Source organism: Gadus morhua, chromosome 14 (genome assembly GCF_902167405.1).
Source record: "Gadus morhua chromosome 14, gadMor3.0, whole genome shotgun sequence".
Taxonomy (NCBI): Eukaryota; Metazoa; Chordata; class Actinopteri; order Gadiformes; family Gadidae; genus Gadus; species Gadus morhua.
Genome location: NC_044061.1, coordinates 12,506,606 through 12,794,963, shown reverse-complemented (window position 1 = coordinate 12,794,963; position 288,358 = coordinate 12,506,606). Strand labels below are relative to the sequence as shown.

The window sequence follows — 288,358 nt, the reverse complement described above, 5'->3', positions numbered from 1 at the left end:
ACACACACACACATCAGACCCCATACAGACCCTCAAGTCTGAAGTAGTGCACCATAAATTGTTATTCATGATTAAAATCTCCCGGTGCTTCCTTCCATTCACTATAAGCTGTGTTCCAATATTATCCATAATCTCCTCCAGTTCTTTGATTCGTCAGTCAATTGATGCATTGATTACAGTTAACAATAATATAACTTTCTCAGATGGGCTGCTACCTATTTCTCCATGGTAATTGAGAACTTTTAGTCGTACGTAACAACAACCTATAATCATTGATGTGGCACTCCTGAGCGCAATACAAGCTATACACTTGAAAAAATATGCATACACCTAGCCGTCTCGACCCGATTGCAGACTTGTTCGTCCAAAACCACCCAAGAGGTTGGTGGTGTCCAGCAGACTATTCATTTATTACCTAATTTGGACTAGACAACACTTGAAATGAGCCACGGTTTTGTACTTGGGCCTACCTGTCAAGCAGGGTGGACAGGACCATACAGTCATTGCCTCTATGATGATATTTAGACTCAAAAGCAGCACAGACGCTGTCGTATGACTGTGGACAACGTTGGTTGGAAACAGCAGAACTGCTGCTGCGAAAAGCCGGCCGCCTTGGTTACAGCAAGTCGTTTGTTTTGTGTAATCTCTGTGAAACCGCCACATTTTCATGGATCAGTACTGCAGGCCTGGCAGGTGGTCCACGTGACCAGAGATCCTAATGAGACTCACAAATGTGGCTTTAAAGGAGTGGTTATTCTATCAGCATTTTTTAGAAATACATTCCCTTCTTAGCCGGGCTGCAATCTGCTCTTGGGAAAGCTGGATGCGTAAAGATAGATTACCTGCTCAGAATGAATGAATCCTTCTGAACCAGTTTGGGAAAACAGTCCAACATTAGATCCACAAGACTTCTGTCAAGGAATGTGCAATTGGTATGTATGTGCATCCCGACATTTCCTGAAAACAGTACTCACTCTAAAAATGGGATTGATGAAGGGGAGTACCGTTGAAGAACCAACTTTTCTCCTTTGAAACCCCACGGCTAGGAGATTTTCAATAAATTGGTAAGAGGAAAGAGGCATAATGCATGCAGAAAGGCGTCACACTACCATTCTCTGACAGGGATTATGGTGTTAAGGTGGATAGGTTCATTTGGTCCAGACTCCAAAAAACTGCTGGTGGTCCCAGTACAAGCTACCCGTTAAAAAACGGACAGGGCGACCTCCAGTGGAGGATGGTTCACGGGTTAATGGCGACAAACAAGCCACCTGGATCCATCCATTGGGGAGGGATGTTTTATTTGTATGCAGCATGAATCTGCGGCACATATATTTGGTGAGTGCCCTCGATAGTGGGCTTATACAGGGTGTTAGGGTCATGGTTCCTGGGACTTATTGTCCACACAATAAAGAATTACATTTCAGTAACACTTTAGTTATCGTTTTCGCCAATTAGCTAAATTGGTGGCCAATTTGGCTAACGGGTCTGTAGATTGATTTGAGGTTCAAGGTATTTAGTTCATTTTTAAACATTTTAAACCAATAATCTGCATGGTGCACCTTTAAAGTTTACAACAATAGAACATTCTCAGATTAACCGCCACCTGTGTTTCCATGGTAATTGAAAACTTGTAGTCATAGGTAACAGTGATTGATTTATAATAATTGATCTGGCTCTCTTGAGCTCAATAAAATATATACGCTTCGAGTATTTATCACAAGGAAAAGATTATTATTATTATTATATTATTATATTAAGATTTCAATCTGCTAAAGAATTTCAGGATCAAGTCCAGGGTCAAAAGATCTGATCTATTTTTTTTAATAAGTCATTACATGAAAACCAATAGCAATAAGCCAAAGCCTTTATCGATTATATGATAATAGGTGAATATTTAAATGAAATCTATATAATTGTCATTTTTAGCTAAAGTAATTGCAACCAAAATAATAGCACAGTTTAGTTCCGATGGCTATGTATCAACCATTGTGACAATGTCTAGAAGGACAATATTAAGCACAAGCATTTGACATTGATTGTCGTAAAACACTGCACTTTTAGATGCAGTTAAATGTTACTCAGTCGTTTAGTTTCCAAGGTAACAAGTAGGGTATATTTATAGTGTCATGAAGGAGGCAGGGAAAGAGAGAAAAAAAAGTGTTGATCGTCTTAATGGAGCAATAACAATTAGTCAAAGTAAAATAGTAAAGTTCATCACGTCGTCTGCTTTAAGTTAAAGTGAGAAGATGTTTCATAACAGTCACCCTTCTCATTCATCACCAATTCTGACACTTGCGTCACTTGGTATTTTGTGGCATTACTGATTCATGCAATACAGTAGAAGTTGGACTCTATTGCTCATCGGGAGGAATACGAAGAACACACAGAACCTGGGTAGAACAGTTATCTCTATTGAAAATAATAAAGTCAGTACGTAAAAAACAGTCCTTTAAAGTCTCTTTTTTTTTTGCAATATATTCACTTGTGAGAGTCAAGGAAGATATGTAAATGAATCCATATAAAGCAGTCTGTGTAGGTGTGAGGTGGTCACTCGAGAAATCCCAAAGCACAATTTTGAATCATATTGAGTAAGCATGTAAATAGAATAATATAGGAAGCGATTGCAGGCTTTACAAATCGGATTCCATCCATCCGGTATAATAAGTAAATAATTGAAATCTTCATATTTGATTGAATTGTCTTTAATATTATAATAATTTATAATAATCTAAGTATGGCCACATGAGGTTAGCGGTACAAAACTATGACTACGACCAGAGAAATGTTTGAAAACACCTATCGACAAAACCGTCCCAATGTCCTAGCATCTCAGCGCGGCTCGGAGCTTAGCGGAGCGACCCCGAGGGTTCTCCGCCAGCTCCTTCTTCCCGGGCGTTGTGACCCCTCTCTGTAGAGGCGACCAGTGCGACGTCGTCTTCGTCCGGTTCCCCCCCATCACCTCCTCCCCCTCCTCCTCCTCCCCCTCCCCCTCCCTCTCCCCTGCCCCTCTCCGGAGCCTCTGGCCCGGGTGCCTCTGGTCAAGCGTGGCCATGTCCCCCCCGCTGAGGAAGCGCTTCACCAGGCGGTCCTCCAGGGAGTGGAAGGTGAGCACGCACAGGCGACCGCCGGGCCTCAGCAGCGTCTGGGCGGCGCGCAGCCCCGCGTGCAGCTCGTTCATCTCGTCGTTGACAAAGATGCGCAGAGCCTGGAAGGTCTTGGTGGCCACGTGGGACGGGCGCTCCAGCTTGTCCTTGCGCGCGTAGAGAGCGGCGCTAGGGAACGATCCTTCAGGGAGAGGAGACAGAGGAACAGGGAGCACCCCTGAGAATACTGAAGCTATTTATTGCGCCCTGATTAAAATTGTGATCGGATCATGACGCCGAGTCCGTGGTAATCAGGATATTAGAACATTCTCCGAAAGGGGGTTGTCTTCCTTTTACCGCTCTGTATGAACTAAAAATGAACTTCAAACCATGGGAAATACATCTACACTTGTGGAATCATGTTAAACTTGTTATCATGTATAACTAGTGAATAGTACTGTATACTACTAGGGAATAGTAGTTGTGACTCCATTAATTACCAACTATGGCCATAGCTATGGCTACAGTGCAAAAATACAAGCACGTGTTTTTTTTATGCAGACTCAAGCTCCACCAAGCATGTAGTTACAAAGTCTGATTGGCATACATATTTTATACTTATTAATTCTGCTGGCTGATAGAAAGACTAGCATACTACATAAATCATTCTCCAGCCTGCTGACAAATTACCCCATTGCTTTGTGTGGGAAGTTTTTAAATCCAATGTCAATTACTATGCAACTACGTTTTATATTTATATAAACTGTTGCATGGTTCAATATTCCTGGCACTTACTTAGGCAGGGGTGTAAACAATCAATGATTGCTGCTGTTTAAGCAAGACTAGCCATGAAGGAAACCTCCCATAATTAGACTATATATATATTATGGGTCTCCTGTGGTTCTACTACATAAAAAACGCCCTCCTTTAATTCATCATTGAATACAGAAACTATTCCCGGAAACTCTTTTCAACCACTTTTCAAACAACATTTCACTGACTAGAATAGTGTGTGACCTGTTGCTGACATTACTCAAGACAACTGAACACACGTATCCATCACAAGCTCACTGTATAAAGCCAAAATCGAAAAGTGTTGGCCCGACTGACTCGGACAGGAGCAGGGTGTTCTCCCCAGTTGGCTCTTCCTATCTAGATTGAGGGAAATAAAAACTCAGGGATGGTTGTTTTAAATAAATATCCAGAGATGGATACAAACTGAAAGCACAACAACAAACAACCACAAAAAGAAACTAAGTAGTGTGGCATTTTTCTCCTCCTGCGCTCAACAGCGCTCCGTGTGACTCACCCTGCAATCAATACCAGGCTTGGCCGGCAAGGACAAGCTCTGGTCTGGTGTAGCGTAACTCTGTGTGCTCGCTCTAATTCATCCCTCACAGCTCCCACAGTAAGAGCCTGGGACCGGGGGAGAGAGGTTAAGCCTGAAAAGACTCTCAGACATTTACCTCCTTCTGGTCCCATGTGATTCATTCTTGACTGTGATGCAACGCCCTATGCAGCAATGACCGGCTGAATGCATGGCAATGGCATGAATGCCTCATCGATCCAAAAAACCTATTCATCAATCGAGACTGCTGTTTATTCCCTTGGGCAAACCTTGATGTGCATCGTATGTTTGGTTGAGCATGTTATTTGTGTAATTTACCAGAGGGAAATGTAAATAGTCGAGCAAGAGACAGAGACAGAGCTGTAGGGACTGTAAGCAGGTGAGTCCAGACTTTGCGTGTTACAAAGCTCTCGACGGGCATGAGCATGATGTCCACACTATGTGCAACCATAACACGTTCAATTCTTTAGCGATCGTCGGTCTTATCTTTTAGACGAAGGGAAGGTGAACCTTGAAAGAGTGAAACAATCTTTTGAATTGAATTGTGAATTTGTCTCTCGAATGTTGTTTGCAAGTGACCTCAACTCATGGTCGTGTAGGCAGGCTCGTTTGCTGTTATGGCGTTGATGTGACGTCTTTAGGTTGCCCATGGACAATGCCTGCAAGCACCCATCGTCATGACAACCCCTCATACGTAATCCCATCTCATCCCTCTCCAAGAATTATTGTCTAGGTACTAGTTTACTACTGACCTGTAGAACAACAGTGGGTGTATACATCTGAAGAAGTTAAAACATTTAACAAAAAGGGTTTGCATCTTCCTAAATTCCCCCACAGGATGTATGCAGAAAAAAAAGAAAAAGACTATAGAATAAATCCTGTTGGTGTTTCTCACTGTCACGCTTTCTTTCGCTAGGCAACAGTGTCACAATAGCAGCCAGGCGCAGACCCCCAGGGACCTGCAGAGACCCCAGGTACGCATATAGGCCCCAGGGACCTACACCAGTCAGGACCTCTCCATTTGATTGGAATAAACATTTGTGGTGAAGCACTTTGCTCTTCAAAAGAGATCAAACAACTGCCCTTAGTCACACCTGTTCTCCCCGTGTGACGCACGAACCGCGATGTGCAACAACTACTGAGAGGACATCTCACTCTCACTGCTGCTCGCAGACCAAGACACGTCTCTTGAAAAATAATGCAATCCCTCGGAGATGCGAACATAAATACTGCCCTTTTTTTCCGTCTGTTTGTGTGTGTGTGTCTGTGTGTGTCCGCGGGTGCGCGTGCGTGTGTGTGTGTGTGTGTGTGTGTGTGTGCGTGTGTTTGTACTTGTTATTTTTTTGCAAATACGTGGGTAGCGAGTGACGACGAGATGAAATAGTTGGGAGAGAACAGTTTCAAATGATGCAATCCATCAAGAGAAACTATGGATGGGGAAGGAATGCAAACGTAGCATGAAAGTGCCATTGCGTCTATAGATACTCCGTTTACAAGGGGCCACGCCTTTAAGCTCTCTCGAGAAAACACATCTTAAAAGGAACAGTGTATATGTGTTTGGTTTCATTTTAGGGGAGGGGGGGGGGTGGGTGCGTCAAAAGGAGCATGAATGTGGACATGAAGGGTCGTTGCAGACAAATGGCTTTCCCCCCCGACCCTTCTTAGTGTGGATTTCCTGGGAACCGTGATTAAGCTGTTGGGATGAATGTGATGGTGATGGCAGAGGATGTGATGCTGGTGAGCAATGTGTGTCTTGATGGTGGTGGTGCCGAGGAGTCTGTGGTGATGTCTGTAGTTGAGTGGTGGTGGTGGTGGTGGGGATGGAGGGGGAGGTGGGTAAGCTGTGATAATGGTGGTGTTGATGGTGGAGGTGATAGGGACGAGAGTGCTGTGGGGATGAATGAAAGTGGGGACGGTGGTGAGGAGGCTGTGGGGATGAATAAATGTGGTGACGGTGGAGGGGGAGGTGTGGACGCCGTGTGGATCGGGGCTGTGAGAATAGTGTGGGGATGAATGAGCGAAACAATGTGGTGACGGTAGTGGGGGAGAGGGAGGATTGGGTGTTGGTGGCCTACCTGCCACCACGCTGGCCAGCTGCTGAGTGCGTGTGATGGGGCAGATGCTGCGCGCCTCAACGACGGCTGAGGAGATCTTCCTGGCATGTCTCTCCTCCCCGTACGCAAGGAGGATGGACGCAAGGGACTTCTGATCCAGCGCGTTCACAACGTCAGCAGCGCGCGGTGTGTCGGGATACCTACGCACACACAGGAGCCCAATTAGGTTGCTCTGACGTCACGGCCTCGCTGACAAAGATCAATCCTGAGCGAGCACCGCCGCGCTGGAGTCGATGCCCCGGAACATAAAGCAACGCTGTCGCTTTAACGGGGAGGTTGGTATTGCACACTGTTCTGAAGATGTCGATTTTCATTTGACATCAAAAGGTCTATCCAACGCTACATCCTTACATTTGCATTGGTTGGCTGTGACAAATTGACAAAGAAGGCACAACGTCAGCATGCTAATGTGTTACATTGCATGGGTCATTCATATTTGAACTACTAACAGGTGCCCGTTAGTCATGCCGTCATGCCATTTGTCCCATTAAATAGCATCATGTGGCTGAGTCTCCGCTTGTCCGTCCAAGAGAGATGTCAGTTAATACAAAACAAATACATTTTCTTTATTTTGCATTAGCAATAACCTTGTAAGAGTAACATTTAGAAAGAGCACACTATGCAGGTGTGATAACGATTTTAGATAAGTGGGTTTAATCTAAGCCTCCTTTGGGTCTACATGAGGGAACTTTACAGAGCAAACCAAGGTTGTCTTTCTTACAGTAATTATAGCACTATCTCATTTACGAAATTGAAATTGGCATGTTCCGATGGGGGATATTGTTTTAGCACGGCGAGTACAATATAACCACTGCAATGTGTGAATTTCCTGTTCAACGCTGTGAGTCACGGGTGAGACAAAACAAAGGCATTGAATGGACTGCCTTTATACAGCGTTTTTCTAACCTGCGCAATTCAAAGCACTCAGTACCTCACGTTTTCCCATTCATACACACATTCATACACCTACTGCACGCGTCAACCATTCAAACCATTCGTCTGGAGCAGTTAGAGCGAGGCGTCTCGCTCAGGGACCCCTCGACACTAAACCAGGAGGAGCTGGAGATCAAACCAGCAATCTTCTGGCTGTCGAACAACCTGCTTCGCCTCTTGAGCCACTGCTACACGTGGTCTTGTTGACCGATTGCATGCAGCAGACTATTGGCGGGGCCGGTGAGAAAATTTGAATTGTTCAGGCGTGCTGAGTACCTGCAGCAATAGGGCGCTTTGATTTGGTTTTGGCAATTTTGATTATGTCCCAAGTATATTGGGGTCTTTAGTGCTGGTGCTGAACTGCAAGGAGAATCAGCCTGAGTGGAACTTGATGGGTAACTTCAAAGATAAAGACAGTATTTGTTAGTTCAATGTTGCACAGAACTGGCTAAGTTCAGTCGATGGCCTCATTCTATATACATTAATACAACCGGGAACACCCCTTATTTCACTTACCCTTGCCTCTTATTGAAATGTTCCTCTGCGCTCGAAATTCATAATTATTACACTGCCTAAAACGCAGCCACCTTCTTCGCTCAGAACTCTAACTGCGTGCCTTAGTCTCTGAGTCCGTGAGCAAGTCAATGCAGAATTTAAAATGGGAATTAGTTTGTTTGAGGGCACTAATGGAGAGGCCAGGGCTGTTCAAATGTGCTTCTGTTTGTTGAACAAACCAAAGCACAGCTATGGGAGCTGCCCAAACACTTGTTTGGAATATAATGGAAGGTGGGAAAGTAGCTTTCTGTTTTGTCCTCTTTGGCAACATCTTTGACGCTAAGCTGTAATCATTTGCAGAGTTTCAAACAGTGTCGCCACCGACAACCAGGTCGTAACAATTGTAATTGGCCTTCATGAGCATGCCAAAATTCTTTGAGATTACCACTTTCAATTAAAAAACAATTTTTCATTTGATTGGCCTCCGTTGGTAGAACTTGCCTGTCTCCATCCATCCTCATGTCCAGGGGGCCGTCCCTGCTGAGAGAGAATCCTCTCTGGGCCTGGTCCATCTGCATGGAGGAGCAACCGGCATCAAGGAGCACCACATCTACACTACCTGGCTTCACCTCCTGCTGAAGGATCAGCTCGCTGAACCGGCCCAGCAAGGGTTGGAGACGACCACTAGGAAAATACACAGTGGAAACACAGACACACGGAAATGGATGTCATTTCAAAGCAATTCACCAGGATTATCATAACAATTTTGAAAACAACGTTTAAAATTGGGAAATGTTTTGCAAATTGCAAATAAAAAGATTTGTAGTCCATGGGTTGCTTAAGGAAAAAAGGGAGGCCAACAAAAACTACAATATGAACCCCTTTCAAAACAGCAATGTTATTTTACCAGGTGCTTTATTTATATTTATTTACAAACTATATTTCGAACATATGCCTCACTGAATATAGAAAAAATGAAATTATTATTTAGCCTTAAGCACAAAAATGGTAAGCATGACTCATCATTCACATTAATTTCACATAAATACTGAGGGACTGTAACATTAATAGAACACAACATGCTGATCATAGCGTTATTTTTTTGAATAAAATGCACTTGCTGCTCATTTAACAGGCATATTTTAATATCTCAGGGACTTCCTTGTTGAGCTAGTTCCTGTCTTAGAGTGACCCCGTACTGGCTCAGTGCACAGGTGCTGAGATCCTCAAATCACATTCATGCATTTTTCATGTGACCTTTAAAGACATCCTGAACAAAGATGATGGTGGCAGTGAGACACGCATATATCCACCACAGAGAACCAGATCTCTGCAACACGCTTTTTCTAACCTTTAGGTCAGGACCCCATGTGTGACCCTGCCTCCACCCTTACGAAATCCAACACACACAAGACTGCTGCCTTCCGATACATATAAAGTGGCAGTGTTGCCAATAATGTGCTTAGGTTGTTTACTGTGTGTTTCCTATAGGAATGTAAGCGGCCGTATGTGGTGCACTGGGTATTAGGCTGAGGCATGGCTGTTCAGCAGTTCTATGTGTGGCAGCGATCATGAGGATAAATCATCCTCCAGATATAACACCATTCTGATGCTGATGAAGAGCTTCCATTCGCCTCCATTTTTCCTGGGTTATTTTACCGGCCGAAAAAGTGAAGTGTCCCCCCCCCCCCCCCCCCCCAAAACATTTTGGTTTGAACTGCCTTCCTAGTGCATCGCATCTTTCAGGAAAGCCTTACCCATCGGAGAATAAGCCAGCGTTCTACACAAGGCCAGGCTCTGGCATGTCCTCTATTTCTACACCCACGGGTGATAGAGAGAGGGGCAAGCGAGCATCTCACCCACGCTGCAAGGGCTTTCCTATTCCCTCGCTTTTTCTTATTCATCGTCTTGCATAGTCATTATTTGTTGAAAAATCTATAGCAGAGGATTTCTCTTACTCCCCCATAACATGCGCAATCCCTCTCTACCTCCTCCTTCCTCTCAAACGCTGCATAACAGAGGCACCACCTCCTCCCCGGAACTCTTATGTCCCTTTGGTTCACAGAGGCAGTTTATAAACAGAGCTCTTAATGTCAAAGTTTTGGAGCGTTTTGTCTTCTGGGATTCTGGTTTAAAACTGTGTTTATTTGTTTTGATTCCCTTATCCATGTCTTGAGAGTTATTAAAGGAAGGAACATTTTATTTTGCTACAGTCAGTAAAGACAAATACATTGGGTTGGCTGTATGACAATAAGACAATCAGATTGATCAAACTTCAATGGCATGATGTGACCTGCAAAAACAGTACACACCTGTTTTGGCAGATGTCTACCGCAAAACAGTCTGACCATATTAGCAGTTGCATAAATAAGTTGTGTAGGTTTCAAACATCTCAGAACCTTTTGTTATTGCCTTGGCACATTCAAAATGGGTTTTGAGAATTAAATGGAGCAGGTGTAGCCTACAACCACAACATTTGCTTCAAAGAGCTACAGTTCTATTGTGGCAACTTTGTCAGGCATTGAGTTGTATCAAGTCCAAAGTAAATCAAGTAATTTTTGTATGGCCCTTAATCACAGTTACAGCCTCAAAGGACTTCAAAGGACAATTTTATGACACCCCCTTACCCCATCTTCCTAAAGGGCAAGAAAAAAACTCCCTTCATTATCAAAGAAGTATCCTTCGAAATTAAAGAGGGATTCCCCGTTCAAGGGATGTTTAGGAGTGCAATGGGTGCCAACTTGGACAGACACCATAATGGAGAGGGAGTGTCATTCATTTAATTTTCTTCCTGATATTAGAAATTCAAATGCTGATGTCCTTCTGTTTTTCTTACCAGCTTTGTGTGTACAGGAACCTTTGGTAACAGACAGTGAGGCAGAGGATGTAAAACAGTGAGGATCGCAATCACAGTTCTGTTGATCAAAACAGCTGGAAAAGGGCTTGATATGTTGTTTATCATAAAGTGTACATGGACAGCATTGACTTGTGCAGTTTACCATACAAACGACACTCACAGTATGGTTCTCTCTTGAAAACACAGCAGAAAATAATGTGCACTTTAGGTCCTTTCATCTGGGAAGTCAGCAATAACAGAAACATTTTCAAACGCCACCAGCTTTAAATTCAATTATGACACTTGTGACTTGAGTGCAAATAATTTCCACAAGATGTATTATTGCTACGTGGACCTTGCGATACATCTAGAAAGAATGTGAATTTATAGCATTGGATAATTTACAACTGAAATATGAACAAACTAGCATTCCCTGTGAGACCATACATTTCAATTCGCCATTCAAAATGTGAAGAATTGGAATTCAACTGAGCTCCCATTGAATGAGGTTGTTTGAAATAAAAAATGCAGCTGTATCCATTATTTCATTATGTAACTATTTAACACCTTAAATACACTATTAATTTGTTGAATTAACTGAAGAAACTTGACATTCCCTTTCCATGTCCAGTGGTGAGGAGAATCGAGATTATACTTAACTAAATACAACACAAATCGTTTAAATCAAATTATATGCATGTTTACAAATGTATACAAATCTGCAATAGAAACATAGAATATTTGCTTCAGCTGGAAGAGTAAAAATGTTATTCTGGATTAGATTAAATTAGATACGATTTTAAATTGGTCTGTCAGCACAATATACAGGGCATTCATAAAATCTACATTTCAAAATAAAAATGTAAGTGCTGTTAATACATAGGATTTTATTTTGATGCAAAAGAGGTTTCTCCATTGGCTTTTCCCATTAAATGTGTCATTAGTGTGGCTGTTTGCCGACGTACGACATTAGTGCCTACATACCAGAAACAAGCTACGCACAGCAGCCTCCTCTAAATCATGTTTTTTCCAAGCCACGGAAGGATTCAAAAATATGCAAAACAGTTACATAATTTTTTTGAATTATTAACTTCTTTATGTGGCTTATACACAGGGTTGGAGATATAAATGTCTTATGTAAGGTCTTATATTATTAAATAGGACAAGTTTCAGTAGTGTATGTGCTGAGGTCCAAGAGTGGGCTCAAAATTGCTAGGAAGATCTTGCTTGGATCTATTTATAGGTGACGCAACCCACAACATTGACATCATCAGAAAAACTAAAAGGAGAATCATAATGCAAAGTCTGGCCTTTGGCCCCAAGAGGTTGGATTTGGTCATTCAAAAACATAAAATGACCAAATGTTGAAATCACCTGCTGTATGGAGCCAAACTTTTTGACCCTGAGCACCACAACCTATCATTTGTTCCAGTAAAAGTAGGTTTTGACTGGAGTAACAATCTCATGAACTCCCTTTTCTCTTGACATAAATGGCTAGCAAGCAATTGGCTTAAATTACTATAGGAAGTATATTCTTCTGCCAGAGTAATGCTTTGTGAAGAACCCTGTCAATATCCATATGGTCGCCGGTGACTGAGTTGGCATGACATTGAGGTTATGTGAAACTTTTTTGTAATTGTTATTCACAATGTTCAAGGCCAAAAGTGTTACAAGAACGGTGGTACAGTTGAAACATGCCATTTATACTAAGGTAACTAGTGCAAGAAAATGTTTGAAAAACATCGGGTCACACAATGTTGTTGTGTGACCCGATGTATAATTACGACCAACTGGAGAAACGTATTGTGGTTTCACCACAAAACAAGTCTTAATCCACCAATTCTAGTATTGGCAGGCCTCACAACAGACTGTGTGAGTGCATGCTCATTCAACAAGACGCGTTGCCTCTTCACAAATCAAGCCTGAAATATTCCCTGTGTTGACCCGCTCACTTCCTTTACCTGCGTCACTGAACCATAAGACAAGATACTGATTGATTGTTTTCTACAGGGGGGCCAGTAATGAAAATATCTACAGAAAAAGGTGAAGAACATCTAATAATTATATTTTGGTTAGGAATTAGTCAACCTGAATCAACCTTCCGGTGAAGCTTCTTGTGATTTTCTTTTTAAACAAAAACACCTTCAGCTAACCAAAGGTTAGTGCTTAGGTGTTGACATTCATGTCTGTCCCAGACACAATGCAAAAATAAAGTGCTTAAATGGATCCTTATGGACCAAATATGTTGTGGTTTAACTCAAGTGTTAGCCTGCGCTTAGAGGTTTCAGACATAGGAAAATGTACACACGACATTGTGGAGATAGCTGGGGTGCTGTGGTAACTACAATGGAGTGTGTCAAACATGTTGGAACCTCGGACGCAACATGGGCTATTAACATGTCATCAGGCATTTCATCATCCAATGAAATCCCTCCCAAGGCAGCATCCGTCAGTGTGAGATCATTCAAAGCGTTTCTTTGGGCCTTTTGTTGGCGTTTAAATTACTTTAAGATGTTACTGAATAAACTCAAAAGGTTTGGTGGTTGCTAGGTTGGCGCCACTGTTGCTACCCATCTTCCTGTAGCAGGGTAAGCTGGCCTCAAACATAAAATATTTATATATTTAAGTAATGTACGTATGAGTGATTTTGTTTGTTTGCTGCTTATTGATAATACGCAAAGACAATGTTGCAGTGGGGCTTCACCTTGTTAAAATCTCGAGGATGCACATTGTCATCCTGAGCTATGTGCATCATTGCAACTAAATTCTTCTTCACTACCAGATGACAATGAATCCAAACAGGAGCCCACATGGGAGCAGAGGAATAATGGGAGGTTTGTTTCCTGATGTGTGAGGTCTCCATTGATACATAAGGTAGTATCAAGGCAGGGATCAGGATGATGTTCTAAAATGATTCACACAGTGGAAATAAAAATCAATACATACAAAACACTTACCTACTTCAAGACAGACATTCACGAACTGAAGCGCCGGATTCTCCCAGAAAGACGTCTCGTTCTTTGCAACCTATTTAACTACAAGTGACTAAGGACACGCTCCTACACAGTATGCATTACCAATGTGTTCTGTAGAACATGGAAGGAGGAAGGGAAGCAGACAACTCTCCAACCTTGATGTGTGGGTGCAGCGTGTGGGTTGCCAAGGTCTTTTACTCAGGCTTCCAATAATATTGGCTAATTGCTAGATTTCTCCAGCAACTCTTAACTTACATCACGAGTGGGTGTGCAAAAGGCTTTAGGACGGGGGTATAGTGCGGCTAACAGAATGCCATGCTTGTTCTCCCCCCATCTCTCTCTCTGCTTTTGCTCCTTCCCTCTTGCAGCTCCAGTAGATTCCCCTGAGAGAGGTTTCCCCAAGATCTACGTACAAGGATTCCTTCCCACGCCATCATCTCATTTTCATCCTCCCTCCCTTGCCCACGCACGCACAGGCACGCACCAACACACACACGGTTCTCTCTCCCTTATTAGACATTGTGTCCTGGTGTTTCCCTGTTTCTTTTTTTTAGCTCATGCTCCATTCTCTCTCCTTCTTCTTTTCTTCCTTGCTCTACCCTAATTTCTTTGGGTTTGTCCTTCCTACCTCACTCCTGCCCACTCCTATCTGATGGATTCTCAGTGGGAGGCAGCATCTCCCTCACGCTGCAGTCGTGGGCCGTTGCTTCTGACAAATGACACGCCGGGCCCACCAGCGTGCGTGGGGGTATGATAATCTTTAAGACGGAGGAGCGGCTGAGAATGGATTGTGCGACTAACGGGTGTTTGGATTCATATTGAGTTCGAGAAAAGTGAGGGAGATGTGTTTCACTGCAACACAGTTGGCAGCTAAACGGATGTTTACCAGAGGCCAGAAATAACGTGTGCGTGACTATGATGGGTGGATGCTTCCACAGGCTGTGTGCAGAGTTTGCACTATCATATTATTAGGGATGCATTAAATGACGTATCTTTGATGGATCGTATAAATAAGGGAACTTACTTGTACTGCTTTGCTAGCTGCTGGGCCAAACCGAATGCCACAGGGTCTCGATCTAGGGCCAGGACCGTTACATCAGAATACGTATTCAGTATTTCTTTGGTGTGACCCCCGCCTCCAAACGTCATGTCCAGGACCACCTGTGTAGACGATGTGAATGAAATGCTCAATGTTAACTGTGTGATCCGATATTAGGTGAATCCATGAGCAAGCAGTTTGGCTCCGACAACCACCTTTGTTGCCATGTTCTGAATGTTATTTATGGGAGGAAGGCATTTATAGCCTAATGGTGGAGACTGGATTACACCCATCCATCCCAAAAGTCACGTTAAACTAAAATGACCCAGTCTGGGAAAGTACCAGTAAAGTCTATATGTTTAAGAAACAGGCCATGAAACTATGAATCTATGATAAGTTTATAATCTGTGTCTTTGAATGAATGGCAGTTCTTTTTTTGCAGGCGTTGGTGTGTTAAATGTTGTATGTTTATTATCTGGAAGTAACTCAATAAAAATGTTAAAACTTAAATATTTTCTATGAATATTTAGAGAGCAAGGATTTATGGAGTCTCACAACCTAGGTGTTTAGTTCTAGTTGGTTAGCTGGCTGTGCTATGCATTATATCCACTGTGAGCTATTAGTGTCCCAATCACCATACTCCAATAAGGGTTTCTGCTGCACACCAATAGGCCAGTGATGGGAATCCTATTGAGGTAGACGAGGTAGATGCAAGTAAAATTTAAGCAGCTACTTTAAAAGAGGAAAAAAAGGGGGGAAGGCATCCCTGCAATGTTTAAAAGTTGTACATTGTTGAACATCATCCATGTCATGGAGTATTTTGGTAAGTCAGACACTACCGTGACACAGGCCCAGTCTGACTATCCACAGTACAGACCAAGTAGGACCCCTCATATGCATGCATTCAGTAAATAAAAATAACACAGGGAACAAATTAACAGAAAAATGTCGTTAAATAAATTATAGCCAGTTCCAGCCACCGTACCACCCATGTCTCTACCGAAGGCTACACAGACATCCAGAGAAACAGATGCCCCACAAAGCACCAAAGAAGGATCCCAACTGGAGCGCATCGCTTGTGTTTTGGGAGCTTTTTGTTCGTGTTTGAGAGTTGTACTTGAATAGCTTTAGCTGACAGTCCTCACAGGAACAAAGTACTCATAGTGTGACCCGCTTCTCACCGTCACCATTAAATGTGGTCGCGGCAACGCTCGTCTGACTAAAGAGGGGAATATTGAGAGCAACACCCTGAAGCAACATGGTTGATGTGAAAGTCGGTATTCTAAGCAGGAGCGGCGTAAAAATAACAACACGACAGAATGCCAAACATTCATAGTACCACTAGTCGTTTCCAGTTCCCTCCAAAGATAACTTCCCTCATCACGTACACTGGAGAAAAAAGAGTGATATGTTGTTCAGCATCGGCACGGCTTAAACACCTGCGGTGGTCAGCGCATTTGACCCCAACTGAGGAAAAACTAACTAGCTAACCATGACCATAGAAAGTGTGGTGGATAGAGAAGAACTTGCTCAGGCGATTAACTTCCTTCCATTTAATTAATCTATTCCTCTTTTGATTCATATAGCATTTTCAGGTTCGACACAACAGGGTTAGATTGTGACACTTTACTGTGTATTCAGAAAATCCCTGTTCGAATCTAAATGTGAACAACTCAAGGATATACCAAACCAGTGAACTGCAGCTCTTTAAGATTTACCAACAATTTTCCTTGGAATTAAATTGCAGGTATAATCGTCTACAGGCATCAAAAAAAGGTGGAATAACTGCTTCTAATCGTTTGAACTTATGCAAGGCTATTTTGACAGCAATTTGAACTCTCTGGCAGCCAACAGATGGGAATTGCACAATAGGAAATGCCTGCTATTTCCCCACAAAAACATTAAGCATGTCAATCGATAGTGACGTGGAAGGTGGGGTGTGTGCGTGCATGTGTGAGGGAAGGAGTGATCAATGGCGTTTCCCTCTGCCTGCTAGCGCACAGCACAGCAGCAGATGGGAGGGGGTGTGGGCTAGTGTGATGACTCACACGCATAATGAACTTGCCTGTTGTGCTGTTCAATACAAAACAGGAAAAAGAAAATACAACAGCAACACAAACAGTAAAGTAAGAAAGCCTTTACCTTCAATGTGGACATAAGCCACCTGAAGAGAGAAAATTGCAATTTACTTGTTTGCAGTATTCTTCAAAGAAAACAGTGTTCACAGTCCCATATGTGAACGCTGTTCTGCCCAGATTAAAAAAATCGAAATTCTGAAATTGTTTCATAACTATTTAATATAGCTAACAATATCCCAACCATGATGTAGTGCGGCTCTCTATTTTTAGAAATTATTCCGGAAATAATCCATTAACTGAGGACTAACTGATCAAAGAGCTTATCTTTCACGTTGCATCACAGAGACCTCAAATCCAAATGGACGATATGAAAAAACTTAAGATTAAGGGAAAAGACTTGCAGCATTCACATTAATATTAATTTAGAGATACCAAGAGTACCGGCGGCATCGAATGTTTATAGTACTCATAATGCAAACATTAAATGTTATCCCGAGAAAACCCTCACTCAACACAAGACTAGATCCTTTACACAAAAAGACAAGATAAAGGGCATTATATGTCTGTGTTCCTGACAGAGTGGTGGGTGTGAGAAATGCCATATCCATGACCAGAGAGAAAACAAACTCTAAAGGGTTTTGGCTACATTTGGTCTGGCATTTACAAAGTTGATTGGCATTAGGAGTGAGTCATTCACATTGATATTTCATACCAAAGGGTGTCAGCAAAGTTCTAACTACTAGCTGAATCGTGACCAGGAAATCCTAAGAAACAAACAAATAGTCAAATAATCTATAAATTATCAAATGTATAGCTCCTCCATTATGCATACATGAAAAGAAAACAGCTGTTTATAAGGTCTTCTGGATGGGACGTGTAATATCTGCCTTTCCCAGCAGAGGGAACAGAAGAGTTAGGAGTGGTCAGAGTGGTGCAGTACAACATAAAGGGAAAATGCAAAGCACCAAACTCAACCAAAGTAAACCAAAGTAAACCAAACAACCCCAAGGCATTCTTAGATATTCCCATTTAAACAACGGTCATAGTTCTCATGCCTCCACTAGGTTAACTGATAGCAGATGATATATATAGCGAATCATTTTCCTTTGTGACTAGTGGATTTATACATTTATGCATATGGATGAGGTGGTTCAGTCTGCTCATGTGGGAACAGAAAAAGAGACAGATCGGGGCCATAATACCCCGGGCTTACATCTTCGATGCGTTATTATGGCTAAATTCATTAGGAAAAGGGGGACAGGAACCTGAGAGAGGGCCGAGTACTCATCTAAATCCTACTAGTGTCTCCCCAGCCTAGGTCAGTTACAGTGAGGGATCTAAAATGTCACTGAGGGGAGTTTTTACAGATCTTGTTACACTAACAGACAGACCATTAGGGAGACAGATACACGGGTACCGGATCGCTTTTCCTTGTCGCGTCCGTTGCCATGGAAAGGGTGTAGGTGCTGGGTTTACATTTCCCTCCATCACACAAAGTTCATTGCAAAATGCAAGGACACAGAGGAAAAATATATACTATTTTGACGCGTGAGCGAATGTTTTAGATAGCTGAATTTAAAGGTGATGACGATGGCATAGTTCTTGCGTGCCGAGTATTTACCTTCAAAACTTTCAGAAAACTTTGGGCTCACTGCTCAAACTAGAATTCCCTATGTGAATGTTTGGTGAAAATGCATATCTTTGCATTGGCTACAATAACATTTTATTTTTGCCATCAACAAGATTTCATGTTTATTATCTACTTTTGAAAATTTTAAATAAAAATACTCATAATTAATATAATATCTAATAAACACATCTCATTCCAACAGTCGACACAATGAGAAAACCATGCTTAACAAATAGCATTCACCAAAAAAAAGTGTCATTATTTAAAAAGTCATATGTGTAAGGCCAAACCTCACTCAGTTTTCCTACATGACATATGATTTGTGAAGTGGGGAAACTCAACAAAAGACAAAAGGTTATGTGATTTTGTCATCATTGACGATGACTGTAGCCTTTTCTCCACCCTTAAGCATTGGACAATTATCAGACAATTTTGTCTGGGTGTAATATGCATGCTAAAAGTACACATGAAATAGAATGGTTTTAAACTGGGCCAGAGGGCTGTTTCAAGCGGCCTGTCTGTATGTCGAAGTAATCTCTCTTTTGTCCACGGAATGCTACATAGTTAGGACAAATACTAACATTCCTTTTCTATTCAACACTGGGTTAAATCTTTTTGCAAGAGTTTAAATAAAGGCATCTCACAAGGCATCGGTACTAGTTTAGACATGCTTTGGTCTCTGAAGCTTTTGCATTACCTTTTAGATTTTAGGTTGGAACACATTTTTGAGTATGGTTTGCTCATTCCTCATTATTTAAATGATGAGCTTTTGTTTGAGGCATATTGCATTCAAAACATCTGCGCCATAAAAAATAAAATCTAAATATGGTATAAATATATGCTGCTATACTGGCATATAGTATATGATATACATGACCTTTATTTGATCTAAATATGCAATGCACAGACACCTTAATAGAGGTCATTAAGTCTAAGCTTCTCCTATCCATGCAATCAAAAATAATATCATAGCAGAAAAGGTTGGTGAGAATATCGCAATGAGTGACAGCTGGTCAAAGAAGTGATTGGATCCTGAAAAAAGATGAAGGAGGCTCCTCTGTGCACTCATGAGTCATCACTCTCCACTCCCACCCCCAGTCAAACTGTCTGTTTCTGCTTGTAGCTTCAATGAGCTCTGGTTTATTTTTATGTTTTTCTAAAGGAGAAACGTAACCAGTATCGCCGAATTTAGCCTTGAACAGGCAGATATGTATCATCAACACAACAGGATCAAAGTGTGTGTGAATCAACACGCGCGTAGGCCTAATGCATTTCTCTTACATCAAACCCTGTTATTATTAAATGCAATCAAGAGCGTCAGCACTCTGCTGACGATCGCCAATTACAAGTTCTGGCCCGAGCATCTTGAAGCAGCATCTCTCCTACTACGTGAGAGGTGGGCAGTCAATCTATTTATCAGACCTTGTCTAACGGACTGGAGGGGGTGGAGCTGTTAAAAATATAGTTGTCAAAACAGTATGCCTTAAAACTGCACAGCACACATACTTTTTTAACTATTTCATAATGCGTAAGCATTTCAATTTTGCTTGATTTCCCACATAACTATTATCAATAAAGTAAGTGCCCTACATGGCAAAGATTCATTTTGACATATTTAGCTGTTCAGGAACCAGCATCGTTTAGATCTAAAAACCATTGTGAAAAAGCCAAGTAAATTTTGTATTCATAGTCATTTCATTCCATGCAATTCTGCTTCACCATCAATATACACCAGTTTTCTCAGGAAAGAATGACTTGATCAGCCTTTGACTCCCTGAATCATTATTGGCCAAAGAACATTTTCCATTTTTTTTTGCTGAAATGTTCAAGACGGTGTCTTGAGCTTGGTTAGGATATAAGTAGAAAGAATGTCTCTTATGGAGAGGATCCTCAAATATAACAGCCATTATAATATAAAAAATATTATAATGTGAACAACTCAATGACTCATCTGTCTCACATCACAAAACACAACCAGTTCTGGTCCATATTGTTTGATAACCTTTAAAACTGTCAGGGTGAAAGGTGAAATCTAATGGCCTTACGGGAGACTTTTTCAAGACCATCTCACTCGTTCAGCAATGTAGCATATAGTCTGCTAATTTACAACAAATGTTGCCTAAGCAAGAATATTTTCATTTGGTTTAGGTTGTATGTGGGCCCTAATGGGAAAAATAAAATAAAACACACACAAACAGAAGGAAAATGCAATGGACATTTAAAAAAAAAAAAATACAATCAGGCTTTTTTTTGCCAATACTATGATGTTGAAACCGTCACCTGTAAAGGACCATAAAAGGCTGATATAAGTATCCCTAGAGTAATTGTGGAAGACAATGCAAGTGTCAAATGGTAAATACCTATCTTTGCTTGACATACAATTCTTGTGAGGAGGAGAAAAACCCAAAGTTGCTTATAGTTGTTCCTTTTGGGATGTGGGTAATGAGAAAATAATGGAATAACACTAATTCTGTCCTGTTGGTCCTTTTTTAAGGACTCCCTCCCACTTCAGACTCCCTTATTCTAATGGGACTACATGGTTGCCAACTTGGGTAGCCACAGTTAAAAAATGGTTTAACATGGCCAAATGTGGTCGCCGGTGGCATCTGTGCAACAGTCATTGTCTAGCCTGTTGAAGAAAACTTAACCTGGGTGTTCGGTCTTCACTGTGGTTCACAGCAATACTATACAGAATAAGTCATATCAATGGAAGACTGATGACATAATTATTTACATATATCTGTCTAGGGTGGGAGAGCTTGAGGGGCATCGAATTGTTGTTAGTCAAACCTACCTTTATGCACTGTTCACATTAGATACATATCTAGATCTGCATTGTTTATAAATCTAGATTGTATTGCTATGTATAGATTTTTGCCATTTTACACAAATGGCCCAACTGTCTCAGCCTGTTCAGACCTGGGGCAGTAAACAAAAAAATCCCTGCTTGATATGCGCACCCACATACAGGTTTCAGGTTTGCACCACATCCATGGTTGGCAGAATCTCTTAGCTGAGCATGTGACTTAACTCTTCAGTGAGAAGTTCTTCATTGGGAATCTATCGCTAGTCAAATTTGATTGAATGTAGCGAACACAGCCTGTGGTTTTAATAGTGTACATATCTTGTACTACCATGCATTTCTTTAGATGGATAAAACAAGTTTTCGTATTGCAATCTCACAACCCCAAAATTTGGGATTAGATGAGTTTGGAAAGGCTTGTATAAACAGGGCCTTAAAGATTCCTTTAAGGATACGTCTGTCCACATTTTGGCATCAAAAGTCCCTAGTTGCGTCCAGGACAAATTATCCATCGAGAAACAGATGTTTTTCAGCGGTGTTGGAAAATGACTTGAAAATGTTTTGAACATAAACAATCTGATAAAATAAAACAAAAACATATTAAACATGAAAAAAACATGTACGGGTTGCCGTACGGCTTATTTGAGTATTGGTCTCATTGAGTCCCTTTGCCCTACATGCCAAGCCACTCACCTTGCTCTACCAGGAAATTACTCTTTGACGAGTTTCATTTCAGATGGCGAGCAGCGAACAGCTAAAAAACAATGTCTGATATTGTAATACAGGTTATCATAGTATACCTGCCATGCTGTTTTAGTGGTAATTGCTTGGAAGGTGCATATCGGTATTGCTAGAACTACATGAGTAAACGCTGAACACATTGGTTAAGTAACACTAATAAGACATAAATAAAAAACGCTGTTAAACTATTTATCAAATGTTCGTGCTGCATATATATGAGCAGCAATAATGTATTCCTTGAATGAGATGCTAACTTAGCTTAGTAAGCAGTACTCTGAGCAGTACATAAAATGGAACTATTCTTGTATCGCGGCGCCTTTGCTGTGGCGAAGTAATGTCAGCCTGTCAATGGTTAGTTTAATACGTCCATGGTTAGCGCGCCAAATTTTCTGTACTGCCGCTAATTGGTGACTCAAGCTTTTCTTTTTTAATGGGACACTTTTTTGCACCATTACTTAATGTGTAATTAGTCTAATACAATTCGGGCAATATTATAAATAGTATGCAAGTTTATGGCAAACTTACATACTGTACCTTTAAATTATTAAGTGGCCATAACTAATATATAAATGTGGATATAAATGTGTAAAATGCATTATTTACAGGACAGCAGAATAGTGAGAGGGAAAGTGAAAGACCCCTACAGTTTATTTAAACAAGAACAAAAGTAAAATTAGGTCAAACGTTATGTAGCATCTCCATTTAAAATGACTATTCGCTTCGTTGCTGCTGCTTTGAACGATTTCTCTTAAGCATTGCACTCTTGTCAATATGGTGTACAAACAATGGAAACTATATATAGCCCAAATGAAGAAAATGGATTTGAAAGAAGGGGGTTAAATCATCAACTATATTTACAACATGTAAAGAAGCTTGAGAAATGATGGCTTCCTTTCCCCGAAGGTGAATTTCACGGTACTAAAGCAAGACAAAAGCAGAACAGGGCCAAGTCCATTAGGGAGTGTAAAGAGGAACCAAGCTAAATGAAACTTCACAGTGGAAGACATGCTAATAGGGAGTGGGAGATATCTAGAGGCATTTGAAAGGGATGTTTCCGGTCGTTTGAACGCTGGTTTGACCATACAGGGTGAAATAAAAACGAACTGGAGAAATAGGAGGGAGGATGTTTGGGACAGAGATGGAGCAAACATACTGATAAAGTTGTTATCTGCCCTCCAGATAACACCAACTGTACATGTTCCTTCTGTTAAAATGGGTTGTCTTATTAGTGTGCTACTTCAGCCATAATGACTGAACTCGTTTTAACATTTATATATGACTCAACAATGATACACCACATTTTGTACATCAAATTGAACATTGAAGATTTGAGGCATGCGCAACTTGAAGCAGTGGGTCAATCTTTGTATTTGTATTACATAATGTATCAGATAAACAAATATAATAACAAATAACATATATAATGCACACTTAATTTAAATGCATTCAAGTCAGATAGTATCTTGTAGAAACATGAAATTAAAAACATGTTGACAAAGGTGTGTTAAATGGTATGCTGCACCTGCCTTTCGTAGCATGAATCTCTTTACAATAGGAACACTAACCTCAGGATTAAAGAGCCTACTCAACCCCACCTACAAGCCAAATATGCGCTGTTGCTTTAAATCAGTGTTTATTCTAGATGTGTTTGAGTGGTACACATCATGTAGCAGGCCATGACATAGATCCAATGCAAACATATGGTCCCGTGCTAAAAACCAACAGCAATAACTGGAGTGTACACCTTTTCCTGTGGTCATTTATTTGAATATAGTGAGTAACGATAAGGTTTTGCCTTGTGCCAGCCTAAATAACTTTAAATTACTTTGAATGTGATGCAGAATTGACTGAGAAATAAAAATAAGAAATAAAAATCAAGTAAAAAAAATAAAAGTCTGATTTGTGAGATGGTGTCTGTAAAATCGGGCTCCACAAAGTTCATTTTGTAAATGGCTAAGTGCAATGCACTATGAATGATAATGCAGTCTAAAATTATTAAAACCCTCTCCATGCTAATGTTTAGATGTACATAAAAACTGCCCCAAACCACTCTGGAGCAGCATACTACCTGCCTTCCTTAGTAAGATAAAGACAGCTGGACAGTGGACAAATAGAAGCTCTCTTTGTTGGCGTTAATCATCACTTGTGTCCTCCATCCCATTGAGAGGGCAGGACATAGCCTGAGCAACATTAGTCATTAATTTGGGATTAGCATCAACCAGAACATAACATTTGAAAACCATAAATGTAACTTTCCCATGACCTATAGTCAAGGATGCATAGCTGTTCTCCATTGCTTAATGTCTGCAAGGCTGATTGACTGAAGTGCACTATTGAAATGGATATTATATTTTTAAGGACTGAATACACTCCCAATGCTGCACATCAGTGAAAATGGTAAAAATAATTTCTCGAGTTTCCTAGTCAGAAGGGGAGCATGCATACTCCCATGGCAGGAGCACCATGGTGTTGTAGCTAGTGGGCATGCTCAGGCTGGTGACCAGGAAGTCGATACCACTAGACAGTGTGGCCGTAGCCAGGAGGAGCCTGTGCAGGGGCCATAGGGACTGGCTCCCCAGCAGGAGCATCCAACACCACACAACATTTCTGTCAGGATCCAGGTAAAAGTGTAATCAATCCTTTCCAACTGCTAATTTTTACTTTCATGAATCACTCCAAAGTTCTTCTGCTGAGACACTCATCTCCATCTTGAGTAACTAATCATTCAACAAACATTATTGCCCAACCTCCTTTCAAACAAAAGCCTGCTCCGGCAGACCCCAGCCACTAATATCATCTCCTGCACGATTGGTCATTTAGGTCCAAAATAGTTTTAAGGCCTGAAACATTTCACGTTGTTCGTTAAATGAATGAGTGTGCTATGTACTTTATCTTTGTGTTGTTACTATTCTCAGTCTGCTAGTAGCCGTTTTACAGAGAAGGAAAAATAAAGTGATTATTATGCATTAAGTTATATTTTATTTAAATCCCACTTTAAGTTAAATTTACTTGCACATACACTAGACAAGCTCAGTTGTTGCTGAGAACATGCAATGCCGTGAAAAGGCAAAAAGTGGACACTAAAGAATGATTATAGAATATCTATTCCGCTTTACATACAATTTCATTTGAATATATATATATGTCTTGATATATATATATATATATATATATATATATATATATAATTAAACTTTTTCATGAGTCAAACCCACATGATTAAATTTGCTTCATATTGAAAATGTGCTATTATTTAAAATAATGTAAAAGACTATCCAAATAAAGCAAGGCAGTTTCTAAGCCTCACCGAGAACTCTAATCAGAGACGTGTTGCAAGAATGAGTCATCTCCATCTAGTTCCACAGGGCATACATCCGATTAGCATAGCCACGCTCACACACCAGAAGCAAATGTAAATATTTTAATACAACCCCTATAACAGCATCAATTCTGCATTTGGGTGGGCTTCCCACTGTTTGTTTTTCCCACATCCAACGATATTGCATGCAAGCCAATAAACTAATAATAATACCATTTAAGACTGCATTCAGAATTGATTCCCAGGGGTCCACCTTGCAGAGGCTTCAGCTCTTTCATTTTTAATGGATCCATATTTATTTTGCCTATCATTAACAGGCTTATCAATAGCATGGCAATCCAATGCCTTAAAAAACACAACAATACATATGAGCATTTTTTTTACTCAGCCCAAAGATGACCCAAAGACTTTCTTTCAACAGCTTTAAAATCGATTTGTAAGGTGCCCACAAACAAAGGTAGCATTAAGCCTTGGAAATCACTACATAAGTTGTGTGCGCGCCTAGAACAACATGGCATGTAGTTTTGTAGTATCAGAAAATTATGTTTGAGCGTGACCATTTATGTAATAAAGATGTCTGAGGCTGAATTTCAACAGGACAGTGTGGTGAAGCACCCACAAGGGGGTTGTCTGTTCAACAGGGCCAAACAATTTGGTGCTTCATAGACTGAGGCAGCCCATTTGGCTAATGAAGTCCCAGACTGTCTTTCACACCACGCCCCCATCACTCCACTATGAAATGCTCTACTCGTGAAAGTAATGAAGCAGGGAGGGAGAAAGACTCTTCTGGCCACTGATAACCTCAGACTAAACTTGCAACCTTACGACACAAGGGCCTAATATCTGGCCGTCAATCAGCCCTAGCGTCCCTAGCTGGAGTGTTTAATTACAAGGATTAATTATTCACCAACCTCCTCTTTCACAACTTGGTGTGGCCAAAAACAGAGGAGGAGTTAAACAAAAAGTTTAGAAACAAAAACAAAACAGACAAAATGTAAATGGCCCTGAAAACTAAATGACATACATATCCACACATTTGAGAAAAGAGTAATTACTATAGACTCATTTTATCAGTTTTATAATTACTATATACACTAACAACAGCGCTTTTCATCTGAACTTTGTTTGGCAAAGACATCGCATGAAAAGATTCTGCAGATCTTTTTGACCAGACATATTACAGTGACAAAAGTACTGAACAATAGTGCAAGTTAAGAATCAACGGATCTGACGTAAGACAAAAATTTACGGAAATTGACTTTCTAAAATACACGTGCACTTTCGCTTAAACAATTTGAGAGGTCAGAGTAAAAAACAAAAAATGAAATTATACAAATGGTAGAATGAATGAAGGATGTTGTTTGATCCAGCTTTTGTAGACAAAATAAGGTAGATGGCCTTATTATGCGAGTAGCAGAATGCAGTAAAGTCAGATAAAGACTAAACTGCAAGATAATGTAAATCAACTTCTGCTCTTACTTCCACAGAAAATGTATGAAAGGGGGATTATTTTTCTTTGAAACTTTAGAAGCTGGAATCAAATAACAATGAATGACACAGATACACCACAGCATGTTCCAGAATCCAGTGTGCAGGAGAACCCAGACCCATAAATTATGTGAACCTAGTATTGGGAGCAAAAAATGGCAGGTAATTTTTTTACTGAAATGTCTGAAAACTATAGGTTTCTGAATGATGCTCAATGCCCAAATTAAAATAGATTGAGATGTCAACACATTAAATACGTCTGGCCGTTTCTTTCTCAATGTTTTAACCTATTGCAACAGCCCCGATTAAAAGCAACAATGTTTCTCCTGCTGATAAGTTTTTAGTGTTGTCATTAGTGACTGGTAGGTAGGTAGGTAGACCTACCCATGTACAGGTGTACTTTCCATGTACTGAGGTGTCTACAACCATTGTTCAACCTCCCTCATATTTGTTTACTGGGGTATGTTGAGTTCCTCTGCCCAACCATATCTTAAAGTGCCATTCAGAGGAGTAGGGCTTTGCATTATAAAATATGCTCTACATACAATATTGTAAACCTTCTATGAGCGCAAAGTCAATCGTAGCTTAAGTTGAACTGCTCAATTGTAGGAACAAGGACTATTGTGTCATCTTAAGAAACAGTAACTTTATAGTTAACAATTTACATGAGGGCTATTCTCTACTAGACTATTAAGATCACATGGTGATTTGAAGAGTGCTACCTATGAAGGGAAGATTTGGGAGTTGTAAAGAGAAAAAAAAAGAAAACCAAAAAGGTACTTTCAAACTAAACAACCAAAAGAACCCTCCCTCTCTGCTCCCTCCTTCCACCAATGAGAAGTGTTGCATTTCACGCACCTGTGATTGACAGGATGAATTCCTCTAAACCAATCCGGTAAGGTATGCCCTGATTTGTCAGAAACGACCTAGAAGCAGTCTACAATCTAATAAGGCTCATACAGAGACAGGTTCAGCCATTTCCAAATGGATATTCTCACAGCGCATTTCACTCACCGATGGGTGAATGATGGCTATGCCCTTTCTACCAAATTACACTCAAATAATAGCTGTTAAATCTTACCTACAGCATCTTTAAAGCAATATTCCACCCATTTTGTAGCCTTTTGATACCATCCTGATATTCATGTTTGCGTTTTGCTGTCTAGCAATGGCTAGACAGCAATTTACTTCCAAATACATTTCTCAAAAGACTCCATCCGATCTTGTTAGTTAGTTTATTAGTTGTCCCCTTAGGGAAATTCTTTTTCAGTTTCCATCCGTCATTTCTCATCTTAATTTCTCGTCATAGGCACATAAAGAACATACATAAAAGAAATGTATACATTTGACATTGATGACAACAGACATACATTAGGGTTGGGATACAAGGGAGATTCTCATGCTCTCTCTGCTCTTGCCGAGTCCGCTTGGAACTAGGGGAAAACTATATTCTAGTTTTCAATGGAGATTTCGGTTAATTTTCCGTATAAAGTAATTTAGATTGCTCCAGAAATTGCTACACATTCCTTTGGCACCACCATCTTTTTTTATTTATTGCCTCCTATTTGGCAAATACTCATGTGCTAATTGGTCCAGACAAGTCAATATCTTTGGAAAAACTCTTAACAGGATCCAGTCCAAACTGTTCTGTGCAGAGAGAAATAATGTGAACACTGTAATAGTCAGACTCTTTTATCCAAAGCGACTAACAATAAGTACATTTGTCAGAATAAAGAGAAAAAAAACGATATATAGCTGTCGGTACAGTAAGGATGTGCTAAGCACTAACACTTGATAGGTTAACCGATTACCCATACACAACAAAGATAGCTAGGATGAGAAGCTACACATATGTGTAGCTATATGTGCCAGGTGTGCCAGGACGTAGAACATACTATACATATATACTATACATATATACTATATAAATTTCATTTATTATTATTATTATTATTATACATACAATAAGTGCTGTTATTGGGGTGTACGGGTATGGGAGGACAAGGGGCGGTGGGGGCTAAGGGGGTAGGCTTAGAAGAGTCCAGGTAAACTTTGAACAAGTGAGCCTTGAGTCTCTTGTGGAAGCTGTTGAGCAACTCTGCAATCCTGACATCAGCAGGGAGCTTGTTTTACCATTGCGGTGCCAAAACAGAGATGAGTTGTGACTTTGTTGTGCGACCTTTGCTTGCTCTTAGCGATGGCGGTACCAGGCGTACAGCTGAGGCAGTTGAGCGGAGCACTCCAGCTGGGGTGTGTGGCCTGACTATTTCTTGGAGGTCGTAAAAGGAGGAATTCAAAGAGTGGCTGGAAAGTTTCATTCATATCAACCATGTCAAAAATGTTCTGTCAAACGTTGAGATTCAGGTAAATGCTGAGCTCAAAGTTCATACATCAGTGGCAGCAGCATTGAGGCAAATAAAAATCCTTCTAGGAGATGACCGAACCAGAACGACCTCCTCATTCTTCAGGAATACCTCTATCTACAAGAGTGCAGTACTTTATGTCCCAGCCAAAGCAGTCTTCTTCATCAAGTTGCACGTTTTTGAACATTAGGCATGCAAGAGTTGTGTTCAATGAGGATGTAAGCAACATTTCTTTTTCGAGTGTTTGGAGTTGGGATGGGATATCTTTTGGTCTGGTTGGTATGAGAAAGCGAATCATAAGTACAACAGTATCAGTATCAAAAATAATCTGCTACCAAGGATTTAATGGCTGCAGCAGGGGAAAGGCCAAGTATATAAATCTGCAAAGTTGAAGAAAAAAGGATTCTCTCAATCATCAGGCTATAAAGATTCTATGGTAAGGTGACTGACTGCTAAAGGGCTATCCACCCTCGAACTGGCCACCAATATCTTCGTCTGCCATGTTTCACAGATTCAGAGTGTAAAATCTGTTTCAGGAATGGATTGAAAATATGCAACTACAGGAGAAATGGGGCTGGAGGATCCAAGACTCATGCCTTAATCCTTGCATTCCAACCAGGACCCTGCTCCTCAGTCCTTGCCGGAGCACTAAGTGCTGCAAATGCCATTGTCAAGGACTCAATTGCTCATTATAATGTCCATAGTGCACAGGTTTGGTTGCATGTAGCACTACAGACAAGGCATGTTTTAAGGTTGGTCATATTTAAGGACTCAAGCTGTGTGCTGATGTGCATCTTGGATTTATGGAAGAAATATCACTAATGCAAATTTATAACCACACTTGTATGATGTTGATTGGATCGGAAAAAAAATGTAATTTTGGGTTAAGGGACACCCCAAAGTGCACATGTCAATTCAAAACAGGTTGTATCTGATGGTTGTGTGTGAAATAAATTCCTAGAAACCCAATACAACCGAAGCAAAGACAAGCACAAAGCGTCAGTCACTTGTGTGATGTGGTGACACGAAGGTCCGGAAAATCCACCCCTGATCCACTCCAAGTGAAATTTTTGATACTTTTTTATTATTTGGATGTCCCCAGGGATCACATAAAACCTTTAATGATAATTATAGCAATTTTGCAATTAGTTTGACTGGACTACAGTTTACCAGCAAGCTTGCTCACGTTTCATAAGCCTCCGCACGACGTTGTTGGGTGTTGTCAAGCTCCTTTTTCTGTTAAGAGTATGGCTGCCACATGACAATTTACAAGTCTGGAAGGTTATATTCACGTAAAGTTAATGAGCAACTTTTGTTTTCAGCCAATTACTGTAGTCTATAAATTTGCTTGTGGGCGTTGTCTACAATTCAAGTCACTAGACGTTGCTGATGGAATAACTTACATAGTGCATGTTTAAGCCAAACATTCAAAATTGGTGAAATTGATTCAATTAAAAAGTCCAACTTTTATTGGTCGCTTGGCCTGGTATGCAGACTCAAGATTCAGATGCAAGTCTTACCTATGTGTATAGCTGTTATATAGAAACAAAAGCAGCACAAGTAAAAATGTGGAAAGAGTCCTGATATAATACTGAAATCGGTTCCACAAAAAAACTGTCTTAAAGAAATGCACAGTGCATGAGAAGCAAGGATATTAATGATTTATAGTTTACACTACACTACCTTGACTACTAAACAGATGGGTAAGAACATCTTTAAGCTATTTGCCTACATTCCATTAGCTGTTTGAACAGATAACAAGATGTAGGGCAGCAACATTTAGGCCCTGTTCACACGGCTGCAAATTTTTGTCTAAAAACGCAGAGGTCTTGCATGTTTGGTCCGACCGCCCAGGAGGAGTTTTCGGTGCCTGCAAACACACTCTTTTAAAACCATGTTCCAGGGTGAAAAGAAGAAAAACGACCCCCTGCCTTTTCGTTTTAGGATTCATGAGAACCCAAGATACGTAAACGATGACGTCATCGCTCCACCCACCAGGTTGGCAACGTTAGATATATGATTTGATTTGTATTATTTTTGCAGCATCCCCCGAGGTGAAAACTGTCTTGGTAAATATAATTAGTAACTGTAGAGTGAAAAGTATTTTATGCTCAATCTACAAGGTTTAACAACCGCTGTTTTTGTTCATCGTTTTCGGTTCCTGTTTTTTTCTTCTTTGACAGTAAGTTTGTAAGATTTGTAATACAGCATCATAGTATGATGAGAACGTTGTACTGTTTGATAATTATATGTCATTGTGAAATCGGTTTTAAACTATTTTTTAAAACAGGGAGCTGTGTGAAAGTTGTTTAACTACCAATCACAAATAAATCTCCAAAAACAGAGTGTTTGGAGGGTTTGGGGATAGGAGCCATTGGATACTCTGATTGGTTTTGTGCTAGCGAATTGGCGCGTTGTTTGGGAAGGGCGGAAGTGACGATGTAAAACAAACAACTTAAACAGAGATGGCGCAGTTACAAACTACACTTCGTCGTTGCATCGCATTTTTGGGATATTTCTGCATATTTCTGAAAGCCATGGCTGCGTGGACCAAAGAAATTAGTTTAAATGTATGGTCTGCACTCCGTTCCGTCATTTCCTGTTTTCATGTTTTGGATTACTGGCCCAAGACTAGCGCCACCCGATGTTAAGGAGACTTATTGCATCTCGCGCAAGCGCAGAACGTACACGCTACTGTGTAGTTGGCAGTAGTTTCTGCCAAATGGGTCAGACAAGAGGCAACGGAGTGGTCGGATAAAGGCAGATGGCCGTTGATTTGAGTCTGGGCTGGGTGTGGGCACATTTATGAAAATGTCTGACGAGATGAATATCATTTTTCGTGTAACCTTATGTCTCTGGTGCATAACCCTTGTAATTACCGGCGTGTGAATACACACACATACGTTGGATTTCATACAATTTTCCAAAAACATTTTCATTATAGCTCCTTTCCTAAACTAGTCCAAACTAAACTCTGTAATGCTCTGTCCATCCATTCTTATCTTTCTTTAAAAGGCATACAACTAATTTCCTTTAGCTCAATAAAAAAAGAAAAGAAAAAAATGACTCGGTATCAGATACGTACTTGGTATCAACCTATTCAAAGATGTGTTGCTCGGTACGAGTTACAAAAAAGGGGGATAGTTGCAACTTGACTGGAGACTTGACCTTGAACATTGATAGTGTTAATAACAGGTTGTGGTGATTACGGAGTGCAAATGTTTTGTGTTGACATTAACTCTTGAAAACAACTCAATTTCTAGTAATTGACTATAATCAGCATCACAAGTCCAAAATGATCGAATGCCATTAAGGTCAATATTAAATAAATAAAAGCATGATCCATAAATATTGCTACAAAATAACTAAATATGGCTACGAAATAAATACTGAAAAATGAGGCAATACATATATAGATGAATGTCAATATAAATGATAAAAATTATTCAATATAGTGGAATAAAGTAATATGTTTATATTTTTTAAGCAAGGGCCAAGGTCGACACTGATTGTCATGTATTGTGGGGGTCTCGAGATACGCGATTTTGCCCCCTTAGTGATTCAAGGGCAAAGATCTTTAACAGTGGTTCGATATTATCAAGCCCAAACAAAACATTTGTTTCGGTAGAAATTACTGTGCCACTCATTAGAAAGGTGCTGATAAATCATGCAGCTATTATTCCAATTTACCTCTTGGAGCTCATTTACATCTACTTGAGTGACCGTGCTCCGAAGACACTTTGTCAGTTTTCAAAGAAGGCGGAGATAATTGGTGTCAAATCTGCTTAGGATCGCATCCACCATTATCCATAAAAAAGAAGAGTCCATAATTATAGTCTGCTGACTTCTAGGTTTCCCGAAGCTGGAATTTGTGTTTCAAGTTCCAACCTACTGCCGCGCTAGTTGTTCCATAGACAGGACAGGACAACAGGGTCTCAACCATAAACAGCCAAGCATAAAAAAAGAATAACATTTTTTGTTTATTTTGTCATCAGTACCCCAGCCTTGGTGAGTTTTGACAGGGGTCAAGTTTGCGATGTAAGGTAATGTTGTGGCATGTTGGACAATAGAGGGGCCCCATACAATGATTTTGCCTTGGGCACCAAAAAGGCTTGGGCCGGCCCTGCATGTGGATGTATTATAATGTCTTCCGAACACCCATGAGTAGAACGCACCATGTAGCCTACAGTGCGTCTGTCCCCCAGAATGTTTCCAGCCTCTCGTATATTCAGTGCTGCTGTATATTCAATAATTTGATGCTGTTCTGGTGCTGTTGCTTCGGTCTGAATCGATGAAATAACCATGCCCCCTCACTCATTTGAAAATAACAGATGACCCCTAAAATAAATACAGTTGGCATTGTTAGATTTATTATATGAGATTATTTCCCTTAAAGGGTGCATATCATACCACCAGGTGTGAGTGTGATTAGCCATTACAAGCAGGTTGGAAAATGTGCAGCATTGTGACATCACAGGTGGGCGTGTCCACCTAGATGTGTGCTGGATAGATCAGTCTACCAGCCTACCCAGTGGACTGAAGTAAACGTTGCTCATCTATCCGTCACACATCTAGGTGGACACACCCACCTGTGATGTCACAATGCTGCACATTTTGAAAGAGGCTTGTAATGGCTAATCACACTCACACCTGGTGGTATGATAGGTCCCCTTTAATAAAAAAATAATCACTCTCAGACATAAAATATTTAATAAAAAACTATTTATTTATTGATCTCTTTACTCGTTTATATTTTTTTATATGTATTGCCTATATATAATCATATTTATTTCATGAGCATATTCTCTTATGAATGTATTTATTTTTATATTTACTTGAAGGACATTCCAAACCAAATAGCCTATTCATTGTTTAAAAAACTATAATACTTAAGTTAAAACTGGGGGTTATTACTGATGGCCCCTATGCGTACAACACAACATATAGATTATATACAGAAATATAACATTAAAACATTGAAAATGTGACAAAAATGGACTGATAAAAACCATCCATAAGAGTCTCAAAAAGACAAACAAAATGAGACTAGGTTTCTACCTGCAAATATATCAATGGAAAGGTTTAATCATGCAAGTTAGGCAGCAGAGCGTTGAAAGGCCCCACTTAGCCACTGAGGTGCAATTGCAGTATTTGCTCTCAGATACCCGTCATTATTTAAGCACTCCATTAGGCACTCTGGCTAGACCAACTAGAGAAACACAAAATAATAATCGTATTATTTCTCTGATTTAAGTGGTTAATGAATGACCTGACAGAGGGTACATTTTTTTCCCATTTGGCCATAATTTATGAATTGCCTACTACTGACCCATGATTGGCTGAAAATTGCATAAAGTGGGGTGCAGGATGTTAATTAACTACCGGTTCAGTCCAAATATTATGTATGAAAAGCTTAATTTCCATTTCACGGTATACCACTATATATATATATCACGCATTATAGCAAGGGGCAGTCTTGTATGTGCTGCAAGAATGGTAAGCCGGCTTCGGACAGTTGGCAAATGGGCGGCTTGCAGAGGAGTTCTGAGGTGTTAAAGTTCAAACAGGAGCGATGCAGCACCCTATGTCCTGCCAACTACGGTGCCACAATTTCCTGACTAACTTGTTGACCCAGGGCCCCCACTTGCCTGGGCCGTGTAATAAGAAGGGAAGGCTTCAATTCTCGAGTTGTCCACAGTACCAGAAGGCTTTTGACTCATGCCCATCTGTCCTGAGAGTACATACATTGAGTGAAAGCCAGGCAACTAACACCCCAGCCACCTAAAGTGTCTAAACAGAATGTTGCACCTGCGTAAAGAAAAAACAACAAAATATGAATTTGTTCTATAATCTTGTGAAATATTCTTTGATTCCTTCAAACAAGGGTTGGTACATTGAAGGTTAACCAAATTATTCTACCTAAAAATAGGAGAAGATCTTGCTTTCTTACCCTCTATTGGTTTTCTTTTCTGTTGAAATTTACCTACAGCAGCTTGAGCTGCTTTTCTCTTTGATTAAGAGAATTACAAATGGATATTTTATGGTTTATAGGCAAAACAGTTATTATGAGCATAGCACCCATCATATTGGAATGTGCCAAAAAGCAGATTGTGGGTAAAATCTCCAATTTCTCATCAATTTATATCAATAGCTGGATCATCAATATCATCCGACACCTAGGATGCCGGTCAAAGCCCTACTGCACTTACGGACAAAATATATGCAAGTAAATGAGGTGAGTAACTTTTAACACAACCACAAATTTGAAATTGACCATCACCATCATGTGGGATAATCATGGTAAACAATTGCTCGATATACCACTGTTACCGCGACAATAATGTGACAGCCATAGCAAGTGTGTACATATTTTTTGTATATTTTTTATGTATATCTTTTTTCCGAAACTATTTTTGTGATCCGTGAGCAGTGGTGGAAGATAGAGATGAAACAGAGCATGTGTACTTATAGTAATAAGCAGGAAAACCATTCCAAAAATAAATAGACTAATTATTCAGAAAGCAAAGGCTGAATCTCAATGAAATATTTAGAAATACAATCTACCAAATAGTAACAAGGGAATAATTTTTTTCCCCCTGGAGAAATACCAATATCCGAGAGAGAACATATTTGTTAAGTGTGAGCAGGAGTAACCTTTTCTATCAAAATGAACTCTGTATATACCGGTAGTTGTGAATCTGTCATACTGAAATCATCCACATGCCAGGGATGACTAAGCCTATTTTGTCGAGTCATCTTTGGGTGAAAAAGTGAGTGATGCACAATACAGAGACTGCACTCCTCAAGAATATGGCTACGGTGACATTTTTGGGTCACTATAATGAAGGTTAGCATATGGTGTACCTCATGGCTCTTATTTAGGTTGTAATTTATTTGCCATCAAACTGCTGTATTGCAGATGTGAGGTGACTGACCAGCTTCCATAATGATCAGCGCACATCTGTATAAGCCTACACTTTAAATCACTCTGTAGTGTCCTGCTGTCTATAACAAAACCACCCTAACTAAAAGGACATAATCTGAGACAATAAAACACATGCAATACGTTTTTGAAAAAAAAAAACTAAGATAAGGCTATTGAATGTGGTTTTACTTATGTTAGCGGATAACACTCAAAAGGCCAAATTTTGAAGCCACATTGAAATATTAAGATAAATGGACTTTACCTGTCCTGGTTGGATGTCTAAGCAATGAAGCACCTCGTTTAACATCACAGGCTTGTGAAGTGGCTGTTCAGCGATCAGAGGAGGAAGTTGTGATGTACTCTGGTGGCAATGTCTGTAGGACAAACCAGATGCCCAAACGTGCAGATAGAATCTCCCATGGTGGCTCGTCCTACATGCTGTAGAAATGTCACTCCTTGAACTCAAGCTCACGAGCCTGAATATGAGGTTCTTCATGGTCCTGTCAAAAGCATTTTACGAAAAAGAAGAGGAAATATATTAGGTAAATACATTTCTTTGAATAGGGAAGAAGAAAATACTATTTTTATGTTATGGAAAAAGAATGACATAAGAAATAGTAAACAAACACAGTGTACAGTACAGAGTCTGTGTATACCAAAGACCTAAACATTTCTGAAACAAGTAGAGCCATTGGCAAAAAAAATAATTATGTGAACACTAAACCTGAAATACTGAAGCTATTCTGCTAAAAAGTCAATCAATGAAAACCTTGAAAAACAATTTCAACATATTTGCATATTGATTAATGTCACCGTCAGCTTAAGAGATCACCATGAAGAGGAAATATACACTAAAAACCCTTTAGTGTAGACGTCTTAAATTGGTTAAAGTTATACAATTATAATTATATTGTGAAATAGTCTAGCCAGTGAAGTGCTCAGCAAAAAGGTGGATTTCACTCAACTCCTTTAAATGTTCATATCCACTGGTCCAAAACGTTTTGTCTGATTGGATATAACACAATAATCACAAAGTGAACTGCTAAGTTTCTTGATTTTCTGTCAAAGACAAATAAGGAGAAGGTGGCTGGAAATTCCACTTTTGCCCATCAAATCCATTGTGCATATTGTCGCCACTTGTGCCCAGTTAGAATATGACCTAACGGTCGCCAAACTTGCTCTGAATGACCCTTTATTTTACTTTTAAAATACAATACAATCCCAAACAGTAGAAATGAGTCAAATTAACACAAGTAGGCCTATGACCCTTAACGTTTACCTGTAGACACTTGAACCTTTATCCTATTAAGATAGTGAGATTCAATTGTGCTTTATAGGTGTAAGCAAAGGCTTTCACTTGCAGAGACACCAGCATCCCATTTTCCCACCACAGCTGATTGGCGATGGACTCATTGCCTTTCGCATCCGCTGGATCCATGCTGACACTAAATCCGGACCTTAACTTCTATCTTCATACATATCGCTTACTTAGTACATCAAATTGACAATTTCAAGTGGTGTGTTTAGCCAACTTGAACATGCGTAATTATTTTGAATAGAAACGACAATTTTACCCAGTGTTGATACATGTGTGAAAAATCTGTAACCTTGCAAATAGTCTGGGGGTTAGCTGCCCTCGAGTTTAACAATGCTCTTACATCATTAACGATTAGGAGTTCTGCGCAGATGTCTGGTTATTGTCGATAATGTAACAAGTAAAGTCAGGTGTTCTTTTTTAAAAACGTGTGTAGTGCACTCACTGAGTGGCGGGGAGATGTTTGGGCTTTAGCTGTCACAACCTTGGCTGTTTAATCACACCACGAACGCAACAAATAGAGACATTGGCATAGGTGCGTAACTGTAGTGATGTATTACACAGTCAGCAACAACAAGCTGTTGTGTAGCTAAATAGCTCATTGGTATTGCTGGGGGAAATATTGACCAAAAGTGGTATTCAAGATTGGAACTTGATTTGGTTAGCTTACCTTGGTTGGCGAGTTTAACTCCTCCTACCCTAGCAGCATGTTACTGACGTCACATCTATCTATCCAATCAGACGCGGTTTACGGATATCTTTACGCTTCCGGTGGAAGAGGCTTTTCAAATTCTTGGCGCTTGTCTGTTGGTTCATCTGGTATATTGTAATCTAGATTTACTTTATCATTACTGTATCTGATGCAAATATGAAAAACGCCTTCTATTGATTCAAGGTAAGATCCAATACGTACTACTTTGAAAATAAAGTACTCAAAATTGGTTGAGCTGTTTAAGCTAACGCACTGATGCTAACGGTTATGGCGATAGCATTTTAAATTAGCCTATCTATTTGGCTTTGGTAGTTGCTGACGGGTTAACAACAGCAAATGTCAAAAGGAAATAAAGTCGTTGTAAAAGTATCATCTGGTTTGAATTGCAATTTTGGAAAAGGTTGATTCCTACTGTTGTGGTGTTATGGTCTGTCGGGTGGGTCTTGGATAAGATGGTTTCGTGTACAATATTCGCTTTCTATAATCAAATTGCAATTTATCCTCAACGACAACGAATGATAAGGGAGAGGACAACAACTGATTAACAATACCTGTATGTGATTATCTATGAATCTCTCAGGACATTGTATTTTCTGTTCTATAGTCCATGTGAGACTAAACAAAATTACATAGAGCCCCCAGACCAGGATATCTGATGGACTCAAAATAATCGTTAGAAACATCCGATTTGTGAGGCCTCTTGTCTATTTGTGAAAACTAAGATACATTGTCTTTATCTTGTCTACCTTTTCTAGCCCACATAAGAGCAGGTCTACATTGAAAACGACAATATCTAGACCCACCAAACCTGGACTGGATTATCATGTAAAAGACCCTATAGACTCTTGATAACCATGTTTCCGATTTGTGAGACCTATTTTCTAAAGATGAAAACAAGGTTAAATTGGTATTTACTCTTTTCTTCGTGTCTAATCCACATGAGACCAGGTCTACTATGAGAACCACAATGCTCTGACCCAGCAAAATCGATATAGCTTTCATTTGTGAGAAAAGTGCTGCCGTCTCACTGATTCTTTATCTACGATTGTCGCCCAATCATAGATTATGTCAACTGTCAGACCAATATTTTATTAAGAAAAATAGGTTGATACATATTTAGTATAGACTCTCAGGGCTCAACGCTAAGGTTTTTTTCCACTTGCCCGGTCGGTCCAGTGGGTCTGAATTCTACTTGCCCGAAGTCAAATTTCAATGGCCCCAAATATATATATATTTTTTTGTTAGTGGTTATCAAATAACTCCTCCGCGTTCTGTTTAGCAAAAAGAACCGGCAAGGCACCGGAGGACGGATTATCAGCAGCCCGCTTAGCTGCCATGCAAGCAAGATGCTGCTTGCTCTTATCGTGACACTCAAGCTTCTGCTTTCTGAAAAATGACGTTCCTTTAAAAAAACGAACCGCTTTTATCCGCCGTTGACGGGAACTTAAGGCAAACCTCGCAGAACATGGTTAGTGATTCCTCCACATCCTTGAGTATAACCCATGGGGAACTCCTTCTTCCAGGATGCTTGAAAAGTTCGCTTACGCTTGAGCTCGTACGCAGCCATCTCCTAGTTCTCGCGATCTCGATTTTGATTGGCCGAAGCCACATTCAAATACAATCAAATAGTACACCAAGCATTACAAGCATTATCCGACTAGGGCAAGGAGAGGGGGCAACATAATAACTTTATCGATGATCGTAAAAAAAATAAAGTTCCAATTTCTTTAATTTTTTTTCCTCCACTTGCCCGAACGCGCAAGCGGGTTGTCATAGTTACTTGCCCGACGTGGCGTTTTACTTGCACCGGGACGTCGGTCAATCCTTATTGTTGAGCCCTACATGCAGATGCTTTCAGAAACCAAAACTGTAATGCCTGTGTCCTCATACACTGTGTATCACTTATGGCTGTATAACATGTATACAACAATGTCTTGCTCTTTTAACAAGTACAGTTAACTTATAATTGGGTTTAATGCTTATCTAAACATACTCATTCCAAAAAAGTGTCCTCACTATTGTTTCCATCGGTTTTTTTTTCTAGAGTTTCTGAAGAAGATTCATTATGGCGACTGATGTCTGCAACCATGTCAAGGTGGTTGTACGAGTCAGGCCAATCAACAGCAAAGAAAAGGGTGACGATTTGAGGAAGGTTGTCCATGTTGTGGATGGCCGCATGTTGATATTTGACCCCAAGGAAAACCATATATCATCTTTTGGAATACCCAAAGTACAAAAGAGGAAAGTCAGGGTGGTTAACAAAGACCTCAAATTTGTGTTTGACAACGTTTTTGGAGAAGACTCTACGCAAGAAGAAATATTTGAGAACACAACGAAAGGTGTGCTGGATGGCTTCATGATTGGTTTCAACTGCACAGGTAAATTCCCATGATAAGTCGTTGTTTTTGTTTAATGTTTTTCTTGTGTTTAAGTTTATCTTATTTCTGTAGTTATTATTTACTTGGTATCTTTTTGGAAGTGCAATATATTACTATGATATAGTCTTAATACTCTCAATCACACACTCTTTTGACACTAGCAAGTGTTTGTATAACCACTCAAGAGACATAATCTCAGTTAAGAAAAAAGCCAAAGCTGCACATAATAACAGAACCCCTTAAGAGTATGTCATCACGACAACCTTCCAGATTAAAGGACACGGCAAAGTAACGTGAACAAATACTTCTGACGGTGTACTAAACTAGACAGGTGGAGGATGATTGTCCAACCGCTATGACGTGCACATTTCATGATTCCATCCTATCCGTGGTTCAAGTCACAAAAAGGCTATTAGCATCATTTGAATATGACTGCATACCAGCACCGCACTGCTTACCACATGTGCCTACTTGGTCTCCAGTGGCTAAGGCTACCAAGAGGTTCCATGGCTCATATTCACTGAAGCAGGTTCCACCAACATTATTTACTTCAGGCAGTGTATGACTACTGCACAGTCCCTAGATCCAAATCCAGTTGCACTTTTTGAGATGAAGGGAACTCAACGTTCAGTACAAAAAGTAGATTTTTGATTGATAAAAGTATTGATAATTTGGTTTTAACATGTTTTATTTTTATTTTCTTACAGTGTTTGCCTATGGAGCAACAGGGGCAGGAAAAACACATACAATGCTAGGGTCCCCCGATGAGCCAGGAGTCATGTATCGCACTATGAAGGAGCTTTATAAACGCATGGAGGATGATAAAGAGGAGAAAGTTTTTGAAGTTGCCTGCTCATACCTTGAGGTAAAAAAAAATCATTCAATGTGTTTTTGAGTCGTTACATACTGCAGCCTAGTCTGATTATTGGGTTTGCAGCTAAAGCGGTAAACTCCTATTATCTATCATACTTATTATTAAGTGAAGCTTTGGCTGCACAACTCCTATTATCTATCATACTTATTAGTGTGGTTGCAAAGTAAATTATCTCCTACAGTGTTGCAGGTTTAAGAAACCAAGCCCATTGCAAAGAATTACCGTAGACATATATCAGTGAACTCCGCCTTTCATACAATTTAAAAGTACTTTTTTAAATATGGATGATATTATGTTATATCGGATGAGAATGAGATAAAAATGCTAAAATCCCCATTCCAAACCTGAAAACCTTGGGGTGGTCAAATTAAATAAGCATATGTGGACCGGAAGTAAGGAGGTCTCCAAAAAGTTTTGAACCGCTGCAACCCCAAGGGGATGGTATAACTTGTGGTCAAACCTTAACTGCCAAGCCCAACACCCCGTTTTATGAAAATATCTGAAACTTAGTATCTGGGCCTTATTTGACCTGCTGAATCTTTTTGCCTCAAGGACCCAAATGGTCCATCGAGTTGATTTAGCTGTACCTTGAAACTTCCAGAAAACCTTTAAAAACTGACCTGTAAACCCAAATGACCCACATACTCCTTTACACTCCTTTGTCCGACCTTTTGGTGGAATTTCTATTTTGATTGTTTCAGGGATGCGGGGACGCACTCACACTAGGCAAGTTTGCCTGTTCCGTGCTGCAGGAAGTTTCAGCACGATTCCCCCCCTCCCCGCTGGCCCGTGGTCACACTAGGGCCGCGGCCCTAGTGTGAGTGGCCCCTTACACTACTACCCTAACAGACATGTTTAACACCAACATGCTTAATGTAAAAGCAGCATAATAGCCTACCAGATTCAGCTATGGACAGATCACACACGGAATGAAGGTTTATTTCCAATCAGAAGAAGATTTATTATTGACAGTCACAGCTCGTTATACGGGTAGCAACAGAACAAGGCACTTGAACTTAACTATAACACACACGCACACAAACTACTAGGTGAGGGTTTAATCCAAAATTGGATCGACCGGAAGGGGAGTTAGCATTGCTGCAGTCTTTTTCTCCGCTACATAGCTGCTCTGAACTCCCCCCCCTCAGGGGTGGTGGAGGGACAGGGGGCTGCTGGCAGGGAGTCAGCTGTCTGGCTGCTGTTTTTGAAGTTTGGCTTTTTTGGGGCCAGTATTTAAAAAAATCTGAAATTCACTTCTCATGTTGCAAATTAGCTCTATCGATCTTTCGCGCATTACGTGTGCTGCGTCATACGTCAGCCTACACAGACAATGTTCTAAAATGAAATAATATGATAAGTATAAAAAGGGTGGATGTCATTAAATTAATGATAACCATGATGTATGATAAAGTTTTACTCCAAAAAAGTGTGTGTGGGGGGGGGGGGTGCTGCAGCACCCTCAGCACCCCCCCTTCCCGCGTCCGTGGATTGTTTTTAAAATGGCAGATTTGTGAGATATCCCAAGGGACCTATTCGTTTTTCAAGTCAACCTGGAGAAAAACCCTGACTTCAACCATTTCCAAAGGCTAACAATCCAGGGTTCTCAAAGTTGGTACTCGTATAGAAACTGCATGTGAGCATGCCTCCGAAAAGTAAAGTACCTCTTCGGTGACGGGAGGGCACATGTTTATATTTGTGTTTTATATTTGTATTTATATTTGTATTTTGTATGGTATAAACGGTATAGAAAGTACACCGGAGTGAATTTGCGCTACGGTATGGGTTTTGCTGAGACCGGTGTGTCTGGTAGACAGTGTTGTATGTGACGCGTTACAAAATGAGTAACAAGTATATACAGTGAGTTACGTAACTACTTTTTCATAAAGAAAGTAAAGATACATGTAACAACTGAATATATGGTAACGAAACGTAGTTCCTTTTTCAAGTCGGCGCTACGTTACTTTTCCCAGGGACAGATTTGACAGCGATACTGCCTTCTCATGCAGTATGCTATTGCGCATAGGGCTGGGCGATATGACCAAAATATCATATCCCGATATAGGTCATTCATATCCCGTTAACGATGTTATCACGATATAGCACATTTTCTGTAAATTCAATGAATAAATAGTTTATATAAAATGCTGAATAAATGCATCATGTTTTCAAACTCAAAAATAAATTGTTGAAAAATCTTTATTTCAATGTTGACAAATAATTGTGATTATGAGTTTTTCCATAATCGAGCAGCCCTAAAACATTGTTTGCTTTGACAGGTGTATAATGAGCAAATCAGGGACCTGATGACTAATGTTGGTCCATTGGCAGTGTGGGAAGATGATTCGAGGAAAGTTGTGGTTCGAGGTCTATCCCTCCATCAGGTAAGTGGAGAATTGTGTATCTGACCCCCTCCCCTCATGCACACAACCATTGTCATAGTGTATTTCAATGTAATCCCCAAGATTTATTTCCCCAAGTGTCGGATAATTTGATAATTTGAATATTCAAAATGATATATACATTTTTTTATGATCATTTTAATTAACTTCATATGTTCAAACTCGTGTTTATAATCTAAACCTGAGGGCACCTACACTAGCACCACTGAACAGCCAAGCATACAGCATGGTCAAACGTGGTCGTTTTTTACCTGGCTGTGATTATTTGTTCACACTGGCTCGCCCCGGTGCAAACCGCGGAGAGTAATATGAATTGTTGTCGCCGATCATCGCCGCAGATATATCGTCCCCCTATTTGTTACGATTTCATTTCTTATGGGGGTTTTTTCTTGCATTTTATGTATTTTTGTTTTCATCATTCATCATATATATGTAAGCAATAGATCACGCCAGGCTTTGGTATGTGCTCATTATACCACTGTTAAGGGGAGTTGTCCGGCCCCGACGCGCAGCGGAGGGCCGGCGACTCCCTTCACAGTGGTATAATGAGCACATGCCACTGACTGAAGTGATCTATTGCTTTTATACAATGGTTACTGTTATGGCGAAACGAAAGTCATAGACACACTACATTTAAAAAGAAACCAAGAAAGTCAAAATAGCCGTTTTTATTAAAGAATACAAAAAAGTAGTCCCTCCTGGCTGCCGCTGTGCATCGACGGTCGCTATGCAACACACTTTAGCGTCCCTCCGAGAGAAGGCTCCGATAGAGCGGTTCGCCGGCAATTTATTTATTTACGCCGATTACGCCTTCCCGGAGGTCGAAGGATATATTTCCCCGCTGGTGAATCCCCTCCTCCATGGTCAAGTTAAATCTCCGTGTGATAGTTTCTTACGATACTTTGTAACGGTTTCCTCTTCAAGGCGCGGAGTGATACTTTCACAAAATGATCGGGCGTCATAGCAGTTGTGTATACGCTAATTATACAACAGTTGGGAACCAATCAGATCGCTGGATTTAGGTCCCCCATTGTATAAATATATATATATAGTGATGTATCGTTATGTGATTGACAAACAATATATTCATTATCGCAGAATCGCTGTATCGCGATATTATCGATACCGTGGGCAATGAATCGCATCGTATCCTGTGATTCCCACATCTATATTGATCTGCAATTAGAAAATACTTGGGAACTTCCAAGATGGTCTCACAAGGCTAGTGTTGCCTGGACATTGTTTTAAAACCCCCACCAGGTCCGTCTATTGATGTATGCATACTGCATCACCACAATGCAAAATTAAAACAAACATAAAACAGATGTGTAAGCCTCAATGTTAGCTTGAGACGCATTTGTTTTGAGGCATTTTGGCATGTAGTATTTTGTTCCAATCTCCTGCTATGAAGAAGGGCGTGACCTAGTGTATGAATAATTGTATAATTTAAAAAGGTGACACATTGAACTTCATGCAGGGCTCCAGATGGGGAGTAAAATGCAAAAATGTGGTGTTGGGATAGCCATTTTTAAGTCACCCAAAGCAAATGTTTTAAAACTGGAAAAGCATTTGGGATAGGGTAGGCGATCTGGAGATAACTAGCCAGAGTGAGCTAGGTTTTGTAAAGTAGCCAATTGAAAAGTTCCCATCCCTCCCTTCAGGCCTCCTGCCGAAGCCACTCCCCCCTAAGCACATGACTAGCCCGCTAGCTTTAGCAAATGGTTCTGCTTAGCCTTGTGGAAGGTTCTGGTCATACTCTATGAGAACACAGGCAAAGTAAGTGCAGGTAACCGGGCAGGTAGGGAGACAGCCACAGATACTGCAGTTTTTCTACAACCAAATACAACCCAATTGCTTCTCATATCAATCGTGTATACGACAGTGACATGACAGTATAAATGGCGGCAGCTCTAAGAAGATCCATGTCGTATCTTTTTGCATAAGTTGCAAGCTAACTGCTTGCATGTCAAGCTTATTAGTACCTGAGTTGGGCTGTCCCATTTTCTTGATCAAAGCAGTGCATTGAAGTCATAGTGTGATTCTCAATTGATGTTGATTTTATTTATTTTGATGGAACTTCTGTAGATATGTTTCTGCAATTGGGAAAACTCTTTTTAATGGCTCTTAAGTAAGGCAACCTTGTTATTTTTCCTCTCCGATATACCTGAGTAGTCTGGCTTCCATTGCTGTGAGCCTTTGTTTAACAGTCTCCAGGGCCTTAGCTATGGACATGCTATCGTATTAGCAATGCTTAATCATTACATAATCTAGTTGAGCCCAATAGCTAGAATTTCTGTGTGTTGGTATGTAGTCTAGTTTCCAAGGAGAGCAGTGTCTCATGTCTTAGCTTTCCTGTATCTATGCATCGCTTATATCTGTACGTCAATGCCCTGACGTCAATGGGATACGGAGGGAACACAGCGAGATGTGTTATGGTAAATAGGAAAAGCTGTATTTGATCAGTCGAGATGCCTCTGCTTTAGCCAAAAACCGAATTGTCAATGGTAATATTTCAGTTTGTGTTGGATATATATAGCCTAGTTTAGCTAACGACGTGCCACACCTTAAACATCAGAAAGAAAATTGATATGCAATCTCTGAAACATGAAATGTCCCTTTTTTTTTTTTTTTTTTGTAAGCAGTGCTGCATTATCTACTGCTGTTATACTCTCAAATGACGGCTTCTTAGTAAGAATCTAGTTTGTACTTGGATCATTCATGTTAATTAGCATCACTCTGATGTCACTATTGGTATGCACTGTGAGTACAGCATAGGTGTCCTGTGTCACACCATTATTCTATAGAAGCAGGTTGTACTTCCATTATGACTTTAATTGCATCAACATGTTCTTTGTCATATTCCATCAACCCTCAATCTGCACACGTACGCCATTCCATTCTGTCTGCAAATTCATTCTGCAAACATTAATTATCAATGAAGCCTTTTGGATTGCAGCAATTGCATGTACTAGATTGCTTGGATGCCTTGCAGTAATTTATTTTTATTGTCCCAATAATATTGATTTTATTGCAACAATCAAACTAACAACAAATATATATGTTTAGGGTTGACGAGGGAATAAATGGTAACTTGCCCACCCTTTTCTAAAGCCCAAATCTGCAGATGACATTCTTAAGGCTTTGGATCATGGCAACCGAAACAGGTCACAGCATCCTACTGAGATGAATGCCACTTCATCGCGCTCCCATGCGGTTTTCCAGGTATTTAAACTTTATGAATAGATGGAATATAATGCAATTCCCATCGCTAAACTACCTGCAAATTATTCAATTATAACTATACCAATTTATAAACAGGGGATTTGTGGCCATTAACCGTTTCGTCTGCATCTCCAGATATACTTAAAGCAGCAGGACAAGAATGCTGGCCTCAATCCTAACGTGTGTGTTGCCAAAATGAGCCTGATTGACCTGGCAGGATCAGAGAGAGCGAGTGCATCCAATGCCCGGGGGGCACGTCTATGGGAGGGTTCAAACATCAACCGCTCCCTGCTCGCCCTGGGGAATGTTATTAATGTTCTTGCTGACCCAAAGGTAAGTGCACATTGAAATCACAACTACCAATTTGTTTAAATATAATTTTTAAATGTTATCCCTGCAGCAGGTGATGAAGCTGTCCATTTTTGTTTGTTTATTTTTTGTCTAATCTTTTCTTTTGTTATATTCAGATTATTCGCTTTTATTTTTCAATGTCTGTGAACGTCTATGCAAAACCACATGCCTTTGCTAGAGAGGCTCGAAGGCATGTGTACATTTTACACTTTTTTTTTTTTTTTTTTACAAGGGATTCTATATAATTTATGCTTTCACCCCATGGTCTGTTGTTAGGGCTTGAGTCTATTCCAGCAAACATTTTGTCTGCCGCATGCATGCCTTTGTTTGCGCGTGTATCATTTCCTTAAGAAACAAAAAATGTATCACCATGGGGACATTGTTGATTGATTATTAATGATTATTAACAAAATCCTTAAACACCTACATTATTTCCTTCCTAAAGTTGAAATGAAGGTCATCCCAGTAGAATATTTGTATTTAATGAATTTCATACATTTTATTCTACTGTATCAAGAAATCTTCAAGTTCAGTTAGATAGCAAAAATAAATCTAGAAGTTGTTTCAGTTAACCATAGTCGGTGTTTATTTATTCGTGTGAATTTCGACGAGCCACTAGCCTTCTGATGATTCAATGGGGGGAAGTTGAGAGTCAGAGTTTTGGGTATTGTTACATTCCAGTTGCATACATTAACCTGTCAACCAGTCTTCTCGGTTTACGTGCCGGTCCCAAGGGGACCAGGTACAAGCAGGCCACATGCATTCAGGAAATGCTGCACACATGTGCCACAGCCATTTGGAAACTCGATCTGTCCTGGCCAGGTTGCTTCCTTCTTGGGCAATGATATCTCTGTGTCCTTGCCTGGGCCGTGTGCTCGAGTCTGTTTTAGTCACCGCTCTGGAGTGTTACTCCTGCCACATTATATGCGTTACTTGGGGCTTATGATCTTCATATAGAGCCATGGGTCCCCTCACATCCCCATTCATTAAGCTTGGGAACAGGACATATTATCAATATTATATTGATTGACTTTTACCCGACATTCTTTTATTTTACATTTTTAGAGGCTAATATCTGCTCTAAATGCATGTCTGAAATGCGTAACAGGAAAAGCCCAAAATGATGCCTAAATGGTACTAGTTTCAATCCCCAAAGTCTAACTATAGGAATCCTTGAGCGTGATGCCAAAGATTGCGTATTTTTTCTTTTGATTTATTTTTGCATTTTTATGCTTTATTATATATAGAGATAGAGAGGAAGGTATGGGAGTCAGAGGGGAGGACATGCAGCCAATGGCCGAGGGCAGGATTTCAACCCGGGTCGATGCGTTCAGGACTGTGCCTATGTGGTACGCGCTTTAACCCGGTGCGCCAGTGGGGCGCCCCAAGAATCAGCCTTTTAAAATTTGGATTTTACTTAAAGTTGCTTGTTTGATGTATTATTTTCTTTTTCTTTCAGAGTAAAAAAGGTCACATCCCATACAGGGCCAGCAAGCTCACGCGATTACTGAAAGACTCCTTGGGTGGAAACTGCAGGACGGTCATGATTGCAAACATAAGCCCTTCGTCCAAGATGTACGACGACACCCACAACACGCTAAAGTACGCAGACCGAGCCAAGCAGATCAAGTCTTCGGTAAGTCCTCTTTCTCTTTTCGTTTAGGGGTCCCTGTCATCTAAAGTGTAACATCGCTTGGCCTAAACCAATGGGGTTTGACGCTTGACTGTCCTTGTGTCCCATGCAGCTGAATAGCAACGTTGTCAGTCTGAACAGCCACGTCGGCCAGTATGCGGTGATCTGTGAGAAACAACGGGAAGAGGTATGGCGTGAAGCCCACAATCATGAAAGTCTTGAGTAAAACATTGATATGTGTGTTGAACTCCTCACTTCCATCTTAAATTCCGTTTGTTGTTTTGTTCATTCCAAGATCCTGAAGCTGAAGGAGAAGTTAAAGGAATATGAGGGGAGTAAGATCCATAACATGGCGCCTGGAGGTTCAGAATTGACCTGGTCTCGGAAAAAAGCAGAGTTTAAGCAGTAAGTCTTGAAAGGACGGGGAGAGGCAAGCCAGAGCACTCTAGTTAGAATAAAATGTAGAAGTGCTAGTTTATTCTTCTATTAATAAGTTAGAGTTTTAGTGTAAGTACTGGCAGACATTATTAACATCCAGCTATGGAGTGGTGATGGAGTAAGCATGCGTCTCTGGAAGGTCCATTAATTGTGATGCCACATCAGGCTGTCCAAGTAAATTTCCAGGTTTGTATATAGTCCATTTGGAAGCATCTACCTTTTTCTGGGTTGGTAAGTCTATTCCCTTCAAGGGCCAAAGAGAAAACAAACATTGGGAATCGGGAGACAAACTGCTGAACCCTCTTAATTCAGTTCTCTTGAACGGATGCAGTGGCATCTGCTGGAGTGGGTAGGGTGGGGGTATTGGAGGGTGGGGGATGGAAAAACTGAATGAGTCTCACTCCCACACATTTTCATTCACTGGCATCAGGATTCACAACTCGCACAATGGGAGCCTCTGAAGAGCTCCTCTTTTAATGGCGCTTCTCGAGCCATAAAAAATGCAGCCGTCTAGCGAGGCCACGACAGCCCCCTACGTCACCAGGGTTACAGTGGAGAGCACCGTCACATTTCAGCTGCATGGCTCCGGTCTCGGGTGTTGATCCGCATGCGCCCCACCGCTCCTGTCTCCCCGTCGCTGTAGCTTCGGAGAGAGCCTGTGAAAACATCTTCATTTCCATGAAAAGCCCCTCTGTCGCTCGTATTCCCAAAGAAAGTGCAGAGGATCGGGCATGGCTCCGTTTTCAAATAGGATTCACGTTGTGCATGGACTTCAATGTGTGATGGTCTATAATGCCATTATTATTATTGTGAATTCTATAACGCTACACTGCTCATGTTAAAGCATGTCGCACAATGCTAGAGGTTAAGCACTGACCTTGCGATGCTTGAGCTGTTGGATTATTTTTTCTGTAATAAGTTCCGTTCAACTAAACCGCTACATTTTTGGCTCGTACTACAATGTTCTCATGCAACTCAAGCCGTTCAAGTAGGAGAGTTTATCTGTGAAAGCTTTACATCAGCTTTACAGCTTTACATCAATCATACATGCGGCTATACATTTACCAAATAGTGCCACACAAGCAATATGAAATTGGATGTGATCTCTCTCTCTCCCAGGTTGTCGGACTCTTTGCAGGCGATCTTCTCGGGCCGTGCCCAGATCAGAAGGGAGCAGCTGGATCTGGAGCGGCAGCTGAAGGAGAACGCGCTGCGCCAGCGGCACAGCGAGGAGGCCAACCAGCAGGTCCACTCGTTCTGTGCCAAGGAGAAGACCGAGAAGGTAGTCGTTTGTGCTGCCGTACACACATTCCTTGATCCCCGCCGCAAAATGCCGGGGTGCAATCGCTGAGTCATCAACGCACTTTTATTGAGTTCATCGTTGTCCACACTCTGGGGTTTTCCGCCCTACAGCGAAGCTCCTTCTGCTTTTAGATGGCTGCCTGATCTCGGCCTTACGGGCCCACCTCCCGCACTTATGGAGATTGTAGCATGCTCGATTTTTGTGCTGCTCCTCAAATGTCACATTCCTGTGTACTCCCCCTTAGAAACCTCTGGTTATCAAATGGCTGTTGATCCATGGGTTCTGTTATGTTAAGTTCTGGTTCGCAATAGGATGTGTGGGCTCACCATGACACTCCCATCAGGCCACCTGCAAGCACGAGCGCAGGATCGCTTCCCTGAGAACCACGCAGCAGCACATCCACGATAAGCTGATCGAGGCCAAGAAACGGTTCCAAAACAACGATGACTGGCTCCACCGCGTCGAGAACGAGATGAAGCTGCTGGGCCAGAATGCCAATCCTCCAGAGGTACGGACCCTCCCCCCACAAACACACGCACACGGCCATAAGCTGCCGTTCAGTTTCCTATGAAAAAGTAAAGAAAGGAGTTGGGTAGTTTATTGAGGTACTTGTACCACTCTCTGACTCACCAAGTTCTGAGGTTCTTTCTGCTTACTTTGCAGCGTATCTTGTTGTTTGTCAGGTTACAGGGTCTGGAACAATGAAATGCCACAATCACTGAAACGGGGGTGGGGGGGGTGCTAATCTGTTTACCGATGAAAATTGTACGTCTGCTCAGCACAACTCAACCGCCCACAATCCCCTTCATTTAAAATGAGCTGAATCATCACAGTAGAGCACCACACCTTCCTGCGTTTCTCGCTGCACTTTAGACGTAGAGTCATGTGCACACGAATACCATTGCCAAGTTGATTTCCACATTTATTTTATTCTGCCCAATGGAAACATATTTTGTGTCCGATTTTGATGAAGTTGCACTCTGAACTAAATGTTGAAGTGGGTTAGGTTCAGGGTTGAGCGTGCCTTTTTCTTTGTATCCACCTTTGCTCAGCCATTGTGTAAACTCAACTAGTGGCAATCCCATGTTGTCGGAGCTCATGGCAAGCTTATGATGAATCTGCCTTCCATCGTTAGCACCTCTTTACATATTTTACCTGTTGAATTGCAGTTTTACATTTGTTCATAGTGTTCTAAAAGGGTTATTTTAAAGCCAACAGCAACATAAAGCGATTAAATATTCAGGAAACCTCTTCTGTTTACGATATTTAAAACGGATGGGGTAATGCATTTGTTTTGGCTTTTGGCTTTTTCCCCTCCTGCCACTAAAGCTCAGTTGTTGGTGTTCTTGTATATTTATTTTGGAAGGTGGGCTGTGCCTCCCCTGGTGTCGTGACTGTCTTTGTTTTCTTCCCATCTGTTCTGTCAGTAATTAGAACCGTGCTCATTTTATTTCTTCAGCTCCCTCGTAGTTCACTGAAGAGAATAAATCAATACCCTTTACCCATCCTTCCATGTTATGTTTTTTTTTTTTCTTCCTCGTCCTTTCCAGGAACCGGTCCAAAACCATGACGCATTTGCTGGTCAAATGTTCCCGATGTTGTTGTTTCGTAGTTCTTACACGTCACCTGTTGTTTTTTTATGCATTTCTTTTATTTTTTGGTTATTATTCCTTGGCGAGAAGCCTACAGGGAAACATTGCCCAAATCAAACCTCTGATCCTGCTCAATGTTTTTGCTGGCCTGAGGCTTACCTGATGTCTCATCTTAACTCTGCCTCCACCAAGAGGGGATAGCTCAACAACTGCTCGTCTCACTATGTGTACCCCCATTAATTTGCAGGTCTTGGAAAAGGACCTGTATTGCCACAGACTCGAGTTGCAGGTGAACGACCTGAAGCAACACCTCAAGCAGATGATTCAGCTTACCACACTGCAGGATCAGGAGAACAAGCGCACGCAGAAGTAGGTTGACCGCACGCAGCGCAATGCGCATTTTAACCTGAACACTGCACGCCAAGCCTGCTCATATGTTTGCCTTATGCACCGCATACAATATGCTCCATGCACACGTTTGATTGCATGTATCGCTGCTGATGAACACTTGTGTCTTTGGTTGTTTTGTTACAGAATGGTGAACATCTTGCTACCCGCTCACAGTCGTCACAGAGTCGTGTTGACTGCGGCCGGACTGGCCGGCGAAATCGACTCCCTGGAGAACCAGGAGCTCGAACAACTGGTGCTGCGCGAGAGGGGTGTGGTCTGGGCTGACCAGGACACCGGGGAGCAATGCACGACGGATGACGGGACGTCGACGACCGGCGGTGACCTGGTGCCCATCCTCTCGTTTTCCCATCTCGCGTACCACCAGGACAGCCCCTGCAGTGAGTCGTCGCTTTCTCCAATATAGGTTGATTTGCTCAAGCATTTACATAACCGGGGTCTTACAGTTCCCGTGGAAAAAAAACAAAAACGGATTATACGGGATGGAAACCACGGTTCGGTGCACAAACTGAAATGGTACGGCTGTGCCACATTTCAATGTGCAAAAATATGGTGTATTTTTCAGCCGCAGAGGGGAAAAAATAAGCCTGATTTCAGCATATTCAACAGAGAAAATAAGACTGAATTAAGAGTCAGAGCAATTCAATCATTAAAAAACCTGATGCTTTCTATTTGCAGGATTGTATAATACTTAAGCATATACAGCGTATCATCTGTAACTTTAGGGTTGATTGATGGCTTATTTGTAGAGAACGTATGAGAACATAATGTTTTTGACCACAGTAAGGTTGGTACATTTCTAATATGAAACCAGCTTTATTGCGGCATGGGAGAGAATGGTGAGTACAAAGATTCACCAGTCGTAAGACCCCAGTGTCATTTAAAGTTTTGGAACATGTGGACCCTGCATGGACAAATGCGCTGGCAAAAAAAAGTGATTGATTTTAATCAGTGAGCATCCATGACGCGCCTCACCTGTACTAGCGAGAGCACGTCCAACATGTTGACCCGGTGGGGTAAATCTATCTTAATGCATGGTTTTGATTGTTGCCCTTTATTGAGCAATAATCTAAATCTCTATAAAGATAGATAGATTGATAGATAGGACCAACCCGAACACCATGAATGAAAACCGTGAAACGCGCAGTGACGGACTTTCTCATTTGAAAATATGCCGATGTCCAGGATTTATATTATGTACACACATCGTTGTAATAATATGGGTATTACAGGTGTATTATATATTAGTTCTGGGCCATGGTATGCCTACAGATCCATATTCAAAGGTGCAGGGTTTGGAAATGTAGTGGCATCCAGCGGAAGGGACCTACTGGATAGAATTTAATATTCATAACTATGTTTTCAATCAGTGTATTATGCCATTCAGATAAGAATCATTGTGTTTCCGTTACCTTTTTGGATGAGCCCGTTCTATCTTCATATAGTCAGTCCTGGAGCCCTCCATGTTTCTGCAGTAGCCCAAAACATATGTTAATTAAAAAAGAAAATCATATATTATATATATATTGTATACTATAAATGTAAAGTTAAAGACTAAATGTCTCAATACAATTCATGCATCTATTTGGGAACCTCATCACTTCAATGTTGTCTACTCTAAGCTGTAGCGAGGATGATATCATTTAGGAATACCTACTGTCACCTTACATAATATATGCCTCTAGGTCAACTTAGTCGTTGGAAAGGGAGCGTTGTGCGTATTCAGTTGGTTGCAATCTGCTACCTCACTGCGAGACGCTACTAGATTCTCCACAGACCTCCAGACCTTTAAACTTGATGAGCAACACATGGGTTTTCCCCGACAAGAACACATCTGTGATAAAGGCATGTTACTACTAAACGTATATGAGACTTCATTCTAGCGATGTCCTCCATCAAGGGTGAAAACGTGTCACCTTTCAATGAAACTCGCCATTTTTATTTCCACGTTGGCCATATGCTGCTCTGTTTCAGCCGTTTGATTCACAAACTATTGACCCGATCCGATTAGCGCGGCAAATTGATCTCATTCCACAAATCTATCCAGCCGTATTTCTAGAGCTCATCTCTGAATCCCATTCCACCTCGCTTTTTCTCAAGTAACAAATGTTACGTCTCAAAATCCGCTCCCATGTTTCCCCTCAATTGGTTCTAAATGCACCAGCAATGGAGAGTTCCCAAAGATTTATCCGATAGTGAATATCTAAAGGTTTGCGTTTCCTGGTTTAAGATTATATATTTTATTGCATTGGAATAATTTGTAAACCTTGTTCTACAAACCTCGCAAGAATGAATGGCCTGCACATAAAGGATAGTTCCTAAATTAACAGGCAAGGTATGTGGCATCATATTGCTCTAGTTTGGATGCCATAATACATATTCTCCCCAATATTATTAGAATTAGTCTTACTTTCTGTCATATGTGAGGGAACTGGGACACAGAGTTATGAGAAGGACAAATTGTATAACATGTAATTCATTACTAAAATGATTACAGTTTTATGAAACGGATGGAAGACCCCCCTCCCAACCAATGTTGGATATACCAGTGTTTCCTGAACCACCAAGCACTACAGTTGGCCTACTACCACAGTTAATGTAGGCTATACAAGACTGTAAATAGTGCCTTTGAAAATAATTATAGTAGTTGATATGGACCTCTAAACTACACATGTAACCTGTGACTTGGTGATTAAGTTAGTTGGTGTAGTTGTTTTCCAAGTGAGGGGTTTTGAGTTGGAGGAGGCTCAATGGTGCTCTAATTGGAGACGGGAGTCACTGAAGCAAATCTGATACAAAACAAACAAACACTCATTGAGATCCTAATATTAACTGTTAACTATAATTGGCTCTGAATATCACTAACAGGCGTTTGTGTGGCCCTTTGACAGAGCACAACAAACCTGCACAGGATTTTCTTTGTTTTTAATGTTTCTTTTGGTCCTCACCAGTTGGCACTGCTGCCCATGGATATGAGCTGCAGTCAGACATGAGATGTTAATTCACAGATGAATCAGCCAAGCAACTTAAAAACCAAAGGTCTTCTTAGAACTGTGACTCACTTTGGGTTTACACATCCTTAACACTGACTTAATCTTGACCATCGCCGCCAAACAAGAAGTTAACACGTTTTATGTCCTATCACATTTAGTCTGGGTCAGCATGCTGTTGTTCCACCTAGCAACACCCAGGATATTCTGCTGAGCACTCTTTTATGACACACTAGCCGCGGCAGACAATGGCGCGTGAACCAAAGCCGGCCAACGAATCCTCCTTTAACTTTGATGCTGTCCATCACCCATGGGCTGGTACACTCAGCACCTGTCCCTCTGCGCCAGCTCCCGCTCCAGCCCATTGTTTCATATTTTGTCCCTTTTCTGCCCGGTGTCTTCACCTATTCTCACTCATACGGTGTCATTTGACACTTTAATCTTTTACCTCCTTTGAACATGCAGGTAATGAGGGCTCTTTGTAGCCACCATTGTTTAGGCATAGAATTATTTCTAATGCTTTTGAATCATTTGATTGCATTTATAATTATGAAGATGGTGGATGGTCATGTTATGTTGTCTTTGTTGCAAAAATCAACAGATAACGCAGTAAACTAAAAGGTTAACATCTGAATTGTGGGTTTTTTTAAGACCTTAAGTCTTGCTAGATACCACCTTGAGCACCGCCAGACCAGCCTTGTGTTCACATTTGCATTTCACAATGAACAACGGCCTTGCATTGGTTGGGAAGCAACCGTGATTTCCAAATATGGCCTTGTGTTTTTCAAAAAACACTTCCGCTACCTTCGCTGTTGTTGAAAACTTGAAATTCAAAAACAAATTTTAATCTGAAAAAACCTTCCAAACAGGCTTATGTTTATCTTCCAACTTTGTCACTCTTTATCGGTTTCAAACAGTTGAATTGCCTCTAAATTGGTTCTCTTTTGGCAGATATTCTTGTCCTTCATGGTCTAAAACTCTTTCCCCGAGCACTGATTGTTCCTCGCATTAAATTTTATTGGAAAAGTCTTTCAATATTTTATCAGTTTTTTATTTATTGTATGTTACAATGATTATTCAATGTTGTCCTTTTGGACGTACTTGTTAAAATACGATGTGTGAAAAAAGCGGCTACATGCTTAAATCGTATAGCTCAGACGCTATCCACTAGCTTACCCTCTAACCTCTTTAAGTTAATCATAACGTTATCTAGATGGAATTTGAAATAAGGCTAACGATTGTTTTTTCAGGTTGGGTTTTATAACGCAAATATAGACGATATTATAATGCATGTGAGGCAAGGTTGTTGACATGTTGGATGAGGAAACATTCAGGGTTGATAATCAGAGCAGCAACTAATGAAATAAGGGTGCATGCCCCCAAATTTTCCTCCCCAAACCCCAACATCATCGCCCCTTCTCATGCCATCAAACCTACCCTTGCATGCCTTCTGCACATGTCCAAGTGTCTGGACATCAGCCAACAAGGACTAATGCATAGAGATGACTACTTCATAGACGAGCAAGCACAATTTAAGATTGTGTTATTTGTTATAATGCTATAATTGCTGCAAAAGACAGTCTTCCCTGTTTTGAAACGAGGAGAATTGTTTAATGACCTTTCTGAAGGGAGTATATTGTTATTGTGAATGTTTATTTCCCGAACTATTCCTTTAGAAAAAGAAAAAACTAACGAGTATTCAGCATGCGTCTGTATGGTACTCATTAATATTGTCCAAGGTTGGCAGGTATGTTTTGGGTTTATTATTATCTCTGATCAGTGTGATGAGTCATTAATTACATTAATGTTTTGTATTCAGGTGCAGAATTGCCCAAGATAATATCAAGAAGACTAGCACACAGCTCTCCATCAACTAAAGGTAATTGCCTCCACTCTGACGTAAAAGATCCTGCATAGATATTCCATTGCTTTCTCGTCATCATCATTCTCCCCCAAAAAAGATTTGCCCACAGAATAAACTTTACATTTTATGAAATGAAATGGAACACGAAATATAATTTACAGTATGGCAGCTGCACCTCCATCCTGTACTTGCTGAAAGTTAAGTAATGAAATCTAGGGAACTCTCCAAGCCACTTCTAAGAAAGTAAACCACACATGAGGAACCATTTGGGGAAGGGATCAAGGGAGCTCTTGAAATATAGCCCTCCGAATTGACTGTAAGGACATTTTCTGCAGACCAGCTGGAATATATGTTCTATGGATGCACATTGTGGGAAATGTAGCTTTTTATGAAGAGAACAATTAATTTAAAAGAAACATTGGTTCTAATTGTGGTGTTATTTTGGCAAGTCAGGGATTTAGCTAGCAAGCCAACTACAAAGGGTATTTCATGTAACTTTTTTGACTAAACAAATGATACTGTGCATAGCTGGGAGGTCTTTATATTTGTCATTTGTCAAAGGGTCAGTGACTACGTTTCTTGTTGATTATGGCACCAACATTTTAATGTGACTCTCTTCCTCATTTGCCAAAGTCCTCCCACATACCATATACCAAAACTGAGAAGTTGTTTTTAGTCAAGATGACGTTTACGTGTGTATCAACTTCTTGATAGATCACAGAGTAGAGGTGTTGCAAAACCTTAAAAGTGCAGAACATTACCTGCAATGAAAGTGAAAGGAAAAGCCCTTCATAGTGCGGGGAATCCCTGTGTCCTCATGTTCAGATACTAGTATAGAGTACAGGCCCAGCATATCTGTTCATTATCAAACACCCTCAGCAGAGTATAGTCATTATATTTAATGTCTGTAGTCTAGCTCTACACACATGTTTACCCTTGGGATTGTCCCTTGTTGCAACACTCTTAATTGTCTTGCTTTTGCGCATAACTTTCTCATATCGGCTGTATTTTAAGTAGTGTGTGTGTGTGTGTGTGTGTGTGTGTGTGTGTGTGTGTGTGTGTGTGTGTGTGTGTGTGTGTGTGTGTGTGTGTGTGTGTGTGTGTGTGTGTGTGTGTGTGTGTGTGTGTGTGTGTGTGTGTGTGTGTGTGGCCATCTTATGTAGCACCTCATGTTGCTTTTTGCATTTCATGATTCCCACTTGTACCTCTAATTAAACCAATTTCGGCCATGAAGATGATGATTTTGCATAATTAGGTGAGGCATACTCTATGTAACATCGTCAACAATAATGAAAGCTAAGAATGTTCCATTTATAATCTTCTCCCAGGACCGACCATAGTCCAATCACAGTGTATTCCCCGTGTTGCTAGGGAGTTTATTCATGATGTCACCCGTGATTCCCTTCATGGTCAAAGGCACATCCCTAATTTGCTGTAAATGTCCCAAAATGATATAATACAAATGTAGAAAATTCCCCAAACCATCAAAAAAGGCGTACTAAAAAGGAGACTGGTGCATTCTTAGAGCAGTCCTCACAAATCTCTCGCAGAAGTTAGTCTCCCAATGGGACCCGCAAATGCGATACTCTAATACCATCCGAGAAATTGGATGATGTATATTGTATTGCACTCAATTTGGCATGGGTTTTTTACCTTTCTCTCTGGGGTTCATCAAGACCAGTGTCCATAAACCTGTTTCCATTTTAGAAAAGATGTGAAGGCATGTACTTCAACATGAGGTGTGAGCTGATGGAACGTCTTTCAGAGAATGCAGTTGGAACGCATGGGGTTCATGAGTCAGAGCCACACATGTTAACGCTCACAGGCAAAGAAAATGAAGTAAATAATAGGCAATAATGTCACTCCAACAAGGATATCGACTATATTCGAATATATTGAACAATAAGCCCAGCAATGCATGTTGCTTCCATGTCATGATACCCAGGAGATGTTCTAACCGCTCATATCAAGTGGGGAAACCACTGGGGCCACGTCTGGCCTCTCTGCTCTTGAGTTTGCACAGCAAAGACAGACGGGCGACTGGTTGACGCGGCGGCGTGAGAACGAAGTGCATCGTGCTCCAGGTGGGGGTGTTCTGGTTTGACCGTAGCACCGGACTAATGCGAGAGCGCATCCAACACGCATGTCCGTTAGCGTACTGGGCTGCGGTTATGAATGCTAATGTGCTCCCGCCGCAGACTGCTCAGTCTCTGTCGGTGCTTATATTTGCAAAAAAAAAAAAAAAAAAAACCTTTTTTAAAGCGTTTTGTTTTTCAAAGAGTCCCATCGAGGGAACTGATCGGCTGATACGGCCGGGTTGCATCGCTGTGTAACGGGCCAATGGTGCTCTCGTAGCCGGCGAACGGGGCGCATGGCGAAAGACAAAGATGAATTGTCACATCGGTTTGTTTTTATTTCTCGTTTCCCCCCCCGCCCCCCCACCCAGAGTTATTTATAGGGATCTAAACCTGACTCGTGTTTGTCATTCAGCCGGGCTCCCTCAGCTGTTACCCGTAGCCAATGAGAAGAGAGGGCTCCACCCTGCAGTGCGAGGAGCCAATCGGACGGCGACTCTTTTATATTTATTTTTGAGTGAAATGCTTTTTGTGAACGAACGAGACTTAACCCTTTGTGGGCTGGATGCTACCGGCTGTATTTATAGGAATGTTTCAGCGTCTCGTTGATTTTGAGCACAACGCGTACGCACGCACACGAGTCCCCACCCATACACAAAGCTGTTCTGTTTTCCCCCCTGGCTGCTTCCTCCGCCTCCTCCTCTCCGTGCCCTGTATCCTCCCCTCCCGCCCTGTTTATTGCAGCAGCACTATCTTATCCTCGCCCCAGCTACTGACGGATTGTCTGGCTTTTTGTTTCGATTCAAGCTCTCCTTCCTGCTGTGTACATACCTCCACCCCCCCATCCCCTCCCCCTCTCTCATCCCCTCCCCTCTCCTCTCCTCTCTCCTCTGTCTATCCGGCACCTAACCCTCCCCATCCCCTCTTGAGCTTCATTCATGAAAATGCCGATCCGCAGCAGGGCAGGGGAAACGTCAACAGACGTAAACCCCTCGTCCCCACCAACCAGAACCGTGCAGCAGCCGCAGCCACGCGACCCTAATACAGCTGAGCTTCTACCAGAAATAGCAACTCATGCATGTATTAATCCCCTACAAGCCAAAAATATGGGATTGAAGGATCGTTGCTGCCATTTATTGTGAGGAACCACTAGTCCGCATTTATCACCGACTGCCCGTCCTGCTGTACTATATCCACTATGACTCAAATGGCTTCAATATTGCATTCAGCTGTCCAGGTTATATATATCGTTGAATACATTAGGTGTCCGTTTTGTCGACGTTCATTTCATCCTTTTGCCGGGCCATATTACATTTTGATTTGGTTAAAAACAATCCAATTGAATCGGTTCATGTATTTTTTTTACATGTCCATTGTGGTAGAATGTTCATAATAACACTGTAAAAAGGCAATAGAGTCTGTTTGTAAATATATCAGTAATATTTTACATGATGCACTGTAACTCCTATAGAGCCGAGCTCCACAGCATACCATCAAATGCACTCCGTGTCCCTGGCTCTATTAGCATTACACGACCACAGTGCGTGTCCGTGTTGACTGCATGTAGCCGTGTGGGGCTGTGTTCAGACTCCCAAAGCGGCAGAGCGGGCGATGCTCGCGTTCAACTCCGAAAGAAATGCAACCCTATAGTGTTCCACCGGAACGCACCGGGTGGACGAGCCTGGTCCAAGCCCAGTCGTCGCGCGCTTCACGGTCTCTTTTATCTTCACCGCTGCAGGGGACCAGGGAGTCCCTGACAAGCGGCCCGTCAGGAGGAACCTCTCGGCGTCGCTGCCGCCGTACGGCCCCGTGGCGACGACGTCGGCGCATCAACACAGCCTCCAGGTCACGGAGGAGGGCATGTTCCCGCTGCAGAGCACCCCCCTGCCGCAGTGGGCTCGGGGCGCCGCCGCCCCGCCGGCAGCCTATGATCCCAACATGACATTTGAAGTGGCCGACGGCGAGGATCAAACGGCGGACGACTCCAGGTCGGCGGCTCCCGCTGGCGTCTCCACGTGGCAGGGCTCGGACCCCGCTGAACCACATCTGTCCACGGCCGTAGGGTCCGTCGCGAGCACTAGCAGAGGGTGCGAAACGCTGGCCTTTTGTCTACGCTGTATTTTTCTTTTTGCATTGGTTAACTTGCTGAATGTTTTTTGCAAATTTGCTGCAAATTGAAATGCACTTTTTAAGTACTCTCACCCACTGCTTACCACAGTATCGCATGGACATATTATGTGTATTTTATTTTACTAATTCTTTTCCACTCCTGTGTTTATTTACTCCCATCCACTCTATAGTTTAAAGGTCCCATCTTTGCTGGACAGAAAGTGTGCCAAACCGCCCTACATGGCATTGACTTCAGCGGCGATAGGAAAGCGTAAACTAAACAGGTGAAGTTAATAGTGGGACCCTACCTGCCTCAGAACGACCCACGTATACAGTACATTGTATCCTCTTGGTTTACTACGGCAATCTCCACCCTGGGATCCGGCCAAACGGGAGAGAGAGAAAGAGCAGCGAAACATGTTGCGTCTTAACGTGGCTGTTGTTTAACATAATGTGTACGTCTCCGCAGTGGCATCAAGGAGGAAGACGCGACCGCTGTTGTGGCCTTCAAGCGTGTGAAACTAGAACCGGCGGTCACCAGGAGACCTCTGAGGGTTCAGCGTGCGGCCGGTGAGTTGAAATACATCTGCTGCAAGTCCAGCCTTAAAGACGGCCTGGAAGCATGTTCTGCAGAGGGGCTGACCAGTCTGATCTCTGAACACCCCCCCCCCCCCCCCCCCTCTCTGTCCAGGGTCGGACGAGAACAAGCCCAGGAGGGTGGTGAGGACCAATTCGGAAGGGATGCTCAACGAGCGGGGGGCTTTTAAGTCCAGGTCCACCTTCTATAAGACCGCCCAGCCGTTTGAGCGAGTCGTAAAGAAGATGTGAAGCTGATCCCTGATCCATTCTCTCCCTCTCTCTGTCTTTGTACATATCTTTCACTTTTCACACTGCTTTTGTTAAATTGAAATGAAAAAGTCTTACAATAGTTGTTTTTAATGTATATAGTCATGTTGCCTGAAGATTTCTTTCAATAAAGCAGTCGAATTCAATTTTTTGCTGTGTTGAGTCTAATTAGTAAGATAACATATCTGCTAGCTGGTATATCACCAGGTCCACAGTTGTTTCTGTTCCATGTATGCATTGCAGTTTATGTAGATGTCCTCCATGAATGGTTTCTCCTTCCACTGACCCGTGGTTTTGTGTTGGGCCATCGAGGGGTTTGCCCTTCAGTGGTGAGAAACTGCTTGTACAACCATTCTAATTAGCATTAAGCACATAATTACCAAAAGGTAACAACCACGAAAACATTAAAGCTGTATTTATATACGTGTTTTTGATGTCAGTCAAAACATTGCAGGTTCAGATTTGTAGGTATTCAGTTAGATCAAATCATTAGAAATGAGAGGGGGGGGGAAATAGACTATCCAAAGCTAAAGACGGACCTCCGCTGTCTGAGAGGACTAGACGTGTCACTTTGAATCCAGTCTTGCAACTTTCATTGGTACAGCATTCAGTGTGATCTTTATTTTTAGCTCAGGAGCTCAATGCATATATCAGCACTGTACTGCGCAAGCACTGACACCCTCGGCTGCTCTCATTCACAAGAATCTCGTGTGTGTGAGTGTGTGTATGTGCGCGAGCACACGTAAGGAGGCAGGTCTTAGCTAAAGTTTATTAACTTTCTCTTAGCCAATAGGATGCGTTGTGCGTTTTTCCTGCTGACCAATGGGACTGATTGAGAGGTTAGAGGTGGATGTTGCTTAGCAACTGCAGGTAGAATCTAGGATCATGTCGGACCTATTGTTTTATCTTGCCTCCCTTAGAGACATTACATATTATGTGTTGTGATTTGTTCAGAGAAAAAATACCTTGGTGCAAATGCGTCACATTGTTGGGAACTCTATTTTTGTATAATTTATTTTTGTATTGTTTGAAAAGATCAGAGTTGACGATCTTCTTTACTTTAAAAGACTGCTTGAACTCAAGTTACTAAGGCAAAGATCACTTGAAGATGTACTGGAATCCTGTGTTTATTCTTCCACTGATTAAAGATCATTAAGGATTAGTATTTCAATTTCTAATCAAACCAATAAGGCAAATTTAATTTTCATTCGTTTTTTTTCCACTGCACACTTTATGTTTACATCTAACGTTAGAGAAAGCCTATTCTCGAATGCCCATTCTCATTTTGTAATGATAACAACTTTCTGCCACCCAATCAACACACCTTGACAACATAAATCACAACATGTTCTGTGGGGTTGTTGCTCCACTGTGTGTGTGCGGGTGTGTCTGTCTGTCTAGGAGAAGGATGCACATGCTCCCACACATCCACGTGCACGGAGCCCCTCCCACTCTGCTGACGACCGACTAGCACGTCACACCCGTCACCCTCAGTCACCTGAAATCATTAGAGCCGCTCATGTCTTAATATTTCCCCTCACAGCGTACACCCCTGTTGGCTCTCACACAGTACATAGTCAGCCATGGTGTGTTGTGTACCCCTGGGGTTAACGTCAAACAATCATGTGTTTCACTGGTGCCCATTTATGCTATTTGTGATCTAAAATTACATTTATTTTCATGTGTTTCGCCTGTAAAAGCAGAGTATTATTCATGTGCTAAGTTTATGTTCCAATACTAACAAACACAACTTTCCTCATCTCCTATTATGGACTATTTTAAGAACTAGAAGTCCAGATTTTATTTGATTCTCTTTCCTTATTAAAAAATGTAAAAGGTCAGAGTTTCAATCTTTTTCTCCAAACTTTAGGTGAAGCCAAATGGGTTGGTTGCAGCTCACTGTCCCGTGATGCCTAATGCAAATATTGAAATTGGGTTTATGGAAATTACTGGAATGCACCCAGGATTTGAAATGTAAATCAGCACCATGGAGACTGTTTACACCAACTCCCTTGACCAACGCATGCAATATTCGAAAGTAGAGCTAGAGCTTTTATACTTTTAATAAGAATAAATGCAATTGGATTTGAACCTATTAGTGGCCATAGGACTACCACTGAGCACAGATCGGGGATCAGTCATTTCCATTGGCGAATAAGGTAAGCCCTGGGAACAGTCATAGTGCATGTATCATCTTTCTTCCCGGATCTCAAAAGATGTTGAGCAGATGAACGTATTTTCTTTGTTTCTCGAGCGCTGCTAGAGGCAATTTATTTTTTGTCTGTTGGATAAATGTGAAGGGAACTATCCCCCTGCATTGCTCAAGCTGTCTTCTGCAGTAACCAGCCACATTCATCCATCAACCATAATGTATGCTCAGGTAAAGGTATGGCAATGCCAACACAGCAACGTAATGAGACCAGCGCCTTATTAACCTTTTTCATTAATTGGAACTGCGACACCTAATTACATTGTCATTGTTATTCTGATTGTTTGTCTGGTCATCTACCTCCTCATTTGCATTATATGGAAATTAATTGAAATTATCGTGTGACTCACATTTTTAGAGATCATAAGCGAATGTATAAAATGATGTAATCTGGCAGCAAGAAAAAGGGAGGGAAAACAACGAGACACATTGTTTGTAGATCATTGGAAGGTAAGGATTCAGTATCAATAGCAAGGGAATAGGTAAGACCTACAAAGTGTCTCCTTTACCAGGTTATGTTTCCTGCTATAAAAAAAACGTGACAGAAAATCAGTACAGCTGTGATGGCTCAGCAATGTGCGATGCCCCTCTCCACGTTCCCCACTCAGGAACACAGCCAAGCCCACCTCAAATGTATGGCGGCTGCGGATGACTCATCCTCCAGGGCAGGGGCTGTATGATGCAGGTGCCTTTGCAGATAAACACTTCACCATTAGCGGAGGCTAATGTCAGAAAGACAATGTTGCATTCTTCACGCAACATTCTTCAGCATAGAGACTTAACCATGGGGGCAGTATAATATATAATATATACCTGTGCTGCAAGTGATTCTATGTGTATGTATATATATATATATATATATATATATATATATATATATATATACATAATATATTTATTTAGATGTATATCTTATATATACCTTATATTACATAAACTATGTTATATTATATGGATATATATCCCTTATTTAACATTATCCTAATTGCTATCTTTTATATATATACACTTTGTTTTTGTTATAGTTGACCAAAATAATGAAAAAAAAAATCCGCTCTCTTTTGTAAGCACAGCTTTGAATTTAAAGTTGTAGTCACGTACGTGACTGCCAGAGCACCGATATCACCTCCCAATGCCCATATTTATGCATGAACATATAGGTATTTGTACACTATATTATAACACGATCAGACATGGGTATGTACTAGTAAACTATATTTTAACATGATCAAATATTTTTATCTACTAGTACACCATATTATAACATGATCAAACATGTGCATCTACTAGTACACCATTTTATAACATGATCAACATGTTATACATGTCGAACATGGGAAGGTATTCCAAAAGCACAATGTAACAGAAACAGCAATGATTTGATATTTAATGTTTTTAACGTTGTGTTTATGTGCTTGATTACTAAGGGTTGACCACGTGCTTGTGTAGGCGTGTTCTCAATTTGCATATTCATACATATAATGGCTCTTTTCTTTTTCCTCTTCTGCTATTGTTGAAGTATAGTACCACCTGATTAACTATTTTCTTTAAACATTTACTTTTAACTGCTATGAACTTCCGCATAGGGTATGCTTTACATATGGCAAATATCATCTTCTGCAAAGCATCTGGTTGAAAGAGAAAAGTTGTTGTGATGTGAAGAGAGGGGATGAGTGAGGATTGTCACAGACAACTTGCTTGGTAATTGTGGCCGTCGCTTTTCAATAAACAGTTGAGCCACCTAGGGGGATGCTCCACATGCCAACTTAACCCCGTTCAGACACTACTCCTGTATTTGCAATTACAATTCAATATAATGTACATTCTAATGTATAAAAAGAAATAGACTGACATTTATCTTTATCTACCAGATTTCTCTCCCCAGGGTGTGGGAGATGGTGAAAACATTCTTGTATATTGAAAAAAAAATTCCCCAGATTTAGCTCTCATCGATGACATGAAACAATATCTAGTTTGTATCTGCAAGTTAGTGAGACACCCACACTCATTTGCAGTGAAAGGCAAATCACCCTGATGCTGACTCATTGCAATCACTCACACTCGCATCTTTATTCCCCAGCATGCTAAAAAATGTAAGAGAGAGCAATGGTGCTGGCCCCTCTGCCATTGAACAGGTGAGCTCAGGTGTGCCTCGAGATTTCATTCAAATTGGAAAGAAACGGGGCAAAGAAGGAGATTTATTTTATTACATCCAGTGAAAAGACTCAATTCCACTCACTTTCCATGCTGCACCAATTTGCAGTAGACAAAGTAGTGATTAGGAGTTATTTGAATGTATTCGACCCAGTCTTTGCCCTCTTCTAATCACTTGGTCAGAGGTTATGTAAGCACATTTTGTGCTGCAATGATTCTCATTGGTCGAAAGACTTGTGTTAGCAATTCAAGATCATGAGAATTACATTTCTAAATGATGCTATACTATAGTATATACTACGACTATACTTGAGGGAGCTATATAAGACGAGGGCTAATATTAAGCTTAACTTAAATGAAGTAAGCAGACAACGAGTCACGTGTTATCCAGTCCAGCCATACGCTGCCTCATATGTGCTTACATGTCGGTGGATGCGTGTGTGTGTGTGTGTGTCTGTGTGTGGATGTGTATTCTATTGAGATCTATTGTATTCGGCTGAGATCTTCCGGCTGGTAGATTTATATCACAGGTGGAGATGCAGATGACAAATTTTTCAACAGCTGCAACACCGAAAAGGGGGAGGAATAAAGGAAACCTTCCCTGAGGCAAAACAGGAACATGTCCAGTGTGTCTGACCAGTCTGAACACGGGGCGCTGGCCGCAGGAACCTCAAAGAACTTGAGACTCATTTTTGGGCATTAGGCTGGAGGGCTTCAAGTGTTATCTGGCTGCATCAAGTTGACTTTGTTTAAGAAAAGAAAGAATAGTGGAGTGCATGGGGGAAGGGTGAAACAGGAGTCTTTAACAGGGGGTAAAAGGGACTGAAAGGATTTTGATCCAGTGATATTATATACCTGTCCTGGTCGGGACAGACAAAGGCACACAGCAAACCACCAGAGAGCTAAGCATGTCATCTGAATAGTATGTCTTTGCAGTGTAGTACATCCAGTGTCTTTGTGTGCCTGAGTTTGGCTGGTAGAATGCACAAAGGAGGCAGTTTGTTCGCCCCTGACAAGTGTGCTTTTATTTGCAGAGGCCCTTTGATGTATAGAGAAACTTTGGCTGGGATCTCCCCCACAGACAAATGCATGCGAAATCCCACTCCTTCATATTATCCTTAACAATTCCCACTCCCCACACTGCCCAGCCTTTATTCCCTTTAAGACCATGGAGTTTAACTTTGTGCCCGCTGCTCGTCTCCCAACTGTGATAAGGAAGCTTGTTGGTCTTTATTCTTAGCAAGTGGATTTTGGACCGGGACCAATGGCAATACAATCAAGGACAAATATAAATACAAAACCAGAGATTATGTATGTTACTGCTAATCATCTGTTGCATTGTGACCAAAATACAGTTCAACTATGTACACACGTTTTTTGACATTGTTAACATGAAAGCTTCTGAAAATTGAAATATTTAATGCTTTGTCTTCATACTTTGAACTCATACATGAGTAAAGCTTATGGTGAGACAACATGGTAACAGTTTACAATAAGACTTCGTCAATCAAATATGAATTTACTTTAGTAAATGCAGTCATGAGAATTAACTAACAGTTAGGTGACTGTTAACTAATGAGTAATAATATACTCATTGTGTTCATGTTTACTTATGTTAACTTAAGTTAGCTAAGGTAATGATGTTCATGGGTATTCATGAATGCTTTATTTAATTGTGTTTGGGTTAACTCTAACCAAGTAACCCTAACCACCAAGCATATTCTACATAATATTGCTTATTGCTGCATTAACTAATGTCAATTAATGATTCATTAATGTACCCTTATTGTAAAGATTTACAGACAATTTAAATGTAGGACATTTTCAAATGTCTAGGCATCATGATTCCACATTTAACCACTTCTCATCATATTACACGGCTGGGAACAAAAACAATACTTTTAAAACCGACAAAATACATTTTCTCCCATAAAATGACTTCAATTTTTATGCTTTGATTTATAGAAAAATAACAAAGAATGATCCAAAACTGAATTGTTGATTTCTGGTTTCAATCACATGTTTATTCTTAATGCGATCTGAAGGTTTTTGACAGGTAGTGTTGGGTTCTTGGCGATCCTGTACCTTACATAATGGTCACTTCCATCAGCTTTTTATGGAAATAGGCCGGGTGTGGCTGCAGGTGGGTGTGGCACTGGATGGTTCTTCTCCCTATCCGAACTGTCCCATATCCAGGAAGCGATGCTGTGCAACACCATCAGATGCAGGAAACCCACGGGCCGCCATTTTATGTTTCTAACATCGTTCCGGCCTTTATGGATTTGCTTGTGAATTACTATCAGTATAGAGCAGTGGCCGATTAAAGATTTCTTATAAATGTTCCTTCCATTTTGTAACCAGAGTTAGTTGGACTCTAAAACTCTTTTAAAGTTGAACACCTTTATTCTCATTGGAAAATCATTTAAGGTTACAAACCTGAGTTTACGCCGCCATGCAAAATTTCAGGTCGCCCCTTCTCGGAACCAATAATCTCTTTGGCCTGGTAACAAGATGCAAATCCATCTATTCAAATTGGTGGCCCTCCACACACAATCACGTTCTCACAGAGACACAACACGCATACAATGATTACACCCCGTAGCCCTGTAGCCTCTTTAAAGCCAAATCGAGGGACACATCTATTTTGAAACTCATCTACCATGAAACCAGCGGCCTATGTGCATTGCATTGCTTACTCTTAGAGTTCTTTGGACCATAATGTGGCTGTTCAGAAGGCCTTGTATATGATCTCAAAGCAAGGCTTAAATTACCTGCCACTTTGACTAAGGTGATGGGACTCAGAGGGCAGCAGGCTTCACACTCTCTCTGAGTGGACCGGTGTCTAGCCACCCTCTACACCCGCTATATAGTGAGTCATTATGAGCACATTACTGTGCACGTCCCACCACCAGTTGGATGGAGTGGTGACAACGTAGAGGAAAACTTCACTTCTATAGTCAGTAACATGCTGTTTTTCTTCCTCCAGGGCCTGAAAACGAATGCAAGGGAACACAGCATATATCATGTAAATGTTTTGGGGATACTTTGGTCTTTTCTTTAGCTCTGTATTGATCTTATAAAGGACAATGATGACCACAAAATTGACATAAAAAGAAGACATCAAAAGTATCTCTGTTCAGATTACTTTTTTTTAACTTGGGACTTTCTACTTGTTCCAACAAGTAGTAAACAATGGTGTTTTGCTACTTTGAAGTACTTTGAGGTACTTTGATTTCGGGGCTGTGTAGTCAGAACGGTGGCGGGTGTAGTCTGACTGCGTCGGATCGTCGCAGAGCCAGACATCCTGTGGCAACGGGCTCATACTGTGAGGCAGGGGAAGATAAAAAGTGATCTGGCAACAAGAGAGATAACCTGCCAACAGCGGCGGTTCTATTTATACACAACAGACACTAGTTACGCATGACGTAGGGCACCGCTATCAATAGTCATTGAACAAAGATTAAAACCCTAATTACGCCCGAGCTCCCGAATGAATCCCTTGTCCGTTAATAGTTGTCATTACAAGAGAGTGAAGAGGAAAAAAGTGCTGATTGCCTCATTTTTTTAGGCTTGCTCTCTACATTTAAGTAATGATTCTGGAGACCACACAGTGCCCAAATGTAATTAGTGAATGCAAACAAGAAAGCTAACATGTTACAGATGCTACAGAAACAATCCCATAATAATTACAATGTTCAAGTGACTTAATAAGCCTGATGTGTGATCTCGGCACAGGCTTTATTTTCCAACAGTTTTTCTGATTGAAGTTAAATGAGTTGTTCCTGTTTGGATTGTCAAGTGAAAGTTGTGAGTATTTTTTTAATGATATCACGACCTGTGTGCAACTTCCGCAGGAATGAAATGAGAAAACTTAAATATCCCATCATAAAGACTACTTTCTGCTTCATAAATTCCACACATTTATTTAAAATAATTGATCATAATTTTCGACGTCCTTGTATGTTTTCACTCGGTAATCATTGAGTGGTCTTCCCTCCTTTAGCATCAAAGCTCTGTGAGGGCTTTCAACACCCTTGGGGCAGGGCCTCTTGACCATTGATACCAAATCCACATTCTGCTCAAACACTTAAACGTTCCAAGACCCCGCTCAAAATCAGGCGAAGTGCCTGGCAGAGCGGAGAGCCAAATGCCATGCAGTCATATCCAGGGCGGGGATGGAGGGATCGATCTGCCAACTCAGGCTGGGCCTAAAGATATGCTGGTGGTCTTGGGCGCAACGCTGGGGAGGGCAGAGAAAGCTAAACAGGGAAGAGTGTGAGTCGGTGACAGAGGGAAAGGGGTGGTGGTGATGTTGGTGGAGGTAGTGGTCGTGCTGACGGTGGAGGTAGTGAATATGGTGGTGGGGGTCGTGGTGTTGATGGAGGTGGATGGGATGGTGGTAGTGAGATACTTAAGCATGAAGGAAAAGCAATGTTCCATCGCTGTAACAAGTGAGAGAGTACCTGACACAAAAAGTTCTTAAGTAAAGAGAACTGACATGGGTTGGCAGGGATGCGGTGCATTTTTATTTCCATTGATGCCATTGTACAATGATGAAAGTTTTAAGATTTTCTGTTTAAGTTTCACAAGTGTATTTGAAGTACAATATCTAACATTGGAAGACCTTATTGGCGTCTAGTTACCTTAAACTCGTTAGACACGTTTTGTTAGTGAATCAGGCTAAAGGATGTGTATGATTCTATACTGACAGACTGAACACGTGTACGTTGAATAACGCACCGTTGCACGAATTCCCGTATTGGCTACCACGATCCTTTATCACGTTTCAATGATCGCATCGTTTAAGTCCTTAGATAGTCCGTGTTCCAGGTAAGATTCTGGCCAAATATCCCTTAGGACTATTACTCATAACGTCCGTATATTGCAGGCACACGTGCAAGCATAGCGATTCGTTACTGCATAGCAATCAGGCCTAGATGTCCTATTGTAGGTCTACGCTGTTCAACCGATGGAATTCGACCGAAAACACATTTCGCATTTTCAACTTGAGATATTGGGAGTTGGAAAGTAGGCTATAGGCCTAATCACCGATGCTACAAGTGTACCGTTAAAGGTTACCAGCAGCTCAGTCTTCGGTCAGTTCTGACACCGGAAGATGTGGATTAAACTTTTGATTTCTTAGATCAATTATTGAAGACCGAAGCGGTGGACTTGATTATTTACTTTTTTACAATGTGAGTATGAAACATTGTTTCGACAACAAAGCGTATGCGTTTAAAAAGCTGCAACAAGTTTCTCCAGAACTTGATCGCAGTTACTCAGGGACCTCAGTGTGATATTCGTTACCTTATCCTACCTGGCTCTGCCCCATCTTGGGTGGGAATAAACAAGTTGTGCGTATCATGCGTTATAGGCCTATATCCTTTTGTCGAGGTGGGAGTGAGTGGTCACACATGATTCAAATATGAGTGTTCCTTAGAAGTTGTAGGTGCCAGTTATTAAAAAAAAAAGGTGATTTCGATTTAATCATTGCATTGGCGATTTGCCCAACAAACACTGGGGAAAAACTTCGATTGCCTTCGCTCATTTCAATCACGACCACTAATGGCGTTGTCCGGGCTGAGGTATTGCGTATATCTATACAAGCTTTTCTGAAACACGGCTCTTGTTGATAGTTGTCCGTACTGTAGAGCCACCCAAGCTTGAAGAAGAAGGATATTGCAAAGGGGTTATTAGAATCATAAGTCACCGAAGTGGTGGGCGATCTACTAGCACTGCTGAAGTTCTCCTAGGATGACTTCAAACTAGACTATCTACCAGCAGCTGTTGGGAGTGAGTGGATATTAACACACTTCTATCTCCGGGACAGCGTATTGGGGGAAAATGGTAAGTAACATGGAAACATCATCATTAGAAGGGATCAGTACCAATAAATACAGTCGTGCTTGCTGTTTTGGTCTCACAACGCATAGCTGGATGCGGTGGACTCGTTTGGATACTTGTGAGAAAGTGGGAACAAGAGACTCTATGTCTGATGAGGCTGATGTTGACAAAGCTTTGTGTAGAAAAGATTGTGTGGCGTTTCTCGGCGCAGGATATGCCGGTACAGTGAAAAGAGGTAAGGCAATGAGGGGGAAAATCTTCCATTGTCTCTCTGTCGCGCAAAGTGTGGATCTGGTGTAATGCCATGCAGGCTTGTGCAATTGGCAACCAGGGATCTGTTTTATGCATGTATGTTTTTCTGAATGTTTTGTACAGGGAAAAAAGCAACATGTGCGTGTCTGTAAGTGAGCTCTTAACATGGTATTAAGAGCATGGCAGTATTGCATCGGTTGTCTGCTTTGATCTGTGTCATTTTGGCATGCCATTGGAGCCTTCGAGGCGAGATTTTTATTTTATTTTGTGTGTGTTTGCCGGCTCTTGGTTAAAAGATGTGTAGGGCTATTCTAAAGGAAATTATGTCCGACCAACATGTAATCAAATATTAGCAGGACAGGCACGACAAGGTGGGAAATTCACGTGACAAGGCGCGGGGAAGAAGGATAGTAAAGCACTTTCAAGTGGCACTCAATCCCAAACTATAGATCTGTGCCCCTATAGTTACCCTGGCTGTGTTATGCTTTCAGCACGTTGGACAGAGGCACCGGATTCTTGCATGGACTAAAACACCGAGTGGACGCCAACTCTCTCTCTCTCTTTGCCAACCCCTTGCCAAACCCGGGATTCTTTTTTCAACTTTTGGTAAGCCAATAAGCCCACTAAGGGGGGCCTGTGTTCTGAAAACGGATAACGAAAAAAAAGCGCTTGCCAGTAAAAAAAAAAAAGCCAAACAAAAAAAAAGCTTGTGCTTTAAAGATGTGTTGCGCCCGGTGATAGAGCATGTGAAAGTTGAAATGTTGGAGCCACTGTAAGGCGTCCGTTCTCTTACCCCCCCGCTCCGTTCTCGCTAGTCTACCGCGTTAACTTTGGGACATGCAAGTCTTGGTCGTGGAGATCTAACCACGTAGTGGTTATCTGCCCTTATAAAAGGTAAGAGTCCAATCTATTGTTTCCATGTCACTCTTGCTTCTTTCGTATTTTTACGGTTTGGGTTTGGAAGATGAAGTTGTATTCAGCACATAGGGGATGTGCGCCTATGCGCTTGGAGTGATCTTATTGCCAGAATAGAGGACGCAATGCAAATTGCTATCTCAGTGTTATTTAATGGATTCGAGTGTGGTTGGTCAAGGAGACCATATTAGCATCACATTATTTAAAATTTTGATGGTGTTTAAATGCAGTGTATAGCTCGGACTAGGGCAAAAACATCCAAACAAATAGAACGGTGGTGTTGAGAAAAGGCTTTTCGAGCGCTTTCCGGACTTTGGGAACACCTAACCTGCTGCAACACCATTTGCGTAATCGTTGCGTTGTGCCTAATCATGCTCCCGATGTGGAACTTACTCTGCAGTCCTCCTTCTGCTCTGCACGAAGAATAATACGAATACTGCTGCATTTACCAAATATATATATATCTATATATATATAGGCCTACATATCTATATATTTATATGCCTTTCCATCCATTAATCTATCTATCTCAATCTATCTATGTATTTGTCTATCTTTCTATCTTTCATCCTTCTATCCATCTACCAAGCTATCTTTCTATCCATCTATTTATCAATCAATTCATCTATCTATGTATCTATCTCTATATATATGTCTATCCTCTTTCATTTGAACTGTTTAGCCATTTGTATAGACTATCAGATATAACTCGGCTTTGATTTCCCCGACAAAATCGCAATATAGCGTCGTTATCTCCGTCATCGCGATCAAATCACTTATGGTTTTACTACGACCGCTCCTTGGTTTCATTCATAAGGTGCTCCTACTCCCGCTCCTACTCCCGCTCCGGCTTCACCTGCTCCACCACCCCCTTTGTCCGCAGCTCCACACTTCACATTCCGCTCGGCCCAGGCAACGACCAAATAATTCAACACATATTAATTCGTAATCATCTTGACAAATACTAATTGTCGGGATATCCCGTGGGACTCCAAACAGTAACCTATGCAAATTATTATATAATTTGGTATGGAATTACAATACAACAAAAATAGGCGTGGTCTAACAGCTTCTATTGACAGATGTGAAGGCTAGAGATGGAGAGAGAGATAAGATGGCTTGATTTGCGCTTGTTTAAAGAAGTAGCCTGGATTTCTCTGGACAGAAAAATCATGTAGAGGATCCACATTGGGTTGTGTAGATAGCCTACCGGGGGATTCTGCTAGTTTTTATATTCCTGCTGCCCCACGACCGCTTCTTGCGCAAATAATAGGAGCCTATCTGTTTTTCCCTTTCCTGGTCAGACCATCCTGATCGGCTTATAATAGCGTGTACACACACTGCTGTTTTCATCCACACGCTTCTAGGGATATCCTACATTTCAAAAGCATTCCGCTGCTATTTCTGGATAAAAAAAATCATCTTCTGTATCCGAATAGAATCACTCGATCATTTCAATCAATGTCCAATATGGATCAGATAGACCCACAGTGGAGAGAGTGTTGTTCTTACTGATTACGATGTATGATTTATTTGTTGCCATGCATCAAACAACTCCTATTGCTTATTAGGCGACGTTGGGTGTTATAGTGCGCTTCTTTGGGCTAGAATCTACGTCACGCCATAATTAAGCCTGTCAGAATTGAAAAATGCCCATCGGCTGATAAAATATAAAAATATTACATCTCCCATAAATAGCCTTGAATGAACAGTCATCCTACAAAATAAAATATTTTAACGAACGAGCCATGATTTGGTTTGAATTTTGATTATAACCCATTTGTTTGGCCCTTATAAATAAAGTAGCGCGCGGGTAGATGGGATGTTACTCAAGCTGATTTGCAAATAATCGTCTAGTTTTTGTGTATCAGCTTCTCTTTTCGCCGTTTCTAAGGCGGCAGCGGTATAGTTTAGTATGAACACGGCGGAGAGCCGTGGGATGATGGTGTGGGTGTGGGCGTGTGGGGGGAGGGGAGCGCGGAGGCGGGGTAGGAGGGGGGTCTGTGGGGTGGCACGACACACTTTGTATGTATGAAGGTTTTTTTATAGAACTTTCTGCAATGTACGTCATCGGATGGGTCCATAAATGGGGCTGTGTTATCTTACCGAGAGTCTCCCATGCAGCCGGCCCCGCTCTCTCTCTCCCCCCCCTCTCTCTCTCTCTCTCTCTCGCTGCAGAGTTAGGGTGGGCGGCAATACCACATCTGATGGTAAGGTTTCATTCCGAACAAGATGAAATGCTTGGCATCACTTGACGAAATATCGGTGCTGCATTCTTTACAGATGATTCATAGACCAGGGGCGATCATATTCAAATGTAGGCCTTTTGTGTGTGTGTGTGTGTGTGTGTGTCATGAAAATATTATAGCCCTATGTCTCGTTCTTTCTGTTCGACCAATGGTTGGGATTTTGGACTAGACATCTGGCGAAATCTATTTTAATGCAGGGTTATATATGAAGGGATTTTAACTCGGTGTGGATTTGTGAGTGTTGGTTCACAGGCCTGTTAATTTATCTCTGTATGTAATAGAAAGACGTTGCGCTATTTAAGCTATTATTTTTTTTACTGTAGATTATATTTGCTAAAGGTGAGTCTGCTGTAGTGGATGTACATCGCACAAAGTAAGAAGCGATTTATCATCGACTGTCCCAATAACCCGACAATAAATTATTTTGTCAAAAAGATGGTGGAAAATAGCCTCTGTAATTGATATGCCTATATAGGCTCATTATCATCAGCTATTGCTCTTGTCTGATGACGGTTCGTCAGAGATTATTTTTGCCGTTTTGAAAATAAGTGATGGGTATTTTTGTTTCTTTAAAGACGTCAGAAAACAATAGGCTGTTCTATTGTTAGATCATCCTCCATGTATGGATCGCAGAGGAACGCGTGTCCAGGTGTTGGCGTGACGCCACTGCGGGACATGGGTTCAAAGTGTTATGTGTTAAACATTTAAATAGAGTTCCTCACATCTTCTGACAATTAACCCAATTAAAAATATCAGGACGATTTGTGTTTCAAAACATCACATATCCTAAATAAATCAAATTTACGCCATGCGTTTGTTGTTGTTGAAGGGTGCCAACATATTTTATTATTATTATATTCATTTAAGTATATGTTTAAACTGCAGGCCTATAGGTGGGCGTGTTTATCTTTTTTCACAAGCCTGAATGTATAGCCACTGTTTCATGGAATGCCTTGCAGAACGATATTCGAGAGGTCTATTCAAATAATAAAAAATTTGCGGGGTTTATTTTGCATTCTCCCGAGAATAGTTCACATGCACTTTTTACCTCAATACTTTTTACTTATCATATAGAAAAAAAATGCTCATGTCTATTTTAGCCCGCATGCAACGTGTGGGGATGTTCAACAAAAGTAATTAGGAAGAGAGAAGGATAGGAAAAAATCCCGGTGGATGCAAGAAAGAGGGGGGCAGTGTTTCACGATTTAAGATGATGACTAAAATCCATGGATCCATTTGAGTTTGTGGCAGTATTAACATAACCATTTCAGGAAATATAATTAATAACAACGGAAATGATGCAGATTGTGTTTGCCTTACCACCCTACACCAATTATTTCACAAGCAACAATTAGCTTTGAGGCTGAAGATTAGTCACGTGTTCTTATGTGCTTTCCCAGAAACCCTGTTAAGCGTCACCCATTCTCAGAAATGGTTTTGTATTGTAATCAGGTTTTCCAAAAGTAGCCTAATGTGTTTCAAACCTCCTTCTGGATGCCCGTCCACGGTCAGCATTGGGCCGTGTGGACTTGTCATTAGAGAGCGATTGGTAATTAAAGTAGGCTACTAAATTGGGATATAAGTCCTCGATTCTGCACCAATTTATTATTATTTGGCGTGGGTGTGACCCGATATGTGTTCCTAATTGAGGCAACTTGCACCAGTTTTCCACAGATATATTTGATGTTCAAACATCCAGAATCTTTAACAAAGTTCAAATGTGTCTGTTCATAAGCTCTACATATCCGTGTATCAAATACATCCGTCTACAGATTCTGATGCGTGAAACCTATGTCTTCCTCAACGCTCCGTGTTGAGCCACCTTCAGTTATGCGCTGCCTTTGCAGAAAAATGAGAGAGAAGCAGTGTTGTTGTTTTTTGCTCTTCTAATGGGATGCCAGGTGATTTATTTATGAATGACTTTGTTGGAACAACCCCCTTGTGCAGTGTGCGATCCCCCCCTCCTTCTTTTGGAGTCATGTCGCCGAGTGATTGCTGATGCAATACTTTGTCATCCAGAGTTTGCCCTCGCCTCCTGCGAGCCTTGGGGGAGGCTATATTCATCTTGGCATGATCCCCGGGTGTGTTGGAGGTGGGAGTGACTCATGGAGCAGGTGTGAGCTGCAGCATCCACTCCCGTACTGCCGCTACATGCCAAACGAGAGCCCTCCGACTCATCCGCTCGTGCAGAGAGGAGCCCCATCATAATACATCTCTTTACATTGGAGTACCTCCAAGCCACGGGGCCAATAAGCTGCTTGGCCCCTGATTGAGGACTTGTGCGGTCAGTAGGGGACTTTTTCAAAATGGCTAGTGCACACTGTGACTCACCAAATGGCAACTGTGACAGAAATATATATATATATATATATATATATGTGTGTGTGTGTGTGTATATATATATATATATAAACATGATGGTTTGACGAAGGAACATATAGGCCTATATTATGCACCAAGACCAAAAATAATCCTAATCTGTATGCATATGTAAGAGTTTGGTAGGGGAATGTTACATGCTACACGTCAATATTCTGGTATAAGTGGTAATAACAGTGTTGTAACTCTGTTGAGGACAATTTAAGACAACAATAACAAATGGTAGTGCATTCTTATTTTATCATTGTATTGCAATGCTTCATTAGATGGCTACAGTGTTTCACGATAAAACTTTGTTTAACTTTATTCGTTTATATATAGGGCTTGGTCTATCGCTTCTAGAAATATCGTCGTAGGTGAATGAACATATAGCCTAGTCAACAATATGTGGGAATATAGACCTATCATTTGAGCTTATGCGCTCAATTTAATAATAGAAAAGGAAATGAGATACCATTGTATAGTTTGGTCTCCATTGATAGCCTATAATAGTACATCCAGCAGTGAACTTCGCAATTGCGCCAAAGTCTAAAACATGACCCAATGCGGAAGGCGGGGGGAGGGGGGGGGGGGTATTGTCTGGGGGGGGGGTTATTCGACTTAAGTCCATGCCGTTAATGGTCGTAGCTTAGAGATGAAAAGGACAAAAATAAATGCAAATGAACGACCCATGAATGTTTTCTACCTCGGGGGGGCTCTTGTATCTTGAGCTCGGTGGCAACCAGTCAGCCGGCGGCTGGAGTCACATGTTGCGACGTCACCGTGTAGTAACTTACTGTAGTTGTAAAGGATCGTCATTCGCAGCGCGCTCCCGGTCCATAGTGCGGCTGCAGCTCCACAGCATGCAACAACTGCTGCTCCCCGCACCGTCTGCAGAGAAGCCGCGCAGCCATGGGACTCCATTTCCTCATCCATGCAATTTCCACCATCAATAATTTAATCTATTTGCTCCAAAGCTGAAGAAGACACATCACCCAAAGATATATCTCGGAGGTGACTGTGGGGGAAAATATTGCTTTTAAGTTATAACTCAGGGGAGTAGTCTTGACACATCCCAGATGACTCTGTCTCGTTGAGTGAGTCTCTTTACGACTGGGCAGTACAAAAAGGTACGTGTTCGCTTATGGGCTTGTTTTCATCACTTTCGCTTGCTTTCAAATTGTTGGGACGGATGTAAAGTCCGATCCTGATGGGGATTATCCCTCTAACGCACGACCCGGTGGTGCAGCTCGACAAGGGATACGTGTAACCGAATCCTCTCGCTCATTAATAAAGAAGGGGTTATTATGTTGATTGGATTTCTAATAGAGTCCGGGAAAGGGAGCTCAAGTAGTCCAGCGTATATACAGCAGAATGCTGTCGTGTGCTGAACTTAGTGATCTACTCGATCTGCCGTCAGAAAAAAGGTAAACTATTTGAACTATCCAACGTGTTTTTTAAAAGCAACCGAGTCAGCCGCTGGGCCTTAACATCATGCATTCTGTAGTCCCATCTTAGCAATGTTTTGCTCATGACCAGACGAGGAAGCTTGGAACAATCCTCAGAATGTAGTCTAGCCTTTGCTCATCTATCCTCGCGCACCAAAACCTAAACAAAGTAGGTTTTGTGCAGAATAAACAAGAAGAAGGAAAAACTAAGTGATTAACTCATTAAGAGTTTATAAGAAACTTGAGACCCACGCGACAGTTTTTTTGCCGACCCATAGTTAGGTTAGAGTTCAGTATAGGAGATGACCCTAAAAGAAACCTTTGTAGATTCCGAAAACATTTTGCTTTTCTTACTTTAAGAGCATGTGCCTTCATCACGAATATCTTCCTGAGCGACTTGTTATTGCTGTACTGCTATGGGGCTATTGTGGAGTGATGTGTTCAAATGTAGGCTAGAAAATATCTATCTATCCATCTATCCATCTATTTATCTATCTATCTTATTTCACTGCTCTATAGGTGTGTGTGTGTGTGTGTGTGTGTGTGTGTGTGTGTGTGTGTGTGTGTGTGTGTGTGTGTGTGTGTGTGTGTGTGTGTGTGTGTGTGTGTGTGTTTGTGTGTGTGAGAGTGTGTGCGTGCGCGGGCGTTTGTGTGTGCGCGTGTTTGTGTAAAGGGAGTGTGCTGATATTCTAGTCCCTAACATTTCACGGTCTCAGGCGCCACCTAGCGTCAATGTTTGGGAACTGAACAACTGTTCTTTCACACATGCGTGGTACTTGTAATGAATTTCTTGCGTGCCTGTGTCAAATCTAAGTGTTTATGGTAATCTAACCATTAAACTGCCTCAAGTGCCCGACGGCCTTTGCTGACGATGGAGAAAGGTATCTCTGTGTATCCAGTAGCATTACTTATTCAGGAAACAGTTTCTAAACAGACATTAAGCCTATAAAAGTTATACATCAATAATCAACTAATAATAACGTTAGGTAAAACAGCTAGCCATTACCCCTGATGAGCGGGGAAGTTTGATGTGTCGAGAAGCTATCAAAGATGAGTCATCCTTGGTTATGGGAAGAAGATTAAGTATTATTTCGATCCCTCCTGTCAAACGTTTTATGTGGTAACAGTGGACCATGCCTTGAGGCTAAGTATAATTGAAATGCTTTGAAATGCTCATCTTCTAACTCATGTGCGTTGTGTGTCGAATTGGAAACAGCGCTCTCAGAGAAAACAAGCATCCACATGTGTCATCCATTACATATAAAGCCTAATTGCCTTTGCCTTGAATAGAGGAACAAATATGTGGTGTGCTACAAAACAGTATGTTTTTAGGCTTTTTACCTAAGCGCTTTGAAATAACAAGCAATAATCTTAGATTCTCATTTAATAGTGTTACTATTTTATTTTATTCAAGAAGGGGTTGAAACTAATATCAAGTAGTCTGGACTGAAACACCAAAATGTGTCAACACTTGTAAAGAAGTGAAAGACAATGGCATGTATCCAATAATAATACCAGTCCTTTGATGCTTTAAAGGAAAAATAAAGACTTTCCAGCATCTTTCAATGGGGGGATTTAACACAATAACCTCCACATGACAAAAAGAACATGGGAAACAAAGCCTTTGTATAACAATCTAACAGGTGTTCATCTTGAGGTGTGAACAGCAATTCTTTCTTTTAGCCTCACCTGCCTCAATACTTTTGTCCCTGAATCAAGGTGTGTTTGCATTTCACATGCAAATATCAGTGCTGCTCTTCACCAGCAGAATGCGCTCAAAACATGATTCGGTAACAAGAAAAACCATGATAAATCAATTTTTTTAACAGCATTTTGTTGTTATATTTTATCTGTATTTATTCAGTTGGATTTAGTTTTTCGTCTATCCTTGTTAATCATATACATTAATAGCCTTAAAAATACATTTGTTTAATTAACTGTGAATCTGACTTGGCCAGACTTTTCTTAAAGACATGTCAAATATGAAGAAAACAATGGTTTCTATTACCGAACTATAAGACATTATGAGCAAGTCCCGCAGCAGTTAAATGATTCACCGGCTATATTGCATAGTACCAGGATGTTGATCGAGAGCATCAGCCATATTGATTCTCCTGATGGAAACAGGAAATCACAGAAATAGAAATGAAATGGTTTGTTATTCCCGGTGTGAGGATACCCAGAGGAATGGCGAGCAATTGCACACTGATTAGTGGCATTACCCCCAACAACCTCCCCCCCCCCCTCCATTCCCTCCCCTGTGGAGACCTGGGAGAGACGTCATCACTGGTTGTTATGCTGCGAAATGACGCGGGTCGCTCTCTCCCCTTCCTCCGCCTCCTCCACCTCCGCCCCCCGCCCGGCTACTGCAATATTACCCGTGTGGTCTGTCAGGGAAGGTGCAGCACTCTGGCTGCTGCAGCTTCACCGTTAGGTGTGACACCTAACAATGATCAGACCTCGCCCTTCACCACGATAAGCGCTTAACGGTGCCCTCTGCTTCTAGCGGCGCCCTGTGCTTCTAACGGCGGGTAATGGGACCATAGATTGAATGAGAAGCGGGTCAACGCAAACAACAGATTTTCTGGAATTCAATGTCTTATCTTTTGTGTCGAAGCAGCCTTTCGCAGGTCCGCTCAAAAACAGACCTGAACATGGTTCCTGTGTTTTGACCTTTGTAACCCGTCGTCAACCAGGCGCCCCGCATCCAAAACCTTGAACGTCTCAAACGTCTTAGTGGCTCCGTTCTCATTTTCATAATGATTCGAAAATAGGCTTTCATGAATAAAAAGCCTAGTAAAAAGGGAAAAAGAGAAAGGTGTTGGGTTGGTGTGTTAATCCTAGTTATTTTAAGGGGCTGGTGTTGTTTTCGTCAGTGAGGGAAAACGCTCCCATCCCCCCCCTGCACACCCAGCCCTCCCCATGTCCTCTCGCCGTACGCTCTCACACTCCGGAGAAGCGCGTCACATAGCTCAGGGGCTGTGAGGCTCATTAAGAAGAAGGATGTGATATTCTGAATAGAGACTGAGACTCCCAGCACGTCTATTTATAGACCAGATATCTCTATGCCGGTCGCCGTGGTGTTGGTTAATTGCAGCAGCGGCCCAGGCAATTAAGAATGAAACAAATGCTTTTGAGGTGGGGTTTGCTCCTCCCTTCTGTTCAAGTCTTTCTCTCCATCCCTTTCGGAAGGAGAGGGGAAGTGTTCCATGTTTATTCCCGTAGTCGGTTGGGACACAGGAAGGACAGCATGCCCAGTGCAGTCCAAGCCTCTCTCGGGCTATTTTTAAATGCCCCTCTCAGGCAGCAGAGAACTAGGTTTCTTTTCATCATAATTGCTGTCTCTTGTTCGTGTTCTGCTGGGATGCTTACCAATACAGTGATAAACAGGGAATCTCAGTGTGGCTTCAGGTAAGGGATGTATATCCATCCAACTGGCTTTAAAGTGTTAAGGACGTCTATGTCCGGCTAAGTCTGGTCTTGTGTCATGTGACTTTTGTTCCCCCTGCAGTGCCTGCTAATAGTGTGAGCGATGCTTTGGAGCCTTGAGGTACTTAAGAGTGTGAGGCGCATGACGCATCTCTCAGACTTCCCGTATCCCGTCCTATTAGTTGCTTCCCCTCCACTCTCATCACTCCCATGCCAGAGCAGGCGCGCCTCCTCTATAAATGCAGTTTCCCATTCATGAATATCCAGACCACTACAGGATCCTAACTGTGTGTCACACCGATGGAAAGGCAAATGTGGTGAAACAACCTGCTATTGCTGGACTTTGTTGGTCTCATCAACAACTGCCCACTGTTATTATTGCAATTATTTGTGAAATGTCCTATGTCCACTCCACAATTGGTCCCTTGGCAACAATTGGGGGTTAACTGACCGAAATGGAATATATTTATGTGAAAAAAAACAAAAGTCTCATATGTCTGCCATAAAACGATGACGACCTTGCCACCGACGGCACCTTTGCTTGATGACTTTCGTCCATTGAAATAACGCGATCCCGGCAGACATGCTTCTGGACTAACCTGACTGTCCTTCTGTTTTTCTCCCCTCCTATTGTTTCTGCAGTTCCACCAGGTTAGAAGAGTGATGACCATCCTGTTCCTTACTATGGTTATTTCATACTTCAGTTGCTTAAGAGCTGCGCCCCTGAGAGATGCCCCAGGCATGCGGGCCCACCGGACAGAAGGCTTCTTGGGCACTGCGGCGACCGAGGCCCGGGGCCACGGGACTCCGCAGAGCGGGGCCGGGCCGGGCCAGCGCGGGGCCCTCCACTCGCTCACAGACACGTTCGAGCAGGTGCTAGAGGAGCTTCTGGAGGTGGAAGAGGAGGCGGCCCAGTTGGGACAGGGGACCGAGAAGGGCCCGGCGGGAGGGGGCGTCCTGGAATCCCTGGTCGCCACGGAGACAAAGGATGTCGATCTGTACGAGTCACGGGTCATGATCAGCAACCAAGTGCCTTTGGAGCCGCCTTTGCTCTTTCTTCTGGAGGAATACAAAAATTACCTGGACGCGGCAAACATGTCCATGAGGGTGCGGCGACACTCGGATCCCTCAAGACGCGGCGAGCTCAGCGTGTGTGACAGTATTAGCCAATGGGTGACAGCTGTGGATAAAAAGACGGCAATAGACATGTCTGGGCAGACAGTTACCGTCATGGAAAAGGTCCCTGTCCCCAACGGCCAGCTGAAGCAATACTTTTACGAGACCAAATGCAACCCCATGGGTTACACAAAGGACGGCTGCAGAGGAATAGACAAGCGGCACTATAACTCCCAGTGCAGGACAACCCAGTCCTACGTGCGAGCGCTTACCATGGATAGCAAAAAGAAGATTGGCTGGCGGTTTATAAGGATAGACACTTCATGTGTATGTACATTGACCATTAAAAGAGGGAGATAGTGTATAACATGTATAGATTTTATTGAAGAGTTTGAAAAATGAAAGAGAAAAAATATCTATTTGTATATATACATAACAGGGTAAATTATTCCGTCAAATGAAAATTTTATGGACTGCATGTAAAAAAAGATGACGTTTATACAGTAAAAGTGATACTACAGTCTATTTATTGAACATATTCATGACCTTGTAAACAATTAAAAAAAAATCTGATCAGTCATTTGCGCCCAGTTCAAATTACTATATCACATTCCTCAAGACATTGTGACTTGTTTACGTTGCCAAGAATTAGAAAATGAAGGAAGAATCAGGCAAGGAAGGAGGGACAATTCCATCTTCAAAAGCTTGCATGCTGCTTCAATTGTGAATTGAGAAATCCTCCTCTAAAAAAATTAAGATGATGCCGACCAAAACATTTGGTTGACATACTCAGCAGAAAAACGTTTTTCCTCTCCAGTAATTGATCTGTTTACCGTCCTAAACCTCACGAGGTGATGTTACATACTATGTCAAGGTGCTGTTGTCAAAGCTTTGCTGTCTATTTTTTTATCCCCACCAGAGTACTATATATAAGATTATATAAGAATATAAAAGAGACTATATATATATATATATATATATATATATATATATATATATATATATATATATATATATATATATATATATATATATAATTTATTCATTGACATGTTTCTGGGATAACAATACTCATTTTGTATGTTGTGAAGTTGTTTGCAATATTAAACTGAAATATCTGAAGAAATAAAAATGAATATAGGCAAATGAAAAGAAAAGCAATGTTGATAAAGTTTGAAAAAATGCTTTTTCATATAGATTAACACAGACAGGCCAACAGACAGACAGACTTCCAGGCAGACTGACGGATAAACAAACAGCAGATGGGCAGGTGGGCAGGAAAGCCAACAGGCAGACAGAAAGACAGAACAGCAGACAGCCAGACAGACAGATAGATAGACAGACAAAGTAATATTAAATAGGCGTGTTATGGGCAGCGGCACCATCAAGTAATTAAGATGTGCTGGAACATCATTGTCTTAAATGTCATGTGAAAAAGAGGAGGCATAATGTTGTGATTAACTTAGTCGAATACAACAATTTTATAAATCCAAATTTTAATATAATGAGATGAACAAAGCCACTTATAAAACAAAAACAAAAACAGTTGTTTGATAGATCAGGTATGGTTATTTCACTATGGATGCAGCAGTATTAGCAGAACATTAACTTATTTGAAATTCTGGGCATTGATACAGACCATATACGTAGAGGTAATGGTATCCAATCCAACTCATGAAGTTTTTATTGGAAATGAACTGACACGGAGCCTATCTTAGCCATAATTAGACCTCTGCCTGATTCAGGTTTTTGCAAACGCCCTGATTAAAGTTGGTTGCACACTTACTAACAAATAATGATGAATCAAATAATCTTAACAAACACCAATTTAAGGAGATTTTAGCTATGTAAAATCTATTGATATATATTTATCATTTGTTTGGCGGTTTTGTTTCCAGACACTTTAAGGTAAGTGCATTGGTAGAAATAATTGGAAGAAAACATATTTCTTCATAAACAGAGAAGATGTTTAACTCTTTTGTTTCTGAGAACCTCCAGGGGAGGGGCTTCATAGAGCAGTTTGTGGTTGCGTTCATTATCTAAGCTGACAGTGTTGAGTTTCCATGCCAACAGTAAGAAACATGATAAGCCTGTTGTATATCAAATGGCCGATCCCATTACTTCAGGAAAAGAGCTAAGGTTGGCTCACATTTACGTACAACTGGATCAAGTTAAGAAGCTTTATTCCTTCAGCAACCAAAGTATGGAATGCATTAGTAGTCACAAGGATGAATGTTTTTAAGCAAAAATCCACCCTATAAAGTATGGTAGGCTAGTGCTTCTGAATATAAACATAAACATTTACATTTCATTACTATATCATGAGTCAAATGTAAATGTTTATGTAATTGTAGTGTGACATTGTCAGAGCATTTACATAAAAAAATTACATTTGACATATGTAACACTACAATTATTTTAAATGAGAAATAAATGTATTGCAATATTGTATTAACTATAGGAAGTACATTTTTCCTTTGTTTAGGATGTGCTTATGGAGCGAAAGCAAGTTATTTTAACTCTTGCTCCAGTATCACTCATTTACAAGGACTTGAAAGGAGAACCCAAATAAAGATATATAATGTATATCAAATCGAGGTAAGTTGACAAGTTCACAGCCCCTGAAGTCTGACAACAGCCCCCTTCCCCCCCATTATTATTCTCCCATAGCACACATATTACACAGGCAATACACATTTATTCACAGCCAACTGCATGTTTATTCAAAATCTTTGCCCATAAAATACAATCGTTACTTTACCGTGTCTAGAATGAACATTGCATTTAAGAAAAATATTAAAAGGAAATACAAACAATTAGTAAGTAAGGTTGTGGTTCTCTCTCCTGAACCCAGTCCCCCCATATCCACCATCTGTAGTGTTCAACCAGTGTTATCTATTTTGAAGATTACTTGACATTAAGTTCTTTGTATCGCTTCTGATCTATACATATTTTCTCATTGGTAACACACAGTTATATATATTCAAATTTGTTCAAGAAAATTCCTACCAATGCCCCTTGCTTGGCTGTATTACTTAACAATAACCACTAGATGTAGCTATTGTTCATTTGAGAGAAATCCGTTTGCCGACAAAACTATTATAGTCTAATATTACGTGTAACACTAATGTAGATACCAAATCAAAAATGTCCCTTCTAAAAGTGTGTGTGTGTGTGTGTGTGTGTGTGTGTGTTTGTGTGTTTGTGAGAGAGTGTGTGTGTGTGTGTGTGTGCGTGTGCGTGTGCGTGTGTGTGTGTTTGTGTGTGTGTGTGTGTGTGTGTGTGTGTGTGTGTGTGTGTGTGTGTGTGTGTGTGTGTGTGTGTGTGTGTGTGTGTGTGTGTGTGTGTGTGTGTGTGTTTGTGTGTGTGCGTGTGTGTGCGTGCTAAATGTTGGTTCATTCAAAATGAGCCAACATTTACCAATCACTCTGCAATGTTTACTGGGCTCGGGCTCGTCGCGAAGAAGTACTGGCAACGTGCAACGAGAGAGATGCATGAGCCATGTTCCTTTCAAAATAAAAGCATGTTTTCAGATTATAAATATAATGGGGACGAACAGCCGGTTTATAATCTTGAATAAATACTGAGGTGATGCGATTAAATATGTGCATTATATTATATGGTCATCAATGCAAACATGCACTTATATTTTGCTATTTTGCAAACATGCACTTAACATTTCTATATTGCATTTCAAGACTAGTGTTTGAATACATATAATATTAAATCAAAGAAAATATATTCACTTGTCTTTTGGTGTAAGTGTAATATAACAATGCATTTGAGATACATTCAAAACCCCATCTTCCACAATATTCAAAAAAGTATTGTTATACTTTGAAGGTCGACATCGGAAGTCAAACATTTTCGGCTAGCTTGACCCAGACCTGCCTTGACCCTAAACAAGCTAACTGCTAACCAGATTTAGAGTCTCGGTTTTGCAAACATATCCCGACTTTCACACATTATTATTTAAAAATCATCTACCTGGAGCCTGATATTTCATCATTCTAAATATGGCATCACTTGGGGAACCTGTACGACTGGAGAGAGGTAACTTAGCGGGGAAGCTAACATTAGCTTACAATTGTCTGTTTATTTTTGTTGTTGTCTATGTCTCTGATGATGTATCATCTAGCGAATGCAGAATATTCACGTTGGTTTTTGTCCTAAAGTCATGCCAATTATGTCAATTGTGCACGTAACAAGGACGCTAAGAAGTAGCATTAGTTTGGAGAATTTGAGAAAGGAGGCGTTTTATTATTGTGGCTTTTCTAATCATTAGTTCCGGTGACGACTCCGCTAAACCCTAAATAGTAGGTCATAATAAAAATATATGGTATTTTCTTTGAAATACCGACGTTGTATCGAGCTAGCTGCATTTCTGAGTCATTCACGATCACGAATCACCAGTTCAACCAACTTCAAACCAAAACAGAAAGGTTCTCTGCTTATTTAAGCTATTCAATGTAATGTATCTTATGTATTGCCATGTAGAGCTTATTTCTACTTGGCCAGTCCACACTTTTCTTATAATGTTCGTGTTGCTTACGATATTGAAACATAGTTTTTGTATGTTTTCTTGTAAGACATTTCAAGAGCTATCGAACTTCTGGATAAGCTCCAAAGGACCGGCGAAGTGCCGCCTCAGAAGCTTCAGGCACTGCAAAGGGTTTTACAGAGCGAGTTCTGTAATGCTGTTAGAGAGGTAAGGTGACCTTACTTAAATAGCACGGTTTACCACCTCATAACTCTGTGAATTACATATATAGAAATAATGCTTCGTCAATTAACAGCCGTCTTGATTTTACATTTTACAGGTGTATGAGCATGTGTATGAAACGGTGGACATCAACAGCAGTCCCGAAGTCAGGGCCAATGCTACAGCCAAGGTAAGGAGGATAAACTATGAGGAAAGTTTAGCAAGAACGGGGTGATTGATTTCCAAGTAACCCTTCTAACCCTCTCTGTAGGCTACTGTTGCAGCTTTTGCCGCAAGTGAAGGCCACTCCCATCCCCGCGTGGTGGAGTTGCCAAAGACAGAGGAAGGCCTGGGGTTCAATATAATGGGAGGGAAGGAGCAGAACTCTCCCATTTACATCTCCCGCATCATCCCAGGTGGTATCGCTGACCGCCACGGTGGTCTGAAGAGGGGCGATCAACTCCTGTCTGTGAATGGCGTGGTACGTTCATGCATCTGAGTTCAGACGAAACTAGGGCTAAATGTATGTTATTGTAAGAGTAACCTTTTACTGGCTCTTTGGGGTTAGGTTACCAGGTTACGTCAGTCCAACATTATGGCTATAAGCCTTTAGATCTGATGGGCGAGAGGGATTGCCTCGTGTCAGAGATAGCGGATGCCTGGGCCGTGGTTGGATAATAAATAAATAAGGATTCATTAATTTTCTATAGCGCTTACAGTGACGAAGACATAAACACGAAGAGGGTGATGACAGCATAACAGAGAAGAGAAGCAGGGTGGAGTGTGATTATAGATAGGGATAAGGGTGGTCATGCGTAGGGGAGGTCATAGGCTTGGGAAAAGAGGTAGTTTTTTAAACGGGATTTGAATATGGGAAGCGAGGGAGAGTCGCGGACAGGTTGGGGGAGAGAGTTCCAGAGTCGGGTTTTAAGTTTGGATGGTCGGACGGTCAGAGTGAGAGTGGAGGAGGTTCGGCAGGGGCAATGGGGGATGAGGTCAGCCAGGTAGGGCGGGGCCAGGTGGTGAAGGGCTTTGGAAGTCAGGAGGAGGAGGATTTTGAAATTGATACATTGTTTGATGGGGAGCCAGAGGAGAGTGAAGAGAACAGGAGTGATGTGTTCACGAGACCGGGCCTGAGTGAGAAGGCGCGCAGCAGCAGTTTTGGACCATTTGGAGTCTATGGAGGGACTGAGAGGTGATGCCGGTGAGGAGGGAGTTGGAATGGTCTAGATGGGACGAGATGAAGGCGTGGATAAGGGATTCAGCAGCAGGGGGGGACAGGCAGTGTCTGATTTGGCGATGCGGCGAAGGTGGAAGTAGGAGGTATTTACAATGGAGCTGACATGGGGACCAAAGGAGAGGGTTGGTTCCAGGATAACTCCAAGATTGAGGACCAGGGGGGAGGGAGTGATGGTCGAGGTGTCGATGGTGAGTGAGATAGGGCCTAAAAAAAAAAAAAATGTTTGGTTCCTGTTGGTCAGTTGAGGTCATGGGTGGGTAGGGAATTTATTTAATTTTTTTATTTTATTTATTCCAGCGGCAGCGAATGATAGGTAGGTTGTTTTCATTTAAAAACGAGGAAATTTGCTCATCCTTGTACAGAATGAAGAGGTGCAAAATTATAGTTTGCATCAAAAAAAAAAATCTTTTTATTTTTTTATTTTTTTTATAAAGCTCATAAAATAATTTGGGTCGCACATAAATTGACAGGGTCGGTCGGAAACCGGAACCAAACAAAAAAATTTTTTAGGCCTAGGTCCAGTTTTTTTGAAGGGATTTGGTGCCTATGAGGAGGAGCTCTGTTATGTCACTATTGAGTTTGGGGGAGTTGTGGGTCAGCCGTGTTTTTATTGTAGAAATGCAGGTTTCGAGTTCGTTTAGGCGAGAATTTTGGGTGGGTTTGGTTGTGATGTAGATCTGAGTGTCGTCAGCGCAGCAGTGTAAGTCGAGGGTATAGTCCCAAAAAACATCTGCCCATGTCTTTTCCTAGGCCTTGATGGAAAAAAAAAAGTCGAGGTCAAGGTAAGTTTGGGAAAAGACAACCAAGGGGCTAAGAGAATCTACTTCACTTGCACTAAGCTACGTAATTATGCAACATCCGATGTTATTGGTCTGGGTCCGTCTACTAGATGTACTACTAAAAGCGCATCAGAGATATTTTGCCCTGTGCCTTATTACTGGGCTGTATCATGCAGGCCAAATAAATGCGGACAACCCGGTATAAAATATGACTTTATTCTAGCGATGCACAGACGACTGCTCATTTATTGGAGTTTGTACCATCGAATCCCGTCAAATCTGTTTAATAATTGATTTGATGCCCACACAATGCAATAATAACCATGGATTTGTTAAAGGTCCCATGACATGAAAATCTCACTTTGTGAGGTTTTCTAACATAAATATGAGTTCCCCTAGCCTGCCTATGGTCCCCCAGTGGCTAAAACTTGCGTTTGGTGTAAAACGAGCACTAGCTGTTCTGCTCGCCTTTGAAAAAACGGAGGCTCAAGCGCGCTGATTTGGAATGTCTGTGCTCATGACGTCATGAGGAATCTCGGCTCCTCCCCTTACTCTGCCTGGCCCGCCCAGAGACGTTGGCCCGCCAATGAGACTCGACCGTGCGAGCGCCACATGTGTGTGTGTGAATACACACACTGTAACGCAAGTGTTTCTTGTCGGTTCTTTGACGTGTCTTGTATTTCCACAACGAGACTGTCGTGGGGGTTATCTGAGCCATGTTTGAGAAGGAATTGGGGGAAAGGAACTTTGGTTTGACTCGCTGAAGTACATGAACTGCGACATGCCGCCGGTTGCCGCGAGGCACCATCGCCCGGCAGCGGGCAGCTGGCAGCAGGCAGCGCGCGGTTCAGTCGACTTCAGGTTGATGTGAAAGTGGAAGAACCAGAGACGTCGCAGAACCCGACAAAGTCGTTTGTGATTCATAATATCGTCTGGAGGCGCACACAATATATTATATGATATAGATATCTATGTATTATATGATATTATTTAGATATAGAGCTCCAGGACTGTAACGCAAGTGTTGTACACTTCCTTGTTATTTGGATAACCGTTCTGCTGTTGGTGTGATGGCGCATAACACGTCGGACTCTCGTCTCTGGTATTTCTACAACGAGACTCGTATTGGGGGTTATCTCAGCCAAGGTTGAGAATGAATTGGGGGGAAAGAACTTTGGCTTCGACTCCCTCAAGTCAAGAACATGAACCACGACAAGGAGGAGAAAGGGATCTTTGCCGGGCAGCGCTTAGGCACCTCCGCCTCCGGCGGTGGTCCCTCAGCGGGGCTCAAGCGGGAGACATTCGCCGCCAACAATCCCTTTCTCCTCCATGTCGTGGTTCATGTTCTTGAGGGAGTCAAAGCCAAAGTTCCTTCCCCCCAATTCATTCTCAACCTTGGCTGAGATAACCCCCAATACGAGTCTCGTTGTAGAAATACCAGAGATGAGAGTCCGACGCGTTATGCGCCATCACACCAACAGCAGAACGGTTATCCAAATAACAAGGAAGTGTACAACACTTGCGTTACAGTCCTGGAGCTCTATATCTAAATAATATCATATAATACATAGATATCTATATCATATAACATATTGTGTGCGCCTCCAGACGATATTATGAATCACAAACGACTTTGACGGGTTCTGCGACGTCTCTGGTTCTTCCACTTTCACATCAACCTGAAGTCGACTGAACTGCGCGCTGCCTGCTGCCGGCTGCCCGCTGCCGGGCGATGGTGCCTCGCGGCATGTCGCAGTTCATGTACTTCAGCGAGTCAAACCAAAGTTCCTTTCCCCCCAATTCCTTCTCAACCATGGCTCAGATAACCCCCACGACAGTCTCGTTGTGGAAATACAAGACACGTCAAAGAACCGACAAGAAACACTTGCGTTACAGTGTGTGTATTCACATTGATGTGGACGTTGAAGAACCAGGAACGTCGGAGAACCCAACGCGGTCGTTTGAGATTCATAATATCGGCTCACACAGCTTTTGGCCGTGATAATATGTATTATATGATATAGATATCTGTGTAAGCTATATGATAATATTTAGATATAGAGCTCCAGGACTCCCGTGTGTTCTAGAATATTTACAGAACACGGCTAAAGGCTGTGTGCGCCTCGCCATTGCGATACATCCACTGTAAACAGAGCGCATGGTACCATCCCTGGCTGCAAGCTGCTCAGGGCCACACTCCCACCCTCCTCCTTGACACGCCCACCGAAACAGCGCATTTGGGGGAAGCTCAATGTGCGACTGGCTCGGAGTGGCTGTAACTCTGCACCACGGCTGAATTTCAGGAACGTCTTTGAATACTGTGTTAGTTGCCCACTAATACCTATATTAAAGAATACATAAAATAGCATGTCATGGGACCTTTAACCATTATTTGCTACCAGTCACAAAATGTGAGCTATTCGAAAACGTTAACCAAAATTGTTGTCATTATCGATACTAATTATCGTACTCAAGCACCTTCCTTTCCATGCATGACCCGGTACTTCCGGGTCATTTCCCTCAGAATTCCTATCCTTCCTGGCAAAAACCACAATTAAACCGTAGCCCTATAAAATAACATAAACCAACCAATAAATGAAAAATGCCCATTAGAAGTGGCCGAGGCTGGCTCAAACAGGGTGTTTTGGTTTTAGGGTTATGCTAACCCTAAAAAATAACTGTGTGTGATAAACTAAATAAAGGTGTATTATAAAGTTACTGCCTGAAGCTCATTATAATACATTAACATGCACTTCCTCTGTTTCTCCAGAGTGTGGAGGGGGAGCACCACGAGAAGGCAGTTGAACTACTCAAGGCAGCGCAGGGAACGGTGAAGCTGGTGGTGAGGTACACCCCCAAGGTCCTAGAGGAAATGGAGTCCCGCTTCGAGAAAATGAGGTCGGCAAAGCGCCGGCAACAGAACAGCTATGCCCAGTAGTGGTCCCCCCTATGGTTCCATGCCCAGACCCTCACGCGTATTCTCTCTTCGGGCCATCCCTAACCACACCCTGTCCTTGTCCCTTACCAGCAAAACAACACTGAACCCCATGTCTAGTTTGTCATCACAAAGTGTGCTACTACGCCTTTTCTGTAGCTTTTTATGAAAATATATATTATTCTACTATTGTAATCTTGCTGGACAATGCAACTCAAGAACACTAGGCTGATCAAGCATTATTTTTGTAATTATGTAATTTGGATCCACTACAAAATCCCAATAATGTTTTTTAAGCTTTTTTTTTTTAGCATAGCCAAATTGTCTCAGGGCAACTGATATCTCCTATTTACTGTGATCAGTCTCAATTTTACTTTTCCTAATTGTTCAGTGTAAGCAATATCATGACTTTATTTAGACAATGATGATGGTAAGATCAAGTCACTTAAAAATGTTAATTAGTAGTTGTTAACGTGGAGATGCACCTCCAATTTTCCATCCTCTTTGTGTTATGCAATTCTTAACAGTCCTTCAAAGACTTGTGAAGCTTAGCTTTTATGTAATTTGTTTAGTTGCTATGTCGGTATGGTTGAAATTGGGACCAGAGCATGGATGCAATAGCTTTTTGTCACCACACCAATAGACATAATATATGTGGCATGTTTCCTCACTATTTATTTTGGCCTGAATTTACTTACTGAGATTAACTTGGTACCATGTCTCTTTTCTTTGGCTTGGGAAATAGAATGTGTAGTGATTTACTTGTCAAGCACTTGTTGCATTTTGTCACGACAGTTAGTATTGTTGTTTTTTAACCCTGCTAATTACTGCTTGTTCATACCGCTTGCATCATTTAAAAGTGCAACGTTAAGAAGGATATTTGCACACGGTTTCACAATTGTTCTTTTGCCACCTCTTAAATTGGGCATTCCTTCGTGGTGTAATTGGCCCTGAAAAGGCATGGCACATCTAAATAATTATTTGCGGTGTTGAGCTAGTTCTACATCTTTTTATTATGGAATAATGAACATTATTATTCATAATATCACCATCGATAAAGTTTTTTATACATTACTATCTATATATGTACTGCATTTGTAAAGGGACACTTATATAGACCTATGGATCTGAGACCATCAGTGGAAACCTTGACGTCTATCAAGGATTCTACTATTACAGATATTGGATTTACTCAGAATCTGATGCAATAATTTCCAATAATTTGACATTACTCATCTTTAACAAGATTGCATAATAACGGTACTTCCCAGCTCACTGTCATGGCTATTCTCCTCAAAGCGAAAACCTGCACCATCAGTCAACGTAGCTCTTCATAACAATCAGAGCTTCTGAAAATCCAGTCTTAATTTGTGTTACCACATGGTTTTATTTTGTTTATCATGTTGTTAAGGTGTCGAGTTAAACAAAATGTCCCTTTACTACTCAGTCTCAGGGTCAATTATTGACGGAGGGATGAACAGGATTTGCTGAATTTTTACATGTGAATGTTTGACACCAAATCCAAGAAGCTATCAACTCCCTTGTTATAATGTCATCAGTGTTAGTTATTTGCCCCCTTGCTTTTCTTAATTTATCAGGCATGTGTTGCAGGTTATGCCAGAATGGTTTCCGGCCCATCATGACTAAGGAATTACTTATACAGATAAACGTTTTCTTTTTTAAGAAATTATCGTTTTTAATTTGCTAGTCATTATATGTAAATCTGTTGTCATTCAAAAAACAATGACCAAGATTTGGTCTGCATGAATTTTTGACTCCACTTTTTTGATTAATACTTCAGATATCTTAACTAATTGGCTGCAACATGTGTTTGTTTGAGAATTGAATTTCATATAATGTCATAGTACTATAGGTAATTGGGCATTTAAGTAGAATTGGTTATAGCTTTAATGGCACAAGTTGTGTAGCTAGTTTTATTATATACCTGTTACTTTAAAAATGTTAAAACTTGTAATTATTTGTGAAATATGGTCATAACGCCCCATGTTACGGATCAGGCTTAACTTTTGCTAAAAATGTCTTATTTTCTTTTAGTATTTTCTATAACCATTTTCTTTAGTAGCTGTTGATTTACAGGTTTGCATATCAGAAGCCTCAATGTTCAGATTTTATTGCTTCATGAACTCTGACAAGGTTAACTGCCCTAAATCAGCCATTAACGTAAAATATCATTATAATTGAACTTTTCCCCCCTTTCGAGTATTAAGACCAAACATTGGAATTTACCAGTTTTGATAATATGTGGAATGTAAAACTCATTTCTCACTCATCTTGGCTGTATTGGGTGCTTAATTGAAGTTGTCCGATATGCTGTTACATTAAACTGGAATGTACTGTATAATAATTTTGAGATTGTAACTTGGAGAAGAATTAGGTTGGAAAATTCACAAAATAAAAGACAAAAATTACTATGAATGTTTTGTTTATATTATAAATATCAAGTCATTGTCAGTTGGGATGCACAGATGAAAAAGTAAATTAAGACGTGAAGCTTATTGGAACGGAAAATTATCTACAAAAGTAAATAAAATATAAAATCCTTAGAAAGAAGTTGACATTCCTCAGCTCTATAGAAAGGAAGACACTTCCATGTCACATTAAAACAGTACAGTGCAGACTTTTATTGTACACAGAAAAGTACATATAAAAGATTTAGTTATTTGTGAGACTAGTTTAAGAATAGTACTGAATACATTTGAATGGGAGTTTTAGGATTCTTTCTTATGATCACAGTTTCAGGATATTTAAGTTGCATTACTTATAACATCTGTAATGGTACAATAAATTGTCTATAGTTTTAATCTGTATGAAGTGTTAAATAGCTGTTATCTTGGTTAAAGTGTTCAGATCTCATGGCTACAACCCTAAAACATGTATTAGGCTGGGCAAAGATTTAAAGTTTTAATCGCATAGTATTGGTGAGTAAACTCGCGATCAATCAGACTTTTAAAATTATGTTTTAAATCCACTCCATTTGAAGTTAAATGAGATTATCAAATGGAATTACACATTATCATTCATACCAAATGTAATTAATAAGCAAAAACTAGACCAAGTGATCTTGAGGGAGTTTTAGTGACTCACTCAGTGTGGGTTGAATATGAAATTTATGGAACACCACAGGGGAATTGTAAACAGGCTGTCACTAACTGCAATTGTAATCAGGCAGTCACTTACTGCAAGTGCAATTTAATGTTAAGTAAGTGGAACTAAAAACTAAAATGATTTCTTATATGAATGTTGACATTCTGTGGGCAAAACCTTTCAATATCAAAGAAGAAAAAATAATAATGTGCGTTTATGTGTCAATTTGTATTAATCGCGTTAAAATAAGATTGCGTTAAGACGTAATTAATGCTTTAACTTGCCCAGCCTATATATATATATATATATATATATACAAATATATATATACAAATATATAAAATAAATATATAGTGTGTATATGCTGCTCTTGAATACTTAATAATTATTGATATAATAGAAGCACAAAATGTCCTTGATATAGATCAAGATATAAGAAGATCAACATTAAAAACAACAACAAGTTGTTTCATGCTGTATGCAGCATTGTAATGGCTGGCAGCATAAAGACCTGGCCGAGGCACTCCGGTGTGTCCAGTGGAGGGATTAAGGGCTCCTCATCAGCCCTAACTCATTAAGAAGGGCTCTCGGAACACATTGATCCTTCCCTGCGTCCTCACGTCCAATAACAGACTTGTTTATGCACATCAGATTTATGTTCCAAGCCTCTGAGGCTGTCCTCAGTGTCTCATGGTTACATTCCCACCAAATCTAGGACAGTCCCCCTCCTTGGCATCCGTCATGATCTTGTGGACACCAGATGAGTCATGAACTCATTTCTTTAAGTGACGCCATCAGGGGTTAAAGAGGAAGTCTTGGGCATTGAGGGTGGAGGGGAATAGGGAAATGGTTCCTAGGAGTAAGAAAGTGTTGCCCAAAAACATATCTTCGGTAGGGGCCATTTGGCCATAGCATAGGGCAATGGAATAATTAAAGCATGTGATCCTCATACAGCTGCATTGTGGAGCATGAGGTGATGGACCAGTGTCTCCATTCCTCATTCCCAAAGCAAATGATCAAATTAAATGAATCACTAGGTCAAGTAATGTGTGGTTTTGTATTCTCAAGATCAGATCTTTGTTGTACTTGAAAATGTTGTTTTTCTAATATTGGTTATGAACAATTGTAAACTATTGCCACCATGATACAATATACATACAATGTTGGTAAATATGTATATGTTTTCGCACCACCCATTGATGATTATAATAACATAATAATAACATATAATAAAAGTAACATAATAGAGTAGGCCTACCATGGGATTACTGATCAGAATACGATCAATCAATCACTTGATTTGATATCCTCAATCAATCAATTTACCTGCTCTTTGGGCCTTGTGTGTTGAGTCATTCGAGTCAATACTGTATATATTCGTCTGATGTATTTATTTTAACTCTCTAATGTTTATCTTTCCATCTATTTTTACTTTTATTATTAAGTTATTTTATTTATTTGTTAGTTCTTCTCTAGTATTAATTTAACTTTGAAATGATGGCTATTTAGTGCTAAACTATCGTCGTAATTGGCAACTATGTAATTCTGTTTTGTGTTTTGATAGCGGCGATATTTCATTTCCAATCCAAAAAATAAAATCTCATAATTTCTAAAAGGTGAAGCACTTCGTTGGCTGGTTTTGAGTGTGCCTCTTTTGTCATTTTGTCCAAATCGGTATATATTTTTCCCGCGAGATTTGGTCTATGGCGTCATCAGTGAACGCTTCTTCAGTTTTCTTTCTACCACGTAACTTCCTTTCCGCTTTTACGAATCTCACCGAGAACACGCGTTTACCTCTTCTGCAAGTGAGTGAACGGTTAAACAATGTATGAATAAATATATAGATCTCAGAACAGTTTGTCCATCCACGAAAACTCCTCAATATTTGTTTATTTAGCGATATCTCTATAGAAACTATGTATTTGTAGTTGTTTAAACCAGAGCAGAATTAGCTTGAACATGCTAAAGTAAGCTAGTGCACAGGGGCACATAATTTAGCACAAAGCAAATAGTTATGGGATTAACCCAAAGCGTTCACTATAAACAGTTGGTTTGAACAACTGTAGTTCATTTCGACATCACATTCCAACATCCAAGCAGCATCATCTTTGTAGTCCGATTCAGTTTAATGTAAATTGCCATCATCCGCCTGTCAGCATCAGGCTGACGGCTACATGCCGTGAGTAACATGTTTATAAAAGTTATATATTTAAACCTTCTGAGGCCGTTTTCTCCACTCATAATAATGGTCTTGTTGCTCTTCTTTGCCTATTTCTACAGAATGCGTTACGTTGCCGCTTACCTGCTCGCAGCCCTAGCTGGCAATGAGGCTCCTCAGGCAAAGGACATCCAGAAAATCCTAGAAAGCGTTGGCATTGAAGCTGATGACACCCGAATGCAGAAGGTCTGACCATATCCAATTGTCTTGCAACCAAATATATTGTCCATAATGGGCATTGCATATGTGTGTCGACTCATCACTATGGTACTATGTCCCATAGTTCACCCTTTTTTTTAAATAAATTAACTCAAATTGTAAGGGGGCCACCATATGGCTATAATACACCCAACCATTGAAGTTGACAGTGCAGTCTGTTGTAATGCTTACATTATATGCATATCAATACATTGTATATTCAGTTAAAGAATGAAGTAGGGTTGTAAATGCAGGGGGTATTTCAGACCATCAAACACACATTCTGTCTGTTTCACTCATTATGGGCTGACATATGCTGACATATTGTCAATAAATCTGATTATCAAACGTGTCCAAGTTGTTGAGTCTGTCATATTGAAACATTTTATTCAACATGGCTTTGTTAATTGTTAAATTATGTATATATGAACCATTCTAGCATGCCGTTATCAAGCTGTTAATTGCCCATTCACCAGGAAGACATTGTAACTAGGATTCCTACGATTTTATCGGAGCCTCAGACTGCACCGCCCAAAGTAATCTCAAAGCAAATCGGTTCTGTGTTCTGGGGATTAATTCAATTTTCTTCCTAATAGGTAATCTCTGAGCTTGATGGTAAAAGCATCGACGAGGTCATTGCTCAAGGTGAGAATGTTTTTGTCTGTCTATACATTGTGCTTACATGGCTAGCTAATTTCAATGCTTTCGTTGTTATTCTAACATTATGACTTCTTGGCTAAACGTTTTGTTACTTTATTTGACCTGACATCACTTGTCTCTTGGTAGGTAATGGCAAGTTGGCCAGCATGCCAGCAGCTGGTGCAGTAGCAGCGGTAGCCACCTCTGCTGCGGTTGTCGCTGGAGGAGCAGCAGCCCCGGCTGCAGGTGAGCCAGGGCACATTGGACATGATCCAAAAACAACATGCACATAATTCTATCACACATGGTTCTTTACTTACACTATTCTATCTGCTTATGTACATACACTATTCAGGACACGCACTATTGTATGTATGTATGTAATGGCAACCAAAACCTTGTGGGTTGTAATTAGATGCATGAAATGCATGTAAACTGCTTGCTGGAAGAAATTATCACCGACATGTGATTGCTGTAAAATAATGATTGTGTCAAAATAGGACTATAAGCTCGTAAATAAATTATGCTGTCGAACCCCTGCTAAATGAAATGCAAGCCTGATAATAGTTTCCTGCACATTGGTTTGTTTTGTGCTTGACTGTCCGGTCTAGAGTTATCTACTTCAGTATTTGCATGTATTGACTGTCACTTACTGTATTACAGCTGAAGAGAAGAAGGAAGAGCAGAAAGACTCTGATGAGGGGTCTGATGATGACATGGGATTCGGCTTGTTTGACTAAACTTGTTAACCTCAGAAATAAAATTTGTATAAAATACCGTGCTTGAACCTTTGTCAATTGAAATGCATTGCTACTTTTTAACAGCAGTTGTGGTGTAGAAGGGCTTGGGCCCAAATTCGGAATGGTCTAAAACACTTACTTAACCCAAATCCTCCTACCTAGATTGGAATGCCTACTGACCAGGAGTAAAATGGACATTGGGTGAACTATTTGCATAAATATGTAGCATGACCTAATGCTGCTAGGACTGCAGCAATAAGTTGATTAATTTTTTGATAAATTAATACAATGTATAGATTGATTTAGAAGGTACAAATACCAAAATATAAGGCTGTTTTTTTTAAATATAATTTTAAAGTAAATGTGGGGTTTTTTTTGGGCTGATAATCAGATTAGAAAAGTGCAGTTTGTACTGAGTATGTAGGCCTATATTGTTGAATTTCATTATTTTTGTGAAGTAGACCAGAAATATGCCCAGGTGCGCCAGATGGTCACCAGGTCACAAAGTGTATATAAATGTATAATTTTTTTTTTCTCTGGTTATTGGATGGCTCAAAATATAGGACACTGGCTGCTGGTAAATGAGAGGTTGGCATTACAGCTATGGACCCTTTAACAGAGTGTCAATAGTAGGATAATCATTACATTAAGGATGTAATGATTATTATGCCATAAAAAGAGGGTCTTATTCACCCTCGGAAAAATGACCATTATGGAACAATCAATGATTAAATCGTCTAAAGTGGATTTTATGGTAATTCATTATCCGACTCATTCAAATCTACATTGACAACGCTCGATCTTTTTCCTTAAATAATTATTGATTAAACATGACACGGACTGAACACTGAAATGTAGAAATTTAACAATCAAACAATGTTGTTGAAAGGATGATGTTAGTTTGAAATTACTGTAAGCCACGCCCTCTGAATGAGTAATGACGTAGATTCCCGGCTATACACCCGTCGAGCCTCGTCTTTTCATAATCATTACGTCGACGGACAGTGAAGGTTACCTGCTTCAACAGTGCTTGAACGGCAACCTTTCAGCTGTCTTTCACCTACTTGGATCAATTTCTAAAATCCGATTTATTTTAACTAAATATCCACTACACAGTCGCCATTTTCGTTTAGATTTCGTGTTATTCGAGTATCATTAGCCTACATCGCTAGCTGTTTAGCTAACAACGCTAACAGAATATCTGTCGACAAGACGATCCAACATCCAACTGAGTACTTACCTTCCACATCCCGACACAAGAAACGATAACGGTAAGATTGACTATGTTATGGTGTTCATCTAAACAACAATACGTCGATTTCTGTCATGTCAGTGGTCAGCTAGCTGAACAGAATGAACTGTAGTTACCTGCGCAATTATATTACCAGGCTATCGGTATGACGAATGTGTCGCAGAAACCTGATACATTTCCCCAATTTAACGTTGAACACTGATACGTTTAATACACAAACGTTATTTATAGTTGGCCCTGGCCTATGTGACTAATGTTTGTTAATCGAAATCACGCAATGTTTGTCTTCCAGAAAATGACTTCTGGAGTGAGACAGAATTTCCATCAGGACTGTGAGGCAGCCATCAACAGGCAGATCAACCTGGAGCTGTATGCCTCCTACGTCTACCTGTCTATGGTAAGACCCAAGGCCTGTTCATTACAATGACATTGTCATGCTCATTTCCACTCAACGACCCGATTCCGGTTTTCTTTGCAAAGTCATGCCTCGTTGTTTAAAGTCTACACTATTGTTTTTTTTTTTTTGCAGTCATACTACTTTGACCGTGATGACATCGCACTCAACAACTTTGCCAAGTTCTTCCGCCATCAGTCCCATGAGGAGCGTGAGCATGCCGAGAAACTGATGAAATTACAGAACGAGCGCGGAGGACGGATCTTCCTACAAGACGTCAGGGTACGTCCATGGGGCAATTCCAACTTCCCTTTTTGAAGTCTGAGATTTTTATAAATGTGATCTAATTCATCTCAGAAACTAGATCCTCATTAGTTTTCCACGTAATAAACGACCACCACTGGCTAGCAGGGAATTGTGAAACAAGTAGTGAGGGAGGGAAATGAGGTGAAAGAGATAAAGAGGGCGTTTATAGTTGAACTCTAATCTTTAGCACTCAGTACAATCTTTACGAGACACGAGTTAAACGTTAAACTGACGTTAAACTGACGACTCAAAAACAGCAGTTACGTGGGTGATTCATGCGCGACTGTTTTTCTTTTCTCTAGAAGCCAGAAAAGGATGAGTGGGCGAGTGGTGTGGAGGCTCTTGAGTCTGCTTTGAAGCTGGAGAAAAGTGTGAACCAGTCACTGCTGGACTTGCACAAGGTGGCCGCTGATCACACTGACCCGCATGTGAGTATTTCTCAGTCCTGTTACATTTTATTTTACATAATAAGGATGGCAAATTACCCTCCCAGTCTTGAAAAATTCATATAATTTAGTGTTTGGTCTCTTTACCGGTTGCCGTGCAACGGTTAAAGTCCAATGTGTGTTGACTTTTTTGCATCCTCGGAATTTATAACCTGTTGCCAATGAATTGGACTGAATCCAGTCTATTTTGGTATTTCAGAGTTCTTCTGTAGTACTACAAAACTTGAATACTTAATTCTTGAATGCAGATAATTTTTATGAACAGATCTTTGTTTTATCTTTTTCACAGTTGTGTGACTTCATCGAGACCCACTTTCTCGATGAGCAGGTGAAGTCCATCAAGGAGCTTTCAGACTGGGTGACCAACCTGCGCCGCATGGGGGCTCCCCAGAACGGCATGGCAGAGTATCTGTTCGACAAACACACCCTGGGCAAGGAGAGCGCTTAGACATCTCCTGATGTATTCCATACATTTATAAACAGTGTGTGGGAGGTACTGGCCCACCAGTCCAAGCTTTGATATTTTAGCTGTTGTGCTTCGTCGTAAGCCATCAATATTGACTACAGATCACTTAGTGGCCCTTCATTGAATAATGTAGTTGGTCCAGGAACTGTGTCCTTATGCTTGTCACCCTGATCAGTCAACTGCCCCAATCACCACCGTGTGTCTGCAAAGTTTTATTCCAGCAGTTGAAATGTACTCAAGCTTAATAAAACGAACCCTCTGGATTCTGAACGTTTTGTCATATTTCAGGCGGGAGGGAAGGGGAGAGAGGGAGGGGGAATCTACTATCAATGCCAAATTAATTATATTAAGGTTTAGATGGATGCATATGAAAAAATATAAATTTGGCTTTCAACGTCTAACGTGTAAAATACAAGAATAAATCAAAGGAGCACTACTTTAATCTTGGTGCATAACAATAGGTACCATACCAGTCTGGATGGTTAAACCATCAAATGGGACTCTCCGGGCTGTATTTGTCTGAATTATTTTGTTTAAATTCTGTCAATTTTTTATCTGTGTTAATTTGTCAACAAAAATTAGTAAAGTAGATTGGTTTTAAATTATATTTGGATTAAATGTCGCGGTACGCTGGTGAAGTTGTATTAAACAGATATTCTAAGGTCATTCACTCCAGATCCAGTGGCTTCTAACGGGACTGCCAATGAACTTTACATTACCTTTGTGCTGACTTGCCCGTATGCGAGAGAATTCATACCCCGCATGTAGCACACCTTAATTAATTGCTAATGTCTACATCTATTTGACGCAAAATAAATGCCTTAACATTACACTGAATAATAAAAAACACCCCTTTTTATAATATTGAAGTCCTTTGCAATTTTATGTTAATATTTTGCATGTATTTTTTTAAATAGTTTTAAATGTCATTTGACTGAATCAATAACATATTACCACACTGGACAATAAGTCATACCTCTTTAAATTGGACATTAGTACTTCTCTGATACGAGAATCTCACTGTAATATGAATATTCTAACTGTACATTTTAATTTTTTAGCAGTTCCCTTGTCATGACTCATTTAATCATATTACACATGTACAACATATTATCCCTACACTGGGCGATAAGACAATCTATTGTATTGGATATTAGTTCTTCTCCTTAATATCAAATTAAAAGGTTACTGTCAAGTGTAGGGATATTACCTGTGGTCGATTAGAAGTCATTGTATCACGTGAAAAAAAATCCTTACAAATATTAGCAGCTCCTATAGCTTTACCTTTTCTTCGGCCTAGGTTTGTTTTTTCCAAGAATGCGCGCTAACGAACAAATCGAATCTGTTGACAAGCCACTGCGCATGCTCACAGACGTGGAGCCTGAGAAGGTCAGTGAGTGCAGAGCAACATTTCAACAGGTATCCCTGGTTAATTTAAGCAGGGGTGTTTCTATTGAACAAAGTCTAATTATTCACTTCAGAAAAGTGTTAAGTTCCCGGTTGTTAGAATGTACACACAACAAATTTCAACTGAACACAAATTACATTTTTCCGAGCCAGTCCATTAAAACTGGTCAAAGCAATACCAAATCCACAGTTTAAACCACCTTGTAACTTTGTTTTACCTGTTTATTTCCATAACATTAATTTATTTGTGTTGACTAAATCACAAAATATTTATTATAAACTTTATGTGTGTGTGTGTTTTGTTAAACAATTAACAATGTGTTAAATATGAAAATAAATATTAAACAGATTCCACAATCTTTGTGAGACAGCGGCCAAACTCTTGGAGTATCATCCTCTGGGCCAGGACATAGCAACAGCCCTCCCTCTCTGCCTGTGCGGCCTGGGCTAGCAGGCAGTCACGGGTGTCCGCCACCACAGCCAAAGTTATCAGCGACGGAAGGCACCTAAACAAAAGATATTGAAGAAAATTGTTTTTTTTCCGCATCTATAAGACTAAACCCAAGCCAATCTAATGTCTTGTATTACTGTCGGCTTCTGTTTCATAGAAGAGATTAGAAACACAAACTCTGTTTCAGTTGCCCATTGTGAGTTTATTGTGTTGTCAAGTCCTTGCTGGTTGTGCAGCCACAAATTGATTTCCCTACAGGGATAATGAAATTTCGTGTCTATCTATTTATCTATTATGTAGACAATGCTGCCAAAACAATCTCAGCCCCTGCCCAAGTTTGGCCCTTTTCCATTGGCACTTCCGGCGGAGCCGAGTCTGACAATCCTGTGTTGATTTGACTTCTCCATCACCAGTTTAAACGTGCCGAGTTGTACCGAGCCGCACCCGAGATGGATCATCTGTGAGGTGTTGCCAAAACGCACCAGACCCACCACAAAGCCGGTTGCAGTGATGTCATCCCTGCTTGCTATTTTGAGTGTGAACAGTCTCTCAAATAGTAGGACTATAGGCTCACACAAAATATGTTGTAAGGAGATGCAAATCCAAGACGCTCTGGGAATTTCAGCCCAGCGTGTCAGGAATTAGCAAAAGTTAATCCAATTTAGCACATGGGTATGGAAAAAGGCCACAGGAGTGCCCTGCCCCGTCTAGAGGATATAAGTGTTTTGCCCTGCCAATTACGATGTATACAAAATTGAAAATGTTTCAATTTGGGCGGTGGAGTAAAAGTAGGATTTGTTCAACAGCCCTGTTCACGAATGGACATATCGTTTAGCCGGGTTAAGTCTGAGACCCTATATTGTATGAGTTAAGCAATCTCCCTGAACATGCATCTGTTAAAAAATTATCAAAATCCTGTCAAACTATGCTCTACTCCTTTTAACAAACAATGCTGTGCGAAAGACGACCACAACTTACGTTTCCTTTTGCATCCTGTTATTGGAGCTGATTTCTGTTCTGCCACGAACCCGGGTCTTCACCTCAGAGTCATCCCCAGAGTTCAGACAGCCCACACACTTACAGGTAGATGAGCACATCATCTTGGCCTACACAGAAACACAATGGGAGATTGTGTTTCTTATCACCATATATATCATAAAAAATGGTGATAAGCAACCTGGTGTTGAAAAACGTTATAGATATATATATATCTATAACGTTTTTCAACATCAGTTTGCTGTAATAGTATGACACTATAGTCAAACCATCAATATGCACAAAGCAGTGTTCAATACAAGTAAAAAAATATTTCAAATCAAAACAGAAAAACAGTACAAAAAATAAATACAAAACAATATTTCTTTATTACATAAAAATAAAATAAAATGGGGTACCAAATATTTTAACTCAAGATCACTGAAGGAAGGGTCAGCGATATTATTTTAAACCCAATGGAATTTAAATTGCATATTTCTTATATATATATATATATAAGAAATAAAGTTAATTGAATTAGTGTTGTGTTTCTTTGGTTAATGTTTTAGTATCCTAAAAGTGTGTCTTGACTGAGCAATCCATTGGGCAATATAAAAAAAGTAAAATTGGAGTGCTGTAATAGTCTTCTTTTCATTATCAATTTGATCGCATTAGAGAATCTTGAATTCACCACTTTCAGCAATAGAGAGCTATTCGAAAACAGCGAGACCTAAGCCTGGTTTTATTTATTGTGAATGTGTCTGTGTGGGTGTTTGTGTCTTTACCTTATAGCACTCGCAGTAGTTCTTTAGGCAACTGGACTGTTTGCAGTTGCAGTCCTTATTCTGGTTACCTTTGACCTCCCCTGATTGCCTACTGACAATATTGAACTTGAAAGCCTCTGGGTTACGATCAAGGCAGTTCTATAGTAGAATAAACAATAAATTAATCTCACAAAGTGGGGCAATGAATCATGATGCCAAACAAACAACAATATTGTGCCAGAGTCAATTGCAGCTAGCAGTATCATTGGAGTTGGAAAGAGTAGACCCTATGGAAACTCCAACAGATGTGCGAGACTACAGTACCAACATTTTGAATACTAAATCACACATTTAACATTTCCGTCGCAATAATCACTGATTGTAATAGCCACAACTCTTGTCAGATAAACTGTCAGTTGTCAACTTTCAATTTTATTTGTTTTTAGGTTGACATATATCGTTGCTGGTAATTATGATAATTGTTTGAAAAGAGAATAGAGGGAAGGGATGTTTTCTCAGTTGTATAGTTTCACGATCCATTGGACTTTCAGAAGCGCTTTTCTGCTCTCTTATTATCCTCTCTCCAATCTTACCTACAGCACCTTTAATTACTTATTGATTATGTCTCATGCAGCTGTAGGTATTGCTCGGTTATAACATAAATTGGCCATAAATATATGTCAGCTCTTGTGTCAGTTCTGGACTCTGGACTTGGTTTTATGCTAAAATAATTGTCTTAGGATTCAAGTGTTTACAAACCAAGATTGCAGTATGCCGCTCTATGTAATGCTCAGCATTATTGCAGCAGTTGACACAATTGCAGTTGCTGCAAACCTCTCCGTTGGCAAAGCAGTCACAGTAGCTGGTAAAGATAGAAATACACAAACTTAGATGGTTAACCCACAACACAAAACCTGTATGTGTTTCTGTGTGTGTGTGTGTGTGTGTGTGTGTGTGTGTGTGTGTGTGTGTGTGTGTGTGTGTGTGTGTGTGTGTGTGTGTGTGTGTGTGTAGTCTTCCTGCATTATGCACACCTAATTGAGCTATGGGTGTTTGGAAAGAAAATTAGCATAATCGGTTTAAGCTCTTGCTATTCTGTATTAATTATTATAAAATGATATAATGCACCCACCGTTTCAGGCATTGTGACTTGGTACAGTTGCAGGGCTTCTTGGACTTTGAGTCCCGCATGGTCGCATTCATCCTATGGGGCACAATTATATGGATTAGATTGACAAATTGACAGGCTCCGAAATAAAATCGTACAAAACTTAAGCTGTATGGTCAACCTGCAACTGTGCATTCACATGTTGTTCACCATAAAGTTGATTACTACATAACTCTGTTGGCCATTTAAGATGCCGAAAGGGTTGCATTTCATATATTATCCATAGGCATTACATTTATTATATTTGCACAATAGTCAAAATCTAATAATTGTATGGTTGTTGCATGTCTTTTTATGCAAAACTAGATACAAAACGTTATGGCATCTCAACGTGTTAGGAGGGTCAGAGGTATTTATTGTCTTTTTATAAGTCCCTTTGTTGCTTTTGATTCTACAGCCTTACCGGGCACCTGTGGCTTCCGACTTCCGTTCCCCTTGGTTGATACTGGTCTCAGAATACAGAGGACAAACCGCCTGCTGCATCTATAGAAAGTGGACATGTTAACCTATATGCAGTTAAATAGGTAAGTCATGATGTGACAAGATGATCGGATTCATTGATATATATTTATGTATTGGTATATTGGGTGAAGTGGTTGACAGCTGGGTCTGTTGGCAATAGAGGGCTAGGCAAAACATTGTCCTCTTAAGTAAGAAGTAAGGGTACACTCACCTCTGGCGAATACACAAAAAGCAATGATTACTCTAGAGACTATTTACATATATAACATAACATATATAACTATATAAGTGCCACTTATATTTTAATGTTTATGGTAAGGATTTATTACTATAACGTCTTTAACCATGAGCCTGATCATGGAGTTTTTGTATAGTGACAGGTGCCACATAGTGTGCTAGGGTTACAATGTCTGGTGGGTCCATTGTACACAGGTTGGGGGATTGAAGTTGGAAGCCATAGAGGGTTTGAAAACTGTGCTGAAATGGCTTGAGACCCTGGACGTTGATCCAGTTCAAGCTTTTCATCTCTGCAATTTAGTTGACTTTGCCAGGAGTCAACTGGCATAATGCTGCTGTCTCATAATGCAGCAGCATTATGAAACAGCGGAGGATATAGTTTTTCTATTGTTAGGTTTACGATTTGAGGCTCCTCAAATATTTATTTGAGGAGACATATTATTTTTCCGTCCACACTTTTTTCACTTTTTATTGTCGTACTACCTAACCGAACATTGCTCTGCATGAATGTGGTTGGTTGAAACCAATAAAAGATGCACATTGGTTTTTTGAGGAAAAACAATGTGAAATAATACGATTCTCGCTAAAACGCGATGTCGGGAATAACAAGGTCAGTCATTTAGGGACCCCACTACACATCCTCTTTGTTGAGATTTATATTGGCATGTTTCAGCTACACATATTATGGAGGAATATTTCATTGAAGTTGCTCCATTTTCAGATCTTCTAGAATAATAAGTACATGACCAACAACTTTCGAAATTAAACCATGGATCAATGCAATATATCCTGCAAACCGGAATTATTAGATTTATACTATATATATATATATATATATATATATATATATATATATATATGAATATAGATTATTTAGATATATAAATATATATATCAATAGTGAGCAAAAAACAACTGTACTCACTATTGTGACACACAATATGGAAATGACCAACCTTTGTCAAATTATTTGGTGAGTTTGTATGTTCTGTCTGACATTGCTGAGCATCCTGAGAATCGGAGGGTCCAATTTCGGCTATAGCATTATGTAATTCACCCTGAGAAATATGCAGAGACACAGGTGTTATACTCAGTTGGCAACCACAAACATTTATGAAAAACACACAAGTTTTGGTGCTCATTCCTTCCTAAATTCTTTAATGTACAACTAAACCGATGGTGTAAACTTACAGGCATCATGCCACGGTGCATGTCTCCCACTGCAACCCATGGGAGCGAGATTGAGCTGTGGGAATTATTTTCTAGAAGACCTGCAACTGGGCTAGATTGAGTTGAATAAACAGTCATCCTTTCAAGGAACTCTACCCTACGTCTGGATAGTGATCATAATGGCAATAAACAAGCATTTGCTTGTTGAAATGATTGCCCTCATACGCATTTTGGTTTGGATTTTCTCTCTATGTGGTCCAGATGGACAGCGGACAATGCAAGAATTGCTCCATCAACTGCTCTGTTAGCTTTTTGTGTCATCGTGTCCAGTATCATCAGATGGCACTACACCATTGTGAAAGCAATTATTGCAAGTGGGACTAACTTAAATATAATCGATCACCTGAATCCTAAATGGAGTGCAAAAGAAGGAATGATGTATTACCTGAAGCCCAGACAGTGGGAAGGCACTATTTCGCAGGGTTCATGTTGCTGAGGAGGGTGAGGAAGATTCCCAGGCAGAATAGCATCAGGCTGTTGCATAGTCCACACACAGCCCATTATTAATGGTTGACCATCACTGAAGCAAATTCCCTCTGCATCCTGGTAATGCCCTTGCTCCATGGTTGTGAAGGTCCTTATATGAGCCTCAAGGGAGGTGGCACAGGAAGCAGCAAGACTATATTAACATTGAAGAAAAAAGATTGAATCAATACATTCATCCAAGGGTAACCTAATAATAACACCTATTCTTAGCCCTACAAGAGTGAAGCAATATTCAATGCAGAATCTGTTTCTGGTTAGGTTAATCCCAGGCCATTTTGCAAATGTATTAGTCTGGGACATATCAGTTCATTTTCAATTTCCAAGGAGGTGTTGTCAACGTCCGTTGACTGAAAATGCCTCTGGCTTATTGAATATACCTACAACCAATAAGAGCAACGAAACGTGTGTTACACTCTAGCAGAAACCATCTTCCTCGCCTTCCTAAATGGCGCTCCTCTGTGCAGTTATCGTAACAAGCCTACCCCATACAAGATAAACGGTTGCGATTGGCCCGACCCTGGACAGGTCTGCTGGAAATCTATCTTAACGGCAGGGGGGCCGGACGCATATGACAAAACAATAAAAATATGAGCTTGCAGAGCTAGTGGAATATCCCTCTCACAAGACAACCTTTCATGAAACTATATGAACTAAAATAGCTATTGGTTTAGATTAAGGAACCACGTAGTGAGTTTAAAACAAGTGCACAATTGTATTATACTTAAACTTTGATTAACGAATAACCTAGTTGATTATCTTACAGAGCATTGTGAATCATACATAGAATAGATTAAACATTATAATGAAAGAGCAAAAGGTGAAGAATTTCAGTTATCTTGGTATAGTTAGGTACATTCCACTTGGTAGACCCATTTAAAAAAGACCGACATCAGGTCGACTTTTCTAGCTAACAGGTTAGCTCTTGCCAACTCAAGAGTCTAGTAGTCTAGTCTAGTATGTAATATAATATATTTGCTTTAGTATTGTCCGTTATACCTAGAACAGTATTGGTGTTGGATAATGTAATGCTATCATCACATTGGCTAAAGTGGTAAATTACCTAGCGTATCGGGCGCCGTTGGTAAATTACCTAGCGTATCGGGCGCCGTTGGTAATTCACCTAGCGTATCTGGCGCCTTTAGGATACTGTATCTGGGCGAGGGAGGGCCATCACACCTGCCACTCCAACCTCGCGCCAGTTGTAAGGATATTTGAGTCATGATGTACAAGTCGAGCTGGCGTTGACTGTACATACTACATAGTTATCCGGTTGATGTTCTGTTCTTGTACGATTATTTCAAGTTGAAGTTCTACATAAATGTAAGATCATTTTATGCGTGACTTTGTTGAGGTTTGTTTTATTTTAGCTCATGTACTAAACATTCATTTTCTGTGGCTGTGTCCATGTGTGTGTGTGTGTGTGTGTGTGTGTGTGTGTGTGTGTGTGTGTGTGTGTGTGTGTGTGTGTGTGTGTGTGTGTGTGCATGTGTGTGTGCGTGCGTGTGTGTGTGTTTGTGAAGGAAGGTAAGGAAATACCCGTAGTAATGATCATTCATGTTATAGATTTTATATTCTGAGCTTATTTTATTAACAGTTATTACTTGGACTTTTACTTTTAATATTTAGGCACAATTCATAACAGAAAATTAAGTAGACTTTTACTCAAGTAGTATTCTTTTGAGTGACTTTCACTTTTACCAGGGTCATTTTCTTGGAAGATATCTGTACTTTTACTCAAGTATGGCTTTCGGGTACATATTCAACCACATGCTGTTTGTGCATGCGTGCGCACGGTCGCACATGTGTGTGTCAAAGAGTGTGTGTCTTCCATTAAGTATAAGATATATGTATACATCTATAAACAAACACAAGATGATCAAGAACTCGGCAAACATAAATATTTTTTATTTTATTGCCATTAATAGGGAGTTGGGCCAAGGTGAATTGAAACAACGTGTGTGCATCACGCTGGAGTGAAACCAAATCTTGTTCCCAGCGCAGGTGAATTTAAACAAAGTATTACACACCTCAGTGTGATATCACATTGATGAGGACTTGGTTGGGTCCCATCAGATGTTTGAATACTTTGTTCAATTCACCTGCGCTCGGACAAAGCTGAAGTTTCACTCCAGTGTGATTTCAAATAGATGTGGACTTGTTCGGCTTCCATCAGATGTTTCACGTACATACTTTGTCTGTACATGGGTGCCGTATACATTTATTCTGCTTTTATTTGTTTGTGTGTTTTTTGTATCCTTATTATTATTTTGGTTATTTTTACGGTGAGGATCTCCGACAGGAGGGAGCGGCCTCCCCCTATAAAGTCTCTTCCTCCACCTGGACTCCCCCTTGCCGCCAGGGGAAGAACATCTGGGACAGGTGAGGAAGGGGAGGACACGAACATGGACCGACTGAGACATCTTTTGGTTTCCTCTCGTTGGTCTTCAGTGTCGGTTCAGGTTTAACCCGATGAGTAACCCATAATCACAAAACATTTACTGACCGACTCTCACATTAACAGTCACTGAAATGTAACACATAACAGCAACAAACACACAACAGCGCCGTTCAGCCACTTGGCGAACCTTTGCCTGGGGGCCTTTCCATCGGCCTCCTGTGCGGATTGGTCCCCTCTTTGTTCGGTCATCTTATGTCCTTCTTCGTCAGCCTCCATGATAAGCTCTTGTTTTAGCATTATGTTCAGGGGGGCGTCGGTCACGATAACAGCCTTGGGTTCTGCCCAGGCCATAATGCCCTTCAAAGAAGTTGCGTCTTAAAGGGATAACCAAAGGTTTCTCTTTCTCTTCATCCAGCCGGGCAGTGGCTGCAGGTTGAACCTTCTGCTTGAGATTCCCTTCAACCAGACCCTCTTGGTCACCTTGACGGGTGCCAGGTCCTTTCTGGGTGGGCTGTCTGTTCTCGGAGGCAGGCAGGCCTACAAAAGGCCTGAGCCTTCTCCCAAGAGTTGGTGTGGGTGTCCTGTCAGAAATGAACGACAAAACTTTATCTCATGATGACCGTTGTGGCTGTTGTGTGTTTGTTGCTGTTATGTGTTACATTTCAGTGACTGTTAATGTGAGAGTCGGTCAGTAAATGTTTTGCGATTATGGGTTACTCATCGGGTAAATTATGGGTTACCCCATTGTTCTCTGGCCTGCACTCACACTAGGCCATCTGGCCGTGGCCGTCGCAACTGTGGCCTGGCCACGGTAGGCTCTTGTACATACGTCATCCCGTCGTAAGTAACACGTCATCACCAAGCGTCCGCTGCATGGACTTCTTTCCATGGACATAATAAAGGATGGACCACGGACTGGAAAATGGCCGCCCATTCATTCCTATACAAACTGCTCAGTGGCGCAGGGTAACATCAGAGCCCGTCTACGAAGAGCCTGGGCACTCCCTATACGCCCCATTGTACCGATTTTGGTTGTAGTTCCATGAGACATCCACTGGGGGTGATCGCGGGCGAGTCCAGATTGAATGGGAGTCTATGGGGCTAAACGGCTAATTATGCCTCTTTCACCTGCTTGTCGTTGAAATATCGCAAATTTTATTGCAGATTCCGCAAGTTCAATATAGATTATGGTTCAAAAGTCAAATGAGTGAGTACTTATGTCCTTTCGATTTCTTACAGTTTGGGCCGTTGTTGGCCATACACGCTAGCATTCTGCTAATGATCGCTGATTGGTCAGGGACGGACTTGCGACTGATTACGACCAGAGACCCCTCTTGACGGCATCTGAAGTTGAAGAGCATTCAGAAACGTGTTAACTCAATTTTTGCGTAGGCCTACTGTATTTATATTTTCCTGCAGGCCCTTTTATTTTTTAGATAACCTCGTACCTCTAATAAGAACCTCATTGTGGAAAAGGATTGTTTTTTGTATTTTGCGTTGGACAAGTAAACCCTTTAAAAACATCACGTCGTGGTCCGGTGGATTATTATCGTGGATAGTGGATGAGGTATGCGACGAAGGGAAAACGGAGCGTCAAGCTGAAGCTTCACATTAGAAACATTGTTGGCCGTACATTAGTCAAAAAAGTAATGGTGAAAGTACATGGGCATAAATGGAATTTCTTAAATTTCTTGTGTTCAATGTATTATATACATGGTATGTACGGTATGACCACCTTAAATAATAGTCAATATCATTTAATCTGTCTATTTTTCGAAAATAAAGATAGTTTAAAAAAGAAATGCCTCGTAAATGTGCAATGATAAACACTTACAGTGGAAACGGATTGTCCGTCTTTTCGTTTCCCAAGGACAGAAACAGGTAACGTTCTTGCTTGCTCCTGTATGAATGGTCCTAGGCTACCTGAGGCTTCACCTGGTAAGGAAAGTGGCGCTGGAGCCCGGGTAATATCGCACATGGCTTATTCAAGTTGCGCGCTAGACATTCTCTAAAGTGTCGAGACTCAAGCACTTAACTTACCTTAACCGATTGTTCCATACAAATGGTTAGTTAACGATTTAACAACTTCAACATCTGCTATTACAGTCGTTACTTTTTTGTAGGACTTGGGAATTGCTCTGCCATGCAACACATTATAAGCTACACATGTTTGTTAAATGAGAAATATGGTCTGGGTCACATTGAAACAGTAACAGTTGTATAACAGTAATTATGCAAACATTGTACCAACATTGCAACAGGCAAGTTTATTCAAACATCACACTAACAAGAACACAATAAGAACAGTAACTAATAAAAAAAAAAGAGAAATGATTTAACAACACTGAACATACTGAACAGAGGCAGGAGAAAAGGACAGAGGAAGAAGACTGTCCGTTGTCACAGCATCAAGGTCCGACTGTAGAGATCAAGAAAGGAAGATGCATGAGGAGAACAACAGAACACTGCTCTCTAGCAGATTGTTTACTGATGTAAACTAAATTGATGCAGTCTTAAAATTATGATTCTAATCCAGGTTTCTATTTTAGGAGAAAGAAATGGCTCATAATCGTTGTGGGAAAAGGGAAGTGCTTTAGAAACTGCCGTAAAGCAGTACCTCTGACAGTATTACAGTGTGTGACGTCATCGCATGTTTTTAACGCCTTTTTAGAACAGATACGTGACCTTAAAAAATGCAATATTCAGCTGAGTTTATTATCTTAGCCCCACCCTTTGATAGAAACTTTCAAATTACTTGACAAAAAATTACATCGTGAGAAAAGTGGATTCTGAGGATAAAACCCCGTTGGCTCCCATTCATTCTGGACTCGCCTACGAGCGCCCCGCGTGGTCAAAGATTATTACTGCAACCAGTCCAGAAAACCGGAACTAACCCGCGAGTTCCAGTTCTCCTCATATTAGACATTCTCTGGTAACATCAGAGAATGAAAATTTGCGATATTTCAACGACAAGCAGGTGAAAGAGGCATAATTAGCCGTTTAGCCCCATAGACTCCCATTCAATCTGGACTCGCCCGCGATCACCCCCAGTGGATGTCTCATGGAACTACAACCAAAATCGGTACAATGGGGCGTATAGGGAGTGCCCAGGCTCTTCGTAGACGGGCTCTGGTAACATACAGGAGCGACTTGCTTCCGCGTTATGGGGCCAAGACACGTGGCCTAGTCCGTGACGTACCGGATGCAGAAATATAGAACTGATACCGTAATGCACGCTTCTTTGTCTTTGGATCTTTTTAATAAATTGATCAATACATGATGAATCACAATGATCGCAAGCAGAGGACCGTGAGAGTTATTGAGCAGCAGATGAACCAGTCCAAAAATCGGACACGTTGACGGAGCACTGAACTAGGCCCTCTCGGATGCTATTTGTTTCACTACGACTCCTTTCAGCTGCACACCCCTCTTCCCCAGCGAGATAAGGGCTAATAAAACGCTTGAGGTGGCGTTTTTGAAAGAAAAAACTTACATTTTTTTAGGACATGGCATGAAGGTAATTATGAGCCTTTGATTGATATCCAGACATTTTTTACGGAGACACAATCCTGTTCCCCACTTTTTATTGGAGTGGACGGCGATATCTACTTCTGGGACCCCCGACCACAGCCAGCTTAAACAGCTGCAATACCAGGCTTGGCCTCTGAGCACTGGTGGATTGCGGAAGTATGCGCCTATCCTGGGGGCCTGCTTCTTTCTGACTTCTTTTCGCCGGATCTGAATTGGAACGTACTACGTACTCAAAATTTGGCTAGTAAGTACGGATAGTACGGGTATTGGAACACGGCACATAATAACGTCTGCCGCCAGTCAGAGTTTTAACCACAATGGACAACAACACAGAGAACACAGTTCGCACTTTGCTGAGTCTGTTGCTTATTTGGATACATGTTTACCGTTTAATGGGAAAGAAGGCTCGTCGCCTTTATTATGTCCGTGGTCGTCGCATGGACTATACGTCATCCAGCTCAGGTTGCGTTGCCGTGCGTGTGCGCGTGTCGGCTCATTAGCATCTGTACCGTAGCGGCCCGTACCGTAGCAGCACACCTCTCCCGAGTCCCAAGTGGCCAAATTGGCCTGGCCTGGCCAGGCCAGACTGGTCACACTCACACTGGCAGATTTGAGCACGGTTAGGTGTGAAAACGGCCACGGCCAGATGGCCTAGTGTGAGTGCACCATATAGAGGAGCAAGGCCCCGTGATGTCAGAGGCACGCCGGGTTCCGCTGGCTGGAGGGGCGTCACGCGATGTGGATTTATTGTTGCAGGCAACAGGATTCTTTGATTGCACTCTTTAGAATATGCCTAGAAGAAGCTGAAATGGAAACCACTGAAATAAAAATATTACATCAATACAAAAAGTTGACAAAAACACACTTAATTTACAAAGTCACCATTTGAAATTGGTTCTCCCTAATTGGTCTTTCTATGTTTTACCTCCAAACATTTGCATAAACACACTGTGGGACCAAGAAAGACTAGTCACTCAGTTTGTATTTGATCAACTCTATTGATAATCAAACACAAGTTTGAGAGTGTCATTCTTGTAAATCAACAGGAGCGCGCACACACACACACACACACACACACACACACACACACACACACACACACACACACACACACGCAAACACCCTGTGTGGAACACAACCCATATCATGCGTGTTTATTATAAGGTTGTGTAAAGGTGTGAAGAGCCTAGTAAACTATAAGCAGGTGCCCATGGTGCAGCACATAGGTGTCCGTCATTGGTTCGCAGTGAGGAACCTGCCCTTTGTTGCCCCCTAGTGGTCAGTATTTTAAGGGCATAATGGATCCCTCGACTGCTCCCTCTTCTTGCTACTTTGCCACCTGGTAAAATTGTGCGTTTGTGTCTGTCAAAATTTGGATCTACCGAAATTGAAAATGGCTAGCAATTGTATTGCTGACCATTCCTTTTTTGTTTTACCATGTAGCTATTTAAAATGGTTGTTATATATTAACAATATTATACAAACTATTCCTTTGATTGGAACTTGATGGGACACCCTGTGCCCTTGCCACGGGACATTTGGACCCCTTGGCCAAATCACCACCAAGCCTATTCAATGAGAACAGCATCTTCTCCAGAGGGTTAGCTTGGGAGAGAGGGTAAAATATATAGAGAGGGAGACGGCAAGCTACCAAGAGAGAAAGGGAGAAGGGAAGGGAGAGGGCAAGCCGGATAGATAGAGTGAGCGAGCGAGATAGATAGATAAACAGAGAGTGAGATTGAGTGAGAGAGTGAGTGAGCGAACAAGAGAGAGATAGAGAAAGCGAGATAGCCAAAGAAAAAAAAATATTGGAGAGAGAGAGAGTGAGAGAGAGAGAGAGAGAGAGAGAGAGAGAGAGAGAGAGAGAGAGAGAGAGAGAGAGAGAGAGAGAGAGAGAGAGAGAGAGAGAGAGAGAGAGAGAGAGAGAGAGAGAGAGAGAGAGAGAGGAGGGGTGGTGGGGGTTATTTGATAGGAAAGGTGAGTTTAAAGCCCTCATCTAAACCGAAACAAGTGGATAAACTCATTGATTAAGGCAAGAAAAGGGATTTTTCCTGGAGTATTATCATGAGATAGCTCCATTTACCATGCAAAGCACAGAGGTTTGGTGCGCTCAACTGCCATTATGCTTCTCCATTTGGAACAGGGACGAACAAGAGCAAATAACAGCTGAATACACAAACAGCTGCACACATAGTCAAACTCAATGTTTGACTATGCAAATGATAGTTTTTTTTATACATCTGAAACTGCAACCTTTCTTCTTGGAGAATACTAATAACAACATAATGGAGGAATAACCTACACAGCTAAGACCCTCCACAAGAGGAGGGGGAATTCAGCACCACGGAGAGCGACCATTGAAATGATAGGTCAAGACATTGACCTCCAACATGATGTAATGCAGCTTCTCTTTGATTGGCAATTGGGACACCTGCCAACATGAGCCAACAAACAGTGTGGCCGCTACAAAGCCAGGACTCTCCCGCTGCTCTTGAGAGGAGAGGGCCAGCGACCTCAAGAGCACGGTTTAGGCGGCCCTGAAACTTTGAAAAAGATTGAGGGATTCAAGTGAACTGCTGTGTGTCGTCCCTGGTGTGTCTCACACATGTGTTACTATTGCATATATATTTTTCCATCAGGCTTTAATTTACCTGAATAATCACATATAGGCCGATTTTCAGGATAAACAAGGAACGCATTGTATTGTTTTTGATAAAATCGATACAACCTTTTAATGTAGGGATAAATGCTGTAGATTTATTTGATAACATCTCAAATTATTCAAACTGCTTGTGTTTACACTTATACTCTGTATACTTTTTTTAATTTGTGAGCACATGTAGTTAAAAGTATTGATTTTCTTGACATCAGTCTTTAAAGAAGAACCGAACCCCCTCAGCCGGCCTTCAAAAAATGTCGAGTTTTGCTCATTCTAGGAAAGGGCTTCTGGCTCCCCTGTAACCCCCCCTTCAACTCACTCTCAACAAGTGGAGGACAGTGTCAACACTTGGCCATATCAGCCAAAACAAGACTTTGCATGCAATCTGTTGACCAATGTAAAAGGGGTGTTAAGTTTGGTTCTCCATTAAGGCCTAGGAATCAGAAACGATTAAATATATCTGTACTTATACACGTACTCCCATCTTACTCCACAGGAGTGTAACTTAAAAAAACAAACATTACTCCTTCCTTCTTCGTTATTTTCCATCTCCTTCCTTCTCCTAACATTCATTTGAGTACCTAGTGCAGTAAAAGTATTGTCTATCCTTAGGTAAGCATCTCAATGTTTATAGTATGCCTACCAGATGGGGCTAGGCCTACGTTATCCCTACATTGATGTGATTCAGACTATATTGAGTATTATATTATATATGTATATATTTTTTAACCGTTATTAAAGCAGGCAATCCATTAACAACTCTTATTTACAGTGGCGCCCTGGTAAGAAGACATATTTAGTCGATAAAAAACAAACAGTATCGTCCTGATGGGTCACCATCGTACAAGACAATGGTATTTCTAGACACGGAACACTAGAGGCCGCCATAGAGCTGTGTAGTAGTATCAGTTTTTGGCTGAACGCATAGGTCGAACGTGAGCAGTAAGTAAATCAGGCCGAATGGAAGAATATTGGCATTGCTGTAATAATAGGACCACATCCCGATTGAAAAGATAGGCTACTGATTTAAATAGGCCTACGTTTTACGTTATTCAGCTGGGATGCCAAACATGTTCGTCTTACTATCATTATATTCATATTAATTTGAAATCGTCTGGTCGATAAGTAGCCTATAATTTCATATGTCTACAGGATGACTACTGTAGAAACATTAATCTGATACTGCCCTGAACTGTCGCACTTGATCGCAAATTGTCTTTGGTTGGGAAACACCACGCGACTCCAACCTGTCGCATGATGTGTGTATTGTTTGGATATCCATATATTGTCGTCGAATATTGCAGGCTTTTTGTATTGTCGTCAGCCACACACGTCCACATGTTTCAGACAGTTCACCGGTGGGACCATAGAATACCTCCCATTTATTTCCACCAAGATGTGGTTGATAGTAATAAGCCTGTACGCGCCCCCCTACCGACCACAAGAGACAGCGTGGGTCTGGGATTTCTCAAGAAAATGACTTCAGTGAAATGTTGTTTATTCAGTAGAATAGCTAAACGAGCCTACTCTTTCCAAAACAATACCAGAAATGCCCCAAATCAACAGAGACGTAGGGAAATTAAACCTTTTGGGGATTGGCGGGCAACAGTGGCACATATACATGACTACAGCTGTTAAGGCTTGAGTAGAGTAGGCTATACTGTGAGTAGGTTTCTTTACCTCCTACTGACTTACTTCACGTAGTCACCCCGCCCGTCTGCCGTCTCCTGCTTCCAATCTTTATTGCATCCACCCCTTTGAGTGATTCTAACGTACGAGAGAGGAGCAGAGAGAGCGGGAAACAGGCTGAATGCACGCGACACCACCACCACCACCAGGGCTACCTGCTCCTGCAACACACGAGGAGGACGCAAGAGTGCACGCGCGTCCATGCGCGCCAGTTTAACAAGGCAATTAACGTCAAAAACTGCGAGTCAAAAGTGGATTAGGGTTTGACCAAGTGAAGTCGGAAAGAACACAGCTTTTTTGCGAAAGACAATACAGGTGAAAGCGTCATGCATCTTAACAGAGCAGAAGATAACAAAGGTGAGCATAAAATATGAGATGCCATCAGTGACATCTTATCCATGCAGTCTCATTTTAGTTCAAAGCTCTCGCGTTGGTTCCAAAACGCCCTTGAGTGTGACATGTCTCAAGTAATGATGCTGGGGGTCATTGCAACAAGCTGTTGTAAATTGCCTTTTTTAAATACGATGGCCTCTAAAATAGAACTCGCTACATGTTTATGTAATTGAGTGAAATGAAAATAACAAACAAAAATTGTCAGTTTATTGTATAGCTCAAGGATTATTGGAGGCACCTTTCGTCTTGGTTCTGAGACGGGCACTTTAACACTTGTTGTGTCCGTTCTGCATCGACTGTGGTTTTCATTTTCACAGTCTCGTGACTCGAGTAACCTGAGTGGAAAACGCACAAGGTCATCCATTGACTATTATATCATGCGAGGCATATTCCGCATGTCTTTGTGTACGCATCGCATGCATTAGTTTGTTGGTGCGTGCGTTTGTGTTGTCACTGCTCCTAATAGATTTGGCTCGATCGGTGTCCTCCTCCGTCGTGGTTGAGGATGAATTCAGGATCAGAAACAATTCAGCGAGTGGGTAGACTGCAACCCACTTATGAAACATGCAGGATTTACAAATCAGTTGTATAGTATAGGTAAAAACGATTGCTGCATGATTCATATTTTTTTAAATATAGAATTTGGTGATGTTGGTAAGGTCACAGACCAACACCTGATGCTCAAAAATATTATGTTCAGACAATGCACTCAGGAATAGCTGGTAGCCTGAGTATATTTCTACGCAACGCATTATTAACCTTTTAGACAGCACGGTTAAAGCTAATCTAACTGAAGAACATCCCCCTGATCGTATCCTTCCATGTTCTCACGTTTTGTCCGCTGCATAATGGTCCATTCTACTATTTGAATGTGTCAGGACAGGAGAGAATACTAATGTGATAAGTTAAAAAGGTAATGGACTTATCGCAATCTATTAAGTTAGGCTGTTATCTAATGATTTTAACATTGGTCTAACCAATAAAACCTATGAAATGAAAATTAACCAAACAAACCTTTTAGCATCACGTGTTTGCTTGCAACCGTTCTGCACTTCTATCTAGGCTAGTTGAACCTTAGATTGGTTTTAGTGTGCTTCCCTCAGGAAGTCGACCACTCTTCCTGGCAACCCGTCTAAGTGTTCAGGAATAACATGTTTATAAGCAGATGGTGTAATGTATTCTCCCAGTGCCTCTACTTCACTGGCTCTTTGTTTCCCTTTCAAATATGGTATGGCTCAAATGATCAATGTGTGTGTTTGGACAGGACAGTGAATTTTAAAATGTGCTTCAAAAGATCATAGATCAACCACAATACTTTTTGTTGATGATTCAGATGTAGAGGACTGTTAAGCTCATTTTTTGGTTAAAGCAAGCCAACATTTCTTACTGTTTAATTTACCTGCTCAAGTGCAAATGTAGTCTTGGGATTGCTTTCTGTGGGGACTTTACACCTTGTATTTGCATGTGTAAACTTGCAATTTCTTACTTACTGCTCGTTTGTTTAGGGATGATGGGTGGAAATTGCAAAAAAACATTCAAAACAATAGTTAGAAATATGCTTTCTCACTAAGATATGCCTATTTATATTTTCATATATATTTTTCTCTTGTGGACCCTTGGCAATAGTAATTTAATTTTGCGTTGTTGCATGCATACTTTGTATGCATTTTAGTCCAGGTGTCCGAATGCAAAGAAAAGGACAGGTTTGCAAATTTCTTGTAGTATAAGGCTTTTCAAGATAAAGGCGTTTTATTACTGCACACAAATCCACTGTGAAATTGATGAGAGAGAAAGAGAGAGAGAGAATTGATCAGTAATAACAGCTGAAACAAATGTATTATTTTAACTCTGTGTCACAATGTGCCAAAGCAAGTCAATGTGATATTACAGACTCCAGGAACTCGGCTAAGACCGTGAAATAGCAGACGTTGTTCTGCTTTAATTTACCTGCACCCATATTTAAAATTAATAACCAAAGTAATGGAAAACAAGCCAGTGCATCTGGATGTGAACTCTGTGAGAGAGGGAGTTAAACAAGATGTCCATGTCAGGACAGGGTGTGAGTTTCCCTGGAGCCCCCTCCCAGAGAGGTGGTCGCTGGAGTCCCCCATCACTTGGGTTAGCTGTCACATTAATTTAGCCCCACGCAGGCCCATCTGACATGAGGGCATCAACAGAAGAGGGGTGGCCGTGATGCAAGGGTGTATGCTTGAGAGTTTGTGTGTGTGTGTGTGTGTGTGTGTGTGTGTGTGTGTGTGTGTGTGTGTGTGTGTGTGTGTGTGTGTGTGTGTGTGTGTGTGTGTGTTGGAGTTCCTTGTACGTTTTTATACTCATCAACATAATTCAACCTTGTTTGCGGTGTCTTAGGCGGGCCAGAGTCCCTGACCATCGGCCCTCGATTCTCCCTCTGTTGCCTGCTTTCCTCATATATATATAATAATTGATATACTGTATACTTTAACTGTCCCCTATGCCTTCTTCTACTATTCAGTCCGTGACACATTAAGAACCCCCCCCCCCCCCCCATTTGGGATGCCTCTGTGCCCTCTTTGACACTAGAGAGAAAGATCTAGATTCTACAACTTTTTGAATTTCCGATTGTTTCTACATTACAAATCTAGATTGTGTTCACACAAGGTGATCAAAACCATCTCAGCCCGTCAGCCCTCAGAAATAGGGAGTTTACAAGAGTTATTGTGCTCGAAAACATACAGGTTTCAGATTCGTACTACATCCATGGTTTTCACCTCCGAGAGTGAGTGGAGACCTATTGACCATGGTGCAGGGATGCCAGTTTACTTTGCTTTGGAAAATGCAGCAAATCATGTTTAAAAATAGAATTCAACGGTCTAGGGAAAAGGATGTACAGCATGGTGATGTCTCAGAAGAATATGCATATGACGCTCTATCGCTTTATTTTTGTTGACAAACGGTGACGTCTGAGCTAGGCAAATTACCTGACAATGCAACGCAAGAGATTTGGTCTAGACGACAACCTCCAGAGGTGGTTCTGAAATGGTTGTCTTCATCTTTCATGCAACCGTTCCCCCACGTTGAGAAATATAAAACATCTGCCTTTGTATCACCATCTGAAAACCTTATCATTTCATGATTTAAAGAGAGATAAAAATGGAAAACAGTTATTAATAGGTGAATGATTGCATCAATTTTGGTTTTTGAAATTGAAATGGGAATTGTTAATAATAGCTGATTGCCATCAGTGTCATTCCTGTCTGCTTTTGGATTAAGTTTTGCTTGGCCATTTTTATATGGAGCTTCAAGCAAACAAACAAAAGCCCTGAGATTTTGTTTGTACAATTCCACACCCACCTACCATATTCATTACGATTTATTTATATCAACTGTGATTCTACAGATAGATAAATTGGGCTTGGGAGGGAGGTGGTCCTCAGGGTTTCAACGCTCTAATGCGCACAGAGATAAATGAGTGACATTGACGACGGATGGATGAATGGATGGAACGGGTGGGTGGTTGAATAGAGCGATATGGACGGCTAATGGACTAAATGTGTAGAGAATTAAAAGGTACATAATCCCACTTGACAACATGTGTAACCCCACCTTTGAAGAGCAGAGGAAATGGGATATTAGAAGCAGTGATATAAGCTGGCAGTCTAGCCGTGAACAGATGGTGAGACAGATCAACCCACAGACAGGCACTTCCTGCCAAAGACGAGACTGACAGAGGGGAAACATGATTGTGCCCCACAAACACACGCACGCGCACACACACACTCACACCATTGCGTGAACACATACACACCAACACAAACACTAATTCGCACATATATTCACACCAATGAGTGCACACACCAACACACACGCACGCATACACACATTCACACACGCACACAAACAAGTATCTAACCCTTCTGAAAGTGCTATAGCCAGCAACACTTGTAGATGAAAAAGAGCTGATGGCTGTCATCTTTGAAGCCAGTGAGCTTCTTTTTTTCCCCGGCTATATCCTTCTTTCCTTCTTTCCCTGCATTCTAGTGCTCTTCTTTTCATCTTTCAAGAACTAACATCGTCAAAGCTTATCGAATCTTACACAAAATAAAACACTTGACATTGCAAACATTTGCCCAAAGAGTCTACTGGTTGATCCACATTAGAATCCCAGACAACTCCATCTCGTTTATATTACCTCATAATCTGGGATCCGGCATTCCTAAATTATAGCAGAACTTTCAGTGGGAGACGGTACAGAGCGTGGGCCTGAAAACCGAAACTGAAAATGGCGAAGTTACACCTTCTTTCCTGAATTCTACAGCGACCAGTGCACACATGTTGCTTTGAATCCTTTACAGAGCCTTTCTCTAAGAACGCCGATGTCCGGACAGTATGCTTGCCTTCCCAGCGGGAAAGCAAACAATTGCTGGACGAGTTTGTCTGTTGGCTGGTAGCCACACAGTCACACATTTAAAAATCCCCATCTCCAGCAACATGATCGTCCAAGGTCTAGTTCATAGCTAATTGCCCGTTCTTTGACGCAACACTGCTACGCAGAAAGGGGGCTTGAACCACTAACCCCGGGATTGTATTTGAACGCTCTGACTGCTTAGCCGCACATATGGTTCTCCACCCCTCACCATTATGAAAATCATTCTCAAGCCATATCGCAGCAGGTGACAACACGTTGGTTTGATAAGTCAATCATGATATCCATGGCCTTAGGTTCAGGGTGGGGTGAGATTGACCTAATAAGTCTGGGTCAGTGCGGATAAGCTGGAGTGTATTTATAATGGTCACATAAATCCTAATGGCACAGTGAAGGGTGGCTAAAGAAGACAAGAGCTAGTAAATTACCGTGCAATGTAGATTTTATGGACCCAGGCTGTACATTGTTCTGGTACAGACTCTGTAGGTACCCCCGGGTCAGCCATGCTGGTCAGTGTTGACATGTCCTCAGGCCCTAGTGACTATACTCTAACTTCTCAGTGTTCTTCATTAAAGCCATAGTGTGTCTCACAGGGACATATTTGGCCCATGATGGAGCTCTGCACTACCAAGGCATCAGCATCACCTGGTTGGTGAAACAACAGAGCTCTCCCCCAGGGCTAGTGTTGAGGATGTGGTCTAGTGTTGGACTCCTAGGGACAATGGTGTTGACTCATCCCCATCAGTATACACTGGATGGGCTGTTTGAGTGGCAATAGTGTTTTGGGAGAAGTATGTTAAATGCAGGTTACTTTTCATCATCCTAAACTGTCCCTTTTGCCTGCCTCTGTTTTCCTTTTTGTAAATGGTAAAGGGGCGGCATTTCTAAAAGGCTTTTCATTCATCTGCTATTGTTCCCCTTCCTATTGCATGTCACTCAATACCTCTTGCCCATGTTGTGTGTGTGTGTGTGTGTGTGTGTGTGTGTGTGTGTGTGTGTGTGTGTGTGTGTGTGTGTGTGTGTGTGTGTGTGTGTGTGTGTGTGTGTGTGTGTGTGTGTGTGTGTGTGTGTGTGTGTGTGTTTGTGTGACTGAGTTTGTTTATATCACATGCTTCCCTCGTCAGTGTTTGTGGGCAGCTCTGTATTGTTTGCTGTTTGTTTTCCTTTGCTGGGATTAGTCTTGTCTAGAGAGCAGGGACTCGGAGTGTGTGGTTTTCCGTTGCATAATGCCAAATAGAAGAAGCTCAGAGAAAAGGGAAGCAAAGGGCTCTGAAGCAAAGGGTTAAAGTAGTGATAGTTATATTATTCTTGTGGAGGCATAAATTGAATTGGGAAATGGTCATATTACAGCTAGGGTATGCAAATGGAGAAACCAGCCAGAGTAATCTAGATTTTTACTTTGACGTTTTTGCACTAAATCAAATGTTTTTGTTTGTTGTTTGTGTGTTTATGGTTTTATCATTAGATTAATTGTTATATATGTTATGTTCACTATGGTCCTTAGGATGGTAGAACAAGCATATATCCACTCCTACCAAGGACTTATATTATGATATTGCTCATTGTTAGTCTGACTCTTATCCATTTTTCAAGTGGGTAGGGCTTTTAGGATGCCTCCATTCATCATTATGGATCCTTCATCTTTCATCTTTCGTCATTTTGCTAATGCATGTGTGCATGCCTTGCAACAATGTGTGGAACTGTAATATTTTGTCTTTGTCACCAAACAAATGTGAATCACCACTTGCTAGGAACACTCTATATTTTTAACCATTGTTTGAAGTGTAAATCTCAGAGACCTCCAAAGATTTTACTTTATATGAATGTCGGTGAAGTCACTATCTATCACCGAATGAGGAAACACAATGGTGATTTAGCCTATGGCCCTCTGACGAAAGCCCATGCATATGCAATATTTGGATTACTATGAACTGGGTGTTGTTGGCAATGTTCCCGGCATGTATTCAATCACAAGAACACAGTTAGTGATGTGTTTTCCACGCCTGGGCCCCGGCAATGGTTGTTCCACCAGATACCATATGGCGGAGCTACCACGACTTCAACTCACTTGTGTGTGTGTAGCGGCTTAGTGTTTCATTTTCCGCCATAGGTGCCTTCTTCTTCAAGATTGCCACTCGCAACATAACGTCCATTTCCCAAGTACAGGTCATGCCTACAACATTACGCAGTTTAGTTTTAGTTTATTGATAAGGTACATCTCGCCATCTGCGCTAGATGTATGGATCCCCCTTCTGTACCTGGAGAATTAGAGACCAGAGATAGGGAGGTATTGGTTGTGTGGGAAGACTGCTAGGAGAGACAGGTAGACAAGAGGAGTTTGTTCATGTTATTGTTTTTGTGGTTATTGGTAGGTAGGTGGAGCACCAGTTGTGTTCTTTCTCCCGAACTTACGCCTCAAGTACTCCATTTTGCAGCCGTAAGACTGCAGACCCCACGCACTTACCTTGCACCCTCCTAGCAGGCTGTGGTGAAGGATGTTGCTCAAGGATATCTTCAAAGCTATGACACCCGATGGGAATCCAACCCAGAGCGTTTCATTTGGATGGATGATATCACTTGAGGTTGTGCCTAATCTATTAGAAATGTGAATGCTAAATGTATAGAATACATTGAACAAGAATAAGAGAGGGGAATAGTGTGTGTGTGTGTGTGTGTGTGTGTGTGTGTGTGTGTGTGTGTGTGTGTGTGTGTGTGTGTGTGTGTGTGTGTGTGTGTGTGTGTGTGTGTGTGTGTGTGTGTGTGTGTGTGTGTGTGTGTGTGAACCACTCTCTATGAAGCAAAGTTGGGTCAGCCTGGCTGTAGAGTACAGAGAGGAGGGTTGCAGTGTATAAAAGTTCACAGCATAAAATTGGATACGATAGGTTATGATTTAGATATGAGGAGGTAGGTTTGGTGGTCGTCATTGTTACTGGTATCAATGTATGGATGGTAGCATGTAGTTACGGAGAACACAGAAGAAGACAGCTGGGCTCAGGAGCCGCCAGTATTTATTTATACGTTTTTGCTCTGAATAATTTAGTTGAACCATTGAGTGCCCATGTGGTATATTCCCTAGTACCATTGGCGGGGGATACAAACCTAAATCTGAAATGTTCTGTAAACAGTCAGACAGATCAAGCTGAAAGCGCATCATCATGCAGTGACCTCTGCTTGCAGAGGTCACTTGGTCCTCAGTAGAATATGCACTTAGTACAGGATGTGTCTCTCCATCTAACCCGTACCACATTAATGTCAGTGAAAATATAAGATTATAAATATATCATCTACAATCCAGTACCTTTATCTCACACTTATGTCTTGCCGTCTGCATATAACGTTCCAAGGGGCATCTCATTAGAGACTTTGTCCCAGACTGTTGTGGCTCTGGGCTCCAGATTTGACTGTGATACTGCATGGTCGTCAGAGAAGCACACAAGTGTGGTCGTGGCCGCGGTATGACCCAAGAATTTCGTTATTTGGATAAAGAGGCCGAATTCCTTGCCTCATGGTTCCTTTCTGAATGTGGTTCCCTATGTCTAGAAAAGGTCATAGGGTTCCGCTCAATAAGTCAGCAGCTGGAGGATTAGGGCCAGGCACACCTTTAGCACTCTGAAATGAACTACGTATGGGATTTTGGCAAGACTCTAGCATGTCACGTGAGTGGTCAGATAGGGTGAATGCAATGGAAGAGCTGGTCGCAGTGGACACGGGCTGATAGCGAGAGAAGCGTAACATGGGACGGACATGCATGAAAGTCGGCCGAAACGGATATTAAAATAAATGGACCATCATGACACCTATGTGACTCTCTGCCGGGGGAGTTAGGTCCCCTGCCAAGATTTACACATTGACCCTGACAGGAAGGCCTTCCACTTGTACACAGCAGGTCTTCTCTGGCTCGACTCCATGTCCAGGCTCATGATCTGACCCCTAGCACTGCTGGTTCAACTTCACGGCTTGCCTCTGTTGTCCCATATTATACTTGGAAGACATTCTGCTGGACCAAGAACACTAGTATCTATGAAGTTGTAGTATTAGTAGTGGACTTTTTAACCTTGTGCACTGCATTCGTCTGTGTTCATGTTGGACCGGCTAACTGATGTGTGGCTGGTCAATTCCACTCTGAAAGGAAGCCTGTAAGGCACGTCTTTAACTGAACAGCACCATGAGCAAGGGACCATTTGCCAATGGGCAGTGACCAATTCAATGTGTATACAGGGGTGATAAAACAGGGTAGGGGGAAATGATCAGGGCAGACTATAAATAAATGGCTGGCCATGGATGCTTATCTAGCTGTAATGAACCGTACCAGGAACCACAGCAATTTTCCCAATCTCTATTCTTTGTTTTGTTACGTACCACACTCCTTATACGACTGCTCATCATTGTTTCACTACTGTTCTATCTGCACCGTCAACGTCAGAAGAATAACATCATACTATTGTGCACCTTGCACTTTGAGTCTTTGAGCTCTTACATCCCTTACTGTGAAAATAGTATGTCCATAATAATGGCGCTTTCATGACAGTCTGTTACATAACCAGCTTAATTAATATTATTATCAGGGTTTGTCTTCTAAAAACAAAGGGATCGGATGTGACATCATTGCAGCATGCGTCTCCAAAGGGACCACTGGGGATGATGGTGATGTTCTCCTCTAGTGGTTTCAACAAGGGCTGTACCCGATTCAGAAGGTTCATGTCGACTCCAATTTGCCAATTCAATCGATAATACAGGGCAACAAAAGGCAAACTACAAGCCACCTTGGGTCTAGCGGTGCAAACTGATCCCCTGACCTCCTTTTTCCCCCTGCATTAACACAATTTTTCGGCTTTTCAGTTAAAACCGCTAACCCACTGTGTATTGTTCCATTCGTTCCCTGCTTAAGCCTTAATATCACTTTATTATGGAGCTTGAATTTCCAATATCTTTCCAACTTGAAATCCTGTATATTAAAGGTTGGGTATTGAATTCTCTTTTTTGGCCATTTTTGCAAAATTACTTGAAATCCTTATCATAACCCACTTAAAGCCACTGAGTTAGAAGTAGTGACATGAAAATTAAACAAGTCAATCATCTGTGGAACGGGAAGGGCTCGAAACCTCCAGCCAATGATTTCCAGACCCACGAGTGGCATTGGACAGTAAGTACGTCAATCAAACGGTCGCACTGCACTCCCCCTCCCCCGCTCCCCGCGCGACCCCTTCGTGCACGTACTCAAAGCTCGTGACCCAGAGCAAGCTCCTGTTTGTTGTTATCCTGCGGTAGCTACTGGAGCTAGCTAACTAGCTAATGGCTCGCTCTCGCGCATCTGTGTTCGCTCGTGCATGATTGCGCGTCCATGTACTTGGAATGGGTAGAGTCAGAGTCAGCGTTGAAGGAGAGGGGGTAGGACCTTTTGAGTTGTGTATTTTCAAAATCTGCTGGCGTTTCGCAAATCCCATACCCAACCTTTAAGTCACTATATCCTGTAAAATTAGGTTATTATAATGCAGATTAACCATTTTACAGCTATTGTGCGAATGACAGATCAACTTAGTAAACTTTTAGGGTACAGCCCCAGTTTCAACTGTGAGTCACTCCGCTACTGAAGGATCCAAAATGTATCGTCTGCTTGCTCCGTTGATGTGGTGAGGGCTTGAGTACAGATCAAATCTCTCTCTGAAAGTTTAAAACATTACAAATCTATCCATGAATTGGTTGGGACAATAACCGAACCATGTTGCCATCAATGGTTGACGCGGGTGAGTTCAAAGTCCAGCAGTGCAGCACTTTTGCCAAGAATAAGACAGAGAGGAAGTTGGCTAAACAAACATACACATTAGGCATCATCAGGATACTAAGGTCACATGAATCTGTATGTGTGAATGTGACTGTGGGATATGTGTGTGTCAACAGAGAAATGGATGTGTTTGTGTGGGTGTAAGGGGTCGTTGTTGTATGGGAGAAAGAGGCCGCTGTGAAGAAGAGGATGGAATCAGAGTACAGAAGAGAGCTATATAGACAGAGTAGAGTGAGTCAGTGGCTGTTGCAGACTCTTTGCTTTCAACCACCCCTCACGACCAGGATATGTAGGGCTTCAGTTCCTGGCTTCACTTCGTAGGCTTCAAAATTGTCTGTATTGTATCTTAAATCCCTGTTTGTCTAATTCTTTAGTATAACTCAATATTTGTGTTTTGCTGTGTTTGACATCATAGCCAGGACATTTTTGGAGATAAGAATCTGTTCCACAGTATCTTATTAAAAGATTGGTGAAATGAGGAAATATTAAAAATAATTAGAAGAAATCTGCATGAAACTAAGCATACATTTCTACATGAAAACTTTGATTTAAGGTCTGTTTCAATGTCAATGTGGTCGTCTTAATCACGGCAAGCGTATCTTATGTACACACGGTATATCAATAGAACAAACACTGAGCACTGCATCTGCACTCCATCTCACTTGGGTTGGATATTTCTGCAGTGGTGTGCTACAAAGCCTTCACACCAACATGCATTGCAACCGCTTGCATCATCCATCCACACTTAGTTCTCAGGATTTAGGAGTTATCTTCATGTGGGTCATCTGTTTTTTTGGAAGCCTAGTATTGTAGAAACAACACATCAGGAGTGCTGGTGATGGGTTCATTATAACTTTGGCGATGCATTAATATAGAAACATTTCATGATGAGAAAGTGCCTTGGGAAGAGTTGTTTTGATTACTGTCTAGGAAACAGGGTTACTATGGTAATGCAGAAAACATGTCTCCATGACACCTTCATTATTATTATACTTTTTAGATTGTCTCTATTTTCTTTTATTTCTGACCTCATGTTTCTCCCATTTTGTAATTATACACAAAGACAAATTCATCTTGACATAGGCCAAATGGCTTTTGGTCATCCTGCCAGAAATATGAAAATAAAATACATTTTCACACACGGCAACATGATACAAACGCCAACTCAAATGCATGTATATATAAAAAAATTATATATATATATATATATATATAATAATAATAATAATAATAATAATAATAATAATAATAATAATAATAATAAATGAAATATATATGTATATATATATATATAGTTTCATGGATTTCAAATATATATGGATTTCAAATATCAATCTAACTATTATTAATTTATTATATTATACATAATTGACATCTGGGCTTTTTAACATACAAAGTTTTGAAGGACTGCAGAAGTATTTTGCAAACTCATACCCTTCTACCTCAACTTTTGTATTTCTTGACCCCAATGGGTTCTGTTTGTTGTGTTGTATCTGTCCCCATCTCTCTCTGCCCTCTGGCCCATGTTAAAATCTCCCCGGACAGTTGTGATGAGTCACCTTGCATGTCTGAGTAATTATATAGACCCCGCGGGGCATGCAGATGCATAGAGATGAAGACATTTCCTCATGCACAAGATATGTCAACCTAATCCAATACTATCCTCTAATTCTAAATGTTTTAAACATCAAGGGAGGTAGGTTGAGCATACAGCATGACCACATTGATGTTCATCTTTAATGACTTGCCCTAGAAAGATAACTCTCTAAAGGGTGTATATTAGGGCTGCTCGATTATGGAAAAAATCATAATCACGATTATTTTGGTCAATATTGAAATCACGATTATTCAAACGATTATTTTTGAGTTTGAAAACAGGATGTATTTATCCAGCATGTCTCTCCCAAAAACACTTTGCAACTGAGAACTTTGAAATTGTGTCTTTAAAAAAATACACAAAATGGTCAAAAAGAAAATGTTCAAACCCATTATAATGAACCGATATGTATCCAGCTGTTCTGACGCTAAAATCAAAATCGTGATCGAAATTCGATTAATCGCCCAGCCCTAGTGTCGAACAAAACAACCCTGGTCCACGTTTGTTTATGTACAAATATTCAGTACATTACTGCCTGCAAACCAGTCACGATCTATCATCATATGTATTGTTTTATAACCCAGTAAGAAGCTAGTTATTTCCTTTGAACCAATAAAAGTAATATACATGGCATGAATAAATAATCTTGCTCTTTGCAGAAGATTAAAGTGCATATTTTACGATTTAACAGTTGTGTGAGGCATGGCGTTCAGCGGCAGTGCAATCAGTTCCGAGAATGCTAGTTCTCCTCTACACTTTACACTTTGTTGAACCATTATGAGGGTCTAAACTGTGTGTGAGTGTATGTGTGTGTGTATTTGTGTGTGAGTGGAATCATTAGTACATATTGGATGTTAGGATTGACAACAATAATATACATTACACTATACATTGTTGATGAACTTCAATTGCAACCAATGCAGGGGTGCATTGCAATGCCAGGTATTAAGCATCATTTGCCGATAACAACACTGGAAAGGATCAAAAGGATGAATCATGATTGCATTACATTTCAAAGCTGAGAACACCAGTGTGCAGAGACCACTCATTTGTGTCGGGTCGACCCATGTCTTGCCGGATCTGGAGGGCAGGAAGGCAGGTATTCATATTCAACCAATGCATGGCTGTCTCAGAACAGATAATAGTTTATTTGGCTGTTTGATAGTAGACATTAGCCACATTAGGCTCGAGCAGAACGTCTTATGTTAAAAATGTTCTGCAATTGTGGCATTTACAACAAAGAATTTCAATATTGTCTAACTATACTTACATTACACTACATCTATCCAAAGCGAATCAAGGGAAATAAGGAACATTTTTGGATTCAACTTGCGTGCTATTTTCACTCCAAATAGGAGGTTTCCTCTGTCATCCAAGCATCAGCTCAAAGAAAATCCAAATAAAAAAAGTACTTCAACAAAAAAATGTAAAGTGACCTGCCGAACACATCCTCCTCCTTCTGATAATACATAGTGTAGTTAGTAATGCTGCGAGTTCAAACCTTTCAACGGTTCAAACCTTTCACGTTCATCTTTATTTATTGGCACATCCTTCACCGGTACACACCTCTTGTCAGAACCACCCGGTGGTCTGAAATAGCACAGACGCCCACCACCTGGGCTCCCTTCATCCCTGTTACTTCAACATGGATCCAACTTGTCAAATTATGTTGTCCAAGTAACTCACTGCTTTTGTTCAAGTGACAAACCAGCGACTGGTATGTCATTAAAAAATTACAACTGTATGCAATTATCTAAATGACATGTATAAAGATAAATATGGAAATCATTGCATCATCTATTCCAAAATTCTCTAATATATATATATTGTAGGAGCCATTTATAGCCACAATTTAGTATATATATGAATATATGTATGTATGAATGTATGTGTAGATATATTATTATATATTTCCCCATAGGTATATGTATGTATGTATTTATGTATGTATATTGTATGTATGTATGTATGTATGTATGTATGTATGTATGTATGTATGTGTGTATGTATGTATGTATATGTATATATATATATATATATATATATATATATATATATATATATATATATATATATATATCCCTTAAATTTAACATCTGACTCCCCTGACAGAGACAAATAAACCAGACAACCAGACGTCCATCGATGGATTCATAATGACAACGGCATACACATGCACACACACACACACACACACACACACACACACACACACACACACACACACACACACACACACACACACACACACACACACACACACACACACACACACACACACGTGTATGTGTGTGTGTGTGTTTATGGTTGTACGTGTGCGTTGTCATTATGAAACCATTGATGGCTCATTTCTATATGTCAGAGCTGCTTTCACCTTTTAGAATAGAGATGTGCTTCTTAACTAGGCAGCTCCTCTAATCATTTTGTTAAAAGGTATATTTTCTGCTTGATCTTTTATGGATCATTAACTGGTACCCAGACAAATAGGGGATGGCAGTACTTCCCTTCATTTAACCTAGGAACAAGACGAGCCACCTCATGAGCCTCAGGCCCCTTCGCCCACACACGGCTCCGCGTAACATGCATGCAAACAGAGGCAACCACACACATGAAGACCCACGCTCACACACATACGTACATGAAGAAACACACACTCACACAAACATGCATGCACACACATACACAGACACAGACCTGTGCACATTACACATTCACTTGCCCCTGATGCACACATATGTTTGCACTCACAGATAGACACTGCCCTGTCAATGCAAACGCACACTCAAAGCTATTTTCTTCAGTCTTTATATATTTTCATTGCCTTCGATAACTTTTTGCTCTCCTGGGACAGAAGCACCAGCCAATTTAGCCTTTTGTAAATGTCAAGGGATTTGTCTGTTCATAGATCAACAGATAAATCCCAAACAAACAAAATACTTGTTGACTGAGACGAATAACCAAACAACCAGACGTCCAAATGAACACACATTTAGGAAGTGTGTGTGTGTGTGTGTGTGTGTGTGTGTGTGTGTGTGTGTGTGTGTGTGTGTGTGTGTGTGTGTGTGTGTGTGTGTGTGTGTGTGTGTGTGTGTGTGTGTGTGTGTGTGTGAGCACTTTTCAGACATCATAGTCAACACAACAAATGAAGCCATGCATGATGCTGGGGGAGTGTGGGGCGGGGGGGGCAACAGGACCACAGGGGCCCAAACCCCCCTCCTCCCAACAGAGACGGTTTGTGTGAGTGTGTGTGTGTGTGTTTGTGTTTGTGTGTCTGGTCAAACGGGCTGAAGGAGGTGTGCCTGACGGGGGGGTCAGATGTTAGATTTAATGGACTCTAGTGTCACAGTCAGTCAGCCTAGCAGTCCATCACTATGCAGCGAAGTAACGCTGTTCTCAGTTCTAACTGCCGTAATGACATCATAAAAGACACTCTAATGCGATGACATCATCAAGCACTATACACAACCCACCTCTGATTTTTGTTCACTTTTGGCGAGTTAACCAAACCTTTTCCTACACTGAATGGTGTTGACAACATGGACCACTAGGTTTCTAAGCCTTTGCTGAAACTGGGGGGAAATATTAAAAGAAGTAAAAAATAAGACCTGATATGCCGAACCAATCAAAAGTCTTTATGGGGGCCCTTCATATTCGGGTGGTGACATGCAGAAGATGTGTGTTGTAAACACTGTCGTACCAACATGTCTTTCTTGTCGTGGGATACAAATATTTTAACAATGTCGCTGGTAATCCTTAATTAGCCAATGCGGATTTAGCACGCGCTCAATGTTTTTTTTTTTTAATTTAACGCTTCTTGTGAATCTATAGTTTAAATCTCTCAGTGTGACAAAGTGATTGTCGATATCTTCAGGTTGTCTCACTACGGAGGACAACGGAGAGAGAGAGCATAATTTCCGGCAAGGCGTCATTTCCTGTCAAATGTAAGGGGTTTAGGTCTGTTAGCGGTCGTTCCCCCCACCGTTCAAACAACTAACTTGCATTTAGCAATACCCAGAAATTCAGTAGGAACTCAGATCATCTAGTACTTGCAACGCAACCCTTTGTGTAACCTATCATCAGGCCCTAGTTTGCTTTTCTGTGCACAAAGACATTTTTATTCGACACCTTCCCGAAATGTTCAGTTTGGGAAAACAGCTGTGTCTATTGACTCATTCACAACGTGATGTAGCAAATAGAATGTGTACCTCATCAATTCATACATACCATATGTGCCCACAGGTTTGCCACCGAGGTGGGTCTATGACGCAGTGCATGTTTGCACACCATTGAGCTCACTTCTGTTTGAGAGTCTCTGACTGGTTGACACAACGTGATTATTTTCCTGCTGTTGTGTTGTGTTTGTATAACCAGAACAACAAACAAACGGGATTGAAGAGGACTTGTCAGTCACATTGCTCCGGGGCACGAGCAAGGATGTGTGCTTTTGAAACGATACTTATGCATGCTTAAAAAAACACACAAATAAGGAAACACATTACGTATTGGGGTCAGGAAAATCAGCAATGGTGAGAGTTTACTGCCGAAAGAAAAATAAAGGATATTGAGATCCACACAGAGCACAGAGTTTTATTCTGCATCGATCTGTATAGATTATTATTGTCCATAAAGTGGAAACTTGACCTCGGCTTCACGGAATACATGCAACACATCAACATGCTCTAAAAAGCGGACTATTTTCAGACACACTTTGGTTAGACATCTACAACCATCTATCCAAGGTTAAGTGGGTAAGTGGGTTTTATCCTTGCTATGTTGATATTTTTAAATACAACAGCTTGGTTTATGCTGTTTTAGAAGAGCAATTATGCACACATCCTTAAACACATGCATTTGTTTTTCCTATTTGTTGTGGCATATTTAAAGAAAGTCTTAACAATTATTTAAAGATTTTCTTGTCAGTTAGATCACTATATATTGGCTATTCAGGTAACATAATGGTGATGGAGCCTATGGCCAGCTCATGCCCTTGCATGTGCAGTATTATGAATGTTTCGAACATGGCGCTATTCTCACCATGCATTCAAATCACAAGCGCCGCACAGTTAGTGAAGCGACAGACTCTTCAACTCACTTGTGTGGCAGACATTTTCTCTATAGGTGCCGTCAAATGGAATATGGAAGAGCTTAGAGTTTACTACTCTAAGGTCTTGCCCAGTTCTCACAATGTATTACTAACCAAACATTTTCTTTGTGCGTTATCCCATGAGTCTAACATATTTGCTAGCTTTTCATTAAGCTGGGAAACAACAAATAAACTAAAGATGAAAAAACAAATAGCAAGACTAAGATAAATAACATGATCCATCTCAATATTGCTTTTCTTTCTTACATTGAATGAATGAGAGTATGAATTGGGAGCATGGTAAGATTGGGCTCACGTAGGCAGAAGCATCTTCTGGAGGCCCATCTGCTTGCTGAATAGTCCTGCATGTGTTCGACCACGCGATGGTCTCTGTAACGGCCAGAGACGGCCTCTGACTGCTACAGAAAGCCTTCCACGCTGCTTCAGACATCGCACTGCTTGTGTTCCTGACGATGGGGAAGTGGCCCTGCGCATCGAGTGCATGCTTTCTGAAGAGAGAAACTGATGTGGAAGTGACCGCTGATGAATCACGCATGACAACTGTGTGCCTACAGGCCCCAGCCGCCATGCACTCAGCAAACGTGAATGTATGTTTTTGTGTGTTCAAAAGTGCACTGCAGCTCTTCGGGTGTACTACACCTGCATTGGAGAGCAGAGGTATCAAAACCATATGCGTGTGGGAGTGTGTGTGTGGGGGATTTGCAACAAAAAAAAAACGTATCAAGTATGTTTATGTTATGTTAATGAAAATTTGCTATATGGATAAATAGGCGTACTTGAATTCTTTTTTTGAATTTAGTGTCTAACTATCGTACAAAACTTGACTGAGAGAGCACAGTTTATACCTTTTTAAATACTTCATTATTGTAGTATTGTGCAGAATACACTTAAAAAGCCACTTGCAGGTTGGCATCCCCGGTTAATAAATGTGTGGTAGGCTGTGTAGCAACTCATTAAAACAATAATTTTTTATACTTAGACAGCTTGTTTCGTTTTTGTAATGAAACATGCTGTTGCTCGTGTTAAGACAAAGGGTAGAGTGGGTGGCTAGTAGAACTGCGATGGCGAGTGCGTCACTCCTTTGACAGCCATAGCATTTTGTTATAATAAATACAATTTTAAATCCGAGGGATTGCAGCTATAGGAACCAGTTGGGGTTCTACTATCCTTCCACTCTAGCTCTGGCGCCTGTCTTACCTCAAGTTCATAGTAAAAAAATAAGAAAATAAAAATATATTTGTTACAATCCATTTTCTATATACAATTGATGAGCAGGTGATGCCAACCTGCAAGGGGCTCTGTAAAGGGTAATTTCTTAACTTCAAGGCTCAGTTTCTTTGGTTGTTGCAATAGAAAAATGCAAAAAAATGATACAGAAGGTTACCTTAAGTTAAATTAAATCATGGGCAGCGAGACAGATTTTTTATATTTATTTTATGAGCAATTATATTGCTCATCTCTTACAGGTATGAGGAATCACTTTTTTCTCTCTCCATACCCAGCCAGCAACTGCTCTACTAATAGAGAACAAACCCAGAAATTGAATTGTCCAATAAGTTACAATTTTAGGTGTACCCCATCATATAGTCAGGTGATGTACAGCCTTGCTTTACAAGCCTGGCCTATCGGCATTTAGTCAAGGTCAAGAATAACTCTTGGCCATTTGTTCTGGGCCAATATAACTAATGTTGCCTGCCACCAGGGCTAAATATGTTACATAAGTGGTTGTGTGGGCCATGCACTTAAGCAATGATGACTGAAGTCAAATCATTTGTTGGCAGTGTCTCCCTAGTTCCGTTTTTATTGGCCCTTCAAGGGGATGTTTTTTTGTTTTTTTTTCGTTGCCCCATATATCGATCACATTGTAGATAGTTTTTCAGTACATACTTTGAGAAGCACTTAGTTTATATTTAAGTTAAAAAATGTAATGGTCTTTCAAAGAATACCAATTCAGTAATTGTTTGGTAGAGCAGAGGGCAATACTGAACATGCCTTGCCTCCTATATGTAAAGAACCTCAATGAGATCGCCGTGCATTCTTCTTCCACACCCATCTCTGGCTTGTACCCACAAACACTGTTTCGAATGCCCGACTAAGAATATTGCAGCTCAAAAAAGGAAAATACTTTTGTTTCACTAAGAAGTCTAATTAGCCAAAAACAGTCACAAGAAAGTACAACAGAAACCGTTCACCTCTCCAAAGCTTGGCTTACCTTTCTTACTAACAAAGAAAACTGGCCAATAAAGGTGCTTGACAATTTAAGAGCTATTATTTGAGTGTAGCTGGTAAGAAATGACACAACCATCCGTCAGCTATTAGTGAGTGAAATGAGTTGTGAGATTCTCTGTTTCGACATGACTGTGCCTGCATCTGTAAAAGCCAATTTAGATTTGAAACCCCTTACGGCTCATCTCTGACCTAAACTCATTCCCAGGGGTTCTCATCTCCTGACGGAATGCCTGGAACAGGGTGCTTCAAGTTGCGTTATTGGTGAGAGAGATGGCTTTGGAGTGATATTCGTTTCAGTTCCATCATTTGAGAGGCAAGAGAGAGCCTCCCTCACTCTTGCATAGAGGGATATCTGTATCTGTCATATGTTTTGGATATTGCTTAGTCTAATTATTAGTCTAGTTAATATGCTTACACAGCTCAACAGAAATTACCTTGCGGTGGAACGTGATAACACTTAAGGTCAGGACCCTCTTTCAGCCTGACCAGTAAGGGCATTTCTTCCCTGATTGGTTCGAGGAATCCATCTTGCCTGTGAATACCAGTTGTGTGAATTGCAACATGTGTTTTTGGAAGTTTCGGTCCAATATCTTGCTCTCTTATGCCCGTTGTGCTTTTTTTTCACATCTCCAAAGCCTAATCTACACCAAAAAAATAAATAAAATAAGAGGTAACCCAAGTCTACGATTAAATTATGGAAAATTTGCCAGATAACCAATCACAAAACACCACCTGTAACTCCACCAAGGTTTTTGCCCATCTCTAAGAAGGCCCTGGGATTGTTTAATGTAATGTAGTTGTGATTGTAGATCGACTGCACTGCACATGTTTCAGACCAAGGTCAGGAGGCTGCAAATATTGTGGATGGAGAAGTTACAATGAATTAACATTGCCAATATCACTACAGCCAGTATTTTGTGTGCCTCTTTTGATGGAGGTTACACGCATGAAGCTTTAAGGTATATGTAATTCCTGCCGCTAGCGGTCTCAAAGCCATAACAAGATACAGTTTGATGATGTTGTGAAGTAGAGTGCAAATTCATGGGAGTTGTTCAGGCAGCTACTCAGGCAGAAATCATGTTCAATAACGTATATTATTTTATACATTTTATTGACGTTTAATCACGTTTATTCACATTATGTCTTTTCATTCTAATGATATAGCTGCCAGTAACATGACGTTAAATTGCTAACTTAGATGAGTCGACTACCCATACAGCTGTAGTTAATGTTATGTTTACTTATGTTAAGGTGAAAAACTGTGTAGCCAGTAGAGCCCCAGTGTAACACACATGGACCATACATAATAACACAAAACACAAAAGAGTAGCCGCCAGAAGAGCTACACGGGTCATTGTCGAGATTTGAACGTGGGTGCGATTACAGTTGGACAGAGTGCATAAATGCACTGCGCTCAGCTTTACAATGAAATACAATTGTACCCACTTTAAGTTGTGCAAAAAGGGTCCCTCACCCCAACATGTCATGAACATTGAGGACATAGTATAAAAAGGATAGATTTCTCTGGCTTCGAACATTGCTGAAAACAATTGGGATACATATAACACACATACCTTTAACATTACTTGTTCCATCACTGGTCGTATTTGAGACAAATTTTAAGCTTGTGTCCTCTGAGTTCTCTCTCTCTCTCTCTCTCTCTCTCTCTCTCTCTCTCTCTCTCTCTCTCTCTCTCTCTCTCTCTCTCTCTCTCTCGTGGGTAACCTGTGGATTCTCCTCATTACAGACAACCGATCACAGTTCCTGCAGCAACACACTGTAATGGCCTTGACTGCCTCTGCAGCGTTGAGATGTCGCGCCTGAATAAACACACCTGCCAGTCAAATAACTGATAGCAGGAGCCCCGCGCTGGCGTCTGTGGCCGCCGATGTGGGACGTCATGGTCCCCCCAGAATGAACAAGATCATCTTCAGACCACTAACAGTGTTGTGAGATGAAATGTCAGTTCTGCTGTGCATGGTGAATTTAGGACGTGACCACCCAACTTCTGGTCCTTTTTTATGTCAAGCTTGTGCCCTGGATTCCGGACTCAGAATACTGTCATCACAAAATGTATTTTTGGACATTTTGGCCAACCTGCAGAAACCCTGATAAAGCCAGGCTGTTTCATAGTGGAATGCATGTTTCTGTATTGCTGAAAGTGCAAATGTAATGCATCTATGTATATGATATCATAATTTTCATCATCGTCGTCATCATCTGTGCATCATATACATACTATAATGATAATGATGATAATAATGCATGATGATAATAACTGTGGTGGTAACACAGTGATTTCCCTGTGATACAGCAGCACTAGACAGAAGCAACAAGTACAACACACACACACCCCAGTGATGTGACACAGCCAGGAACAGGGAGCAATGTCAGAAGACAATGAGGTATCAGAAGGCACTGCATTCGCTGTAGAATTAATTATCTAGTTTAAATAAAAAGTGAGTGTGAGAATATTGTGAGATTGCAGTAATCACACTTAAACTGCCTTAAATAGCATCAGTGTGACAGCCAGGGAGCTCAACGCATCGGGGCATGTAATCTACTGAATCACCCATTTGCTCGGTTTTCTTTGGCCCATGTGTCTTTCCAGCTTTCCAATTGATATAAAAGGGCCTTGATAATTAAAGAGGGATTGTCTGTTCTCTTTCTACCTTTGAGCTTCAACAGTCCCAGGATAATAGTCCTCCACATAGTTGACAGACTACAGGTACCAACTTTGTAGGTGCAGATTGAAGTGATTTAGATGTTCTCGTATCACGACGGAACAAACAAGAAACCCTAGTGGTTTGGTAGCGGACCTTTTAGAAAGGTCCGCTAAAAAAAAGCCTGGGATAGAGGTAAGGCTGACCGCATGCTACTGCATGCTTAGCCTCTTATTGGCTGATACGGTTAGCCGGTGCCTTCTGATGAGGCGTTGATGCACCATGCCTCTCCTCCTGGATTGAAGGGACATTTCCATGGGAGTCGGCAGCCCTGCCCCAGAATGAAGCAAACCTGAAAGCATTTTGTAAAGACGGGGTCAGAGGGTTTGGTTCTCTCAAAGCCCATTGCTTCAAAATGTTTGGGTGTCATGGACATGAGCGATTGGTCCTTTAAGGATTTGTCATTACCAATTCATTGCTAACTCGTACAAAAGGGTGATACTGACCTAAATTCCCAACTTACATAATATAGGTGTTACATAACAATCTTGTTGAATATTACAGTAAGAGTTGGAGCTGCAGTCCTCTTGCCGGTTCTACAAAATATTTCTTCCTGTGGCTTCATATTATGTAAAATGAGTTCTTGTCATTGTTATACAATCATGTGCATTATGACCCCAATATGCTACAATATTCCAACCTGCCATACAGTGTAGCCACAGCATATGCCAATCCTTCAGCTTGTGCTAACCTCCCTTTTTCATCATATAATTAACGTCTACCTCCTAACAATAGATTTTGGACACTTTAGTATTCAATTCATGCAGTAAATATCTCACATATGTACATTGGCTGGGCAGTGGAGCAGCAGAATGAATCGTGTTGGGTGACTGAAGGGCTGGACCTGGGGACTCTGAGGAGATAGATAGACAGAGCCAGTATGAGGCAGCATGAGGCAGCTTCTCAATTGAATAGTTTCGATCATTTTGGTAATAAATTATGCAATTAGCTCATGAGTGAACATTACGGTGCATCAATCAAAAAAACTGCAAGCGATAAGATATAAGACAAGAATAGTAATTGAGCACAGTCCATTGGTTGCTCTACTATGGTGTGTGTGTATACTGATGCGTAGCTTCAGACATTTATTTTTACAAAGGAATAGCATCCATCCTGTTACCAGCAATTATATATGAAACCAACGCTCCAATATTGCCAGCGTCTAAACACCTGATAAATAGGCCATGTGTTGCAGAGAGGGAGGGTTTGAGCGATGGCCTCAAGCTGTGAGACTCTCTTGTTTATGGTTGAAGCCACGGGAGTCGCCCAGTAGGACTCCCAGCGCTGCACAGTGGGACCACATCTCTGGAAAGTAGCCAATGTGGTTCCCATTCATCAGGCCCTTCATAACCTAAGGGAATCATCCCAGTACTGCATAAGTAATGGGAGACTGTGGGGTTGCCACTATTCTTAATGTGTTAAATAAACTCAGAAGGCCACACGATTAAGGGTTATCACTTTCTAAATTAGAGTTACAGCTTTTTTTGTTGTATATCCAAAATAATAATTTTGTTGTGTGTCCAAAATAAAATAGTCATCTTTGCCCAAGGTGGAAAGGCATCTTATGTGGCGAAATGATGAAAGATATTGTAAACATACAATTCAAATGAACTGTTCTGTTTTTAGGCAACTGGACAATTTCTACCCAACAGATGCCAAATGCATCTAATTGCAAAAAGGAACACAGCTGGGACGGGTTTGTGAATTTGTTCTGGCTTTTATCGATTTTCTCAATAAATATTGGAATTTTCATGCCACTTTTTGGCATGCATATTTTGTTGAAATATGGCATAAAGAAGTTTTACCTTCAGAGATCCTAAATTAATTGAATTAGTTAACATATTAGAAAATCCATAGTGTCAATGTAAGTCTAGATGAGTATTATCCTGAGGAAAGCTATAAGGCCCCACGTATAGCCTTTGTGCCTGCGTTTCCTCTTAAGTCCTGAAGTCAATCAGTCATTCATCCATCGTTCACTCTCTGTAACTTTGGCCGATCTCAGTTATTTAGCTCGTTAATTGCAGCCCAGCCTGATGCCTTTTGTGTTAAATTGCCCTGATGGCATTGGTTAAGACGGAAACCAATTATCCCTTAACTCAAATGTTTTCTAAAGCAATGTCAATGTTATGACAACTCATTCACCGCTCACTAGCGGTGCCCTGAAGGGCTTTGCATCCTGATTGTTTTAACGGGTGTGTGTTTGATGAGGCTCCGGGACACAAGCTGATTCATTAATAATTAGAAGTATTCACAATACTAATTGGATAGGATCTATTGGAACAATAGTCCAATGGACGTGCTTGCGGGAGGCTCATGGAAACGGGCTTCAATATTGAGCCGGGCAATCTGCTCTCCTCTGTTCGCCAACAGTACTGATTGTTGTATTGTATTGGTTCGTAACTCTAAATTAACCTCGGAGGGAAATTGAGCGGCGGCTATCTAGGTTATTGAATTTCGCTTGACCACAATTGGATATTTTATCTGTCATTCCTATACTTAAATTACAGATCCACTTTTTTTTTTATCAACTCACATGGCTTATCCCTAATTAACAGGTACAGCAGTATGCACATTATTGCCTACGTTGCATTTTCTTAAACCCTGAGAAACAGTGCATTGATAAGAGAGAGAGTATTAAAATATAGCTTACATGGTGTGAAGATAGTGTGTAGAGGGGAGCTAAAGCAGTGGCTGTGTAGGGAGGATTATAATGGCTTCACTAATCCACTCTCTCTGTTTGGTGGCCCCTCAGTGAATGTAGAAGTCTGGTGTAAGACAGGTGTGGGGGGGCAGGTGAACTCATTAAGGAAAACATCTGAAATGTATAATTTGCAAGAGATGCGGGGGCCAAAAATATATCATGTACTGGAGAAATGAGGGAGGACAGTTTTAAGCTTCAAGTATACTTCTGATGTCGAAAAGGAACTGTGTGGGTCTACTCCGGAACGGGGCTTGCATTCATGGTTCTGCGTGCTATTTGACCCGATGTATATAAATACATCATGAATTTATCTTATTTTTAATTAAGCTGTAGCTTAGTCTCATTCATTCTCTTATCAAATACCAAAACATCCAATTAAATCCCAATTTACGTAACACCTAACACCTTGTCCTGCCATACTATCCATAAATATAATGTGAATGCTCTTCATAGACTGTCAATGCTCACTCTGAATGCTCTTTCAGAGATGGACTCTTTCTAAATGCTCATTCGGAGATGGACTCTGAATGCTCTTTCAGAGATGGACTCTGAATGATCTTCCAGATAGACTTTGAATGCTCTTCCATAGATAGACTCTGAATGCTCTTTCAGATAGACTCTGAATGCTCTTTCAGATAGACTCTGAATGCTCTGTCATATATACACTCTAAATGCTCTTCCATAGATCGTTTCTGAGGCTCTTACAGAATTGATTCTGGATGCGGCTTCCCTTCATAGACTTTGAATGCATGTAGACTCTGAATGCTCTTCCATTGATAGACTCTGAATGCAATTCTATATAGATACTGAATTTGGATGCTCTTTCAGAGATAGACTGAATGCTCTGTCAGAGATATACTCTGTCTTCATGATTTGACACATCCGTCTCAATGGATGAATCTAATGTTACAGCTGACTTATTTGCCAACATGCACTCTAAATACTCGTACTTGGCTGGTTATGAAGCACACCGTGAATATCCTGATGTTCTGTTTCGCTAAACAACAAAAATAAACTTGTATTTTGTATGTGTGTATTTTAACAGCCCTTTGCTATTTTTTACAGTAATCACACCCTGTGCATGTATCTCTCTCTCTCTCCCTCTCCTCCCTCTCCCTCTCCCTCTCCCTCTCTCTCAATCTCTCTCTCTTTCTTCCAGGCTCAGTGTCTCTCAGTGTATTACTGGTATCCATTGCGCTGACAGTCTGTGCCGTTTGGCTCATAGCTCTATGTGGTGTCTGCAACTGGTGTCAACGTAAATTGGTGAGTAACAATGTGCATTGACTTGTATATGCAGTTTATGTGTTTGTGTGTGTGTATATACATTATATTTTGCAATATGTGATTACCCTTAATCCAATGCAGCAACAGCAAAATATGGATAATATTAACACTCATAAAGGTCATACTTGAGAAACTAATTAGAGGACGTTTCCTTAATATACAGTTGTCGGCCATGTCAGAGGCTAATGGTTGAGTGTGTGTATGTGTGCTGGCAACATTAATTTAAATTCAAATTATAGCTCTAGCGCATTATGAAAAATGCTATGCCATGATATTGAGGCTGAAAGAGATTTCCTCTCCACTAATGCGTTATTTTACCAGTGTCAGGTGGCTCGAGGATTGGATGCCCTTGGATGTGTGCCTTAGTGATGGCTTGTGTGCTAGCGGTGATGGTGTGTGCATAAATATAGGGTGAATGATAAACATGTGAAGATAGTGTACATGGAGGGCCTTGGTGGGCGAACAGGAGCAGAATCAACTAGCAGGTTATGTAAACATGGCGCCACGCACGCACGTCAGGCGGCGTGCGTGGCATGCTGCTCCTAGCCAGCCCCCAGGCCCCCAGCCCCCCAGCCCACAGTGCCCAACCCCCAGCCCCCCACCCCCCACCCCCCGACCCCATCAACCGATCATCATAATGCTAATGAGAATCCACCTCCCGGCTGTGCAACTGTAATTATTCCCATACGTTCCGATGGGCTTGCTTTCTCCTCAAGTACTGTGGAGTAGTGTAATGTTTATTTTTTTTCTCTCTCTCTCTTTTCTATCATCTCAATCTCTCCCTTTTTATCCTAGGGCTGGCTCACGGTCCCCTTCACTCTGTCCCACACCCAGTGCTTGTGCTAGCGGTTGCAGTCTGTCTTGAGCGAGTCGAGTTGGGGGAACATTTCGGAACAGCCTTGCGTTTTGATCTTCCCTAGAGAAGCATAGCACGGCGCAGCATCAGCCCACGCGGTCTTAATACGTCCAGGAAATGAAATATGCTCTCTTATCATCGTGTCTGTGAAGTGACAGAGGAGCGCAGTTCGCGGTGTACTCATTGGACGGATCAATTAGCCTATCAGCCGTGGCTTATCGATGTTTGCCCCGCCGTTATCTTACGTCTGCGTCCTACCCCGTGTTGATGATGTCATTCTGGGGCTGGCGCACGCTCATTATACGCCACAGTCTGGTCTGCATTTGTCCTCTGCCCACTTTATCTCCTCGTCCTTGTCACAATGCCACTGATGTATTCCCGCCACCGCCACCACCACCGCCCTCTCGCAGGTGTTTCTCTTGATCTCTCTCTACCTAACAGTCTCTCCTTCCCCTACTTCAACCCTACATCACGAAAATTGTGCTTGAATACGTGGTTGTAAGTTGTTGTCTATCCTTAACACATAATTATCCATCTTCCATATATGGAATAAGAATCTTTAAGAATACATCATACACCATATGCCATATGTAGAATAAGAATACATAAGAATACATCTTCCATTTGGGGAATAAGGATCTCAGCAGAATCGATTCAAGTTGATCCGGAGGGGGGTTTGGAGAAGAATACGATAATGTCGCTGCCTTCAAAGTAACCCCAATGTTCTGAGATGCCAGATGACCGTACCGAGAGAGCTGTGTGAAGAAGATGAAGATGTCAGGTTTTGGAGGCTGGCTAGCTCCCACACTATGGGGCAGCTTTGTTGGGAGCAGAAGTGGGTGGACAGTAGGGGGGAGAGAGAGAGAGAGAGAGAGAGAGAGAGAGAGAGAGAGAGAGAGAGAGAGAGAGAGAGAGAGAGAGAGAGAGAGAGAGAGAGAGAGAGAGAGAGAGAGAGAGAGAGAGAGAGAGAGAGAGAGAGAGAGAGAGAGAGAGAGAGAGAGAGAGAGAGAGAGAGAGCGCGCGCGCAGATGGTGGAGGGGCATGGCTGGTAGAGGAGTGGATCTAGACAGGGAGAGCGGAGAGTGTGGAGGGGAGCTGGTGTTGAGCATCTCATTTGTGAGTACTGATGACAATGGGAGCTAGAAGTGCCCACTGGAGGATACAGCAGGGGAGAGGAGAGGGGGAGAGGAGAGGGGGAGAGGAGGGGGTAGATTTCATGGTTCGCTTACTCCATCCCGCACCCTCCCATTTCTCTTCAACAACAACAACCTCCGCCGCCCATCCCGTGTCACACGACCCCCCCACTCCAATCTCTCTCACCCACCCTCTCTCCCCCTCCCTCTCTCTCACTCTCCCTCTCCCTCTCTTGGCTTCTTTCGCCATCTAATGCATATACACAACACCCCCCCCCCCAGCACCCACCACCTCTGCTACCAGCTTAACTAACCCCATCCGGATGATTCCGTGTCAAACGCTCTTCTTTTCTGCCGCTTGTGCTTTTTTATCCATCCTTCTCCTCCTCTCCTCCTCCTCCTCCTCCTCCTCCTCCTCCTCCTCCACCACCATAATTGCAGTTTCTTTTTAGCTCACTGTCTTTCTTGCCTTCCTTGCGTTTCTGTAGCTTTGACCCCTTTTTCTCTCTCTCTCTTTCTCCATCTCCCTCTATCTCCCTCTCTAGCTCTCTCTCTGGTTCTCGCTGTCTCTCATTCTCTCTGTCTCGCCCTATGTCTCTGTCTCTCTGTCTCTGTCACTGTATGTGTGTGTGTGTGTGTGTGTGTTTGTGTGTGTGGGTTAGTCCCACTCCCATCCTACCGATGTTGTGTGTTCTCTTCTCTCTCTCTTCCGCTCCCCATTCTCTTGAAGATTTTATGATACTCTTAAATAATACATGAGCTGCACTTGATAGCAATTTTTTGTATGTGTGCATGTGTGTGAGTCTTAGTTTAATTGAGCTTGTAACCTCGCTCAGATTTGAAAATCTGTTTTTATTATTTATGATGTGGTGATCAATATGCGCTATTATAAAAGCCTTCAAGCTAATAAATTGTGCACCTGTAAGGCATCACGAGTACTACATCCTCCTGTCATTCCTAGCCAGAGGATCCACACAGGAACAACAGAAGACCTGAATTATCTATGCATTATCTAATGCTTCTCAATCTCAAACTTTTCTAAATGTTTTATATTCCAATGTGCACACCTCATTGTCCCCTTGAAGAACATGCCTTTCCTTACCTGTTTTACTTGCCAAAGCCAAAGCTTCTGCAGGCTATAAAACGCAAAGCGCCCGTTTTCAAATATAGAAACTCTACATTTCACTGATAATGATGCTCGGAAATGCAAAAGAAGCGGGCAAAGCGCTGTTTACAACTAAAAAAAAAGACAGCCCCAGCTGCGATAAAATTGTTAGGTGTGATCGGGACCTTGCCCGGAATAAGAGCATCTGCGTGATGAATAAATAAATAAATACATAAAACAGGAGTTGCCAGACTTCAAACCTTAGTCATAAACTAAAGCTTACCAGCCTGATTGTCTGTTCTAGTAGCGGACAGTGATGAAGGCTATCCACTGTGTGTGTCAAGTATTAATATCCATTATTTCCACCAGCCTTAGCCTTTGCAGGAGTGTGAAGGACTGCGGGACCGTGTTGCTGGGTTTCTAGTGTGCTGAGAGCCCTTTTATAAGGCTGAGCTCCTTCGTCGAACCGGCCAAACTCTCCCGGCCAAACTCCATAACTCTTTTCTATCTCTTTCTCTTTCTTTCCCTTTCTCTCAATTTGTTTTTCTCTTCCTCTGTTTCTTTCTTTTTCTCTGTTTCTCTCTCTTTCTTTCTCTTTCTGTTTCTTTTTGTTTTCCGTCTCTTTTGCTCTCTTTCTCAATCTTTCTTTCTCTTTCTTTCTTTCTTTCTTTCTTTCTGATTCTCTCTCTTTCTTTCTCTTTCTCTGTTTCTTTCTCTTTCTCTTTCTCTTTTTCTTTCTTACTCTTTTTCTCTCCTTCTCCTTCTCTTCATAGGGGAAGAGGAATAAGCCTAGCATGGAGGCGGCCAGCTCCCCAGAGTCTGTGAGGGGTCGAGGGGAGAATAAAGCCATCAAGTAGGTATGAGGTACCAGGTGCAGGGTACAGTATTAGTAATGACAATACTGTAATGTCAATGTCAGACAGATCAGCCCCCGAATGTTAAATTAAATAATAGTATGAAGTATCAATACATATATAAATAGTAGTACTTTCCCCTTTACTAGCACAGTACTTGTACTACTGTACACCTTCTATTTTAAACAAAGAATATGTGACCAAAGAACATGTAATAGAGCCTATTCACCGAGGTGTCATCATAGGACAAAGACAGCTGTAGCTCATACCACTAATTATTGGTCTGCTCGTATGTATGAGAGCACATGGTCCATGTCAATGTAAAGTGTAGTCTACAGCCCGGTACGTTAAGCAGCAGACCCATGAGGTGTGTTATGAGAGACAGCTATGTTTTCCTACGATGACATCTCTGTGAAAGGGAATGTTTTAATTATGTTTGTCCAGGTTTTTTTCGTTTCTGCTTGTGTTCTAAGTGTGCTTTACTTCATTGTTTACTATATGGCCTTTTCTCTTTTTATAGCCCATGCCCGTCTTGTTTTCATTGATTAAATATTACTTTTTAGCCACCGCTAAGCTGCGTGGGTACCTTCTTCTATGGCTAAGTCATTCCTTGTTTTGCTGGTTCTTTTCTTCATACCTATTTTCCTTCCTTCCGTACACAGTTTATCCTAGGTTTTACGCTCTTCTTACTGTTATGATTTATGCATCTTCTCGGGACTGAAAGCAAGTAAAGTGTAAGAATATGTTTGTTGTTAATACCATAATAATATTAACACCACTTTCTGTTGTTGTTGTTGTTATTGCCCTTAATCTGGTTCATTGTTGTTCGGACATAATATCCAGAAATATCTCCCTCCCTAAATCTGTATACAGTGTGAGCGGGACTCTTATTGTGTTCGGATCAGTGAGTATTACACCAGGTCTCTTCACAGGCAGGATTTTTTTTCCCCTCTCACAGTCCTGTCACAGGCATGAACACTGTGTGCGTGTTCTGTTTTTTTTTTTGTTGCAGTGCTTACTGTTTGTGCCCCTCTCTTTGGCCACAGCGATTTAGACCGAGACTTCTGGAATAACAACGACAGCAGCAATGTACAGCAGAGGTGGAGCTCCTACCCGCCGAAGGAGTTCCTCTTAAACATGTCTCCGTACGCCCCCTATGGAGATCCTCGCCTCACGCCCAAGTGAGTCTCAGTCACGGCTGGTAAGGGATCCCTCTACCTGGGCAGGGCGGTAACGAATGGTGGCCTACATGATCAGGCTGAGGAAATACTCGGATTTGCTGCCGTGTTCAAATGCATTATTTTGCATTTAATCCAACATTACCAAAACAAAAATACACACACACACTGGAAAAGAGCAAGATATCATTGGTATAGGATGTATGGGTTACTCAACAAACACCCACATTAACTTTGCTCTGCAGCCTTGTAGAAAAGGTTAAAGGACAACGGTTGTAAGAGGTCCCATTAAGTAGCGTGAGGTAATACAAATGCATGTTTTGTAACTTTATCCTATCTCTTTTTTGGAAGCCTTTGGCTCTAATTGGCAGGGATCTTAATGTTTTCTTGGCCCGGCCACGTCTAGATAGTGTTTAATATGCGTTAGGGATAGGCAAGGTTTTATAGAGATGTGTATTGCAATTGGGAATTCTGCCACGATTTTAAAGAATTCAGGCCTCTCTTTGGATGATATAATTGTTAAGCTTCGCCAAGCAATCCATCTTAGTATTACACTTTGTTTTGCATTCCCAATCTAGGGAAAATTATGTTTTCAAATATAAAATCATGGTACAACGATAATGCCAAAAATCGATAATTCGATTTTTTATGAGCATCTTTATCAGGTATATGACTGGTAGATGCCTACAAGACAGCCATTTCTGGAACATTTACAGAATTCATAACAGTGACCATCACAACACTTGTTGACTCCCCCCAGGGAGTCAAAGGTCAGATTGCCCCATTCTCTACAGCCCTGCCAGCCTTATCAAGCCCCTAACTTTTAACCTGCACCTGCAGCCCATGGCGCGTTGCCATGGAGACGGGCAACCCTCTCTGAAAGCAAGCCTGTGAAGTGTATACCACCCTTGTAGCTCTTCTCTCCCCTCCCAGGCAGACAACCAGCTGCTAAGGGCTGCTTACTGGCCATCAATCACTTAGGACTGCTAACTGGTCACCAACCAGGCCTGCTAACTGATTACAAGCTACTAAGTTATATAGCCGCTCAGGCATGTTAACTGGCCACTAGGCGCCTAAGGCCTACTAAATGCTTGTGAGCAGCTAAGGCCTGCTAACTGGTCACCAGCTGCTAAGGCCTGCTAACTGGTCACCAGCTGCTAATGCTTGCTGACTGGTCACCAGCTGCTAAGGCCTGCTAACTGGCTACTACCATGGCTTGCAAACAGAGGGTTGGCCATTGGTTTCTCTTTGTCTTGTCTTTTTGTGCTCCATGGTTGCTAGCGTGGCGGGGTTCTGAGATCCTACTGTGTCTTTGTGTGTGTGTGTGTGTGTGTGTGTGTGTGTGTGTGTGTGTGTGTGTGTGTGTGTGTGTGCATGTGTGTGCATGTGTGTCTGAGTGTGTGTCTGTTCTGGTTGTAAACGCATTACATTGCGATGTTGTGTGTCATTGTCTGGTTTCCACCCCTTGCTCATCGGAATCTCATCATTTACATTTTTTTTGCTGTTTAAGTTCCATGCCTCCCGCCCGCCGCAGTAATGCTTCCGCTAGGAGACCTAGCCTCACAATGCATTGTAGGTCTAAGTCCTCAGAATCATCCTACATCTTCAGCCATCGCCCATAGAACAAGACATAGCAGTCTGTATCTCTGTGGTAAAGGTGCTATTATCCTTCCCTGTAGTGCTTTAAGTGATATGGATTAGGGTTGCCTGATTTTATTAAGCTGTACAATTGAGATTTTGTTTTTTTCTTATCGTGAAATGAGAACATCAATATCATATTCGATTCTACCTTTATCTCTTATTGAAAGAAAAAATTGTTGGTGGAGAAGAAAGACAAAAAAGATACAGGTTTTATACCGGTTGACACCAAAGATAGAAATTATTGTATTATTCTTCCTAGAGAAATAAAGATACAGCCCTCAATGTATAACCAGATTCTGTCTCTGTCTACTAAACAGAATCACTCAAAGCAAAACTTGCCATTTCACTCTTCTTGCACCTTACAAATGTGTTAAATTGCCCTAAGCCTTGAGACCTATCCCATAAAACCTGATTAGTCCAGTCGCCCAGGTAACCTCCAGTCATGTTCAATGTTCATCACCCTACAACTGAATGTCCCCACCCACGCGCTACGCATCCAGCGGTCACTGTATGACTATTTGTGAAGAATGTCCTGGTCTGCTGCCCTTGTCTCGTCACTTGGCCCACTGGGGATGTCTGTCGCTGTGACGTCTAGGTGTTGCCTTACACAGGGGTGTGTGTAGGCCACATGATGGGGGAATATGTGCTGACGAAATTGAAAGTTAAAGTTAATTCATCGTGGGGGAAAGTGTGTCAAGGTTCTGCATACGTTTTCTACCGTATAGCTTTTGCCTTTTCACTGCTAAGCTTAACCCGTCCGGTGGGAGCTGCTCCGTGTATTTCCACTCTGATCTCTTTGCAAGCAGTGATTTAAGAGCTCTCCTGTTGTCTCTATAAAACATCCACCGAGTGCTCCACTTTGTGTCTTGCTAACCTCTCGCATAAGTTTTTATCTCTCTAACTATTTCTCTCTACCTCTTCCTCTCTGTCACTGTACCTCGCCCTGTCTGTCGCTGTACCACTTCTTGTCTGTCTCTTTACCACTTCCTGTCTGTCTCTGTACGACTTTCTGCCTGTCTCTGTGCCACTTCCTGTCTGTCTCTGTACTACTTTCTTCCTGTCTCTTTGCCAATTCCTTTTGGCTCTGAACTACTTCCTGTCTGGTTCTGAACTTCTCCCTGTCTGTCTCTGTACCACTTCATGTTTGTCTCTGTACTACTTTCTGCCTGTCTCTGTACTACTTCCTGTCTGGTTCTGAACCGATCCCTGTCCGTCTCTGTACCACTTCGGGTTCATCTCTGTTCACCTTCCCCTCTGTCTCTGGACCTCTTCCTGTCGGTCTCCGTGCCCCTTTCTGTCTGTCTCTGTACCGCTTCCTGTTTATCTCTGTACGTATCTGTCCCTCTCAATGTCCTCTACCTATCTCCTCCTTGTTTTGTTGGATTCCCCACTGTTTTTGTTCCCGCCTGTTGTTGTTGTTGTCGTTCTGTATTGTCCTGACCCCGCATGCTCTCTTAGCGGGGCAGTGGATAAGGGGGGACAGGGAGGTGCTGGGCCCTCACCTGGGACCAGTGACAGCGGGGGCATTGTTGGCTCAGGGGCCGGGGCTGGGCCCAGTCGCAGCGACAGCCTGCGCAGCATGGTGATGGGGGCTGGCAAAGCGGGGCGCTGGCAAGCTCTCCAGAGCCACATGCACGCCGGAGGCCTGCGGTCTAGCAAGTGAGTTGCATGGTGAAGGATGATCTATGGGGGGGAATGCATGAAAATAAGGAGGGAGGACAATGTGGGCATGCCCAGTCATGGTGCCCATATCTGAAGTACAGCCTTCCAACGGCAGGATGTTACACATGCAAGGAACGAGAGCAAATTGAGGGACAAAGGTTTGTTGATCATATGCAAGCACTGAACAAAGCTGATATACATATTGATCTTTTGGCCGTTTCAAGTACTTAGTTGTTGTTTTTTGCCAAACAGAACCGCTAGGTTGTTTCGTATTAAAGGCATGTCCACGGCTTTAAATGATCTTGGAATTTAATTATATCCACATTCTAAATCCATCAAGGAATCGGCAATGCTCTTCTATGTGGACTTCTAAAACCCATGTGAGTGGCTCCTAATAGCGAACAAATTTTCACATAAATTATTCAAAACAATTCTATCAATAGAAAATCATCCATCAAAAAATAAAATAGCATGAAAGCCCACATTGATCAGAAACTTTGGCTGATGCCCTTCTATTTTTTTTTTTTTAAGATTAACATTTGTAGCGATGAATTGGTTCACAGTTTGTGTGTGCAGTGATATATAACTTATGACTCAAATTATACATGTTTTCAGCAGCAAAGAATCAATTTCTCTGAAATAATCAGACTATTAAATCGTTGTTTATTTGTATCTCTGCGAAAGAATAATCTGCAAATGAAAAAATTAGGGTGATATTTTTTTTTCTTGCCTGGTACACATTCCTAAAATAACAAAACAGCAAATCCTAAAAAAAATCAGGGATGTGTTTGTGTGAAGAAATATGTTTAGCGATCAGGAGCTTTAGTCTTAATTTAATTTCAGCTGTTGGCACGCAGCTGAGATTCATTCCTCTGTTACCATCTCTTCTCTGCCCCTTTCAGATCCACATCTATTTCCATTTCTCTAGCTGGTATTGGTTTCTATTTTTGGTTATGCATCACTCTCTCAGTGCTCATCTCTCACTGCAAGTGTTTGGTGTTTTCTTTTTTCATTCTTCTGTTCTCTCTCTCTCCCTCCCTCAATATATTTGGAAGGCCCCTTAATTACAATTTAGGCCAGTTTTTTTTCTTTATTGACTGCAAGGGAAGTAGTTAAAATAATTCCTCAACACGATGGAAAATGTTGAAGCAGGGGGAAAAATGGATTTCGCTTTGAACATTTATATTTATCCACATATCCTATCCATTAGATATTACTGCTATATATGTACATTCATTGACAATTCTCTGAATTTGTGTGGTGCCTTTGCATTCAACCTCCACAGGATAAAGTACTGAAAGGTTACAGGGCACACTGGTTAGGAAGGTGGTTTTATATGGCCCTGCAACTTTTGAAAATAGTCAGTAAAGAAGATTCGCTGTGAGCCAAATTTATGACACGGTGCACTCCGCTAAAATGCATAAGCACACAGACTGGCTCCTAGTTGTCTGGAATAATGCCATAGAGAATTCATCCAGATTTATTGATTTATTATGTTGCTTGATGCTGGACTAAGAAAGAACACTCAGTGTATTGCGTTCGGTAGTTTTCTCCTGGGTGTAGCCTTGGACAAACTCGTTTGCTTTATTTTTACCTGCTCTCCCTTGTCAATTGTTGTCTCTTTGTTTGATTATTTATTATTATATTTTTCTAATTTTCCCTTTTTTCTCAAGCCTGCATCGTTTCACACATTGCCATTTATACTTGGTAATGACACACATTATTTACTTTTTACTTTTGAATTCAAGTCAACTGCATTTTCAAAAATATTGGACTCTGGAATGTATTTGAGATGCTTCTATGTCTGGTCCGTGTTTGTGTGAATTTGGATGCTGTGTGTTGTGTGTGTGCGTGTGCGTTGGTTGGTGTCTATGTATGTGCGTGTGTCTTTGTGCAGTCCAATGTAAGCGTATGCATACACATGGGTGAGTATGTTTGACTTCTGCCTTCTGCTAGTGTTTTCTCCCTCCAGCAGCCAGACTCTTAGCTGTCTGGGGACCCGTACTGTACTCACCTCAGAGTCTGAGTTCTTAGTGACGAGGCCAGGCGTGCCTGGGGCCATATATACCCACCGCCACCACGGTTACACGAGCAGGCTGTCAATCCCTCCCCGGACGGAGCTGTTTAGCACAATCTTCCAGTAATCAGGCAGACCAGAGATAAAGGGTAGAGGATAAGGAGCACTTTTAAATGATTGTAAGAGCAGTAGGTGATTAGGGAGGCCTGAGACCTGGTGTGGAGATAGATTGGAGGCAGGACCCGGTCGGAAAGATGAAGCCAAAATAAAAAAATAAATAAAAAAAAATGGGTGAGATGGATTGAATTTTGCAATGAAAAGCGTGGGAAGTGTACCTTAGGGGCGCAGGTGAAGGGTGTTGGGGAACATTGATGGAAGTCCTGAAAAATAAGTAGAATAAAATAGTGATGCTAGCAGTTGCTGCAGTAGAGGCAATTCATTCACTTTTAGTTTGACCAAACTAATACTCATTATTACAATCTATTAATCCTGCATTTGATTCTGGTTCAAGAGGATGATTGTTTTGTAACGCACAATCTCAGTTTGATTGCGATCATTGTGAAGCCAGCTTGCCATGACTCATAAACTAACGCTAAATATTCTATACATTACTCAATCACTAATACTAAGTATTCTAATTACAAGTCATACAATAAAGCTACGTGTGCTGTAAACCTCTCATGCACTAACACTGAAGTGGTCAGCATACTTCAAAAGAAGTGGCATTATTCTCGGCTGTCCAAGACCAAAGAGGTCCTTGGCAGAAAAACTTGTTTTATACTCCATGCGGTTTCGGTTCGGTCACTGAATGTTCCATTAGTCAAGACCAGTGGGGTCTCCATGGCGACGGGGAAATCAGGTCAAAATAAATCACGCCAGCCCTGCGTTTCTAGCTAATCACACACAATGTTCCCATTGCCATCATCTGCAGAGATTTTGGCAAGTTTCAAAATCTTGGAGATGCTGGAAGTGCAGAAAGAAGGTCAGAGAGTCATGCATCGTGCTTTTATTTTCTCTGCAATCATTTTGTTGGCACGACCTCGCCAAAGTTATTTTGCCCGTGAAGTATACTGACCGCTTAAAACATCTATACACAACCCATCCACTAATACTGGGTGCTGGAGGCGGGGATCAGTACACACATAATTGGCAAACATATCCTCTGCCAGCAGTAGCGAAAAAGTTTGTGTAAAGGTTTGAAATCAAAACCTTCTGAAAGCTTCATCTTCTCAAACGAGTACATTTTCTTCAGTAGAATATCTCAGCCCCTTGCAGACTGCTGGATCCAAAATTACTCACAAATACTAAGTATTCTACACACCACTCATAATACTAAGTACTCCTATACTCCTATACTTATACTTGTACAATAAGTTTTCTGTACAGCTGCTTTTGCCTTCACTGTTTCTTCTTCTCTCTACCATTAGAACCTTTTTCTGTCTGCTCTGTTTTCATCTTTCTCTGTGACCTCAGTTTTTACCTTCCTCTGTCTACTTTGTTTTTATCTTTCTATGTCTACTCAGGTTTTATCTTTCCGTCCACACTGTTTTCATCTTTCTCTGTGCACTCTTCATTCGATCCGACCCCTTTTTTACATTTTAAGGCTTTCTCCGCCATCTGCATTCAGATCTCCGATAAACCAAACAAAATAAATCCCATCCTGCATCAACACAGCCATACACTATGTTACCGTACCTCCTGTTCCTCCTCTGCTTTACAACCCTCCTACTGCCACCACTGCATACTCCTTCCATCGCCCTGGCGCCTAAACCATGGGTTCCCCCCTCCTGTCTGTGACCGCCTCCCTGTCCCGGTGCTACTGCTACTGTGTGTTCTGCCGCTCAGTTTCGGGGACGCCTCCCTGTCCTCTGCCTCCACGCTGGAGCACATCCCCTCCTCGGCTGTGGGCCGTCCCCGGCCCCTGGTGCGCCAGCAGAGCCTCCAGCAGCCCCTCACCCACCAGCCCCCGCCGGGCCCCAACGACCCCCCTGCCACCTCCCAGAGCCTGGGCCAGCTCCACACGGGGCCCGGCGGCGGGGGACACCGCGGGGGGCCGCGGGGGGTCCGGGGGAGCCCGGCCGGAGCTTCCCGGTACAGAGGGGCCGGGGCGGGCCGATCCAGGTCCAACCCAGGCAGCTGGGACCATGTGATGGGGCAGATCCGCAACAGAGGTCTGGATGTCAAGTCCTTCCTGTGAGTCCGCCGTTGCCTTCTGTTCCACAGTTAGAATGACTAACATCTATCATTGACGTGCACGTGTTCGCAGACGTTATTAATGATTACATATCTTGTTAGTCTATGACTGCTACATTGTTTGCATGGTCTGCTTTTTGAGAGGGAGCCCTGGGTCGTTTCATATGCTGCACAATGAATTGAAAGCCTGCCTGCGTGCTCTTTGAACTGACTGTCTGCCCGTACGTTTGCGAACACAATCCCAACACATTGGTTTTATATTCTGTGTGTTATTAGTGTCGTATCAGCCTTTTAACCTTTATTTTGCAACCTCCAGTGGAATTCAGATATATCTAATTTAAGAGCAAGTCGGGGTTGGGCATCTTGCGCAAGGTATGGTGTGGATATTCGGGATCGAGACGAACCTTTTGCGTGAAGTCAAACAACCAAACCATATTAGTTTCCTGTACCTCATTTAAATGTAGATGTAATAATAAAGGCAAGTGAACAACAAATCGCGTTTTTGCACCCTATTAAATTGCACAACTGTTGCATTGAGTCGGATTCTCCACTAGAGGGATGATGCAGCTGCTTCCCAGTGACTAGAATTATGATGGGCAGAGTGAGCTATCACAAGCTTGCTGGAACTTATGTAACAGAAGACACAAGACGGAAAGAAATCCAGCGATTCTCAAATATGGTGCAAATATGCCCATGTGTTATGCAACAGACTGTCCTTGCACACGAGGGATGGCGTGCGTGGCATATAACACACACATATACACAACAGATTCTTCCATCCCACATGAAATAAAATAAGGTGAACGTGCCAAGGCGAAATCCGAATTTATAATTAATTTGATGCAAATGCGTTTGACAAATGCACCGAAGCTGCTGTTTGGCTGCGGAGATCCACGGCCCTCACAGACGGTTCACACCATGCACTCTCGCCAAGCACCTCACCATTTAAGGTCCTCTGTTGCCTTCTGCCCGACCATACACAGACATAACACCCCTTCCCCCTATACACTACGGCAACACCTTCCATCACCCCCCCCCCCCCCCCCCCCCTATCCAACGCCACCATCTCCTCCCCATTAATTGTATCCCCCAGCCAGTGACCTCCATCCCAGATGAATCATCAGTCAATAGAGGCTGGGTGGACAAGTAGGGCACGGAGAGGTGGCCGTGTGTGATGTCCCTGTCCCTGTGTATCTCCACACAGCTAAACTTCCCCGCCCATCAACCCGCCAGTATACATTTAAGTTTGTGTAGGGGGAGGGTGGCAGTGCAGTCGTAGTAATTAAGCGTTGAGGCGTTTAAACCAACACTAACTATTACCTGATGGATGCAGCTATCGCTCGTTTCCGTACACCGCCACCAAGGTGCTGTCCAATGACAGGCGGAGGCGTGCGTCCCGGGGGATGATCGATAGAGCTAGTGTAGGTGGTAATGATCATGCCACCCTTGGGTTGGAGTGCGCCCTGCGTTCCCGCCATCCATACTAATCTAGTCAGCCCTGATCAATGAGCACCAGAGTGGCACCTTCACCGGCTGTTGTCTACCTTTTCCACCTAATTGTACCAAAATAGTTATTCGAGTCTCACACACACACACAAAAAACCACACACACGAAGAAGTCAGCGTTTAGTTTTAAGCGTCAATAAACTGTTGCAGATCCAGACTGGAATTATCATGGAATCGAATGAAGGACACAGATGATTCAGGGACATTGCCAGCCTGAATACACTGTGTTGATATGAGTGTATTAATATGCAGATGTTTATTGGTTAAGGGTTTGCACTTCACAATTATTATTGTTATCATTGTCCCTTGTTTTGCCTTTATGGATAGGACGGTTGGTTGAACTAGAGAGGAGATGACATATTGCTTTGGACCACGGGTGGGAATCGAACCTAGGTCTCTATAAGCATATTGCATACATCTTAGCGGACTAGCAGGGAGGCTCCCCTGCTGCCCAGGCCTTTATAATTCATGGTGCAGCATACCTACCTACATTGAAATTATAATAAGACCAAAACCTTGCTTTAATCATAATTTATTTACTGGGAGCATTCCTTTCAAATTCCTATTTACATGGATTCTAATTACCCTTCACAGATATTTTGTCAGAAATAGAAAATTATCTATCATGTACTTTATTTTTCTCGCTGGCACAAACCCCAACTGAGAAACAGTGAACAGAGAAGATTGTGCATTACACACTATTTGTCTTCTGAATTTGATCCCGCCTAATCAATAAGGCCCCCACAGGGCGCTGGATTACAGAAACCTTAAGGGTCTAATAATAGTCATGAGAACTGACGCTTTACCGCATTGCTGTACACTGAGCCAATAGATTGTCATAGAAGTAAAAAATGTTGATGGAGTCTACAACCACAGTACTCCTCACAAGAACCTTTCATCCAGAAAACAGAAAACATGCTTTCATATATTACGCCTTTTTTAATTAAATTGACGGAATGAAATTAAATAACTTTATATGCCCTTACTACCTCTTCCCACTCTCTTTGTCTGTGCAACGCGTCTGTGTGTGTTTGTATGTATGTATGTTTGTGTGTTTGTTTGTGGGGATGGGTGTTTACGTCGTGCCCTCTGTACATGTGTCTGTCTACCATATGTTTATCTGGCGTACGTCTATGGACTGTGTTTCCCATGTATCTGTTTGTGTTGTGGGACCGCGTGCCCAGGGAGGGGAAGATGGTTGTTTTGTCTCTAGCGATTGGACTGGCTGAACAAGATGACTTTGCCAACCTCCCAGATCTACAGGAAGCACCGGCATGTCAAGAAAACCAAACCACACCAGAAAAGAGGTACTGGCCTGAGAGAGTACACGTAGGACCAGAGTCAATTATACCTAAAGAGAGAGATTAAGGAAAAGGGGAGACTTTAGATAGCAAAACATTTGGAGATTTCAGGGGTATACTTTTTCAACAGGGTTGCCAAAAAACAGACTGAAATACAATATACTTAAGCAACTGTGCCCATCAAATATTCAGCAAAGAGTTTGATTTTGGAATTGAGAGCCTCAAACTGGCTGTGTGCACGAGCACAACCCATCTGATCATTTGAACGAGGATAGCATTGTTTAGAAGCTATTAAACAAACTCCATACAAACTTGATTCTCATTGCATCCTAGAAAGTATAGCGTGTACTTTTTAGGAACCTTTTGTATTCAATCTGCGCCTTGGCTGAGACTACCAAAAACAAACGTATTTGACTGATGTTTGAGTTACCCTAATGTGTTGTGCTACAGTCTGTTTGTTCAAAGGGAACCTGCTTGATAATGCAACTTTTCACCTTTGATCTCCTTAACAAAAAGTCCATACATTTCTAAAGCATTAATCAAAATAAGATATCGTTGCAAAAGCTAAATAAAGTGGTTGTTTTGAGACCAGGCTGTAACCAAGTAGGGGTTTGTTCTTTACAAATCGACACTTTAATTTGTGATGCCACTGCAGTAGTCTACAACCGAGACCAAGTGTCAGTGCTAGAAGTGAAATGAAAAGGCAGTTGTTAAACTGCATTTTTGTGCTAAACTATCCTCCATCTTTCTTTGTGGTTCCAGTTTTTTGCAGCATTTTTTCATTTGCTTTCCATCGGCACATGGTCTACCAGCCGACTGCGAGGTGCTGTTATGTGCTCTCTCTTCATTTCTACGGAGCCATCTATAAATATAAACGGTTGCTTTTTATACTCTCTAAGTCATCAAGTCTCTACCCTCTTCATTAGTGGGCCTGGTGCCTGCTCCCCGCGGCTGGCGGGCCCATGGTTTCATCTGCCAGTCGTAGGCGGCGGAGCCGGGATGCTCACTCATTATTCGGGGAGGAGTAGTATGTGGCTTCCACACGTGGAACACTTTGTCTAAAAATATGCCCACCCTCTCATCAGCGGGAGTCAGTGCACCCACAACAACTGAGGCGAGCAAGCGCTCTCTCTGTCTGTATCTCTGTCTCTCACTCTCTCTCCCATCCCCTTCTCTCTCTCTCACTCTCTCTCTCTCACTCTCTCGCTGTCTCTCTCTGTCTCTCTTTCTCTCCCTCCCTCCCTCCCTTCCTCACTCTCTCGCTCGCTCTCGCTCTCTCTCTCTCTCTCTCTCTCTCTCTCTCTCTCTCTCTCTCTCTCTCTCTCTCTCTCTCTCTCTCTCTCTCTCCCTCTCATTCTTTCCCTCCCTTCCTCACTCTAGCTCTCTTTCACACTCTCTCTCGCTCTCTCTCACCCTCTCCTCTCTATCCCACCTCGCTCTCTCTGCTATGCCCTCTCATTGGTCAAAACGAAGTGGGGAAACACATCACTGAACTGACGAAGGCTGTCCTCTTATCATATGATGCCATTCTGGTCTTTGAATACTGGACATCCGGAAAATTGCATTGCGTTGATTGATGTCAGCCCCAACAACCAACAGTTTGGGTTTGCAAGAGAGGGGGTGGACAAAAGGGATGTCATGTCTGTACAAGGTCGTGGCTGGAGGTAGAAGTGTAAACTTGCGCGGTCCGGTGAACCAGAATTGTTTGGCTCTAAAGGCTGAGATTAAAGGGTGACACATTTCCCAGAGCAAACAACTTATTCTGTGAATCCCTTCCAGATTTAGGGATGCTACTTTAACTAGGTCAAATGTGAACTTAAAGCATGTGTAGAAAAAAAGAACTCGGTGCTCAGCGTGTGTGTGTGTGTGTGTGTGTGTGTGTGTGTGTGTGCGCACGACGTGTGTGCATGCAGGGTATGTAGGCAGACACCATTCTGAACCTGTTTATTTGTTTGCGCAGTGGTGATGATCGGTGCACAGCCTTGAGATCTCCGACGGTGCAGTTCGCCGGTCTTTGACTCTATCCCCGTGTCCCCCTCGTCTGCTCTCTCCTGAACCGTCTGGCAGTGCGGGCGCCTGTCAGAAATGACTCCCTTTAATCACAGCCAGCTGGTCACAAGCTGCTGGCCCCCGGGGTCGCGTCACACCCAAGGAGCCGTCCACTGTCCTTCCACAACTAATGGCAGCCCTCCATCATCATCATCATCATCTCTGTCCCTCTGTATTCTTCCCGGTCGCCCCCCCGGCCACTGTCACCATCGCTTGCCCCCCTGTGCCCGATCATGGCCGTCGGAGCCCAGTCGAGTGGGAAATATGGATCGGCAGCGTCTTCCGCCCACCCCATCTGAAAGATGGGGAGTGGTGGCACCTTCAAGGGAGAGTGGTTGGGAATGAGTGGGAGAGGTAAGACTCAGAGAGAGGTTTAGATTGACGGAGTTCAATCTAAGGTTTGGACAGACCGAGAGAGGTCAGACTGACCCAGAGAGATTCAGACTGGCCGAGAGATGTTCAGACTGACCAAGAGAGGTTTAGACTGACCAAGAGAGGTTTGACTAACCGAGAGAGGTTTGACTGATGGAAAGAGGTTTAGACAGACCGAGTTAGGGACCCTAACTCGGTCTGTCTAAACCTCTCCCCATCCGTCAAACCTCTCTCGGTTAGTCTACCCTAACTTAGGGTAGACCGACTAGAGAGGTTTGTACTGAACCAGAGAGGTTTAGATTGGCCGAGAGAGGTTTGGACAGACAGAGAGGTTTGGACTGATGAGAAAGGTTTAGACTGACGGTGAGAGGTTTAGACTGATGAGAGAGGTTTGGACAGACAGAGAGGTTAAGACTGGCCGAGAGGGGTTTGGACAGACGGAGAGAGGTTTAGACTGATGAGAGGTTTGAACTGAGACAGAGAGGTTTAGACTGGTTGAGAGAGAGTTTTTGACTGAACCAGCAAGAGGATAACATTGACTGAGAGAGAGAATAGACTGTCTGAGTGAAGTTTAGGCTGACGAGAAAGGTTAAGACTGACGGAGAGAGGTCAAGACTGACGGAGAGAGGTCAAGACTGACGGAGAGAGGTCTAGATTGATCCAGAGAGGTCTAGACTGACGGAGAGAGGTCTAGACTGACATGCTCTTGAGGCTAACCTGGCATTCTCTTACTTTTAATTTTATGCCGTTCTTTGCCCTCATCTTTTTTTAGTTACTGAAGTTCCTTTGTCTAATACCTATGTTTATTACAACCCTAGCCTGTAAATCAAAAAGCATTAAGAATGTAATTTAAGACAATGTTCTTTCAACATAGGAAAAGTTAAGATATCTTTTAAACACAATTTTAACCGTGAAACAGCTGTTCCTCTTATTTGGAGTGAAGGCCTTTCTCATTGGAGTTAAACACGCACTGTGTGCACTGTGAGTGCGTGAGAATGTCTGTGGCAGGCTTTCAAAAAGAGGACAGTGATGTGCACTGGGTTTTTAAGAGCTACTCATCAATACTTTATGAGTAGCACAAACTTGAGCAATAGTTTCTCTTTTTGAACCTCTTGTTCAGTCAGAAAATAATGAATAGAGTTTCATAACAATCCTTTAAGCCAGTTGTCTATGAGGTACGTGTATAAGGACAAGAAACAGAGCAGTACGCAAGCTGGTAATGGGGACCAACCATGAATAAATTGCAACAACCTTGGATCTGCAGTGTACTGGACATTTTATGAATATTATTCACACTCGTCAGTTATGGTCCGAACAAACCTGCATCTTTCTGTTTCATCTGCACTTCTCAGAGGAATCCATACCAATTAGAATATATCTTTCATGGAACTTTATATAAAAATCATGAGACGTTAAGGATATTGTCAAAATCCAGATTACCTGCGTTGCTTTCTGACGTTGTGCTATTCTGGTACAAGCACTCATGGATAAGTGTAATGGCTGAAGAGGTATCATCACTGTCTGGGGTTGCTGGGGGGAGAACTCTACAGAGCCTTCCCTTACTCTTCACACGTTACACATAATAACCTCGGTTCACATGGGGCTTCCCCATTGTCAATGGTTGGCTTTGCGAGATGAAGAAGTAATATATATATATATCCGTGGAGAACATCAGGGACACCATGCACACACACACACACACACACACACACACACACACACACACACACACACACACACACACACACACACACACACACACACACACACACACACACACACACACACACACGTTTTCTTGGCCTGGAGACTGTCTTTGTGACCACTCGGATGCATTCAGTCATCTTGAACTAGTGTCTACTTCACCAGGGATCAGGGGGGAGGTGGGGTCAAGGTTGATCCACTCATGGATCGCCGTAGAAGTTAGCCAGGCAATGCAGGAGCGGTTCAAAGGAACATGCTAGACTTTAAGTTGGACTGCCGTGGGAGTGCCGCTGGACGACACATCCCAAGCTTTGGACCATGTGGTCGTTTTCGCCGAATGCCCTCGTCGCTCAAAGATTGTGTGTGACTGCAAAACGAGCTGAAATCGTGTGGTCTGAGCCTGGCTTCATCCTCTGGGGTTGCTATGTGATTTGACTGATTACATTGTAGAAATTACATGTTGTTCGCCTGTACACATTCCGGATGTACTCCACGTCTTTGCGTCACGCCAAACGATTAAAAAAAAACCCACTAAAACCAAAACAAAGCCAGTCACTGTACCGTTCTAAATTCAGCCTCCATCTTCCAGCTGACAGGGGCCACCTCAACGCCGTGTGGCAATCACAGCGAGCCGGGGCTCCTAATGACGGCCCTGCTGCTCCCAGGGTGCGGCCAATAGCACAGGGGCAAAGATGATTGTAAGGAAACAGGGATGTAGGTCACCACAAACGAGCCATCTTTCCTATTTTTTTTTCCGAAACCGTCAGACCTCTTCCGACTGGAACTCATTCACCACCCTACCCCCCACGCCCCAGCTATACGGCTCTACGGCTGGGGCTGGGGACCTGGGAGCTGATTACCGGAAAAGCAGTCGATGAAAAGCAAAAAGGGACGTTGACCACTTGGCAGTGGGGGAAGGAGGAACGAAATAAATGTCCGCTGACGGATGATTTTGACACCTTGTTTTTGAAAAATACTTCATTTTGTATTGACCGGTTTTATCGATCTATGAAACAGGACATGCCGTGGCTTTGGCCCTCGCTCTCTGGCACTAAGTTGAGTGAGGCCATGAGTTAATGCAGAGAACTGGTGGAGTTTTGGTTTTCCAGTGAAAGGCGTCATATACGCGACGGGTCCATTTGCTGTATTAAGTTTCTGCGTCATGGGGTTGCGGGGGGACGAGGTACGGTTGAGTGTTTTGTCTCAGCGTTCGCCGAGTGCGGAGCGTGGTGACACAGAGACCCCGGTCTCGTCCATCAAACCGTGCGACTGGAGCGCATTGCCCCCCTTTCCTGGGGGCTGTGCATGGCCGTCAGGAGCCCTCATATGTTTATAGATGTACGCTTTCTTCCTCATCCCTTATGATCTCTGTACCCCTCCCTATGCCTTTTATCTCAACCCCATAATGGCATGCCATTCCCAAAGAAGCAACCCTCATATTCCCACCCTCACTCTCGTCTCTCGGCGTTTCCTCTTTCTTCTCCATTTCCATCTTGTCTCTGCTGCACCTGTGCTGAATTTCTACCGACTCGAAAAAAAAATGTCTCCATTGCAAATCGAAAAATGTTAAGATCTTTAATCCTACTTCCCCCCCCGCTGTATGAATGCAGGATATAACATACGACAACAACAACAGTGCCATTCTGATACGGCAATGACAGAGTATCAGAACGAAGAATTCACATGCAAGCGATCCAAACGCATCCATCATTGTTTGGCTGGTTGTCATGACACTGCATGGCATTCAATCAACCAAAACTGCATTTGGAGGAAAATGGAAGCCAAAATGAGGGAAGTAGTTTACTTGCTGGAGGGCAGGGGTGTGTGTGTGTGTGTGTGTGTGTGTGTGTGTGTGTGAGTGTGTGTGTGGGGGCTGGTAACCGACCCCCCTTTCCTTACGTTCCCCAGCCGTTGTGTCAGCCCCCTTCCTCTCCTCTATTACTCTATCTGTGGACTCATCTAATCTGGCCTCCCTTGGGGGGTGGGGGGGATGCTGACTGACGTGGTGATGGGATGATGTCAGAGCAGATGACTGTCAGCCGACCGTCAGGCTGAGATACATCTGCATCAGGAATATCTGGACCAGGAAATGAAATCCACACTGGTCGCTGAACAAACACGTGCAGAGACTGAATGTGGCACACACACCACATGAAACATTATCATATTAGACATGCACACTCCTCCCGCACACACACACACACAAAAACACACACATGCTCACTCACTCACTCACTCACTCACTCATTCAGTTGTATTCATGCATGCATGCATATGCATAAACACACTCACGCAGACAAACATTTGCCTTTTGCGTTTTTCTTTCACATAAACACCAAACAGATGGCTGTCCTTTGTGTCCAGGAAGGTCGTTCACCAACTGATCATGATCTAGCCTAGCCTAGCGTAGCATGTCACAGTGTCCTTCAGCTCCGCTGGCATGCTACAGCCTTGTCGCGTCGCCCACTGGCTACAAAAGGTGCCTCGTTTGGTGAGAAAAATAGGAATCTGTTCAACAATGAAATAGTCTCGAACATTTGTTAAAATGTTCACTCGATGCCTCTCAAATAGAGGCAGTGTTTGCCGATGGTTTTAGTTTGCAAGCTAGTGGACAGAGACAACTATCCTCTTATAAGTACTATACTAAAGAATGTTGTTTGTTGCTTTTCAAGTCATTGTTCAATTGTCTGTGTCATTTTAAGGTGCACAGGCAATTTTTAACCGCAAAAGCTCAACGGAAAAGTGGAGGGAGAGAATGCACAATTGTGTAATGGAGGGATTGCAGTGAGAGCATTGAGCGGCACCTGCCCTAGTCTGTTAGCTGCCGGTCATGTTCCGCCGTCTCTGATCCAGATAATAAATGTGACACTTTATTAGAAAAGGATCTGCCTCAAGCATTGTAAATTTGGACGGCGAAAGGACTGACTTAACATGCCTTAAATCTGTGAATTAAAAGAAAACCTAATAGCATTGTGAAAGCGTGTCTAGACTACAGCTGTGTGTGCTTGAGAGTAACACAGCATGGGAGTCGCCTTCTTTAACTGGCCTTTCATATGGAACCATTATGAAAGGGAGAATCTGGAAGCATTAATATCAGCATCACAAGATGACAAAATCTGTTTAGTGGGACAAACAGCAGTAGGCAGGATTGGTTTCTAAAGTTAGGCTGTATATGTTGTTGTTCCAAGCTCTGCAACCCCCTCCCCCCCTCATATTGCCTGTTTCCTGTTTGAGTCTTCATTTTGCTAATCCTGCTGCCTCTCTAGAAGTTACTCACATGATAAACACAGTACACCAGTGGCTAAATGATGTCACTTCCTCCCCTTTTCACATTTCCTAATCAATGCTGAGCCCAAGGACAAGGCAATCCCCCCCCCTCTCTCTCTCTCTCTCTCTCTCTCTCTCTCTCTCTCTCTCTCTCTCTCTCTCTCTCTCTCTCTCTCTCTCTCTCTCTCTCTCTCTCTCTCTCTCTCTCTCTCTCTCATACACTCTGTGACATAAAGAAGGGGAGGACAGGTTTGGGATGCCTCCTTGAGGATGTAACCAGCTCTCCTTTGTTCAATCAGTAAAACCCTGGTCAACATCTCTGCCCAGCATCCAGAGCACAGAGGTCATATGCACCGTCAAAGTGTGTGTGTGTGTGTGTGTGTGTGTGTGTGTCTGTGTCTGTGTCTGTGTGTGTATGTATTTCTGTGTGTGTTTATGCATTTACACATTATAACATAGCTCCATAGCCGATCCCCTCTGTTCCTCCTTGACCACTAAAGAAGATAACAATGAAAAAAATTAAATCATATCAAGTGTGGGTCTCCGTCGAGAGGCGGGAAAAAGTTTCCTCAGCAGCACTGCCTCGGGGGCATGGCCAGCTCATCACAAGTTGGCTTCTGTCTAAAGTTTGAGATGCCTTCCTTTCCTTCGAGGTGCCCCGGCTGGAGACCAGAGGGCTGTTGACTTTCAACAGCCCCACAGAGCTCGCTGCAGCGGCTCCTCACTCGCTCCTGGAGGAGAGGTTCCCCGGTGGCGTTCAGAAGCTAGTGTGGATCGTTTCAAAGCCTCCTCTCCCCACAACCCACACCCCCTTGAAAGTACCTTGATTCTTATCCCACCCCGGTTCTGCTGAATATTCCAGTTACCATGGTAACTCTAGCCCCCCTGTTAATAGATCATGATCATGGTAGCAGGCGTAACAAGTACAACCCTAAGCAGAACTGCTAATTTCTTCAGAGTAGTCATGGTTACGACAACCCCTGAGGACTAAGTGATGTAACCGTAAGAGTTGTGATTTAAAGAAGGGAGTCAGAAGTACAAAGGACAATAAGTCAGCTTTGCTTCTTTTTGCAGAAGAGCTCCCACCTCTATTACAGGGAAAACGGATGTGAGACATCTCTCATTTCATTTTTAATTGGGGATTGTCATTGTTATTTTGATATAGTGGTTGGCTTTTAGTGATGATTAGGGGTGTACGTGCAACCATTGGAGAATGTGATGGCCTTGTGTTTGTTGGCGCTGCACTGTTTTCTTCTTCTGTAGTACACCAGTGTGTGTGGGTTCCCAATCGACACCCCCTGATGGTGTTCATTGGGAGGGCAGCAGTTCTTCCTGTGTTGTCTCCAGCCTTGCAGAAGACTTTGTCAGCACACTGTCTTGCAAACATTTCCCTTCAGTGACTGGACTGGAATCAGGTAACTTGAGGACATTATCATAGCCCTCGGCAGGAAACCAGACTTTTTAACCCCCCCCCCCCCCCCCCCCCCCCCCCTCCCATCCTCCCCCCAACCCCTTCCCCAAGGAGCTACACCATATCAATGCATGTGTGCGGTGGTGAATGCAGATGTGCATGGTTTATGTTCAGAAATTGCATGGAGGGATGGTCTGAGGGATGTCCCCAGAGATGTCCTCATCGATACGTCTGTATGTTTATGTCTTGCTGCTCACGGCCACTTCTCTGCAACCTGACCCTCAACACGTCTGCATCACACACACTAGGTCTCTGTCTGAGCGGATCTCCATCACTAGAGCGAGGGGCGCAGCAACAGAACACACTCTATAACGTTCTGTGAAGCCGCTCCATGACAGCTTTGTGACACCCAAAGACAGACCATGACGGGACCATGCTCACTCTTGGATGGCTGGTGAAAGCTGTAATCTGTGTTTTGCATTTAAATGACTGTATTTCCTAACATCTGTCTTAGCCTGACAAGTCATACACATATTCATTATTTGATTACATATGGTAAAATGTGAGTTTCCATTGCCACTATTTGACTGTTAAGCGAATAATATTGCACTAGATTGCCTAACCTATATAGAGGGAATTGACAGATGGCACCGTGGGTCCAAAGAAAGATAAAGATGCGTTGTGGAGCAGCCAAGCAGTAAGTTGCTTATTTAAACATCCAGTGTGTGTGTCGGTCTATCTTTCTCTGCTGACGTGTACTTTATTCATCATTTATTTCCCTCCCTGCCTCTGTCTCTGCTGCCACTTCTCACAGCCGGCCACTGTCTGTCCATTTGATCTGGATGCGATAGGAGAGACAAAGGGGGTTACTTGCCCGTTTCTCATCTCTTTCCCATTCATTTATGTTTGAACATTTCTGCATGAAATTACAATGTGTTGTACTTTGTAATGTGTCGTAACATCAATTTAGCCGATGCCTTCCGACAAGATTGCAGGCGGAAATGTTTATGGCATAAGAAAATTAATGGCAGCCTAATTAGTGGTATTTATTCATATGTCGTTAATTTTTCATGGTGGCATAGTGCGATGCACTGCAGTTGTCAAACATAAATAATGGAGACAATCCGAGGCTTTGTTCATATATTGTTGAGGATTGCTCTAGATTTAGGGACTTTCTCACTTGTCTCTCGAGTTGATACAGTGAAGCAACATAAAGAAAACCAAACGATAACAGATTGTGGAGGCCATCTCTTTTTGTGTCCTTTGAAACATGCAGGCTCTCTGGTGCTCATTTTTTCCTTCTCCTCTGTCCATCGTTCTCCTTCTGCCTGCCCCTCTTCTGCCTGCCCATGTAATCCAATTGTGTGTCGCTCTGCCGAGCATGCCTCTTTAATACAAACCAGGGTCTGTCGTGTTTTTGTGTACAAGCTTTTATATCCTTTACTCTCTCTCTCTCTTTACTCTCTCCTTCTCTCTTTCCCCTTCTCTCTCCTCTTCCTCTTACAGACCTAAGACTTAAAGAGGGATATGGAGTCTCAATCTCACGTTAACTTCGGTCATTCAGCTCACTCAGATTATTGTTCTTGTTCCTCGGGAGTACGGACACAAGACAAGGCAGCCTCTGCTTCGCCCTCACCCTGTACCTCTGCATAGAGAGCCCCTCAAGAGTATCGCTCCCTTTCGGCTCATCTTTCGGCTCATCTTTCCACCTCCATTGTGTTTTTACAGCCCACCATAGTCAACTGTCCCCAGTTGACTATGACTGAGTCCACTATTCACTACATTCCAAATGTTTACCTCAACAATATGGACTTCAACCTCTTCAGGAGTCTTTGTTTTTTCTTGTTTCTTTAAATTTCCATTTCTTATGGTCACTTAATGGAGATTTGAGAATTGAGAATTTCACATGTAGATAACAGTACTTATCTTGTTACAGCTACTTACTGCTGTATATTTTGCATTTATATCAATGGTGCTAACCTTTTGTACTTTTGAATATGGAGAGAGAATGCTTGAGAGGTCGGTTTTTATAACATTATATTTTACTATAACGTGTGTGTGTGTGTGTGTGTGTGTGTGTGTGTGTGTGTGTGTGTGTGTGTGTGTGTGTGTGTGTGTGTGTGTGTGTGTGTGTGTGTGTGTGTGTGTGTGATCAGGATGGGGAGGGTTGGAACCCCCCCCATCCTTTTAGAACCCTTTCTTACACCACTGAATATATTGACAGAGGTATGTTGCTGATCCAGCACACCGATTGCAGTACACTAAATGTATTGTATCATAACTAATTAAGTGTTGATGATCTACTTATTGTGGCCTTTATATTGGGCTATTTTGAGTTGGGGGGGGGGGTAATTTGTATTTTGCTTTGCGGCTGTGTTTCTTATCAGAACTCCGGGTAACAAGTCCGGCGTAAGCCCAAAGGGTCAGACCCCCGAAGACGCCGGACGGCGGCATGGGCCCAGCCGCGACGCCAACTCCTCCGTCTCAGACCTCGCCAACTCTGTCACCAGCGACATGCTCATGGTAACCTCTTTATTTCACTTAAATTATTTAGAAGCAACGCCGGTGACCCACTATATATATCACTGGGGGAAGGGGAGCACGAAGAGAAAGTCAAAGTGTATGTATGCTGTGCTCAGGAGGCTCAATTAAAAGCAAAGACACACGCAATATCTTTAAACAAAGGTACAAAACCATGGTGGCAGGATTTGACAATGAGCGTTTAACTCAAGCAGGCCCTGAGAAAAGGCAGTCCAAAACTAATTGAAACTGTCTGGCACATGAACATTTCTTGTCATCATATTAAGCTGATCATGAAGGGGGGCTGTGCTGTAACACCATCATTTCGGGACCCCACAATGCATATCCCTATTCTGAATCCAACTAATCACAATCTCTGGAGCCTATTACCTAAGTGGTGCCTCACAATAGCACCACAGTCGTTCATCTGTTGATTGGACATTCAAATATGGGAACCAATAAAAAAACGGGTCTCTGTTGGCCTGGTGATTATCAAACACTCCAACAGACACTTTCCAGTCCCGCTGGATACCGCTGAGCGCTCTCTGTACCTCGGGCTCGGCGTCAGGCGGAACAGATGCTCTAAGGGGTAGATAGATAGACATACAGTACTTGGATAGAGCTAGTGATTGCATTCCAGCATGGTATTTTGAGAACGCCCTACTCCCACTTGGTTCCTCGTCACCCACGTGACTTTGGGCGTCCGTGGCATCGACTGATGAATGCCTAGAGTTCTGTGGGCCCATATCGTAGCTAATTGGAACATAATTTCCGTGGAATAGCACAGAAGTGTGTGTGTGTGTGTGTGTGTGTGTGTGTGTGTGTGTGTGTGTGTGTGTGTGTGTGTGTGTGTGTGTGTGTGTGTGTGTGTGTGTGTGTGTGTGTGTGTGTGTGTGTGTGTGTGTGTGTGTCTGTGTGTGGTGGGGAGTATCTGGATGCTGAAGTATTCCTTATTCAGCAGAGTTGGATAATGATCAGTGATGGAACATTCAGTGGTGTGTGTTGGTTGTTACGGGGCAAGGCTGGGGCGGGGACTGTCTCAGTGTAATTACGTGGCTCTCTCTGAAATGTCGGTGGTCTTCAGATGCTTAATGACGATATTCACTCCTGGAGGCTCTGCCAAAGTGGCCCATGGTTGTTTCAACCCTCTTATTAAAATGCCCATCCTACACTGGCTTTGGAGCCACACGCGTTGGTCTATGGAAAGGCAATTGGCTGGCAAGAGGCAACCTGTTTGAACTTTGCATTGGATCGGTTTGAAGAAGTGATCCTGGGGATAAGTCATTGAGCAAATAAAAAAAAAGATATTGGGCTTGCGACCTCTTTGATTAGGTCCTGCATAATGTAGTTTGGGATAGGTCCGTTTCCACTGTGATCAGGAGTGACAGCCCTTCATGCACGGACGCCCCGTCTTCAAGTATTGTGTTAGAATAAGATATTTCTGACTCTTTGTCTTCGAGCATAGTGGCATGTCAAAGTGATTGTGGAAGTTGTGATACTGCCTGTGGCTGCATAGGGCTTGAATGGGACAGACCAATGTCTAAAATTGTTAAAGAGTCATTGGAGCCATCTTTTTTCCGAGAAGAGAGGCATCCCATTGTGACTACACGAAGAGAGACCAGCAGCACCAGGGCGTTGGGAGTAAAACACATAATGGGAGATTACATTTCAGGCACCGCACAGCTGTTTTGGTTTGCAGTAAAACACTGTTATTTTGGCAGCTATTCCTCACGCTTTTTTCTGTTAAGCCACTGGAAGGTGGCCTGGGGGTCTCTTCACCAGACCAGAATCTAGCTCTCATCTCCCCACATCTCTGCACACCTTCCTCTCTTATCTCTCGGCAAGCCCCAGCTATGTGTCATAACATTTTGCTCTGTGCCCGTCAAACACAGTTTGGGTGTTTGAAGTGCAGAGGAGGTCACTAAATCGGTCCTCAAACCCTAAAAAGCTTGTTTTCACAGTTCTCCACCCCGTGCCCTGTGTCTAGTCCCCCGGAGGTTATTCATCTGTGCAGGAACACGCCGTTACCAGGGATGTCTTCGACCTGGCGATGATACGCTGTTACCGCCAATTCAAAATCTGCTCTGAAATAATATTTCTACCAGAAACAATGGGAGAAAACACCGGCAAAATTGTTCGGGTGATTCGGTTAAATGTCAGGAAAATAAATGATTAACAATGTGTCCTTTCAATCATTTAAATGAAAGCAAAAACGAAACCGTTTGGCAAACCAGTGCAATTTAAAATAAATCCAATAAGGCTCTCTATTTTCGGCCTGGTGTGGCTAAAAATAACCCACTGCATTGACCTTGTGCATCCCTGCATTCTGTTTCCTATTGCAGCTGTCCCCCGGTTCCGAAGAGGACGACCACGAGGGTCCAGTCTGCGAGAAGCTGGGTCGGGTCCAGTTCAGCGTAGGCTACAGCTTCACGGACTCCACCCTCACCGTGAAGATCCTCAAAGGCCAGGACCTTCCCGCCAAGGACTTCTCCGGCACGTCCGACCCCTTCGTCAAGCTCTACCTTCTGCCGGACAAGAAGCACAAGCTGGAGACCAAGGTCAAGAGGAAGAACCTCAACCCCCACTGGAACGAGACCTTCCTGTTTGAAGGTCTGGCTGGGCTGCACCATGAGCCCCCTTCTTGTTGGGAATGCAAAGGGACACATGGGGAAAACGCTTGAACGCGTTCTCATGCACACGTACCACACGTGGGTCTTGGTGGATTGGATTCGTTTGACCTTTGTTTCTCCATTGGCTTCTGTTTTCAGGGTTCCCCTATGATAAGGTGATCCAGAGGACGCTATATCTCCAGGTGCTGGACTATGACCGCTTCAGCAGGAATGATCCCATCGGAGAGGTGTCCGTTCCCCTGAACAAGCTGGACCTGGCCAACATGCAGACCTTCTGGAAGGAGCTGAACCCATGCAGCGATGGCAGTGTGAGTATATAAGCAGAGGGGGCTAGAGTAGTGTGTGTGTGTGTGTGTGCGGTGTTTGTCTGGAAGTGGAGAACAGTGGGTGAGGAGGGGGCGGGGAGGGGTAGAAGAACAGGAGAAAGAGGCAGAGAAAGGGAGAATAGATGTGGGACAGAGTGTGACTGCTGACGTCACTCCTGGGTGCCGTGGCTTTGCCCCAGGGTGATGCGAAGACTTGCTGGAGGGGGCAGATGAGGAAGCAAAGGGAAGTGTGGGCTGGATGACAGGTAGACTGTGAGAACACAGCCAGGTGGAGATCCAGCAGATGCTTTTGGTTATTGGTGGGAAACAAAATGTTGCAGATGACGGTTGTTTGACTGTGGGGTGTGCCCTGTGTTATAATGTAGGGGAGCAGAGGAGATCTACTGGTGTCTCTATGCTACAACCCCACCGCCAACATCATCACTGTGAGCATCATCAAAGCCCGTAACCTGAAAGCTATGGACATTGGAGGCACATCTGGTAAAATGACACTCCTTTTTGATGCTCCCTTATTCTTGTCCATCCACATAACCGGTCCTGCTTCATTGTCTTGAACTCCATCAGTAGCAGAGAACACAACTCCATTTATTCAATCGTGTAATTCTGGGCATTTCACTGCACAATGATTTTGAAAGATATGTCCCTCGGAAGTGGAGGGGACAATGATAAAACCGGAAACGGGCGGAAACACTGCCGTCTTCTCGTTGTCAGACCCGTACGTGAAGCTGTGGTTGATGCACAAGGACAAGCGCGTGGAGAAGAAGAAGACAGTGGTGATGAAGCGTTGCCTGAACCCTGTCTTCAACGAGTCCTTCCCCTTCGACGTCCCCGCCCACGTGCTGAGGGAGACCACCATCATCATCACCGTCATGGACAAGGACAAGCTGAGTCGCAATGATGTCATTGGCAAGGTACTGCCTTCTCCTTCCTTTCCTCCCTACCTCATTTTTTTCTTCTTCTTTTCCCTTCTGATCTCTTGACTCCTGAGCCACTGTGCTGACGCCGGTCTATACTGCCCCCTGCTGGAGCAATGTCAAACTCAGCAAGACGTGCACTGGAAATTGAGGCAAATTCCCGCTGCCTCAAATTCATTTTTTTTATAAATTATATTGCAGAGCGCCCCTTGTAATAAATATAGCTCATCCCATGGGATTATACTTATGGATAGGTATAAAGTATATTTTATTCAGGATGTATTTTATTACATCCTGAATCAAATACACATTTCCCCCTCATATAAATTTGAATGCGCCCAGTCCCTGCTACTTTTGCAGTAACACAACTACACTATCAGTGTACATTATACTATAAAATAGGTTTTGTACTAGTTCAAATTATATTTGGGGTCCTGTGTTGGACTAATAGACTTATAGGATATTGCAAGTCAAAACATTTATTTCTCCATGAATCGTTCTTTAGTTTATAAATGCTCATTAGCATTTCAGGCTCAGATAGATTTGGCTCATATTACTCCTCTCCAATTGAGCTACACCCATCTGCTCTGGACAAGTCCACACCAAGTTGAGTTCAAATACAAAATCAAGATAAAAAAATGAATATTCAGTGTTGTTAAGCTAGAAGCAACGATATATTGCACAATGTGGTAATTCTATGAGAAAAGCTTAACCCTCTTTCAGACGCGACCATCAATATCACCACTGCCCAGACAGAGCTCCACACATCCACACCTTGGCGTAGGCGTACCATCTCGTCATCGATGTCCATCCATCGTGCTTGAAATAGCATCGGAAAGGCACTTTGACGTCACAAAAGGGGCTGGGGTTCGGAGCAGAGTGGAACGTTCATAAACTGGTTGACAGAAAATCGCAAAAACCTAAGATTTTACACCTGTTTCCCTAAATTACGGCTTTATTTAAGTCACAGTATCAAACGGAATAGACGGCTATGTTGAAGGTCATATATGAAATTGTACAAAGTACGTTTCAAACAAAAGAAAACAGACTTTGAGAACCCGTTAACGGTTTTGACCTTCTTCCTCCTGTCAGATTTATCTGTCGTGGAAGAGCGGCCCAGCGGAGGTGAAACACTGGAAGGACATGATGGGTCGTCCTCGCGCTGCCGTGGCCCAGTGGCATGCTCTCAAGGCCTGAGAGGAGGCCGCACCTGCCAAGCCCCCGGCCCCCTCCCCCCTCCACACCTCCACACTTCTCCACACCCGCCACAACCCCCCCCCCTGCTCAGAACCTAATCCTCTGCACATATCTCCCCCCCTCCAACCCGCTGTCCTGCTGTGAGGGCCATCTGTGTCCCGCTCTACCTGTCCTCAGTCATCGCAGCCACTTATCGCTCCAGCTCCTCTTTGTTCTGGTCCTAGTCCCAAACTAGTCCCCCGGCCTAACCCCTAAGCTTCTGGGAGCTTGTCTTTGATTCCCCCCCTCTTGTCTTTATATCCTTATGGTTCCCCCCCCCCCCCCCCCCCCCCCCCCGGTAGCCCCGGGGGTATGTTCGCTCTCTCTGAGCTCCGCCAGGGACTCTTTGATCTCTCAACACCGCCGAGATCCAGCTGATGTTCCCGCCGTCAGCAGGGAGGTAGCGGGCTCATGTTACAAACATCACGATGTGTGGGGACCGATATTGACCCCTCGCCGCCTGCCCGCGGAACACGTTTTAACCCCCTCCTCGAGCTCTACCGTGTGCATTCCTGAAGTCCATGACTTACTTTTCTCCGGCAATCAAACTGCCCTGATCTGTATCTGATCAACCCCCCACCCCCCCACCCCCCGTCTCTGAAATGTAACCTGCTTTATCGAGAAAGGCTGAACGCGTGCTGAAGAGGCCCTCTTCCATCGGCAGTGCAGACATGTTGGGGACACTGCCATGACACCCACATGAGTTGTTGAGTTTCCTTTATGTGTGACTCTCTTTTCCTTGACCCACTGTAATTATTCTCCCTTGGCTGGAACCTCCCGATGTCTGTGCGTGCTGTGGGTGATGTGTTGTAACCTATTTTCCTATTTTCTGGAACGAATAACCCCAAATGAGCGGGAAAAAAGATAGTGATAAATGTCGTCTTATATTTTCCTTTTGAAAAGAATAAAAAAAATCAACATGTTCTTCCAGAGACAGAAAATAAGCAAAAAGCCAGCTTCCAAAGTGTGTGTGTGTGTGTGTGTGTGTGTGTGTGTGTGTGTGTGTGTGTGTGTGTGTGTGTGTGTGTGTGTGTGTGTGTGTGTGTGTGTGTGTGTGTGTGTGTGTGTGTGTGTGTGTGTCAGTAGGAAGAACATGCATGCAAGTATTATATGTATGTAGGATTATTGGTACATGTTGTGTGTACGTGTATGTCTGTGTGTGTGTGTCTGTGTGAGAGAGTTCATAGTCTACATACTCATGTATTTCTTGCCAACAGCTTTGGAGGGTATGCACAATATGTGTGTGTGTGTGTGTGTGTGTCTGTGTGCGTATGCAAGTGTGTGTGTGTGCGTATTCAAGTGTGTGCGTGTGTGTGTGTGCGTATGCAAGTGTGTGTGTGTGTGTGTGTGTGTGTGTCTGTGTAAAAGTTTTGGGAGCTAACATTGCTAAAGCACTTCTGTTACACCTCATAATACAGGTAATGGGAATACATTTATCGTATACATCTTGAAACTCGAGAGAAGAATGAACTTGAACAGGGTTATTCATGTTGAAGTGATTCACTTTGTTGTCCGTGCTGTGCTCAATAAGGCATACATGAGGTTAGGGTAAGGGTAGGATTAGTGTTGTATGGAAAATACGTTACGGGATCTGCTTGCATTGTACGAAGTGTCTACTATCAGATCCATGCACTGATATTTTTATTATTATAACTAACTAGTATGTGAATGACTGGGTGGTAATTGGTCAATAACAATACCTGACATGGCTATGTTGGGTCTGATTTGCATTTCAATCTCAACAAAACCTGTTTGAGACCTCTATCAAGTCACAAACATTATTGCTGATTGGCTCTTGGTCAACGTACATTACAAGAGTAATACGCTCCAAAAAACTGAAATGTATGCCATTCCACTATTTGTATAGTTGTGTGTGTGTGTGTGTGTGTGTGTGTGTGTGTGTGTGTGTGTGTGTGTGTGTGTGTGTGTGTGGGGGGGGGGGGGGGGATGTGTCTGCGAGTATGTGTATGTGTGAGTAAATAGTTGTGAATGTCCGTTTGTGTGCCTGTCTGTAATAAGTGTTAAGTCTTTGTGTAAATCTGCACTGATATCAGTTTTTGCCAGTTTTATACAGAACAATATTGTTTTGATTCTGTATGAAATGATACAGGTGTACAAATAGATATGTTGATAATGTTCTTCTGCTTTCTTTTTCCTTTGTCACTGAATCAATGTTGACCGCAGTTGAGCGGGAACACACCTGTCTAAATAGCAGTGTTGACTTCCTGTTTCCTGGCTTCAGAGAGATGTTTTCTTTTCGGGAGAGGGATAAAATGAAGTGTAAAGCTGTAAAGACAGAGTGCCACAAGGAGCTTTACAAACAAACTCATGAATCGTAATTCTATTCTATATTTCATGTTCTTTTGACCTTCAGCATGGCCGGAACTTGTATGCTAATTTGTTTGTTTTTGTGTTCGTTTTGCTCTCAAGTTCCCTGACACCATGATAGTGAAAGTAGACTTGGCTTAGCATCTTAGCTGATGCAAGCTTCTCAACCCCCCCCCCCCCCCCCCCCCCCCCCATACTTTTTGGCACAAAGTGTTCTGAGTGCCTTATGACCTGTTGGCAGCCATATGCTCCCTCTCCCTGACTCTGTCACGAGGACGAGGTGAGACAGAAGGTGATCATTACCTACTTTTGCAGCATTGTTATCATGAGCTGTGACTCAGGTCCCGACCCAAGCACCAGAGTATCCCATAATAACCACGGGCACAGCGTCAAGTCTTCTCTGCCCTGCTGGTCCCGTGCTCAAACGTGTGGCTTCCCTCTGTGTGCCCAGCAGATATTGTTACATTCCAAACCTGCCATGTAAGATTCTGGTAGTATATGCCAATTTAACAAAGTCAAAACAACAGGGTTTATTGCTTTACCTGCCTTTGAAAAACCTGAAGATCGTCATACATATATCGTCACACAGGCATTCAAATTCAGACATGGCATCTAGGGCATTCTCTGTATAGGGAGCTGCTTAAAACACAGGAAGGTTAACCAGAGAGTGATGCATCCTAATTCCAATAGTTAAAAAATGGGGAAGTGTACTGTATGTAAAGTATTAACTGGGGGAGTGTATCTGTGTGTCCTTGGTATCTCTCCGTCCCCTCCCTCTCTTTTCTTTTTGTAGTCACATCAGTGGGGTGCACAATGTTATATATCAACCATTTATTTTTGGAAACATGTACAGTGTATATAGATATATAAATGTGTATATAAAAACGAAGACACTCCTGTGACCGTTCTTTTTTCCACAAGTATTCATCGTACTTTCTTCTTACTTTTTTTCAAACTCAACTCAAAAAGTGTGACACAAAAGCAGCCTCACAGTGCTGGTAAAATGTTTTTGGAGGATGTTTTGTTCATGTTGTCTTCGAGAATCTTTTGAGCCTCAGCTCAAAATTGCACTTTGCACAGTTGGGTGGCTGCTGGCTTCTTGTCAGTCTGCATCTGAACATTGAATAGTAATAATAAGGACTAACTGCATTTGCAAATGAACACATCATTAACCCATCATTATTGGAGATACTGCCGGTGATTCCCGTATTGGCCCTCCTTCCTCTTGGGAATCTGGTCTCTGAGGCTCTAATGAGAGCCAAGATGTCTGAAGTTAATTCATCTTTAGTTGATGCTGTTTTCCAGCAGTATGGAAATTGCTCACATACATGGCCCTCCCACACTTTCCTGCTACCACACACACACACACACACACACACACACACACACACACACACACACACACACACACACACACACACACACACACACACACACACACACACACACAAAGGATAAAAATATGTCTGTGTGTGTATGTGCCGTTGGGATTGCTTTATGTGACACATCCAACGGAATGCAACCCAATCACCCTTGGCGTCAGAAGTCTCTTTAACTCTGCGTCTAACTTCCATGGGCCTCTGATCTCCACTGCACCAGGGATACACGAGAGGCTGACAGACACACATCAAAGGAGTAAAGGATGACATGGATATTCCTGGGGAATATCTGCAGATGACAACAGTGAGCTGTCACGATCAAGAGACACAGCAGGGGAGAAGATAGGAGGAGTAGGGGTGTAGATGAACGCATGCAAAAGCAACAGCAACACAAGGGGAACGAATGCACTGATTCTGCTACCACTGAGGTAAACAATGCATGTGAAATGTAGACCTCCTGACGTTGGGTTCTTTATTCCAGAAAAGCATGGAGATTAACTATTGTGCCCTGCGTTGTTGCCCAGGATTAATCCTATATTATTATTATTATTATTATTATTATTATTATTATTATTATATTATTACTTCATGATGTTCCTAACTGTGTATCGGACAGATGGCACGGGAGAAATAGGCACTCAGAGGGGAACCCTCCTGACGTCACTTCAGTCTATTCTGGTCCAAGCGGAGCAAATTCAGGTAAAAAGCTGACCTAGCCCTTCTCAGTGTGATATTATTACGCAGGACCATGCGCATATGACCATCTCGGTCTTCAACGGCAAAGCGGCATCCCTCTGTGCCTCGTATCTCCGTGTCATGGCAAATATGCTCTTTGCGTTAGGATTCCATGCACATCCTCTGGCCAGAGGGGGCTCGATCGCTATCACTCTGCTTCTGTCCAACTATCATGGGAAAACAACCCCGCAACTGCTAAAAAGGAAAGTGAGGCTTGTATCAGTGTTCATGCAATGGGTGATTACCAAATTGATTTGCATGATACCACACCGCTGTTGCTATAAATCATTTACCCTGCTCCATAGAAGTCATCTCAGGGGAACAAATATATATTTGACAACATTAGAGCATATCATGTATTGAACAATATACCCCTTGAGATGAGCCAATGTTGTTTTTTAAGCGGCTCCGTACATATTATTTTCTAGGTTAATAATATCGACATGATTAGGCCTACGTTTTATTTCCTTCTTGACAAGCCTATAATAACATCCACGTAGTGAATAATGTGAATTACGTGATAAGCGTTCCATCTGCTGTTGGAAGATTAGCGATCAGCAGGTGGGAAGCTAATAGCATGTGGGATGCAGACTGCGGTGCGACCAGCAGTAGCACTATGCTTCCACCTCATGCTCAGGAGCCGGCACTGCACCCAGTCCCCCTTAGGCAATGCACGATACATTACCCAATGACATGACACCTTCACAGAATACGTGAGACAATAACTATGGCAACCAAGTCCAATCAACATAGTTTAATAACTGTACACAAGAAAGGCCATAGAACTTAGGTATCAAACAAACCGTAATTGTAGAAGTGTAACCCTCCAATCTTTGTACACACAAAGCATCTTTATTAAATACCAGAATGTCTAACCTATACAATATCTTATTAAAAACAAAGGCTTACACAATGACATTATTCAACCAAACTCTATTTTTACGGAAAGCAGTCGATACTGGCATAATGGCTGTGGTTCTCAAAGCTGGAGACGGTGCAGCTTGAATTATTCTGCTGGAGCAGAGTCTCTGTTGCAGTGTCCAGAAGGCACTAAAGCTTGATAGGCTCTACTTGTCCAGATACTCCAGGTTCGGGGCATCCAACCGCTGTTCCTGGTCCCGATTCTTTGTGTATTCCTTCAACATATCCATGATTTCTCCTTCGTAGGGTTCAGGTGTTGGCAGGGCCTCTACCAGTAACAAAACACAAATGTACTTTTTAGAACAGTCAAAAGTTAATATTACCAAAACCGGTTGTATTTTTTTTTTTTGAGGCGGCAGGGGGTGTTGGTGTAGAGATTTATATCAGAATGAATCCATTTCACTACTACTACTACACACGTTTCACCTATAATAAAGTGCTTTAGGTTTTCCCTTAATACACCATTTCATTCATTTCATGTGAGGCTTTAAGCTGATAGGGCAGTTTTATTAAATTAAATTAATTACGTTAGTTGTCTTCATGTTTTGTAACTGAATCATTGTGTATCGATTTGTATTATTAAAAATAGGACTTCATATAATAACCATTCTTCGTTTTTGAATGTGATATAGCCTAATGTTTTCTTTGATTAAAGAATGGTGTCCCTCCCCTCTGACTGACAATGAAAGTAAGTTACCAGCCACTGTAACCTAAAAGTAGGAACGTTTATATAAAAAGCAATTGCCACTCTCTTGCAACCCTAATTGGTTTTCCATTCAGCAATGTAGCACTTCTCCTATAACACGTACCTGTAGCCCAATAGTAGATATCCCAGTCGTTAGTAGGCTCATTGATCAGCCTGTCATACTGCCGAAGCTGTGTTTCACTCATTGTGTCAAGGTAGCGCTTTGCAAAATGGCTACAAAAGAAGATTCCATTTAGAAAACAATACATACTTTTACAAGGAACTTCATTGCACATAGGCCTACAGGGGGGTTTTCAGTAGAGAGGGTACTGTGTTCGCTCCCAAATAGCAGTGGAAGTGTTCCCCACCCCTACCTGCTCATAAAAGGGCCCCTATTTGACCACCAAGTGTGAGAGTGATTAGCCATTACAAGCCATTTTCAAAATATGCACTGCCCTCGGAAATCACAAGTGGGAGTGTCAGCCCAGATGTATGATGGATAGATCAGTCTACCAGCCTACCAGCTGGATTACATCAACTGGTAGGCTTATCTATCCATCATGCATCTCGGTGGATAATCCTATTTTTGATGTCACTATGTCTAACGGCCAGGCAGATTTTGAAATGGCTTGTAATGGCTATTTCCACTCAGACCTGGTGGTAAAATAGGGGCACTTTAATGTTATGCGTGTCATAAAATCATCATGCAAAAACTATATATATATACACAATTATAATATTATCATTCTATTAGTGACACACACCTGAGCAATATGCAGTTCTCCAACATTCCCCTCTTGCGGCTCTCGTAGAGGAGACGGCGCCTCTTGATGTTGATGGACTCCCCCGTCTTCTCTTCCCAGGGGGGTAGAGGGATATCAATGAGGTCACCCTTCGTGTCCTCGGGCGCCTCTCCTCGATAACCACGGGCCGACATCAGCCCCGTTACAGCGGGTCTCAATGACAGGCATACCCTGTTCACCAGCTGAAATGTACAACATAGAGATAAATACAATTCTCAATACAAGAATAAGAGCAAAAGTGTTATCATTCAAACATTTACAAAGGCATAGCGTTATTTTTTCTTGAGGCTTGATAAATAATGAATAACGATTGTACTCAAATAAGCGTATGCAATTCTTTCAGATATAATTTAACTGTAAATATTAAAAGCCACTATGACACTATCGTGTTATGTTTAACGGATATGCAATATGCGGTGATTGTAGCGTTGTTCACCCGTAGTGTATTTTCTCAATATGACATAACCCATATAAACTATGCAAGAATGTCGCCCTCTTGTGTGTGATGGGCAATACTCGACCCCTAGTTAAAACGATAGTATCTAAAACAAAATATCTGATGCTAGACTATTACAAACTAACTACACTTTAATGACATGGATGGTGGATGATGTTTTAAACGCAATGAAAAGTTATATTGTTGAAATTCAGATGCCTAGCTAATGTTAGCTGCACACCGAGCAGTTTTGTCTTTGGTACAACACAAACAACCCCACCCGGTAAATACTCCTGAAAAAACGAATTACTCACGGTCTTTACTGCAACAGAAGATAACATTTTAAACTTCGTTCTTATTTTCCGCTAACTGGCAAAGGACGTCTCAAATGAAGTCTGAGAGTAAGATCACATAACATACACAATGTCAAGCAGTGAATATTACACAAGTGGATGTTACGACGTCACGACGAAACGTAAAGTGGTACCTATACCGACGCCATATTGGTAAGGTAATAGCTAACCATGTGGTAACTGTAGTAACGATACCACTGGTGGACCGCGAGGGTATTTTAATAATAATAATAATAATACTACATTTAATTTAGAGGCGCCTTTCAAGACACCCAAGGTCACCTTACAGAGCATATAGTCATCATACATTTGTTTAAAAAGCAAGACATTGTGGAAAAAATAAATAAATAAATAAACATAACATTTTGACTTCTGAAATAGCAAAACGACATATATATATATATATATATATATATATATATATATATATATATATATATATATATATATATATATATATATATATATATATATATATATATATATATAAATAAATACACGTGTAATAAATATTGTTCAGTCTAATCAAATAAATCGTTGCATACTTAATCATTCAAAAATAGTGTCACCTTGTGCTTTCAATCATATGTTTCCATTTATGTTTTGTATTCGTTTGTGTTAATTTGTGTGCTACATCAACATATTCGGAGCATTACCGAAGTTTCTGACTTTTACTGCCCACTGTTGCCTACTGGTCATGGCCTTCTTACAGTAATACTTGTGTATTAATGGGAAGCTGGCACTCTTTGCTCAGCAGCCTCATGTGCATTTATCTGCTTTTTTCCATAGTAAAAAAGTATATGTGTGTGGTGGTCGAAGAAAGGCCCTAACTATATATATATATATATATATATATATATATATATATATATATATATATATATATATATATATATATATATATATATATATATATATATATATATATATATATATATATTTAAAAATTGTCACTGGGCTTTCTACTGACTCTGTTTTCCGGCGCGTTCGTGACGTTAGAGGTTAAACACAACAGGAAGACTCGTCTATTTTAGAGTGATTTCCCGCGTTTTAATAAAACGCATATACGCGATAAATTAGTCGTAAAAATGAAATACGTATCAATTGACTGAGTTATGGCATTTATGATTTTGGTTTCGATTAGCTAGGTTTTGTAAGTTATTTACCCTGCATAGTTTTGATTTGATTTTAAGGAGTAAGATATGCAGACAAACGGAACCATGATGTATGGGAAGTGTGTTTCAGTCCGGCGCAATTTGATAAATGCACTGTTTTAGGAGCCATCAGTAAACAGGCAAATTCGCGTTATGTCTTGTATGCTGTGTTTTTCGTCTCTTAATGTTCATAGGTCGCAAAACACGTGCGCAATCCTATATCCTGGATGTTAATTAGATGTAGGTTCTGAATGTGAGTTTGCATTGTTGTAATATTCCGTAATCGACTTTCCATCCCTCTGGTCGATTAGCATGTTATAGTCGAGTTTTAGACGAGGCATCATATTGTTGTAATACTGACTCAACAAATATTGTAATCAAATATAATTCTACAAATTGCATATTCGAACAAAGTTAAAAAGGAACGCATACAAATAACTGGCTGCAGGCTTATATTACATTGATGAATTTAGGCCTACACGATGGCTTCCGCAGAACCTGCGAACGATACATCTCGGAACGAGCTCCTAAATCTCTACGATGACATGAACGAACATTTCGAGGTTAGTTTACAGACATGTTGACATTGTGGCAAAGAGTAATCCATAGTATGAGTATGTATTGTATAAAATAGATTGATTCTTTTGAATAAATAGTGTGTGTATAACATGGTCATATGTTTTACATACTGTACTATAATGAAATGCATGTAAACGCATCCGACCCTAGATTCCCGTTCTCCGATTTGAGCATCACCACTGGATAACTGTTGATACTTTCTTCATTCTAGGGGAACGACTTTGACAAAACAACAGAGGCAAGTGAACTTTATGACGCTGTTCTGACTGGTTTAGTCAATCAAGACAAGTCGGTGGTGCCTAATCAAATGCAAAAACGTCCAGCTATAAATACCCCACATGAAGTGGGGAGAAAACTACCATCAATAGACCGAGGAGAACAATCCACAAGTAAACATTCCTTGTATGTTGGAAATTTCTCCTGGGTGAGTGACATAAGTTTTTTGTTGCATACACAATGATGCATACGGTTCAGGATTATGTTTGTAAGGTGGACACGTGCAAAACACAGTGCAAAGTCATGTTAATTCTTATATTCTGCTTCTTCCAGTGGATATCTGACAAAGATCTTATGCACATGGCACAATCTTTGGGAGTGATGGACATAATAGAGATAAAATTTGCAGAGAACAAAATCAACGGACAGTCAAGAGGGTAAGATTTGAGGTGCTTTCGCCATTTGTAAGAGAGATAGAATCCACCCTCTACGATTTGCGCCAAATCCCCCATGCAATTGCTTCAGATGCTCTGAGACTAACCAGTTCATACTGCTGTTATTTTCTACCCAATGTTCCAAAACCATGTAGTGTTGTTGCAAATCTTTGATCGATCTGGATTTTTGAAGGTCTGAAGCACATACTTTATAGATTTTACTCTGTATACAGGTATGCCGAAGTGGTGGTGGCCTCGGAGGGATCATTGAGGACGTTACTGGATAAAGTACCACAATGTAAAATAAGTGGGGAGAATCTGAGCTGTCGCTCAGCAACATACCAAAACCTTGCCTTTTTTGAAACGCTGGCAAACAAGCGTAAGGATTTTACATCACATTACAAATATATAATAATTATATATAATGTAAAACTATAATATCATTTGTTTGTTATTCAGGATGTCTTTATAATTATTGTTCTGTGTCCTCTATAGGTATGCCGATGCGTGTTAAGGATCCCAAAGAATTGGACTCGCCACCGCCCAACTCTGTAAACCTCAACCCTCCCCCAATGCCATTGATTTATCCCCTTATACCCCCTCCAAACTACCCTCCTTCAAACCCATTCCTCAATCATCCACCACCTCAACCCATGCACATTCCTTTAAATATTCCCCAACCTATGGTCCCTCCTTTCCCCCCACCACCTTTTCATTATGGTCAGCCACCCCCAAGTCTTCATATAAATCCAGCCTTCTTGCCACCACACACCACACACAACAGTGGTGCTTACCAGCCCAAAAAGTAAGATAATTTTCTGGTGTACAAAAATAAATGTTATAGTTTTGCAGCCATCCACAAACCCGCATGTTGTATATAAATGCGTAACTAGGCTGATTCTTACTTGATTTCAGGAACTCTACTCAAAAATCTGATGATGATTTTGAAGAGCTAATGAACAGAAACAGGACCATAACCAGTACAGCCATCAGCAAGGCTGTTTCAGATGCCACAACAGGTAAATGTATATCTCAAACGGTGAACTCAATACAGAACACATTGATATCACAAAGTAGACATGATCAATTTACTTACAAACAGTTGTAAAAGACATTAACTAATTTACACAAACTGTCTGCCCTTCTCACAGGCGACATGCACATGGCAACCGAGACTCTTTTGACTGCTATTGCAGTCATTAAACAATCCAGAGTATATGAAGATGATTGCTGCCAGGCCCTGGTCACATCACTCAAAGACTGTTTAGTATCCATCCGGGGCAACTATGACTCAAGGTTTGAACGCTACTAATGTAATTAAGTCTTAAAGCTTATTTCACCCAACCTTTAACCTGTAGTCAACATTCAATTGTATGATTCTCCTCAGGAGAGACCGGGAGAGGGATCGTGTCAAAGAGCGAGATCGTAACAGAGACCGTGAAAGAGAGGACTCTCATGGAAAGTCCCGCAGGTACAAAGAACGTTCCTGGAGTGGGGGGAGGGACCGGAATCATGAGCGGGACACGCGTGAGCGAGACACTCGTGAGCGAGAAACACGTGAGCGAGACACGCGTGAGCGGAACACGCGTGAACGAGACACGCGTGATAGGAACACTCATGAGCGGGACACTCGTGAGCGGGACCCTCGTGAGCGGGACCCCCGGGACCCTCGTGAGCGGGACCCTCGTGAGCGCGACCCCCGAGACCCTCGTGAGCGGGACCCCCGTGACCCCCGTGAGCGGGACCCTCGGGAGCGGGACCCTCGTGAACGGGACACTCGTGAACGGGACACACGTGAACGAGACAGGCATAGGGATCCAAGGGACCGATACCGCTAGAGTGGTAAGCTTGCATTAGCTCTCTGGTGCAGCTTGCACTAACTGATAGTTTTTTAAAGCCCCTCAATGTATATGTATGTACAGCGATCCTGTAGTACTAGGGCACCCAACAGCCTAAGGATTAAGCTGTTATTCAATACTGAAATTGTATATTATTATTTTTATTGCAGTTGTTGTGGCCCAGATAATGTTTCTGCACGTGTATGTCTCATGCATACTTAAAATTGATCACTAATTTCTCTTGTACATTCATGTTTTTCTGTGAGCTTCAGAATAGGCATTGTATGTGTATTTGATATTGTCACAGTGATTTATGACTCTTAGAGTTTAACATCAGTATCTAAAGATCTGACAATGAATAGATTGATACTTGAATAATTCTTAAGTTCATATTTTTCAAAAAGATTCATTGAGCCAAACATCTTGGCCACATAACAGTTGGTTTTTAATGTGTGTTTTGCGATCATACGTTTTTACCGTGTGAGCATTATTTTTTTATATATAAATCGCCGGGCATTCTCTGACCATGTAGAATACAGTAAGAAAATTACATTTAAAATGCATTGCATTGAAATTAGAAGATTTAATTGGGCCTTAACCTCTTAAACTCGAGGTTCCCGTGATCACTCTAGCAGCAAAAGGCAAACACTGCCCTTATTATGTAGAAATGGTCATATCAAATTAAACATGAGAAACCCCGCTACAAGCACATGTAAGTCAATTTTACACCCACCAAACAACTCAAACAGCAAGCATATTAATTAGACAAATTAGACAATTAAAAATAGGCTGGAGCTTAAAAGGTTAAAAGTACAACTTTAGAATGTAGTTATGGTCTGTTTTGAGAAATTTACAGTTGTCACATGTGGGCACCTGTTACTTGTTGTCCCTCAACGTTTTAGTGATATTATTATTGAAAGCTATACCTTCCCCCTCACCCCCCAGAACTTTCCATCCCCGGACAAGACTTAGTTTCTGCATCAAGCCCAGGGGCTTCTGGAATTATCAAGCAGGGACTGATGGTGAGATTGACAAAATGAACTATTTTAAAACCAACACACTCAAAAGCCCTACATGCCTTTTGTTGTTTGCCTGTCTGTTCACTTTTCATTTTTGGTCATCTATTTTTTGTAAAATGACCAATAGATTTTTAGGCTTTGGCTGAAATTCAGTTTCTTGTACTTACATGTAAATGATCAATTTCTTTAATATTTTGTATAAAATTTGGGCTTAATACATTGACCAGAAAATCTTCCTTAACCATGTGTGGTTCTATTCAATTTATTAAGCGTTCAGGTTATATTTGCTGAAAAATATGTCTGTTGGGCAACATGTCGTGCTATTGCAAGGTCATAACTTTAACTGGCAATATGTCAGTCATTGTTTGCCTCATAGGGTTGAAATTGTGCGCACTTCATCTTTTCACAATGTTCCCTGAACTAACTGGAGCTTTGATGGCTGCCACCAGCTTTCAGAAATATTTGCAATGGTTGATCATCATGACCAGAGAAATAGTCAAATGTATGATATATCAGTCATTGGGGGAGCTATATATCATAATTGCTACTAATGTGCCTTTAAGAAAAATGATAGGCTCAGTCCATCCAATCTTTGTTGAATTGCAAAAGAAAACCTTTTGAAAATCCTCAAGTTTCTTGCCATCAGGAGATTCCTGCATCAATCACAACTTCTTAACAATCATGCATCAGGTTCACTGTTCACCTGCCCTTGAGGTCATGGCCTGGTTCAAATGTTTGTGAAGAGGAAATGCCTGAGGTTCAAATGTCAAGAATTCTGACGTGAGAATAATGAATTATTAGGATGATTTGATGATGAAAAGCCATGTCACACTCTCAGACATACTGGGACACTTGTATTAGACAAGCTAGTTACTGACATGATTTCAATAATGTATGTAATGGCTGGTAAAATAAATCTAGGTGAAATAGATAAATACAGCAATGTATAATATCGATAAATATTCTAAAACCTAATCTCTGCAAACATTGTGAAGTTTTTTTTAAGTTGAAACAACGTGATTTGCAGACGAGGTCGGTTGAAAAGGGATAACATTTTCTGTGTCTTTTTCTGACCTTATTTAACCATTAAGTTGATTTTACAGTAATCTACGACCTTAGCTGTAGCAATCCCTTTTTTTTGCAGTTGTAAATTTACTTTTTATTGTCTTCCTATATTCTTCCAGGACCAATCACACTTTCTCTCATACTAAATGCTAGGGGTTACTCAATGATAATTATTTTTTCGTATAATGCAAAATTGAACCACACAGTAAGAACAACAAATAACAAAGGAACAGTACAAACTAAAGTACAGAGTATTGTCCAAGGATTATTTTCATCGTCATTCAAAATAATATTGAGAAATACTAAAGGTTTGTGAATTTAGATTTATGTATCTCGATTAATAATATATTGGTGTTTGATCAATGGAGCTTTGAAATAAGGTAATATGGCAATTGGTATTTTACATCAGAAGTCATAATGGGTTATTTTGTTGGAGTTGAACTGCCATTTTGAGAGGAGTCAAGAGAGTTGTAGTACTGTAAATAATAAATCAACGTAAATATACTGTAGCCTAGGCTAACTTAGTTTTCATTAGTCTTGCATGAGAAACATTTTGGCCGTTTCAAACACAACAATGTCCTCTCATAATGGCAAAATATGTTCACGATTAATTACTAATCAATTACCACAATAACATTATTATAGCGCAATAAATACCATTCCAATGCTCCTATGCTTTCAAACTGAAGGAGGTCATTGAGACGGTGTGATGTAAAAGCTCTAGTTCTGTCATTCTATCAATGGGTACAGAAACTTGGGAATTATTTGGAATACATTACTAGAATTGTTGTGATTTATATATTATTTGTCTGTCAGTAGAAAATAGCCTCTTTTAATCTATTTTCAATAGTTTAAATGTTTTATTTTTTTCTCCTGTTCCTAAGAAAAAACAAAGTAGAGTACCTTAATTTCAGTCCATGCTTTGAAATAAAGGACAGTACCGAAAGATTATTATAGTATTAGTTCCCTCGAGATTAACTTCTTTGATTAGCTTTTTTTACCTACATTGTCTGTCCAATCAGATACAAATACAACTAATTATATAGTTGCCTTGACATTTAAGCATTCTCCCTTTGCAAAGCACACCTGAAGAAAGATTCAAATGTAACTTTGACTATACCCTGTTTAAATTTAGGTTAATTCCTTAGCCATGTGATCCTCCTGGCCTAGTGGAGGCCATAGACTATAGGGGGGAGGGAGATGCAAAATGCTTTCTGAAATATTAACATCATCGCATTGATAGGAATTGATTAATTTTTCAATAGAGGACACTTGAAGGTGTTATTTGTTGAATGTGCAGACCACCACCATTGGCAAGTAAATAAAGATAAATAAATGACAGCCAAGTGTCGACACTCACCATCTGTGCTGACAGGCAAATTGAAAGCTGGATAAAATAGTTGAAAAATACTAAAGTGGACCTACATAGCCTTCTCTGAGCAAGTTCTTTATTTGCTCCTAAGACGGTTTATCGCTGTGAAATAATTAGGTTACAATTGTCTTTCTTTTAAGACATCTAAGCAACACATTTATTTCATGGAATACACACTTGTAATTACGGTAAGATCTACTCATGACTTGATGATGGGGCAGTGATAAGCACACATTCACACAATCTGCAATTTTTTCCAGCTTTCCTTCCTGCCCTTGCTGGTAATATTTGTTCAATATTATAGCCTACTTTGCTCATCTTGTCAAAATATGCAGCTCTGGTAGACTTGTCCATATATCCGATTGTTGCCCCTCAGTGCGGTTTTTAGGCTTAGTGTAGCCAGCTAGCAAAAATATATCTTGGGTACTTGGAACTTTCTTCGTAGTTAGACCCCTGGTCTCATAGGATCAATGATCAAATGTCCCTGTTGGAAACAATTGTATGAGCCAGAGGTAGGGAGTTCCAGAGGGTAGGGGCGGCGATGGCGAAGGCTCTGTCCCCCATGGTGCGATACTTGGTCTTGGTGATGGAGGTGAGAAGGTTGGCATCAGCTGAGCGTAGGTGGCGAGTGGCGATGGAGGAGATCTGTTATGTACGAGGGTGCAAAGTTGTTAAGCGCTTTGTAGGTGGTGAGGAGAATCTTGAAATTGATGTGTTGTTTTATTGGAAGCCAATGAAGTTGACGGAGGATGAGAGTAATGTGTTCTCTGGAGGGGGAGTTAGTAAGCAGTCGGGCAGCAGAGTTTTGTACATATGGCAATTTTTGAAGAATAGTGGAGGGAGGCCATACAGAATGCTATTGCAATAGTCCAGTCTGCAAGTGGTGAAGAAGTGGATTAGTGTTTCGGCAGCTGAGGATGAAAGGGTGGGTCGAAGGCGTGCAATGTTGCGGAGGTGGAAGAAGCTCTATGTATGGACATAGAGCTTCACGAGCATAATTTTCACTCCTTTTATTTATTTTTTACGGTGAACGGCCTAATGTATCTATTGCTGTAAATGTGCCTGCTGCAAGGAATCTCCTTTTCCTTTCGTAAAGGATGTTCCCTATGCTAAATAGGAAAGGAACCTTTGAAGCACCTTTCCCTAGCATTAAGAGAATAAGACCAGATCTTATTATGGCTGCCGCTTAGATACTTCTGGGTCATTTCAGTCAGTTAGGAACTTATCTAAGCAAAAATAGTCTGGGGCCTGACTTAAGATACGGGGCAAGGAAGATTTTAAAACGTCCTGTGTGATGGCTAATCACACTCAAAATGCATTTTGCTCAATTTATTGCATTCATATTGCATTTGCTTTTTCTGCCTTCGGTAGAAAAAGGTTCGGTAGGCTATATTCGAATTGTATAGATACGTAGGCCTACATAATGATGAAGTTGTTTACGACACATCTATACCTTTGCATACACTTTCTCTTTTTGCACTGTCTTTACTTGGCACAACGTTTTGTAATCAAACCATTAAACCACAACATAAAACGGGATTTCACTTGGAGGTCAGATGCATGGACCTATAAAGAAAGGTCAGATGATGCGCTATCATATATTTACGCGCGCTATCGGAAACCACCTGCACGTTCACAGCAAAAGGCGAAGGCGATTATAAGAGTTTTGATCCTTCTGGCTTTCCATCTCTTCTGTCGCCGTTTCTGACGTACGCGTTCCCGGGATCCAAGATCCAAATACAAATACAAGATCTCAGCTCCAATAAATCAAAGTGCCAGCCCATCTGTCGCGGGATCTCGGGCTTCACTGCGCCAATAAGCAAAACCAATTCAAAGGGATGGGCCGCCATATTTGTCTGTGTCCATTTATGTTATGGGCACATGTTGGGACGATATCAATTCGATCGATAATCGTTTTATTTTCCTAGGACTGCGCAACAAGGCTAACTAGCCGATTCCAGAGCAATGTTTTTCCATCGATGTTATTTTTCCCAATAGTTTTTCACCCATGAGAAAACAACGCTATACTTTGAAATGCAACAAAAACTATGATCGCAAAACGAATAATATATGTGGTACCTTGTCTTGTATGTTTATGTGTAGTAGGGCTATACGATGCCTAATTCATCTGCTTAAATAATCCTCAAACAATGTGTCGTTCAACGATACATTGTTTCAGCGTCGCAATTAACGTTTGACACTTATTTGAAAACAATACTACTGCCTTTATGTTTAAACGTCGAGCCAACATTTATTTTTCTTTAAAGACATATTAAATGTCCGTAACATTTTAGCCACATGTCGGCCCTTTGCTTATCGAACGCATCGACCAAATCTATGTTTTAAAACTAATCCGAACGTTTGGTTAACAAAAACGTATAAAGGACCAATCCTACGGAAGAAGCATGCTCTGAAGTCACTAAAGATGTATTGCTGCAGACACAGAAATCTCAATTGTCACATGTAGGCGGCGACACAGAGCACCCTTTCTGTAAAAACAACACCATACCTACTCTGTCTTCGGTCTTAAGTGCTGTGGCACATTTGAGTGACCATGGAGTGCGTTTGCCGTCATGTAGTTGAGCGTTAATACGGCACGATTGCTGGATGAAGAAAACTTTTGTCTGGATCAGGTCTGAAGCAAGTGGCGACAGTAGAAACATGGCTGAAGGAGATGTTCTGCACAGCAAAATAAGGCTCCACGATGGCATTGGAAGTGTAAACAGCTCCGAGAGCTTCAGGAACGGTTATGTGAAGAGCTGCGTCACCCCTCTCAAACAGGACCATCAAAGGGGATTTTTGTTCAACGTGTGCAGGTTTTGCAACGAAGACATTCTCAATTCAAAATTGTTTAAAATTTCAGCCCTTTATGTTGGTGCATTTATATTTTTTCTAGTTTCTTTTATTTTTTCTAGGGGTTTACAAAGTGACTCGCTTTGGGATTTGCGGACTTTTTTGTCGGGGTTCTCTCAATCTATCAGTCCTTTATTCAGCATAGGCTGTGCATTCTTCTTTTTAACATTTTATCTGAGAAGGAAAAAGAAAGAAAGTAATACCTGTTGGCTCCTATCACTACCAGCATCATGTTTCCTTGGAGATTTTTTGGTTTTGCGGTTTTTGCAATGGGGAGAGGACCAACACCAGATGCAAATGGTGGGCAGGTTGTTGTTCGTGTTGGGATGTGTAGGTCTACTTACACTGATCCCGACTTTGAAACTCAAACACAGTATTCTTATACTGTTTTTTGCAAGCGTTGTATGGTTGGTTTCGTTCACTAGTTTAACCGGCCTGCCTCCATTATTAAGGCCATTCTTTGCTTGCTTTGCTGGGATATGTGGCTCACTGTTGGGACTCGGGTTTGACCATTATTACCCGTCGAGGGAAGTACCAAATAGGATTTCCAGCGCAGAGGAAAAGGTCCCAGTGATCAGACCGAGGAGGAGGTCCAGTTGCGTTTCATTGGGAGAGACGTCAACCAGCTATTATGGAAGTTGTAAGATGCCCCGCAGACCCTCCTTGCCATGCATATCAAGAGAACAGGTAGGTCCTGCTGCAGGTGCTCTTTGTAAAGTAGGCTTACTACGTGTTCATGCAGAAAAGACATGCACAGAAAATAAACTTAAAAAATAAGAGATGACAACAATTTACCACAATTTATTCTTTGTGGAAACATTTGTGTATTTTGCTTTGAAGTGCCTCTGAAGTTGTCCCAATTGTAAAAAATATAAACATTTGTGAGTAGGCATTAGTTATTTTAAACCTTGACAATAACCTCACCTCAATGAATGTTATTTTTTGTTTTATGTCTAAGGGAGTATCAAGTCTTGTTCACTTAGTTTAGTGGTTATTGCAAAACATCATCCATACATATTGATAACATCTTCCGTAACGTATAAACATCTTACACATTAAACCATATTACTATGACTTAACTGACCCTGTCACCATTTAGAGTATGCCCCTTGAGTTGCCTTTTTGGGTATGAAATGGGCTGTAGAAATACATTTGCCTTGCCTGGTGTGCCAGTTTGCTACTTGTTCTGTTTGTTTTTAGGATTAATCTGTCTAGACAGAGTCGATTTCAAATTTCAACCAAAAAAACATTTTTGGTTGGATTGATACATTGTCATATAATATTTAGATATTAAATTACTGTATCGCCATTGAATAAGCCCACACCAAGTGCCTATTCTATTCAAATACTAACAGGCACTTTTCAAATTGTCTATTTAATACAACCTTTCACATGAAAGGGGGTTAATAAAACCTTTTGCATGGGTCAAGCCTCTTATTGATGGTTTTTTACATTAGAAAAAACCGAGAAGTAAGAAACTGCAAGCAAGTAATGTTGAAAAGATTACTGCCTTGTTTACAATATGTCTTTGTAAATTCAATTCAGAATTATCAGCTAACTTTGCCATTTTAATATGGTTTCCTTAATATTTTAGCTCATTCTTTATCTTGCAGCCTTCAGTAATGGTTATCAAAACCAGTGGTGTATATGCATTGGCTTGATCTTCCAACTCTTTTTCTGAGTTATTTCCGGATTAATAATTGAGTCGGATTAAGGCATTTTTGCAAACGCAGCCCATCCTGATTTTTTACCCGATGTGCGATGTCACCAAATGGTAAATCGGGTCCTAAATGTCAGACTGACTCCTGTCATACTGTGGGAATGGCTGAGCTGTGACGTGCACACTTGGTCAGTTGAATGACAGCCAATTTAAATAATTATTTTAAAATTGAAGTCAGGTGTTGAGTATACATGCAGGGCATGTTGCAGTCATGGTATTTTCGTTCGACACATTTGTTTACATATTTCGTGTGCCTTACTGAACATCCACCCTAAGTTCCACCCTTTGTTCAAATACAAACTAACTGTTATAAAGTCTATCCCCCAAAATGACATGTATGTTTAAATGTTAAACGTTCCAAGACAACATCAAGTGAGGTTAGAAAATATAGGGCAACATTAAGGGAAGCCATTGTAGGTTTTCCTATGTTTCGGTCTGAGTATATGTATGTGTATATATGTACATACATATATCTTTTATATAACAATGTGTAACAAATGTGTAATTGCAGTTGCATATATACATATATAACACAAACGTAACAATTTATATATATATACTATCCTCACAAGTATGAATTTGAGAGTGCAGCTATTCCTGAAACATAGGAAATAATACAATAATACATATAGGCCCATATTTAGGCCTATATGCAATATCAATATTATAAAAGAAGTACCCTTACACAGGCATCGTTTATTATCAATGAATGCCCGCCATTAGTAATAATTTTTTTGTTATATTATGATATCTAATACATTTGGCATGTTGCACTCTATAAAGTAGTAAGCACTATCACTGCATCCAATGTTTACCCTTACTCTTAAGGAACGCACGCACGCGCACGCACGCACGCACGCACGCACGCACGCACGCACACACACACACACACACACACACACTGTACATATGTGTACATTAATGGGCACAATGTTTAAGCAGTAGGTGAACATGTATGAGTTGCAGTGTTTTATCTCTATTACATATGATACACATTTTAAAACCTATACTATTTTTGGTGCATTTTATATTTGAAAACCAATGAATTCTCAACATCTTCAACAGCTCTTTGGGAACTATATAGACAGAGGTTGCAAGTCCATGGTGTCTGACTTTGTAAATAAAAGAAAAGCAGATGTAGCCTTTACCACTTATTAGGCTATACAGCTATATTTTAGATTGATAAATTATTTAACAGTGTTCACTAATGGATACTGTATGAATTGGTATGAGTGAAATTGGTGAGAAATAAATTACTAATTATTAATAATGGTGGTACTCACCTATGATTGATTCACTGTTGACACCAGTGTGCATCTCATTTGCAAATAGGATTTACTGAGAACAATTTTTACAATGACGTATAATGTGAAGCCTATAATCTGCAATTATGAGCTTCATCCATCGCATTAATATCAATATGTAATAGTGTTATACATAAATTATCTAGAACTGTATCTTTTGTTTGACTCACTTTACTACTAAATGATATATACAATGCAATATGATTGAAAAGGAAAGGTTACTATTTCCTGTCCATAAGTTGTTGTACAGAGGCTTTCAATGCAACAATATGAAACACCCTAAATGCACAAGAGACCGTATAAGAGGATGTCCTGGCTAAGTAGAGGAGAAACTGGCTCAGAGTCCCTGTTTTTTTTTTGTAGTTCCCACTCGTGACGAAGGGGTCTAGAGGTGGTGGTGGGTGGGTGGGTGGTGGTTGAGATTAGAATGCAGGCAGGGGTAAATAATGCTCTTAACAACCCCCCCCGTCCCCATTTCAACGGGCTGCAGAGAAAGGCTGGGGAGGGACCTCGGGAGGGGGTTAGATGTGAGCCAGCGTTGAAACAGCAGTGTGTCTTTCAGATGTCACGTTCTGTTGCTGTAAAGCCATGTGGAATGATATAACATTGACGTCACAACCCAGTGACGTGCAACCGGGCGACTGCAAAAAGGGAAGGGGGAAAAAAAGCCAAGTTTTACTAATCGCCCAATAGAATATAAAAGAGCCCAGCCACCAGCTGGGATGGGAAAGGAGAGACGCAGAGGGTGTACAGCAGAGAGAATGTGCTTTGGTGAAACGCAACGCAACATTGTTTGTGGCTTGAGCCAAAATCTAGAACTAAATGAATGCAAATATTTTATTTTATTTGAACTATTCTTATATATATATATTTGAATGATATAAATCAGTATATTTATATACATATTTATTATGATAAATGTTGTCATTTTAATAATAAATTTTCAACTTTATTCAAGGTGTATCATTTCGATTTTTACTCTAATTGCTGGGGACTTGCAGAGCATAACATGTGAACTCTCGCCTCTCGGGATATTGTATTGTAGCCATAGTGTTTGTATTTTTCTGTGTTCCAGCCACCAATGATTTACTGCCGTGTAAATTCTCAGTCACTTACCTCCTTATTTAGCTGTGAGAAAATTGGCCCTATAGTCTCTGGTGAAATTTTGTGTAAATTATGTACATGCAGACCTTTATAGATGCTAGAGGAATATTGTTAAGACAATATACTTATACGATTGCTAAAGTTTCCATTATCGGGAAATGGAAAGGCTGAATATTGCCTCAGCAGAGGCAATATTCGGTTAAAAAGTAACTTATTCACAAACTTATACCCCACCAAGCTTTCCTAGATGTTTGAAATTTGGCCCAGCTGTAAAAAAAACACAAAAACAATGAATTTGTAGCTGTAACAAATCTGGTTCATGTGAACCTTGATGAATGCACCAACGCAATATTCTTATAAATGTTCTCACTCTGCCCTCACAGTAATCCATACATATGTATACCCATTTATCATGAGCTCCACGTAGAAACAAACAAGAAGATGCCCAGACTGTTTTGCTGCAGTACATAGTTGAGCGGATTTAAGCCTGTTTTCTCCTCCGTCTTTGTTTAAGGTGTTGAGTTAGTGGAGTGGCTGTTAATTTTCCCTTGTCAGTAGCCAGACATGAAGAGTTGAAGGGGTTAAGCTGTATGAGGTGCCGTGTGTTCGGCTGACTGCAGATTGAAACAGGATGCAGTGACTGCATTGTCAGCCCTGATGGTGTGAGTGCAAACAGATGAGGAAATGCTGGAGCGGGTACTCCAAAACTCGGGTTACCTTGGAAACGGTCTGCGTCATGATCACTAGCAATTAGCTTGGAGCTCTTTAGTTTTTATGATAGCTTTAGCAGAGCTTGGTAGAGCAAAATTCACTTGAAATATCTTGATTTGAAAATAAACTGCATAGTTTTATTTTGTTAATTTGTATTCCTTCAAATCGCTCATTAAAAAAATCCCTTCTGACTCCTAAATGGTGAGTAACAAAAGGCTAAGGTTAGGCAAATGATGACAAACTCTTTCCAGCCCAAAGTCCACTGGTTGGGTAACAAAATAATTAGTTGAAAATTAGTTTTGAATTTTTGGGGATTACGACATCATTTTCAAAACGATAGAAACATGGAGCCCTATATCTTTGAAGTCAACGTGGAGGTTGTTGAACCTTGTGTTTACTGTTGTTCAGCCCAGCAACAGGCTAATGTCGAAGGGAGGGACAGATAGTGCATAGCTTTGTCCAGATGATGGCTTGTGAGGTTATCAGTCTGCCACGACGGAGGCGATAAGAGCGAGTACTCATATTACTTGGATGCCATGGGGTGATACGGTTTTGTTCAACTAGGTTAAAATAATATCTTGTACTACGTGCAAGATGTTCCAGCAGTTTTCATTTTTTTGTTAAAAAAATATATATAAACTTGCTTCATTTATCTGTGTAGAGGAAAATAATAAGGCATGACCACTGTTGTCAAACTTTTATATCCTTCCTTTTATTTCCTTTCTTCACTCCCTCCCTCCTTCTCTTTCCATTTTCCCATTCTTTGAATTTCTGTCTGTCTTCCTCCGTGTGTCTGTCTTTTGAAAATGGTGTCAGCACTGCTGCTTTTACACCAAAAGGCTGTTGCTAAGTGACGGTTGACGTCAGCCGCAGCTACAGAGGAGGGCTTGTGTGTGTTTAGCAGCTGAGGGCAGATCCCACTGAAAATGGCCAAACTATGAAGCAGTATTAGTCACTTCATTGAGGAACATATACTTCTACCTATAATAACAGACTTTGAAAAACTGTGATCTTTAGATTCCCTATACATTGTGTTCATAATGGAACTATACAAAGTATTGTCATCGTACGGATTGTATTTTGGACTGGCTAATCCCCACCTCCTTTTCTTGTAGTTTCTCTACTTTTTTACTCCTTATTTCTCAAAGTCAACCCCCTCCTACCCTTAAATCAGCTCACTATGCACCCATGTGCAATAACACACAACACACACAGACACACACACTATCTCTCTCGCCTTCTCTCTCTTTCCCTCACAGGTACACAGGTTGACATACCAGAAAGCGTCCACAAAAAAAGTGTGATCTATTTGTATATATATTTTTTTTTGTGGATATCTTCCTTACCCGGCCGTATTTCTTAGTTTAATTGATTCTTGGAGATCCTTTTCTCTCTCTCTTTCTCGCCCCCTCCACATCCTGTCTCCTTCTAAGCCTTCATTTATCTCTCCCTTATTGACAGCAAGAGAAAAATGTATCTGTTATATAGCAGATCAACCATGCAGAACTACAGCTCGCTGCTTTATTTCATGGCATCACAAGAAAGCCCATTTCCCCTTTCTCTTATACAGTATGATTCCATTTCTCTTAACAATAGTATACATACAGTTTCATCCGATTGATCTAAACAACACTCAATGTACAGTATCATTCCAGTAATATAAACCATACTGCAGGATCATCCTATTGCTCTAAACAATACTAAACAGTACCATCCTACTTGGCAGGATTTCTGGGTGAATATAACACCCACTAACCATAAGCTCTGTCAGAAGTTAAATGAAGATAAGGATAGCAATACGGTTCCAATACGTCACACATTGAAGTTTGTGGTTTTTCGTTTTTCTGTGTGTGTGTGTGTGTGTGTGTGTGTGTGTGTGTGTGTGTGTGTGTGTGTGTGTGTGTGTGTGTGTGTGTGTGTGTGTGTGTGTGTGTGTGTGTGTGTGTGTGTGTGTGTGTGTGTCTCTCTCTGTCTCTGTCTCTGTCTGTGTCTGGGTTTAAGCTTTTACACATTACTGTGTGCGCGTGTGTCTCTGTGTGTGAGAAATTTGTGCTGCATATTTCTGGGAGGTCCCTGTTAAAGTTAATGTCATGTCTGGGCACAATGAGGACTTTTAAGGTGACTGAGACACAGTGGGCGTGTGCGGTGTACAGCTGCTAATCTCACCGACCCGTCTGCAGCTCTCGCACGTGTGCTGCGCTGATAGAGCTGCATGTGGGCTGCTCTGGTCTACTGTTTGGGTTGGGGCCTGGCCGAGAGGTGCTGAGTGTTATTAAGGCCCAATCCCATTTCTACCCCTTACCCCTAGAAATTGGATTGGGCCTAAGGCTGTCCGCGGTAGTGTCTATGTCTATGAACGACCCTTCAGATCCCTACCTGCTGTCAGGGTGAATGCTTGGACACAGCGCACGTCACCACAGTTAAAAGAGCTGGGATTGGATGGTGTTTATTCGATTGCTTTATGTATTCTGTGCACGCTTTATGTCTTTTTATGGACAAACCGAACCACACTATATCACTTTCGTTGTACGTGCCAATATACTTAAAATAATAAACCAATTCAGATTCTGAGATTATGTCTACATTTTGCTAAATATTGTTTTATTGCTGGATTGTAAATGCCTGCTGAATGGGGACTCAAATTTGGCCTCATCTGGGTGTGTGTGTGTGTGTGTGTTATAGCCTCTCTCCCTCTCCCTCTGTCTAAATCCTATTCTGGGTCAACCAAGGACTAGCTGTAGCACGTAGACCTCCAGCCCCCTGACGCAGCTACAGGCTGCCATCATAGACATGGAATTTAGAAAATCCCCATATTTCGGATATTTCCAGAACCACGTCCATCAACACATGAGAGGACGAAAAATTTAAGGGAGAGTGTTGGAATGTCACTTTGCGTGCCCCGGCTCCACCGCCATAGGCCCACCCATCTGGAGGGTGCATCAGCACTATGTCTGAAAATACTTAGGCTTAAGATAAAACGTCTACTTCAACAAATCACGGTTAACCTTCCTGACCAAAAGCGAAAAAAAAGATAATAATCCAAAACAAAGTGAATAAAGTTGCTTGCACAGGGTTGCTTGTACGAACCGCAAACTTTTCTTGCGCCATTGATACTGCGTCAATACATTTTGCTGAAATATCGAGTTTGTTTAGTTTTTTTAAGTCGACTTTGTATGGGTTCTGCCGAGCCTTCGCTTTTGGTGTAAACGCGTACAGTGAAGCAGAATATTAAATGGAGCCATATTTTGCCAACATTAAAAAAAGGATATGTTTTTTTTGTGTGACTGCCAAATCATATAAACAAAAGTATTTCCATGCCACAAAAAGGACTAATTTGGACATTTGAGGTAGGATTGGGCGGGATGCAGCTCGGACCTTTGTTCTACTTCCTCCTGTTCAGTGTACCAGCCCCTGGGCCTCAGCCTGACAGTCCGCATGCTCCCGTATTTACCGACCAGGGCATTTGTGTTGGGTGACGTTGGCACCTCTTTATGCGTTTATACTTCACCGTGTTAATGTTGATCAGATGTCTGTCCTGACCCCCTTCCAGCCCTTTCCCCCAAAGAGTTCGTTGTTCGCTGACATTCCTCAGATAGGACTTTGAGATACCCTGCTCTTTGGTGAACCACCATTCCTGGGTGCCGACTGAATTGTGTTGAAAAACAGTGCACTTGTGTAACACACACACGTGTGTGTGTGTGTGTGATCGATGAGAAAATGTAAAAGATTCTTCAGCAATATGCTGCAATCAAAAATCAATCCACTACAAAGCGTGTCTTAAGCGTGTCAAGCTTAAAAAACATGTCACGCTTAAAAGGCGTGTGGCGTAAGCACTGAGTCCCTCTCTCGTTCTTTGGTTTTGAGTTCTGAAGCTGTGGTGTAGTCTAGCTATTACCCATCGTTAGTGATGAGTCTTTCTTCCTATTATTCCACTCTCTCTCGCTTGTTGTCCGTGGTTCACAGTGATCCTCCCAGGTGGAGTGTCCAGACCGTGTTCCTCATGGAGACACTTGCACCTCATTATGTGTCTGCAGCTGAGCACCTGGGACCTCGACTCCCGTGCTCTGTTGTTACCAAAACACATCATCACTGCACTACGACGCTCGTGGACCCTCTTCTGTAACCTATCATATTGTTGCAAGGTTACGCAATGGCAAACTTTTCCATCAGGCTTCATAAAGGATCTTAAAGTTACTTTGGCATTGTCAGGTGTAAGGTGAGGTCTAGTGCTATTCAACACAACAGTGTGTGCGTGTGATGTGCAATGTTTGTTGTCTTGCTATTACCTAGCTGGACATATGCAGGCAGTGCACTGCTTTATTTTTTTTAAACTGCTTCTCTGAGACTATACCTTTTGAATATGTTTGATTAGATTATTTTTTTTAAGGGGGAAGACTTCTAATACAAAGCGAGAAAGGTTCATGGCATTAAACAGACATTTCTTCACACAGCTTATTGACGTTAAACTTCTGCATAGCGGAAAACCGCACGTCATTATTTATGTTCTACTATTATTCCACAGCCTTTCTCCAAAGTTGTTGATCTAACCTTCAAATGCAGGAGCCTAAAACTACGGTGGTGGTCACCACCGTAGTTTACACGGCTACTGTTGGCTTTCACACATTGGAAACATGAAACCAAACGGGGAATAAAGAAATTAAATTAAGAAAAATACCAGTGTGGAAATATGAGGCATGTGAAGCTGTGTGCAGTAATGCCGAGCCTTACCGCACCCCACGAGGCCACTACTCCATGAGGTGATAGGGGGACAAGATCCAGCATGCTTCCACTAATTCACCCAACATATTGGCTAAATCCCTCAAAGGAACACACTAACCATTATTATTTTAGTCATATGGTCTACCTCTTATAACTTTATGCACCCCAGATGGATTATTTTCCAAAGTGTAACTATGGCTTAGTGTATTTGAAGTAAACAAATCCCTTACATGTATTTGTGATGGAGTATAACTTTAGAGGGGAAATGTGGAAGCTGTGGTACTAAGCTATCCCTATTTGGTGATGATTTAGTGGTTAGAGATGTAGGGGAGGTAGTGATGTGGCGGTGTTAGAGATGTAGGGGTGGTAGTGGCGATAGTGATGCAGCAGTGTAAGATATGTAGGGGAGGTAGCTGTGGTAGTGATGTAGCGGTGGTAGAGATGAAGTGGTGGTAGTGGTAATAGTGATCTAGTGGTGTTAGAGATGTAGCGGTGGTAAAGATGTAGAGGTAGTGGTGGTAGTGATGCAGCAGTGTAAGAGATGTAGGTGTGGTGGTGATAGTGATGCAGCAGTGTTAGAGATGTAGGGGTGGTAGTGATAGTGATGCAGCAGTGTTAGAGATGTAGGGGTGGTGGTGATAGTGATGCAGCAGTGTAAGAGATGTAGGGGTGGTAGTGATAGTGATGCAGCAGTGTAAGAGATGTAGGGGTGGTGGTGATAGTGATTCAGCAGTGTAAGAGATGTAGGGGTGGTAGTGATAGTGATGCAGCAGTGTAAGAGATGTAGGGGTGGTAGTGATAGTGATGCAGCAGTGTAAGAGATGTAGGGGTGGTAGTGATAGTGATGCAGCAGTGTAAGAGATGTAGGGGTGGTAGTGATAGTGATGCAGCAGTGTAAGAGATGTAGGGGTGGTAGTGATAGTGATGCAGCGGTGTAACAGATGTAGGGGTGGTAGTGATAGTGATGCAGCAGTGTTAGAGATGTAGGGGTGGTAGTGATAGTGATGCAGCAGTGTTAGAGATGTAGGGGTGGTAGTGATAGTGATGCAGCAGTGTAAGAGATGTAGGGGTGGTGGTGATAGTGATTCAGCAGTGTAAGAGATGTAGGGGTGGTAGTGATAGTGATGCAGCAGTGTAAGAGATGTAGGGGTGTTAGTGATAGTGATGCAGCAGTGTAAGAGATGTAGGGGTGGTAGTGATAGTGATGCAGCAGTGTAAGAGATGTAGGGGTGGTAGTGATAGTGATGCAGCAGTGTAAGAGATGTAGGGGTGGTAGTGATAGTGATGCAGCGGTGTAACAGATGTAGGGGTGGTAGTGATAGTGATGCAGCAGTGTTAGAGATGTAGGGGTGGTGGTGATAGTGATGCAGCAGTGTTAGAGATGTAGGGGTGGTAGTGATAGTGATGCAGCAGTGTAAGAGATGTAGGGGTGGTAGTGATAGTGATGCAGCAGTGTAAGAGATGTAGGGGTGGTGGTGATAGTGATGCAGCAGTGCAAGAGATGTAGGGGTGGTAGTGATAGTGATGCAGCAGTGTAAGAGATGTAGGGGTGGTGGTGATAGTGATTCAGCAGTGTAAGAGATGTAGGGGTGGTAGTGATAGTGATTCAGCAGTGTAAGAGATGTAGGGGTGGTGGTGATAGTGATGCAGCGGTGTAACAGATGTAGGGATGGAGTTGGTAGTGAGGTTGCGGTGTGACTGAATTGTACTGTTAGTGATGAAGTGGTAGTAGTGAAGTAGCGATGGTAGTGAGGTAGCAGTGGTAGTCAGGTTGCATTGTTAGTGATGTAACGGTAGTATTTAGTAAGGATGTAGCCGTTGTAGTGAGGTAGAGGTGGTAGTGATGTAGTTGTGGTAATAAGTTTGCGGCGTGGGAGATGTAGCTGTGGTAGTGAGGTAGCGTGACTGTCCTTTTGACTGCCCTTTTGACCCCGCCCACAGCTTGGCTCAGAGAGACAAAGTGCGTATTCACATGCTTGCTTGTATTGGCCAGGCCGTGAGGAGTCAGGCGTTAGCCAGTGTTTATGAGAGTAGCCTGCTCTGATCCCATGATAATGCCAGATGTTCCCTTACAAGGCTTCAAACCTCCCTCATCTAACATGTCCATATCAGGTATAGGCTTCCTGTTGTACGAAGGGCCCCGGGGCTCCTGCTCTCGCCTGCTCTTTGGCCCTGCTCAATGTTGCCTTCTTGATTAGAACATTGGGAACCTTAAAGTAGGATCAGCAAGCATTTGTGGTGTAAAACACATAGAATTGTGCCAGCGTATTGTCTGTATTTTTTAAGCGTTGGGCAATTGTAGAATGGGGATTGTTTGTGTTGTTGCCCCTTCCTCAGTATCTTCACTCCTTACGTGTGTTCTTTAAGGCAAATTGTTTCAGACAATGATGGAGACTCTATTAGTTTATGTGGGGCAAGGGTATATTTAGCTTCGCTCTGGTTATCTCTTGAGAGGATAAACACTTGCCCATTGATTGACAGGCCATTTACAACATTTATTGTCCCAACTCCACAGAACCTAGCCCTCTTTCCTTTCAATAACTAAGACTTCTTTAACCCACAGTTAGAGGATTCATTCTCTTGATTGATGATAGAGATGGTTTATTTTTTTTACCGTACTACATTTTTCAAAATTTTTAACCAAGCTATTTACATTTCACATAGACCAAATAAGTATGTTTCTAAATCCGGTAGATTGGAAAATTACGGCAAAAACAAATTCAGTAAAAGCTATCGTGGTCAACTGCAATAACTTACAGGATGTTGTAAAGGGAGTCAAAGTTTAAAAGGGTTTGTCTTGGGGAAAAATCCCATGCCAGTGTTTCTGGTCTTCCTGAACAAGATAATGGACTATTTTCCTCACACAGCCCTTTTGTTTCATGGCCCATGTCTTAACTGCTATGTTGATGGAAACATGAAAAAGCACAGACAGATATAACCTGCAAGTAACACACACGCACGCACGCACGCACAATATGTTCTTGAATGCAGGATTTAAAAACTTCTATGCTGGATGGTAAATTTGTGCTGGGTTGTCCATTATGAAAGTAGTAAGAGACAGCGAAAGTAGTAGGAAGCTGACCTGCTTAGCTATTGAACCCTTGTAAACCAGGGCTTCATGCATTTCTATCATCATATTACGTCTGACGGGCTGTGCGTCACAGAATTAATGGTCCTTTTCATAATTGCGTACGTGAAAATTGGATAATCCTAAATCCTTTTATGAACATGTAGATTGGCAGAGCAAAGCGAGTTAAAAGAAGGGAAAAAGGACTATTTATGGTATTTACACTTGGGCTTGCTGCCATTTTTAGTAAAGGTCACAACTGCCTACATGCTTGCCAGCTTTTCTTTTTGTGATGGTGATGCATTGCAAAGGTGTGGGTCAACGGAGGATATTAAACAGAGATTAAGAGTAACCTGCATGTAACACAGCAAACAGCCTGGCTATTTATAGGGGCATTCCTGAACTGTAACATAAGAGATTCCAAGTAAGCTCTGTAGTCCTCTCATACAGATACACACATTTCTATGTTAATAATTTCATTTTACAGATATTTGAACCTTCAGTGTTTTCTTTATTTAAAAAAGATAAAATGTTTATATTTTCCAATTGTCCAAACTCATCGATTGAGGCACACATTTTAATTTACGATATCCACTATGCAGGTTAGGCCTAAGCTCTTGGTGTTGTGTTGCAGAGGGTAAGCAAAGTTATCTGGACAGCCACGTTTTTTTTGTTACTTTAAATCTGATTAGATTGCTTTGGCTTTCAATCCAGAGCAGCTGTCTGTCGCTATGATGTAGGCCTACGGTTCCACAGGATTCCATCAAATGCCTGTGTTTGTTTTTGACTTTGTGGATCGACATACAAGAGGGGGTATAGAGGGATAATACAGATTTGATACTTACAGTTGGACTTGCAAACAGAATAGTGTTTTGAAGGGTCATTTCTATAGCTATTGGCAACGATCTAAAGTCTTTGTGAGCGAACACAGCCACATAGTTATAGGTCATGTTGGTCGGAAACATACTATTGTGGCAAAAAGTTCATCATTGACGTACTAAGGTTGACCTTAGGCGGATTGTGGAATTCTTGTTGTTCCTGCAAACACGTGTTTGTCATTATGGAAGCTCTGCTAGGCCTGGCAAGTAGCCAGCAGCAGAAACCTTAACCATGAGAGTGGACGCTGACAGCCCGTGTTGGAGACCTTGTTTACTATACGGAATCACCACATTCCTGTTTTCATGATACACCTCGTCAGTCAGCACAAGTCCCATTAGCCCTGTAGCTGTCACAGTTCATTTAGGAGAATTATATTTCATTCTTTCTTACTTTATCTTTTTGAGTGTGATAAAAGGCAAACAAGCGTACGCTTTTCAGAATCCTGTCCAAATGTGCACAATATTTAGCAGCTCATCAACATTGCGTAATTTGTTTCCCAGTGTCCTCATTATCTGTTTTTTGTTACCGTTTAACAGATCCTCTGTCAAACTCCACAATATGTTGAGTATTAAAGTATAGCAGCTTGTATGAAGTAAGTAATAAACACAGTTCAATGTACCATGACTAGGACAAATAAAATAGTCAAAACAGAATTATCAAAATTGAAAGGATGTTGAAACATCCCAGAAAACGTGTCTGCCAAAGCAGTGCATGATTCACTGTGATTACCAAAGTGAACATAGTAAAAACTTCATTTGAGTAAAGAGTTGATAGAGTGCATATGTCCAGCTGCATAACCGCAAGCCCCCTTCATTATTCAATTAAAAAGTGATGAAAAAAAGGATTACATATTTAAAACATTCTATCTTTTATTTTATTGGACATTTTGCTTTAGTGAAAGAAAACCAATTCATTTTTTTCAAATTTTAAACTTTTGGCATCATTTTTTATTATTATCTTTTTTGATCCAACATTTTTACAGAGGGCAGATATTATCATGGTTTCTAAAAAATAAACATTGAGCTACAGTCAAGCACTATAATCATTTTCTCCTCTATGGAAAGGTTATGAGTATACAAGACCATTTTAGCCAAGCACGTATAGGCCTGATTGCTATCAACGAACTCCCGGATCCTGGTTTATCTTGTGAATACGTACTTGAAGGATTTACACAGCAAAGAAATGTGGCGGCATTAGGAGACTGGGGAACCACGAGACCCGGGTTGGAGGTTGGGAGCTGTGGGCTTTTGTGTGCGTGTTTGTGTCCATATATGTGTATCTGATTGTTTTTTGTCTATCTTTACTTGTTGGGAGGAGGAGGAGTGGGGGCTGGGGGTTGGTTTTGTCATGTCTTGTCCTGCGTCATCAGCTGTGTGCGTCTGGTGTTCCTCAGGCAGGTAGCCCGGGGCTGAGCAGCTGTAAATCAGCAAGGCTTGCAGCAGCTCACACTCTTGAATGGACCACTGGAAGGCTTTATAGCAGCTCGCGCAGTGCGTACTTGCTGAAACACACCCTTCAAATGGCATTCATTGCAAAACTCCCGTCATGGCTGCAAACATTTAGTATACATTCGGGCCTTGGAGGGGTTTGTTAATGTACGTGCATTTAACAAAGCACAAAGTGGTTCCTTTGTGATTGCCTCTTTGTATGTTACACATCCATTTTGATTGTATAAATTAATAGAGAGGGAAACCTGTGCTTTATTGGTTTTACCACCACACCCAAGGTGGAGAATGTTTTGCCTTGACTTCTCTTTGTCAGAGCACTAACCACAAATGCAAATGCCTTGATGGAAGCATACCGGAACGGACAGTGGGGCAAGCTCAGCTCTATGCAAAGTCAGGCTGACGTGTACAAGTCGGCCACAACTAGGTGTGTCAACCTGCTGTTTTGTCATTTGATCTTGACACTGTGCTGGTGTCATTAGTGATGAGTGAGCCATATGACGCAAATGGATGTAAACAAATCCAACTTGTTTAGATGCACGCTACGTCAGTCCTGATGGAGGAGGGAACACGGAGGGCTCTTCTTAGCCCACACACAGCAAGCCATACATGAGGCGGCTATTGGACACATCATTGCCCGAATTCAGTTTTGTTAAAGCTTTGAAATTGAAACATTGTGTTTTTTAATGTTCTGCTTTAGCTCCTGAGTTAGTGTTAATTATGTGTACATGACACAAATAGTTAAGCCAATCACTTACTTTCTTATCTCCTAATTTCGAATTGGACTTAGTATGTGCAAATTAATGTCCAATTCTATTCATATAAAAAAATAACAAGCAACATGGAATTTGACTGAAGTTAGTGCAATTTTCTAAAGATTAATAATATCCTAATTGCTCATTTTAAATCGTGCTAATCTGTTTCTTTATAAAAAAATATTGAGTCTTAACATTCCCTTTATTTTCTATTGCGCCATTCCTGGGACGTTTATTCAGAATTCAGGAAAGAAATTGTTTCTGAAATCAGGAAAGTGTTTGTTTATCAATTATAAAAAACTTTGTTGTCATATACAACAGCTAAATGTTTCCCTTAATATTAGATATGGTAACTCACCAGGTCCAATTGTTATTTCAATGTGATTTCAGGAGAGACAAAATCTGAGTAAATGGCAAAATAATCCTTACCCCCTTCCCACCCAATGCTAAAACTGCTACTACTACTATTACATCTACTTCTACTACCAAAAAAAAAAGACCTAATATCAGACCTAGTTTTAAATTCCCACTGTTCCTCTTACTTAGGCTAGAAGCCTGTTGTATCCGGATAAATACAGGTACCTCTTATTGTAATAATTGTAATAATTTCTACAGCTGTACACAAACAATTTAGATCCTCGCACAAACATGGCCCAGAGCTGACCTCCACTGGGCTTTTGTTTCCTCCAGCAGTACGTACGCCAACTGCTTTTTTTCGCCCTCCATGTCTTTGTCCTTTGTCATTATTTTTGCTCTATTGTATAAGGTGATGTGTGGGCTTGCGTTGGTTTCAGCCCTTGTAAGACGAGCGTGTGTGTGTGTGTGTGTGTGTGTGACGACAAGAGCCCATTCCTCATTATCAGGGCGTGCGTCTGCAGGGTGCTGCTGACGCTGTGTGTGTGTCGCGGCGCTGACTGACGTCAGCATCGCCCTGCTCCTCCGTATAAACGTCCTCTGGCTGTCAGAGGCAACTTCTCTCTGCCTGCCCCGCCCCCCACCAATGCCACACACAGACACGTTCTCTCCAATTCTGTTTTCTATACGCACATAATCTTAAACATTCTCTCTCTCTCTCTCTCTCTCTCTCTCTCTCTCTCTCTCTCTCTCTCTCTCTCTCTCTCTCTCTCTCTCTCTCTCTCTCTCTCTCTCTCTCTCTCTCTCTCATATATACTGACACACACACACTTATTAGTGTGTTTAGTCCACCTATCACACCAAAGTGCAAGAGCCCTGCTCATTTAACACCCAGCTGTAACTAACTGATAGAGCGGGGGCCACTGGCCGACATAGCTTCTAATAAAAATGAGGTAACAATAATACACACCAATAGACTTATGCTAAACAATTTCAGCCGTGGTCTTGTTTTACCAAATGGCTCTGTGTTGTGTCTTTGGTTCTTTATAAGCTGCTTGCCGATCCCCACAACACTATTCAGCAGCCATTCTCTCGCCTATTGTCCAGCCACCAATCGCAGCCCTCTCACAAATAACTCGTTCTCATGCACATGCTATAAGACCTGCACATGTAGGTGTGCCTGAAGCCGTTGGTACTGGTTGGACTCCTACGCTGGAACTCCATTGCCGTCTCGGGAACTGTCTGTGAGACTGTAGGCTTCATTCGTTTTCATTCAAACTGTTAACATGTTTGCCTGCTTGTGTAAACTTGTACATCATGTGTGCGCGTATGCATGTGTGGATGAGCAGGCAGTTTTGGACACATGCACACATAGAGCTATTTAACTTGCTTTCTCCATTTAATTGTTATGGTCTTAATGTGTGTGGAGGTCTGCTTTATGTGGTCAGGGACGGGCCAGCGGGTCCATCTGTGGGTACTGTACGCACACTACATTCTGTTGGCATGGCAGAGCCGTTATCTATATCTATTTGATATATTCTATTTTATAGATTATGTCCATACATCGCCTCTCCTCTGGTCGCTTTTCTTTGTCCTTTACTGTGCAATCCCTCCATCCACTTCCCTTTTGCTGTGCACCTCTCCATCAACAAGAAAATAGCCAACAACCTGGCGACACCCCCCCCCCCCCCCCCCATTGCTGTTGCCATGGTGATTGGAGCATTGTTTGCTGGCCTCTCTGTTGGGTTGCCATGGCAGGGCTTATTTGCCATATTAAATGTTGGGCGGCATTGTACAGATGCTGATGACAAACATCCAACATCCCACTTTGATCAATGACGAGCTGATAAAGACGCTGATGTGTTTAACGCGTGGATGAACCATCACCTCCCATTCCTTGTAAACAAAAGAACATACATTGCTCACTGCAGCCAAATTAGAATATAATTAGACAAACTGAAACAGTAATCGTAGTTGAACACTGCTGCTTTCCTATTCATATGATGTATTAAGTCAGCATTTATCCTCCTGTTACACTTTATAGTCTAAAAATGGACCTTTAATGACACAGCCACCAAATGAAGATAGACAGCAATATAGTTGTAGAGTTTTTACGAATATAACTTATCCATTGGTAATTTTTATGAAATTCTATACATTTTCTTGGTTGCATACTATATATATGTCACTGTGAATTGATTCACGGTGACAATCTATGATCTTAAATGTATTATTTAGTAATTTCAGAATGTCTTTTGTTGTTGTTTATGACGTGATGTACGGACAACTCAATATTGATCAGAAGACATCAAAATATGTCTGTATATCTCATGGATGCAGATGGGAATGGGATAGGCTGAGGTGGTTGGCTGTGCTGCTTACATGGGACGGACCGATGTGTTTCGCCCCCTGGTGGTGAGGAGCTGTGGGTCAAGCTGGAGGGAAATATTTACTGCATTGTTTTACCATGGCAAGCTGATTCAAGACCTTAACTCCCAATCCCATTTCTACCCCTTACCCCAGGGGTAAGGGGTAGAAATGGGATTGGGGAAAGGGGAGTGTTCAGGTAGTCTCCTTATCCTCTTATTATGGTTTTTGGCTTTGGAGCGGTCAACACAGACATCACATTTTTTCTTTGACCAGATTTGTTTCTCCACAAGATTACATTTGATCTGACATTGTTTTTCTTGTAAAAAAAGATGTAATCATTTTTTTATCCTAAAATTATCCTAAATCTATCAGAGGATTAGGCTTTCTCAATTGAGGGCAGCATGTGCCACTTTAACTCTACACCGCCTGTGTACAGCACATTAAATATGTAAGAGGGAGCACCTATTTAGTAAAAAAAACGAACCAATGATGTGCATGATGCCGATTGACGTCGTTGGTGCCAGATCGCATTTCACAACTCCATTGTAGACGTAACATTGTGGTTGATGTGGTTTGGTTTTCTTATTTTGCCTTCTGAGAATCGCTCAGTTTGCTATCTCTTTGAGGTTCAATAGCCAAGCTCTGTGAGAAAGTGTATCTTGCTTTGCAGGAAATAAAAGGAAAGTCAATGCAAATACTGTAAAGATTTTTCTAAGCCCCTTTCATTGATACCTCCTTTTCGAAAGCCAGGCATTTACTGGAAACAGGCACATGCACACGCACATGCAACACACACACACACAGACAGACAGACAGACAGACAGACAGACAGACAGACAGACAGACAGACAGACAGACAGACAGACAGACAGACAGACAGACAGACAACCACATTTAGTTGTTTCAGTTTCAGCTAGCTTTGTTGTAACGTATGTCTCTTGCCTGTTTTTCAGATGATCTTGTGGGACTGGGATCTAAAACACTGGTACAAGCCACAGTACCAGGTCAGTAAGCAGTAACCAATCAGCATCACCCAATGTACTGCAGTGGTCTGTTATCAATGAGATACCTTCATCAATAATTTTTTCTAACACGTTTCTTCTTTGCTGTTTTCAAATCAACAACTCTGAAATGACGTGTGTGTATGCGTGTGTGTGTGTGTGTGTGTGTGTTGGGGATTCATGACACAATGATACCATGAGCTAGAATGAGAAGAGCAAGCGGGGGCTAAAGAATCTCTCACTCCATTTAGTCGCTCACACATCCACCCTAAACCGGCCTTCGACTGGCCTAACTTGTACTCACTCTCCAGACACAAGGCTAAAATCAGCCTTTAGATGCTGTGAGGATGTCCTACTCCTTACACCAACTGCGCACTACATTGCCTAAGTCTGTTTGGGACTCATCTTGTGGCAACCTGGGTTTGAATCTGGTAGTCGGGAGTCTTTTTACCCACTGTTCTTCCAACTAATAAGTATAAAGATACAGGACCCTAATTTACCCATCCTTTCTGTCTGTCTGTTCATTTATGGTGTATGCTTGTGTGTTGGTGTATGGTTGTGTGTTAGTGTATCAGGTGTGGGTTGCTGCATGGTTGTGTGTTGGTGCATGGTTGTGTTAGTCTATGGTTCTGTGTTGGTATATGGGTAGGTTGGTCAATGGATGTGAGTTGGTGTATCGTTGTGTATTACTGTATAGGGGTGTCAATGGTTGTGTGTTGGGGCATGGTTGTTTGTTGGTGCATGGTTGTGTTTGTCTATGGTTCTGTGTTGGTCTCTGGTTGGTCTATGGTTCTGAATTGGTCTATGATTATGTGTTAGTGTATAGGGGTGTGGTTGTGTGTTGGTGAATGGTTGTGTGTTGGTGCATGGCTGTGTCGCTGAATGGTTGTGTGTTGGTGCATGGTTGTGTGTTGGTGAATGGTTGTGTGTTTGAGTATGTTTGTTTGTATGATTGTGTGTGTTGGTCCATGGAAGACGGTTGTGATTCATGGTGCACGGTTGTGCGTTAAACAAGGGTTTTAATTCATGATGACGGGTTGTGTGTGCGTTGGCCCACGGTGTACAGTTGTGCATATCCGTGGTATATCGTAGTTTGTTTATCTGTTGTGCACACGATGATGCATGCTTGTGTTTCACAAAACACGGTTGTGATTCACGTCGTGTAGGCTGTGTGTTCAACCATGGTTTACGTGTGTTTCGTCTCACCTCGCCAACATGCCAAAAAAACAACAACATGTGTGCAAAAACTGAGCAGTAATGGACGACTTCTTGCCCATTCTGACGCCTCAATTCGGTCGTGCGCCGCAGGGGGCCGTGAGTGGCAACGGCGTGGACCTGTCGGTCATCAACGAGGCCAGGAACCTGGTGTCGGAGCTGCTGACGGACTCCTCCCTGCCACCCCACGCCTCCTCCTCGCTGCGCAGCGTCTCCAGCCTCATGGGGACCTTCTCCGGGTCCTGCCGCCCGCGGGTCAACCCCTTCACGCCCTTCCCCGGCTTCTACTCCTGCGACCCTGTCGACGACTCGGCTGAGCGGCCCGACAGGAAGTCGTTGAAGGTGAGGCCCCGGTGATGTAAAGGGAACGCTATGCGGTGCACCATTCGGTGAACAAGTGGGAGGGAGGCTTACGGTGTGTTCGAGATGCATCGTAAACCATCCGCGCCAGTTGCTCTTGTAATTGACGTTATTTCCTGGCTTGTAGCACTTACAGCGTTCCCGTTTGTCTTTGTCGACATCGCTGTACGACGAGTCATTCATTGGCTAGCCATTGTTATTGTTAGCTACATAGCAAACCAGCTAAACCAACACAACTTTACATTGTATTACACGCACAGCAATACCGTGCAATGCATAAATTGCACGAGATTAAAAGGACCAACGTGGTACAAATACAAACTTAATACATTTCATTATTGGCGCAGCCATCTTTTTTTGTCGAGTTGTACGATTATCCTCGCTGAACTCGGTGGACTCTCAGAATCCAGAGATATTACGACCAAAAGGGGGCGTGCCTCGGTAATATGTAGCGAGAAAGCTGGGCGCTTTCCCACTTCGTACATCGTACACCAGCCACACGAGTTGCAATCTCAAACACACCATTAGGATACTCACTGTACCCCGGTGTTCAGTTGGAGTGAGGTTTGTTGGTCGCGTTAACATGCGACTCAATGTGACATGTCAGTTAATTTGCATTGCATAAAGAAAATGGTATGTGGCGACCAGCTCATGGGATATATTGCGGAAATAAGTTGTCATAATTTTGCCAACATGTATATATATATCTTTATATATATTTTTAAAGATCTTCTACTGTTTAACATGGGAAGGAAGTAGACAACCAGGTTTGTACACGCACATGCATATACACATACAAATGTCAAGGTAACAGGGATCATGTCTTTGACTCCTGTGTTGAATGAATGAATGAATGAACACATATTTTCGGCATTCATTATATTTTATTCTTCTGCATATCAGGGGCTGAACAGCCGGAACAGCCTACCTACCCCACAGCTCAGACGGGGCTCCACTTCCTCAGCCCTCCCTCCTCTCGACTCTGCCTCCTTGCGTTGGGAGCGCAACAGTGGCAAGAGAGCCCATCCTGACATGAACCTGACCAGGTACCTAGCACTCTTTCCCACCTTAACCTGACCAGGTAGCTAGCACACCTCCCCCACCTTCACCTGACGGGTTGCTAGCACACCTCTCGTCCCCTTACCAACCCTGAACCCTGTAGCATTAAAGTTAGCATCTAAATGACAGAATGTTTTTAAGAGTAAATTCCAAAAGTTTCTTTCGAATTGTCCCTTTCAAACTTTGATCTTCTGGATCAATGCCATTATACTTCATGCTCATTACCAGCAGATGGATCTGTTGTGTAGTAGCCACTTTGTGCCACATGAAAGCAGCAGTGCACTGGTTGTTGCAGCCAATAGGTTTACATTGATGGCATTACTTTTGTTTATCTATTGACATAGTATTATGAGTACCAAACAATGAAATGTTTTTTCTATGTCTGTTAATAGAACCCAACCCCTCAAAAAAAAAAAAGGCGTTAATTTTCTTGCAAAATGAATTATTATCAAATAACGATGAATGAACACATTTACAGTGAAACAATTTCATTTTAAATTTCTGCGAACGGTTGCGTTGTTCCCTTCTACTTTAGCTCAGGGTCTCTGTCCAACGGACCCAATGCCAACCTGCTGACCATCCCCAAGCAGAGATCATCCTCCGTCACCCTCACCTACCACGCAGGCTCCCGAAGAGCAGGTGGGCGGCTACGGCCACCTGTAGTCTTTTGCATGGGATCATTATTTCCATTAGTGCGTATTCTTATTTAAAAGCGAGGCGATAATGGTTTATCATTGAACGTGTTTGACTCAGCTTTTATTCCCCTTTATGATCCATCTGTACACTGCATGATTGTTATTATGGTTATTGTGGTTGTAGTTGTATTACTAGACTAGACAGTATAACACTATGTGTGTTATGTACACCACTTATTGCAATTCTCAATATTTATAGATTGGTATAGTGTATGATCTTAAAAGTCTGATGTGTAGAATTTTAGGAGCATCTAGTGGTGAGGTTGCAGATTGCAACTGACTGAATACCCTCCCGTCAGCCCTCCAACAACAGCAGTAGCCTTTACTGGCCTGAAGTGACAGCAGTATCAAGGGTCATTTGATAATGATCCTTGATAGATTTAGGAATTGTATTTTAGCGATTTAATCATTAATTGTAAGCTTACAAGTAAAAGCGATTTATTTTGCGAAAAAGCAACATTTATTTAAATATCACTGAGGCCAATTGTAGGGTTAAAATAAATATTTTTTTTCTGTAAATAATATTATGTAACTAATCACAATTAGGTAACTTTGTCATATGAATCTTGGTCAGTGTACATGTTGTAGGAAGTGGTGGAGTTGGCAGCCTATTTACATTACCCAACAGTCCTGTATCTATAGTGGTAAACTATATTCACAGACCTATAATGATAGCCATCTTTCATGCGCCTTGTTAATTCCTCTCGATAGAGGGTTACAGTTTATGCTTGTTACGTGTATTTTGAAATAATGTAATATCACATAAAACACTATATTTCAAAAGTAGCCACGACCGTGATTGGAGCATCAATGCATCGAGTGATAAAAGTACTATTTTCTCCCACCCAGGGGTGTCCCCCAGCCTGAGCCCTCTGGCGTCTCCCATGCACAGCCCCGCTACGGCGGGCCCCCCCTCCACCTCCTCCCTGCTCCTGAGCCGCTCCTCACCCGTGGAGTTTCCAGACACGGCCGACTTCCTGACCAAGCCCAGCGTCAGCCTGAGCACGCACAAGCCCATGGACTTCCAGCAGGCCTACCGTAGCGCCACCGCGTCGCTCTGCACCAGGTAACCACCCCCGCCTGACCTCAGGCAGGCCTACCGTAGCGCCACCGTGTGGCTGTGCACCAGGTAAACACCCCCACCCACCCTGCTTCCATCCCTCCGATGCTGCTTCAGAAGGACATAGAAAAAAAGAAGTCTACAGTTGTTAACTTGTTAGTATCAATTTCTTTATTTATTTGACATATTCTTTGTAACTTGTGGCCGCTCAAAGCCCTTTATAATAACTGCAGCACATTCACCTCCTGATGCACACATTCAACCACTTATGGCGTGGTCATGCATTCAAGCAACACCTTGAGTCTTGCTCAGGGACACAGAGACCGGAGCTGGAGATCATTTGCCAACCTGCATTATCTCTTGAGCCAAATACATTACAAATCAAAAATAGTATATTCTTGCGCCCGAGAAAGTGTTTGGCCAATTAATTCAGACATAAAGGTATTACTTCTTTGTTGTCTAACTTGTGTGTGCGATGTATGTGTATTGCAGCTGTGGACGTCAGATGGCGAAGGGAGCGTCCAGTGGAGATGCTGGAGAGAGCCAGCAGCCCCACACAACCGATGCTCAGCGCAGACGCTCAGGTCCAATACGAATCATTATTTCATTATTGGTGCCTTCAGGGAATTTATTTACATGTGTGTGCAGTTTTAAGGCTGCCTACAGTTCGGTCACTATCTATGAAAGCAAGCTCATAAAGATCTTTGTGACTTTAATTGTTGCAATATAAATGGATTTGTATTGGCTATATGCTGCCATCTATTGGACAACACACACAATTTACAAATGGGATGACCTTTAGGACACAAAGTAAATCCTTCTATGCCCGTTAGACATTTAATTAGATATACCTGCAAACAAACAGAATGAGTTCGATATTTTATAATGTAATTTTGTCGAATGTTTGTCTTATATAATATTACTTTGAAATAAGCACCAAATCTCATGGGCTTCAATTAGCCAGTCAAAATGCACTACTACAATACATTGTCTGCAAATCCACTGATAAGCAGCACTAAGTCATACAATGCATGAAGTGAACGTGTAAAGCACCACCCATCATCCGTTTGAAGATATGCTTGCTGTCATGTTTTTGTGTGTACATGCGTGTGCACTTATGTGTGCGAGTCTGTGTGCATGTATGTGCTCACATTTGATTGTTTCCTGTTTCTCCACAGCGTGTGAAAGTTTAGAGTTCACGGTGGAGGCGCTGATCAGGGAGGAGAGCGGGGAGGCCAAGGCCTCCGCAGAGAGGAGGTCCGGCGTGGGGGACCAGGGGCCGGCTGAAGAGGAGATGGAGGAGGTGGAGGAGGAGGAGGAGGAGACCCCCAGCACAGCGCTCCAGACGCTCCATTCAGAGGTGTGACTCGGAATCATTTGACTCAAACTCAACCCACATACAATATGCTAGACCAGCGGTTCCCAACCTTTGACTTTAGGTGCACCACAAATTTGTCAGCAATAAAACTGTCAGCAAAGATGAATACACATGCAGGGGCTGAGCAAAGAGGGTCACTCAGCACCCCAACCAAATGATTAGTGCCAGAAGGCCATGGCCAGTGGAACACAGTGCAGGAAAAAGTCAGCAATGCTGCTTATGCTCCCAGTGTGTTTATTTATTCAACACAAATTACACCAAACATCTTGGAAAAAAAATCCAATGGAAAACTGCTGGAATGCAAAAAGCAAAACTCATTTTTTAAATAGTATAAAGCGCTTACCCTATATTTAATCAACAAAATGTACGCAATCTTTATTTTCAATTATATATATTGTGTGTGACAAAGAATTTACAAGACTATGCTATTTCTAGTTACTATACTAGCCTAACTCAAAACCTATATTATATCTACTACAAGACTGATTTATCCAGTTTATACTAGACTACAACCCAACACCTTAATACTATCTACAAGACTATTATTTATCCAGTATATAATATACTAGACTATAAATCAACACCTTTATACTATCTACTAGACTATGATTTATCCAGTTTATACTATACTAGACTACAACCCAACACCTTAATACTATTTACTAGACTATGATTTATCTAGTATATACTATACTAGACTATAACTTGACACCTATGTTTCAACAGAGACACCGAACTATGAGTTGTAGTCACAAATGTAGGCTAGTACATGTACTGTAATGTAAAATGCTCATGCCATCATAAAGGTTGATGATGACATGCCTTATGCATATTCTTTCATCCTTTCATTATATTGCCCCATTTTTAGATCAGAAACAAATTGAGTGTGTGTGTATGTCTCTGTATTCTTTACCAGGAAATAGACACTAAAACATCACATTCAATTTGATGTAGTGATGGTAATGGTGATATCCCCCCCAAAACCTCACTATGTGAAAGCACTGTACAAATGCACAGACATTTGACTATGAGTCATTAGTTTAGTGATGTTGATGCTTTGGTGACGACGTCTGTTATGTGTTGCATGCTGTTCCCAGGGTAACCAGGAGTTCCAACTAGACCCCCTGCTGGAAGAGCACCACGCCCTCATGGAGCGCATCAACAGCTGGAACTTCCAGATCTTTGACTTGGTGGACCGAACTGGAGGGAAGACGGGGCGAATACTAAGCTATGTACGTTCCTCCCTTAAGGCGTTTACTTTTTTTTTTATATACAGAATTTCATGCGCTGATAAATATAGGGAAGGTAATGTTAGAAACGTTTTGGGATTAGTTATTTGGGATTAGTTGGTAATGGTAGCAATGGGGTCAGTTCCAAGTAGCTGGCTGGGATTTTTGTTTATTTTATTGGGACTCAGTGTTCTATCAAGAGGGTTGTTGATGATGCTCATGGTTGGACTCGATGTGTGCTGAGTTGGTCAGTAAAGAGCAAGTCATTCTACATTCAGTATATCCATGCTCCACTCGGGTATTATATAATAACTTAACCAAACATAGCAAGGATGTCTTTACTTTTTGAAAACTGACTCAAGCAAGCGCTTTCCTGCACTGTCAGGATTGATCGGAAAAATGTGCGTTCAATGCAGACTTCAAAGGCCATGATCTATTGCACCCTTTAAATGTGATGGAGCAGGGATTCCCAAGCCGTCATTGCTATTTCAGTGCTGTAATTGGTTGAAGCCTAGTGTCAGCCTTTCCGTTCGTTTGCGCCATGTCACAATGGAAAACCTTTGCGCGACTAGTTGAAGCCATTTAAAGTTTGCCAGTTCTTTTTTTAACTTGCTGATAAAAATCAAATCAAACAAAACTGTGTATTAAAATAGTATGATAATCTACTTGTTTTCTTTTTTTAAGAAATGTGGTGCTCTGGTTAACTACAGAGCTTATTGTAGTGAAATACTTTGAACCTGCAGCAATTCACATTACAAAACAATGTTAGTAAGGTATATTCCTCTTTTTTGGTCTAATCCCTGCTCGTTTCTGCTGCGAGCCATCGTGGAGAGCTTAAAAATAACAACATGCCGAAAACCAAAGAACATTCACACTGCACCTTGGCTTGCCGTGCAGTGTGCAAGCAGCGATTTTCTCTCCGATATCCGCCGTAGGTCCGACAAAGAGACCAGCCATGATGGTTTCAGAAGTGTCACGTAAATCACTGCTTAAATAGCCTGCTGTAGGCAAGGTTTAACAAATTGTACTTAGCGTGTAAGGAGAGTAATCGCTTATAACTTTAATGAAGACACGACACGTGAAGTTGCTTGTTAAAGTACAATTTTAACAAGGAAAGAAAAAACAACATGCCTTGGAATAAAATAGTCCTTGAATTGGCAATATATGGTTGTTTGTTGGCATTTTCTAAACCAATTAGACGATAGAAAGAAGTCACCACTTCTGCCCCGGGCGGGGTTATCTCAGAGCTTACATGCTTTGTACTAGGTTTGTCCCAAGTTCCATGATAACAGAACTGAGAGTAGTCTAATCTTTGTATCTGAAACCGAAAAGGATCCAGTTTCTTTAAACAGGGCCTATGTGCTGTTGCTGTTGTGTATGTGTGTTTTTTGTTTGTGTGTGCGGAAGGGACTTAGAGATTTCATTTTATTTCCCCAGGTGACGTACACCCTGTTCCGAGATACGTGTCTGTTTGAGATCTTTAAGATCCCTGTGAAGGAGTTCATGATGTACTTTTGTGCCCTAGAGGACGGATACAGGGACATTCCTTGTGAGTAGTTCCCCGATGAGGATATAAGCTTAATGATGTTTGCTCCATTTATTTTAAGAACAAACTTGAAGCGGCCATGGGTAAGAGTTTGAGAGTTGTTAAGAGAGAAATTGACTCAGAGGAAACTCTGGAACTAAACAACACAAAAAAGCTTGCATATCTCCACCAAGTGCTGAAATTAGCACATTGAATTTTCACTCACTTATAGCTGACAGATGGCCATGCCGTTTCCAACGCATTCGACTCAAATAATAGCTCTTAAATATTACCTACAGTACCTTTTTTTTTTAATAAATGTATATGCATACATACATTATTATTATGACGAAAATTGTTGCAATTGTAGGTCTAGAATTGAGCAGCCATATAGGTCCTTTTTGAGAATGTTTGGTAACGTTTCCCTAACATGTCAAATGTATCATAACAGATCATAACAGGGTCCATGCTACTGATGTGCTCCATGCGGTCTGGTATCTGACCACTCGGCCAATCCCTGGATTCCAGCAGATCCACACTGAACATGTGACCGGAAGTGACACAGGTAAACCGGATAAAGGCCGGAGGGAATACCTACCGAACAAAAGTGCATTTTAGTATAGGTGTCAATGCGGTTGTCATGCCAGGAGGCAAAGCTGCTTTTAGTTATTCTGCTATTTTTTTATTTGGTTGAATCAACATAGAGGTATTGGTATACATCAAATGCTTATGTGTTGTTTTCGTTGTTGCGACAGACTCAGACAGCGGCATCTCACCCGGCAGGGTGTCCTATGCCTCCTCCAAGAGCTCCTCTATTTCGGATGACAGCTACGGCTGCCTGGCCTGGAACATCCCCGCCCTGGAGCTCATGGCCCTCTATGTAGCAGCCGCCATGCACGACTACGACCACCCAGGTCGCACCAACGCCTTCTTAGTAGCCACTAACGCAGCACAGGTAACGCACACATCGCTCGTCTGGGCTACGGCTGCATTGGTTGGTCCATCGGAAATAAATAATATCTGTCTAATTAATTGTCATTCATCAAGTGCAATTACAAAACATTTGCAACATAGTTGGTTCATGGATCATTATGAAACTAATGCTTTCTTATTTTTAAGACATCATTTTGGACTTTTATAGTATGATGAATTCATTACTATGAAGAAATTATCGCTGCAGCCCTAATGTTGTTGAACCTACATGTTCTGTATTATGAGTTTCCTTTTGGCAAAATTATGACAATAAGTTGATTTCATAAAAATACCCGGCCTAAACATCCTGTGTATGGATTCAATGTGTTCAGACAAACTTCATGAGTTGTCACAATAGGTTCCTTAATTGTATACCTATATGTGCTATGTACTATACTACAAATAGTAGTCTTAGTTAAATAGACGTTCCGTTTTCATTTTGACTTAGATCAGGGATGGGCAACTGGCGGCCCGCGGGCCGCATGCGGCCCGCATCCTCACTCAGTGCGGCCCGCATCCTCACTCAGTCAGGCCCGCAAAAAAAAAAAAAAAAAAGAAGAATAATAATTGATCGAGTTACAGAAAACTCGGTCAAGAAAGATGAGAAGAATTCATAGAATTCGAAGGCAAACCCATGCGTCTAGTTTGCTTAGAAGCGATATCAGTCATTAAAGATATCCACTTAAGTCGCCGCTACAACTACTACAACTGCTTGTTGGGTTTGAGTTCATTGAGTTATTGCACTTAATGTTGGACGACTGTTTTTCAGTTTTTTGACTTCATTGAATGATGATGTATGTGAGCCCTTTGCACTGATAAAAATACTGATCATTCATGTGGCTGTTTGAGCATGGAAAACATGAAATGAATGTATGTTGGTTCAATTAACATACCGTACATAGGTTATGATTCTGGATGATTTTTTAGGTAGTGGCCATCCCCAAAATGCACCAGAATACAGGAAATCATATCTACCAAATTCAAAATTGTGTAGCTTCTCTCAGCTCACGTTTAGTTGAAGTGTGCAGTCATGTGGCCCTCCGATGGTTATGATGAGAAATGTGGCCCTCTTTATCATGAAAGTTGCCCATCCATGACTTAGATGGAATAGGTATCCTACTCTAATGATCTTTAACTTTTGCTTTCACTGTCCTCATTTTACTGGCCAAGTCAGTACTTGAACCTATAGCAAATGTTACGTCCGGTAAAACATACAAACTTTGTCCTACATCTAGAGTACACATTATTTATTTTCAGGGGTGCTGGGACATCTCTTTCGTCTAGTTATGTCATTAGTTTGTGTTTGCTGCGAAAGATGAGAATGACGCAGGGAGACCTGAATGCACTTAGCACTCAAAGGTTCAGAATGCCTCTTTCTGGTTAGCACAGAAGCTGTGAAAGGAGTCAAGACTTATAATCAGGGATGGATACGTGAACATTCCCCCGTTCCATGCTAGTCTGAGTGGGTTCTGGTGATGCGATATGGAGAGACACCTAGGTATCACCATAAATGATCCCATGAGCATCCTAATCTGAAATCCTCAACTTAATCTGTTATCTTCTTCTGGTGTTACGTTTAGTCCATCACATAACGTTGTGATTTTAAATGTTGTGGCAGCTGTGCAAACAGTTTGCTCCAAAGGGACTCAATAATGAATTGATGAAAAGAAATGCATCACAAAGTCGATTGGACAACTTTTTTTTCAAATCAATTCAATCAGGAATGTATTATGCAAAAACACCACAAAGAACTATCTGGTTTAAGAGGGTCTCCTACTCCTTAAGGATTGATAGGGTTAGGTGAGATTCATAAGTAAGAAAGGCGAAATCTCTGGAACATAGAACATGGTCTGGATCAACCCGTGTAGTCAAACGGCCTGTGTGTGTGTCCATGGTCACTGAGGCTCGAAGACTGTAGGCAGGGGCTTTGTTTCTGGGTTTGTCACCCTAATTTCTCAGCGGGTATGTTGTCTTGATGCTCGCAGAGCCCAAATGTCCCTAAAGGAGACTGAGTGCAGGCTATTGTGCTGGTTCACCATAATGAAGTCCTCCATGAATTGATTCCCGAAACAACGTCATCTGAAGAACCTTTGAAAATAAATATTGAGTGATTAATTATTCAGGCCTACTTAGAAAAGGGTGAAAAACTTTTATATTTTCTTCTTCATATAATTTTCCTAGTAGGTTTCTGGGCTTCCATATATTTGTTTTATATTTCATCTTTCGTTCTTGCGAAGGGACAGACAAAAGACAGAAGAGACGAACCTTGTAGTTCATTCCTGACTTATTTTTCACCCAGAAAGCTGGCTGGTGGCTACCAGCCTGCGTCTGACTCATATCACCATCAGGCTATATCCTTGTTTAACTAACCAGTAGCTGAGGGGTTGCTTCTAAGCAGGAGTGTGTATATCTTCCCAGTAACCCATACCATATGTAATCCGGAATCCATGTTATAAACAGCAGTTCCTGCAACAACAACAAAAAATGTTGAGAAGTAAAATATATATATCTTAGACAATGCCAATTGCATGTAGTAAAGCATAAAGTCTTAAAAGTAATAGTGTTAAGCAAACCACGTCCAATTATTAAATCTATTGAAGTAAAAGTTGTGTGGAAGTTGTCTGTGGGGTGTGTTTACTCCAACCGCGACATGACATAATCCGTCTTATCAGCGCCAGACCAGCACACCTCATGCGGGCCGATTGCAGGTTGTTAGTTTAGTAGAAAGGTGAAAAGGTTAACAGTATACGGCTGTTTAAATAATTTATTTGCACAAAATAGATTATTACTAGGTTACCGCTGATAGTGTCTGTGCTGGGCAAAAGTCCCAGGAAAAGGAGTTGAATGAAAGGCGAGGGAACCCTGAACTTATTGATTATCAATAATGTCAACAGCCCACATGTCTGGAAAAAGCCTCTCTGAATCGGGAAATGTGTGTATATTCAAGTAACATCCCTTTTATTCATATGTGTTCATCCAAATGTTGTCCCATATCCCATGATATGCTTCTACCGTCACCACCACTGGTATTTTGTCGTGTTTGTTTGCAGTGAGCGTCTGCGTGACGTACAACGCGCGACAGAACATCATCAAAATCGGTAAAGGCAGCTCAAAGGGCAGAGGTCGTTAAGAAGGAATTAGGATATCAAACCCTGAAAGAGATGAGATTAGAGAGGGCAACCTTTTCTCTTTTATTTTCTTTGTTTGACATGTCCTCTCTCCTTTCCTCCCGTCTTTCCTCCCCGCCGTGTGGGCGTGGACCTGCAGGCGGTGCTGTACAACGACCGCTCGGTGCTGGAGAACCATCACGCGGCCTCCGCCTGGAGCCTCTATCTGTCCCAGCCCCAGTTCAACTTCCTGCTCAACCTTGACCACGTGGAGTTCAAGCGCTTTCGCTTCCTTGTCATCGAGGCCATACTCGCCACGGACCTCAAGAAGCACTTTGACTTCCTGGCCGAGTTCAATGCCAAGGTATGAGCAAAGCAACGTTGATTCAAAGTTACAAATGTTGGCTGTTTTGAATTTGATCGGGTTGCGCGTTCTGATCTTATAGATTCAAATCCCATGATCCATGTATTCAAATGTTGTCATCTTATTTGTTTTTGCTCTCCCTTTTACTTGAATATATTCAAACCAGGTGAATGATGTAAACAGTCCAGGTATCGACTGGACCAATGAGAACGACCGGCTGCTAGTGTGCCAGGTCTGCATTAAGCTTGCAGACATCAACGGACCGGCCAAAACCCGTGACTTGCACCTCAAATGGACAGAAGGCATCGTCAATGAGTTTTATGAGCAGGTAGGCCATGAATGCATAGGTAAAAACACAGTCATGTAACACTGGACACGAGCACTCTGGCAGACTCCCCCCCTCGCCAAGGCAAACAGTTCTCTGTTTGGTCGTCAGTACGCAATCAATACAACTTGACCTGTCTGTGACAGTCAGCCCAATGCATGTCTGACTGACTTTTATTCTAGCTCCTTTGAACTTCTTCCACTACTTTTAACTGCCACTTCCTTTGGAATATGTTTGTGGTACGAAAAATATTGCATTGCTTCCTGTGTAGCAGGATAATTGCATACCAGTGTACAGAGTCTGAGGTTAAATAAAGTAAAAGAATGTGACACATTTTGCTCTCAATCAATGAAAGATAGTACAAAGCCTCTATGTCTAAAGGAATTGCTTACAAAATCAAATATGCCTAGTTTCTAAATGGGTCAAATCGTCCATCGTAAAACTTTAATTGGCCTTATAGCCAATTACTTACTGACGGTTACTTTACCATCAGTAGTGCAGCGGTCGCGGCTAAAGAAATATTGTTCTATTTAAACAATTTTGTAACAGTTCCAGGTAAGTATCTGAGTTCTGCGTAAATATGCATAATAAGATGCATCTTATACTACGTAGAGGCTTATTTGTAGCATTTTGAATATACAACCCCATTTAACCGCTCCTTTTGCTTATCGAAAATGCTGCTTTATCTTTGAAAATGTGCCATTGTAAGCAGGTGTTGTGTGCTCTCTTTAGGGGGATGAGGAGGCCAGCCTGGGATTACCCGTCAGCCCCTTCATGGACCGCTCCTCGCCACAGCTGGCCAAGCTGCAGGAGTCCTTCATAACTCACATTGTCGGACCGCTGTGCAACTCTTACGATGCTGCAGGCCTCCTCCCTGGTTACTGGATCAACGAAGAGGAAGGGTCAGAAGATGAGGATGAAGAGGGGCCGGTAGACACAGATACCGACGAAGATGAGCTCGATGAGGAACTCTCGCCAAGTAAGATATACAACATGGCACTACATTTTTGTGTAGGTAAGACAGGAGAGTTGCAGAGAGAAAGAGCAGGGGAGCGCAAGATTTAGGAACAAAATCCAGAAAGTGCTGGCCCCCAGTCTGCTCGCTGGCTGCATACGTTTCTCCCCCATTGGGAAATGTTGCATTCACACACCATTGATGGAGCGATGCTTAGCCCTTGTGTGCACCTGTGATTGACGGGTATGATGGATTCCCTGAACCAAAACGGGAAGAAAGGCCCTGATCAGAAATGAGCCGTCTATTCTCTTAATTGTCTAACACAGCGGCAGTCAACCAGGACAGATATTCTCTCCAAGAATTTCACCCACGAAGAGCTGACGGATGGCTGAGGCATTTCAAACAAAACAACACTAAGATTACCGCTGTCAAGTCTAACAGTGTCTGTCATGCTGCTTATTTTCGATTCCAATCTTAATATGTTCTGTAGCGATTTCCTCCTCTAGGCAGCGCCCTATATAAATCCTGTTGGGTTGTGGTGTTGATGATGATGATGATGATGATAATGATAATGATGTGTTGCCTTCCAGAGAGAAGGAAGGGTCGGCGCAGGTTGTTCTGCAACATCATGCAGCATCTGACGGAGAACCACAAGGTGTGGAAGAAGACCATAGAGGAAGAGGACAGGAGCAAGGACCTGGGCAAGCAGCAGCAGCAGCAGCAGCAGCAAGAGCGCCTGCCCCCCTGCCTGCCCCCCAATCAGCCCCCCAGTCTGCCGCCCAGCCTCCCCTCCTCCCCTTCTGATGACATCCAGGTCATCCAGGAGGAGGAGGAGGGAGAGGAACGTCAATAGAGGGGGACAAAGGACAGATGAAGAGTGAGAGAGGCTAACAAAGAGTTGCCCAAAAAACGCTCTCTGCCTTTCACCTACCAAACTCAGCTCCACGTATACGATATATTGTTCACACAAACACACAAGAATTACACTATCATTCACACACACATTAAACAAACACAGGCACACAAACAAAAACACAGATTATAGTCTCACGCATACACACACACACACATGACACACCCTTCACTGTGCTGACATGTTGATGAGTAAAACACGGCCTTACTACTGTGAGCGGACCCCTGCTGTGATGGCGGGAGCCCCCACTCCTATGCACTTTCACCCCCCGGAGAGTCAAGGGCTCCCTGGGGGCAGGAAAGCACCAGAACTCTAAGTGATTGGTGCAAACAGAGAGACAGATCAGAGAGAGGAAGAATTCCTCGCTGAAATGCTGCCTTGATTGCAGGACGCTTAACTCCTAACCCCCCTTAGGTACAAAAAAAAAGAACTCCGTCTAACAAAAACTTAAAGTTATGTTAAGGAAAATCATGAATAAGGAAGTGATTGACAAGTGTACCAAAGTGAACAGTTTGAAACATGGGAAGAGCAGAGACGGAGAGCCTCCATGTCAGGTATATTTTAGACTTCTATATCAAATGTGCCTGTCTGAACATATACTGAGTCCTCATTGAGTCCACGTTGGCCAAAATCCTGGGCTTGTGTAGTTCTCTCCCCTTGCTGGTGACACGAAACACTGTATCAGAGTCAGTCACAAAGACTATATGAATTGTTGACTGACAAATAGCATTATATCTGCATCATTTTGGATGCTTTTACTCATGTGTACCACCTGCCTTTTGTGTTGGATTCTCTATTCCGTTGCCTCTTTTTTTTTTTGTCTGTGTGAATGTTTCGTCTTTGTGCATGCAATTAAGCAAGCGTGTGTGTGTGTGTGTGTTTGTGAGGGTGTGTGTAAGCGGGTGTGTCTGTCCTTGCACGCCTTGATGTGTGTGTGTGTGTCTGCGTGTGTGTGTGTGTGTGTGTGTGTGTGTGTGTGTGTGTGTGTGTGTGTGTGTGTGTGTGTGTGTGTGTGTGTGTGTGTGTGTGTGTGTGTGTGTGTGTGTGTGTGTGTGCATGGGTGCGTCCGTGTATGTGTTTTCCTCTGGTGTTTTAACATGTTCCAGTCAGATTCGGAGTGCTATTTCAATGAAGGGATTCTGTTTTTATTTTAACTACAAGTATTTTTTAAGGGTAACTCAGGATTCAAGCAAAGTTTAATAATTATTTTGCAAATATTATTGTCATGGGTGTTGAATACACTTTTAAATCAAAGAAAATTAAATCTGGATGACTGAAGTAGTTTTTAATCTTTTTATGAACAACTTGGAAACAGCTACAAATGCAAGCACTTGAACTGATCTCTGGCGGAGGAGCTAGTGTGCTGACTCTCTGACACAAACTGTTTGCATCCATACTAATGTCGGAGGCGGAACGCTTCTCTTAAGTGTCAGCAGGATGTACATTAGGGGATTTGCAGCAACGTTCCATGGTTCGGCAAACCATGTAACAGTATAACCATGAGGTTGGTCGTTGGTTTCACTGTTGTTTGCACAGGTTCTGTTTTCTTTCACATTACTACCCCATCATTGAAATTTTAGTGAATCAGCACACTGATATTTAGACAAGCTTTTTCATCCTCTCACTCCTACTGTCTTTTGCTTTGTCTTTTTCTTTGGCTTTCTTTCTTTGTTTCTCTCAATCATGTTGTGTCTGTCCTGCCAACCCGTGACCCAGGCCAGTGTGTACAGAAGAGAACCAGAGATTCTCTTTCCATCTGGTTTGGTTTTTAGCTGTGTTGATTGATTGTTTTTTTTTGTGATGTGCGACTAGACGGGTGTAAAAACCAACAAATCAACAAATCCCAACCACATTAGCTCTCCATTTTTATCCGTAAAAACTTTCGGCATTCCACTGAAACAAGAAATTTAATTACATTCAGTTAGTTAAATCCTAGCCTGTACCGATAGCCCATAATTGTATCATCATTTTTTGAGTATGAAATATAATTCATTGAAGTAATATTCTAATGACAAAAATAGGTAGTGTGCACATTTTAATACCAAACAAGTATTTAGCCTCTGCACAAAAACAGTATGTGCATATAAATATGCTGTGTTTTTGAATTAATCACCTGATTGCATCTGTTTTGTACATGCAGCTGGTATACATGTATTGTACATTGAGTCCCTGTAATTACCTTTTTTCTTTTCCGCATTTTTATGTTCAATCTATTTCCGGGTCTTCAACTGTGGGTTATAATTTTTTCTTTTGGTGTTCTATATTTCGGCTTTGTTTGAGCATTTCAGCATCTCCCTTCTTTGTATCATAACCACTCTGGCCCTCGTTGTTTTTCTATCACTGTTGTCTTAGTGTCAGTCCAGTCAACCAATTGTCAACTTGACCCCTTTTATTGGCTGAGGGACATAAACGACACATGTAGTCACATAACCATGAGGCATGAGTCAGAGCTGGGGTCAACATAGTGTGTGTGGCAGCAGCTCGGTGCACACTCTACGCAGATAAGCCCTCACAGCCTCCAACCAGCCCATCTGTCACTAAACTTGTGATGTTAAAAGTTGACCATTTGTTGGCCCCTCACCGTGCCCACCGCACAGTGTCCTCTGATTGGTTGTGCCATAAATTCATCTACCGATGGCTGTTCACCCTTATGTAGCATTCAGATGTGTGCATTTATTTAACGTAACAATTCACCCATATCAATGTTGTTGTTGGAGCAGGGGTGATTTTTGTTATTTATAGCTTGTCATAAACCACCATCCAAGTATCTGCAGTTCTCTCTTTTCTTTGTTTCAGAGTGCTTTTGTGTGTGTGTGTGTGTGTGTGTGTGTGTGTGTGTGTGTGCGCGCACACACGCGCGTTTCCAATTCCAAAAATAGGCACCTATAGTTAAAGGAGCAATAAGCTATGATTAAACCAAATACATTTGATATATAAGATATGATAAGATACAATTACATCACACCAGACATGATTTTGGGATGCATAATAAAAATACATATGCTCCATGTTATACTGTACATTGTGGACTTAGTGATTCACCTTTTCTGTTCTTAGTGAATTAGGTCATTTCCCTTCAATGAGCGGCAAAAGCAACAAGAACAGCATGGAGAATTTCTCATGGGTAATATAAATCTGTATGCAGATGCATTGTAATGGTTTCATAAGGAGCTACATGGTAAAAGTATGCATTGCTCTAATATACTATCTCGATTTCAGGTTGAAGTTTTATGACAAATTAAAATCTGTAAATAAAAAAGTTTATTTTTGGAAGTTCAAACATTCAAACAATATAAAATACATTTCAGCATTATGAACTTCACACACAAATGTGCTTTTTGAGTAGGGGCCGTCATCCATTTAGTAGAATGAAATGTTCCGCAAGTGTTTCCTGACGGTCACCAATTCTCCAGTCTCATTCTAAGAGAGCATATTTCCACAGAACACAATCCCAAGAGCCAGGGTCACAGTTAGTTCAGATAACGTGGAACATGGCACGAATCCAGCCTGCCATACGCAATGCACAGTTTTCGTGGAAAGTTGGCTCGGCCCTTTTCTTCCTACAGTTGGAACACATTTCTACACCGTATCCCATTTAGCTGGACCTAAGTAAGGCAAGACCATGACCTTTTGCAGAGGTGGTTCTTTCATCAATCATTCACCAGAACTGTCACTGTCGCCAAAAGCACCTCGTTCATATTTCATTGAGCCAATTTCTGATCAGCAGACTTTTGTTTTAACTTGAATTTACACATTGGTTTACAGAATGTCCACAAGTTAAAAAAAGTCAATCTTTCTTGTCCCTGCTGCTTCGTTGTTGTGTGCAAACTACTGCCTACTGCTACCGGACAGACACCGTCACCTGTCCAATGTTAAGTGCCAAATGAGGTATCCCTTAATGCATGTAAAAAGCATTAATGCCGAATGAATACATCGGCATACATGTGTCAATATTTCTCTGGAAAGGTAGAAGGTTCTATGTGTCTGAACCATGAAGTTTCTTTTCTGTGCAGGACATTGGAGTGTAGACTTTAATGGGTTGACAAGCAGTGCTACTGTACACCTGTCTCTCTGTGTCCGGCGAGGACAGCCGCGTGGGCTGTCTGCGGACGGCACATATGGAGTAAGGCATGGGCTGCAGGGTCATGCCAAGTTTGGGAGTGAGATTTGGCATGGTTCCTGGAGGGAACTGGAGATGAAACCTCTGGAGCATTGTGGTGAAGAAAAGAAACATTTCCATCCTGGCCAGTTGCTCACCCAGACATTGACGTCTTCCTACAAAAATGAAGGAAATAAAATGTTCAAGGAAGAGGCCAGATTGAGCTGTACATGCAACACAACAGCACTTGGAAGAAGTTACATGTTGAAGATAACCTTGCATTGAGATATTTGTTAATACTGGCAACCAAAAACACTGCTGTTAGGCCACAATGTTAGGCCACACATCATTTCTGCACAGAGATACATTCTAAAACCCATTCAATAAATGAAGCGTGAGAGTTGATGATGATATTTGAAGAAGGGAAGTCAACTAACCCAGGGAGAAGGGCAAGAAGGCTTCCCGTCTGACAAAGTTGCCGTTACTGTCCAGGAACCTCTGCGGTGAGAAGACCCCGGGATCGTTCCAGTATTTTTCATCAAAGTGCACCGAGTACAGGTTGGTGATCACCATGGTTCCTTTTGGGATTGTGTATCCGTTAACGTTCGCATCCTGGGAGGTGGCACGGAAAATACCCAGGGGTACAATGTTGCAGAAGCGCAGGACCTCGTGAAGAACCGCCTCCACATACGGCATTCTCTGCTTGTCCTCCAGTGATGGCGCTCTCCCGTTGACCAGGACGCTGTCAATCTCCTGATGGACCCTCTCTGTTCGACAAAGAAATCAAAAATCTCTAAATACTGACAACTTGCAAATCTTTGTGTGAGCCCATTGCACTCCTGTACCACGTATTGATTCACCGGCATCCTCATACATCAACCTGCGAGTGCTTGATTCCTAGTGGGTGATGTGTGGCAGGGAGGAAGCCGCTTCCCGGTACTAACCTTGTATGTTGGGATAGAGAGCCATATACAGCATGGCCCAGCGCAAGGTGTTTGTTGTGGTCTCGGTGCCCGCGATGATGAGCTCGCCCACCGAGTAGATGAGGTTCTCCCTGGAGTACGACGTGCCGGGGTCTTTGGTGCTCTGCTCCAGCTCATCCAGATAGGCGTCTACATAGTGACGCGGTGCCTGGGGTACCCGGCCCTGCGAGAAGTCCTCGATCACCTGCTGCAGGAACCGGTAGACCTCCGCCGCGTTGCGGAACAGCTTCTGGTGCTTCCCGAAGGGCACATACTCGATCCAGGGGAAGGCATTGTAGAGGAGGGCCCAGCCGCTCACGGCCAGCTCCACATTCTCGCTGAAGAGCTCAATCATGTGCTGGAAGTTGTGGTCGTCGTACGTGAAACGCTGGCCGAAGATGATGAGGTTGGTGATGTTGGACACGGCGTTGGTCACCAGGTGTTTGGGGTTAAAGGGCTTGCCCTTGTGCACGTCGATGGCGTCCACGAAGAACATGCACTCCTCCGAGATCCTCCTTTCGAACTGCCGCTGGCCGCTTCCAAAGTAGCGGAACGAGTTGCAGGCTAGCTTGCGATGTTCAATCCAGCCCCTGCCATATTTATGGTTGAGGAGTCCTTTGACGAAAATAGCAAAATTATAATAATGCAAAAATAATTAATTCAAACTTTATTATATTCTCACTTTGAACACATAACATTATATGTTTTTAGTGTTATCATGCTTTATCAACTTACCACCCATTTTGGTCATTTTCTTGAATAAAGGCAAGGAGGGGCGGTCAGCAAAGACTTCACTCTGATGATAGAGGCACTCTCTGATGCAATCATATCCATTGAGCACCACTGTCAATATGCCTCCCAGATCCAGACTGAAGATCTGAAAAATACATACCGTTTTTATAGTTCTGTACAAAGTTGGCCTACTAACTTGTAGCCTTTTTAAAAATAATAGTGAGTTTGAAGATTATCTGATTATCATCATAATCAAGTATAGGCTTCCAACGTTGGGTATTTAACAGCGTTAACAATGCATGCTTTAGACACAAAACATCACTTGTTTCGTATTGAGACAATTGTGCGTGAGTTCAGTGTGTATGCGTGCGTGCGGCTATGCACGAACGTGCACGCCTTCTAGAGCCCTTTCTGCACAAAGTTAACTAACAATGTTGCGCTTGCGTATGTGCGTGACGGTGAGCGATGATTACATATCTGCCGGCATTGTCCAAGAACAACATAAAATACGGAATGATTATGCAACACATTCAATAAGAAAAAATCGGAACAAGTAGGCCTACCTGTCCATGAACTTCACTTTGTTTCTTGAGAAAGACGTGCGGCTCCGTGGCGAGAGAGTAGATGTTGCCAATGACCGGGATGGGTGATGGGCCAGGGGGGAATCCGGGCGGTCTCCTCTGCTTGACGAGCTGGCGAACCAGTAGGAGCATAAGAAATGCAATCACCACAAAGCTCGCAGCAAAGGACGCCTGCCTGCAAGACAGTGACCATAAAGCTCTGGAATCCAATTGAAGCATATTGTGTATATCCCCCTACCCCCTATACTTGTCCTCGCATTCTCTCCGGAAAGTGACTGAGGCGTAAGTATCATCTTGCACGGTCTCGCTCCCCCCGCCTCTTATTCTAAGATTGGCCAGAAAGCCGCTCCACGAAATCCACTGTTGAACTTTGTTCTGCTTCTAGCTACTGGAGAGGTAACATTCGGTCTGGTTTGTTTACCCACCCCACATAAGTTTAAAAGTACACTTTTACAGTCGCATGTGCCATTATTCCACTAGGTCCTTGCTGAAAAATTGCTGATCGATAGTTATTTCAATAATGTTTAAAAAAAAATCGACTCCTAGAACTGATATATTCTACAAATAAGGGAGCATCGATCTTACTTCTATCGACCCTAACAAAAACCCTCTCACTTCTCACGGCACCCAGGCCGCCGAGCTAGGCTAGTACGAGTCCCACCGTTTCATAACCAGTTAGAGTGGACAGAACTATATTATTGAATTGTTTCTAATTCTGGACGTCTCCTGCCTACTATCTGGGAAGGGCTCAATCTTTCACATTGCAACTTTAATATTGGGCCTACACAGCACACTGAAGCACTGGAAAGATGATATCTCAGAAGGAAGTTGGCTGGAGTCGATTAGTGGAGATGGCAGACCGCCGCACTGACCCGGTTTCAACTCTTGTTAACGATAGTGAGGCTCGCCGATTGATACAGGCCTATTTAATTAACGATGGTATAGTAACTAAATTTTACTATAGTAAAACGCAAACACTTAGCAAACAGTGATCAAGACCTGCCCTTACATCTTTGTGAAACGTATGCATACATTAATGTGCGTGCACACACTCAGACAAATGCATAACACAGAGACATGATGCATGATACAAAATAATACATAAAAAAAGTCAATGCACCATTGCATTCATGCACGCATCCAAACACATAACATGCGTTGGTATGTGGGATATGCAGATGTTAAAAAAAAATGTGTGAACCCATGTTTTGTTTCAAATCAACTTTGACCCACTAAGCCCCTGAGCTGATGGAAGGTTAGGCCAAGCCATGCATCCAGAGGTTGAAGGTTAGGGCATGCACAGCATTCCATGCTTGTTTAGCTGTGCCAAAAATTCCTCCTAAGCTTCTGTGCTTGAAAGTAAAATTGCTCTCCTGCTGAAAAAAATACAATTTGTATGAATATATACTCAAACATACATATACAGACAGACACACAAGTGCATACTTTGTATATCAATTGTACATAAACGAACACAAAACACAATCCACAATCGCAATGCATATTTAACCAATATATATTTTTTAATTGGTTGGAAGTTGTAACTTTGTTTTGATTGGTTTACAAAAGAAAGCACTTTGATTGGCCAAAAGCCTAAGCACCCACTCATTCATAAACCCATGGAGGTATATATATAACACCCTCTGCTGATACTATACAACATATTTCAAGGGGACTATCAGTTATATAAATTATATATATATATCAATTCGACACAAATATAAATCAGGGTAGGTGAGTATTATATATATACTATATTTTATTTTATATATATATATTTTACTGTGAATTTTTGCTCTGCTATTTTTTTGTTATTTAATATGACTTTTTTTTTTAAATTTTGGTGGAAAATGTTTGCAGCAGAGAACAGCCCATTCTGCTAATGAAAAACGAGTAACAGCTAATATCTCTCACATGCATCCCCACAGCTATAGTCGGAGATGCCTTCTTTGATCGATGGCTACTAACTGTAAAACTACAAGTACTATGCCAGATTATTGGAAGCTTTTTTAGAATTTCAGGGACATGAGCCTCAATGATAATTTTGCAGTGTCTTTGGTTGTTGTATTTTGATTCAGAGGGACGATGATTGTGCTGAAGATTTCTGCTGTCCTGCTTGCGTATGCCCTGGTCAGCATCCAGAAGCCCAGCCTGCACGCTGCACCGTCCAGGTCACACTCTTTTAGGGATACGGATAAAACTGTAGAGCCTTTTCACCGATGTGTCCTTTCCTGAGGATGCCTCTGTGTAACGGCTTTATTCATCATACAGCACACCATTATTATGCACAAAAACACATTTTCAACACATTCTGGCAACCACACAAATCTGGAAACCAGTCATCTTAATTGTGGAGGATAAAACATCAGAATATAATGCATTTAAAAAGGTGTACAACATGAATATTGTAAAACTATGTATAATATTAAAATACAATATAATATATATCTATATTGTATACAAAAATATGTCTTTAATGTCTTGTCCTGGCTTCTCCTTCAAGTTGCATGTCAAAATGTATCTAGAGATGGAACCGATTCGTGACAGTCTGATCATTTTAATTGTATCACTCCAGAGCCGCTTCAGGGACAGAGTCGGACCGAGTTTCACTAGTCAGGCATAGCGCCCAGAAGCTCCTTGACGCTCTCTTCCAGGAATTCATGCATACCACCTCAGCTGAGCAACCGCCGAACGTGGCTAAAGGAAACAGGTACGACAAGCAACATGACATAGATAACTTATTTTATATATATATATTTATAAAAACATGTTATGGGGGGGATGAATGTGCACTTTTATATTATAAATATGTAGAATGAGTATTACTAACTTTTTCCTTCTTATGCTTTCATTTTATTCTATCATTCCATCTGAATAATTATCAAGTCAGGGGTCGGGAATTTGAGTTGGCAGGCCGATTCAAATGGAACTACTTGGAATCGGTCTTCGAGGAGCCAAAAAATTGCTTAAAAAATTATCATTATATATCATTATATACCTCATCATACCTTTTTGGTGCATATATATAATCAATAGTCATTGGCCAAACCAGGAAGTTCAAGAGACCTCTCTGAAGGTCTCAACAGGGTCACAAGGGCAGTTATAGTTAGTTAGTTATAATTTGTAAGATAAGTCAAATCATTTGGCAACATTTATTTCCATTCAAACATTGAATGAACGTTGCAATGGCTATCCTCATTGTTTGCTAAACAAAAAAAAAAGTCCATCACATAAGATATGTGTTAATTGGTTGATACACTATATGATCCTTTTTTCTCACTGAAGGATGTGAAAGACAGTTTCCTTCACACAGAACAATTATTAATTTGGTTTTATGGTTTGCAATTGAATGTTCTAACTTATGGGTTTTAGCTTTTATTAAATATTATATTTTTGCCAATATTTTCGAAAGTTAATTGTATTCTAGTATTGTCCACCTTAAAGGATTTTTTTTCCACCTGGCCTCGCCTATTTTCCAATAATTTTGGTTCTCACAGACTAATGTGGCCAAAAATGAGTTTCTTTAACTTCTGCTTATTCGGTTTGTTATTGTGTCCAACCAACTGTGTCATGTGACACAATATGACAACTTTTTCACACAAGGTGCACTCATTGCAACATGTTGAAAGAAATCATATTAAATATATATGTTTTTGCATGAAGTAAATGTCAACATGGTCCTTCTCTAAAGCAGTGTGACAGCAGAGAAACGGGCGTGCAACACAGCCACATGCGTGACCCACAGGCTAGCTGACTATCTGAGTCGCTCAGGGGGAACGGGTAACAGAAACTTTGTCCCCACCAACGTTGGAGCCCAGGCTTTCGGCAGACGGAAACGACACAGCCCCTTATGAATTCTGGAGGGCTAACACTATAGGCTTGAGAAAACCAAGATAAATGTATTTACTAATAATTGTGCCGTTTCATAAGCCCTGTATTAGCCCAGTGAATGCATATTGGGACTAGTTGTGTATATATTCCACTCTTCATACAATAACAAATGTGGATGGATGAGTATGTCCTCATCTTGATGGAAAAATGTGTTTACTATGTGAGCATGAGAAAAAGAATCTTGCAATTATTGCGTGTAGAAAAAAATAATAAATTGTATTTTATCGACACATGTGTTCAACTGTAAAAAGATGGGACAAGATCACTCCAAAGACGAGTAAAAAACAACATTCAAGTCAATGTTAAAAATAAAAAAAGTTCTGAAACATAAGGGCTGTTTTTTTTTGCGACCTCACCACACTTACTCTAATGGCAATTTTGTATTTAGGATAACTAGATCCTAAAAACCTAAAAAGATCATAGGACATTCAATTTTTTTTTTTCAGTTAAACAGCAATATTTCAACTTCAGCAGTAGAAAGTGGCCTGAAACTATGTTCATGTTTCTCATCGATAAAACATGTGCTATACGATAAGCGATGGGCACACTCTGATGCTCCTATCTTACATGTCTGTGTGCTTACATGTCTGTGTAAAAACAAACAATGTAACTCTCACCTTTATGAACCAATCCCAGGAGATGCACATTAACTGTTTGTTTGATGTCTTAATAGCACCCCTGGGTGCTTTCAAAGCCGACCAAATCTCTTAGGCCAGTGTGTAGCAGACCTTGAATGTTATGCCTGCCAGTCCTTACTAATTAATGCTCAAGTTCTCTCACTTCTCCTATCCACTCATCCAGCTTGACAAGTCAGTATACAAACACACAATGTGCTTCAGTCCCTGGCACCCTGGTCCCAAGGTTGTAATATTGCCATGTCTGTCTTTTTTTGACAGTTATACCCAAATTATTTAGTTTTTTTAAAACTTTTTTCTCTCCATCCATCTCTCAATCCATGTTTCATGGGACACAATGAGACAATACTGTGTGATTGAGTACAAACTCGTTTTCCAGACATCCGGGAATTTTGTTCCATCTTCCATCATGCGTTTTGGCCTCTGCTGCTAGTTAGTCATCTTACATGTATAACTTGGATATATCCACACCTAGATTTATCATATAGCCTAAATTGTCTTAATGAAATGGGATTAAAATGTTGATGTAGTGCCAATACACGTCTTCCCATTTTTGTATAGCTTTCAATACTTTCCCTTTGGATGAACCACACCTATTGTTGGTTGTGGTTTTGTGTATTTTCTCGAAATTTGTCCATTCAGATTTTATGAAAAAACAAGGTCAATATCTATGAATAGTTGTGCCTCATTATCCTGAGTCTCTGGTGATTACAGTATCTTAGGTCACAGTTACCCATGTGTTAAAGCCCAAACAGAGCTACTGAAGGGGACCAGAGCTGCTGTTCAAGACAGTTCACACAACCTCAGTGGAACTGTCAGGGATCCCTGAGAGGCATCTGTCACCCACGCCTCCTCATCGCCCATCAGGATGGCAAACTCCTGCTCAATTAGAAATGCCACAATATCCTCAACTTTATCATAAAATGCAGATTGATTCAGCGTTATATTGTTTATAGTGTATACTCTGTACACTTTCAATGATCAATTGGGAAAATCTCTTTGGATTAGTCTTTGTTCGTCCATGTAGAAATTTTGATAAAACTCGTATTTCTCATTACAAAAAAAAAGACTGAATGTTGAAGTGAATTCTATATATCAATGTATGTCGCTCTCCGTCTGAAACAAACCAAATATATTAAATGCGTCTTAAACTCAGAAATCTGATTTTATGGTAGTCTATAATTTAAAACGAAATAGGAAATGAATGTGTTGCTATTTCGAGCCAAGACAAGCGCGACATCAGTTAAAGACACACTTTCCATTGGGAAGCCCTGTGTGACACCGTATTCTGTTACCACTTGTAAAGTGTGACCTCAGGGGTCAGTGTAGCACATTTTCTGCAACATGCACAAGTTTAATAGTAGACAGGCATGAAGTCCTTCACGTGCAGAAACATGCACAAGCTTAAAACGTGACATTTTACGGTTAGTTATTAGTAGTTTACTCGGTCTACCCTTTATGCTTGTGCGTGTTTCTGCATGTGAACGACTTCATGACGGTCTAAGCTTTACGCTCGTGCATGTTTCAGAAAATATGCAACTGTGACCCCTGGGGTCAAAATTTACGATGGGTAGCAGACAAGGGTGTAACACCGGTAGTAATGCAAACGCAGATCCCAGCCGCACTGGGCTGCAGCGCCGGGCCGAACTGTGCAGAGCCGGGCCAGTATCGAGGAAGAACACCACTGTCAATTAGACATGTTTTATCAGGACTAGAGAGGAAATGGTAGGAAAATTGAACATCACGATTATCATGACCAAATGATCAGTATCAATATCAGTATTATCACGGTATTTTTAAAATGTGCTCACATTTTCAAAAAGTACTCACACACCCACACACTAAAATTGTTTCTCCAAGTTTTACTTTAAAAGCACATAAAAGCAGCACTTTGCACTTTTTATTTGTGTAAACATTAAAATAATTCACAATATAAACTTGATTATCACAATATAACATTTTGAACACCCTATTGAAATTTCTGTAATTTAATGACACCAAGCCAAACAATAGTAGTTGCACCATACGGCCATCAGACGGCGATGAAGAGCATATGCTCTCATTGAAGGCAATTTATCTATATCCTCTGAAACTCTCTTGGCTAAAATACGTTGATTGTAAACACTATGTTAAGTAAAGCATGCCCAGTCACTTGATTGTCCGTTTATGGTGGTTTTATGCGATCAAACGTTGACGACAAAAACAACAAAGGTAAGGCATAATATTTGGTTGCATAAAGAAAAATTGAAGTTTGTTCTTATTCATTTATTATTTTACCTCTATTCGAGTTTTGTTCGGAGCATGATATGGTTTGGACTGTTGGGACCAGGGGAGTCTCAGCTTTCATAGCGTATAGTTTGTGTAGATCAAATTACCCAAAAAATATCGCTTTTTCTGTGCATGTGCAGTTTTAAAAGAACAGGTAGTAAAGGATCTTCCTAGGGGTGTCTCTGCTTTCTCATGTGTTTAAATCCATCAAAACTGTTGAGACACTTCGTAATGAATAAAACATTATAAATAAATAATAAATAATAAAACATTAAATATGGCACCATGTGGCCTTGAGGTAGTTGCACATGGTGCACATGACATTACAGATAAGAGGGCCTTTTCGAAGGCTGAATAATCTCTGGTGCGCCCAATGCCTTCGGTCATATTTTTCATTGAATGCAAAACAAACTTAGCAAGTGTGGCCACTGTCGCTACATTTGGTTGCGTGAGGAATGTTACCTGTTTAAAGGGGACCTATTATGCTTTTCGACTTTTATGACCTATAAACGTTGTTGTAATGATTGATTGTCATGTTTAACAATACACAAAAAACGATGTAGATTTTCGGGAAACTCTTCATCTCATCTGGGCGCTTTCAGCCTTCTCTGTCAACGCTCCGTTTCGTCCTTCTCCGCCCCCTCCCCCTCGCTCCTTGTCCCGAGTGTTTAGCGCTCTGCACAGCTACCCCAGACTGTCAGCAGGGAATACGTCGAAAAGCATGTACGTCATTATTTGACACTTTAGTATGGTTAAACATGACTATCAATCATTATAACAACGTTTATAGGTCATAAAAGTCGAAAAAGCATAATAGGTCCCCTTTAACGGTTATCCAAAGTTCAATTATCATGGTTTTTATGATAAATCAATTCGATGCCTTTCTGCAGTGGTTCTCAAACTTTCTACGAGTGAGCTCCCTATAAGATATTTTTTTCAGTTTCACCTGCACAAAACTTTTTGGGAAGAAAGATTATAAAAAGAACATAAATAAATATGTGTTTTCTATTCGGCAGTGTAAGCAACTTCCTCAGGGTAAAAAAATTGGATACATTTTCTGAGGAGTCCCTGCAGTACTCCAAAGTACCCTTAGGTTGTGCGTATTAGTGATGGGTCGTTCGCTACCGAATCAGTCCGAATGAATAAATCTTTAACAAGAACGAACCAAACTGATTCTTCTCTCTCGTTCGTCTCGTTCGTTCTCAGACTCGACTCCTCCCAGACCCACTAGTACTAGTACTCGCTGACTCACTGTTCGTTCACTGACTGAGTGTTGAAGAGGGAAGAGGCTTACTGTGCGTTCACACCAAAAGCGAATTGAGCTGCCAAATCACCGGAAGTCATTCACTTTCTATGGGCAAGAGCGACCAAAGCGACACAAACGTCAAACGCTACCAGCGGCAAAAGGTGAGCGACCAGAGCGACCAAAAAAAGTTGAAGACGGCTGAACTTCATGCAAATTACTATGACGCGTTTCAGCGGCCAAACACTGACAGCCAATCGGAATATAGATGCCCTTTGCTTGAGTAGATCCCAAGGAAACACCGAACACTGGCACTTTGGTTCCTACCTACTTTTTTGGTTCCTAGTGACTGTACAAAATGTTGACTGAAAAATGTATCGCGGCTGTAACTGGGCACCCAGTGTTGTACGATCCGAGCCTTTTTCATTTCAGAGATCGCAACAAAAAGGCTCTGGCCTGGGCGGAGGTGTCACGCGTGGTTGGTTGGTCTGGTGTGTAAGTTAATGAAACGTTTGAGATTATTGTAAAATAGGCGCGATGCATGCCTGCTAACCGAGATCCTAGCATACTAATCTTCCTTGCTCTGAATGGGACGATATCGTTTTCAAATATTGAAAATACATACGCTGTGCAAAGGAATAATACGTTGGGCCAAGGAATAATGCAAGCATAATAATGCAATAATAATGCAAATGAATAATGCACGGAACAAACGTGTCACTTCAATGCAGTTTAATAGAGGATAGACAGCTAACAAATGCCTATTTAGCAGACGCTTTTATCCAAAGCGACTTACAAGTACATTTCATAAGAAGTGAAACGATATAACGCTGTCAGTGACAGTGATAATGACAGCTGTGTATTCTTTTTTGTGTTCAATAGTTAATGAGTGCAACATCCATAGTGATTTTGATACAAAGTGATGATAAGCGGGAGTATTTATAGAAAATATTTGCGATCTAGAACGTTCGCATTTAAGCGGGAATCATTTTCATTTGCTCCATTAGTCAAGTAGTCATGCATTAAGCAGAACATGTTTTTGAAATCGTCACATACACAAACTAATCGACAAGACGAGGGATAAATTACAAGGGATATATCTCTTGTCTTTTATCCCTCTATTCCCGCTATTCCCCACTATTCACGGAGCCTGAGGTGAATCATTTTTAATTAAATAGTCTATATAGATGCCTAGTCAAGTCTTTATTAATACCAAAAGACACAAATCGTCGGGAATTAATTTAGGTTATTCGGCTCACACAGGACTGTAGCCTACAAGACCACACAGAACAAGGGAGACAAGTCTGACAGGACATACACAAAATACATCACATTTAAACTACACACGCGTTGATAGATAAATAGATAGATAGATAGATAGACAGATAGGCCTAGATAGATAGATAAATATGTTCCATTATTTGTCTTGCGGAGCCAGCCAGTCCTGTGCGCCTATGCAAATTAGCCATGTGCGCCAATGTAAATTTGTTTGACGAATGAGTGCCGATCATGATTTGCAGATGCAGACCAGTGAAACATATTTTAACTAGCCTACTACAGCACGCAACGTTTTTTTGTTCTCGGTTGTAGGTTACATCTTAGGATTTTTTTAATAGATATATATTGGAGGGGAATCACTGTCCTACTTGCTGTCTAAGCACTTTATCCAACAAGCAAATCCGTCTCTGCAATATGGACAAAGTGTATGGGAGTTCACTCTTTGTTATGGCTGTCTGTACTAAAAGCATACGGCTCCTTTTAAATGCAGCTGCAAAATTGAAATGTACGTCATGAGCGACTTGAGTGACAAAAGCTAACGGAAAAATTTGCAGCGATTTTTTTGCAGCGGAATTCCCTTGGTGTGAACGCACAGTTAGTGAGCCAGCGTACGGTAATACGATTCAATATCAGTGAAATGTTTAATGCATGCTGTCTTTGTACTTTCTGCGTCATGCCAGATAATCAAATATTTGAATGTCTCGTCAATCTGTCTCGTTTTTTCATGGTTCTCTCTCCACCCAGGACCCCCACCATCATTGCTAAATCAAGTCTATGATCTTGTTATGTTAAACATCCAATAATCAACTACGCCCTTCCCCATACCGCTGTGTTTGGTTAAAGTTGTAATGTTGATGACCGACTTCTGACTGAGTCTGACTGAATAAGCTGAGAACCGTGCATTCCATGATTCGATTCACCGCTACCGACTGAACGAACGAACGATTCTGAACGATTCTTCATGGCGAACTGAATCAAGGAAAATAATCATTGAATCCATCACTAGTGCATACCCCCATTTGAAAACCACTGCCTTACGCCTTATTCAAACTACAAGCGTCCGTCGACGGATGACCGAGGGCGTGTCTGACGTATAGGGGACTAGTCTTTGTAGACGCATGCTGCAGCCAATCAAATCGCTTCCCACTACAAAGCCGATGTGAAGATATAAATACAAAAGATGACATAATCAAAAGGTGATTAAAAACAATCCTATCATTCCACATTTCTTTAAAAAAATATAACTGCCAGATTTTTCCTGCTTCTTACTGCTTGTTATTGCAAAATGGATCCAGTAGTCACGTGGAGTGTATATTCATAACTGCGATCTTATTGGCCGACAAAGTTGAACATTTCTCAACTTTCTGACGCAGGCCACGGAGCCGAATGGACGGACGGCCCCACAATGCATTTCGCGAGTGCCCCATGCAAAGTCAATGAGATCCGTCGACGGACGAAGGTAGTGTGAACAAGGCCTTAAGGTTGATTCATTCCTCTGGATCCGGACGAAATTCGTCTGTCCGTACCAAACGTTGTCTCCGGTACTAACCTTCATACCTCTGTCCGGTTTCAGCGTGTGCTTATGAATGTTACGCAATACATCCTCTAGAGAGCAGTGACTGTCGTGTCGCAAATTACTGGCATCGACAATCGCAAACATGGCATCAGTAGAGGGGATGATTTTGCTTTGTGTCATCCGAAAGCGGCACCCACTGACGGACAAAACGACCTCCGGGACCGGACAAAAGGGTCCCCATCCGTATTTTCCGTAGGGTGTGAATGGGACTTTACCTAACATTCAACACCTCCGTCCGTCGACAGATCTCATTGACCTTGCATGGGACGCTCTCGAAATGCATAGAAGGTCCGTCCGTTCTCTCGGCTCCTTGGCCTGCGTCCAAAAGTTGACACTACCTTACTTTGCATGGGACCAATATCATCCCACTACTACGGAGACCCCTCGAGCATTCAAAGTTCTCTGTCGGGATGTCGGATACGCAATGCAATTTGCCGACCGATCGATCGTGTCTTGACTGCAAACTATGTAAATAGTGTTGTAAATAAACTTCCAAAGCTTTTCAAATCTTATTTGGTGTTTTATTGGTTTAATGTGCAAAGTAAACAATGGAGAAAGTAAATAAGGTGGAAAGTCAAACCGGAGAAGTAATCCGTAAATGATTTTGTTAGAGGACCAATCACAGAGCTTGGCGTCTCCGTTTTAACGGATAGTTCAAAAATATTGGATGCACAGGTAAGCTACGCCCAAGCCTGCAGCTGGACCCTTCTCCATGGGACTCTTTCGAAATGCATTGTGGGTCCGTCAGTTCTGTCGGCTCCGTGTCCTGCGTTAAACTTTTCGGGCAGCGACAGATCCGTTGGCCAATCAGATCGCAGTTATGCAAATCGACACTATGACGCTACTTGGACTCTGTCCAATGAAATCGCCTTTGTGACCCACCCCACTGTACCAGTCCCTGCACACGTACAGGGGCAACACTCCCTTGTGACTAAGGGATCCATTTTGCAATAAAGACAACAAGCAGGAAGAAGCAGGAAAAAGCTGGCTTTGAGCGGGGAGTAATTTGATTGGCTGCAAGCTACGTCGACAAAGGCTACTCCCCCATATGTCAGACACGCCCTCGGTCATCCGTCGACGGACGCATGTAGTGTGAATGTAGGGTTACTGTACACTGGCAGTAGCAATTTATCTTCAATCGTGTAGATTAGCTGATAAAAAAAACTAAATTTCTGCCTTTTGAACTTTAATTATACTTTAATTAAATTCTGCTGTTTTTCACCTTCAAAATAGTAAAATTGAATGTAAAATTTGAATAATTGATGTATAGAAAGGCATATGTACACACACACACACATTAGTCTATTCTTCAATGTGTCTGTGTGTTTTTTTTAAATGTATTTATGATCAGAAGGAATAGACTCTTACCCAGTACTCTATGATGTACTGTGTCCGGTCTCAACAGTTCCACGGTGGCCAGAGAAAATCAGTCCTGACTTGAGGGCCGTTCCAAAGCGTTTTGTCAGGCAACTCTGGACAAGAACGGTGAGCCTCCACGAGGAAGACTGGTGTCCACGGCAACCCATCCTCATCAGGGTCTCCAGCGTGAGTTCTATTTTAACTTTATCCTATTTTACCTCTGATCTCACAAGTAAGCTTTCAGAAACTCATTCAAAAACATATTTGCACTGGGAGAAAATTAAAAAAGAGACATATGAGAATGTTGGAAACATCCACATCATTTTTTTTTGCTTTGCAAAAAACATGTTAAGGCCTATATGGCCTATGTGGCCTGTATGTATACAGGCCACTTGCAACAATACTTTATTGTTGCATAATTTTAAAATGTTTAATTAAAAATAAAAAATAAAATTGATCCCATTTCAGATCACTGCTTTCAGTAACTCATTTAAACATATTTGCACTGGGAATTTCGCTTCTTTCACTTCATATATATATCGTTATTGGTCAAACCAAACTTGTCATCAGTAGGAAACAAATTATAGTGTCTTCAAAGGTTTCAAATCAACACCTTGTAGACTGGTTGCTGTAGAAAACTTCTTAAACTCTGTATCAGTTACAAGGCGCAACTCTGCCCTTTGCATTGTTGGTTTCCGGCTTCAAGTTCAGTGTTGTGAATTTGTGATGCCACGGTATGCAACTACAACCCCCATAAATCCCTTCAGCAGATGAACCTCTCTATTGCTTGATTCACTGCAATTGTAGTGCTCCTTGCAGTAGCAAAGCGTTTTTCTGTTGATATAGTTATAACTTGACTAAATGCAGACTTTATTGCCTTATCTGATTGTTCCAAATTTTACCAAAAAATTCCACAATGAATAAATAGATTTAAAAGACAACTGTCTGGTGCAAATGTGTATGTATTTGAGACCTACAATCATTCAGTTGGTGAAACATTTCATGCAGACTAAATGAACATCAGGGCCTTTCAGTAATTGGTCTATCAACTAGTCAATAATGTTTGGACCATATCGGATTCCTTCTTTATTCCTCCTGTGATCTTGATCCTAGCTGTCAAAGACACACTAATCAGCACATCCAGCTCAGAAGGCTTTCTTCTCCCTGCTTGAAAAACCTTTTCAATAATACAACAGGTTCAACTTCTATTCATAATGGGGTGAACACTGCAGCTAAATTAAATGCAATATAATTGCATAATATTCTCTTCAACTGTTTTCCAAGGCCTCAACATTCCAAGATTTTCTTATCGCGATACATTGAATACAGAAATATTGTAATAACCAATTATTGCATGTTTGATACTTTTTATCTGATATGAAATTGCGCATACCTTTATTCAGCAAACAAGAAATCAGCTGAAAAGGGAACGACCAATTGGAGAATTTATGTAATGTCATTTCACTTACCCAAGATGGCAGCAAAGAGCCATCAATCCTTCTATTACCATCACTTACACAGCTGATTTTGATACTTTTTGAGATTTTGGGGAATATGAACAGTATTCAATGTTACAAAATGCATATTTTTTATTAATTATAAAATATATGTTTTGATATTATGTGTCTGATTTCAAATCAAATGACAACATATTGGTTAGAATATTGAATATATTGCACACTTATTAACAAGGTGATACATTTGACTATTAAATGTAGATTATTGTAGGACGATAATGTTAAAAGATATAGCGAAACCATTTGCGGCCTTTTACTTATTTCTTTGTTCGGATATATATAGCATAAAACAGCTATGCATCTTTAAAGTCCTGATGTTAATGTCTGATTTTCTATATAAGTAATGTTAGTAACATTATTATTTTAGCAAGCTTGTTAACTGAAATCAACTTGATTCAAAATGCGCACCGCTATATTCCCCCTATTTGCATATTGAGCGTTGGAGCATTTTCTCGCTATCGTATACAATTATTATTTATATTATTCATCCCCCATCTGCAACATACCAATCTCGGTTTTTCAATGCAATGCAATAAACACACTCGTTGACAGGCTTTCCACGAGCCCTGAGAAACAATTCAACGCACTCCCACATCCTCTCCTGAGCCTAGTGCTGCCGAGGACGTCACTCTGTGGCACACCTGCATTCTGATCACTCTTGTTACCACGCATTACACATCACACTCTGTTCTCCCCCGCCCGAAACTTCACTCACGACTGGGGCTTTATTTACTGTGTGATTTAGACATTTCTAAAGACATCATTAAACAGACTACCGAAGGCCTATGCTGTGGCTCGTCAAAGATTTAGCTCCTTGCCCCCTCCCACACACACACACACACACACACACACACACACACACACACACACACACACACACACTCTTCCTTCCTTTTGTAGGCACAGGAACGTCTTGTGTGCACTCTGAAATGTAAAGCAGGCGTGTATTCAGTTATGCGTGTCTATGATGAAGATCTGTATAATTGCAATTGACAGGGGGATTTTATAGAGTATGTTTGATAAAGATTGCTATCTGATATGCTCTTAAAGGAGACATGCGCAGCATGTAAACCTAATTGTCAGGTCGCTCATTACGGCAGTGCCAAGGGAGCGCTGGATAATTAACTCTTTGTGATGTAGGCCTACTGTAGCGTTCTTCTCAATTTGGGTTTTGATGACAAAAAAAATCTGGTTTGTGGGCTGTGAATAAAACAACTTGACATAATATAACCCAAGTTGGACACGTGTTTTTTTATCTCTTATTTTAAGTACTTTGTATTTAATAGGTGTCTTGAATTTGTCTAACTGTGATGTAGACACTTTTTTTGTGCTGTAATGTGTCCATGCACAGTGCAGCATCATTATTACGGCTCCCCTTCCAACACACCCACACACACACACGCACACGCACACACACACGCACACACACCGTTTGCACGCGCACATACAGAAATACACGGTTCTAGCATGGAGGAGATAGGAAGGCTGGCCTGCCTGTCCCATATTGTCTCGGAGCCACACTTTCAACTTCAAAGCGGGGCTCACCCTTGTGTCTCGGGAGAGATGGAGGAGAAGCACTGTGAGCAGTCAACCTCTCTCTCACTCTTTCTCTCCCTCTCTCCCTCTCTCCCTTCCCCTGTTAACTATAACCCTGGGGTCTTGGGCACCCTTCCTTTCGCCTCAGATACACACAGAACCCACCACACAGAACACACCACACAGGCTACCGTTCTGTGACCCTCTCCCCCCCCCCCCCCCCCATCCCACCTCACCACCTTGTTTCTTTACAAAACAGAAGACTACACACCACACAGCAACAAGCCCAACTTGTTGAGAACACCGCACGTTTTAAGGAATAGTAAAGTGCAATGCTTTGTGTGCTTGTGCCAAGGTGTACCTGCCTTGAAAATATCTGACTTTTTGTGTGAGTATTTCATTTCGACTCTCGTGTTTGAATGAAAAGGGCATGTGTTTGTGTGTGTTTGTGTGTGTGTGTGTGTGTGTGTGTAAGAGAGAGAGAAAGGAGAGCAAATGGAGATGGGTCGTATTAGATGGCACCAGGATTTATTTGAGCGATTCAATTATTATCATACATATCAGAGGATATTTTGGCAAAGCATTCGATCTGTCTGGGATGTGTTTTGTAAGCGCCCGGCTGCCTGTGTCTACAACTGTTCCACTCTTATCTTTATCAAATGCTGCTATCCAGCTTAAAACCAAAACAATGTGGCTGATTCACTATATTATGAACAAAGGTTTTTTGTGTGTGTGTCTGAGGTGCACCCACACTGTGCAGGGGTCCCTGAATCCACACGCGGCTTTGAACTATCAGGTCAAAGACATCACAGTAGTGAGCCTAGCACCGCCGCGCATTCATGTTGTAGCTCACCCAGGACGCCGCTCGCGTTTGTCCTTTTGATTGTCCTCCGTGTCTTTAAAGGCCTGCCTGGAACCATAGGTCATCTGGAGGCTTTCAAGTGGAACACAGTCTCTCTCAGTTCTTATTCTTGCGCTCAACTTCAGGGTTAAGAAACGCATGGTAAAAAGCCATGGTTTTCAGCGGCTCAGGGCCACACCCGAGAACAGCAACGGTAAAATTAGAAACAGACAGACAATAAGTCTTCTTCTTTTAATTGACATCGTATTTAACTGAAATTGGTTTTCTGCTTTTATACACTGCAGTAGAATAGCTGGGCTGTGAGCCATGAAACCCATGAAATATGCAACACAAACCAACCACCCAGAAGTCGCCTGAAAACACAGGTGGTCCTTTGATGTTTTGGCCACGTCTTCATCCAAGTATTCTCTGTAAGTTTTACACCTAATTTATTTTCGATTACAGCTGCTTATGAAAGGTAGCAGGTCTTCCAGGAATTGATATTTGGGTGCGTGTCTAAAATCGCAGAGCAGAGCCATTCACTTCAATGCAAAAAGTAAGGGACACAGCATTGCATGATTGCTGATTAACAGCATGATTACCAATAACTGTCAAAGTCAGGAAAAGAAGACCTCGTCCTGACATGTAGCGAGTTTATGACATGCAAGCAGCAAGCAAGACCAATCCGATACCATACGTCAGAAACAAAAAAGACATACCAACGGACGGAACAAATGTATCAGAATAACCTGTGTCTCACTGGAGCCAAGTATACATTTTTGTTAAGGCTGACAACCACTGAGAACCTCGTCTTCAGTTTCTTGAAGACGGCTTCACTTGCAATGAATTATCTTAAGGACTGGTCGCATGGTGACTCCATGAGAATGAAGAGGCTTAGACTATTGTAGGCATAATATAATTTTTTCCTGCATAGTTATAATCTAAGAGAAAGTTGGAACACGCATAAAGCATGTCTCCTTCCTTTACATCTTCTCTCAATAAGAAGGTCCCAAGGCCCCTGCGAGATGAAAAGAACATCTTTACACAGAAAGTCACCTCTGCATGGATCTATAGTCATTAGGTGAGTGCTGCATAAAGCGCTCAACTATTGTTCTTCCTAAGTTTTATTCTTTCTTTCGCTCTACAAACTGTGGAATCTATCTCCTACCTCAATTTTTCACCTAGAGACTCCATTCAAATTTTAAAAATATTCAGTTACTTTTGGAGGACACCGGCTCGCTATTCTCTTAAAAACACGATCACCGGACGCTGACACACACACACACACACACACACACACACACACACACACACACACACACACACACACACACACACACACACACACACACACACACACACACACACACACACACACACACACACACACACACACACACCAGCAGGGCAATACATTTGTCCTTTCAGATTCTTCAGTTTAATTCATTTTACATTTCTTCATTTTTAGCAATGCTTTGCGCTTTTCATTCAGCTGTCACTTTATTTGTTTCCAACCATTTACATTTTCTTAAATTGTGTGCATGTTAACATTGTTTACTCCATTTCGACTTTTGAACTTTTGTTAAAATCCCATCACTTGATTTAAGCCATTTAACGTTTCTTTATGTCTTAATCTATGTTGCTTTATTAAAAAAATATTTTCAACCTCACTTTGTACTGCGGCACTCACCACATTTTCTGCAAGAAATGCATTTTCTAGTTGCTCTTGTTGCCTTATGCATGTACTTGTATGTACACTGTGTTTTGACGACCTTGGCTTTTCTGAGTTGATGATATGGACTTGCATCTTGCCCTGGGCTAGGTTGCTATACCTGCCTTTGGAATAAAAAGACTAAAAGCATTTGTATAGACTTGTCTTTCAAAATAATGGGTTAAATATGAAGGTTTCAAGGATGAAATGTTCTCAACTCCTATGCCGCAAACTTTCAGAAGAACAAGCTAATCAGCTTGCGCAAGCACTCTCACAAACACGGAAATAATACAAATGGGAATGATAATCAATCAATCTTCCGACACATACGTCCTGTGGCTCCAGGCTATTATTGCATGGTTGAGTCTCTGTTTGCGTTGTATTGACAGATTTGACGATCAATCCGCATATTCAACAAGACATCACAAAAGGGCAGGTGATGAAACACTGAAGCCCAACACACGTATGTACGGACGAGTCAAGCAAATCACATCCGATCACACCCTGATTGGGCATTATCCAATGGGATTCCGCACGTGAACCAAAGTCAAAGTCTCGAGGGGAGACGGCTAGGGAACTGGCAGTTGAACCCAGCTTTTCTTGCAGGGTTTAGATGCGGCCAAAATGCGGCTTGGCATGCGTATTAGTATTCAGTGGACCTAACAAGGCTTTTGATGTAGCCAGTGTTCTTCTCTTCTCACCAGCAACATCAACATTTAATGAGACCTGATGTCTGCCTTTTTAAGAACTGTGAATATTTCAAGTGATAAAACGAAAGGTGTAATTGCATTCCCTTTTGCCAACAAGCCAGGAGCATTGTCGGTCAAGGGTTCATTGTCACCTGTGTGTACCGGAGCCACGACTCTGTTTAATGGGATGTGTTCATTAAAACAGGCCCATTTCACTCCCTCGTAATCAGCACCACGCATCTCATGGCTAGATACGCCGCCTGGAGCAAAGAACGGGTGCATAATTTATAAAGCGCAGGTCAGTCTGCGCAACACGAACATATTAACTCAACAAAGATGGGCAACCCCATCGCCCCAAACCATCATCCCATATTTACATTCAAACCTTGATATATATATATTTTTTTTTGGGGTGTTTTTTTCTACAAAAAAAGTGAGGGCAAAAATATTCCTTTAAGATTCATATCCTAATTTTGCTTATTAAAGTATCGATACATATGAAAAATTAAAGATTAATTTGAAGCACCTTTTTTTCCTTTTCAAAGCCTTCAACAGCTGTCTAACACAATATGTGTGTGAGTATGAGGGAGAGAGAATGCGGGGTGAGTGAGAGTCACAGCGAGATGTGACACTGCAGGTGTTTAAACTGTGCTGATGTAATTGGTCACAAGGGGGATAGAGACAAGAGCCGCACAGTCCTTGATTTGATCCCTTGGTTATTGATTCCTCAGTCTGCTTCTAACAGAAATAATTGCCACATGTAATGTATTATTCAATTACAAGACACTGCTCTCAAGTTTGGGTTTGATGGTCCTTTTTGAATCACTGAGACCTATAGATAATTCAACACTGCCTGCCTATTAAAGGCCGTGGATATGATAAGGCTGGTGTTAATCCTGCCCATTTATTAGCTGCGCTGACGTTCACCAACACCCAAACTTCCCCATCTGCAGCCTTTGTATGTTATCGGGAAGTAAGCATCACTTCTGCTAAGATTCATATTTATTCTATGATTCTGACCCCACACACGTAACCATTTTTGTATATGTAAATCTGAATGTTTTAAACTTTGATAATATTTGGAAAACGAAGAAAAGCGCATGCTACATGTTAGGTACTGCTGAAATACCTCTGGTAGCAGCTAGCTACACAAATCCTTAAAGACACTATTTAGTTAATTGTGCATTGTATATTTTAATTGTGATAATAAGTGTTATTTATTTTAAAGATTGCTCTTTTGAACACGAGATGCTGACAGTATAACATACGGTCAGGTGAGAAGATGGAGGATAGAACAGAGCGGTTATCCTCCTTAAAAACATTGAGTAGATAATGATAAGTTGTCATTGTTTTTTGCAAGTATGCCTTTCCTGCTTAGGCAGGGCTGTATTTTTAATTCCTGTATTAGAAGATTGTAACTCCATCTGTGTTCAACCGGTCATGGTTCCACAGTGCCAAAGGCCCAGCATCAGGCCTATGCCTCACTTTTGGCGCTGCTGTATGAGACGATGGTCGGTTGCACTGCGCATTGTCTTATCCTCTAACAGTATGTTCATTTTAAATCAATTTCGGTGGTTTCATGCGGATCAAATACAGGCTGCCTCTGCCTCCAACACCGCTCACTCAATAGAACTGGGACGTCTTGCCTTGCTGGAAAACACTGTGTGACACAGTTTTAATGACTAGCCATCATTAAAAAGTGACTCTTGTTTACAACTTGGCTACCCAGACATGTTCTGTTAATACTTACTACTGTTAATATTTATCGTCTGTTTTAATTGGGCTGATGTCATTACACTGGTGCGGCTTTTCTGCTTTGCTTGTTGCGGCCGGTCTTGGTGTTGTTTCAAAGTCTTTATTATCAAGACAGTCAAATCTTCTTCATTAAAGTTTCACATTCCATTTTCATGAGGATGAAACTGATTCCATTGCTGGGGAAGAGGCGAACCCTGCAAGCTGCCACAGGGGAGGTATGGAGTCCGTATAAATTATCAGTAATATGAGGTCGATCGAAGATGTTAATTGCACCGATGGTTAGTTACGTGGGGAATTGCTATGCATTTCATGCAGGGATAATAAAGATGAATTTTTGAACAAAGGGATCTTAAAATAATATCTAATCTACAGAGAATATTCAGATCAAAGGAATAATTCAAAGCTTTGAAATATATCTTTGTGGTCCGAAATGTTAAGTGCTAGTCTATGCTTGATTCGACTTTATTTTATATGGAAGAAAAAATACAAAAAGCAAAAAAAGAAGAAGAAAATAGGAGTTAATTAACAGTTATTACAGCCCTTTTTCAACCAAAATTTGACTTTCAAATATTAGCACTTATATATAAACTATGCTTCTGGCGTCTTTAAATTAGCTCTAGTGTAGACCCTCTAATTAGTCCTCTTTGTGCTCTACTGAAGTGAACACACACCAAACACACACACACACGCACACGCACGCGCGGGCTACTATTAATAATTCATCAACAATATATGTGTTTAACAGTAATCATGACAGTAGGTTTTTCGTAGTTATTATTGAACTAGTAAAATATCTGCTCCTTGTACCATCATGGTGGTAAATGTAAACATATAGAACATATTAAAATCAATATTAATGCATTGGTTATTTTAGGATTTTTTTTCTTAATTTAGCAGTTATCATTGAGGATGAATACTGAAAATGCGTTAATTGGCTTGCCTTTCACCTTCAAGCAGATTGCGGATAGTAACCAAAATTGTTGCACTATAAAAAATATATGGGAATTATGATACAAACCATTGGGCTAGCGCATCAATCCTCATCATATGCTTAACATAGCGAAATCAACTAAGTCAAATTACTAATGCAATTATTATAGAAAATCCGTTGAGTACCTCCTTCTGTTTTAAGTATTAGGCTGTGATAGAAGCACTGGAATAGTCTAAATGAATAGCTCTCATCCTCTATCTCTGTCCTCCACCCCTCTTGCCTTCCCACCTCCACCCACCCACCCCCCCACCACCCTCTCTCTGTCAACAGTGATTCTGCCTCGTGCCGCTGATCAAACGCACCTGCCAAGGCTCACCAACATTCCTGAGCATGTTCGCTAATTACCCACAAAGCCGTGCAGACCTACAATCCTAATAGGGGATTAAATTTGACTCAAATGGAGGGCAGAGTTGCGCTGCACTACAATGGTATTTATTTAATCATTTGGGGGGGCGGGGGTTCTCTAGAGATGCAGTGCATCATAAATTATTTACAGCAAATAAAGAACTTCATATTCTTACTTGGTAGGGGTAATGGGGTAATACCCCCCCTATTATTCTGTATCATTGTAAATGGTAAACAAGGGTGGTGCAATGCGTTCGAGGCATTGTAATAATCACTCGGTAGCAGCGACTGAGGAGGTCTCTGATTTACATCTAAAGTAATGGGGGGGTTTTATCTCAAGAAAGCATGGTATTAACATCAGTGAGCTCAACAACAAAGCCAAACACTCATTATGATCTTCTTGTTTCATTGTAATTAGATAAAAGAACAGTTTAATTGTGCACTTATGGGAGAACTGACAAATTAAATGTCTAACAAATTGGATATTACTTTTAAGTTCAAATCACTGCTGGTAAAAGCAAAGCCATTGAGAGACCGATATTGTAATCTTTATCAACAGATAATTTCCTCTTTATCTGTTGTAAAGAGAACAACAAGAATGAATTGTTTGATATAGCTAATGCAATGATGCACCACAAGTAGATTTAGAAAGTAATGCCGTCAGAATGCATGAACAATAATTTTATAGCGAATGTGGGCTCCATGCTGTTTTTCCAAGAATCATGAGTGACTTTTATGTTTACTTAAGCGCCAGCTTTCATGTTGGGTTAAAACTCAAAGTAAGATGTAATCTATTACTTGGAACTTCATGAAGCTAGATCTCTATGTTAATCCATCAGTGTCCTGCCCTTTGCTTCCATAGCATGCTTCTTTCTTTCTTTCTTTCTTTCTTTCTTTCTTTCTTTCTTTCTTTCTTTCTTTCTTTCTTTCTTTCTTTCTTTCCTTCGCTCGCCTCTGGAGGAGACAATAGCAGCACCTGGGTGTCTATAGCTTCTGATGCCTAGCAAGGAGAATTGATCCACCATGAGTTTTAGCAACTTAGCATATTGTTGGCCTCATGGCATGATTGCCTATGTCATATTTTAAGGTTTTCGGATCAACAGTAAAAACACATTGTTTGGCAAACACGTCATTTTTATTTATTTATACTGTACCAGTAAGTTTGACCCGATGTCAATGTATAGATATTGCCAACGAGGCACAGTGAATCAGCAGCGTTAGGAGAGTAGATTTAGGCAGAAATCACAATTTGGCAGAAATATGACTGACGATATGACATTGGGGAGGAGAGGCTTCCCTCTGGGTGAGGCAGTGCAGGTTGGCCTCCTTCAGCAGGGTGAAGGCTAAGAAGCAGGAGGCAGGCTGTCTCCCATAACCATGCTGGCTGCTCTGGAACATGCTGGCCTCGTCATGGTCCAGTCCCACCTATGGGCCCAGAACAGTACCCTCCCACTGGTCCTGTTTTAGCAGTGATACGCAGCGCTGATACTCTGTTTTGTTCTTTCAGCGGAGGTTCATGGTTCGGTAGCATTTGGTTACCGAACACAAGCATTGGCCTTACTCCTGGTCACCATGGGAGCATGCGTATCGTTCTAACATGATGGTGACGCTAGTGCACACGCTCAAACGGACCACTAGAAATGTTAGCTGTAGCCATCGGAGGGAGTATAGTGGCTTGGATCTCCCCCTGTTAACGAGCTAGCATGGAGGGGGGGGGGGGGGGGGGGGGGATGCATTAACTATTCAGCATCAATGTAGAGTACTTCAGTTGAATTACATGATCTGTCAATCAATTTCCATAAGTAATAAAGTAATGGATCATAGTTCCTGTGACATGGAAACTAGAATTTTCCACTTTATCTAGTCAATGAAAAAAAATATTGTAATTGAATATCATTACAAATCCCACCTTGATTTCAATAATTTTGAGTATTAAATCTCGGATAACTGCCTTTTAGCTTATCCTGTGGCTGGCAGAGGCCCAGCTGTTGACGGCTTTCAACCCGAGCTATTCAGTTTGCATAAGCGCATCTAAAGCCATTTTTTGTCTGGAGAAAGTAATCACAGGGGAGAAGTGAGGAGTGTTCAATGCTCATCCATTTAAAAGAGGAACAAGTTTCCTTTGAGCCTGGAGCTTTCTGCATGGTTAGCTCCCGAGGCTGTTTCTAATAGAGAGCAGGCCACTCTGTCAGCTTTCTGCTGCCGATTCAGCGGCACGGCGAGAGGAAGAATGTTTTGTCGAGCAAATGCCTGAACGCACTTCAAAACAAACAAGCCTTACTTTCGGCTGAGCAAACACTTGGTCACTGCACACCATCGTTAATGGATGAAAGAGAGAGAGGAGGAAGGTGAAAATATAAACCCGTTTTTAAATCAACTTCCAATTTCATGCCTTGTAACATATGTTTTGTCCATTTACACACACACACACACACACACACACACACACACACACACACACACACACACACACACACACACACACTTATTAATTTGGAGTCATAGTACATTATTTGCTTATTAGTATACAATAATACATAATATACACATTTTATCGATTCATCTTTGATTTTAAATCACTATTGAATAATTTCAGCACAAGCAGAAGGCATTTCAAATCCATTGGACGTTAGATGCAAATCATCTCACAATTATATTCTATAAAGACATACCTCCTTTAAGTATTATTCTACTGTCATGCAGTTTATTGCTTATAATTCTTTAACTAAATTCAAACTGTCTAGTGTCCACATGCATTATATAGAATACATTTAATATTACATAGAATGGCTTTCCTTGCAAGGGTTTATCTTTCCTAGCACATAGGAAGGGAAAGTCTTAAAGATTTCCTGATTTGAGCTTTGCGTTTGCGTTTTGTTTGCAAAACTAATTTAATGGCATGAATCGCAAGAAGAAGAGATCAGTTGGTTGTTGTGGCCACGTGGCACAATATGATCCAAGTTTCTTGGTTAAAATATCCAATCTAGGAGGGATTTCAGATTTCAGAAATGGGATGGTATGTTTGTACTTTTTATATCTAGATGTAACTTTGATTTACTACATCTATATGGAATTAGAAGTACCCAGGATTAGCCCTTCGGTATATGCAAATAAGTAGTGGTTTCTTATAAAGGATTCTTAAGGTTCTTAGGTTTTGTAGGCCGTATTAAGTCTAATGCTATCAGTAGTCATCTACAGTAGGTGCTCTTTGACTTTCCTGTTACAATTACAACCAGTCAACCATAATTGGTATTCGGAAATTTTGTTGACGAGATGAATCCAACAAATATGCCTAATCAATATATAAATAATAATGTTAGCGGAATAGTCTCATCTGATCTGGGATCTGGGATGGTTTTCCTCAAATGGGTTTAACATGTTGTATTTCTCCACTCTGACACCCTGCTTCACACCTCTGCTACGCTCCTCTAATGGATCTTGTATTCCATCATCAACCTGTCTCTGTTTCTTTACCAGCTCCCTCACGACACAAGTTTCCCGGGTTTCCACCTCTCAAATCCCTTTATTTCTTCATATTCATATTTATAATAGGTTGAGAGGATTCTCTCACGGCGTGCATGTGTGCATGCAAACGCATGCGCACACGCATACATACACACACACACACACACACACACACACACACACACACACACACACACACACACACACACACACACACACACACACACACACACACACACACACACACACACACACACAAACATTACCACACACACACACACACCCATGCACAGTTTCAGTAAATGCCAGTCTTTTTCTCTGCGACTGAATGTGTGAAGTGTGAAGTTTAGATTTTTTTCTTTTTATGTCGCCACTTGGATTGGGTCAGAACATAGAAGCAACAGAGATGCCTATAGTTTTCAACAAAGCCATCCCCGGCAGGAGAATAAGCGTTGAAGACGCCACACGTCTGTATATCACGCCGGGTCTCGGGTCCCAAACCCCCCGCCTGTCTTCAAAAGCAAATGAGGAGTGTTAATAAAGGCTTCCATAACATGCACCTTTTTTAAATGAGCCGCCCTCCCTTCTGTACGAGTCTACCCCCTGACGGCTGAAAAGCTGTCTTCACCGATCTAATTTCCACTGATCAATAACCGGAGTCTTTTGAAGACCCACGAATACAAACACCAGCCATGAAATGTTTTCTTCTTTCTATCCATAACAAACTCTAGACTTTTATTTACAGATAAGATTATTACCCACTAGTCTGCTCATGCTGTTGACTGTTAAGACAATCAGTTTTCTGTCTTCTAAAGGCCACTGTCAAATGACCATAGCAATACCAGTGATAGTCTAATGGGAGGATTTCAGTTATTCTCTCTCAGTGCCTAATGGCATAATATTTTATTTTAGGATATTACTAGTCTTCAAATGATTATTGTATGGTATGGTTGTATGGTAACTTTTGGGCAAATAAAAATTACTACTCAAATGTGGCCAGATTAATTGACATTGAATTACAGTGATTAATTTGTTTGAATCAGTAATCAGTAAATATCCATTTTGAAGGAATTATACCTTTACCTTAGTATGTATGCGGGATGTACAATTTTCCTCCATACCAGAAATAACCAGATGGTGGAGCCATAAACTCAGAAATGCCTCCTTATGTTGAAGTTTTCTTAGATGTTTATTTGGGGTCTGTTTGAGTGTGTGTGTATGTGTGCGTGTGTGTGTGTGTGCATTCAAGTCCTTGCACACGTTCATGAGCAGAAGCCATTTGTGTGTGTAGAATGCCTGTGTGTTTACCCTGGACTAAAAAACACTTACTTGAGAAAAAGAGAACAGGGTTCATTTTCCAAACCCATCGGTTGGTTCTGGGCTATGGATGAATAATGGTTGAATTCATCTGTGCTGAAACAGAAAAAAAAAGATATAACATTCCACACACTCTGCAAAGCTACAAGCCAGAGCAAAACAACTGCATCTGAACATTTACAATTAAGAAAGCTCAGTGATTGAATATGCGGGTGACTGGCAAGCCATTCCTTAGAGGGAAATAAAATGCTGTTCCTGGATATTACTGAATGCTTCACAAAACCCTATCTATGTTTTAGATGTGCATCAACAAATGTCGGGAAATGAATCAACTTGACAACTTTTTTTTGGTGCAATGAGAGACGATAAGTATCTTAGAAATGACCATGTTTGTAAACAAAATTATTTGATCGCAACTCTCATGTTTTTCTTTTTTTGAATGAAACCTAATACATAATGGTACAACATCAATGTTTTGTGACTGTTGATATGCAAAATAAGGGCTCTAGTAATAATTTAATTTAGATCGATATATATTCTTTCATTATTAAAGAAAAATTAAAAAAGATTTGGAAATGAGGGCATTCAATGACCTGCCTGCGGGAACAAATGTGTGCCAACAACAGTAAATGAAGACGGACACAATTGGCAAAAGAAACCATCATGTGTGGGCCTTTCTTCCCCTAAACAATCAATTATCTCTTCAAACATAAGCCATCGATCAACATTTGTCACATAGAGCGGGGCAGGTGGTAGTTTAAGGCTGTCCACCAGGGGTATGGAGCAGGAGAGCAGCCATCAGGAGGGGGTGTCTATAAGGGAGGGCCATGTCTCTTTCTGTGTTGTTACATTGATGTCTCTTACTACTAGGGCCGCGCTGCTCTGTCATGCAGCCACTCAGGCCCCTCGATGTATATGTCATTATGGTGCAGCTGCAGAATGGCAACTGTCATAGAGGCCAGCTATCTGTTACAGGAGGGTTAAATGCAGGAGGAAAATGATTTCATTTCTACATGAATGCTATGTGGCCGAGGCTGCTATCCTCACTCCTTCATATTCTCCTTCAGTGGTGGCAAACAGATGGTTAGAGACTAGAGAGCATCGCGTGGTGTGCAATGAATCACAAAGCGTGCGACGCAGTACCCTAACAAGAAACTACTTCATAGTCCAACCTTATTTCCTTTGATTTGTCACCTGTGACATGAACACATTAAGAGGGCTTTTTAGTCCATCGTTGTAACAATGTCACCTTGCTAATTCACTAGGCGGACGAGGAATTAATATAATTATGAACAATATACACAGAGCATCGTAAAGAAAAGTCACTTAGCTTTTAATGTCCAATATCAGGTAAGTATATCCGGTAAAGTGAGTGCTAAAGAAAGGTAATAATATATTTTTGTCATCAAGCAACCCAGAATCACGCATCGAATAAGTGTTTAATGTGAAATAATACAGGGAGATAATTTAATGACGAACGATTTAACAGAGAAAAAGTATGCTTTGCACAATATAAGTTTAAACTCTGCATGCACTGAAGATGTATTCTGTGGCCCATAAACATGCATCTTTTCGAATGGTGCAACTGGGTCATTCAGAGATTTTGATAATGAGCCACAAAAGACAGTGGAAGAAGCACACAAAGTCAGATAAAAATGAATAGGAAAACAAGACAAGACGCACTGCCAAGATCACAATCTGTTTCTGCGAAGAGCGTCATTAGAAAACCAACGCATTCTAACATCAATAGAGCCGGCGGTTGGCTCGTCAGCAGAAGGAAACGGAAAGAATTAAACAATTTGATCTGGACCACAGCCTCGTTCTTAAGTAACTGGGAAGAATAAGTCAATTAAAAGAGGAGTTAACTTAGTCCTTATACAAGATGGGGTAAACACTAGGTTAGCGGTGGATGCATAATCAAAATCACATTTTCCTTGGCAATAAATGTGTCATGACAACGGCGTGAAACAAAGACAGAGAGATACACTTTTGAAATTCTGTTTCAAGAATATACAATAATTGAGTGAGCCAACAAATGATGCTGATTATAGGTGGGCCCTTCGACCACATCCATTAAAAACAAAAGGGCTCATTTTATATTCCCATATAAAAGAATCGAGCAAAGTTGCAATAATATTTCACAGCTTTTTTCTATTTGTATTTGTCATCCATTTTGTTGTTGTTGATAGTACAGACCTCAATTAACCATACATACTGTACTATGTTGAACATCTTAAAACTGCATTTAAGTAGAAGGATGAAAATTAGAAGTATACTGTAAACTATGTTGTAATAGACAGAAATAACATGACATTTACAAAAATAATGTATTTTCCTATAAAACACAAGTTTCAGACAACAATCTTAACAAACATTTCAATCTTTACAAGGTCTTCCCTCAGCAAACAAGGCGTTGTGTACCGTGACCAACAGATGAGAAACCAACTGAGCAGAGACAAGCCGGATAGGGCTTCCATTCATAATCAATATTTAAATTCACAACGCAACGCTTCTGCATATGTGCATGAGTGCTGCTCAGTGATCGCGGGCTGCCGACTGCTACTTCAAGTCCTGTAGATTGCCAGCTTTGACATTTTCCCATTGTGCACGGCGGTGCAGCAGGCAATAATTAAATATCAGGTGCATAAGCTGCTCTTTAATTTGACATGTGTGCTTGAGGCAATAAACACATGTGGTGCGGTGGGGGCTGCGTAATTGCAGAGGAATAAAATATCATATCAGGAGTGAGAGGATCATTGTATCAGGTGCCCGATGACAGCTCGTTTGATCATTACACCGGGGCTAAAGAGGTTGGCTAATTAGTTGTCATTAAAACTCACCCCCTAATCAGAGGTTGCTCTTGCATAAAAAATGTCCCTATCACCAGATGAATGAACAATGCTCTTAACCCTTTCGGGCCAATCACAATCGCTACACAGCAGCTCTAAAGGGGGATGTGATTGGCCTAGACACGTTGCTCATTCATCCAGACAAAAACACCAGGATATTTATACAGATCAACACGTTTAATACTTGTCTACATTATTCATAGTCCCTCGTTCCTTCAATTTCTGGACAAAAAGTTATTGTTAACCTAACTCGTTATTTTTCACTAATGCCTACAAAGAATCAAAACCAAAGGGAGACATAACTCAGGGAAGGGCCGGATGGAGGCGGGGGGGATCCTGGCAGAGTGGATGCATGACATGAGCGTGGCCAGTAGAGAATGACTTCTTCAGACAACATGCTGGTGTGTGGGCACCATAGAACCAGGAACCAAGGGTCCCTCTTGGCCTGACTTTGTCAGAATGGCAGAAAGTGCTCCGGTGAGAGACCAATCCATTATTAGTCGACAGCCCCATATAAATAATCCGGTACATAATGCCGAGTGTGAGTGCTTGTGTCCCCCATAAGGACTTCCAACAGGTGTGCCGCTCGTCACCGCCTTCCCCATTTTGTTCAACAAAGAGCCTGGCCTGTGCCCAATGACTTGTGTCTGAAAGCTTTGCCTGATCATTCTTTCATGTGCCGTCCCCCCGTCCCCCCCAGAATGCACCACATTCACGGGACCTCGTGATAATAGGCTCCGTCGCAAGACACAGGAGGCAGCGGAGTCAGAGTGGCTACATCTCTGCTGTGTCTGACCCAGGGGACGAGGTTCAGCACACGACACATCAGTTACAGCAGAACATTGCCTCTACACCATCCCCCCCCCCATCCCCCCGCCGCCACACAGAGCCCCTCCCCGCCCCCAAACCCCCTACCGCCCGGCCGTCGTCGTGAAGGCTAATGGCTGCCAGCACTAGCACCAGTGGTGGTTCTCATGTCTCGGCCACGGGTTCGGCTGTTGTCAGGAGAAGAGAGGCATTAGAGGTCGTGAGCGGGCAAGGCTGAGCGGTCGATTGACGAGGCCTCGGGTCAAGTGAGGCAGAAGAGGAGTAGGACGAGGAGGAGGAAGAGGACACACTCTCTGTGGCTGTACTGTGCAGATGCAGTCCTCCTGGGGTTGCAGAAAACAGACCCAAGTAGAGTGGAAGAATCGACATCGGTGTCCTACATTGTGGTCGTGTGTCTGAGGGACGGGTTCTACACTTATTTTTATTTCCTGTTGTCGGTTGACACAAACATTTCAAATGCTGGTGTCAGAGAGAGGCTATGTCCCTTGGGCTTTTGTTACCAAGAAAACTCTTTATGAGGGGTGTTTTTCTTTCATATATTTTGTAATTTCTTTGGTTATAAATGTTTATCATGAAAATCCTCTTTTCTCCAAGCATTTTTTAAATGATGACATCTGTATTTATATGGATATTTTTACATTTCAAAATACAAACAGGATAATTATCTAACACCAGATGCTAATACGACCTAGGGCTATTTACATGCTGCTTTACTGTGACAACATTATCAGACTTGTGTATGTCGCTGTCGTTTCACTTTTTATACACCTTGTCAATCAACTTTCTTTTTTTCATCCACTCTCCTGTGACAGATTTCTTAACTAAAGCTTTTCATTTTTTCCAATTAATTTGCTCTAGGGATGTAAATCTGTTAATTTATGCAATGGGATAAAATGTCTATACTTCATCTCCAGGAATGGTTGCTTGTGTTTTATCTTGACTACGAGCATTTTGAGAAAGCCTCAGCCCCAATGGACTTTGTTTCAATGGCACACTGAATCATACCTTAGGATTCTTAATGAGATTAATTCAATTTAATGATTTACTGGGAGCCATTGCGAAAATTGAGCCAATCAATATTCTGCTAATTTTCAGTCATTTTCTTTGTGTATTATAACTTTGCATTAGGCGGCATATATTTTCTTTCCTTGTGAAAACATTTACTCACACACATGAAAAAACAATACACACCGCAAAAAGGATGCTCGCATTTTCTTCAAATTGACAATTGCAATTTTAACACATGCATGAATGAATTTCAATGGAAAGCTCTGTATATGGTCCTTATTCCCACATCCGGTCCAAGTCGAGAGACATTTTTGGGGTCATATCTGTGGCTTCTGTCTCCATGCGTAGCCCATCACACATGCAATCTCAGAATATCAACGCATCTCAAAAATATTTATTAGAGCCAACATTACAAAAACACACAGCTGAACCTTTGAATTAGACTTCCTAATATATTCACTTGCAAATTAATGGTTTGTGCTTTCCCCCTGAATATCCACCAATCACTGTTTGGAGCTGGGAGTTTCATTGCACATTTCTAAGGGCTTCAAAGTACTTTATCCTCACTTTCTTCTGTTCAAAGTTCAAAGTGAGTCCTGATGAATACATTTGCCCTGTTTGGACCTGGTTACCTCGTTCAAAGCACAGTTTAACAGCCCCACTCAGTAAATGGCGGTGAGAGGTGATATGGTGCTGGGGTGCCTATAGGACTCTAAGTAGTCTTGCTTATTGATTTTGTTTTAGTATTATGTACTCCATAAATCGTTTAATGTTTATGTTAGCCCGTTTTGCTCTTAGCTTGAGAGGGGTACATTTCCATATTTTGTCTTGGCTTAAATATGTTCAAATGAAGTGTTCTATATGTGTATGTGTTTGTGTGTGTATCTACATATGCCTTTAATAAGTGGGAGAAAATAAATGGGATTTTAAATCCAACTAAAAGGCTAATTGGATATAGTGGACTTTGGTAAACATATCTTGGTGCGTAATATTTTTATACTTTCTGTGTATCCATAGAAAATATTTTAAGTTTAACATATTAGGTATAAGTCATTTAATTGTATTTTGTTTAATCCACTTGTTTCCAGTATTCACTCACTTTTACAAACCAAATCTATTAAACTACAAAAGAAGAAAAGGAAACCCAGGTTTTACGATCCTTTTAATAAAAAATAAAAATCACTGTTTCAACCTCTTGTTATTCTGCATCAACATATGTTGATTGGGAATGACATGAGGTTAAAACCACTTATTGACACTAATCAAAGCATGGCTGATTGTCATTATGGAAAATAAGGGGTATTTTCTGAATTATTTCGGACACCGCATCAAACTGAATATTAGCGTGTAATGTGCGTGCGTCTTTGGCTCCCAGAGACTCGGCGGTTCTATGATAGACACATGCCAGAACTGAACGCCGCCAGTGTGTCGTCTGACTCTGAGGTGCTAAAGAAGAGACTAGCGACGGTGTATAGCCTAGACCAAGTCATTAGGCTCTCTGCCACCTGCACAGCTTCCTCTAACGTAAAGAGCTGTATAAATTAATCACACACAGCCTTATGCACTTTGATGCAATTTATACCACACGTTAATGAGGGCTGACAGCTGTAACTAAAAGGCAGAATGATCACTTATAATTCAAATAAAAAAATCACAGAGCAATAACAAAAGTCATTTGCATGACTCTCTTTTCCTCCGCTGCTTCATTTATTTATTTATTTTGTATCTTTATTGAGCTTTGATTCCCGCTGTGTTATCAAAGGCTGAATGCATGTAAAAAGACTAAATGATCTGCAAATGGATTCAACACTTGTCCTGTGTCTTTCGTCAGACTAAAGCTCTAATTGTACATTGTGTGAAGGTATGGCACTGGATCATGAAAAAAAACTGAACTGCCTTTTTCTCCACACCTCATTTAAATCTCAATGTCTTATCAGTTGCCTTTCTAAAGTCATCCCACGTCAACAGCCATGTCAGACATTCATAAGTTACACACATTACTTCATTGCATGGCCTTTCCTTACCTTTTTTTCGAGAGAGAGACAATTTGTCTTTTGTCGTGAAATATCCCTCATGGCAAATCAAAGTGGAAGTAAATTTACAAGCCAACATTGTAATCATAGGAAAACATCATGGGGAAACCATTTAAGCTGACCTTCAGTGGTGCTAATTAAATTTTGGGCATGTGGCGATGGTATAACTGATTTCATTCTTCATTATGGCCTGTAATGACATTTCTCAGCTGTCAGAAGCATTGCAGGGGGGCCTGCTTGTGAGGTTTACCCATCATACCATCGAAGAGGAAAGCGGTGGAGGTGGACTCAGGGTTTGGGTGGGTGGGGGAGGGTAAGGTCTGTCAACGGCATCCCAGTATTTATCACAAAAAATACCCACTAAATATGGATACAATATGTATGGCCTTCAGCGTAGACAGCAGGGGTCCATGACCTTACTGGCTGCAGAGCAAGCCCATATTTCTCCTGCCCAATAAAGGTCCTTTTACAGGATCCTAAAGATTCAATTAAGATGTCAACTTGTGTATGTCGGTTGCAGTGCCGGGTTTAAAAGTCCAAGATATATGGTGACACAACAAAGAGCCCTTCTGCAATAGTGAGGAAAAGTACAGAATGGAGAGATGCTGGTCCCTGCTTCTGATTTACACACACAGCTTCATCGTAAAGCCCTCTCTCTCCTTTAACACACTTGCACACAGCAAGAGGCCACCGGAAGGCCCCTCTTCAGCACATCATTAGTGACATGGCAGCCTTTTGAGTTCAATGTCTTATTTTAAAGAGATACGCCAAGATATCTGTAAGTCATACTCAGATTCAGATGAGTTGTTAATTTCCAAATTCGTCATTGTTATCCAGAAGGAGAGTTCGCTGGCTTAGCATTTGCTTTCCATTAGCGGCTTCCATGACATGCAGAGTTACAGTAGCCGAGCTCCGATTCATGTGAGAGAAATACACTTTGAATACCTTTCAAAGATTTTCCAATGTGTTCCAAATAGTCCCATATTCCAACAAGTGCAAGTAAAAAATATTTCTATATTACGATGCCATGATTACTAGATAAGGGAGGGGGGAGGGTTGTTTAAAATATAAAGACTAGCTAGCTTGAAACATTTCAACCAATTAGTTTAATGGTCAAAGTTCTGCCTTTTAACCCCTAATAGGTTCTTATTTATTCTGTCTTTAGCCTGTCTGAACTAGGTCACTAAAACCAAGATTTCCTACTAAACATACTGCAAACAAATCTATGAGCACATGGACTCCTTGCTACCTGTTTGTTTTCAGGCAGGAATGTTTCTTGGCAGGAAGTGTTACCTTACCCTGCGTTCACACCAAAAGATGCATTTGCTGCCCGAACGCGTTGACGCCTGAGTTTTGCGGCGCGTCAAATCAAGTTTTGCGGCGCGTCAAAAGTTTTGCAGCGCGGCAAAGGTTTTGCGGCGTGTCAAAATTTGAAATATTTCAACTCGAGCAGCATTTGACGCGCCGCAAAATACGTGAACGCGCCCGCCGCCCGTGCCCGGCAGCGGGCACGGGCATGCCGCGCTGCAAATCAGATTTTGACGCGCTGCAAATCAAATTTTGCTGCCCGTTTTCTCGGCAGCAAATGCTGCGGCAGCAAAGCAGCAACGCGTCTCTACATTCACTTTGAATGGGATCTTGACGCGCGTCAACTTTTTGCATCTTTTGGTGTGAACGCAGGGTTAGAATCACTCACTAACTGTCTCTGGTAACCTGGAGTGATATCCCCTCGAGGAACCTATGGGTTACACAAAACTCCCCTTTCAAGCACTGGCCCAAGCCTTTTGCTGGACCCTTCCACGTTGTTGCTAGCTTAGCCTAGTATGCTAATCAGCCTTTGACGGAGGATGCTCTCTGATCAATACTAGCTTGCAGTCTTCAAACTATAAGTGTTGTTGTTTTGTTTTATAGTAATGTCTTGCTTCACCTGACTTCCAGCTACATTTCTGTGGACCTGTTCCATCATTTTTGCACTCTTTTCAAGAGAGGCTATTCTGTTCTGTTCCTGGAGTTTGGCAGATGAGCCTCTCAAATTTTCCTTTTAGTTTCTGTCCACGAGCAATCACCACGGGGTAGAAACAGGTCGACTCCTGCCAAGCAGAATTGATAGAGAAACAGACAATGGGAAGCCAGGTATTTCCTGTGTTGTGCTTTTCTTTGACATAGGACGCCATCATAGTCATTAATGTCCTGTTGACATGCTACGAGGAAGCTTGGACTTCATCACTCCCGGTGGAGTTTGCTGGGCATGGTTGTTTGATGTAAGACCCGAAGCACCTGATGAACCAAGGTTACAAAACTGAGGATGTGTCCAGTTGCATTGGAGGATGTATTCTACAAGGTACAGTTGCTCTGATTCCAAACTGGAGGCTAGAGCCTAACATGCAGACAAATTAAAACTTTTATCATCTCCTGGAAGACGTTAAGAATTTTGGGGAAAAGAAATCTAGGCCCAGTATTGCTGGAAGGGTCAGATTGCTGTTGTTGAGCACGTACACTCTGACAAACGAATGTCCATGTAAACACCAATCCATTTTACATTTTCCAAGAGCTTGGTTGACATGCCCATTCGCTTATACAAACAAACAGCCTTGAACTGGTTGCAATTCATCATTTTGGCCATTTAACCTTCTTCAACAGCAGGGGTGCCCCCACTTTTTCAGCTTGCGAGCTACTTTCAAACTGACCAGGTCAGAATGATCTATGATCTACATTAAAAATGCTAAACATATATTTATTTATATATATATATTGAGTACATACTCTGATGACTTGCATTGAATGGAGTCAGCCATGGTCTCATAGTCCGGACCGTAGCTGCTGGTAGCTAGTCTGAAGCAGGCTTCCAAATGACCATTATTCATGGTGAAATGGTATTTGCACTTAATAATCCTCATGTGGGAAAAGGCTGACTGGCATAAATAAGTAGAGCAAAATAATGCAGTCAAGGAGCTAGCACATTTCCTGATGGTTTGATACTTTTCCTTTTTGAGTAAGTTCCAAAATTGTCCATGAGCCCTGGACTTAAGCTCAATATCAGCTTGTACTATCAAAATGGAGTGATTGGCTCGAGTTAAGCAAAGATTTGAAACCGTTTGCCCAAGTCTGACACACAATTTCTGTCAATCAATTGGTAAAAGCCATAGGGAGTGAATATATATATATATATATATATATATATATATATATATATATATATATATTATTATTTTTTTTTTACTAAAAAACTAGATCATTGGAATGTCACGCGATTAACCGGTCGACCGCGATCTACGTATTGGGCACTCCTGCGTATATGTGCTCCTGGTATCCAGTATGTAACGGCAATGGTAGGACCTCAATAGTGTTGGCACCATGATCTAAGGTGAACATGCAACAGATTCAGAACCGGTTTTAAGAACGGTACCATTCCAGATTGTTTCCTTTCTCCAGCTGAGGTAGTAACTTATATAACCTAGCAGTCTATATATCTCTCTCAATATGTGTTCCGACTTGAACCAACTCATCCACTGAGGAGACACTATCTCTAAGAAGACTAGCAAGCCGTGGGTTTTAGTTCCTGGGTAAGTATTTTCTGCAAGCCCAGTTTTTCCATTGCAGATACAGTGTTCTTACTTTAAAAAGGCGTCCTTAATGGTACAATTTATCTAACATGATGCTGTGCATTTAAAATGGGTACTGCAGTCCGTATTCACAATATCAGAGAGTTGTCTGTACCCACTCCCTCCTCCCAAGGCTAAAAGCTCAGGCAGGTTGCCAGGTTGAGGCCACCCAACGTTCACAAGACGAGCCGGGCGCAATGCTATATTTTGAGACAACCTTCAAACAAATCTATCAGCATAGATTCTCTTTTAGATGCTGATTTTCTACTGTTGTTTTACTTCCTGTTCCTATCCCACCTTATAATATCTAGGCCGAGTGTTCCCTAAGAATTCACTCTCACTCCTCTTGGTGAGCTGGAGGAATCAACTCTAATGGACTTTGTGGTGCTCCGATCCAAAAGACTGGTCACCATTTTAAGTCAAATGTAAATGAATTCAGTTATATTTATAAAGTTATATTGTTTTGATGTTATTGGGTTTTGGCCATAGATCACTGCGAAGGAGATATTCAATTCCCACTCTCAATATCTGTGCTGCTGGTTACCAAAAATCCCAAGTAATGACAAAGACATAACGTGAAATCTAAGGCATCATAACGGTTGTGTGTTTACAAATGGTCTATGATTGTACCTTAAAGTACCAGTTACAAAGGAAATAAATTGCTAAAAAGCAGACTCCCATGGCCAATGGAACCCCAGAAAAGCAGCTGGCTTAAGGTCAATTGGGTCAAAGAACTGAAAGACAAAAATGCTCTGATGGCAAATGGTACGAAAACAGCACGAATACAATAAAAATGCTCTTATGACAGGATATAATGTGATACTAAAATGATCATGAGCACAAACAATGATAAAACTGCAGTCAGCTCTGACAGAACTTGTGGTCTGAGTTTTAGGCAAAAAGAGAGTGAGCAACAGGAAGGGTCTTTTATAGCTTTCTGTGTATCTGAAAGCAGTTGGGCCCACCACCTACAAAAAGTTCTCTGTAATAACTTCTTATTCTTAGAGTTCCAGTCACTCAAAAAAACTGTTACATGTGCATTCTCTGAACTCTAACACACTCAAAGCGATCTGTTACCTTTGATTCATTTGCATGTCAATGCCTTCATATGCCCTTTTCCCCTTTGCCAGCCCCTAAACTGATGATGTCCTTCCCATACATAGACTTTAGGGAACGACTCGGCAATCCATAGTGTTCCCTATATATACATTTATTTGTACTATTTAAACAGGTAAAATCTCTCTCACCAACACACATTGTCAACGATCCTTTTGTGAATAGCCCCTACTCTCTGTGGAGACTGAATCAAACATGATCGTGTTCAGGAAGGATTCTTGTTGGCTTTCACCCGCAGAGAAGACGACTGACCTAATTCCTTGATAGAATCAATCTGAGCTCACAAATCAGTATTAGGGAGGCCAGAAGTACCAAAAAAACCTCTAATCCAATTCACGTCTAAATCTCCACATGTAATTGTTTGGTAAGGTTTTTTTGGTGTGAAAATGGTTTCAGATATAGTCAGTTCAAACTGTATTATACTCAGTCTCTTTAATCAGTTTATCAAGTATTATATACAAACATATGTTTGCACATAAAACAAACATATGCCACATCAGTGGGTGTAAGGTATTTTTACTTTTGAAGAATTAGCAGGATACACTTCTAAACAACGATTCTAATCTATTAGGAAAAACATGTAAACGTAAGATGTTTCTGGTTAAATTGACTTTTAGTTAATCTGCTCTTTAGGGCATGTTACTTTGTAATAACACATTCATGTAAAAATATTGACCAAACGATGGCTCTATAGAGCAGTGCGGCTTCCTGAACGTCTCTTGGGCAGGTTTACACCGCTAGACACACAGTACTCATATGGTGTTCTCGTCTTTAGTCCCCGCGTTGCACATCCCTGTAATTCCTAGCGTGAATATCTGTTAAATATCCAGTATATTTCTAACTTTAGAAAGTAGACCACAAGTAGAATCTAAATCTATGTGGAACACTAATGTTTATGGTAACGTTATAATGCTCGGTAATTATTTTTATACACTGAAATGCAATGCGAAATATAGTAGCCTGTCAAACTTAGGGGATTTTCATTGAGAGGAGGTAGGATTGGTTTCTGGGTCACAGGGCCTGTATATCTTCTCTGACGCTATGCTTCACACCAGTCCAAACCAGGCGAAACACCAGTATCTTTGTTAAATATTTATCTCCACTGTCAATAATTGAATGCTCATTATTTGAACCTGAGGAGTGCTGTGATTCCAAAATGTGCTGCTAATGCGTAGGGCGAGTGGCCTGCCTAATGGCCTGGTGCCGTGATGAAAGGAAAATGCACAGAGTGATTCGTATTCTTCTTCTGTTCAGTAGGTAAGAGAAAAGAAACTGCGTTTCGCATGAAACATTCACAACCGTTGTCCTGACTTTTTTGAACATCTGAGGTTTTTTTTGTATCCCACGATTGTACAACTGGAAAGGAAGCTTGTTATCTCTGACCCTTTAAAAAATCGACTCCTTTCTTAAAGCGGTAGACTGTTATTTATATTTTTTACCCTGAGAGAACAGAAAAGCGGAAATTCCAGAGCACAATCAAGCACCCACGCAGGGAGACAATCACACAAGAGCCAATTTAGGTGATAAAAGACAGGCAACGCATGAATGTGCAAGTAAATATGTGGAAAAATATAACTAAGATATGCCACCCAAGGCAATGGGTTGACATAATAATGCTAGCACTGTCCTGCAGCTATAGAGCACTCACCCAGTAGAGTTGTCTATTAATTCAAGCAGGAAGTGTCTGCTCCCTCTCACAAAAACTTTGTGAGAGAATCTTCTATACATAATCATTTTCTTCTTTGATGTCAAGCACAATTTATTGTTGTTTGTTGTTGTTATTAGGCTTTTCTGTGTGAACAACTGAGAATTAGATGTTTTGACAAGTGTGTGTGTGTGTGTGTGTGCATGTGAGTGTGAATGTGTGTGTGCGTGCGTGCGTGCGTATGTGTGTTCGTTCTATGGCTCAAGGACCTGTCTGTGCTGTAAACAGAGGGAGGGTAAACAGGCAGCTGGCGTTCTCCATTGTTATTATCCTGTTTGTATAATTAGCCTTATAAATTGCTTACATCAAAGGCACCATCCCCTAAACTTCCCTTGCGTTTAAAAAGGAGTGTGTGTGTGTGTGTGGGGGGGGGGGGGGGGGGGGGGGGGTTGGACAGTGCCGGTCCCCCTCCCTTAGTGACTCTCTGAGCCAACTGAGGATTTACAGTCTCCTGGGTGTTTTCCAAGATTGTGTTTCTGTATAAAACATCACAATCACATTGTTATTCAAAGCACCATTTTTTTTATATAAGACATTCCGTAAAAAAGAAGAAGATGCATCCTGTTTTCTCTGCATCCGTTCAAGTTGTTCAAGAGAGGTTCCGGAAATAAATGAATAAATAAAATTCACCCCTGGCCTTCTGGACACTTTTCAATGCGGGTGAATATTTCAATGCTTCCAAAGTTGCTTCACTCTTGGTGGAGATACGTGTACAGTGCTTTTTAATGACCCGTACTGAGTGGGCTAATGTAAAAGTGCTGGGGAGTACAGTGTGTGCAGATTCCCCAGCACTCTGGAATGTCGGAGTGAACAATGATGGGCTGGCAGCTGGAAGTGGTGAGAGACAGCACATGTCAGAGGGGGTTTGCACACATTTGATTGACAGGACCAATGCTGCATCTGCCATCAATTTAATGGCATTCATTATTCAATGTATATTACTTAAAAGCATATGCAAAATTAAGATTAAGCCACAAAAACTCATTTTATGTGGTATTTAAAGAATAATATGCATAATATATTGCTTGTTAATATTTATGGCAAAGAATTTCAAGCATTTCTTGTTCTTGAGCTAGTCCTCTGCTGAAAGCGTTGACTCTCATGATTTCAATTAATAACTAAGAAAGTAGGAAGAGTGCGAAGCAGCACAAAACTGGAAGCTCTTACACAGAGGAGAAAAACCTGCCAAGGGGAATTTATTTCGGAGTCAGATTCACTTATGTGTAAGAACAAGAGACTGGCCGCGTTGGGTGTAAAATACAACTAGACCCCCCCAAAAAACAGAACTAGGCACAAAATATATTTGCCTGTTATAAGGTGTTGAATACATGGAATAGAATACGTCATCCTCTGTTTGTAAACTAAAGTCTCCAGGAGAAAGCTTTCCTCAATACACAAGTTACATAACGATGGATTGTATTAAAGAAAAAGCAGAGGATTATTAAAAATAAAAAGATATATACAGAGAGAAGTCATGATCAATGCATTTTAAATGTTTCAGTTAAAAGTAAGACCTTTTCAACATAGACCACCAAACAGTGATGCATAGATCCCATCATCCATATGGGCGGTCATACATTCAAAACAATGCACCCACATTGTCTCTTACTGACCACAGTATAAGGCTATCTGGCTACACATTTTGACCACAGCTTGACAATCAGTGTTTAAGCACAAGAACCAATAACACTTAGATTAAATTTCAAGTCATCAGTCATTAGAGGCATTTCCCCTCCAGCATAATAACCCTCCTTAATCACTCTTATGGTACTATTAACCAGAAACGAATTATACAGGCCCTCACCTACCTGTGTTACAATAAAGGCCTTCCTTTTGTTTCTTTTTTGCGTTACATTGATTTCCATTTAATTATATATATTTTTCAAAGTAAAGAGCGACCAGAACAACTTTCAGCCCACTAATTGTATGTGTCTCCTTGATATTTTAGCGCTCTATTCACTTGTGTGAAGTATAAAATATTTTTCCCTTCCATCTTTTTACTAGTAAACCAAGGTCTTCGTTTGGAATAATACTGCAGAAAGAATCAAATGTGTTGGGGTTTCTTCAACCAAGATTCTGCATTGTCAAATCTGATTCTTCCACCCAAACTCATTGCCGACTGGACGTCGAATCATATGTGACATATGTGGCTCGATGATGCCTAATTTTCTGTGACTTTTGCGTGGTTTAAATGCTTGAAAATAATCAATTGACTTATCTAGGTTCCCCGCAGCTATCCATAGGCAAGGCTCAGTGCTTCGGATAAATGACCAACCAAATCTACTAACAACTTTACTTTTCTTAATATGAAGAAAATGTGTGTTCTTGACAGCATCTATATTGTCATACAACTATACCATTATAATGGTCCATCATAATAAGTAAGTAATATATCTAGGATTTCAAACTTTTGTGGGTCTCAGTTGCGAACATATAAAATACAAACAAATATGTAAGAGCGTAAGACATACCTCAGCTGAGTTTGTGTCAGCTCAATGTTTCAGTTGAGGTTACGCCAGCCATCATCAAAATGGCCTCACCAAACATTAGATAACCAAATCATACTTTCTTAGTTTTGGATATGCAAATACTATTTAAATATTACTGCAGAACTTTGATACCTGCCTTCCAGTCCGAGAATTGGCAAGACCGACAGCTACAGACTTTAAAGTAAAAAAATGATTAAATATTGTAGGGTTCTCCCCAAGATTTGTTTTCCATGTTTTTGGATTTATTGTTGTTGTCCCACAAGCAACCAAGGCCAAAAGATACAAAAAAGCTATAATGCTAATTTAAAAAACAGGAATAGAACATGTGATGATGTTTTTAAATATCTGTAGATCTGTAACAATAACCTAATGATTATACAAAGCTTAAATTTGTTATTCGTACCAGCCCATCTTAATTATAAGTAAGTATTATGTACTTAAGGTATTACATTTTTACTGGAAAATGTACACCTTTAGAATACCATTACTGATGTGTATTTCCCTTATTGAGCCGTCCCGTATTCATAATGTTAAGTACTGTAGGACCACAGCTGAACAGATATCATTGTTTAATTTCAAAATATGCCATTCTTTAATGTGCTATAATATGAATAAACACTATGAGCAGTTCTCTATTTGCTGTTTAATTTTAGCCTGCATTAGGATTGCATTGTGCTTGATTGACACTTAGATGATGGCTTGACATTCTGTCATCACTCACACAGCAGCGCTGTCTTAATATAATTAAATTATGCATGACTGCATTAATATTATAGCGGCATGGGAGTGCCCTCTCTCTGCTGACAACAATTCTGCCATTTCAGTTGCATCTGTTGCGAACTTAAGCTAAAACACCGTTTTAAAGGATCGCAAAACCTGTTATATTGATTTTGGGAAAGTCCAAAGTAGCGTGAATGTAAATGTGAGGGTTGCTCTTCCTCCTTATACAGTCCTGTGTGCAGCAGGGGTCAGTAGATGTGCAGAGAAGACCCTGTAGTCATCTGATATCGGTAGAGGACTAAAGGTTAGAGGTGTTACAAACAAATTGGCTGGGTTTGTTTTCTGGAACCCCCCCTGAGGGAGAGAGACCCTGAACTGACAGGCCCCACGTAATTCTTGACAGAGGAAACTTTGTATCCAGACAGTCTCAGCATCGTGTTATTAAAAAGATGAGCATGGCCGTGGAAAATAAATAAATAAATAAAAAATACTGATTAAATTTTAAGCAGCCGGCGGGCCGATAGTTTGCCTGAGGCATATTTGTCAGTTTCAAAGGGTGTTTTTATTAATTTTGTATTTTGCATTTTGTTAGTGGAAAGAGCGTGCACCACTGGGAGCGCCACAAGCTACAGCCAGCAAAGCCTATAGAAGGCAAAACGAAGACGCAGAGCATATCAAGCAGATCCTGCACACTTAGTGGGAGAAATCAACTCTAGATCAGCAGCCTACCCTGCTCAGACCCCCCACTCTATTCTACACACACACACACGCACACACACACACACACACACACACACACACACACACACACACACACACACACACACACACAAACACGTACACACACAAACACGTACACACACAAAATGTCAAACACAACACAAACATGTGGAGATGCATTCAAATAAATTCATTTGAATATATCATTCCACCCAGACACAGACAAATTAAAAAAAAAAGCCAAACATATCCTGCCTGCTGACACATATTCCTTTATTATTATAAAGATCTTTGTTCTCCCTTCTGAAAATGATGAAGTGAATGCTTACAATGTTTGTATCAAATAATTGAAGCACAAGATGCTAACGTTTCTCAACTACCAGCTGTAGATTAAACTGCCCCAAAGTAAGGCTGGGTGATACGACCTAAGAATTCAATCTGGATTTTTTTCAAACTAATGGCCAATTTTCGATTTCAGGCTCAGTTTTTCTCTAAACAAATTAAAAAGACCGAAATGTATGGTCCATCATTTACAGCATCTTAATGAAGACTTATTTTTTTTTTACTGTATTACTGGGGACCACTTCGTTTGCGATGTAAAATCTGAAATGTCACCTTACGCATGACATGTCATGTGTAATGATTTATTTCCCAAAATAGACTCAAATTACTGTAGTAATCATTATTATCATAATCAAAAAAGCATGACAAGTGCTTGAAATGAATCATCGTTTGCGAAAGATCTTGCATGGACACATAATAGAGCTTGACTATGCGTCTTATTATGTAATCTACGGTTGCAAAGATAACTAATGTCATCACAAAATCCTGAACCTCAAAAGCAATTATATATATAAAGGAAAATAACAAGGGGTTATCCAAATAATTCCTAAAAATAATTCACTCTTACTAATTCACAGATGTGAGCATAGAAAAATACCCTATTTAAATATCATGTGTCCGTCATGTGTAGTTCCATCTTTGTTAAAATATTGGTTATCACTAGTCCATTAGCGTACTACGATTACAGTATTTTAAATATTGTTATTTTGTTTAGAGTACATGAGGTTTATGTTAGCTTTACTCTCTCAACATCATGTTGCTGTGACCAAAAAGTCAGGAGATAAAGGTTTCTATTGTGTCAATAATGCTACAGAAAGTTATAGACACGTGTCAGGGAAAGAACCATTCCTGTATGTATCCATGTGGTATGCGGGGAGTATTAATGGAAACGTATCACAAAACAACAAACCCAATGAGTGCTACCTGGAGTTTCAGAAAACCTAGTTAGACAGGATCAAACAGCACTTGAACACTGCAGCAAAGACTGCCCTAAGGCTATCATTTGCTGAAGCTTTACCTGCTGCTGGTTGAGACTGAAGTTACGCATGGAGACAAAGCACAGCACCCAAGAGAATGCCTGCTTTAGTACCAACACCTCTTTTAACCAAAACATTTTTGGATGACATGAGGTGTACAATCCTCAGGATGACTTATGCCGTCTTAGATAGAAATACTACCATTTGCTCTATGCACTAAACCTTCTGATCACTCTATTTCTTAATGGTCGGTAGGTATTTGTGTCAAGTCAATGAGAAGGAGCGGTCTAAGGAAGATGCAATGGTGTTATTTAAAGTCGAAGGAGTTAATTAGTTGATAGGGGACTGACTGACGTTATGTTAATGTGATTACATTTTAAGCAGCCGGTGGGCCCATAGTTTGCCTGAGGCCGTTGTCCGTTTCAAAGGGTGTTTTTATTAATTAGGTGTCAAACACCATAGGTGAAGGCACCTATTGTTATTGTTACTGTTGTTTAACTCCACTTTCTCTAGCTTGGCTTCTTCCCCTGGCTGTTTTTGTAACTTGATTGACATTAAAGCCAATCTTTAACGGCTAAAAATGCTTCCCTATTTGAACCACCAATAGGTCAAAGTTGGTTTAAAAGGCTTAATCTTGCATCCGCTTGATGCTATACTATTGAGCCTGTTGTCATATGATGGGTATTATGCTCTACAACATTGCAAGTGGAACCATTTACTTCCTAGACTGACAAGATTTTCCCACATTTAGATTTTTCTCAAAAACACAGTTTCCCCTTCCTCCTCCTCTGACCTAGACAATGAGTCCTACTGGAACCACTTTAATTTGATGCTGCAACTCCATGAAAATTTGATCAAATCGGTCAACGGGAAGCAACAATTGAATGCCACAACATTATAATACTGTTAGCCATAGTTGTTGATCTATTGCCGTGATTTTGTTGTCAGATGATACTCTTCATGGCCTACAAAGTGGCTATTAAAGACAGCCAAATCAAATATAATGAAAAAACACTTATTTCGACCTACTCCTAAACCATTATTTCAATGTCATCAAACTTGCTTTGTTAGACTTCATTGGAACTTAAGTTCCAATGGTTGTTTCCAAACAGAGCCCTCACACTGGGGGCGGCCATGCAGCGTTATGACCTCCAACACGCTTAAAACACTGCTAGTCCTTTGTACTACGGGACACCGGCCGACGCCCCACCCGTGGCTCGTCTGGTGTGCGACCCGCTCAACATTGAAGCTCTAAACTAAACAGAGTCGGGATCAGACCACAATTAGTTTTGAAAGACACAGACTTCCTGCACAGAGCACCCACTTGACGTTGCAGCTTGGCTTTTTGAGTAATTCCAAGAAAACTTTAGTTTTAACCCATTAGACCGTTTCGGAAATGAAATGTCTTCATCTGAACAGCCCTATTTCAATCATTGTTTGGGATGAGCCTTACCGCCACATATGCTACCAAAGATTAAATTGACCTTGCATCCTCATGATAATTGTTCGCATTCTTGAGCCCTGCATGTAATTCTTTGACACTATCCTGCCAATATCACAGAGAACCTTAGATATAAACATCACAGAATTTCAAAGGCTTGTAACAGACTCATTGATTTGTTATGCTTCAGCCTTTCAATTCAAAACACTTGAAATAAATTTCAAATCCAAAGCGTGTCTTTGTTAGTCTTTGCTAACTATCAGCTACACATGGGGACCTTGATTTGATGTATTTTCAATTGGTCATTTGTTAATGTGGCCTTTACGCGGGTGCTTTTGGTACAAGAAAGATACATCCTATGACCGACCATGATTGACAAAACACAGGACATTGGAAGCATAAACAGAAAATGATAATAATTTAACTGAGGGAAAAGGGTTAGGAAGCAGAGAAACTTTCTTGCTATCCGTGGTATTAGTTCTTCACTATTTGAAGCCCTTACTTCTGTTGACACAAAGAGCAGCCTAAGGCTGCAATCTGCTTTAGTTTGTTAAATGATCGTTCCTCAGTGGTGGAGTAGCTTTTTTTTTTTTCTTATTTAGTAATAACGTATCATATTTCTATGAAAACTAAACATACGTTTCATGAATTGATTCAGAATAGGGAGTACTATACCTCAAACCAATCAAAAACTCATTATAATGTCACCTGACTTGAAGTCTGCCAAAGATAACATATTTGTCTAAATAGGAAGTAACCTTGGACACTGCTGTTTCATTTTATATTTATTTATATTAAAATCATGCAGTATTTTTGCTATATCTTGGATGCTTTCAATATTTGCAACCTTCTAAATTCATCGTCATCACATTTATATTTTCAAGTTGTCTCCTATTCCTGTCTTGTGTAGCAAGTTGTACCTAAGAGCGTACAATGTAATTCTACTTTGGTTGTGATGAAACGTTTGACATATTCACATAAACAAGGAAAATCCCAAGACTATGTTGCAGAAGACTAAGTACATCTTCACTGGCCTATAATTGACCAGACTATACAGAGATTAAAAAGGAAGAGTTCACATTTATAACAGAATTGCACCTCACCTAATAGTTAGTCATTTCAATATTAATCCTAAATATTTTATCATCATACAACAAATTCACTAATTTATCCGTCTTTCATGATGGGATTTCTGTTCTTAGACAGTTTGCTCCTTTTTTCGTTTTTGCTAAAAACTGAAAAAACACGGCTACACATGCTGCGTTCACATTGGAGTCAGGCAGACGGACAACAGACAAAACATTCTGGACTGCATTGGAAAATTTGTTCAATCAGACGGAATGGTAGGAGGGTTAAATGAAACCTACATGAAGATATGTTGTTATGGTGATATCATATTGTTAATCCCCCTTTATGGAATTAAATATCTTAAATAAAATTAGTTAGAGTATATTATTTATGTAATTATTGTTGTGATGCATGTTGCCATAAAATAGAAAATCCAAGTCCAACGTTTTCTTCTCGTTTGAGTGAGATAGGTTCTATCCGATTGATGTATCCATCGCGGAGGACGACATAAAGTTGAAATATTTTAACCTGGGAAGGCAAGCGAGAGCTGGTTGGACACAGTAACAGACAGTGGATCTGTTTTGAAGTTGGATTACTCTGTAGGGATCCTTTTCATAATGTCATCATATAATCTGGTCCTGACAATAACAAAAACAAGCCCTGTTCAAGCACTTGTCAATGGATTTACATCGACAGGGCACTAATTGCCCCATAAAGGAATACGTTGCAGCCTGTTTCGCAAATGATATACTTCATAATACATCACCCACACTTGACCAATCGAAGAAAATGTCTGTCCACCTTAGACCGATCAACCTAAAATGATTGGAAAATAGGGTGTTCAGCCATCAGAACATCAGCCATGTTTAACCAAAAGAGGGAGTAGGCAATTTGTGATTGGCTTCTTCAAATAATGGTAACCCAATAGGAAATACAGGGGTTTCACCTTTTTGTATTACCTAGAGATAAGGTAAAGATTGGAAGGCCTGTAATAGGAACTTACTTTTAAACTTTTGTATAGGACATTTTAAAATGAGTGTAAACCATTGTAGCAGGATGGGCCTGTTGTTTGGGCATCCTGTGAGAGCCCGAGAATAAATGATTGAACAATGCGTTTTGGCTTTGTGGTCAGTTTTGAAGAAAGGACTCGGATACCACACCTAGATTTGAATCATCCTCAACAGTATATGTTTGCAAATGGCTTCCTACCGGCAAATACTTTGAACAAGTTGGGAACTATTTTTTACACTTTGCCATAGGCAGTTCATTACAATCGTCACCATGCAAGATAGTTAAACTTTCAGTCCAAACACTTTCCTCTTTTGGCTGTCCCTTCATAATCACAATGACATGTCACAGAGATATCTGATATAGTTGCTGTAGGCTCCATTGGCAGTATTTAAAAAAAAAAAAGTACATTGACCTTGTGTAATCACAAAATCCTTAACCAAAAATAAAACTGTTATGTTTTATTTTTTACTCTTATGTTTTTTGTTAGCTGTACTTTTAACATCATGTTGCTGTTAGCAAAATGTCACGAAAACAATCCGTCCACTGTTGCGACAAAGCTATGGAAAGATATTGAAAAGGAAAAGCAATCTTGTTAATATTGGGAGGCAACTAGTATAAATGTTTTAATGGAAATGTATCACAAACAAACTAACTAAATGTGTCATACTTGGAGTTTCACTAAATCTAGTTAGATAGGATCAAACAGAATTGAACACTGCAGCAAAGGCTGCCCTGAGGCTATCATTTTCTGAAGCTTTACCTGCTGCTGGTTGAGACTGAAGTTTCACATGGAAACAAAGCACAGCACCCAAGAGCTTGTGTTTCTTCATGATCTAGAACCGCCACCACATTGAAATAAATACAAATCCTAAGCATTTTTGGACGACATGAGGCATATAATCCCCAATGTGGCTGATGTTGTCTTGAAAAAGGCAGAAAAAGCCGAAAGAAATGGCCACAAATGCACTTTAAAAAAAAATACCACGATTTGCTCCATGCAATACACCTTCAAAATCACTTTTCATTTCTAAATGCTAGTAAGGTATTTGTGTCAAGTCAATGAGAAGGAGCGGTTTGAAGTAGATGCAACGTTGGTGTTTAAAGGTGAAGGAGTTAATTAGGTGATAGGGGGCTGACTGAGGCTATGTATATACAGCACACTAGACAGCCAGATAACCCAAACAGGCTGCTAATCATGCTCTCCACTTCTTCACTCCCGCATTCATCTCCATGGCCTTTTGAAGTCGAGGCTGTCAGGAGCATCTTGACATACACTCGGCTC

The 288,358-nt window shown here is 41.4% G+C and overlaps 13 protein-coding genes and 1 long non-coding RNA gene across 30 annotated transcripts; 9 read left to right on the top strand and 5 right to left on the bottom strand.

Moving 5' to 3' along the window:
- Positions 1-1,805: 1,805 nt before the first annotated feature.
- Positions 1,806-38,210, bottom strand: mettl15 (methyltransferase 15, mitochondrial 12S rRNA N4-cytidine). Of its 2 annotated transcripts, none has more exons than XM_030376915.1 (6): positions 38,156-38,210; positions 36,433-36,670; positions 14,809-14,945; positions 8,475-8,657; positions 6,507-6,685; positions 1,806-3,285 (listed from the first exon to the last, which is right to left on the bottom strand). In XM_030376915.1, the coding sequence occupies exons 2-6, from the start codon at positions 36,664-36,666 to the stop codon at positions 2,822-2,824; spliced, it is 1,197 nt and encodes a 398-aa protein (XP_030232775.1). In that variant the 5' UTR covers positions 36,667-36,670; positions 38,156-38,210; the 3' UTR covers positions 1,806-2,821. The 2 variants fall into 2 exon arrangements, with proteins under 2 accessions (XP_030232775.1, XP_030232776.1); XM_030376916.1 differs by lacking the exon at positions 38,156-38,210 and adding an exon at positions 37,931-38,007.
- On the top strand, positions 37,942-62,825 carry kif18a (kinesin family member 18A). Its single transcript, XM_030376914.1, has 18 exons — positions 37,942-38,380; positions 40,242-40,575; positions 41,283-41,440; positions 43,726-43,830; positions 46,960-47,070; positions 47,206-47,403; positions 48,881-49,057; positions 49,167-49,241; positions 49,350-49,459; positions 50,612-50,774; positions 51,139-51,303; positions 52,635-52,756; positions 52,922-53,175; positions 57,605-57,664; positions 61,463-61,811; positions 62,025-62,117; positions 62,303-62,403; positions 62,525-62,825. Exons 2-18 carry the CDS (start codon positions 40,263-40,265, stop codon positions 62,659-62,661), a joined length of 2,691 nt encoding a protein of 896 aa, XP_030232774.1. The 5' UTR covers positions 37,942-38,380; positions 40,242-40,262; the 3' UTR covers positions 62,662-62,825.
- Positions 62,826-72,590: 9,765 nt separating this feature from the next.
- On the top strand, positions 72,591-85,606 carry bdnf (brain-derived neurotrophic factor). 3 transcript variants are annotated; one of them, XM_030376135.1, is made up of 2 exons: positions 72,591-72,889; positions 84,180-85,606. In XM_030376135.1, exons 1-2 carry the CDS (start codon positions 72,887-72,889, stop codon positions 85,011-85,013), a joined length of 837 nt encoding a protein of 278 aa, XP_030231995.1. In that variant the 5' UTR covers positions 72,591-72,886; the 3' UTR covers positions 85,014-85,606. The 3 variants fall into 3 exon arrangements, with proteins under 3 accessions (XP_030231995.1, XP_030231997.1, XP_030231996.1); XM_030376137.1 differs by lacking the exon at positions 72,591-72,889 and adding an exon at positions 73,610-74,032; XM_030376136.1 differs by lacking the exon at positions 72,591-72,889 and adding an exon at positions 79,470-79,790.
- Positions 85,607-88,505: 2,899 nt separating this feature from the next.
- lin7c (lin-7 homolog C (C. elegans)) lies at positions 88,506-96,745 on the top strand. Its single transcript, XM_030376138.1, has 5 exons — positions 88,506-88,706; positions 89,243-89,361; positions 89,474-89,545; positions 89,627-89,836; positions 94,145-96,745. Exons 1-5 carry the CDS (start codon positions 88,670-88,672, stop codon positions 94,310-94,312), a joined length of 606 nt encoding a protein of 201 aa, XP_030231998.1. The 5' UTR covers positions 88,506-88,669; the 3' UTR covers positions 94,313-96,745.
- A 2,344-nt stretch (positions 96,746-99,089) lies between these two features.
- LOC115558226 (60S acidic ribosomal protein P2) lies at positions 99,090-101,246 on the top strand. Of its 3 annotated transcripts, none has more exons than XM_030376132.1 (5): positions 99,090-99,219; positions 99,695-99,818; positions 100,427-100,475; positions 100,617-100,715; positions 101,133-101,246. In XM_030376132.1, the coding sequence occupies exons 2-5, from the start codon at positions 99,696-99,698 to the stop codon at positions 101,207-101,209; spliced, it is 348 nt and encodes a 115-aa protein (XP_030231992.1). In that variant the 5' UTR covers positions 99,090-99,219; position 99,695; the 3' UTR covers positions 101,210-101,246. The 3 variants fall into 3 exon arrangements, with proteins under 3 accessions (XP_030231992.1, XP_030231993.1, XP_030231991.1); XM_030376133.1 differs by lacking the exon at positions 99,090-99,219 and adding an exon at positions 99,220-99,240; XM_030376131.1 differs by lacking the exon at positions 99,090-99,219 and adding an exon at positions 99,433-99,593.
- Positions 101,247-102,161: 915 nt separating this feature from the next.
- fth1a (ferritin, heavy polypeptide 1a) lies at positions 102,162-104,343 on the top strand. The gene is made up of 5 exons (XM_030376130.1): positions 102,162-102,480; positions 102,754-102,858; positions 102,991-103,137; positions 103,464-103,589; positions 103,897-104,343. The coding sequence occupies exons 2-5, from the start codon at positions 102,757-102,759 to the stop codon at positions 104,053-104,055; spliced, it is 534 nt and encodes a 177-aa protein (XP_030231990.1). The 5' UTR covers positions 102,162-102,480; positions 102,754-102,756; the 3' UTR covers positions 104,056-104,343.
- A 1,342-nt stretch (positions 104,344-105,685) lies between these two features.
- On the bottom strand, positions 105,686-112,447 carry tesmin (testis expressed metallothionein like protein). Of its 2 annotated transcripts, XM_030376128.1 has the most exons (10): positions 112,314-112,447; positions 111,153-111,386; positions 110,729-110,819; positions 110,494-110,595; positions 109,242-109,321; positions 108,803-108,874; positions 108,430-108,532; positions 107,692-107,829; positions 106,910-107,037; positions 105,686-105,986 (listed from the first exon to the last, which is right to left on the bottom strand). In XM_030376128.1, exons 2-10 carry the CDS (start codon positions 111,329-111,331, stop codon positions 105,821-105,823), a joined length of 1,059 nt encoding a protein of 352 aa, XP_030231988.1. In that variant the 5' UTR covers positions 111,332-111,386; positions 112,314-112,447; the 3' UTR covers positions 105,686-105,820. The 2 variants fall into 2 exon arrangements, with proteins under 2 accessions (XP_030231988.1, XP_030231989.1); XM_030376129.1 differs by lacking the exon at positions 110,729-110,819 and having other exon boundaries at positions 112,314-112,444.
- A 9,155-nt stretch (positions 112,448-121,602) lies between these two features.
- syt7b (synaptotagmin VIIb) lies at positions 121,603-179,911 on the top strand. 3 transcript variants are annotated; one of them, XM_030377507.1, is made up of 13 exons: positions 121,603-121,887; positions 147,621-147,724; positions 151,613-151,692; positions 152,740-152,874; positions 155,971-156,171; positions 160,037-160,384; positions 163,075-163,197; positions 174,382-174,517; positions 176,857-177,124; positions 177,283-177,452; positions 177,836-177,950; positions 178,182-178,381; positions 179,477-179,911. In XM_030377507.1, exons 1-13 carry the CDS (start codon positions 121,857-121,859, stop codon positions 179,579-179,581), a joined length of 2,016 nt encoding a protein of 671 aa, XP_030233367.1. In that variant the 5' UTR covers positions 121,603-121,856; the 3' UTR covers positions 179,582-179,911. The 3 variants fall into 3 exon arrangements, with proteins under 3 accessions (XP_030233367.1, XP_030233369.1, XP_030233368.1); XM_030377508.1 differs by lacking the exon at positions 121,603-121,887 and adding an exon at positions 138,077-138,452; XM_030377509.1 differs by lacking the exon at positions 155,971-156,171.
- Positions 179,912-184,801: 4,890 nt separating this feature from the next.
- sdhaf2 (succinate dehydrogenase complex assembly factor 2) lies at positions 184,802-187,444 on the bottom strand. The gene is made up of 4 exons (XM_030377517.1): positions 187,222-187,444; positions 186,433-186,653; positions 185,793-185,902; positions 184,802-185,251 (listed from the first exon to the last, which is right to left on the bottom strand). Exons 1-4 carry the CDS (start codon positions 187,246-187,248, stop codon positions 185,130-185,132), a joined length of 480 nt encoding a protein of 159 aa, XP_030233377.1. The 5' UTR covers positions 187,249-187,444; the 3' UTR covers positions 184,802-185,129.
- Positions 187,445-188,303: 859 nt separating this feature from the next.
- LOC115558956 (cleavage and polyadenylation specificity factor subunit 7) lies at positions 188,304-193,475 on the top strand. Of its 5 annotated transcripts, none has more exons than XM_030377515.1 (9): positions 188,304-188,654; positions 188,888-188,977; positions 189,205-189,417; positions 189,543-189,646; positions 189,877-190,022; positions 190,139-190,448; positions 190,559-190,662; positions 190,795-190,939; positions 191,031-193,475. In XM_030377515.1, the coding sequence occupies exons 2-9, from the start codon at positions 188,897-188,899 to the stop codon at positions 191,479-191,481; spliced, it is 1,554 nt and encodes a 517-aa protein (XP_030233375.1). In that variant the 5' UTR covers positions 188,304-188,654; positions 188,888-188,896; the 3' UTR covers positions 191,482-193,475. The 5 variants fall into 5 exon arrangements, with proteins under 5 accessions (XP_030233375.1, XP_030233374.1, XP_030233376.1 ...); XM_030377514.1 differs by having other exon boundaries at positions 188,304-188,667; positions 188,863-188,977; XM_030377516.1 differs by having other exon boundaries at positions 188,305-188,667; positions 188,910-188,977.
- A 1,524-nt stretch (positions 193,476-194,999) lies between these two features.
- Positions 195,000-197,677, bottom strand: LOC115558960 (uncharacterized). Its single transcript, XR_003979391.1, has 2 exons — positions 197,447-197,677; positions 195,000-195,582 (listed from the first exon to the last, which is right to left on the bottom strand). It is a non-coding gene; the product is annotated as an uncharacterized LOC115558960 (long non-coding RNA).
- Positions 197,280-232,848, top strand: pde3b (phosphodiesterase 3B). Its single transcript, XM_030377506.1, has 16 exons — positions 197,280-198,477; positions 217,172-217,222; positions 218,528-218,776; positions 219,698-219,840; positions 220,389-220,492; positions 221,398-221,614; positions 222,101-222,192; positions 222,787-222,968; positions 224,084-224,218; positions 225,653-225,764; positions 226,192-226,305; positions 226,496-226,695; positions 229,980-230,183; positions 230,350-230,511; positions 231,241-231,487; positions 232,054-232,848. Exons 1-16 carry the CDS (start codon positions 197,545-197,547, stop codon positions 232,314-232,316), a joined length of 3,408 nt encoding a protein of 1,135 aa, XP_030233366.1. The 5' UTR covers positions 197,280-197,544; the 3' UTR covers positions 232,317-232,848.
- Positions 232,849-235,619: 2,771 nt separating this feature from the next.
- Positions 235,620-239,068, bottom strand: cyp2r1 (cytochrome P450, family 2, subfamily R, polypeptide 1). The gene is made up of 5 exons (XM_030377511.1): positions 238,733-239,068; positions 238,173-238,314; positions 237,420-238,052; positions 236,913-237,242; positions 235,620-236,651 (listed from the first exon to the last, which is right to left on the bottom strand). The coding sequence occupies exons 1-5, from the start codon at positions 238,967-238,969 to the stop codon at positions 236,353-236,355; spliced, it is 1,641 nt and encodes a 546-aa protein (XP_030233371.1). The 5' UTR covers positions 238,970-239,068; the 3' UTR covers positions 235,620-236,352.
- A 438-nt stretch (positions 239,069-239,506) lies between these two features.
- On the top strand, positions 239,507-242,949 carry LOC115558958 (calcitonin gene-related peptide-like). Of its 5 annotated transcripts, none has more exons than XM_030377522.1 (4): positions 239,507-240,480; positions 240,829-240,921; positions 241,326-241,460; positions 242,445-242,949. In XM_030377522.1, exons 2-4 carry the CDS (start codon positions 240,836-240,838, stop codon positions 242,602-242,604), a joined length of 381 nt encoding a protein of 126 aa, XP_030233382.1. In that variant the 5' UTR covers positions 239,507-240,480; positions 240,829-240,835; the 3' UTR covers positions 242,605-242,949. The 5 variants fall into 5 exon arrangements, with proteins under 5 accessions (XP_030233382.1, XP_030233381.1, XP_030233379.1 ...); XM_030377521.1 differs by having other exon boundaries at positions 239,507-240,484; XM_030377519.1 differs by having other exon boundaries at positions 239,514-240,480; positions 242,442-242,949.
- The last annotated feature ends 45,409 nt before the right edge of the window (positions 242,950-288,358 follow it).

Coding starts and splice junctions, on each gene's coding strand:
- fth1a (XM_030376130.1), top strand. CDS start 102,757: ATGACTTCTGGAGTGAGACAGAATTTCCATCAGGACTGTGAGGCAGCC. Junction 102,859..102,990: donor CCTACGTCTACCTGTCTATG/GTAAGACCCAAG, acceptor TTTTTTTTGCAG/TCATACTACTTTGACCGTGA. Junction 103,138..103,463: donor TCTTCCTACAAGACGTCAGG/GTACGTCCATGG, acceptor TCTTTTCTCTAG/AAGCCAGAAAAGGATGAGTG.
- pde3b (XM_030377506.1), top strand. CDS start 197,545: ATGAAGAAAACTTTTGTCTGGATCAGGTCTGAAGCAAGTGGCGACAGT. Junction 198,478..217,171: donor CATGCATATCAAGAGAACAG/GTAGGTCCTGCT, acceptor CCTGTTTTTCAG/ATGATCTTGTGGGACTGGGA. Junction 220,493..221,397: donor CGCAGGCTCCCGAAGAGCAG/GTGGGCGGCTAC, acceptor TCTCCCACCCAG/GGGTGTCCCCCAGCCTGAGC.
- LOC115558226 (XM_030376131.1), top strand. Junction 100,476..100,616: donor CGACGAGGTCATTGCTCAAG/GTGAGAATGTTT, acceptor GTCTCTTGGTAG/GTAATGGCAAGTTGGCCAGC. Junction 100,716..101,132: donor AGCAGCAGCCCCGGCTGCAG/GTGAGCCAGGGC, acceptor ACTGTATTACAG/CTGAAGAGAAGAAGGAAGAG.
- tesmin (XM_030376128.1), bottom strand. CDS start 111,331: ATGGAGCAAGGGCATTACCAGGATGCAGAGGGAATTTGCTTCAGTGAT. Junction 108,875..109,241: donor TCGGAAGCCACAGGTGCCCG/GTAAGGCTGTAG, acceptor TGTGCCCCATAG/GATGAATGCGACCATGCGGG. Junction 107,038..107,691: donor ACTACTGCGAGTGCTATAAG/GTAAAGACACAA, acceptor GTTTCTGTGTAG/GCCAAGATGATGTGCTCATC.
- LOC115558956 (XM_030377515.1), top strand. CDS start 188,897: ATGGCTTCCGCAGAACCTGCGAACGATACATCTCGGAACGAGCTCCTA. Junction 188,978..189,204: donor ACATGAACGAACATTTCGAG/GTTAGTTTACAG, acceptor TCTTCATTCTAG/GGGAACGACTTTGACAAAAC. Junction 190,940..191,030: donor CGGGGCAACTATGACTCAAG/GTTTGAACGCTA, acceptor GATTCTCCTCAG/GAGAGACCGGGAGAGGGATC.
- kif18a (XM_030376914.1), top strand. CDS start 40,263: ATGGCGACTGATGTCTGCAACCATGTCAAGGTGGTTGTACGAGTCAGG. Junction 49,058..49,166: donor CCAAGCAGATCAAGTCTTCG/GTAAGTCCTCTT, acceptor TGTCCCATGCAG/CTGAATAGCAACGTTGTCAG. Junction 49,460..50,611: donor AAAAAAGCAGAGTTTAAGCA/GTAAGTCTTGAA, acceptor TCTCTCTCCCAG/GTTGTCGGACTCTTTGCAGG.
- syt7b (XM_030377507.1), top strand. CDS start 121,857: ATGCATCTTAACAGAGCAGAAGATAACAAAG. Junction 147,725..151,612: donor ACTGGTGTCAACGTAAATTG/GTGAGTAACAAT, acceptor TTCTCTTCATAG/GGGAAGAGGAATAAGCCTAG. Junction 152,875..155,970: donor GATCCTCGCCTCACGCCCAA/GTGAGTCTCAGT, acceptor ATGCTCTCTTAG/CGGGGCAGTGGATAAGGGGG.
- sdhaf2 (XM_030377517.1), bottom strand. CDS start 187,248: ATGTTATCTTCTGTTGCAGTAAAGACC. Junction 185,903..186,432: donor GAGAACTGCATATTGCTCAG/GTGTGTGTCACT, acceptor CTTCTTTTGTAG/CCATTTTGCAAAGCGCTACC. Junction 185,252..185,792: donor TATCTACTATTGGGCTACAG/GTACGTGTTATA, acceptor TGTTACTGGTAG/AGGCCCTGCCAACACCTGAA.
- mettl15 (XM_030376915.1), bottom strand. CDS start 36,666: ATGAAGAACCTCATATTCAGGCTCGTGAGCTTGAGTTCAAGGAGTGAC. Junction 6,686..8,474: donor ATGAGGATGGATGGAGACAG/GCAAGTTCTACC, acceptor GTGTGTGCGTAG/GTATCCCGACACACCGCGCG. Junction 3,286..6,506: donor GCTGGCCAGCGTGGTGGCAG/GTAGGCCACCAA, acceptor CTCTCCCTGAAG/GATCGTTCCCTAGCGCCGCT.
- lin7c (XM_030376138.1), top strand. CDS start 88,670: ATGGCATCACTTGGGGAACCTGTACGACTGGAGAGAG. Junction 88,707..89,242: donor ACCTGTACGACTGGAGAGAG/GTAACTTAGCGG, acceptor TTTTCTTGTAAG/ACATTTCAAGAGCTATCGAA. Junction 89,362..89,473: donor TCTGTAATGCTGTTAGAGAG/GTAAGGTGACCT, acceptor TACATTTTACAG/GTGTATGAGCATGTGTATGA.
- LOC115558958 (XM_030377519.1), top strand. CDS start 240,836: ATGATTGTGCTGAAGATTTCTGCTGTCCTGCTTGCGTATGCCCTGGTC. Junction 240,922..241,325: donor CTGCACGCTGCACCGTCCAG/GTCACACTCTTT, acceptor GTATCACTCCAG/AGCCGCTTCAGGGACAGAGT. Junction 241,461..242,441: donor AACGTGGCTAAAGGAAACAG/GTACGACAAGCA, acceptor CCTTCTCTAAAG/CAGTGTGACAGCAGAGAAAC.
- cyp2r1 (XM_030377511.1), bottom strand. CDS start 238,969: ATGCTTCAATTGGATTCCAGAGCTTTATGGTCACTGTCTTGCAGGCAG. Junction 238,053..238,172: donor GAAAATGACCAAAATGGGTG/GTAAGTTGATAA, acceptor TTTTCGTCAAAG/GACTCCTCAACCATAAATAT. Junction 237,243..237,419: donor TCTCTATCCCAACATACAAG/GTTAGTACCGGG, acceptor TTTGTCGAACAG/AGAGGGTCCATCAGGAGATT.